The following is a 288,358-nucleotide window of genomic DNA, read 5'->3' on the forward strand; positions in this document are numbered from 1 at the left end:
GTAGCAGGTGAGGTGCATAGTATAGTTGGTGTGTACCATGTGGTTTGTGCCTGCCCTCAAGACTGCAACTTACCTGGAGCGATTTGCCTTTTGGACAATTTTGGAGGTCCTGCAGCTTTGGTTCTTGTTGCTGGACAGGCCTGAATGGGAAAAGATTTGTTGAGAGGAAGGTCCTCGCTTGAGTCCTTCCTTTACCTTTTCACTGTGTGTCTGCTGTCATCCTCCAAGTCTCCAGAGAGCCAGGGTCTTGCTTCTCTTCTGGGTAAAGCAGAGGCACTGAGCACACCTAGCCAAATGTGCCCTGCACAGGGAACGAGGTCATGGGAACAGGTAAGGAATGCAATGCCACCTGTGCACCTGGCCAGGCCACTGGGCTCCCCACAGCTGGAGAAAGCAGCATCTTCTCCAGATTTGCACATGGGCTGCATAGGCTGGAGGGGCCCAGCAAGGGGTGGTCCCTGAGATACCAGCAGGCCAAACATCTCCTTAAGGATCTGGATAACAGATGATGTAATTGCCACCCAGTGCCTCTGATGGCTGAAGGCTTGCACCCTCACCACATGGCCTCCTTTGCTAAAGCCTGGAAGGGTTCCATGTCTCATGTAAACTAAGGTACATATTACATGGGGCTTGCCTCATCCCGGGCCTGCAACTCAGGATAGGTCTTGCAGCTAAGCAGAAGCAGAAGCAAGTAAAAGACTTGTGTGTGGGAAACATGTTGCACACTCATTAAGTTGTTCACTGAATCAGCACCCCTTAGGTCAGGTGTGAGTCAACTGGCTGGGGAGGGGGTGTCCCATGGCTCCCCTTAAAAATCCTTCTGTTTGTTTTCCTACTGGCACTGTGCTCTGTGTTGGTGGAAAAGGGCATTCTTTCCAGCAAGGGCATGAATTAGCAGCCATAGCAGAGAAAGAGAGAGAGAGAGAGAGAGAGAGAGAGAGAAAGCCAGTGCCTTGCATAAGCTGTCAGAAAACACCTGACAATCCCATTTCTTGGCTAAAAGTCACAATTGCCTGGCCTGGCCAGGCTTCTCCCTGTGGCCTCCAGGTATGACCTACAATGCTTACAAGTAAAATAGAGCGCTGACTAGCCTGCCCACGGCATGAGTCCTTCTAAATGTTTATGTCTGTAGATTCTTTAAGATGAAAGTTCTGGAGGCCAACATATTGACTCAACTGTATTACCCTCCACCTCTAAGAATGGCATCCCATATGAGTGTCGCTTTGTGTCTTAGCTGCTCCACTTCCCATCCAGCTCCCTGCTTATGGCTGAGAGAGCAGCACAAGATGGTCCAGCTGCTTGGGACCCTGTACCCACATGGAAGACCATGAAGAAGCTCCCAGTTCCTAGCTTTGGATCAGCTCAGCTCCAACCATTGTGGCCATTTGGAGAGTAACCAGAGGATGGAAGTTCTTTCTCTCTGTCTCTCCTTCTCTCTCTAAATATGCTTTTCCAATAAAAATAAATAATATTTTTTAAAAGATGATAAAAAAAAAAAAAGATGATAGTTTTCAGGTGCTGAGTCAGCTCTAGTGGCTTTGTTAATCTCTCAAGGAAAGCAGTCTTGGAGGTTCCTGACCCAGGCTACCCGCAGTGCACAGTGATTTCACAGTAATCCTAAAGCCTTTCTTGGGCATCTACACAAGGATCTCCCTTCTTACCAGACCCAATGGCTCCTTCCAGGGTCCACAGACCAAAGAGCACACCAGGGCCCAGACGCCCTCCTCCTATCTGCCAACTTCCTGTTCATCCCCAGTAACATGAGCAACCATGCTGCCTGGGGGACACAAAGAACCCAGGGTACCGGTCATCCACAACCTCCGACACTATGCGCATCCCTTTGGCAACCAACTGCCTTACCTGTCCCAGGCCACACATCCCCAGTGAGTGCTGCCCTATTGTCTTTCACGATCAGCTCGGTGAAATCCATCTCGTCCCTGGCAAAGTCCCGCTGGATGCCGCACCAGTACCACCCCGTGTCCTCCCTGGTCAGGCAGGACACAGTGATGACGAATTGGCTTCCTGTGTCCCTCAGGGCCACACGATCAGTGCTGTTGGGGGTGAAGGCGATGATGTTGCAATAGTTCCGGAAGTAACCTCGGCACCAGTATTTGGGGTGGTCTTTGTAGTATGTATTGTAGTTGCATGTGGCAGAAGTCGTGTCCATCACAAAGCTCTCCTTGACCTTTTGGTCCATAACTATGGCCTCTGGGGAAACACATGCAGACACACATGGCTTCACACATATAGCACTGGCACACGCTGTGACATAACGGCTAAAGCCCTGGCCTGTGACATCAGTATCCCACATGAGCACCAGTTTGAGTCTTGGCTGCTCCACTTTTCAGCCAAGCTCCCTGTTAGTGTGCCTTGGAGAGATGTGCTTGGGCCCTTGTACCCACATGGGAGACCTAGATGAAGTTCCTGGTTCTGGGCTTTGGCCTGGGCCTAGCCCTGACCATTGCAGCCCTTTGGGAATTGAGCCAGTGGATGGCAAAATCTCTCTCTTTCCTTCTGTAACTGCCTTTCAAATAAATAAATAAATAAATAATTTTTAAAAAATAAAAATACAAAACACTGCAGCCCCTGAAGGATAATAATCCAAGAATTGGGGGGCAGTTTTTGCCTGTTTGGTACTGGCTGAACTCTCTCCCCTCTCCCTATTCATATGCTGAAGCCCTAACCCCCAGTATTTCAGCATGAGAGAGTATTTGGACCTATGAGGGTCCTTGAGGTGGTCCTCCACTTACTAGAGCTAACATCTTCACGTGAAGCAAAGAGCTTTGGATTAACACAGGGCATGGCTATATGCCAGCTGAGAGGAGAGGTGTCATCATGAACCTAAACCTCCTAACACCTTCCTCTTTGACTTCTGGCCTCCATAGCTACTAATCCCCACCATTGAAGTGACCACACTGCAATGTTTTGTTCCGGCAGTCTCAGCAAACTGGCACAGTGCCTCTGGAGGGTCTTCTGTCTGGGTCTAAGAGAGGGTACAGGACATGCCCCCTGCCCTCCAGATGATGTTCTAGGTTCCTGGCTTCAGCCTGACCCCAGCCTCAGCTGTTGCAGACATTTGGAGAGTGAACCAGTGGATAGAAGATCGATTTCTCTCTCTCTCTCTCTCTCTCTCTCTCTCTCTCTCTCTCTCTCTCTTTTGCCTTTCAAATAAATAGACCATTTTTGAAAATATGGAAAAGTGAATTAAAGGACAAGATGATTTTTGATGTAAAAAATGTTGATTTCATGAATTTTTGAAGAGCTCTCATTTCTGCATAATTGCTTTAAAAATTACTTGAAAGTCAGAATTACAGAGAGGAGAGAGAGAGACAAAGAGAAAAATCTTCTATTTGCTAGTTAGTTCTGCAAATGGCTGCTATGGCCAGAGTTGGGTGGGTCCAAAGCTGAGAGCCAGGAGCTTCTTCCAGCTCTCCCATGTGGGTGCAGCAGCTCAAGGCCTGGGGACATCCTTCACTGCTTTCCTAGGCACATTCATGGAGAAGTGGATAGGAAGTGGGATAGTCAGAATATGAACTGGCTCTCACATGAAATGTTAGTATCACAGGTAGAAGTGGCGCTTGCATAACTTTTTGAGGGAAGTAGGGCAAGGCCAATACAGAGTCCTTGTCTTAACCATGGGTCCTCACATCCTCTACAATCATAGCATGGAATTAGGAATGATACGGACAAGACCTTTGAGTATTTTCAGCTTCCTTTATTCTGTCCAGCTCCTAGGTGGCCCATGTTAAGAAGCAGGGACTTCCACCAGGACAGGAGAAGCAAATTCAAGGTGCCTGGGAAGACCGCAAGTGTGAAGGGCTGCAAACACTCACTCCCCGCATCTTACCTGACATGACAGCCAAGGAGAACAGAACGAAGATCCCCATGACGGGAAAGAAGTGGACCTTCAGCCGGAAGCACAGAGTATGCCCTGGCACCTCAGGAATCCTGTTTCTGTGCAAGGACAATGGGCATGTGTGAGCCTGGAAGGATTTTCTCCTGCTTGGAGAGACCACTGAGAGGAAGGAGAGCCAGTTACTTCAAGTGAGACTGCCATGTAGAGGGTCCCAGCTTGTGTACTACAGAAGGGTATCTCAAAGGAGGGGGATTGCATTTGGACACAAACAACTGAGAAAATCCCAGGCTTCCTGGAAGAGCCCTCCCAAAAGCAGAGGCGAATCCCTAGTCCTGGATAAATCCATCATGGCATACAAGGCTCTGAGCACACTCAGAAGAGCACAGCCACACACACCCCATCGTGGGCATGCATTTACCCTGTTCTACCAATGATCCTGGGATGATCAGAGGCAACTCCTCTTGCCTGTCACCATCTTCTGGAGGTCAGGTCCTGTTAAGCCAAGAGGAACCTCAGGATGGAGATTTCTAACCAACGTGATTCCTTGAGTACATGGTAGCCTCACTTGATGAATGTGACCAAGGCCTGGAGTGTGCCAGGTGTTGGTGGTACAGAGGGGTCTGGAATCTGGAGCAGATGAGCAGGCAGGTGTGTGGGCAGAGCTGGGATAAATTAAGGCCAGATCCCAATAGAACCCACATACTCTGATCCCAGGGTTGAAGTATTACACTTAAGTCAGCCTGCCAGGGGCCAGCAGCTGATGGTCACACCCAGGTTGTGTCTTCTCTCAAGGAAGGAAAACCGTCCTCCAATTCATCCCACGTCAGCATAAAGGACAACAGCTGGCCTGTACCAGGATGTTTTGATACTATACCTCTTGTCACCTCACACAATAAAAACTTCTATGAACTCAGAAATGCAATTGCATGGGAAAGTGAAGGAGAAAGGAAGGAATCTAGAGATTAGAAGGAGTTAAGAGACATGTTGATAAACTGCAATAAACGGCACTGATTTCCTGACTGAAAGCAATGATTCAGAAAATTCGGACAGTGACTATGTATCTGAGGAATCATGGTTAAACCTTACCCAGAAATGATTTTTATGTTATATTTTTGATTGATAATGTTATCATAGCAACCAATGTGTCAGCCTCTTTCTGCCTGGAAGTTTCACAATGGCACAGACTAAGTAAGTTATCAGAATAAGAGGTTTATGTTGGCTTATGGCCCTAGTCCATAGTCAGTAGCTGCCTCTGATGATGGCCTTCTCGCTGGCTGTCTCACAGCATTACATGGTGCAGGACACAGTTGTGTGTGTGTCCTGGTCTTGCTCCTTTTTACAAAGCCACCAAGGTCTCCCTTCTGATGATTTTACCTACTCTTCATTGCTTCTGTAACACCATTGTTACACCATTGTTGGGCTGATTTTCACCCACTTCCTATCTCACCATGGGGATTAAACTCCAGCATGAGCTTCAGAAGGTACAAACCACAGCATCCAGGGAGCTAGGATGTCCCCGTCTCACACAGTTCCCCTCCCAGCTCCAGCACTGACTCTAGGTCCCTGCTCTTTGCAGACCCTGGGAGGAAGTAGATGCCTCAAAAAGTTGATTCCTTGCCTACCTCCGTGGGAGACTTGGATTAAAAGTTCCTGGTTCCTGGTTCCTGGTTTCCAGCTCTGGTTCTGGTCCTGTACTAGCAGTTGGGAGTTTTGGGGGAGGGAAACTGAGGGAATTTCGTTATCTCTCAAATAAATAGACTTCTTGTTGTTTAATCTTAGCAGCAGGCCTGCAAGCTGGCTCCTTGTGTTCACGTCCTTATGTAATGTCTTCTCCCAAACCAATCAGGGATGACCTTGTGTGATCAACAACACACAGCAGGGATGACCCTGTGTGACTTCAGAGGCCAGGTCACAGAAGGCACCCAACCACCTCGCCCCAGGTCTCCATCCCTGCTTGCGCTTGGGGTAGTCAGGCATGCTCACCTGCAGAGCAAGCTATGTGCCAGTATCAGCTCACAATGCAGGCACGGGAGAGCCCCTTGAGGAGGTGACACTTGGACCACAGTCCTTCTGAGGACTGTAGATGCAGCCACCTCAAAAGAGATCATGAGAATGGATCACTCAGCTAAGATCCCCTTGGGCCCCTGACCTACAGAAACCATAGGCATTACTGTTTTAGGCCCCTACACTTGCAGGTGATTTGTTAACATGGTAGTAGATAATTTGTGTTTTAAATCCTTAACCCTGATAAGGCCACAGGCAAAATGAGCAGAGCTCTTTGCTCAGAGACTGCACCGTGAAACCAAAGGAAATGCCAAGAAAAAGAGAGAAGCTTTGTGCACAGATTGATGCTGGAAACCTGCCCACAACACAGAAAGCAGAATTCTAAAATCAGTGAAAGGGTCAGCGCTACAAGGGGTGGACCTTGCGGCTGCCAGCGTAACAAGTGCTACATGGCACTATTGCATTGCTCCCTCTTAAGGGTACAATGAACTTATCCTTTATAAGTGTATATTTAAGACTAAGAATAAAGCAGAGATACTTTGTGAAATGTCTGTTAAAAATGTAGACCTAAGTGTTTACAGCTGAAATAACTGGATTCCAGAATTTTAAGATCATCAAAGTAGAGTAAAGGGTGTGGACACACATAAAACCAGGTTGGCCATAAGTTGGTGATCATTAGAGCAGGATGACAGACATGTGAGGGCTCATTTTTCTGCTTATGCCACACTTAGTTTGTTTGACATTATCTTTAATAAAAGGAGAGGGCTGACACGGTAGCATAGTGGGGTAAGCTGCCACGGGTGAGTACTGCTTGTGAGGCCAGCAGCCCATACGGTCGTTTAGTTTAAGTTCCAGTTGTTTTTCTTCTGGTCCAACACCTGCTAAAGCACCTGGTAAAGCTGCCCATCACAGCCAAGTGCTTGGGTCTCAGTTATACACGTGGGGCACCAAACTGGAGTTCTCCACTCTTGACCTTCACCTGGCTCAGCCCCAACCAGTTGTGGCCATTTGGTGAGTGAGCCAGCAAATAGAAGAGAGCTCTCTTTCTCTCTCTCTCTCTCTCTCTCAAATAAATAAACCTTAAAAAAGAAGAAAACAAAGCAATTTTGAGATGGGTATTATAAATTGCACCTTACAGACAAGGAAAATTGAGACCAAAGATTTAAGTCACTTGTCCCCAGTTCGAAAGATTTTTATTTTTATTGGAAAAGAGAGTTTTACAGAGAGGGGAGGCAAAAATCTTCCACCCATTGGTTCATGTCCTAAGTGGCCACAATGGCCAGAGCTGAGCTGATCCAAAGCCGGGAGCCAGGAGCTTCTTCCAAGTCTCTCATGTGGGTGCAGGGACCCAAGACCTTGGACCAGCCTCTACTGCTTTCCTAGGCCATAGGCAGGGAGCTGGATGGGAAGCAGAGCAGCCAGGACATGGATCAGCACCCATTTGGGATGCCAGCACTTGCAGGTGGAGGATGAGTCAGTTGAGCCACTGCACTAGCCCCAACTTGCCCAAGCCTATACAGCTAGCAGGGCCACTGTGACAGACAGTAACTTAAGGACGGATGGTAGATTTGGGGGGAAAGACTTGTCCCTCACACTAGAAAACCTTCTCAATCATAATACCACAGTGGGGTGTCTCTCCCTCTCTCCTTTCCAGAGACACCCCATCTCCCAGAACCCTCCCAGGAGGTGCTTTTCCCTTTCTTCTTCCTTTCCCATTCACTTGTTCATTTTGCAAATAAAACTCTGTCTGAAAAAAAAATATAGTAATACTACTGTGACATTGCAATGCACTCGAGAATTTACAGAAAGACTTTTTCTGAAAACTGGGAGCAAGACACAACTCAATTTTCTTCTTTGCATCATACTCAGCTACAGTGTCAAAGGGCCAACTCTTTCTGAAAAACATGCGGTTCGACGTAAGAGACTGGAATTACATACGGACAACAGCCAGATTTTATAGAAAACGAATTCTAACCCACAGTCCACAGCAGCCTGCTCAAGAAACCAATTGCCAATCACAGTAAACAGGCCCGTGGTCAGACTAGCAGGAAGTCAGAGAATCTCCAGTAACAGCACAGGAAACCAAACAACAAGTCCTGTGATGATCAGCTCCAGATCAGCAGGACTTGATGAACAAGCAGGTGTCCAACGTGGGAGTACCTGGGTTCCAGTACCCCATCTAGCTCCTGACTCCAGCTTCCCACCATGCTTACCCTGACAAAGAGCAGGTGATAGTTAAGATGCTTGGGAGCCTGCTTACATGGTGGAGATGGAGTTCCCGAATCCTAGCTTCAGCCTGACAAAGCCCTGTCTGTGATAGGTGCTTGAGAACACCCGTGTCTCTCTGCCTCTCAAATCAAACTAACAAAATGTAACTGGAACATTCTGCAGTGCTACCACAGAACTGTGCTTAGGAAACCAGGGGGCTGAGATAGCTCCAGCGCTCAGATTCCTTTGGAAGCAAACAAGCCCAACTCCATAAGCAGTGAAATGAAACTTGGACTTAATCAACTAGAAACTGCCAAGTTAGCTTTTCATTAGAGACTTTCCACTTTTGCCTTGCTTCCTGTCTGGCTTCCATTAATGCCTTCTAAAAATTTCTCCTGCCAGAATGGCATTGTGACATAATAGGTAGCGCTACCACCTGCAACTCCACCATTCCATATGAACACTGGTCTGTGTGTCCTGGCTGCTCTGCTTCCAACCCAGCTCCCTACTAATGCATCTGATAAAAGCAGTGAAAGACAATGAAAAATGGTCCAAATGCTTGGGTCCCTGCTACCTTCATGGGAGAATACCTGGATGAAGCTCCTACTTTAAGCTTGGCTGAGGCTTGGCCATTGTAGACACTTGGAGAATAAATGAGCGAATGGAAGATCTCTCACTCTGTTTCTCTGACCCTTTCAAATAAATAAACTTTAAGAAAAAAAGATCAACCCCCACCCAGGGCACTCTCTCAGAGGAGTGCTAAACCACTTGCAGTTGGGGCTGCCCGATTTACAAACTTGTGAGGGCTCACATAAGCTCATGAAGATGTTCCTGTTCCTTGGCTGTTCTCCAAACACTGCTCTAAGGTCTTCCTGCTGCTGTGCCGGCTTTGGAATCCCTGCTGGCACAGCAGAGTGGCCGACTCCCTTGCTACAGTAAGTCCAGAATCAATGGCCTTTGTTTATTTCCACAATTGATTTCATTTAAAAAAAAACCAACAAACAAGGTCAACAAACTCACCTATCCAGTGTGTACTTTTGTTCCAACTCAACTCCCATGGAGGAGGAGGAAGCATGTCTGGGTTTCATCTGGGCAGTCTCCTTCTAACTCCTTTAGTGTAAAAGCCCAGTCACCCATACCCTTGGTCTGAACGGGAGCCAGCTAGAAGGGAGGTTCCCGGGAAAGAGTCCTGGTACACTGAGCTTTATAACCCGAAAGTAGAGAGAAGGAACTTACCAGGATTCCTTCCTCAACAAGAACAACACTAAAGCCCAACTCTTTGCAAACCCTCAGCAGACTGGCTAAGCAGTGGCAATCAGACAAAAAACAAATGAACAAATAAACAATCCTGATACCCAGAATCCACAGTGCATCTGCTGACACCAAAGGACCCAAGACACAGGACTGCTTTGTTTGGAAGGGAGGGGTCCCTCTATATCAAGTTATATCAAGTAAGAAGCTAAGGGTGGCTACAGTGAGGAGGCTAGGAATCATCCTTTGTAAATAAAGAAGCAGCACTGCAATGAAGACCTCCGGGGCACTGAGCTCCACGGTGCTTCCTCTGCTCTCTTCCTCAAGAGGCAGTTTAACTAAAACCAACATCTAGTAAGCGGGAGAGCCTAGAATTCTGCCATTCTTCTGGGCAGACGGAAAGAGGAACACAGCACCCTTGGCTGAAGTGAAGTGTTAGCAAAATAAATTCTGTTATCTGACACAGACCTGAGATTTAGCATAGGATAACTTTCAGGACGAGCTAGGAAATAAATTTCATCTCCAGTTACACTTCTCTTGGACACAGCTGAACGGAAACCTTCATCCTGCTGCTCTTGCTAAGTCAACGTCTTGTTGCGGGTGTGAGAATCCACAGGTGCATGTCTGCACTCAACCTGAGATGCCATCTTGAGTCACTGGAGCCACACTGAGTGCTGCCAAGTGTCCTGAGCAAAGAGCAGCCAAGGCAAAATCCCAGCAGTCTGGGACTGTCACCATGGCATACCAGGCTAAGCCTCTGCGTCCCACACTGGCATCCCATATAGACACTGGCTCAAATCCCAGCTACTCCATTTCAAAATCCAGCTTCCTGATAATAGCCTGGGAAAGCAGCAAAGGATGGATCAAGTGCTTGGGCACCTGCATCCACATGTTAGACTAGAAGAAACTCCTAGCTCCCAGCTTCAGACCAGCCTAGCCTTGGTTGTTATGTCCATGTGGGGAGTGAATCAGCAGATGGAAGATCTCTTTGTCTCTTTTTGTGTTTCCTTCTCTCTCTGTAACTCTTCCTTTCAAATAATAAATCTTTTTTAAAAAATCTTGGTAGTCTTCAAACATTCTAACCAGTGTGCATCCATCTGTCATTTGTATACAAGGAATGCTTGAGGACTTGGATTTGGAAGTTAACAGCACCTCTGAGTATCTGAGAACAGGTCAGTGAGAGGCTTAGGCTGCGCTGAAATCCTACCACTGGTGAATGACACAGCTACAGAAGGATGCCTCACTGCTCTGAGCTCTGGTTTTTCCTTCAGCCATTTGGGGATAACACTCATGGTGGCAGTTACCTCACCAAGTGCCAAGATGGAAATAGATCAGACATGCCAAGTGCTCAGTGCACAGAAAGTAAGTGCTCAACAGATCGCAGATGCTCTGTCGTCTCTGCCCTGTACCCACTGCTCCTGCTAAAAAGAAACTGCTAGGACTCCTTCTCCAACAACAGATGGATGGTTCAGAGAGTTGACAGATGCTTTCATCAGCCCAACAATAAGGTGAGCATGCCACCTGGCTCCAGGCAGCAAGCAGACCGAGAACCAACAACAGACAGCTGTCTTCAAGTCCCGACTGATCCCCAAAAAGAGCCACACCGCAGTTAGATGTCATCTTTTATTCACCCAAATACATCCTCCTGGAAAGCTCAGCAGTTTAAATTTCCCCTGAACTTGGCTCACTGCTTCTGTTCCCATCATCTCTTTGGCGTCTTCTGAAAGTGTTTTCATTGCTGAAACCGAGTCCATCACCATACACACGCGCAGCAGACTGGGCTTTTTGTCTATGCTTGAGAAGAGGGAAAACAGGCAACAGTATCAACAGGACACTGTCCTCAAGGTGGGCCTCTGGAGACTTCGAGAAGGACAAGAAAGAACAAATTGGATATGGACATAAAAGTTACAGATAACCAACCAACTATTCCCCACCTCAGTGGAAAGCCTCAGATGAGTAGGCTCTCGGTGTTCTATCGATGCCCAGCCTGAAGGCTGATGAGAGCAGCAGTCATCTTCCCTGCGTAGCTACTTAGAATTCTGCATGATGTTTGGGTCCAGGGGATCAGAAGACTGGCAGTTTACCCAGGATTTGAGGATCAAGAGGTAGCTTTCCTTAAACTTCTGTATTTTGCAAGCATAGATGATAGGATTCATCATGGAGTTACTGTGGGACAGCAGGATGCAGATATATAGCACAAGGTCTGGTACTGCACTGTTGAAGTAGGCGACAGAGTTGATGATGGATAAAGGCAGCCAGAACACAGCAAACAAGAACAGAACCAGAAATAGGGACATGGCAGTCTTGAATTCCCGTCCATAAAATGCCCCCATCTCCTTGGAGCTAGAAAAGTTCTGACCCAGTTTGTTCCGGATGATACAAAAGATGTTAACATAGATGGCGCACATGACAAGCAGGGGGATGAAAACGCAGATGAGGAAATTAAAGTAGAACATGTAGTCCATACTTATGACAGACGTGAACGTGCAGGTGAAGGCGGTACCATTGCTGGAGTAATCTGGGCTCAGCTTCATATTCCAGCCAAACACGGGGATGAGTCCCACCAGGAAGGACAGCAGCCAGCAAAGGCCCAGGGCCAGCCATATTTTTCCTTGAGTGATGACCCTCCTGTATCTGTTTGGGAAAAAGCCAGTGAGTCCACACTAGGAATTGCTAAGTGAGGGTAGATGGAGCTCCCAGCTAAGAGAGGGCAGAGGAAGGAGAGAGGGAAAAGACATAAAGTCCATGTGTTTTCAGTCCCCCAATCTCCTGTGAAGAGTGGAGCATGCTGCTGCCCTGCAGTCCCATCTAAACTCAACTGGATGCAAAGATGCATAGACAGTGATCACAACACACACACACACACACGCCTAGCAAACCTCTCTGGGAACTTTGGGGACTTGCCAAAAAAACAGCAATCTAGAATAGATAAAGAATACACTTCCCAGTGAGCAGTCACCCGCCCTACTCATGGGTTTCATTCCCAGACCAAGAATCCTCCAATGTTTGAAACATGAGATTTCTCTAAACCTCATGGGGTCTTCCACACCAACCCTAGAGCCTACATGCACCACCTGGTTCTGATGGCCAAGCAGGTGCTCGTCACCTACTGCCCCATTCTGCCTGTGCCTGTTCCTGGTATCTATTTGCCCTGGCATCCATACTCCAGTGAGTTCAGTGAACCCAATGGAGTCATAAAGGTGTCTGAGTTCTTCAGAGATGTTAAAAGCCTCATCTAGTGAGAAAAGCTTTATATCTCCTTTAATCATCTCCTGCAACAGCTGACACGGAATGCAAGAAAGGAAGTAATGCTGTTTCATGCTGGCCACATACTCTGCGGCTTATATCTAAATAAATCTCTGGAAAAAAAACCTAGAGGGCATTGGTGAAAATGTGTGCCATTTTTTCTTTTTTCAAAAAGATTCACATGTGTCAATTCAATTAATCCTATGGGGAAGGTGTGCTTGTCATCCCACTTTACAGTTGAAAAAAAAAATGAAGTGCAGACAAGGCACTGTTGCAAGCTGAAATTGAAGGAGCAAACACCGAAAGGAGGCAGGTCTGAATTCAGAGCATCCTTGCCTCAGAAATGGGTAAACTGAGGCAGGGAAAGAACAATACCTTCTCCCAGCTCAGCCCTAACGATCAGGGATCCGAACTCAGACTTGTTTACGCCCAAAGCTTGTCTGTAGCTTCCTCACCGTGCCCTTTTCCAAACAGGAGAGGCGAAACATGAGACCAATGTGACCCAGGAAAGCCGGGCAATCCAATTTCTCCACCTGGTCTTCTGCTCTCTTCACAGAGTTACCCGGAATATGGGCTCTCCATGAAGCAACAGAGGATGCTTCTGGAGCAAAAGATCCCATAGCTCACAACAACAAGAAAGAGGACACACAAAGAAGCTTCAGAAAGTTCATCTTTTAAAAAATTGAATGAAAAGATGACATAGGGTGGGCATTAGGCTCAGCAGTTCAGACACTGCTTGGGAGACCCACATCTCAGAGCAGAGGGCCTGGGTTGGAGTCGTGGCTCTGTTCCCATTGCAGCTTCCTGCCAATGCATACCCTGAGCACAGCAAGTCAGGACTCCCTGCACACAGACTAGAAACGGAGGGTGAGTGCCTAACCTGTGGCTAGAGACTGACCCAGCCTCAGATGCTGTGTGCATTTGGACAGCGAACCAGGAGACAGAAGATGTCTGTCTCTCCATCTGCTTCTCAACTAAATAAAAATAAACAGTAAATAATCTTTTTTTTAAATTTTATTTTGGATGATGCTTACATGGTTGGTTAGGGTGGGAAGGATTGAGGGTCAGGAAAAGTGGGTGTGATAATTGTTTCTAAGTTCCCTATTTCTCTTTCCTATATTTGGGGGTACTCCCCTTGGGGTACTCCATTCCATATTACAGTGACTGAATTGGAGTTCCAGCTCTGGCTCCCAAGCCCAGCTTCCTGCCAGTGCAGACCCTGGGAGGTAGCTTGTGATCTCACCAGTACCTGGGTTCCTGCCAGTCACATGGAGACCTGGCCAGGGTTCCCTGCGCCCAGGTGCAGCCAGGCCCGGTACTGGCCAATGGAGACCTGGCCAGGGTCCCCCGCGCCCAGGTGCAGCCAGGCCCGGTACTGGCCAATGGAGACCTGGCCAGGGTCCCCCGCGCCCAGGTGCAGCCAGGCCCGGTACTGGCCAATGTCTCTGAGAAGTGAATTAGCAGATGAGAATGCTCCCTCTCTCATAAACAAAATAGAAAATAAAAGTACAAATTGTCAGTGAACTTTTTTTTGAAGCCCTCCTCATATCTAAGAATTGCTTTCTCAACATTAGGGTGGGAGTGGGGTAGAAAATAGGGTTTAAAAAAAATTAAAAAAATACAACATTTGCAAAGCAGCAGAACCTGTTAATCTGTTAATCTCCTCTCACTCTTATCTACTTCTCAAAAAAAACCTTATCCAGTAGCTTTTTTTTTTTTTATCATTTCTAAAACAGAAAGACACATTTTACTAAAAATGTCTCAAGTTTCTCCAGCTGTCCTGGGGAATTAGGCCCACATCCATGATCAGGGGAGCGAAGGTGGGAGCCTGCCTCTCTTTCCAGGTCCCGAGTCTGTCTCAGGGTCATACTGAGAACGCCTTCACAGACCATGTGGCACAAAGACATTTGCAGTCTTCTTCCACTTCAAGGATCAATTTGGATTCACTTCCACCCAAAAGTTGGACACTGGAACACGGCAGACTCATTTCTTGGGCGCCCTCCAATACTTTCCCCCCTTTGAGCAGGTTACCTGACAGTGAGCTTGACCCGCAGCCATCGGTCCACAGCGATGGCCAGCAAGGACATGATGGAGGCTTGGGTGAAGATGAGCAGCAGGCAGCATATGAAAAGGCAGCTGTGGAAGTGGATGGTAACTCCCAGGCTGACGACAATGGCCAAAGGCATGACCAGCAGCCCGACTGCCATGTCAGCCAGGGCCAGGGAGACAATAAAATAGAAGGTGGTCGTCTTCATGCTGGGGTTGATCTTGACCACCCAGATGACCAACAAGTTGCCCACTATGGCACACAGCCCAATTAGAATCTCCACAGTGATGTAGGCAATTTTGATGAATTTGAGGGTGGTGCTGTTGTTGGACATCTTGCCTTGGCAGAGGAGTCTCCAGGTTAACAGGTGTCAGCAGGATCTGATCGGGCCAGAGGACCTCCTTCTCACTGGACCTCTTCCCAGAGGCCCGCAAGCAGCAAGTCTAAAAACTCACGGCATGCACATTCCTTCTCTTCTTCAATGAATCCATCTCTTCAGAGACCCGTAAGACAGAGCCCGTTGCAGGATGATCACAACCAGCCTTTTACCAGCCACACGTTCCTGGGAACCAGAGCAGAGCCCTGTGTGGGCTGTATCGGAAAGGACAGTTGCTCTTAGTTCCCCAGACAACCACAGTCAAAACCCAGGCCTCCGTCGGCCCCTAGAGGGTTATTTGAACACTTTGGCAGGGGTGTTTCAGGAAGTGGGATGGGTCAAGAGGAAGTACAGAGCCACGGACTGTTAGCAAAGGTTGGAAAGAGCTGATGAGGGTTAACATGAGAGGCACGGGGAGGCTCAAGATGAGACCGCATGTCAGAATGCATTCTTTCAGAGACCTATTGAGACTGTAACGATGGGGGCAGGGAGAGGTGAAAGTGCCGACTACGTAATATTCCAGCCTTCTGCTGGCTTCAAGAGACAGGGCCAATGATACAGAAGCAAATGAAAGAGAAGCTAAGGCAAGCAGTGGATTTTTATGGCAGCTCCCTGATCAAGTGGGCCACGAGGAGGGACTCTTTGCTGGACATAGCCATTATGCTACAGATTCTTGGTCAGAGGATGAGCCAACGACCTGATTGGAAGAGCACATGTTGAGGCACCATCTCTATTTGCTGGCCATCCCATCGGCACTATCCCACAGCCTCACACTAGCAAATTCTTTGAGGAACAACAGGACAATGGGACAGCCAGTCATGAAGGAAGGAGGGAAAAGATCCCATGGCATGCATACCTTGCCACATCTACTCACTAAACCCCAAGCTCCAACTCCATCTTTTAGGAACAGGAGCCTTTCTGGAGCTCATTTTCACTTGGCCACCAATTTCTGGGAACCAGTCACTTGAATACAATTGCGTCTGAGGGGAGAAGGCAGACACCTGGTTTGGGTGCTCCTTGATACAGGCATGTTGCAGAAGTTAGGAGAAAAGATGCTTGAACCTCAACCCACAGAGTGCACTGAAGGATTTGTGATTTTTACCCCAAGCACCTACATATGCATGCTCAATAATACAAATCACCCTAAACACAGTGTGATCCGGCACGGGCTGGCAGACAGCTCTCAGTGGGGTTTTGGTGACATGGCTTGGCCTGAGGCCTGCCAAATGCTCCCTCTGCAGTTGCTTTGTTTCTGTATCACCCACTGATCCCTTTGGTGGATCTCGAGGGGCTCCAAGTCTGACCACCTCCCACACTTATCCCTCCGGCATTTGGCAGTCCTCTCAGACATTGTCTGAGGGATGGTCCCCTCTGGTGGAACCTCCCTAGTTCCAGCGCTTTGCAGCATCAGCTGTGCCCACCTCCCTCTACCGCCAGAGCCTGCAAGCTTGCGTCAGCCTCCAGCACGGCCTCTCGGAGATAGTTTTTACTGTAACTGCCATTGTTATCTCTGCTTGACAAGGGGAAGTTCACAACAACAAGTACCCAAGTGACGGAGGCCTCCGTGGAAACCCTCACTACAAATCCGTCTTCAAATCTCACTTCATCATGGTCAGAAATTTCCTGTCCATCCCCCAGCCACCTGGCAGTACCAAAAATCCTTATGTGGGAGAAGGACCCTCCTGGGCAGAGGGGCAAGTCCCATTGCTTGGATTATGGTGGCTGAACAGCCATGGTGGGTATAATTGGTCACCATCACCAGCCCTGCCCCTTGTAGCTCAGCCTGTGTGGGGCCAGAGATGGACAGTGTGAGCCTGGCGGCCAACCTGGAGCCCAGGTTGCTTGACCTGCACCTCAGGAGAGGTGGACGGACAACAGGCAGTTCCTGAATTAGGAAAAGGAATTGATGGGGCTCGTGTATGGTGATGGCCCAGAAACCAGGCCAGGAGCAGCAGCAGCAGACCCTGGACAAGGCGTTGATGGCATTAGGGAAGGGGCTGATGCTGGTCTGTGCTTCCTAAGGTGTTTGTCCTTCTCCTCTCTAGGTCCCTGATGAGTTCTTGTAGGAATGGCAGTTTCAGCTGGGCTAGAGAAACCAAGCAGAGATGCTGCAGACATGAAAACTGTGGGGAGAGGAGAGACAGACTGCATAGCCGGGCCACCAACAAAGCCACTTCTTCCCACCTGGGAATTCTGTTTCCAGAATTCTCTACACACACACCCTCAGGGATCTGTAAACCAGGTGGCTCCTTCCGTTTGTGTTTCCTGGACAAACAGGAGTCTATCAGGAGTGTCCAGAGTGACACACAGGCCCAGGCAGCCGTTGGCCCAGGGATGAGCTCTGAGTGTCCCTTTGTTGCTCTAAATTGGAAACTGAAAAGCAAACTGGAGTCAGCCCTTTAAGCCACCGCTTGCAATGCCGGTATCCCCTAACGAGACTGCTGGTTTGAGTCCCAGCTATTCCACTTGTAGTGCAGCTCCCTGCTGATGTCCTTGAGGAGGCAATGGAAGGTGGCCCAGTGATTGAGTCCCTGCAACCCACATGGTTCCTGGATTCAGCGTGGCAGTGTATGAAATCTGCCTCTCTCCCTCTCTCTGATTACACTGCCTTTCACATAAATAAATGATATATATAAATTTTTTTTTAATGAGAACCAAAAGCTAATATGGGAAACAAGCTAGGTCAGAGTACAAGGCCAACTTGCATGCCCACAGACAAGCGTGGTTGAGCTAACTTCCTTCACCCCATCACTTCTGCAGAAGGCTTCTCAGCTGCCTGACCTGGGCGACAGCAGAGAAACACCATCGTAGGACACCATCACCCCTGCCTTCAAAGTCATTCGGTTTCTGTGCTGCCTTGGGATCAAGTCAAACTCCTTGGGATGACTTGTGTTAGGACATCCTCCTCCACATTGGGGTCTCCTGGCTTCTGTAGACCCCTGGCCACCTGCTGTCTGCCCCTGGCATGGACCACACTCCAGACCCCCAGACACACACACACACACAAAGGGCATAAACTGCTCCATGCTGACAACACGTGGTTCAGAGACAGTCTCTTTCACTTCCTCTCCCCCGCACACATGCTCTTTGTCTGGGGTGCCCTTCTCTCCCCACTCCAGCTGGCAGACAGACCCTTTTCCTTCAAGGCTGTGCTCCAACAAGATCTGGAAGACAGCTCCCCAGTCCCAGCCTACAGCCCCAGGCCTCACAGCCCTCAGCTTGTGTAACCACAACCTTGTTGACCAAGGAGCCCCTGGAAGACAGACACCACCCCTGTTCACTTCTGTCCTCTGAGCTCCTGTGACACAGCTGCCAGAGGGAAGGGGCCAGAACATTTCCAACGAACAAATGAACAGGAAAGCACCTGCTCGAATCAGGTGGCATCAACTTAGCACTGAGTTCACAAGGGCAGTGATGAATCAGCCAGCAGCTGTGTGGCACTCTCACCTTCACAGTCCCATCCAACGCCTTCTGATAGAAGAGAGGCTGTGGTTACTGCCAAGTGACCTGCCACTAGAAAGGGTTGGGTAGCCTGCCCAAGGTCACTGAGTGAGGCAGGTGCCAGAGCCGGCATTCCAGCCCAAGCTGCTGACTTGTTCTTCGGTGACTGGCTGGAAGGGACAACCTAGGAAGCTTACGTGAGAGCAGCAGAGTACCTGGGCTTGATGTCGCCATCCAGCAGTATGCCCTGGGAATGGGTGTTCCAGATCTAGGAAGGAAAGTGGGACCAAGCGCAGGTGTGATGATGACTCAGTAACTGCTACACGAGCAGGTGGCTGGTGGACACAGCTGGGGCGACGAGGTTGAGGTGGGAGAGGGGGAAGAAGGCTCTGGGCCAAAAAGGAAGCCACTGAGGCTGCTGAAAGTTTGTTTACATAATGAAACAAATGACAGGTACATTGTGGTCTCCACTTAAAAGGGGATTGGCATGGCTATTTCCTGTCCTACTAAAAACAAGACAAAAGCATGAAACTCAGGGCCGGCGCTATGGTACAGCTGGTAAAACCACAGCCTGTAGTGCCGGCATAGCGTATGGCACCTATTTGTGTCTGGACTGCTGCACTTCCCATCCAGCTCCCTGCTAATGCAACCTGGGAAAGCGGAAGAGGAAAGGCCTTGTACTTGGCATCCGCATCCATGGAGGAAACTGGGAAGAAGCTCTGGGCTCCAGCCTGGCCCAGCTCAGGCGGTCTAGAATGAACCAACGGGGCTGGTGGGCGGGAGGCTGTTGTTTGCCCCCGGGGCTCTCCCACCCTCCACAGCTGCCTTCAAGAGTTGCAGAAAGTCATTCTGTGTACTTCCTCCCAGCCCCATCGCCACTTCCCCAGGGCTTTACAGTTTTCACAGAGTTCTCAGTTTGCCAGCCCAGGTGCCCTGCCTGTCCCCTGGAGCCAGCATGCCCCCAACAACAATGGGAGCTTGTCACTGGGGTTGGGCTACTCCTGTGGTGCCAGCCCCAGCGGGGTTGAGTAGAGGTTCACTTGGTGCCGGTGGGAGTAGGTGGGGAGGGGGTAATTAAGGAGAGCATGGGCAAGCCGACTTCACTGGAGTCACAGGATGTCCTGCCTAACCCAGGAGACCCTCGCACACCAGGCGTGTCAGAAAGGCCCAAGTGGAAAAGTCGCCCTAACTTCAAATCTCCCCTAAAGTGAGGCAATCTTGAGGAGGTCGTCCTGGCTGCAGAGAGGGTTTGAAAGGTTTATTCCTTGTCTTGCTGTGGCGCCGTGCTCAGCAGCGGCCACGAGAGGGCAGCACGCTTCCACAGCCGCCGGGCACCCAGGCTGAGCCAGCCACCTGGGATGAGCAAAGGAAGAAAACAAGCCAGAGAGACAGTGACCCATGGCCCACTGCCTGCTGGGACAGTTCAAAACTGTCCCAGGTGGTGCCGAACGCAGTCCTTCTTGACTCGGGAAGGTGGAGGAGCAGCTTGTTGAGCCACTGCGCCCATTTGCCTAGTCTCACAGCTTGCAGAGCCCGTCATGCTGGTCTCTGCCTCATCTATGAGCACGACCCCCCCCTCCCCCCCCCCCGGACCAGGACAGGCGTAGGCCACTTCCCAGAGAAAGAAACTAATGCAAGAAGGCTGGGTGGTCCCTGCTCTCACCTGGAGGGGCCACCCCTGGGGATCCTTGCACTTTCCCTTGGACCTCGCCTGCCAATTTCTGACTCTCCTCCCCACACTGCAAAAACAGAGTCCACTGGCCATCCTTCCCGGCCTCTGCTGGACAGCTTCCTGCCTCTGAGCCCACAGTGTCCCAGGTGCCCTCAAGTCTCCTGGCAACACAGCCGCCTCCTTACTTTGGGTCCTAATCACCCATGCCAGGCATCTGCACGTCCATCAGGTGTTATCCACCCTCGCTGACCGCCCATGGACTTGGTGTCCATCCCCACACCTGTCATCTAAGGGCCAGAAGGAATGGCAGTGACCTCTGAACCAAGCAACTGCTAGGCCCCATGGTGCACCGTGAGGCTGAGTTCTTTAGGGCCCTTCTCTGTAGCCTTCTACATGACAACAGTGGCAAAACCCTCAACTGAATGTGAGGCAAATCCTCCTGCCACGGTAGGACATCAGTAAGCCCTTGGCTGTGATATCACGTGTCTTCCCCCTCCCACTCCTTTCCTAACTATTACCCTCATTGCTATTGCTGGCAGAATGCCACTAACTAGTACCGGCACCCTGCCTGGTGCTGCACACACGTCACTTCCGACTAACTCCACACCGACTCGACAGGGCAGAATGAGCAAACTGAGACCTGGAGAGAACTGAGTACTTACTCCAAGCAACAGCAGCCGGCAAATGGCAGGTGCTGGGGCCCAGACCTAAGTCAGTCTTGGCTCTAGAGTCTTGGCTATTTCACATGAGAAAGATCCAATCGCAAGTCTGCCAACCGCCCAGATTCACACTGCCATTTGGGGCATAAGCTCTTCAACATCCCAGCAGGTACAACTTGTTTTACCAGTGGGGTCAACTCTCAGGAGGAGGAGGGCAGGACATCAGGTGTCCATGATCTGTTTCCTACTGGCCCTCAAAGCCCGGCTAAGGAGATTGACATTGTAGCCCATGGACAGGAGCCAGGGAGGCGGCTGCCTCCTGGGCATAACCACCCAAGCAAAGAGAAACCATTGCTTCAGTTCCTCTGACACATCTCAGATGACCTTAGTCCCCCTGCAGTTTACTGAAGGCGCAGAGAGAAAAGGATGTGCCCGCCTCTGACAGGAAGCTTCGTGGGAAATACTTCTCTGAGAACTCAAGTGATGGAAAAGAGGTTGCTCTTCATAAATCAGCCTGTTCCATTCAACTGATTAAGACGGCTTTTATTTTTAATTTCTTTGGTTGAATTTCTTTTTTCCCAGAGGCCCAGAGCTGGAGTTCAGTCTCAGCCACTGTGCTAAGCTTAAATTTTGTGGCGCATCCATAAAGGGACTCCAGAAAGTTCATGGAAGGGGATTGGTGCTGTAGCTCAGTGGATTAAGCTGTCAGTTGTGAGGCTGGCATCCCATAGGAGTGCCAGTTCAGAGTCTGAGCTGCTGTACTTCCGATTCAGCTTCTCTGCTCATGTGCCTGCAGCAGTAGCAGAAGTTGACCCAGCCTCCTGGTCCCTGCCACCCACACAGGAGAGCCAGATGGAGCCCCAGGCTCCTGGCTTCAGCCTGGCCCAACTTTGCTTGTTGAGAACATTTGGGGAGTGAACCAGCGATGGAAGACCCCTTTCTCTCTGTGTATCTCTCCCTTGCTTTCTTCCTTCAAATAAAGTTTTTTTTTAAATGGGTTAAAAAGTGAATTGAAAGGTATACTTATTCTGGTGCAAAAAGTTCATGAAAATGTGTATTATAAAACAATTCTGAACAGATTGCAAATATTTTGCAAAAGAAAAAGAATGCACCTTTGAATACCATTTTTTACATGAAATTTTTAGGTACTCCCAGATATGTCCCCTGAGCACCTCTAGACTCAGTGTGTTAGCTGTTTGTCATAACCTTCTTTAAGATTATCCTTGCAGGTCCGGCACAATAGCTTAGCAGTTAAAGTCCTCGCCTTGCTCACACCAGGAACCCATATGGGTGTCGGTTCTAATCCCAGCAGCCCCGCTTCCCATCCAGCTCCCTGCCTGTGGCTTGGGAAAGCAGTCGAGGAGGGCCCAAGGCCTTGGGACCCTGCACCTGCATGGCTCCTGGCTTTGGATTGGCTCAGCTCCAACCGTTGCGGCCGCTTGGAGAGTGAACTATCGGACAGAAGACTTCCTCTCTGTCTCTCCTCCTCTCTGTATATCCGCCTTTCCAATAAAAATAAATACATTTAAACAAAATTTTTTTAAAAGATTAGCTTTGCATCCTTCTTGGAATGCATAAACAGTGTCCAGAATAAACATCAGAAGGCACGTTGTCGTTCGTTTGAAAGGTGTGTCTGTGGGTCAGTTATTCAAGTCTCTCATACAAACTTGTCAGTCCTCCCATTGTCGATTTGGGGGTGAGGTTTCTATTTCTCCCACAACTGATTCGCAGTCGCATCTTGCATTGTCAGTTTAGCAAGAGATGAAATGCAGGCTGGCAATTCCCTCTTCCATTGTACGCGTCCTGGGGGAGGAGCTGTCGCCCCGGGGCAACCATCCTGGGGATGGAGTTGTGCACAGCAGGTGCCTGTGATTCCCTCTGCCCTGCCCAGGTAGGATCTGTTTCTATTTCTGTCCATGCCACCTACTTCCATGGAGGACTAAAGTCACTACAGGGCTGCTTTGTTCCTTTTTGAGCACTGTGCACCATTCGATCACACTATCCCACTAGCTGGTAAAGCCCCAGAGGAAGAAGGTAGTGCCTTATTCATCTTTGTACCTCCCACCGATATGCCCTTCTCCGCGAAGCACCAGGAACCCAAAGGAGTGCCTGATTTAGACACAGATGGCACAGAATCTGGTTGCACATGCGAATGTAACGTGTTCCTCTCAGGTCTGTCTGCTGGCTACCTGCAAGAACACTTCTCCGTGGCCAATGAGGACTTAGCAAAGCTCCGCACAGCACCCCCCTCAACCTAAATCAGTTTTATACCATCTTCCAACTTTAATCCCAAACCAGCAGAGATAGAAAATATGGGAGTTCTTCGGGTCTAGTTGAAGGGACCCCAGAGTTGATGGTTAATGTTTACACATTTTTGCCTACCACAGCCTATCTCATTCTTTCACCGCTATGGTCTGTCTCTCGCAGAGGATGTCTCACACACACACACATACATACACAGACACACATGCATTGGCCATGACTTCACTCTGCTTACTCTTTGTGTTACACTTTTCATAATTAGAGCTCATTCACTTCCTTGTCTTTGGTCTGTCTGTCCCCTGGCTTAGCTTGTCAGTGTTATGTCTGCAGGCTCACCTCTGGCCTGATCAGCCACTTGGCCTGACAGGCTTGCCCAGGATTGGTGCTGGGGATGAAGCTTTGGGGACACCACAGAGCAGGGTGAGACAGGGCCCCTGAGGTAAGGGAGGCCCGAGGTGGCTGGTGCACAGGACCGGAACAAGCCCCACACTGTCCTTTCTATTCTGGTCCCCATCTCTCCGTTTCCATTTGAATTTTAGGATCACTTTTTCTAGATCTGTAAATGTCCTTGGTATTTTGATATGGATTGCAGTGAGCCTGTAATTTGCTTTGGGCAATGTGGACCTTTTGACAATAGTACTTCTTTCAAAATGCATGAACTTGAAAGGTTTTTCCATGTTCTTTTGTGTCTTCTGTTTTTTCTTTTATTAAATCTTTATATTTTTTGTTGCAGCTCTTTCATATCCTTAGTTAAATGCATTCCAAGGCATTTACATCTTTTGGTAGGTATTGTGAATGAGACTGATCTTCTCAGCCAGAATATTATTGGCATGTATGAATGCCACTGAGCTTTGTGTGCTGGTCTTCTATCCTGCAACTGTGCTGAATTCTCTTACAAGCTCTGACCATCTCTAGTGGAGTCTTTTGATTGCCTGATTGTCCCCATCTCTCAGAATGCCCAGCCTAGCTACCTGAGGCCCCCCTGCAAGCACCCACTTTGGGGTGTTTTCTCCTTCAAGGGTTCAGTCATGAGATGCCAATCAACTTGATTGCCCCTTCAGCAGCAGTGCCAGCACCAGTGCTGTGCCTGACAGATGCCTGATGACAGTGGTAAGACACTCCTGAACCCTACACAGTGCTCACTCAGAAGCCCCTGCCTCCAGGGGACAGGCCAACTCCATTGTGCCTTCTCTTCCCTCTCCTGTTGACTCCTCCCAGGGGAGAAGTTGTTCTCAGGCTCCAGCCACAGGTCTGAGAACATGCTAGGGCTGTTTAGAGCTCCGTTTCTAAGTGGATGACCATGACCAAGTTGCTTCATCTCCCAGTGTCTTCATTTCCTTTTTGATAAATGTGCAAGATCCTTCTCTGAGGATCCAGTGACACAACACAGGCACACAATATGGCCTTGTTGCTCTGGTCCCGCGGGTAGTTGTCGGCAATGTGGCTGCCTTTGGGAGGGCTCACGTTTTACCATCAGGGCCTCAGTGCAGTGTTTGGCAGGTGCAGAATTAAAGGAAAACCATTCCACACCAACCACTACTCCCCAAATGGTGCGGTGTGGGCTTGCTGGAACCCAGTGGGCATGCGTTCCCTGCAGTCCAAGTTTCTTCAGAGCCCATTATCAATTTTTTGCTGGAGTGGCTCTAGCCTTATTCCAAATGCCCCCACAGGGTCTCCAACTTCAGACCCAGAAGCACCACAGCAGACATAATAGGGAGGCAGGCAGCCATGTTTTCCTCTCTGCAGTTGCAGGGAGGTGGCCGACCCAGCAGCACGGATAGGTCTCCTGGGCTGGCTTCCTCTGTGCTTAGAGGACAGGGTGAGTTTTCAAGCATACACGCTGCCAGGCCACTGGCCCCCAAGCTGCCATGGGTGAAGCCCTCTGAGGGCCCACTCACAAGAGTCAGATTCTTCAGAGCAGTAATCACAGATGCCGCTTCTCGTTCCTGTCGTTCCTTCTGGAGGGCCTGGCAGACGGCTGGGCACTCTTCGCTGCTGTGCAGAGTGCAAGGGTGGCTGAATGTCAGCACCAAGGCGAGTATGGTGGCCACCTCCTGCCACAAACCGGAGCACAGCAAAGCTGGGGCCCACAGTTTAATTTGCATTGTATTTATTTGTATTTGTTTTGGGTCCTACATACCAAGCACCCTCTAATCCTCCATCAACTCTGCAGTCTATCCTGGTTTTGACAGGGGGCAAGGACAGAGCATCTGTGCCAGGTCCAGCATTTAGCCTCAAACCAGGGAGCCAGGAAGCCAGGGAGCCAGACTCTGTAGTCACCACCCCCGCCCCCAGACCTCCAAGATTTCATCTCTTTCTGTCCTGGTCCCTCGCTGATGAGTCAACTGGGCTGCCCTTCTCATTCCCAGAGGACAGCTAGACGCTGTCTCACTGACCATGACTTCAGCGGGGACAGTGGGCCTGTAGGTCACCGCAGATGGTCCCGCCATGCTCCCGCGCCCCCTCTCGCCCAGCCCCCGCCCCATGCCCATGACTGGGGCTTTTTGTATTTCCCTGAACTTGGCACCCTCTCCTTCCCCTGCCAATAATGCTGGCCCTTGTTTCTGGGCAAATGGAACAAATGAGCAGCATGAACGCCATGCAATCTGCAGGCTGGAAACACCTGCAGGAGCAGGAGGGCAGTGCCGGCTGGGATTGGGGGCGGAGGAGAGCAGGTGGGAGCAGCCATGAGAGAACGGGTCCCAAACCTCAGGGAGGAGGGCAAAGGGCGAAGCCTCAACAGAATCCCACAGGCATGCCGAGGTCCTAAGATGACTGCAGGCCCTCCCCACATCCACACTTGCCAAAGATGGATTCTGCCAAGTCATGACCGAGGGAAGGGAGCCCATGACCATGTCTTTACACATTGTGTGTTAGATATTGACTGCCGAGTGGTAAGGCTGAAATGGATCTTAGGAAGCCACTGGCTCCAGCTCCCCAGTTCACAGATGACAATGACAAGGACCCAAAGATGGAGGAGACAGAGCAAAGTAGAAGTCAAGCCTCGGCTGGCATCCAGGGCCAGCCCCGCTGTGTGCTAAGTGCAGGTGTGTGCAGCCCAAGGAAGACACACCCACCCTCCCACGCTGCCTCCCTTCCCATCCTGTTAAAGGAAGTTTTGCTCCTCCCCACACCCACCCTGGGAAGGTTAATAGCCGTGCTGGGGACTCTCCCAGGCTCCTGGGTTCTCCCTCCACTGGGTACCAGGCAGGCACCTCATCCAAGCTTAATTCACCTTGGAATTGCTCTGTCACAGGCTCTGCCTTACAACCCCTCCTCCCACTACCCACACATACACATACACACACACCCCTCCACACACACACACACAGCCCCATCACAGCTACTGTCTGCAGGGAAAGAAGTTGACATCCAGCTTGCCCTGCTTGCCAAGGTAGTGCCTCCCTTTCCCTCTGGCAGTCACATGCTCTGCCTCTTTGTTCCACTGCCCAGAGCAAGGGAGAGCTCGGTTTCCCCTCATTTCTGCAGATGAGTAACAGACCAGGACTTTAGAATCCTGAATTCAGCAGAAAGCCCCAGGAGGCCAGTTTTTCCCCACGGTGAAAATCTCTAGAGGGAAACCTACTTCTTGACCCAGACTCCAACCTGGAAAGGATTTTCTGAACCTCGCTGGGGCTGGCTGGCTCTTCCTTCCCCAGTTCCCAGGAGAAGCTGTGCCAGGACTCAGACCTGTCCAGAACTGAGCCTGGGTTCCCCTGGGGAGACAAGGTGCCAATTCCTGAAACTTCCCTGCCTGTCAGTTCTCAGTTCTGCTCTTTCAACCAGCTAAGTCAGCCGCTGAGAAACACTCAGGTGGAGAAAAATCCATACAATGAAGAAGCCAGGGGCTTGCTGCTTCCTGACCAGAGCTGGGACACTGACCAGTCTCCTCCAGCAGATGCCACGGAAGGTGGTTCCCGCCAGCAGACCCTGCCAGGATGCACCATGCACCTGCGGTGAGGGGCACCAGGACATCCTGGCACCACCAAGTACAAAGAAGCCAGAGGCGACAGAGGCGCACTCCAGGAGGCAGCATTGGCACCTGTTCCCCTTCCCCCCACCCCCAGAGGAACAACCGCGCAAGGAGGGCAGCTATCCCTGTGATTCACCTGGGACACAATTTGAGGATGTTGTTAGTGTGACTGGCAGGACACATTCCTTTGGAACTGTGTCACAGGTTGACACTCGAGGGACAGAGGTTCTCTGCAGACCACCCAGGTCCCAGAGGGCCAGCTCTTGGACCAGGGACGCCACAGCAGTGTTCATGTCACCATATTATAAGAACACTGTAGGTCCTAACACAGGATTCCTGCCAAGTGGCCCGTCTGTGGCCTCTTGCAGTCAGTACGTGGGCCTGCACCAAGCTTGAGAAGGCTGTGATGTTTACATCTGCTTGCCAGGACAGCAGCAGCCTCAGCTCTCCAGCCGTGCAGACCTCATCTCTCTCTCTGTCTCTCTCTCTCTCTGTCTCTCTCTCTCTCCTGGAGTTGCCAGAACAGGAAGCTGCTCCCAGGGCGTTGGAGAGAGTAGGGAGCTGGGCCACAAGCCAAAGGAAGTCACAAAGAGCAGCTTAAAAATAACCCCTCAGGGCTGGCCATGAGCAGGAGCCCTTGGAGGAGCCTGGAGGAGTCCAGGGCCATGTCTGAAAGGCCCTGAGGCAAAGAGGCAGAGGCCAGACTTGGAGGCCACCCCAGGCCCCTTATCAGCCTCTCAGGCTGTTGCCCAAACCCCTTCTTCTCCTCAGAGACTTCCGGCACCACAGCCGGCAGCTGTTTCCTCCCCTATATTTAAACAACCAGGTTAGTGAACTTGGGAGCGTATATCTGCCAGGGGCAAGCACAGCGCCTCCCACAGCGTGCGCACACGCAGGGCACGGATGTGACGGGGTGTGCTGCCCTCTTGCCTGTGTCTCCCCAGCCCTGCTGGCCCCGTGGGGCTGGGCGGGGTTCCTGGTCTGTGTGAGGAAGCAGCGAAGGGGAAGTCAGCCGGAAGGGCCTCGCTCAGGGAGGTAGGGTGCGGCTGGCAGTGCAGCCTGCCAGGCCGGGGGAGGGCCGCCCCGAGGCGGCGGAGTGAGGTGTAAGGAAGGACTGGGGGAAAGTAGAGCGCCCTAAAGGGCACCTGCTTCCCAGGCACGCCCAGAGCAAGCTCTTGACAGAGCCCTCCTGGGATACATTTAGACCTCTTGGCTTTTTATTTATTTATTTTAGGCTCCATTCCCACTCTCACTTATTTGTTTACAGGAAGGTGGCCGTGGACACCTAGAACTTTCTCTCTTAGTTCTGCCGGCCCTACAGACCCAGGTTATGTTGGATACTACCCATTTCCCTGTCTCTCCCTCCTACCCCTCTACCCCCCCCCACACACACACACACATACACACACCGAGTAGCCGTATGTCTTCTAGAGATTTCTCCTCATGGAAAAAGGCACTCACACTGAGCAGCGTAACAGTGCACAGCTCTCCCTTGGGCCACAAGCAGCCATCTCTGGACAGCTTGTAGGCTGCTGTAACCACCGGGGGCATTGCTGGTCAGGCAGCATGGCCACTCCATGGTCACTGTTGGCTACATCTCGCTCCCCCCCTCAAACTCTTCTCCACATAACCCCAAGCCGTTTGTCTCAGCGAGAGACAGAAGCTTGGCTTTCAAACTGTCTTCCTTGCCTTCTGCATAGAAAACATCAGCTTGTCAGGGGTTTTCTGTAATTTATGTTCTGGGAATTGGCCCTGAGTTGCACATTTCTGAATTTCAGCCCACAAAAACACAGGCTGGCGTCACCCCAGGATTCAGAGTCCCCAGCTCTGCCACCTGACTGGCTGCAGTGAGCTGGAGCAAGGGACCTTAATTGCTCCGAGCCTATTCACACATTTGTGAAATGAGCCTGAAGCAGGTTAACAAAAACTGCCTTACGACATGTGGGGATCTAGTGAGATGACATTCATGAGCGTGAGGCACCTCCACAGGTCCTCTGCAGTGTGAATTACCTATTTCTATTTGTGTCCCACTCCATACTCTGTCAGAAATTTCAGAGCCTGTTATTAAAATCAGCACCCCTCTCAGCATTCGCTCCTGTGGTAACAGCAAACACGGGTTTGGGGTACTTGCTATGCTGTGCGGATCTTTGCGCATCTTAACACACTCTTTTAGGGGGGAGGGGGAGAGAGAGAGATCATTATTGTAGCCATTTTACAGATAGGCAGACTGAAGCTAAATGCCTTTCCTGGGAATACCTATGTAATAAATGGTAGATCCAAGATCTGGACCCAGACAGGCCAGCTTCTGAGTCACTGCTGTTAACCTCTTTGCTGTATCTGTATGCAGACTGATGGACTGTAATACCGCTCTTCGGGACTTTTTCTGGATGGAGGGAAGATCTGAACTGTGCTCCTCAGAATCTGAGTTTTAATTAGCCACAGCAATTGATCATTCGGTAATGATGGTGACTGCCTAATTTATGCCAGACACTGCCTGTTAACCAGGGTTTCTATGCTTCAGATCAGCTGACCCGTCGGCCTGGAGAGTTCTTTGTTGGGAGGGGCTGGCTGTGCACTAATGTATGATCAGAAGCACCTACGGTTTTGGCTACTAAATACCAGGAACAAGCCCAAGTCCAACGACCAAAACTGTCCCCAGACCTTACCAAATATTCCCTGGGGGATGAAAACCACCACTCCCCATGGAGAACCTCTGCTCCAAATGACAAGAGTCAAGTTCAGAAAGGTTAGGCAGTCTTTTGCAACATCACAGCCTGGCAGGCAGAAGAAACAGAATCTGAACTGGTGTGCCCCATGTCAAGGGCCAAGTATCTAGCATAACATCACATTCGCTCCTGTGTCCTGAGTGAAGAAGCTGTGAACACCGAAATCCAGCTGTCAGAGGCATAGCATCAATCCACTCTGATTCCCTTCCCCCCACAAAACTGCACATTCTACACTTCACAATGCCTCGTTGCTACTTATTGGGGCACACCTAATTGTGAACTCTTTGGAGCTAAATCCACTGTGACCTAGGCCACTCTGCCAGGCCGAGGAGTCAGCGCTCATTTCCAAACCTACGTCAGCCACATGGGCCTTGAGTGTAGACCCTCTGGGAGGACCGAGATCTTGGAAAGTCACGGCACTTCTTACCATTGCTTGCCTTCAGCCACTGTGTACAAAACACCAAGGGCAGACTCCCAACTCCGGCTTCTGCCCGCGCTTTATCTCCATTTAGTCCCAGATTAATTTGTGAAAATCCCTCCCGGATACAAAGCAGACCACATTGATCAGTTATGCCACTGTCTGTAGCACAGATGTGAATTTGAAGAGAGGCCACCAGCTACCTAAATATCCAGTTGCATACAGGAGCATTAAGTCACTGAGCTGCAGCGACCCCTAGTTTGGGTTCTCTGCTTCCCTCTTCGAGCTTCATGCTGGGCCAGGTTGTTCACAGTTGCCACTGTGAATGCACCGGACATTCACAAACTCCTTGCCCTGTGACCTTCAACGCCCAAGCACAAAGTAGAGTCATTGACAGGAGAAATAACAGCTGACGAGCCATCACCACCACCCTTGTAAGAGAAGTTCCGGGGCTTTGGTGATGTCAGCAGCAACGCAGTCTAGAAGCTGCCGTCTGTGTCCTCCACAAGCCCCTAGGGCATTCCTCCACTGGAGCTGTTGCCAGAGAGCTTTCATTATGAGCCCCTAACATCAGCCATCTCCCACACAGATCAGGATGGTGATCATGGAGCAACAGGACATCACTGTAGCAATGGGAGAAGTCTAGACTTTTCTATTTAAAGCTCTATAGTTTGCCAACCACGTGAACAGAAGGGGGGCGTGTGTGAAATTTAGTGATCCAGATACAGAAATTGCCACAGAGGAGCAGTGGAATGAAGCCTGTTTTAAGTGCAAGTCCCTCCTTTTTCTAGTTACACATATCAACACATTAATCACTTGTGAAATCAACGTCTGGCTGCTGACCACAGTATGTTTTCAATCAATGCAATGAAAAGGAATGTGCATATAGGAAGGGCATTTTTGTCCCCTTCTATACTTGAGTTGTTGGTAGGTAGCAATTTTAAATAACTTTCTTTTCTTCCTTTTCTTTTATGTCTTTATCAATGTATAATTAGCATACAACAAACTGCACGTATTTAACCTGGGCAGCTTGCTCCATGTGGACAAGTGTGTACATCTCTGAACCTAGCAAGCACCACAGTCAAGATAATAAACCTGACAGTCACTCCGCAGTCATCATCTGCTCCTTGGCAATTCTTTCCTCCTCCCTTCTCCCCACTCCACCCCATAACTGCTGGTCTGTTCTCTGTCACTACAGTGAAGTTTACATTTTCTAGAAAACAGAAATTGGGTCCCAGAGTCTGTATGTACTGTTATTCATCTGGCTTCTCTCAGCACAATTTTGAAATTCATCCCTGCTGTTGTGTATACCCACAGGTGTTCATTCTTACCGCTGAGTAGGGTTGCAGTTGTATGGCTCTGTCACGATTTGGTTACACATTCGCATGTTGATGCGTATCTGGATTATTTCCAGTTGGGGGCTGCTCCGAAGTTGCCATGAACAAGTCTTTAATAGGCCATCTGTTTTCTCAGGTAAATACCTGGCTATACAATGACTGGATCATATGGCTGATGTGTACTTAACTCCTTAAGACGCTGCTACATCTTCCTGAAAAATGCTTGTGCCATTTTACTTCTCTACTAGTAATGGATGGGATTTCCAGGGCCTTTTCCACAGTTCCACCATTGCTTGGGAAAGTCAGTTGTTTTCATTTCAGTCATTCTAGAGGTCATGCCGTAGTACCTCCCTGTTTTAAGTTGCATGTACTTAAGGACCATTTAGATTTAGAAAATTTCCATGTGTCTTTCAATTTTTAAAATTTTGTTTATTTATTTTACTAACTTGAAAGGCAAAGTGAGAGAGCAAGAGGGAGAGGGAGACTGAGAGAGAAATCTTCTGATCACTGATTGCACCCTTTGGCTGAGCCAAGTCAAACCAGGAGCCTGGATCACCACCCAGGTATACCAGATGGGTAGCAGGGACCCAAACACTTGAACCATCTTTCACTGCTTTTCCAAGCACATTAGCAGGGAAGTAGTTCCAAAGTGGTACGGCTGGGTCTCAAACAGGTGGTCACAGTCTCTTCTCGTGCTGTTTGTTTATTTGTTTGTTTGTTTGTTTTGACAATCATATATCATCGTTAGACAAATTGTCAAACATTTTTTCCACTATAAAATTAAAATTGAGTCATTCCCTTTTGAAAATTGTAATTTGTGTTTACTTGAAAGGCAGAGAGGGAATTATTCAACGTGCTAATGGAGTTATTTATATGTTTTCATTCAGGTCCTTTGTTGGGTATGGTGTATAACTTGTAAATATTTCATCCCAATCTGGCTAATCTTTCCTTTCCTTAACAGTACTACTGACAAACAATTTCACTTTATTTACCGTTGTTTCTATAGTTTTCAGTTTTTGTATTGTATTTAAGAAATCTGCCAAACACTCTTCTCTCCTGAAAATTTTATAATTTAGCATTATATACAAAACTAAGTCCATTTTAAGTTCATTTTTGTCTATGCTGTGAGGTAGGGGTTGAGGTTCACTTAATTCCGCCTGGCTGTCTGACTGTTCCGTACCATCTGTTGAAAACAGTTGCTGTGGCATCTTTCTTGAAAGCCAGTTGGCCATAAATGTGTAAGTCAATTTCTATTTTTACTTTTCTATTTTTATACAAATACCACATCATCTTGATTGCCATAGTTTTATCGTTAAGTCTTGAGATTAACCATGATTAATCTTTGCTATTCTTTCTCAAAGTTGTTTTGGCTATTCTAACCCTTTTAAATTCTTATGTAGATTTTATAAGCAACTTTTGCATTCCTGAAGAACGAGCGTTTTAGGAATTTGATTGGATTGTGTTAAATTGATGCATCAGTTTAGGAAAGAATTGCCAATTCAACAGCTATAGTAAGGGTTTAGGAAATGAACCAGTGGATGGAAGTTAATTCTGTGTGTGTGTGTGTCTTTTCAGTGGATTAAAACTAATAAACATTTAAAAAATTCTTGAGGGGCAGGCACTTCACACCAATGTGTACACAGCCCTTGGAATGGCCTACATCCCTCATCAAATTGTCTGAGTTGAAGACCTGGCTCCACTTTTGATTTTGGCTTCCTGTAAATGCACACACTGGGAGGTAACAGTTGATGGCTTAAGTGCATAGGTTCCTGCCATCCTGGTTTCAGTCTGGCCCAATTCAGTTTTGGGAATTCAGGGAGTAAACAAGAAAATAGGAGACCTGTGACTCTCTCTCTCTTTGCCTTTCAAATAATTGTTTTACAAGATTATTTAGTTGAAAGGCAGAGTTGCAGAAAGAGAGGGATACAGAGAGAGAAATTTCCATCTGCTGTTTCTCTCCCCAAGTGACTCAACTGGCTAATCCTCTGCCTGCAGGGGCTGGCACAGGTTCATGTCCCAGCTGCACCACTTCCCATCCAGCTCCCTGCTTATTGCCTTAGAAGACCTTGGAGGATAAACCAAAGCCTTAGGATCCTATACCCGCTTGGGAGACCCAGAAGAAGCTCCTGGCTTCAAATCAGCTCAGCCCTGGCCATTGCAGCCATTTGGTGTTTGATTCAGTGGATGGAAGATCATCTCTCTGTTTCTCTATAAATCTGCCTTTTCAATAAACATAAATCTAATAACAATAATAAATAAATGTGTATGGCTGCTATTGTGGTTTCCTCTCTTTGATTCTTGACATTGGTTGTTTTTGTCCATAATTCTTTTCCTTAATCAGACCAGAAGGTTGTTAATTTTACTGATATTTTCAAAGAACCAGCTTTTGATTCTTTGATTCATTTTCCTGATTTGTAGTTCATGTATTTATGACTTTATTATTTTGTTTATTCTGCTTGCATTCAGTTTACCTTTACCTAGTTTGTTATGGTGAAAACTGAGGTCACTGATTTGAGACCTTTCTCCTCTCTTTGTATAGGTGTTTCCCCAACTATTACTCTCTCGCTAAGCGTTGCTTTTACTGTGTTTTCTGTTATTTTTTACTTTTGTATATTTCAAAATACTTTCTTTCCTTTTCATTTCTTTGCCTCAGATTATTTCAAAATGTGTTGGTTCATGGGGATCTTCCTAATGTTTTTCTATTATCAGTCTCTAACTTCGTATGAAGAGAATGGCTGGCATGATTTAAATCATTTTACATTTATTTAGATTCGTGTTTCATGTTTGATTAGTAAATGTTCCATGTAGTCTTGAATATATATCCCACTGTTGTTGTGTAAATAATTCTATAAATACAAAGTAGGCTCAGTTAATTGATAATGTTACTCAGTTTCTCTATATCCTTGCTGATTTTCCATGTACTCTTTCTAATAATTATTGAGAGAGAAGTTAAAATTCCAGCTAAACTTGTGGATTTTTGTGTTTCTTTTTCAAGTCTAGCAGTCTTGGTTTGATATATTTTGTAACTCTATTGTTAGCTGCAAGAATGTTTGCAATTACCCATGTCCATGTGATGAAGTGACCTTTTTGTCACTATTATATAACCTCTTTATTCCTGGAATCTTCTTTGTTCTGAATTCTTCCTTCTCTGTTGGTAACAGAACCTCCCTAACTTTCTTTTGATGAGTGTTATCACGGTGTAGCATTTTCCACTCCCTTATTTTTCACTCTTTTTCTCTTAATATTTAAAGTGACTTTTTTTTTTCAGGCAACATATGATCCTGGGAATCTCTGCTTTTTATTTACTATTTAATGTAATCAGTGATTGAGTTGTACTGAAATCTGTCATCTTGCTTTTTTTAAATTTGTCCCATCTGTTCTTTGTTCCCCCTTTTCCTCTTTTTATGTCTTCTTTTGAACTAAGCATTTCTCAAGATTTTTTAAAATATGTATTTCTGGAGCAGCTCCAAGTTAATACCAAAATTGAATGGAAAGTACAGAGAGTATCCTTTTACCCTCCTCCTCTATGCATGCACAACTTCTTCCACTATGAACACCCATCATTAGAGTGATACATAATGACACATCATTACCACTCAACGCCCATACCTTACATTAGAGTTCACCCTTGGCATCATACAGCCACTGGGTTTTGACAAATCTATATTCAATGTATCTAACATCATAGTATTATACAGAATGGGGTCTCTATGTCACAAATCCTTCATACCTCTCCCATTCACCCCTCTCTGCCCATCAACCCCTGGAAACCATTGCTTATTTTGTATTTCCATAGTTTTTGCTTTTCTATAATCTCGGCCAATTGGAAATCTATGGAATGCAGCTTTTTTAGAATAGCAGCTTTTATTTTGTAGTACACATTTATGCTTCCTCCATATCTTTTCATCACTCGATAACTCATTTCCTTCTCACACCAGATAACCTTTCATTCTCAGGATTAATTATGGTTTAACTGTCCACCAATTGAAGGACATGCTGGTCGCACTGAAGTTTCTGGTAATTATGAATAAAGCTGCTACAAACATCTATGTTCAGGTTTTTCTGTGGACACAGTTTTCAACTCATTTGAGTCAATACCAAGGGGCACAGTCAATTAATAGGTATGCTAACAGCATACTTATTTCAGAAGAAACTGCCTTTTGAAGAAATTGCTGCACCATTTTGCATTTCCACCAATAACAAGTGAATGTTCTGTTTTTTCTACCATCACCAACAGTGTTGTGGACTTTAAGCATTCTAATAATTATGTAATGTTAATTATGTAACTTACATAATCACATAATATTAATTACATAGTTGCTTAAATTTGCAATTCCTTAATAACATTTGAGTGGGGCCCGGCGGTGTGGCCTAGCGGCTAAAGTCCTCGCCTTGAATGCCCCGGGATCCCATATGGGCGCCGGTTCTAATCCTGGCAGCTCCACTTCCCATCCAGCTCCCTGCTTGTGGCCTGGGAAAGCAGTGGAGGATGGCCCAATGCATAGGGACCCTGCACCCGCGTGGGAGACCCGGAAGAGGTTCCTGCTTCCTGGCTTCGGATTGGCGCGCACCGGCCCGTTGCGGCTCACTTGGGGAGTGAAACATCGGATGGAAGATCTTCCTCTCTGTCTCGCCTCCTCTCTGTATATCCTGGCTTCCCAATAATAATAAAAATCTTTAAAAAAAAATAACATTTGAGTGAAGCATCTTTTTAAAATTTATTTATTTATTATTCCATGATACAGTTCTATAGGCTCCTGAATTTCCCTTTCCCTTCCCCAAGTCATCCCCTCCCCCACTAATTTCCCCCATATCATTACAATAGTATAGTCCAGAGTAAAATATCTTTTCATGTGTTTGTCATCCTTGTATCTCCTTTGGTGAGGTGTCTGTGCAGGTTTGCCCATTTTTGGTTGAGTTGCCCATTTTGTTATTGTTAAGCAGCAATCATTTGTTAGATCTCTTTTGGAAAAAAATTTTCTCCCCGTCTCAGTCCCTGGCTTGCCTTCCACTTTCTTATATTGTTTTTTCTAGAGCAAATTTTTTATTGTTATTTTTTTGTGATGTTCAGTCTACTAATTTGTGTTTTCCATGGACCATGCATTTGATATTGTATTTAAGATGTCCCTGCCCTCCCAAAGGCCGCCGGGGTTTTCTCTCAGGTTATCTTATTTAGGTGTTTTAGAGATTTGCATTTTATGCTGTGGCTACAAGCCACTGAGGGTTAATTTTTGTGAAAGGTCTAAGGTCTGCTGTGTTTGTTCTTCTTCCTCTTTTCTGTCTCTGTTTCATGTATGTGGCTGTCCAATTGCTCATCATAATTTTTTTAAAAGCCATCTTTTTCCATCGTAATGCTTTTATTCTTTCATCAAAATCAGCTAACCATATTTATTTTTCTGTTTATGGACTTTCTATTCTATTCATTTACTAATACCATGCTGTTTTGATTATTGTAGGTTTACATAAAGTCTTCAAGTGCAGTAGTGTCACTGTTAACTTTGTTCTTCTCTTTTCAGTATTAACCGGATGTTCTTGATCTTTTACCTTTCCACACAAATTTCATAATCAGTTGGTAACATGCACAAAAACTATAGATCCAGTTGAGAAAAGCTGTCATCTTGACAACATTTAGTCTTCCTATCCATGAACATGTAATCTCTGCTCATTACTTCATTCTGAGGTTTTCCTTGTACATATGCTGTTAGATTTAAAACTAAGTATTTTGCTGTGGGATGTGCTTTTCATTCTAAAATCCAATTTTTCTTTCCTAGTATGAGAAAGTAATTGACTTTTGTAGTATTTACCTTGCATCCTGACATTTGTTCTTTTTTTTAAGGTTTATTATTTGAAAGGAGAGGGGGGGAGAGAGAGAGAGAGAGAGAGAGAGCGAGCAATTGCAGTCACTGATTCACTCTCTGAAAGGCAGCAACAACCAGGACTAGGCCAAGCTACAGCTAGAAGGCAGAAACTCCATACAGGCCTCCCCCATGGGCAGCAGGGGCCCAGTACTTGGGCCATCATCTATTGTCTTCCTAGGCATATCCCAGGAAAGCTGGGTTGGGAGTTGATTTATGGGACTCAAACCAACACTGTGGCATGGGATGACAATGACATCTCTTCCTTCTCTCATTTTCTTTGTGTTGTTCTACCTTTCAAGTAAAATAAATAAATAAATCTTTAAAAGCCATTGATTATGAACCAGTTCCATCCTGGGAGGAACACGAATGTCTCTGACTTTATCCTTTGCTCATTTACACTAATTCTTTCCCTAACTTTCAGTAGTTTCCTTGCAGGCATAATGTTAAGCAGCGCTCAGCTGAGGACATCAGGGATCCTCCACAGGCCCTGGGGACTGTGTCCTTTTGGACATACCTCTCCCCTGTTTGACACTCTGTTCTGCATACTCTAGAAATCTCAACATCCTTGAACTCCCACATTCATCTTCTCAACCATCTGGCTCTGCTATGTGTTTCTCCTCCTTGCACTTCGATGGAAATTCTTCACCGGAATAAAGCTGAGATAATGGTAGAAGCGCTTACATTATCTGTCTTCCCTCTCAGGGCACCTTTCCTGTACTGTCTGATAAAGTTAGTGTCACAACATTGTCTCATGTATTTTGACCAGTTTATTACTTATTTCAGGCAGAAAGGTAAATCTGGTTTCATCTTGGTAAATCTTAACTCTACCTTGACACGAAATAAAACTCTAAAACTGTGCACTATATAGGATGGGAGTGTGGGGGAAGAAGGAGTGCAAGTGTGAAAAACACCCCTTTAGGGACACACATCCGGAACTGGAGTTGTGGTAAGATGAGTAAAGCCACTGTGTGCAGCCCTGATATCCCATATGGACTCCAATTTAAGTCCTAGTTGCTCTATTTCTGATCCGGGTCTTTGCTAATAGCCTGAGAAAAGTGGCAAAAAAAAAAAAAAATGTTCTAAGTGTTTGGACCCCTGCTACTCACACGGAGACATGGAAAAAGCTCCTGGCTTTGGCTTGGCCCAGCTTTGACCATTGCAGCCATTTGGGGAGTGAATTAGGAAGTAAGAAATTCTCTCTCTCTCTCTCTCTCTCTCTCTCTCTCTTTCTCTCATATCCTGCATTTCAGGGACCTGAACTGTGACATAATAGGCTAACCCTCCACCTATGGCACCAGTATCCCATATGGGCACCAGTTCATGTCCTGGCTGCTCCGTTGCCCATCCAGCTCCCTACCTGTGGCCAGGGAAAGCAGTAGAAAGCAGTAGAAGATGGCCTGGCCTTTGGAATCCTACATTCACACGCATGGGAGACCTGGAAAAAGCTGGCTTTGGATCAGCTTAGCTCTGGGCTCTGTGGCTATTTGAGGAGTGAACCAGTGAATGAAAGACCTCTCTCTCTCTCTCTCTCATGCCTCTCTCTCTCTGTAACACCGCCTTTAAACTAGAAATAAAATTAACTTAAAAAAAACTGCCTTTTAAATAATTGAATGTCTAAAGACTTTTAAAAAGACAACATTTCCATGAGTAATAAAAATCCCAGCATTGCAGACTGTGAATGCGGGAAGATCCCAGTCTTTAGAAATTTGACTCACTTACAGAACCCTCCTAACTTACCATTTTAAATGACTCTGAAACTTATGTGACAATTAAGCTTGAATCTAAGCATTGTAAATAATTAAGAGCATGGACACGAGATTATGGGAAGCCAAGCCAAGGCCCAACAAACTGAGCTTACTACGTTCCCCACGAGGAGATGGCAGTGCAGAGAAACAATTCTCAGAGGCTAATCAGCCCCCACTGATCATCAATGTTTTGTCTTACAAGACAGTGATGTCCTGTTGTCTGAAAGGGGAGCATGGGTCAGAGAGCCACCCCTTGGCCTCAGAATGGGAGGGAGGAGTGCATCTGCTGGCCTTGCTCCACAGTTGGTTGTTTGTTTTTAATACAGAGTAAACCCTTTTTAGTGCAGTAGACAAAGCCTGGCGGCAAATGAGGAACTTTAGGGATGCAAAAACTCACCTGGAACTTCCTGGTATTTAGTAGGTGAGTGAAGGTGGCTTCCCAAACTCCGCAAGTCCCATTTGCGCCTGGCAAGGTAGGGGACAATTCAAGGTATTGGGTCTGACAAGCCACAACTCCCTATTGCTGTAGTTCCTGCCCCCTATCTAGCCCAGTGTGTTAATTTGCCAGCTTTGAAGTTAAGAAGAGCTGGGGCCACAAAGGTGGCTCTGAACAAGATGCTTCACTGCTGATTCTCCACTAACCTAGAGCTTACATTCCCTCTTGCAGCCTTTTGAGCGAGAAGAGCTCGTATGATTCCTGGCCCATGGCATTCAATCAGCAAACAGAGCTGTCACCACTCTAATAGGGTGGCTCTCTGAGCAGGAAACAGTGAACACAGGAAGAAGGTGTAAAGACAGTACTTCTTTGTACTTATCAAAATAAAGACATGCTATCTCAAATGGGATTCTATCCAAGCCTTATTTTAAAAAAATCTCCTTTGCAGTCCAGAAAATAGAACTCATCAGAAGTAATTTTTTTTAAAGATCCATTTCTTTTTACTGGAAAGGCAGATCTACAGAGAGAAAGAGAGAGAAAAATATCTTCCATCCACTGGCTCACTCCCCAAATGATAACAATGGCTGGATCTGAACTGATTCCAAGCCAGGAACCAGGAACCTCTTCCTGTTCTCCCACCTGGGTGCAGACTCCCAAGAACTTGAGCCATCCTCTACTGTTTCCCCAGGCCACAAGCAAGGAGCTGAATGGGAACTAGAGCAGCCGAGACATAAACTGGTGTCCATGTTCAGAGGTAGAGAATTAGCCAATTGAGCCAATGCATTGGCCCCAAGAAGTATTCTAAATAGAGGTGTTTATTCTTAAACCTAGCAGGTAGTTCTTTAGAAGCTGTTTGTTTATTTGTTTGTTTGTTTGTTTTTTCCCAGGGACTTGGTCCAGACTCAGTCCCTCTCGTAGCCATCCCTACCTGGAAAGCATGGTTGAGATGAGAGTCTGGGGCACGTTACTCGGGCTGAGGACTGCCACACCACAGCGTGTACTAGGAAGATGAGACACAAAAGAAAGGCACTGACACTGACCCCATACATCTCAGCCTTGTGCAAGGGGGAAGGTAGAAGAGCTATTAGCAGATTTAACTAAGGTGCCACTAGGATAGGACAAGGCTGTCTCAGAAAGGCCTGTCACCAGGCTGGTAAGACATCCCAGCAGCTGAAACCAGATCCTTGTCTTGTGTGCCAGTGTAATTGTGCCCTGTTCCGTACTACTTTGTTACAGAGTAAGAGTAACTGCATTGACTTTTACTGGAATGTTAATTTGAATCCCAACTGCTTTAATTCTGATCCAGCTCCCTGCTAATGTGCCTGGGAAAGCAGCAGAAGATGGGTCAAGTGCTTGGACCCCATCCACATACATGAGACACCTAGGTGGAGTTCAAGACTTCTGGTTTCAGCCTGGTGCAATCCTTGCCTTTACAATCATTTGGGGAGTGAACCAGAGGATTCAGCATATGGCAAATCTTTCTCTGTGTGTGTGTGTGTGTCTCTTCCTCTCTGTCCCTCTGCCTTTCAAATAAATAAAATCAATATCAAATTTCTCCCCAAGTTCTTTGGATGCTTTGCCACAGGACAATGTCTGCCTAACTTTCAAAACATACAAAATAGGGCTCAGCACCAGTAGTCTAGAGGCTGAAGTCCTTGCCTTGAACATGCCAGGATCTTATGTAGGCACCAGTTTGTATCCCAGCAGCCTTGCTTCCCATCAAGCTCCCTGCTTGTGGCCTGGAAAGCAGTTGAGGATGGCCCAAAGCCCTGGGACCCTGCACTCAAGTGGGCGACCTGGAAGAAGTTCCTGACTCCTGGCTTCGGATTGGTTCAGCTCCAGCCATTGTGGCTGCTTGGGGAGTGAACCAAGCAGATGGAAGACCCTCCTCTCTGCATATCCAACTTTCCAATTAAATAAATAAATAAATCTTTAAAAACATACAAAATAATTCATTTTTGTATATGGAGAACAGAGGTTTTCCTGCTCTGCTAAGACTTGATATTGAAGTGTGAATCACTAACTCTGACAGTGCTAGGTAGTCAAAGTCCTCTCCAAGCATGGATTCACAGAATTCGACTCTTCGCTTTCCTTTCTGGCTCTGCCAGCTCCCCAGTCCTCCTGGTCTGTTTTTTCCTTTAAGTGCAGGCCTGCTCTTCCCTTTCCACGTACAAACATGACAAGTTCTACAAACAGAACCTGTACAATCACTTCTTTGGCCAGGTTGCCACAGATACAATGGCTGCCCACATTCCTTCATGGGTTTAAAAAAATTGTAAATGAGTAATAAAATAGTTTAAGAATAACACCAAAAAAGCATAAAAATATAATATTAAAAATGCTGAACAAATAAAATATCCCTTCCTGCCCTTCATCCCACCCAACATTTCCACACTGCTTAGCCAACCATTGTTAGTAGTTTGTTGTGTGTTTGCCCAGAATTGTTCTACACCTACAATAGAGTATAATACACTGCTTCAGTTACAAACAGATGCTCAGAATTAGGATGCCTGGATTTGATTTTTGATTTTGCCACTTGCTGGTTGGGTGACCTTCAACAAGTTACTTAATGTCACCATACTTGCATTTTTTCACGTAAAACTGAAATCATTTTATCATCCACTTCCTAAAAAATGCTTGATGATTAATAATTGAACAAATATCGAACACTTAAGAGTAATACTAGTGTCATATATGCTATTATTATTTTACATACATTTTCGTCTTTGTTGTACCATGTATACTGTTTCATATGCCATGTCACCTAGCAAATACATAATGAATATCTTTCAATTTTCCCTTCATTCATTGTAATGATAACATGACATTGGATGATATAGATTTTAGAGTTTCAGTTGCTTTAATGAATTTTTAAAAACATTTCTATTTATTTGAGAGGCAGAGAGACAGACAGAAAGTTCCCATCTGTTGGTTCACTTCCCCCAGTGCCCACCATGGCCAATTTTGGGCATTGACACATGTGTAAGCTAGGAACACAATCCAGCTTGTGGTGGCAGGAACCCAACGACTTGAGCCATCACTAATGCCTCCCAGAGTCTGCAGGGATGGGGAAACTCGAGTTAGAATCCAGGGCAAGGAAAAGAGTCCAGGCACTGCAATGTGAAATGCAAGTATCTTAACCATTAGTCTAAATGCCTGGCCTGCACAGCTACTGTTCTCGTCAATCAGCTTGTGTAAGTGTTGTTTTCCAAACATGCTTCTCCAGCAGGCCCCTGGAAAGGAAGTCATCTTTTGCCTGCCCCTTCCCATGACCTGGAGTTGGAAGAACTGATCCCCGAGGAAAGAGCTATGTATAACTGGGCAAGAAGAGAGCTGTGGAAACGTGAGTGATGTGAATATAAAATCAAGGGGCCAGACTGCACATGCACACATGCATGGATGTGTGTGTGTTTAGTGACATGCATTCTTCGCTTATCTCCACCCCTACTGACTCTCTCATTACTTTCTACCTATCTTACATCTGGGAATCCGAGTATAAAACTAACAGATAGTTAAGAACTGTACTTACAAGTAAAACACAGTGTGTCTGTCAGGAAACCAGGAAGCCTGAAAGTTAGGGCAACAGCCCAGTCACAGGAAATTGGCCTAATATGCAGCTCTAAGAACCAGACTTAAGAGCCTGGTTCAGCTGCTTATCAATTTTAAGATTTAACAAGGATGTACCTCAATTTCCCCATTTTTTAAAAACAAAAAATAACAATATTGGTTTTATGGGGTCACACTGGGAATTAGATAAATTAAATTCATCAAGTATCTCTAACAGTGCCTAGCATGAAACAAGCATTGTATCAATTCAACTGTTATGCTTGAATCTGAATGAATCTACCAATCCCCACCTCTAAATGTCTTCTTCTGTGCCAACTTCCTCCTGCTCCATTCTGTTTAGACAGAAATCACAGGAAAGCTATCATAGAGAGACTCAGTGTGCAAATATATATATATAAATTGTTCCAAACGAGGGGGTCAGAGCCTTATCGGGAACCATCTGGTCAGATCCTGTAAGCAGTAGGCATAGAAGTCCCTCTGGACATTTGAAATCAGATGGGCATCAATTCAACACATTCCTGTAAGGGTCGTTTGCAAAATTAAAGCAACATGGCCAAAGAGCCCTGCCATCCGGGATTTAGGATTTTGGGGACTCACCTAACAAGGTCGTCATGAGCAGGGAACATGTTTAAAGATGAAGGTGAAGTGTTTACCCAAAATCACATACTGCGGAGCAATGAGGCCATGAGCTGGTGACAGCTGACATATCCTGGCCAGGATGTGCTGCTTGTTTTCTGGAGTTTAGAGCAATGTGTTTGACTGGTATTTTGTTTTCTAAACCAAGGCAGAAAATACATGTGTCCTGTAGAATGTGTCTGTAACAGAGGCGAATCCAAAAGACGCTGGTCATGGAGCTGGAGAAATGCAGCTGCCTTCTCCCGGCCTCTGCATGTACAACAGTGTCATTGTGTGGAGGAAGAAAAGAACTGAAGCTTTCCTGCAAGCATACTTGAACTTGGGCCTCCAGCACACAGACTAGCAGCCAGCTCCCAGCCCAGGCACCCCCTCCTCTGCTCCCCTAGCCTCTCCATCTTCGTGAGAGAATTTAGTTCCATTTAAGTCCAAGAGACATGGTAAAAACAACACTCCAAGCTCTGCTTCCATTTATGGCAACAGGCATCCTCCAAAGCATCAAGGTCTCTGGATTCTCTCCGGACCTCTCACATCCTCCTCCTCTGTTCACATGGGAGGACCAGGACAGGCCCAAGGATATGGGGTTTATCTTTTAAAGGATACCCACACCTCCCAGAAGAAAAGGCACCAGCATCAGCAAAAAGAACGCCTCTGATTACTAACACAGTAAGGATGCTAGTTAGCCACAAGTCAACTTCTGCATCTTTCAGATAAACAGAGGCGAAAGAGTGTGAAGGCCAGGGCGGCAGCAGGACAGGGGGATTCGCAGGAGCAAGGCAGTTGTCTTGAGAGAGAACGAAGGCCAGGCTTGCATGTTTCCTTGCACTCTTCACTTCCCATTAGAGATTACTGATCCATGGCTGTGTGTAACATCCTGTCCCCGGGACAAGGAAGCAAAACTCGACCCCGTAGGAGCTTATCCTGGCTCTCATTTCCTTTTCTGCGAATCTGTTTCATTTCTCAGACTCCCCAGTCCCTGTTGCTGAAAAAAGAAACCACGCTTTTTTGTCCCAGAGGTTCAAACGCTCACGGTCATGGTCACGTTTCATGCTCACCCCATGTGGATGCCTCAGCAAGTCCTGTGCGTTAGCCACGTTAGTAGTCAAGCATTCTGTCAGCTGGCATTTATTTTTCTTCTGTGTGCCATACACGGACCCTACATGCCTTGGCACCTTCTGTGCCTTCCTTCAGTCCCAGGCCCAGGGGTGCCCACCCTCTAGGTGACTAGCCCTGCACCAGTACCCTGCACATCTATCTACAACATTCTGTGTCCGACTCATCTTCCTTCTGCAACGCGCTGGCTGTGCCTGCCTTCAGCTGCTCAGGCTCAAGCTGATGCCACCAACGCACTCTCCAGGCTCTAGGTCTCCCCTAGCACTCCTCTTAGTGTATGCCCACAGACTCACTGCATGCTTGTATCCACAGGCTTACCTGGATTCTGAACATAAAGATCATCTTTTCCTTGTGTATTCCCCAACATTGCCTCAGGTGAATGAGACAACTTCCACCTACCACAGCCCTGACTCCTCTGCAGGCACTCAGATGACTTGTTGAGCACCTGAAGTTAATCTGACATCAGTACCTCCTCCAGTGATGCAGGCAGGTATGTAAATAAAAAAAAACAATTGTGACAGACAAAAAAAAAAAAAAAAGAGTTCACAGGGCATTATGTTTAAAGGGGAAATTTCCCTTTTGGGGAAACTGAGGACAAAAAGACTAAAAAATCCAAGCAGAATTTAGAACCCTGTCTTAGGACACACTCTTTCAGGACACCAGAAAATTTCTCTTTAAAGGAGACCTTTACCTACTTGACACATTGTGTTAAAAAATTAGAAAGAAAATAGTCTGAACTCACTCAAAATTGTTAAGGAATAAAAATATTATGTTTCCATGGGAAACAATCTTATTTTACTAAGCCCAAGGAAGACATATCTAATCTGGAATTAATAAATTCTAAAGAAAAGAAAACTACAGCAATATAATTAGCAACATAAGACACATAATGGGTAGGGCAGCCAAAATGAAGCTAGGTGCCTTTTTTTTTCTTTTTTTTTCTTTTTTTTTTTTTTTTTTTTTTGTCCACTTTAGCTACTATCCATTTATTCAAGGGGATTGTGTTTTCCTCCCTGTGTCCTCTCCACGATAATAGTCCATTTTCTTTAAATACTTTGAACATTTTAGTTTTTAAGATTTCAGATGATCTCTCTGATACCTGTTAGCACATATGGCATCTTCAATTTTGAAGAGAATGGTTGGGTCAGAAAATCAAGCACATCCGCCACCAAAAACACACTTCCTGTAAGATGCAGAAGACTACATCGCTTTCATGGAAAAATCACCGTTTGTGCTTCTAGAATTGGGTCTCTTATCAAACATTTATCAAGTACATGTTAATGACAAGGCACCATGCCTGGGTCTGAGTCCTGGTTCTGCTTCTGATTCCAGCGTAATGAGAATGTGTGCCCTAGAAGGCCCCGCGTGATGGCTCAAGGACCTGAGTCTCTACTGCCCACCTGGGAGATCCACATGCAGTTCCAGGCTCCTGGCTTTGGTCTGATCCAGCCCGAGCTGTTGCAAGCATTTGGAGAGTACACCAACACACAGAACCCTCTCTGTCCATCCATTACTCCGCTTCTCTCACTCCCTATCTCTGTATTTCAAATAAAATATAGACTTTTTAAAAAAAAATTCCAGTTTGCCATATATGGAAGGAGGATTTGATCTGGGCTGTTTGTTGCTCACTCCTTTCGTGTGCCTCCAGAAGCTGCGTGGTCTCTCTCTCGCTGGCCTCACTGTCTCAATGCCACATGTCTGCCCGTGACTAATGGCTCTCTGCGGGACATGAGGAGGAGGCTCCCGGTGAGGCCATCTCTCTCTCTTCTGTTGTGGTTGCTGAATCAGCCTACTTCCCACCTCTGGCCCTTCACGGTGGTCACCTACCACTGTTCACTTGGTTTGAAAGGCCTCTGTTCATCTCTGACACGACAGGAATGAGGCCCGTGAGGTCTCCTATGGGTGTCAAGTTATGCTGTGCACAAAATTATCACTGCTTCCACAGGCATCAAAGGGCGTTTGGAGAAGCTTTCTCAGGAACTCCAGGAGCACACTTTCACAAAGCATGTTTCTGTCACAAGGCACTGGAGAAGGCAAAGATTCCCAGGGCCTCTGGCGTGTCCCCCAGTGGAGGGTTGCTCCACTGCATAGAAGCTGGATCTTTGCCTGGTGGCCTTTGGAATGGCCTGCCCTTTATAGAACTTTTCTGAATAGATGCCCCATGGCATTGGGCAGCAAGGGAATTTGCAAAGTTTGCTCTGTGAAAAATCATCTGATACTTCTGTTCCCCTGCCACAGGGTCATGCAGTCACTCGGGCAAACCTGGTACTCAGAACCAGTCCTAGGGGGTTGCTCCTGTTGGAGCTGCCCTTTGCCAAGAGCAGTGATCTCTTAACCTGGGCAGCAGACTATTGTCTCAGAGACAGCAACTTCCTGTCAGTTACGTATGCTACATTAAGTTTAGCAGATGTTATCTGTATGCCAGATCTTTACACATGTGATCTAAATGCCAGACCACGTGTTTAGCTTCTGGGAGTAACGAAGGGGGAGTGGTTGGAGAAGATCTGGTTCTTGCTCACGAAGCCTGCACAGACAATTTCTGTGTATTGTTAATATCTTCATGCCAGAAGAGGTTGTTAACCCAAACCGAGAGACTAGGAAAAGCTTCTTGGAGAAGATACTGTATCACCCAGTTCCTGAAGAAAGAATTAGCAGGATCCAATCCCAGAAACATGAGAAGGGTGTTCATGGCAGAAACAACAGTCAGAACAAAGGCAAAGTAGTTTAAAGAGGGTGCACTATGATAAGCAGTGCAAGCAGGCATTTTTAAAGAATTTAAACAAGAAGGGGAAGTGGGGATGGTCAGGGAAGACAAGGGAGGAAAAAAATGCGTGGAAGACAGCACATGGAGAACCTCCAAGGACCTGCTGATGGTTTTGAACTTAAATCAGTACTCACTGCAGACCTGTTGAACAGGTACCTGCATAGATAAAATTCTATCAAATTTGTCTTCTAACATTTTATAACTAATAAAATCAGCTTTCATTTCAAGACACATACTAGTAAGAAGATTTGAACTACAACATCTCAGTCAAAAACTGCCTTGAAAAAAAAAAAAAGAAGGAACAAAGCTGAAAGTTTCAACTTTCTGTTGTTCAGTTTGGAATTCACCCACATGGATTTGATGGTCACAGTCCTGAGAAGAAAGGAAACGGCTGCGGGAAGGAGAGAGAGCAGAGCAGGGAGCCGAGGTGAACCTTAAGCAATTGGCAGGGGTCAACGGGCTTGTACAATGACCCGAGAATGGCATTATGGGGGTTCAAGTCCCAAAAATCCAAGAATGATTGAAATAAAACCGGGTGTAAAAGTCATTAAGTCAAAGTGAAAAGAGCTGAAAACTATCCATTATCTTAAACACCAACAATTTCAGAGACAAAGCAAGATGGTGAAAAAAATTGAGGGGTTGGGGGAAAATCAAGCTTGCCATCCAGTATCCTTTCTGGGATTTGGAAATCCACCTTTCTAATTGTATTTACTTATTTAGGGGTCAGCAGACAGACTGACTAACTTGAGAACTCCCATCCTCTGGTTCAATGCCCGAATATCCTTACAAGCAAGACTAAACCAGAGCCAAAGCTGGGGACCAGGAAGTCAATCTAGATCTCCTGTTGCAGTGGCAGAGACCAAACTACATAAGCCATCACTGTGACTTCCTTGGGTCTGCAAAACCAGGTAGCTGGGATCAGCACAGGAAGCAGAAGCCGGGATTGAACCTAGGTAGCTCTGATGGGAGATGTGAATGCCAACCCCAGTACCAGGCGCCTACTCCAAGACAGTGAGTTTTTATAAGGCCTATGTTGCCAAGAGCACAGGTCACTCCACAAGAATTCCCTTGACTAAACAGGAACGTCTCTTTCAGTTGTTTAACTTGGGACAACGCAAAGGAGAAGTGGCTGTGTGGCTCCTTCCTCCAGGGTGACAGGACTGTGCCAGCTTGGAGGGGGAGGGAACAGTGGCAGGAAACTGCCTGGCGGCCTCCATGTGTTTGGAAGCTACAGCACTGAGAGAGGAAGTTGGGGGCTGTGTAGGCAGTTGGAGTTGAAAAGTGAAGTTTCAGAAGGGACAACTGGCAGTGGGAAGTTTTGTGCAGACTTCCTGGTGACACAGCCGCTTGAATGCCCGTTCTCCTGTGATTTCTTTTTAAAGATTTATTTTATTTTTGTTTGAAAGGCTGAGTTAAGATAGAGAAAGTGAGACAGAGAGATAGAGATCTTCCGTCTGCTGGTTCACTCCCCAGATGGCCACAAAGGCCAGGCTGAATAGCAGCTGGAGCAGGAACAGGGAGATTTACTTGCTATGCCATAGTGCTGGCCTCTGCTGTGATATATATAAAATTTATGCATTTATATTATATATTAGTTATATTATATCTTATGCATATATTTTTAATTTTTTAAATAAAATTAAAGTTAAATTTTAATTAAATTTTAGTATTTATGTTAGTACATACTATATTGTGTACTGTATAATATATATTGCAATATTTATATATATTTAGATTTTTCAATGTATTTGGAAGAATTACAGACAGAAAGGGATGGAGAGAGAGGAAGGGAATCTTCCATCCATGGGTTTATCCTCTAGATAACTAGACAGCCAAGACTGGGCCAGGCCAAAGGCCAAGAAACAAGAGCTTCATTCTGATCTCCCAAGTGGGTGCAGGAATCCAAAGACCTGGGCCATCCTCTGCTACTTTTCCCAGGTTAACTGTAGGGAGCTGATCAGAAGCAGAGCAGCCAGGACACAATCTGCAGAGGATGCTGGCATTGCACGCAGTAGCTCTACATGCTACACCACAACACTGTGATCTCTCACGGGAAGAGATCATTGCTGTTTGTGTCAGTTTTCAGTATCAGACATGTTTGTCCACTTCCAGATCAGTTCCCACTTTCAAAATGCGTCATGTGTATTTCTTTAAGTACTGTGGATAATAAATAAATAAATGCAATATCCCCTGGCTTCCAACGGTTCTAAGAGCTTTCTTTCCAGTTCCAGTTCTCTAAGGACCGTGAACATACAACAGAAGAGCTAACTCAACTCCCGCAATATCTTACCAGAATTTTGCTTGCAGATTTCTGATTATTTTGCAATAAAGCTCCTGGCCTTTGTTCAAGAGGAAATGCAACCAACCTTGTAAAGGCAGGTGAGTAACCACGTGAGGGAGTATGGCTCCTCCTTCACACACTCAGACTTCCTGGTGATAAAAGAAAACATAAAAGCCACAGTTTGGACTGCAATGAGAAACTGAAATCAAAAGTCTGTTTGTAGATTGTCCTGTGGGTTATAAGGTCTAGAACATTTCCAAAGGAAGTCTTTCTCCTAAATACCCACCCACCCACCCACCCACACACACACACACACCAGAGAGAGTTCTTTAGTAACCCAGATGTGAAATATAGGTTGTACGGTTATTTGCACTGAACACAAAATGATCAGACCACTGGATGAATTCAGTTTTATGGTTTTTGTTTTATTTTGCTTAAATTTTTTAAAATTTAACAATTATTTAAAAAAATTGTTCCCACTAAGATGCACTGCCCAAAGAGAAAAACACTCACTTTTCTCACTAAAATACCTTCCTCCATCCGTTCTCCACATGGCTACCAGGGTAATCTTTTAGGTTCATAATTGTGCCACCATCTTCTGCTTAAACCTCCCAGTGGAGAGTGTTCACTCAAATGTCAGCACAGTCATTTCTTGGTGCTGTAACACTTTGGGGAAATGAAAGGTGGATTTCCCTCATTGCAAAACCTGGTTCTGCCTTGAGGCGGAGACAGAAGCCCTCCTGCAGAGAGCAAAGCTTTCAGTACTCTGAGTTGCCTCTGTTCCTACCTGTGTTATCATTTGTGCACTGGAGTGGGCTATTTTTCAAGCAGATGAGACTGTTGGTCATTTAAAGCATTGGGCCTTTCAGAGAGGGAATGGGCTAGCACATTTTTAGAGACTGTTTCTCACTCCCAATCTGACTGTAATCTATGCTGAAGGTTCCTAAATTCTATTTCTAGCCTTGAGTTCTTAACAGACACCTGAATGATGTTATAATTAGCAACCACATAGAGTCTTCAATTGGAAAGCCAACATGTTGAAAGTGAAATTTGCCATTTGTGCTCAAACATCAGACTCCCCTTTCTAACACTCTCATCTTTGTAATGAGCTATCACTCTAAACTAGCTGGGCATGACTGCTCACGTAAAGTCACTCATCTTTGATTTATCTACTTTTAAAATTAAGATCAGAGACTAGCACAACCCATTAAGCCACCATTAGCAGCACTAGCATTCCATATGAGTATTTGGTTGTGGTCTCACTGCTCCACATCCAATCCAGCTTCCTACAGATGCACCTGGGAAAGCAACAGAAGGTGGTCCAGTACTTAGGGCCCTCCCTCTTGTGTGGGAGATCTGCCTAGAGTTCCTAGCTCCTGGTTTCTGCCTGGCCTAGCCCAGCTGTTGCAGCCATTTGGGGAGAGGAGTTGTGGATGGAACATTTCTCTTCCCTTTCTCTGTCACTTTGCTTTTCAAATAAATGAAACAAATCTTTAAAATAGTTTGAATCCAAATCCCATAACACAAAGTTCATCATTTTACCAATTTTGAAGTGTAGAATTTAACAATTTTCAGTAAATTTACAAGGTTATGCCACCATCATAACAATCCAATTCCAGAACACAACTGGATCATGTTTATTTAAAATCTACTTTGTCAGTATCTGACTTTTAATTGAAGATTTAAATCCAGCTACACTTAACAAAATTGTAGATTACAAAATATTTAACTGTTGTTTTGTTGTTATGTACACGTCTTAAATTTTTGTTATTTCTTTAATCCATCACTATTTTAATGATATGTAAACATGTTCTAAAGCATTATATTAATTCGTTATCACTTCTTGTACAAGATTTTTGAGTTCTTTTCTTTGTGTTTTCCCTGGGAATTTCCATGAATAATTATAGCATTTCAATTCAGATTAATATCAACCTAATTTCAACTGAATATAACATTTTGCTTTACTTTAGCTCTATAATGTACACAAAAAGTAGATTAATGCTATATTATATTTATCCATATAGCTACCATTAATGATAATCCGTATTTCTCCTTGTGGGTTTGAATCACCCTGCTCTTTTCTGATTTTAGCCTAAAGGGATCTTTTCCACAATTATTTTAGGATAAATTTTCTGGCAGCCAACTCTGTTTTGTTTTGTTTTTAATCTGAGAATGTCTCGATTTCTCCAATTCTGAAGATATTTTTGCCAAATACAGAAATGTTGATCTGTCTTGCCTTCCAGCCTCTGGTTTCTGATGAGACACCCACTCTTAACTTTGTTAAACATCCCTGTTGGTGATGCATTGCTCCTAGTTGCGTTCAAGAATTTCTTTTTAACTTGAACTTTTAGCAGCTAGATGATAGCATTAACCAGCTTTTTGTTGCTGTAACAAATACCTGAAAAGTGCTACTTAGGAAAGAGGGCTTTTTCAATGTGCAGTTTTGGAGACTCATAGCCCAAGATAGGATGACACGACTAGTCTGGCCACCAATGAGGACAGTACATGGCAGAACATGTATAGGGGGAGGATTAAATGGTGAGGTAGAAGGGAAACAGAGACAGTGCGCTGGCGTACATAGCAACCCTCTAACAAGCAGTAGTCCCACCTTCCAGACACCATCATCGGATCAAGCTTCCAACCTTAATCCATCACCATTAACATAATTCCACTAACCATTAATTCAAGACTTGGAGGTTTAATTGCCTGTCTGAGCTGTGGAGCCAAATCATGTTCAAACGATAAAAATGATGATGTGTCTGTGTGTATAGACCTTTCTGAGTTTGTTTTTGCTCACTGGAGGTATAAACTAATGATTTTTCATCAGTTCTGGGAAATTTTTGAACATTATTTCTTCAAATACTTTTCCTATTCCCCTTGTATCTATCTCTCTTTTCCCTTGGGAACTTAACTTAGTTCACTGAATGGTGTGCCATCTGTGTCTCAAGTTCTGTTCGTTTCTCTTCACTCTTTTTTCTTTCTGCTCCTCAGACTGGATAGCCACAATTCATCTGTCCTGAAGTAACTCTTCCACTTCCTCAGATCCGCTGTTGAGCTCCTCTAGTGAACTGGCCATTGGCATTACTACACTTTCGTTAGATAATTTCTATCTCTGTGTTTCTATTTCATTTGACAAGGTAAATGTAATATTACATTTTTCTGTAGTTCCTTAGGTATGGCCTCCTCTAGGTCTCTGGACTTACTTAGAAGCTTATTTGTCTTCTATTTTCTGTAAGGCCCAGCCAGGCGAGGGAGGGACCACCTGCAGGAAGGAAGCAGTTGGGAGAGGGAATTGGCTGATGTGATCAGGCTGAGGAACTACAATGTCCAGAAGCCCATGCCTGAGCCAGGAGCAATGCATGGGCTCGACCAGACCAGAGGGAACCTATCAACACTCACATTACCATATAAAGAAAAGTTCTTTCTCCTGTTAGGCCCCACCCCACTTCCTGTTTTGACTTGAGTATAAAAGCCCTGGTTCATGATACCTGGGTGCGATTTCATTAGTCCTAGGTCTGTGCTGGATCAGTGATCCTCGTGTGGGAGCACTCCCAATAAATCTCTCTTTGAGCTGAATGTTTCAAGCAGATTCTTTTAACTGGGACTTGGATTATATATTACATTTTCTTTTTAGAAAATATTTTAAGCTAATTTTATTTATTTTAAAGGCAGAATACAAATAGAGAAAAAGAGAGATCTTCATCTGTAGGCTCATTCCATAAATGGCGCAACAGCTGGCTAAGACTCCAACCAGCTGTGTGGGGTGGCAGGACCCAAGTACTGGAGGCATCACCTGGTATCTCCAGGGCGTGCATTATCAGAAGTCTGGATCAAAAGCAGAGGCAGGAATCAAAACCTGGCATTCGGATGTGGGGCACGTTCTGGTCAACTGTGTAAACAATATTAAAAATAAAAAACAGAAAATTTATAAAACTCTGCCTTAACCTTCACTTCTCATTTGTGGAGATAACTTAGAGGGAAAAGTCTGAGAGTTGGTTTAGTCTTTCTTTTTTTTTTTCTTTTTTCGATGTTCTCAATGATCTGGGATAGTGTTTATAATGAGCAATCATATATCTCAGAATTAGAGAAACTATCCCAGAATTTTTTATTACCCTTGGATTTTGATCATATGCACAAATTTCAGTTTCTTCCTTGATCTTTTTTTTTTTTTTTAAGATTTTTATTTTTATCACAAAGTCAGATATACAGAGAGGAAGAGAGACAGAGAGGAAGATCTTCCCTCCGATGATTCACTCCCCAAGTGAGCCACAACCGGCCGGTACGTGCCAATCCGACGCCGGGACCAGGAACCTCTTCCAGGTCTCCCAGGCAGGTGCAGGGTCCCAAAGCTTTGGGCCATCCTCGACTGCTTTCCCAGGCCACAAGCAGGGAGCTGGATGGGAAGTGAAGCTGCCAGGATTAGAACCGGCACCCATATGGGATCCCGGGGCTTTCAAGGCGAGGACTTTAGCCGCTAGGCCACGCCGCCGGGCCCTGGTTTAGTCTTTCTTGAACATGTGAACAGCAATGAAGATGAAAATGGACTCAGGACTCCTAGAAACATCAGAGTTTTTCAACGTATTTATTCCCCAAAGAATCTCATTCCCCAACCTCTTTTCCCAAGCTATTTGGTTGTTCTATTGTTTGTTGCAACTTGCATCCATTGCCTAAGCAACAAAAGCTAAAACACTTGCCTGTGTTTTACAAATGACATTCTCTTCCCTCTGTTACCAGCACTGAAATGCAGGCTGTCGTTTTCAAGGTGATCACTTACCTGGGATGATGGCAAGTGCAAATGCCAAAAGATTTGTTCTTCCACCAAGATTTTGCTCTTTTTCTTGAATTCCCTAAGTTGTTGTAAGCATCTAATTAATTTACAAGATGTCTGAAAAGTTGGTTCTCATGGATTTTTTTGGCCTATTTTTAGTGTCTGATGGAGGGTTTAACTTTTAGAGTAGCATTCTCTTTTACTATTTATTTACTTTATTTTATTTATTTAAAAGACAGAAATATAGAGGTTTCTCATCCACTAATTCACTCCGTGAATGCCAGCAACAGCCAGGCCCAGGTCAGATCAAATCTGGAAGTAGGCAATTCAGCCCAGGTCTCCTACATGTGCAGTAGGGACTCAGACACGTAATCTTTCACCCGCTTCACCCCAGGGTGCACATTAGTAGAAAGTAAATTCAGGGTAGTGCTGACACAGAAATCCAGATACTTTGATATAGGATGTGGGCATCCCAAATGGCATCTCAACTACCTCAACTTTTCAAATGTCTTATTTCACCATTTTCACAGAAATCACAATTCATGCTTTTACTTTTTCCCATGATATACAGAAAATCGCCACAGCTGGCCAATTTTTCTTCAGAAGTATCCTTTGTCTATTTTTATTAATCAGCACCACCACCATCACCACCAGGCAGTCTTGAAAAAGAATTCATCACACTAGTTAAAAGTAAAGACTACAGAGCCAACATTGTGACATTATAGGTAAAGCTGCTGCCTGCAGCACCAACATTCCATATGGACATATGGGTACCAGTTGGAGCCAGGACTGGGCCAGACTGAAGCCAGGAACCAAGAGCTTCTTCCAGGTCTCTCATATGGGTGGCAGGTGTCTGAGCACCTGGACTATCACCTGCTCTTCTTCCCAGGCCATCAGCAGGCAACTGGATCCAAGATGGAACAGTAGGGACTTACAGAATGATGGTGTTGCAGACAGCAGTTTTACCCAGTATGCTAGAGCACTAGTCCCAAAGATACCTGATCTTGTGGATTTACAGGGAATGCCTCAACACTTAAGATTCAGATAGCTGTTTCCTAGACGATTTGTCATGAGTTTCTCATGTTTATTCCCATTTTGTGAGCAAAGGCACACGTGGCCTTATTTACAGACTAGGTGTCTTCATTAATATAATGAAGAAGTCTCCCTCTGGGAGGTACTCTCCAGCCTTGAGGTTCCTTAGCTCAGAAACCCCTCATCCAGCATTCACTCTGCATTGCCTCTGTGGAAGGTCCACAGCAAGGGAGTGTCTGTGACACTGACATCCATGCTGCTTGCTGTGTCCTGGGAAATAAAATCTGGTGCCTCTGTCTTTGGAGTCTCATGTCTTCTACCAGGCACCACGATGCAGAGGAACTTTCTCAGCTCACCTGCATTGCAGCACAGTTTTCCACATGGTTCACCCAGCACACTGTGACACGTGGACCTTCCTTACGCCTGATTTCCAGCTGTGATGTTGAGTTTTCTGGGTAGCAGGGCTGCTGCTGTAGATGCAGCTGGATGCCAGCTTGCTCCTGAGCAAGGCCTGCTCCTGGGGCCAAGATTTTCACACACAGCCTCTGATGCTCATTGATACTTCTGGGGTTGGGCTCTCCACTCTCCCCCTTTTTGGAATTCCTGCTTTTTTCTTTTAGTCCAACTTGGCCAACTCACATTCATTTAAAAAAATCCATTTTTTTTTTTAATTGGGAAGGCAGATTTACAAAGACAAGGAGAGGCAAAGATCTTCCATCCATTGGTTCACTCCCCAAGTGGTCACAACAACCAGAGCTGAGTCAATCTGAAGCCTGGAGCTTCTTCTGGGTCTCCCACATAGGTGCAGGGTCTCAAGACTTTGGGCTATCCTCAACTGCTTTCCCCAGGCCACAGGCAGGGAGCTAGATGGGAAGTGGAGCATCCAGGACATGAACCCACTCATATGGGATCCCAAAAATGCAAAGTGAAGATTATGCCGCTGAATCATTGTGTCAGGTCCATCCATTTTTTTTAAAAGATTTATTTTTTTTTTTATTATAAAATCAGATATACAGAGAGAGGAGAGACAGAGAGGAAGATCTTCCGTCCGATGATTCACTCCCCAAGTGAGCCGCAACCGACCGATGCACGCCGATCCGATGCCAGGAGCCAGGAACCTCTTCCAGGTCTCCCACACGGGTGCAGGGTCCCAATGCATTGGGCCATCCTTGACTGCTTTCCCAGGCCACAAGCAGGGAGCTGGATGGGAAGTGGAGCTGCCGGGATTAGAACCGGCACCCATATGGGATCCCGGGGCTTTCAAGGTGAGGACTTTAGCCGCTAGGCTACGCCGCTGGGCCCGGGTCCATCCATTTTTGAAGATGTATTTTTAGGGCAAATATGGTGGCAAACTCTTCCATTGACCATCCTCTGTGCAAATATCTACAGTACTCAACAGTTGGTACACAACACAGAGCTTGAGTACATGTTCTCCTGTTGTGTGTTGATGGCTTCATATGGTTATTCACTGCCTCCCCATGCTGATTGTACAAAAGAGGAAAGAGTGCTGGGCACAAGACAGACATGTAAGAAGATTTACTGGAGTGGTTAAATGAGGATGCATTCAAGCCAGTTCTCAGATTCAAATAGCCACTGCTTAATGGCTATATGACCAAGCTATATTGATTTCTTAGCTTTTCTGTGCCTCAGTTTCTTCCTCTTTAAATTGAGAATATTGTTAACAATCACACATTTCTCACAGACTCATGAAAAATTGAATTAATGCACATGTAACATAACACCAAAGGTTAAGTTAGAAACCTCACAAAATTTACAACTGTGAGAACCAATACATGTATGTAGTATTACAGAGGATTCCACAGTTTAAAAAAACCAAACACTTTTCATTTTAAAATTGTAATATTGTTTACATAGTTGAGAGGAATACATATCTATGTGGGCCTCTGATTAGTGTGGGGAGGGTTGAGGTGTGGAGGAAGGTGGGTGGGAGAGATGTTTCAGTCTTTCTTTCTTTCTTTCTTTCTTTCTTTCTTTCTTTCTTTCTTTCTTTCTTTCTTTCTTTCTTTCTCTTATCCTGTATCTGCACAGAGGTAAGGGGAGGTGACAAGTTACTATCAAGCTACATCTGCCCCCATGGATGGGAGACAGTCATCTGATGATGCCTTAGATTATCCTAAGTGGAGAAGAATGTTCTGGGGATGTTACCTGAGTGGTTTTGATAGTTCTGAGACCTCATTGGCTTTGTTGCACCAGGGTTGAGAAACTCTTTCTAAGGTCCACTGGCTGACCAAGTCCACCTTATTGCATCCCCAGACCCAGATGCTTGCTACAAAGCTTGGTCAGGAGAATTGTCCAATCTGTTCTGCTTTTCATCCTCTGGTGAGCCATTCAATTTAACCAACCTAGATGAGCTGGCTGACATGTTCCCTTGTGCATCTGGGGATGTAGTCCAGTGCATGAGCATCATAAACTGAGGATACCCAGTCCTAAAATATGTATTCCAAGGTGGGACCACACATCCTGTGATTATCCATGAGGCCAGAATTTGAGTCCGGTCATCTAGCTGGGGAGATCCACAAGAAATCTCTCCTGGAATGACCCTCAGATTTGATTCTTGTGTGTGCCATCCAGTACAGGGTCAGGCTTGGTCTGTCACCTACACAGGCCAACACACATTCCATCTGGTTACAGCTGCCTGGTTAGCCCTGATCACAGCCCCCATCTCTCACATGAACCATTGGGTGCTGTGCCCATGTGCAGTCTACCCTTCCCCAGGCCTGGTTCTCAAGCAGGTGTTGTGGCCTAGTTGGGGTGACCACACATAACCCTTACTTGGTCTGCCCCCCCAACTCTGATTTTTGCACATGCCAGCAGGTGCTATGGTCTAACCAGGTCTGGCCCACACTCCATCCTGGCTCTCACAAGTGCCAGTAAGTGCTATGGAGAAAAAAATTCTTACAAACCTTTTTTTTTTAAATTTACTTGAAAGGCAGAGTTATAGGGACTGAGAGAGAGAGTCAGAGAGACATGGACAGAGAGACACTGAGAAAAGCAGAGAGATCTTCCATGTGCTGGTTCACTACCCAAATGGCCACATTGGCCAGAGCTGTGCTGGTCTGAAGTCAGAAACTAGAAGCTTCTTCTGAGTCGCCCACTAGTGTATAGAGGCCCAAGTACTTGGACCATCTTCTGCTTCTTTTCCAGGCACTTTGGAGGGAGCTGGAATGCAAATGGAGTAGCCAAGTCTCAAATTGGCACCCAAAAAAGAATGTCAAAACTGTAACCAGTGGCTTTACCAAATACATCACTGCACCAACCCCTGTTAACAACTTTTCAAAACTAACAGAAATTTAACATTTTTTTTGGTTGTTATTTGGCAGGTAAATAGTCGAAAGTTAAAGATAAAACCATAGCACAAATCTAAAGACAGTGAATGATAAAGCTGGTGGCTGATAGCTATTCTGGGGCATTTTCTGTTCCATGGTAATCTTGGAGCATTTTTAATTAATTAATTAATTCTCATTTTATTTGAAAGGCAGAGGGAGAGACAGAGATATTTCATCTACTGATTCACTTCCCAAACAGCCCAGATGGGGCCAGACCAAAGCCAGGAGCCTAGAACTCAATCTTGGTGACAACAAGAGTGACAAAGACCCAAGTCATGTGCACTGCTGCCTCCCAGTGCACATTAACAGGAAGCTGGAATCAGGAGCGGAGCCAAGGTTCAGATTCAGCACTGTGATACAGCATGCCAATGCCCCAACTAGTGTCTCAACCTGTGCACCAAATGGCCAAACAAAGCATTCATTTTATCAGTCAGATTAGTAAGACTGAAATACATACAACGTTTTTAAAAGATACACATATATTCCTCAAAGGAACATAGGAGGAAATAACTTATATTTTGTCACAACCCTTAGAAAAGTATCCAAACATCTACTCTGAGAATTTTTTATCTTACGTGATATTTAAAATAGGATTAAGATCTGAATTTGTATTTTCTGCATGTGTTCACAAACCCAAACCAAAAATTTTTATAAAATGTTTGTCTCAGTAAGTCTCTGGCAAAGCCAACATAGAATTTCTCCACTAATGCTACTAGGAATTCCCACAAATTCACCAAGAATGTTAGTTCACAGTCATAAATCACAATATGTGGAAATAAACCATATTCCCTGAGAGACAGCAGAAAAACAGATAGGGAAAAAATAATCTGTTGAGAATATAAAATAAATATTTATAACTGATTAAAAGTAAAGGAATGGGCCAGCGCAGTGGCCTAGCAGCTAAAGTCCTCACCTTGAACACACCGGGATTCCATATGGGTGCCGTTCTAATCCCAGCCATCCCACTTCCCATCCAGCTCCCTGCTTGTGGCCTGGGAAAGCAGTCGAGGACGGCCCAAAGCCTTGGGACCCTGCACCCGTGTGGGAGACCTGAAGGAAGTTCTGGCTCCTGGCTTGGATCAGCGCAGCACCAGCCGTTGCGGCCACTTGGGGAGTGAATCATCAGATGGAAGATCTTCTCTGTCTCTCTTCCTCTGTGTATACCTGACTTTGATATAAAAATAAATAAATCTATAAGAAAGTAAAGTAATTGCAAATACAAGAAAATAATAGAGAGTGACCACAAAGGACCAAATGAATGTGTGAAAGAACTTAAAAGCTCTAGAAATGGAAAAGGGAGGAAATGGAATAACTGAATTTAAAGCTTGGTGGTCAGTTTAACTAGTCAATGAACAAAGAAGAATTGCAATTTTTAAAAACAGAGCCAAAGTAGGAGAAAAATAGAACTGAAGGAAGAGAGCTAAAGAAGCTTTCAAAAAAGAAAGGTTTCAGAGGGAGGGGGCAGGCAATATTCAAAGAGATAATGTTTTTCTTAGCAAATGTGTTGGAAAAACTGAATACTCACACGTAAAGAATAAAGTTGGATCCTTTCACCATTTGTGAAAATGAATCAAACTCAAAATGGGTCAAAAACCTAAAATAAAAGTTAAGATTTAAAAAACACAGAGGAAAAGCTTCATGGCACTGTACTTGACAACAATCTCTTAGATGTGCACCCAGAGGCATAAGCAACAAAAGGAGACATAGATAAGCTGGACTACACAACATCTGAAGAAATCCGTGCACCACAGGACATTATCAACAAATTGAAACAGCACCCAACAGAAGGGAGAAAATATCTGTAAATCATCTGCCTTATAAAGAATTGATAGTTAGAATGTACAAGGAATTCCTGCAACCCAATAGAGACAGAAAATCTGATTTCAATAAAAGGGGTAGAAGACTTTAGCAGGTATTTTTCTGAAGAAGGTATAAAATAATCAACAAGAATAGGGAAAAGTACCCAATACCACCGCTCTTGAGGGAAATGGAAACCAAAGAAAAATCACAATGAGTGCCATTTTGTACCCACTTGGGATTGTCCACACATTTAAAAACATGCACAGACAAAAAACTGTAATCAGGATGGAGAGAAGTTGGATGGACATTTTTATACACAGCAGATATGAGTGCAAAATGATGCAGTTACTACAGAAAATGGCATGGCATTCCTTGCAAATACTACACATAAATGAGCCAGCATTTCCACTGTTGGGTATCCACCCAAGAGAACTGAAAGTGTGAACTAAGGGGTTATGGTTGTGGCATGGTGGGCTAGGCTGTCCTTTACGATACTGGCATCCCCTGTGGGCATCAGTTTGAATCTTGACTACTCCACTTCCAATCCAATTCCCTGCTAATGGGCCTGAGAAGGGATACCCAGATGGCCCAAGTCTTGGGCTCCTGCCAGACCTGTAGGAGACCCAGAAGATGATCCTGGCTCCTGGCTTCAGTTTGCCATGGATACTGCATTTGAAGATTGAACTAGCAGATGAAAGGTCTCTTTCCCTCTCTCCTCTGTCTGTAACTCTGTCTTTCAAGTAAACACATCCTAAAATGAAAATGTGGGGACTTGAACAGACCATTTGAATGCCCATGTTTATTGTAGCATTATTCACAATAGCTGAAAAGTGAAGGGTACACAAGTGCCCAGCTACAGATAATTTGATAAACACAATATGTAGAAATGTAAAATGAACTATTATTCTTCCTTAAGGGAGGAAACTCTGACACAAGCTGCAGCACCAATGAAATTGGAGGAAATTCCATGAAGTGAGATAACCCAAGAATAAAAGAATTGAGGCTGTGTGATTCTGCTTATATGGGGTACTCAGAGCAGTCAAATTCAAAGACAAAAAGGAAACTTTTACTAGTTGGCCAGAGGGAGGGAGAAAGAAGAAGAAGTTACTGTTTAAACTTCTGGAACATGAAACATGTTCTAGAAATGGATGGTGGTGATGGCTGCACACAATGTGCTTAATGTCCCTGAATTGTACACTGAAAATAATTAAAATAGTAAATCTCATTTTTTATACTTTATCACGATTTTTAAAGCTTGGACAAAATAGACAATAGTTGAGAATTTTGAAGCCCAATGAAAGACACATATTCAACTTAAGGGATAGTAAAGAATCCCTAATAAAAAGAACACACCTTGGGGCCCAGCACTGAGGCACAGCAAGGAAACACCAGCATCCCGTATGAGCTCCAGCTGAAGTCTTGGCCACTCCACTTCCAAGCCAGCTCCTAGAAGCTGGCCCAAGTGTTGGGGCTTCATCACAAAAATGACAAACCTGGAAGAAGTTTCTGGCTTCTGTTTGGCCCAGACTTCCTGTTGCAGCCATCTGGGGAGTGAACCAGCAGATGAAAAATCTTTGTCTCTCTTTCCTTCTCTGTCTGTAACCTTACACTCAAATAAATAAATAAAAATGTTTAAAAGAAAGACCCAAGGGCCATTATAATGGCTCAATTAGCTAATTCTCTACCTATCGGCACTCATATGGTTACCAGTTCATATCCTGGTGGCTCCATTTGCAATCCCTCTCCCTGCTTGTGGCCTGGGGAAGCAGCAGAGGATGGCCCAAAGTCTTGGGAGCCTGAATCCACATGGGAGACCCGGAAGAAGCTCCTGGCTCTTGGTTCCTGGCGTTGAATGTGCTCAGCTTTGGCTATCAAGGTCAATTGACGAGTAAATCAGATGCTGGAAAATGTTTTATTTTTTTGATTCATTTATTTTTATTGGAAAGGCAGCTTTACAGAAAGATCTTCTATCCAATGGTTCACTCCCCAAGTAGCTGCAACAGCTGGAGCTGAATTAATCCAAGGCCAGGCGCCAGGAGCGAGCTTCCTCCAGGTCTCCCACGTGGGTGCAGGATCCCAAGGCTTTGAGCCATCCTCTACACTCTTCCCAGGTCACCCCGGATGGGAAGTGGAGTAGCTGGAACATGAACTGGAGTACTTATGAGATCCTAGTGCTTGCAAAACAAGGATTTAGCTACTGAACCATTGAGTCAGGCCCAAAGATGTTTTTCTCTCCACCTTTCTGTAAATATGCTTTTTCAGTAAAAATAAATCTTTTACAAAATAAGACTGGAAAGTAAGTCTTAAATGTGTACCTAAAAAATAGACTTATATAAGGAAGGGATAATAACTAAAATGCCAAATAATTAAACACTGAAAGTTTATCTACAGACACCAAATGAACTTTTAAAGAATACATATCTGAGGGTCCTCTTGCCTCCACCCAGCTGGTGACAGCAAAAATGGCTCCACATTGGGTAGGCCAGGCATTAATGGTGCTGGGTGAAGCCCTTGGGTCACCCGGTAGTGACACGCTCTAGGGACTTGGGCATGTAGGCTTACATGGGGTATGGGTTATGGTATAAGTGAGGCTGAAAAGGGTCTCAGGGTTCTGTGCAGGAGAGGAATGACTACTGAGGGACATCAACGAACAAGGCCACTGTACTTTCAGGTAAGCAAGAGTGCTGAGTCTAAGAAGTTTGGAAGGGGGAACGAGAATACCCCTAAAGGCCAGTCCAAAGCATCAGCACATGTGGGAGACCTGAGCTGTGCTAGTTAGCATTGACCATCACTGAGTACCTCTCATTGGCACACACTAAAGCTAAGGCTGGGGTCTACCAGACAGGGTAAGATCACAGTAGCCACCAATGAGAGTCAGAACAGGGCAAAAGTGAAGTTAGGATGGGTCATGATAATAACTATCATATGAGAAAATCAGATCTGGTGGCAGATGCTGTGGGGAATATGTGGCCTTACCCCTATGGAACTGCAGGCTCTGCTGGCATGCCCAAGAACTGTGGATGGGAACAGGCCTGGCTGGGGAGCTAAGGGGACGCGCCAGCTGTGTTGGGGTTCCCATGAGCTTGAGATCCAGTGAGCATGAGAGCTGGGCTGAGGGCAATAGGCTGGGCTGGACATGATTATAGCCTTCCTTGGTGTGGTAATGGACTGGATCTGGGGAACAACAGACTGGGCTACACTCCAGCACCCACTGGCACTCATGAGTGCCAGGGTAGGTATAGAATGGTCTGGGCTAGATCCTGACTCCTGCTGAACCAAGCAAAAGCTATGTCTAGACGCGGACCAGGTGTGGCTGGGCTGCAACACCCAATAGTAAGAACCAGAATAGATGGGGGCCGATTGAGCAAGGCCACTGCTAGGACAAGAGGTAGAAAAAGCCAACCTGGGCCAAGGACCCACTGGTGTGTGCGCAATCTCCCACTAGGAGGAGACCTGCCAGAGGAACTTGGGAAACTCCTTCATAGGGATGAAGTCCCTGCGGGTGAGTGTAAGAATCAAGGCAAGCAGCAGCCCAATCAATGCCAGGTCACAGCACCCACTGGCATACATGTGGCTTAGGTCTGGGGACAGACCAGAATGGGCCAGTTCTTAACTTCCACTGGCAGATCTAAGAACTAGTACAGGGTGCAGGAGGGGCCAGGTCAGGCCACTACACCAGCCAGTTCACACTGAAGCTGAGACAGGGTTCTGGCTGTAATGGGTTAGGCTGAGGCACACACCAGCAGGAACTGGACTAAGTCAGGCTACACAATGTGATAGTGGACGGTGAGGTGAGGCAAGCCATGCCAGCCTGGTGCCCTGCTGGGTTCGTGAACCCCAGAGGCATGGGATTTGGTGGGGCTTGCGTCACCTGGGCCAGGTTCTGGGGTCTGGCTGCATGGTGTGTGCCAGGTTTGTGAGACCTGGGGTGGAGGATCCGGCAGGGCTGGGTCTCCTGGCCCGGTACCTGGGGCTTACTTGCAAGGTAGGAGCTGGGTTCATGAGCACCAGGGGTGGGAGATCTGGTGGGGCTCGGGTCGCTTCACTCTGGTCCTTGGACCTGCCTGTGAGTTAAAAAGGCAGAGCGGTGGACACAGACCCTGATGCACATGGAGACTATGGCAGCCTATTTGGTACCAGAGCAGAGGAAGGAGAACAGAGCAAATTGGACAACTACCTCAGCAAATGATGACAGCAAAAGCCCGGGTGAATGGAGACTTGAGATTGACAATGTCAGCCAATGGACATTGGGAGGGTTGCCTCACCCTTGGATTCATGAAATCAACAGCATTTCAGAACTATGCAAACCATTTGGTCACCACCCTTGGAACATGCACTATAGCAGGACCCTGGGTTGATATCAGGTGGCAATTCCCCATCCCTGGGTACTGGGACATTTGAAAGGCTGGGTGTGACTTCCTCCTTTATTCCTCCTCTTCCACCAGTGACAAGAACAAATAGAGAATTTGGAAACAAACAAAAAGTTTTGATGATCACTTACTTACTTTGACGTTGGACAAGCTAGTTAAAATATCTTACATTTTCTTATTTCTTAAGGAAAAAATACATCATGAGTTCATACTGTGGTTACTGGATTTTTATCTAATTTCTTTGGTTTTACATTTGGATTTTTATGTTTAAAAATCTTATTGCAAAACAGTTTTAACATATTTATCTATTTGTTTTCTTCTGGATTTATTGAGATATGATTACCAAATAAAAATTGGATGTATTTAGCATTAAAGAAAAGAAGAATACATTTTGAGGGCTGGTATTGTGTACTGGCAAGCAAAGCCACCGCTTGAGATTCTGCCTCTTATGTCGGAGCTCCTGAGATTGAATTCCCATTTCTCTGTGCCCTGATCCCATTTCCTTAGAGTAAACAGATGACGGCCTCTGGATTGGGCCCCTGCCACCCCTGTGGGAGTTCTGGATGAAATTCTTCATCCCCAGGTTCAGCCTAGCTCAGCCTTAACTGTCGTGGGCATTTGCAGAGTGAGCTGGTAGATGGAAAATCTGTCTCTCTCTTTTGACCTCTATCTAGTACATTGCCTTTCAAAGAAATAAATCTTTAAATTTTTTTTTTCTTTTTGAAAAAGGAGTGTCAGAAAAAAAGACTTGAAATGCCAAGAGGTACATTGAGCCTGGCAAAAACAAATGGACTTGACAAATATGTAGGTCAGTCCAAAACACAACTGACCATATAAAACAAGACTCAAACTTAGAGGAATCAAAAAATCAGACAGATGGGGGAGATTGATCTAAGTAATAGCACCCCAAGCTTTCTTATATTTACATGGGGAGAGAATGCATGAATTAGCTTTAGTTTTTAAAATGTCTAGAATTGAGCATCTAATAAAAGGAGAAAAATACAATGTGGGAAGGGGGCTTTATCCAATCCAAAGGAAAGAAAGAAAGCAGTAGGGATCAAGGAAGAAAGTAACAGAAATAGAAATGAATTTAAAAGTAACAGTAATTTCAGAACCCAGAGCTCAAAAATAGCTCAATCGACTATTTTTCCCACCAGGATCCCATATGGGCGCTGTTTGTGTCTCAGCTTCTCCACTTCCCACCCAGCTCCCTGCTTGTGGCCTGGGCAAGCAGTAGAGGATGGCCCAAAGCCTTGGGACTCTGCATCCATGTGGGAGACTAGGAAGAAGCTTCTGGTTGCAGGTTTCAGACTGGCTCAGCTCTGGACATTTTGGCCATGTACAAGGTGGCCTCTCATCAAATCTTAATGCTGGGAGAGGCCAATATTGTGGCCAGTCGGTTAAGCTATTCCTGCAAGACCCGTATCCCAGGTGGGATCAAGTCTTGCTTCCTCCCCTTCCCGTCTAGTTCTCTGCTGATGTACCCGGGAAAGCATTAGAAGATGACTTGAGTCTTTGGGTCCCTGCAGTCATGTCAGAGACCTAAATGAAGTTCCTGAAAGACACAGAGGGAGTTCCTGGTTCTTGGATTTATAGTGGTCCAGTTCTAGCTCTTGTGATCATTTGGGGAGTGAAATATCTTTCTCCCTCTCTGATACCCTGCATTTCAAGTGGATGAACAGATTAAGTAAAATAAAACAAAATGCTAGAAGATGGATGTTTAGTCACCTGATACTGCTAAATCAGATAACAGCATAAATGGCTAAGAGGCTATATAACAGCATAGTGAGTGACGTCACTGCCTGTAGTGCCAGCATCCCCTATGGGCTCTGATCCACCTCCCTGCTAATGCACCTGGGAAAGCAACTGGTGTTGGTCTAAGTCCTTGGGATCCTACACTCACATGGGAGACCCTAAAGAGGCTCCTGGTTCCTGGCTTCAGACTGACTGACTCAGCTCTGGAGTGAGCCAGCAAATGGAAAATCTGTCTCTTTGTCTCTCCTTCTCTTTGTAAATCTGGCTTTCCAAAAAAAAAAAAAAATCTTTAAGACTAAATATTAAAATAAGTAAATGACTAAATCTGCTCTAAAGCATGCCATGTACTTCTTTAACTCTGATCAGAGGAATTTTCACAGAGCTACAACACACTGGTCCCTCTATTTCTCACTTCAGTACCAAAGGCTCTTGACACATGAAACACTGAGTTAAAAATTACCACTCGGGGAGCCCAGTGCAGTAGTCTAGCGGCTAAAGTCCTCACCTTGAACATGCCGGGATCCCATATGGGTGCCAGTTCTAATCCTGGTGGTTCCACTTCCCATCCAGCTCCCTGCTTGTGGCCTGGGAAAGCAGTTGAGGACCACCCAAAGTCTTGGGACCCTGCACCCACATGGAAGACCCTGAAGAAGTTCCTGGCTCCTGACTTTGGATTGGTTCAGGTCCAGCCATTGCGGCCACTTGGGGAGTGAATCAGTGGATGAAAGATCATCCTCTCTTTATAGCCTCCTCTCTGTATATATAATTTTCCAATAAAAATAAATAATAAATCTTTTTTTAATTACCACTCAGAAAACTGAAATTTTGTGATTCAGTACTCTCTCACTGAGCAATTCTTTTTTTTTTTTTTTAAGATTTTTTTTTTCCCTAGGGCAGAGTAAGAAAAAGAGATTTTTCTGGGTGGTTCACTCCCTAAATGCCTGAAGCAGCCAGGGCTGGGGCAGATTGAAGCCAGGAGCCAAGAACTCCATCTGGACCTCCCACGCAGGTGGTAAAAGCCCAATTACCTAGGCCATCATCTACTGCCTCTCAGGTGTGTTACTAGGAAGCTAGATCAGAAACCAGAGTAGCCAGAACTTCATCCTAGGGCCTCCCATCCACGGTTCGGATGTCCCAAGAAGTGACTTTACCTGCTAGGCCCAGCACCTGCCCCTACTTGAACATGTCTTTTTGCTAGCAAATAAACTAGACAGTGGAAAAATCAGAAATTACCGCTAAGTGGGCAAGACTGATAAAAACATCCAGCCTTCGCTCAGCACACATTTGCCAGCCTTGGAGCAGAACTAACAAAGAGAATGAGAGCAGATGTAGACACTGCTTGGTTTCATTTACTGTTTCCAAGTTCCTAAAGCCTGGGCAGGTGCTGATGCCTGGTAGGTTCTTAACAAATACTTACTGAGTAAATGAATAAATGGGTGTGCAGAGCGTAATGAAAGAAGGCCTTGGTAGCAAGCAGACAATTCCTGATAAACACTTACTGACTGCTTTAGAGACCAAGGAAGAAGTACTGAATGGAGTCAACTCCTCTCTGCCCTCCCAAACCCTTGCCAGGCCTTCCCTTCCTGCCTCAGAATCTCTGGCCACCTGTGCTCTCTGCCCCCAACCCGTGTACAAACAGCACTGGATCCCTGGTTGGCTCAGTTGAAAAGAGCACTGTCACCCCACTACACAGGCTGGGCTTTGCTTTGCGTCCAGAGAGCAAGCCGGGTTGGAAGAGGACCACACCCTCAGGGAGAAAATGACAAGACTTTCCCAGTGGAGAGCTCCTCCCTACCCCATCGTTAATTTCAGATGGCCAGTGAGCAGCTGGCGGCTATTATTAATTTCCTATCTGGCAGAGAGGCCACCGTGAGTGTGTTGGGGGTGGGAGGGAGCGGAAACAGGGGTTATAGGCTGCCTATCAAGGCCATCGTGTTCTGGTCAGAGACAGAACAGAGGCTCACAAAATTTCATTCGGTCACAGATCATTACTCTTCTCTCCTATTGCTCACTACTGTTGCATTGCTTGTGATTGCTCCTTCTCCATGGAGTTATTGCTGTGTGAGGTGTGTGCGCGCGTGTGTGTATGTGTGTGCATAATCTGAAAGCAGCCCTGACTTGGATTGATTTTATCAGAAACACACCTGAAATTAACCTCTCTCCAGCTCCCGAGTACATACAGTCCTCATTCAGAGCCAATTCCCCTGGACCTAGACGTTCTCCATCTTCCTCCCCATGCCATTTCTCCTCCTCAGTGCATCAGCACTACCTGTAGCAGCAGGGCCTCCCCAGCTTAAAGCCCATCAGAAGTTCCATGTTGCCTTCTGAATAGTTCTGTTCAGGATAGAGGTCAATATCCTTCATGCTCTAGACAAACTTTTCGGTGCTGTTTCCTAACAGCCATCCTACGTTGTGGTACAATGGCATCCCATGAACCTCTCTGTCTTGGCTGGTACTATTTCCTCCCTGTGAGGTTGTCTTTTTTCTCCAGAGAATATGTCAAAATCTAGCCACCATTAAGTCTGCCGTTTCTTCTGTGAAATTTTGTCCTGACTTCACCATACTGCCCCTGCCCAGTCGTCCACACTCATCATTTTGTATACAAACGATACATCCAGCAGAGTTGTTTTGTCTGTCTCAACCATCAGAACATGAGGTCGAGAACTGTGCTTGGTCTTTGACCCCTGGGACCTAGCATACAGCCCAGTGCAAGTTTAAAACCATTATCTGTGTGAGTTAACCAAATAAGTAAATATAATGTTAACCAAGCTCAATGATGCAGGATAATGCACCTATATTTGTGTTCTTCACATTTTCTTTTGTCTCATTCAAGCTTTTAAGGAAAAGATAATAAAATAACAGTTTCTCATTGCTGTAAAAAATATGGAACGCTTCACGAATTTGCGTGTCATCCTTGTGCAGGGGCCATGCTAATCTTCTCTGTATCGTTCCAATTTCAGTATATGTGCTGCCGAAGCGAGCACTCATCACATTTTCTGAACAAAATTGATATGTGGTCCAAAAGTGGGGTAGAGAATTGGAAATCAGGAAGTGTCCTAGAAAATATGTGTCCTGCTTGTCTCACACTTACATCCCACAACCACTGCCTCAACATTTTAGGACTAACATTGCCTTTATTCCTCTCCTCTGCTTAAACTGAATGCCATACTTTAAATGAGATTTATCAGTTGTCAAGACACAAAAACAAAACGCTTTTATATTACTGATTAAGTCTCTGCTTGGGTCAGCAAACCATAAACCTTTCAGTTCCTATTGATAGGCTGGGAAACTAAAGCCAAGATTGGCCAGGAATTACTGTGTTTTTATTGCTTTACTGCCATTTCTGTCATGGATGTTGGGAAAGTCCAATACTAATATGTGCCTAGTTTTGTGCTGGCAGCTAGTGTTAAGAAGATATGATTGCGGGCCCGGCGGTGTGGCCTAGCGGCTAAAGTCCTCGCCTTGAACGCCACGGGATCCCATATGGGCACCGGTTCTAATCCCGGCTGCTCCACTTCCCATCCAGCTCCCTGCTTGTGGCCAGGGAGGGCAGTCAAGGACGGCCCAAAGCTTTGGGACCCTGCACCCGCGTGGGAGACCTGGAGGAGGTTCCTGGTTCCCGGCATCGGATCGGCGCGCATCGGCCCGTTGCAGCTCACTTGGAGGGTGAATCATCGGACGGAGGATCTTCCCCTCTGTCTCTCCTCCTCTCTGTATATCTGACTTTGTAATAAAAATAATAAAAAGACAAAAAAAAAAAAGAAGATATGATTGCTAGTCTTTACTAACTACCAAGTCCTGGATGTTAAAAGTTGGATGCATTATCTCTTTTGATTCTTACAGCACTTCACAGATGATATTATGATGTCAGTATTATGGATAACAAAACTAATGCTTAAGGAGATTAAGTAACCCACCCAAATTTCTACACAGCTAGTAAGTCATGGGCCCAAGCTTTAAGCCCAGCACTAAATGACTCAGAAGTTTGTGCTCTCAACAACAAGATGGTTACAGTCTGTGGGACTAAGACACTCACATCTGAATTAATCGGGAAACAGTATTAGTTGAGATGCCAAGATGTGAATCACTAAGCCACAAATTATGGTAGTTCTCTAAAGTCAGATTGAGATTTGTTTTCCTGAACACTGACGGATATTTAGGATGAATGAACCTGAGTTTTATGATGAAATAAAAGTTTACAAGAGTCTTGGGTTATATAAAGTCAATAAATTAAATGATTAAATGTAGGGTGGGAGACAAGAGAGCTCATGAGAAAATGCCTCCAGAGCCAATAGCTTGCGTTTGTCAAACACTTATCAGTTTGCAAATGTATGTCACATCTTCTCAAGAACCCTGGGAAACACAAACACAAAATACTGTTTTACAAGTGAAGGCCAGGTATCGCCTAAGCAACTTGGTCTGCATCACCAGATGCTATTGCAAAGGGATCAGTAGGTTTAGAGCTCAGACCCAGAGCTCAGACCCATTGTCTACCAAGACTCACTGCACTCTAAATTCACAGCTCAATATCCAGTAAGGCTACCCTTCACCAGTGCTTCCCTACCTGGCTCCTTCCACTCAGTGGGCCGTGCTGGAGTCTCTGCCATCAGCCCAACTGGTGGCCTTTGCCAACTGCCATGGAAGCTTCCAACGGCCACATTCCACCCTCCTAGTCCTTCTGCCTTTAGAGAATCGGGGATCAGCTGGTTCTGGGGCAGAGAGTTGAAAAATACTCATGAAGCTTTGAGCTCCTAAACCTCATGGTCAGTCTTTATCTCCTGCAGCAACACGTGCACCGTAAACCAAGGAAAAGCTGATCGCTGCGTGGCTTTGCAAGCACTTTAGGCATGGTGACACTTAAAATGGGATAAATGCTGCAAGTTATGGGACTCTGCCTCCGAGCATCTGCTTGTCTTTTCCCTTTCTCCAATCTCTTCTGTGGTGCACAGTCTAACTTTTTTGCAGTTCATCAATATTTATTGAGCACCTGTTATGCTGGGTATGATTCTGAGTGCAGAGCATATATCACTAAACACTGCAGAGAATGCTTGATATCAAGAAGCTTGTACTTTTAGTAGACAGAGTCAGACCAAACAAATAGCTTGTCAAATGGTGATGGGCACGCAAGTGAAAATGTTAAGGGGATAGTGAATGACTAGTGGGAAGAGAAATATTTTAGAAAGGTTGGCCTTGGAAGAAAGATTTAATGAAGTACCTGAAAGCAATAAATAAATAAATAAATAAATAAATAAATAAATAAATAAATAAAGCCAATGGCTTCCCAAGGGAAGGGCTTTCTAGGTGCAGAGTACATAGCGAAGGCCCTGAGGTTAACTCTTATTTCAGCTGTGCTAGGAATGTAAGGGTAGCAGAGTGACGAGCAGAGCAAACAAAGGGGAGAGTGGTGGGAGATGAGGTCAGAGTGAGTGAACTTAGCAGATCTTACATGTTCATAGGCCCATAGAAGATTGCTGCTTTTGAGGCTTTCAATTTCATTCCGACAAACAAACCAAGAAACCATCTTAGGCCAGAACCATTGGGCAGTGGCAATACAGAGATGAAGAAGACAAAATCTTCACTGTCAAGAAACTCAGAGTCTAGTGAAGAACAAACAAGGAATCACAGAGTACTAAGATTGGCTCAAGTCCAGAACACAGTAGTAACATAATAGAGGGTACCTAACACAGAGTGTCAGAGAACATGGTATCTAGGGGCAAGTGTTTGGCCTAGCAGGGATTCTTTTCCTTTTTTAATTTTTATTTTAAATTTTGGATTTATCATACAATTCTGTATAGTCTGAAATTCCCCTCCACCCAGTTCCCACCCTCCCATCCCCTGACTCATTTTCCCTCATTGTCATAATAGTACATTCCTTCATAAGAAGTTACAATTCCATCAGTCTGTTATTTAACTGTGCCTGGACATTGCTGGTACAATGTCAGACAGTCCCATCCCATTGTCTAGATATGTTAAACAATTTCATTGGGAGTCCATCTTTTGTTCGGAAGTAGGGATGCCATGTTGCATTGTGTCTTCACATCTGGATATGTTAGTCTCCATTACTTCATCACTACACATTCCAATTTGTATGACAGTTTCCTTATATTAGAGAGAACATATGGTATTTGTCTTTTTGGGATTGACTTATTTCACTGAACATAATGGTCTCTAGTTGGGACCATCTAGTTGCAAATGGTATAATTTCATTCTTTTTAAAGGCTGAATAATATTCTCTGGAGTAGGTGTGCCACAGTTTCTTTAACTACTCTTCTTTGGATGAGCATCTGGCATAGCAGTTTTTAAGCTTCTAGTTGTGATGCCTGCATCCCATTATCAGGGTGTTTGGGATAATCCTTGCTCTAGTTCCTAGTGTAAGCTTCCTACTAGTGTGAACCCCAGAAGACAACAGGTTGTAGTTTAATTGGTTGGGTCACCCAGAAGATCCCCAGCCACTGCTGGCGTTTGAACAGCGAAATCGCGATGCCTGGTTCTTCCTGTCCAAACTTATGCTAGCTACTAAAATGACTATTAGTTCAATGGTGTTATTAAGAACATGAATATTGGGGCCAACACTGAGGTATAGTATATAAAACTATCATCTGTGATGTTGGCATTCTTAATGGGTGCCAGTTCAAGTGCTAGTAGCTCCACTTCCAATCCAGATCCCTGCTGATGCACCTGGGAAAGCAGCAGAGGATGGTTCAAGTCCTTGGATCTCTGCACCCATGTGGGAAACCCAGAAGATCCTGGCTCCTGGTTTCTGATTGGCCCAGCCCTGGCCCCTAGCGATTTGAGGAATGAACCAGAGAATGGAAAAATTCTCTCTCTCTCTAACTTTAAAATATTTTTTAAAGATTTGTTTATTTTTATTTAAAAGGCAGAATTACAGAGAGAGAAGGAATGACAGAGAGAGAGAGAGAGAGCTCCTCCATTCATTGGTCATTCCCAACAATCAGATCTGAGCTGAGCTGATTTGAAGCCAGAAGGCAAGAGCATCTTCTGGGTCTACCACATGGGTACAGGATCCCAAGCCCTTGGGCCATCCTCTGCTGTTTTTCCTGGCCACTAGCAAGGATCTGGATGGGAAGTAGAGCAGCTAGGACTCAAACCAGGACCACAGGTGTAGGATTAGCCTATTATGTCACCACACCAGCCTCACAAATAAATAAATAAATGTTTAAAAACAAAACCAATCCATTACCCCATAAAAAAATATGAAAAGAGACCAGTATGACTGTGGAATAAAATGTTCAAAATTAATTAAGCATAAAACTAAACCAGCACCAAATGGTTTTCCATGAAATGCAATCTTACCATTTGGATAAGGCTCTATCTCTCTTTACCTTTGTGTCTTACAGGATTTTACTGAGGTTTTGAGGCGTTCATGTTCTTTATGTGACCACTAGAAACCTCACAAGCATGTTTCACATGTTGCTATGGGACAGCACTACTCTAAACCGAAAGTGGAAGAGATGAGTCAGAGATACAAGCGGCAGATGGGCTGAAGCAGCTACACATGCCAAAGGTCAGAAAGAGAACATGGCAGCTTCGAGGAATCACAAGTTACTCAATGTGATGAGTCCTGAAGTAACCACAGGACAGAGGAGGACAGGAAGGAGAGCTAAACAACAGCCAGAGCTGAGGGACTCAAGTCATGGAGCAACCGGCAATTGCTCTGGCTGTGGTGTGCAGTAAGACTTGAAAATGGCGAGAATGGAGGGGACAGTAGTTAGCACTGGCTGTGAAAAAGGAGGCCAAAGGCCAGCACAGTGACAGTGGAGAGTGAGATGCTGCTGGGAGGTCAGGCCGACGGGCTTGTGCATGAGCCAGGAAGAAGGGCAAGGGCAAAAGGGCAGGAGGACTTCCCAGCAGTCCCTCTGAGGAATGGACTCCTACCCACACCCCCGTGCCTAGCTAAGAAGCTGAGTTCCTACAGGACAACTGAGCTTGTAAAGCAGCAGGGAGGGCAAGAGCTGACCCAAGTGGCTGTGCTGAGTAAGGGTTGCTGGGAGGAAAACGCGCCTGGAATCCCTGGGGCATCTTGCTTTGTCCTAATCAGCATTGTGTTTTGAAGTCAGGGTGTTCTAATTTTCATTTTCTCTTGCTTAAAGGGTGGCTGTGTGACAAGATCATATCTCTAAGAAACACTCTGAGGGACAGAGAAATGTATTTGAGGTGCTTTTCTCCCACCCAGCAGCATACAGGGAAGAAATAAATGAAATGTTGGAGGCAGCCACACTCTATCTCAGCATCCCAGAAGCATAGTCAGGTTTTGTTAGGCATAAGATTAATGTAGTTGTACATTGTTACTTTTGGGGAAGAGGAGTCCCTTTAAGAAAATGAATAACAAATTCTCAAGTTCAGAATTACTAAATAAGTCCTCATGCAAATGAGGAACTCTGCTTTTTTAGCTGCCTTCTCTTGGTGTTATATCTGCTTAGTATTAGTAGTTTCAGGAGGTCCTTATTTCATCCAGCAAACATGTGCCAAATAGCTAACAGAGAACAGAGAAGGGCACTGGGGAATAAACATGAGTGAGAAGAGGCAGGAGCCTTTTCTCAAGAAGATCCCCACTCAGGGGAGGAGCTAGGTAGAAAGGTCACTGTAGAATTACATTATGAATATAAGGATGAGAGCTCTACCCACAGAGGATCTTGGGTACCCAGAGGAAGGACACTCAATTCCCCTAAGGGTATCATCCTAGGGAGACAAAGGGGATGTGTAGGATGTGTTGACCGCTTACACCCTATGTAGATAACACCTATAAGGTAAAATATTTTGTGTTCTTTGAAAGTGAGAAATTTTTCAGCCAAAAGGAGAACCTTGAACAATAAACTCATTGTTTTTGCTAAAATTTCCATCACTGCCAAGAACTGCTTTGTGATCCCTTCAGATTCTCCATAAAGACAAATGAAAATCATATCATGGACTGCGTTGTGCCCCCCACCCCAAATTCCTGTGACTGTATCTGGAGATTGGGCCTTTAAGAAGATCATTAAAGGTAAATGGAGTCATAAAGATGGCATCCTGATCCCAAAAAACCTGGTGTCCTAGCAGGAAGCGACACCAGAGTTATCTTTCTCTGTCTCTTGCTTTAGCTCACTCACTGGATCTGTCTCCTCTTCCATCCTCACTGCTTTCCTCCCTCTGCAGGGCACAGAGCAAAGGCCGCGTAAGGACAGTTCAAGAAGGCAGAGGCTGTGAGCAAGCCAGAGAATGCTCACCAGCAATTGAATTTTCTTGCACTTGGATTCTGAATATCTCATCTTCAGAAATTAATCTTGAGAAAATGCATTTCTGTTGTTCAAGCCACCGAGTCTGTGATATTCTGTTATGGCAGTCCAAACAGATAAATAAAGACCCTAGAATAAGCACAGTCAGTCTCTCACCATGCCTGGCTCCTGGCAGAGTATCCAGGAGCAGGCAGACACTGCTGTGCCTCCCCTGTCATATTTCCAGGGAAATGCAAGAACTGTGGTTGACATCTTCTCACTCCCTTAAATCCTACCCTTTCCTTCTCACATGTTAGCACCCCTGGGCTGCTCTGAAGGTCACCCACTGAGAGTCATATTCACAACTAACAAGTGATTCTCTGTTTATGGGCAAAGGAGGTAACCTAACAATGTTGAACAGATACTTGGTAATCCTTATAAAGATAACTTAGCTCAACTACTGTCCTAGGTACAATAACTAAGGCAAACCAAGTCATATTTCTGAACTCTAAAATAGAGGGGATAGCTTGCATTACCCCTACACCCCTTTCTTACCTGTGCAGTATTGAGATGTCATCTTTCCTGGCTCACTTTCAAGAGCTTCAGAGACCTGAGAGTCTCTGGGCCAGGAAGGACTTATTCTCTGAGATGGGAGGCACACTGGCCAGGGGCTGTCCCGGAAGTCTTCTGCTCATCCTGAGTTGTCCAAGCAGCAACACTACCTGCTCATAAGGCTCTTTAGCATCTGGGGAGCCATGAATGTGTTTGGGAGTCTAGAGGGCTCACTAACATGTTCTGATTAACAAGAAATCTTTTTTTTTTTTTAAGATTTACTGTACTTGAAAAGCAGATTTACAGAGAGAAGTAGAGACACAGAGAGAGAGATCCACCTGGTTGCCTCACATCCCAAATGGTTGCAATAGCCAGAGCTGAGCCAACTCAAAGACAGGAGCCATGAAGCTTCTTCCGTGTCTCACACGCAGGTGTAGGGACCCAAGGACTTGGGCCATCTTCTGCTTTCTCAGGTCACAAGCAGAGAACTGGATGTGGAATAGAGTAGCTGAGACACAAATCGGTACCCATACAGGATGCTGGTGTTTGCAGGTGGAGGACAAGAAATCTTTAAAAGTCTCCCCAGTTAGAGGAAGCTACTCTGTGGTGTTTCTTCATTCTGCTTGGACAAGAAGAAAAGAGAAAAGAAGAGTAAAAGATGTCAGGAGGGAGGAAATTGCAATGTCCTAAGACTTCCTAATCTCCCAGGGGACATGTAAATAATACTAACTTATCTTGCATTGGGATCTCAAATGCTTCTTGAGCAACTCATAAGCACCAGCTCCTGCAACTGTGTCAGTTTTGCAGATGAACAGTAGGGCAGTCCTCTCCCTCTACACCAAGCCTCAGGTGTTATAGGAATAGCAGGAACCAATCCTTGGTCTTTTTTTTTTTTTTTTTTTTTTGAGATTTATTTTTACTTGGAAGCCAGAGTTACAGAGAGAGACAAAGGGAAGGAGAGACAAAGAAAGAAATCTTCTATCCTCAAATAGCCACAGCGGCCAGAGCTGGGCCAGTCAGAAGCTGGAAGCCAGGAGCTTTACAGGATGTCCCATGTGGGTGCAGAAGCACAAGGCCTTGAGTCATCTTCCGCTGCTTTCCCAGGTCATAAGTAGGGATCTGGATCTGAAGTGGAGCAGCTGGGAATCACACAGGCAACTATATAGCATGTTGGTACTCGCAGGTAGAGGATTAGCCCAGTATGGCACAGTGCAGCATTCTCCCTCACCCCTAACCCTTGTTCTTAATTTCGTATAGGTCTTGCCTCTTGCTTCTTGCTTCTGCCTGCCCTAGACCCTAGAGTGAGACTGTATTGAAGCTAAAAGGCATTTGCGTATCAGACGGAATCTTCATGATGTACTCTACTTCTCGGTTTTGATGTCATGGGACCCGGGTCGCCTGGCTCGTGTACTTTGGCCCGCATGTGTGGTTGGTGCTAGGTCCATGAGCACTGGGGGCTGGATGTCCGGTGGGGCCCAGGATGCCTGGCCTGGGTCCTTGGGCCCACCTGAGAGGGCTTGTCCTCCTCTGTGGAGGAGACAGCAGTGGACAGCAGACACAGATACACATGGAAGATATGGCAGTCCATTGGAGCCTGCACAGGACATCTGGTGCCACAGCAAATGAAGGAGAACAGACAAAATTGAGCAATTATCCCAGCCAAACAATGACAGCAAAAATTGGGGCAAATGGAGACTCTAAAATCTACTGTGCCAGACAATGGGCATGGGAAGGGTTCCCTCATCCTTGCATCAGTGAAATCGACAACATTTCAGAACATTTCAGAACTATCAAAACTACTTGGACAGAACCTTCAGAGCGTGCACCACATCAGGACCCTAGGTTGGCACTGGGAGGCCGTTCCTCATCCCCCGGTACAGAAGTGGTTGGGAGGCTGGGTATGGCTTCTCCCCTTGTCTCTCCCTTTCTCCCAGATATAGGAAGAAGAAATGGAAAATTTGGAAACAATGATCACACCCACTTTCCCCTAACCCTCAGTCTTTCCCACCCTGATCAACAATGTAAAAATAATCAAAAATAAAAACAATTTTTTAATTAAAAAAATTTTTTCAGTTCTAAAAAATTTTGAATTAGAAATAATTTTTCATATGCATTTAAACTGCCAACAATTGATAGAAAACTCTGAATGAGCACCCACATTTTACTTTTCCTGGCTCCCCTTGGTCCTTAGCATGTTGTGCATTATTGAGGATGTTTTCTAATACCAGATGTTGGAGGAGGAGGTAGGGAGAGGAGTTTATACTAGTTCTCCAATGTTCCAATGCCAACGAGGTGTCTATCAGTTCAATTCCACTGTGAGCTACAGGAGTAGGGCATAGACCCTAACCAGAGGTTAAGGTCTCTGTCCCACAAGATTGCCCCACTCTAAGTATCTAAGCCACTTATGCTTCTACCTGGCTGACTATAGATACAGAATTTCCTGGAACTCCTTAATAAGTCCTGTGACTTTCTAGAATGACTCATACTATTCAGGAAAACACTCTGCTTGCATTTACTAGTTCATTTTAGAAACATGTAACTCAGAACTGGAAGAGCTGCCCTGAGCCGGGAACACAGCAGAGTGTCCTCATTATGTCCAGGTGTCTGGCCCTCCCAGCACAGCAGTATGGTCACCTTTCTAGAAGCTCCCAAGTCTTATAGCTCAGGAACTTTTGCAATTCATTTCTTCTGTCCCCTCCTATGGTCTTTCTGATGACAAGCACCTACCTTGAAACCAACTTAGGGATTCCAAAGCGAGTCTCCTTATTAGCATGAACAGGTATGGTTGAAAGTGTTCTTTGTGAATAATAGAAGACAATCCTGGTGCTTAGGAAATCCCAGGGATTTCAGGAACTCTATGATTCATAAAAATAAATGTACATTTTATTGGAGCACAGCTGTCCATTGTAGATTGCTAATTACGCATGGTAACCCCTTGATGGATGTGAAGCACAGAAAGCATCATAAGAGACTGAAAACTGCTAAGAAATGCCATGTCTTTGAGATGAGGAAGATGGTAAAGAACTCATGATTTTGTGACAAGCCATTCTGCCCAGACAACGTATGGCCACTTCCATACACAAATCCTGAGCTGGCAGAAAGGATGAACAAAGTGTCATGCATTTTTGCTGTTTGTTCATTCAGAAACCAAATTCCTTGTTTGAGAGCTTTCATTGAGGTAGTGAAATATGAAGCTCCCTCACAAATGCTGATTCCCCAGCCCCTCACAGAAGAAGTTAACAGAACCACAAAGAGCAAGAGACGGGGTTGATGTACGTGACACCTTTGCAGATGAACCCTGCCATTTTTCTGGGCAGGAGCTAGTCAAAAGCTGCGCTGGAACAAGCCGCAAATAAATGACAGGAGTGTTTCCATGCATCAGCCCTGGAAAGCGTCGGAGCAGGTCAGCAGAGCCATGCTGCTGTCACCAATCACATGGGCTTTGGCTGCCTTTCACAGCGCCACGTGCCTTGCATTAAAGAGCAGCAGCTCCAACACGGCTGACTCAGAGAGGACTGCCTGGGCTGCCCCACCACTTCGCACTATCAGAGTTTCTCCCTGTTCTTCACTGTGGCTGGGTATTTGGAACTTTGGAATCCCTGACTCAAGACATCATCTTATTCGTGGGGAGTTTGAGAACGGGCTGTACTCTAAAAGCTTCCTTTAGCCCCTGATTCAGTTCCTACCTTTGCAGGCAATGGGCCGAGTCAGGGTATTTCTATCTCAGCAATAGAGACAGTCCGGGGAAGTACTGGAGTTTTTCCATCCTGGCAATTGATGCAGATCTGAAAACAGGCCCATCCTGTGGATGTCTGATTGATTCCTCACCTTCCATCCTATCCTGGCTCTAGTCAGGAACTGGTAGGGGAACCCACTCTCATATTTTACCCAGGAATAAAGGAATTCCTAGGGTACAGAAGTTTGACTAGTAACAGGAAAGAGCCAGTCATATTAGGATCAGCTAATCACTATCTGAAATAGCTGTAGGACTCACCCAAAATAATATAACCCAGAGTTATGGGAAGACAGATTCAGAATCTAGTTTTGTTTGGAAGTTGACCCTGCTATACTACCCTCCTGAAAAACATAGAAATTATGACATATAGCTACACAAAATGGATCTCTATAGCAATGAGTGAGATAAGCATGTAAACTCTAAAAATGTTCTTAAATCTACCAAACACCAATTTCTACACCCTCCGTGCACTGCAATGCATGGCATATGGTAGGTGTCTAATAAAAGAAAATAATGACTAAACAAATAAATTCCTAGGGGTTAATTTGGTTCAGTGGTCAGGATGCTACTTAGATAGGGGCCAGTGCCTTGGCATAGCAAACCAATCCTTCCCTGCAGCACCAGCTTACTGCTAACGGCCTGAGAAGGCAGCAGAGGATGGCACAAGGCACTGGGGTCCCTGCACTCACATGAGAGACTCAGAAGAAGCTCTTGGCTTTGGACCAGCCCAGCCTTGGCTATTGGGCCATTTCAGGAATGACTGAGCAGATGAAAGATTCTTTCCCTGTCAATCAATCAGTCAATCATCTATTTGTCTTTCTCTCTTTCCACCTCTGCCCACACTCTCTTTAAAATTAATGAGGAGGGTCCAGCATGGTAACCTAATGGCTAAAGCCCTTACCTTGCTTGTGCCGGGATCTCATATGGGTATTGGTTCATATCCCAGCTTCTCCACTTCCCATCCAGTTCCCTGGTTATGGCCTAGGAAAGCAATCAAGGATGGCCCAAAGCCTTGGGACAGTGCACTTGCATGGGAGACCCAGAAGAAGCTCCTGGCTCCTGGCTTTGGATCGGCTCAGCTCTGGCCATTTGTGGCTACTTGAGGAGTGAAGCAATGGATAGAAGATCTTCCTCTCTGTCTCTGCTTCTCTCTGTATATCCTACTTTGCAATAAACATAAATAAATCTTTTTAAAATAAATAAACATTTTTTAAAATCAGAGCAGGGTACTTAAAGCATGCAGTATATACAAAAACATGCAAAAGGGATCAGTAAGTAATTACTATCTGCATGTGAGGGTCTTGAGGGACAGAGAGAACTGAACCTGCCCTGTACTCTTCGCCACAACTGGGAACACAAAAGGACTAGGTATCAGCCAACAGCATTCTAGTTCAGGACCCATTAAATGGTAAGGTGCCTGTGAATCACCTGCATATCCTGTTACAACATAGATTCTGATTCAGCAAATCTAGTGTGAGGCCAGAAGGTCTGTATTTCTAGCAAGCTCCCAGTTGATTCTCAACTGATGTTCACAGGACCACACACAGCATCACTGAAGAGATGACTTGTTGAATCTCAAGGGAAGTTTTAAATCAGTTGAGTACATGAGATACAAAATTAAATACATCTAGTGGTTAGAAAATACTCCCTAAACTGAATTCCTTATGCATGCATATATAACATGCCACTTAAGTGTGTGTGTGTGTGTGTGTGTGAATTCTAATTCTATAATATGGGGCCAAAAGATTAAGGAGTTCAAGCAAGCAGGTGAAGTTATTTGAAACAGGATTCCTGCAGAAAGAAGAAAAGCACTTGAGCCAGCCAGGGGTAAATGAAAACATTCTTTGGAGGTAAACCCTCTGGGCTAAAGTAACCTTAAAGAGGCCAAGCCAGGCTGTATTCAGTTCTCTTGTCTACTATCCAAATAGAGCCAGGAGTGGCATTTTGCTGCTCTTTTGGAGGGCTTAGGCCCTAGAGGGAGAGAGGAGGGAGTGAGTGTGTTTATGGCCCTGTTTGCTCCAGTCATTCAATGTTTGGATTTCCTTATCTCTGGAGTGTGTAATGGGTGTTGGTGCCAGCTGGGAGGCCACCTGACCTCAGTCAGACTCCAGAAACATTAGCAAAGTTGCCAGGAGGGAACCTCGTCGTGGGCTTGCAGCCAGCACTTTGGGAAAAGGGGTTATGGAAGCACACTCAACGTTGGGTTGAACTAAATTGGCCATCCTTCCTGGAGTCCTCAGATCTGCATCACTGGGGCCCTCACTATGCTTCAAGCAGAGATCCCTCCTAGGCAGCCAACCCCACCCAGCTTCACCAGGAACCTCACTATACTCCCAGTAGAGACCTCTCCCAGACAGATCCAACCCAGGTTAGATTTCCTTTGTCCTCTGAATCTTAGGATATTCCTGTAGGACAATCAGATATGGACGCTGCATGCGGGAAGTTCATGTTTTTCAGTGTTTTTCTAGAACTGGAGAATGGATCCAGAAAAAATGTCAAAAACTTCAGGGCATTAAAACTCAGATTAATCGATTGACATCAGGATACCCTTTTGTGAGAACCTGGGTTTCTTGTGAGTTAAGTGGTCGAGATGATGCCTGAGGGCAATTTCTTGCTTGGCAGATTTTGAAGGCTTCATTGAAACTGCAGGATCAAATACATTATTGTATTTGGAATAGGAATATATACTTGGGAAACTGACTGCTTCACTGCTTCACTTTGGTTAAGTCACTTATCCTTTCTGAAGTCTCAATTTCATGTATTTTTTTTAAAGGTAATATTATTTCTTTGCAAATAAATCACAGATTAAATGAGAGATAAAGCCTGCATGGTGCTTGATTTTCACTACTAAGGTTTCTCCTTTCTCTACCCTACTATTAGATGATGACCGCCAACCGCCCTCCCACTGGTCGAATAAGATCAGCAAGTTGTCACGGAAACTTTATTGGAAAATCCGTTCCTAGCCCTGTTCACACAGTGCGGAGCGAAGACGGAGAAGGTGAAAAAGAGCAGTTGAGATACGAGTTAAGGAGTTTTGTACTCCTCTAGACATGTAAAGCTGGCAAAGAGGTTGTCTATGCCCCAATTATGTAAGGAATGTCCGTCCAGGTGTGCCATTGGTGGGCTGGAATCCTGCCAGCCGGTGACCTAACTGGCTCCTGTGGCCCCTCCTGTTCCAGGTTGAGGCCTGGGGGACATGCCGGTCTGGAGCAGACCCAGCCCTTCGTCTCCAGTGCCCTGGTAGCCATCACCTACTTCATCACATTTCTTTCTAGGATGCAGAAGCAGGCCACACAAAGGCAGGTGGAGGTTCTAGTCCTGTTTCTCTTCTCTCCTCCTATCTTGAAGTCTACTCAGCTGGTTAATGTTTGATTGAGCATCCCCAATATGCCAAATAAAAGAGCCAGTCCTTGTCCTTAAGGAGAGAGACAAGATGACACGAGAAATAAATGCACTCCAGCATCCTGGGCACCCTGACAAAAGGCTTCCCTGGGCAAAGGGCAACAAAGCAAAGCATGTTTACTTTCAGTTGGGAAACTTTGATTAAAAAAATGGGCTCAGAGAGGATGCGATGGGACTGAGTTCTGAGAAATGGCAATTGGGCAGGTGTCCGGGAATGTGGGTCTGAGTGTATATTTGTCCAGCGTGGGCATTGGATGGAAGGGTAAGCATAAGGGGTTCCAAGCCCAGAATCCTCTCCTGAAATAAGCAATAGCATGGTTTGGTCAGGGCTCTGGGAGATGTTTACAGTTGCCAGTGTGGGATGTGTGGGGGAGGTGGCAGACCAGGAGAAACAGTCAACTAACTAGATCAAAGCAAAACACAGAAGCCCTTGTAAATCACACTTAAAAGATCTGGACTTGACCATGAAGGCAATAAATAGACAACAGAGGCAATGGCATGGTCAGGTGTATGTGGATAATTGTTTTGATGAAACTTTTTTTTCTAGTTGCACAAATAGTTTGTCTTCAATAGAAAAAAGAATTAAAGAACATGGAGGGGGGGAAATTGTTGTGCATCCAGGTTCTTCAAAATCACTTTAAAAACTACTACCAATACACATCTCCTTTAAAAAAATATTTATTAATTCAAAAGTCCGAGTTACAGAAGGAGAGGGAGAGAAAGAAAGGGAGAGAGATCTTCCATCCACTGGTTCACTTCCCAAATGGATTCAATTGACAGGGTCAAGTTTATGCCAGAATTCAGAAGTTTCTTCTAAGTTCCTTACGTGGATGGCATGGGACCAAACACTTAGACCATCTTCTAGTTTTATCATGTCATTAGCAGGGAACTGGATTGGACACCTAGAATACAAACTGGTGTCCATATGGAATGGCAACATAGTAAGCAGAGATTTTACCTGCTAACCACAAGGTCGGCTCCACAGTGCACAACTCTTAATGCTCAAGAGTGCATCGTTCAGAGAAAACAAGACAGCATATGGGGGAATAAACTTTTTTCCTACTCTCTAATCCCAATTTTCAGCAAGAACAATTCTGTGACTAGATAGGAGTGGGGAGGAGGAGGTGGCTGGTTACCCACCAAGCAAGCTCCAGCCAACTTGGTATCTTATGATTGGATTCCTCACTATATGCCTGGGGACAGTGTCACATCCCACAGATATGGGTTCTTCCTCCTAAGACTGCCTCCCCTACCCCACATCCTTCAGGTGCCAATCAACAGTCAGAGACACTCCTATCTTTACTTATAACCCAGGATCCTCCCTTCCTTGGATTTAATTAATTTGATAGAAGAGCTCACAGAACTAAGGAAATCATTTGTTTCGCCAGTTTATTTTTGGTAACACTTGAGAATAAATATGGGTCCAGCACAATGGCTCAGTGGCTAAATCCTCACCTTGCATATGCAAGAATCCTTTATGGGTGCCAGTTCACATCCCACATGCTCCACTTTCCATCCAACTCCCTGCTCGTGGCTTGGGAAAGCATTAGAGGAAGGCCCAAAGTCTTGGAACAGTGTACCCGAAAGAGGTTTCTAGTTCCTGGCTTCCAATGGGCTCAGTTCTGGCCAGCAGATGAAAGATCTTTCACTCACCTTATCTCTGTAAATCTACCTTTCCAATAAAAATAAATAAATCTTTAAAGAAGAATAGGAAGGAGGAGGAGGAGAAAGAGAAGAAGAGCAAGGAGGAGAAGAAAGATGAGTCACCAGATGGAAGGATAATTGCGAGAAGATATGGATAAATATGTAAAGCATCTTTGAAACCACACCTTCCCAACATCTCCACCTGTTTAGCAGATAGAGGCTCATCAAATCTGGTGGTTCCAGAGTTCCTAGAGCTTGATTTCCAGCCCCAATGATCCTCCTTGACAGAGGTCAGTGGGTGGGTCTGAAAGTTCCAACCTCTAATCCTCTAATCACAGGATCTTCCTGATGACTGGTCCATTCCAAGGCTCTCTAGGGGGTCCTACCTTCAATCATCTCCTAAGTCTAAAACCAGGAGTTATCAAAGGGGCTCATTATAAAAAATAAAAAGTGATCCTATTGCTCAGGACAGTTCAGGGGCTTTAGGAGTTTCAGGATGAAAACCTGGGAACAAAGACTAAATAAATATATTTTGTATCATGTCACATAGGGAAAGGGAGTTAACATGTACTGAATAACTACACCTGCCAAGTACGTTATGGAGTTTATCTCATTTACAATGATAAGGAAAGAATTCTGGGATGACATAAGCAAGGGGCCAGAAGATGAAAGAATGGGGGAATAAAAAGGGGAGTTTTAGAGGATTAAGGCAACAAAGAGAAGACTCAAGAGATTGCTCCACATTCCTTTTCTTTGTGCTGAAGATAAGCCATTGGGAGAATGCTGCATCCCTCACACAGAGCCCACTGGAAGCAGCACGCACGCCCCATGAGCTGTCCTCCAGGACCACCCCTCTTTTCCCTAGCCAGCACAGGGTCCAGGGTTCTTCTCCCTAAATTTTCATTATAAACTATCCTGGCTCTGTGATCTTGCTAGTGAGTTGATGGCATAGGAAATTTGTCCCAGCAACTGTCTTATATTTTGCCCTGTATTCTGCGATGGTTCAGTAAAACCTTTTCATTCAATAGATCTCTTGGTACTCAACTTTTTATTTTAATAAATAAAACTGTAAGGCCCATTGCTTGCTGTGGTCCCACAGCCTTGAGGCATAAGGAGCACCTGTGGAGGGACTGAAGCCGACTCAGCCTGACATCAGCAGGTAGCCCAGAGGAACATCTTCGCTGGGGGACCTAGTCGGTATCACCAAAGCCAGATGCTCTCACTGTGCTTCCCTGGGCAGATGAGATTGGGCAGGAGCTTGGTGCAGTGGTTGCATTGTGTGCATTGAATTGCTGTTTGCAATGCGTGCATCCAGTATTGGAATGCTTGAGTTTGAATCGGCTCTGCTTCCGATTCAGCTACCTGTTAATACACACCCTGAGAGGCTGCAGCTGACGGCTTAAGTGCTCCCACCTACATTGGAGACCTTGAGGGAGTTCTGTGCCCCTGAGTGTTGCGGGCACTTGAGGAGTGAACCAGTGAATAGAAGAGCTCATTCAAATATATACATTTTTAAGAATGATAGCTGGAAGAATAACTCCATCTGCCCCAGGAAGAGACAAGAGAGGAGATCCGAGCATAAAACCCTGGGAAATGCCAGGACTTCAGAGGCAGAGCAAAGGAGCTCCTGCTAGGGTTTGTGAAGAAGGGTCCCAGGTCATCCATCACAGCCCCATCAAGGTGAGCATGGCAAAGAGGTTGTGGGGCTTTGTCATCGTCTGAGGGCGCTTTGCCAGGAACTTTGCTGAAGAGGTGTGGCAGGAGTCTCCCTCTCTGCAGCAGGTACAAAATGGAAGAAAAATCGCAGGAAAGGCAGGCCCTACTTTGAGAGAGCTTGGCCATGAAGCAAGAAACCCTGTTTGTGGTTAATTGATCTGTTTTAGCTTTAGAGACTGAAGAAAATAGCATGTTTCATAGGAAAAGAGCCAGTAGAGGCTGAATGTCAAAGCTGGAGAGAAAACAACTCAGGCAAGAAAGCTGGGTGGTAGTCTTCCTCAACCAGAGGTAGCCAATGTCTGGAGGCATTTCTGATTGTCACAGCTGGGGGTCAGAGGAGTTGTCAACAGCCCGATGTGTAGAGAGGTCAGGGATGCTTGATGCCCCACAATGCACAGGATAGTTCGCTACAACAAAGAATTATCTAGCCCAAATGTCAATAGTTTTGGAGTCAAAATCTTACCTTATCTAGAGATTCTATTCTAAAGGAAGAAAAAACAGGTCAAGAACATGAGTGATAGGCTGAGCTGCCATCTGATGTCATTCAGTAGATGTTGGGGAAGGGGAGGCTTTAGCACAGCAATTAGGACATGATTTAGGACATTCCCATCTCATATTGGAGGGTCTGGACTGAAACAACTACTGCCATCCACACGGGAGACCCAGACTGAGATGTAGTCTTGGTTTCAACTTGACTCAGCCTTGGCGATTTAAAGCATTTAGTTATCTAACCAGCATACTAAAGATCTTTGTCTCTCTGCCTTTCAAATAATAAATGATAGATTTTAAAACAAACAATTTTTGTTGAATAAATAAATGAACTGAAAATTCCATAAGTAGCTTTCATCCTGTCTTTTCCCATCTGGAACCCATGTAACTGAAGCTAGACAGGAAGGGTTGGAACAGCATGTGGATACTACAGACTCAGTAATAAGGCTCAGACTCATCCTACTCTTGATTTTTAATCAAATGATGCTGTCTGGAGAATTCAGGGAAGTGAGGAATATGGGAATAGAGGGTAAAACTGACATTTATCAAGTATTTATATATGCCTTTTGTATGAGCATATTATATGTTGTGTGACTTAATACCACACTCCCGTGAGTGGGGTGTTAACTCTACTAACTGAGAAGAAACAGACCCACAGAGGTTCAGATAAACTGTCCAAGGTCTCTCATTTTGTAAGAAATGGAACCTGAAGGTCAAGTTCTTCTCAATGCATTATGTTATCTTCATGCAACCACTACAAAAGTAATAATAGCTCAGCCTTGCAAGATGAGCAGGAATTTGCTGAATGAAGAGGGGGACAGAGGCATTCCAGAGGCTGTGCAGCACAAAGTCCTGAGGAGTGAAACAACCACTATTTGGTGAGTCTTTGTGACTGAACAGGGGAGAAGGCAGGGGTGTGTCACAGGATTAGAGGAGTACCATGGCAGCCTGGCAGCTAAGACTTTTCTAGAAGTCAGCAGTTCTTAATTTTACCCTTTTCTGATGTTGATTCATCCAGCTGGAACCTCCCTAATCCTATATTTTGCATGGTTCCCCTTTGGTCAGCTCTAAATTGTCCACATTCCAGACACAACCATGTCTTGATTTGGGGACAGGGTTTAGTGATCTTTGCCTTTTCTAGGACATCAAAACTGAGCTACGTGACTTAAAGTGCTTTCACTGAGACACTCACTTAGGAAGGCAAAAATGAGTTAGAGTTTAATTGGGGAATATTTAAACCTCCGTTAAGTAGCAGTGGTCACACAATCGGCCAGAATACAAAATAGCACTGCCAGGGAACAGCAGTAGCCTATTAACTGCATGTTCCAGATAAATGCCACCCTCTGCTCAGGTTTTTTAATAGTTTCTTACAAAATAAAAATAGCAAGTACTCAGTTGTGTTTCCTTAGCCATTTCCTGTTTATAGGGAGTGTGTTCTAACAGCTGTGTTAGAAACTGAGCCCAAAGAGCTTTCTAATCAAATTGTTTGTCCTTTGAAGATCCTGGGTGCCAAGCTAGGGGATTACTCCCACCCAGGCCAGAGCCTGGTCTTCTGACTTCAGCTTGGTTCTTCTGGTGTCCTTGACAACTGCAAGAGAACCAAGGACCCACGCAATCCGGAAGTCACTCCTCCTTCATGGAACATGTCATTTCACTGGGAAAAATGCTTTTTTACAAATAAGCCAATCCCAAAACAACAAAGATCATATGTTCTCTGATGTAAGGCAACCTCCAAGCAAAATACAAGATAAATAGATTTATAAGTAAACATGTATATTCATATATTCTCTTAGATGAACTGTATAATGGAGACCAACATATCGGGAAGTGAAGATACATTACAGTACGCATCTCTACTCCAGAATGAAAGGACTCCCGGTGAAACTGTTAGATATTCCTTAACAATAGGATACTAGCCTATCTACCACTGTCTATACCTACAAAGCACAAAATAGCAGAATGTTGGACTTTAACTGTTGCTGAAGGATGACACTATCGCAATAATACTGGGGAAAACAACAGAAGGGAGGAGTGGGAGACGGGGGGGCGGGGTCATCCCTGTGCCCTTGAAACAGTATCATTAAAAATCACAACTAACAATGAAGTTAAAAATATATGCTTTAAAATAAAAAAATTTTTAAAGAATGCCTTTCTTCCTCTTAACCTGTTTTGGTCAGAACCTGTTGAAGAGGTTAACTTTTATGCAAGCAATATGTACTATGTAAGGCACAGGTTAGCCCTGCATTTTTTTTTTAGGATTTGCTTATTATCAGGTGAGAATGTTTCCCTTAGCAAGTCCTTTGTTGTGCTATCTCACAGTAATTTCTAAAAGATATAGATCCAAAATCTAACTACATTACTGTGTTTCATGTCTAACTTATTTTCATATGAAAATGTACTGTCCTAACGTAATTTATTGGAAAAATCTAACTTTTCTGTGACCATGCTGTGTCAATTTTGTAATTTATCATGTTTGAAAAAAATGAAGATTTGTTAGTGAATTTAAAAAAAAAAAAAAAAGAATGCCTTTCACAAATGATCTGGCAGAGATGCCTGTATGTCCTGGTCACAGTCCAGAGGTTGCCAGGTATCGACCACCACTGACCTCCTCAATTCCTCCTCTTCCCAGTGTTTTTCTCTGCCCCAGAAGCATGCGAAGGAGCAGACCGCACCCCAGGAGGCTGGACATGTGCCCGATTATTCTCTGACATAAGGAGTTCTCCTTCATGATGATAAATACATGTTCGTGCTTATTTAAACAAACCCTTTATATATATATATATAGTCAACTTAAGCATGATGTGTTACTTTCAGGCACTAACTCACTCATTTCACTTCAGTGATTTATAGAAATAATAATTATTTTATTTATTAGGAAAGCAGCATTATTCCAAAGAGAGAAAAGAGGGACAGAGATCTTCCAGCCACTAATTCACTTCTCAAATGGCCACAGTGACCCAACCAGTTTAAACCAACGAGCCTAAAAACCTCTTCTGAATCTCCCACATGGCTGCAGGGGCCCAAGCACTTGTGCCATCCTCTACTGCTTTCCCAGGCAGTTAACAGACAGCTGGATCAGAAATGGAGGAACTGGGCCTTGAATCAGCGCCTATATGACACATTGGTGCCAAACGGTGGCGATTTTTACCTGCTGTATTACAACACCAGCCCCTTCAGTACTTCAAAGAAATACCAATCATATTTTCACAATTTCTGCAGGTATCACATCTCACTCAGAAAAATATTAATGCAGAAAGATGTACACTTTGGCATTATTTACAATAGTAAAACCCTGAAAAGAAAAGAAAAAACCTGGACCAAAAAGTAAAAATCAAATGTAAATTTAATATTAAATAAGAATGTGTAACAATGGTGGTATGTAAACAGCCAGATAGAGTTATTATTAGTTAAACTCACGAGTATTAATAATAAGAAAATGATCACATAATAATGCTGGATAAGCAAAGCAAGATGCACTGAATATACAGTGGATATCTTTTTTTTTTAAGATTTATTTTATTTTTTTATTACAAAGTCAGATATACTGAGAGGAGGAGAGACAGAGAGGAAGTGGAGCTGCCGGGATTAGAACCAGCAGCCATATGGGATCAAGGCGAGGACCTTAGCCACTAGGCCATGCTGCCGAGCCCCTACAGTGGATATCTTAACTATGAAAATTGTGCATAAAATTGATTGGCAAGACAGATAACAAGATGTGCTTGATTTAATTTTACCACCAGAGAAAAATTAGTTTTGGTTCATACAGAGTGTTAAAACAAACTGAGACTAGGTAATTGACAAGCAATGGAATTCTTGCTTATAGTTCTGCAGTGTAAAAAGGTCCAGGAGTAAAGTAGCATCAGACGCAGCACAGGGTCCCAAGGTCGTCCTCTGTTGTTTTTCCAGGCTACAAGTAAGGAGTTGGATGGGAAGTGGAGCAGCCAGGAGAAAAGTCAGTGCCTATTTGGGATCCTGGCAGATGCAAGGTGAGAATTTAGCCCTTAGGCTATGGTGCTGGGTCTAAGGTCCCACCTGTCAATACCATCACATTAATATTACATTCCAGAAGATAAATTTGAAGAAAAACTGGAATTCAGACTTTACCACTCCCTAGAATAGAAATGCTTGAAGATAGGCCGGCATTGTTGTTCATTTGGTTAAACTGTAGCCTGCACTGCCAGCATCCCATATGAGTATCATGAGCCCTGGCTGCTTTACTTGTGATCCAACTCCCTGCTGGTGTGCGTTGGAGGGTGGCATGGACTGGCCTAAGTGCTTGAGCTCCTGCCACCCATATGGGAAACCCAGATGGAGTTCCTGGCTCCTGGCCCAGCCTTGACCATTGTGGCCATTTAGGGAGTGAATTAACAGGTGATCTCTCTTTCTCTCTCTGTAACTTTGACTTTATAACTACATAATCAATGAATTTCAAAATAAAAAAAAAAAAACCTGTATGTCCTTGGACAAGTTACTTAACTTACAGGAAAAAAAAGAGAGAGAGAGAGAGAGAGAGAGAGAGAGAGAGAGTAGAAAGAATTAGGGCAGGTATTTAGCCTAGCAATTAACATGCTGGTGTCCCAATTAGAATGGATTCAATTCCTGGCTTCCATGTTCACTCAGGCTACTTGCTAGTGCAAAACTTGGGAGGCAGCAATGATGCCTCAGGTTACTGATTTTTTGCCAGTCTGTGAGAGACATGGGTTGTGTCCCTGGCTTTTAGTTTGTTCCTGGCCATTGCAGGCGTGGGTGTGGAAACCTGTTGATACAGTATTTGGAGGGGAAGGATGGAATATGTGTGGGGGTGTCATCTGCCTCATAGGTAGGTAGATAGATAGGCAGCACTGGTTACAAACTAGACAAAAACCCACAAGTTCTAATGTTATTCAGCTAAAACACTAACTCTAAGAGGATGAACTCCAACTGCTTGCTATAAATCTCTCACTGCAAAAGTTTGCAGCTATCAGGCCCAGCGGCGTGGCCTAGCGGCTAAAGTCCTCGCCTTGAAAGCCCCAGGATCCCATATGGGTGCCGGTTCTAATCCCGGCAGCTCCACTTCCCATCCAGCTCCCTGCTTGTGGCCTGGGAAAGCAGTGGAGGATGGCCCAATGCATAGGGACCCTGCACCCGCGTGGGAGACCCGGAAGAGGTTCCAGGTTCCCGGCTTCGGATTGGCGCGCATCGGTCCGTTGCAGCTCACTTGGGGAGTGAAACATCGGACGGAAGATCTTCCTCTCTGTCTCTCCTCCTCTCTGTATATCTGGCTGTAATAAAATTAATAAATCTTAAAAAAAAAAGTTTGCAGCTATCTACTACACAACTAAAAAAATAAAATATCTTTTACCATTATCTCGCACCCTCTACTGTATTTCCCTGCCAAAATTGGGAATTGTAGATGCTAAACAGAGACTACTTCTATGCAAGAACCAGAAGAAATGAAGTAGGAAGTTAATTCATGGTGCTCTCAGCAGTTGAACAGGATGAATGTCACCTTTGTTCTTGGTTTAATCCAACTCTTTCAACTGTGGACACCTGCTTTCCTCAGCGATCCTGGTTCTAGGAGAGAACTAACAGCAAAACAACTTAGCTTTATAGATGTTGCCCAAAAAACTCATATAAGCTAGTGAATTGTTATCCATATATATTTAAAACTGTCTCATGTGTCTTGTAAATGTCATGTGAAAATGAAAAGGAACACTGAGAGTGTATGCTTCATGAAGTATTCAAACTACAGAGCCAGCAAGACCAGTAACTAAGGAGCTGAAGCAGAGGTAGATGATGGACATACATCAGCGGCACATTGTCAAAGATCAGCAACTGTTGAGGCTGTTTACTGTCCTTCCAACAGGGAATAACAATTAATCAAAGGATTGTTCATGGAGAGTCTGGGTCACTGAACCATTATACAATTTGTACTTATTCTTGCTTCTTTCAACACAAAGCCAGAAAATTTCCTCTAAAGTAAATACATTTCCTCTGCCTCTAGCATTCTGGGCTAGGGTGGGGAGATGAGGTTGCTAATCCTGGACCAGCCACCTACCTCCTGAGACTTAGTTTCCTCATTGACTAAGGAGGGAATTGATTCTTACAGTTATGATAGTCTGTTTCTCAAAAAGGGAAATGTTTACACACTTCAGGACAAGAATTATCATGTAACATCTACTCTGAAACACATTGAATTATAAGACACACCATTTTGTAACCTACCACTAACAAAGAAAAACTCGGCCAACTAAATGATGACACTATCACCCTTTGACCCATGAATCAGTCCCACCAACCTCCTGTGCTTTGAAATACAGGACAATCCCTCCAACCTTGGATTGTATTGCTTAGCTTACCCTGGATGATTCTGCAGAATGTATTGCAGTAGCAAAACATCACCCAATTTTATTTGCTCATATCTTTCTTTCTCAGGTCCCATGAAACACTTGGTCCCTGTTGATGTGCTGTGATAATAAAGGGAGGTACTATCCTGTATCCGATGATAAATATTTGCTTCACTAATACCAACTCACATCCCAGTATTTCCATGCCTTCTGCAAACACACTAACTTTGCAATTCAATGCCAAATCCTAGTGTAATTTTTTGTAATTTAAATATCAACTAAGCTCAACGTGTTATTACCAACAGTGTACTTAACTCAATTGAAGTCATGACAACATGAGCAGCTATGGCTAAGTAGGAGCCTGGGCAGACTGTGACAATTACCTCATGACTGCAGTCAGACTAACTAACATCAGTGTTCACAGTATCTCAGTTGATTTTAGAAATGCTCAAAATGCCAGCTAGAGGAGATAACTATGTGTTTCACAGGTGATGGATTGAGATGTCTTGTTGCCTTCTAGTGACAGAAGTCTGGCATACAGTAAGTGTTCAAAAAGTATGGGGGTGGGGCAGTGCAATGGCTCAGTGGCTAAATCCTTGCCTTGCATTCGCCGGGATTCCGTATGAGTGCTGGGATCGTGTATGGGTACTGGTACCCAATATGAGTACCATTTCATGTCCCAGCTGCTTTGCTTCCAATTCAGCTCCCTGGTTGTGGTCTGGGAAAGGAGTAGAGGATGACCCAAAGCCTTGGGACCTTGCATCCATGTGGGAGACCCAGGAGAAGCTCCTGGCTCCTGGCTTTGGATCAGCTCAGTTCTGGCCATTGCGGCCTCTTGGGGAATGAACCCATGGATGGAAGATCTTTCTGTCTCTCCTTCTCTCCGTACATCTGCTTTTCCAACAAAAGAAATAAATTTTTAAAACAAAATGAAATTTTTTTTAGTTGTCAAAGAATTGGACGAAAGAATTAATGAACAAACAAATGAGTAGTAGGTGGGAATTCTGAAGACACGTCATATCACTGCCTTCTTTCAATCATTTCATATGTGATGGTAAGTGCCCTGCAGTCCTGAGTCACTGCAGCTGGCTACAATGCTAAATGTCCTGACCTTCACCTAGGACTGTAACATGCACCCCGCATTCCTTTCTGGTCCCTCTCCTTCTACCTCCTATGCTTCTAGCAGACCATGAAAGTGTAACATTCATATTGAAAACTCAAATGAACACATAAATCGTGACAGATGGATGAATGGAAGCAAGGAAGGATCAGCGTAACAAAATGTTACGTTTGCTTGACTCCTCAGTGCCAGGGTCTTGCCTTCTTACACTCTCTGGCAGCCTACCCCAGCCCAATCTCCTTCTCTTTATTTTTCAACCGTTCTGTAATGTTCCATCTTTCCATGCTGACTTCCTCTCTTCTACACATGTGTACCAGGTTGCTTTAAACCATCATGAGAGTCACTCACTCCAGCTTCAGGTGCACTTCATGCTACTGCTAACCTGCTCCTTCTACCATTTTGCTCAACATTTATTTCACACATGCATTTTTTCCCCTTTTTTCTTCAGTCCCTCAACACTTTCTTCTTCCCCTTCAGCAAATAATTTTAAACTACATTATGAGAAAATTCAATCCCTCAGGGTAGAACGTTCTGAACTTTATTGTCAACATTGAAAAATCCCTAGAATTCCATGTTTTCCTATTTGTCTCTGTCTCCATGAACTTTTCTCCAGGTCAAGGCTAATCCGCCCCTTTCAGTTCACTGGCTGTGCCTCAGGAAACTCACTCTATCATGTATCTTTATCTCCCTTACTCCCAGTGTCCCCTTCACTGGATCTTTCCCAACAGCATATACATTTTCCCATCTCTTGTCTCTTTAAAAATTTCATCCTTCTGTTCTTCTCTTCCATGTCTAACCCTGTATCTCTCCTTCAAAACTGATTTTAAAAATTCTGTTAGTGTTGTCTCCACCCTCACCTTGCATCCACTTAAGAATCCACTGCAATATGACAAATATGCTCCCCAGGCCAATAAAATGATTCTCTAACGTCACTAATTACCTCCATGTGGCCTGTCCTTACCTCGCTTGACCTTTCAAGAGTATCTGTTACTGTGGTATATTCCCTCCACAGCATTTCTTTCCTTGGTTTTTGGAAATGCTGTTCATTGCTCCTTTTTCATGTCTTTCTTTTAACCTTTGATCAGACAGAGGCAGCTCTGTCTATAGCCTTTTGTTCCCCATTTTAGCTATGAGCTCTCTTTGGTGGTCTTCAATCAAAATACTCACTAGACCATCTTTTTTTTAAGATTTTTTTTATTGCAAAGCCAGATATATACATATATATACAGAGAGAGAGAGAGGAGGAGAGACAGAGAGGAAGATCTTCCATCACTCCCCATGTGACTGCAATGGCTGGAGCTGCACTGATCTGAAGCCAGCAGCCAGGAGCTTCTTCCAGGTCTCCCACGCAGGTGCAGGGTCCCAAGGCTTGGGGCTGTCCTTGACTGCTTTCCCAGGCCACAAGCAGGGTGCTAGGTGGGAAGCAGGGCTGCTGGGATTAGAACCAATGCCCATATGGGATCCTGGCACATTCAAGGTGAGGACTTTAGCCTCTAGGTCACCACTCCAGACCCAACCCACTTTTTTTTTTAAGATTCATTTATTTTTATGGGAAAGGCAGATTAGATTTACAGAGAAAAGGAGAGATAGAAAGATATTCCATCTGCTGGTTCACTCCCCAAGTGGCCATAATGGTTAGAGCTGAGCCAATTCGAAGCCAGGAACCATGAGTTTCTTCTGGGTCTCACACACAGGTGCAGGGTGCCAAGGCTTTAAACCATCTTCTATTGATTTTCTAGGCGATAAGCAGGAATCTGGGTGAGAAGTAGAGGAGCCAGGACGTGAATCCATATGGGACCCCATCACTTACAAAGTGAGGATCTAGCTACTGAACCATCAGACGGGATCATAGGCCACCTTTTACATATGTGAACCTGCAGCCCAAAATCTATGTACCCTACCGAAATTTCTCTCCACTCTGATGATAGCAGGCCTAAAATTGAACTTATCTTCCCCCACAAATCTGTGTCTTTTAGAGATCAGCATCACCATTCACACAGGGGCCAAGTTTGGTGTCCATTCCCTCTAAGTTTTTGAGCCTAGAACGAAGGTCAAGTTTTAGGGACAGACATTTGGCACTGCAGTGAAAACCTTTGTTAAAATGCCTGCATTCCATATCAGTGGAGCCTAACTGGCTCCACTGCCAGTACTAACTACCTGCTAATGCATGCCTTAAGAAAGAAGGTGATGGCCCAAGCAGTCGGGCTCCTGCCACCCCTGTGGGAGACTGATAGGGTTCCTGGTCCCTGCATTCAGTTGGCCCAGCCCAGTGGGTGCTGTCTATATATATGTTTTTTCTGCTCTCAAGTAAACAAATATTTTTAAAGCATTTCATGTAATACTCAAAATGGAGTAAAATTGTTACTAAATAGTTGCAACAGTGAAAAGCTATTATATTTTACTGTATTTAGATATCTATATTTACTTATACGAGTATCAATTTTATTATTACCCTTAAATGAGTGTTAATACGGTTATTTTTAGTGTTCTGGTGTCCTAATCAGATTCTATTTTTAAGTTAAAAAAAAAAAAGAAAAAGACTTGTCAGGAAAATATCCTACTCTGAATTCTCAATAAAATAAAGTCTCCAAGATTTTTTCCCGACCTGCCTTTTACAGTACTCAATCTATAATCCGGTAAAATTGAACTTCTAAACATCCTCTGAGAATAAGCCACATTTTCCCAATGTTTTCTTCCTGTACTCGAGTCTTGATAGCCTCCACTGCGACTCTCTTCTTTCCAATTCTTCCTGTTTAAATATCAAGTGCAACTTCACACATGAGCATTCTGCTAATTCTTTTGGATGAATTCATTTCTTCTCTTTCAAGACTCTTGTGTCATTGTGTACCTCTTATATCAACAATATGATGCTTTATTTATATTGATACTTTAATTCTAGCTCCTTCCATTTGTTGATTGAAGTCATTCATTTTAACTGGTGTAAGTGTTTATTACTCCACAGTCTATGCATTCTTCTCCTGGCAACTTGCTGCTGGTTGGAGACGGAACATATCTGGAAGCGAGCTCCGGCACAGTGTGAAAAGCTTTTCTAGGATGTCTTCCTGTGAATCATCTTCTTGATAGGGGAATGTTAGATTATCCACATCTCAACTTTACCCATCATGCCTATGGCTCCCTCTGGGCACCAAAGGTGAGGTCTGTGAATAAAAGAAGAGTCCCTGCTCTCACAGTCCAGTGTTAGCAGAAGGAACGCAAGCCAACTGTACACATGTAAGCTGAACCGACTTGCCAATCATTCCATTTTTTAGGTTGACTAAGCTTTTAGGTATAAAATGATTTGTGAATTATTTTAAATTTCAAAAAGACGGAAAGATGGCCACATAGAGAAGAGTTCCTATCTGCGGGTTCACTCCTCAAATACCCCAAATGGCAAAGCCTGGGAACTGACCACTCAGCCCAGGTTTCCAATATGGTATCAGGAATACAAATACTTGAGCTAACTCTCCTGACTCCAGGGTCTATATTCAAGCAAAATGGTTTCAGAAACCAGAAATTGATATCAAAACGAGATTTCCAATGTGACACATGGGTATTACAAACAGTGATGCAGGTATTTTTATGATTTTCATTTCTAAAGTTTTTGGCAGAAGTTGTTTATAAACCTCCCAGGCTCTAGTGTGCTTTGTTCTACAGGTAGATTTTAAGCTATAATTCAACCTTTTAAAAACAACTATAGGTGTCTAATTGGATGTTCTTTCTGGGCCAACTTTGGTAAGCTTTGTTTTTCTAGAAAACTGTAACTTTCAAATTTACTTGCATGAAGCTTACAACATTGTGTTATTAAAAAAAAAAAAATGTTGGGCCCAGCACAGTAACTTAGCAGCTAAAGTCCTCACCTTGCACGCACCATGATCCCATGTATCTGACTTTCCAATAAAAAAATAAATCTTAAAAAAAGGACCAAAATTTATTTAATTTTTTTATCAATGCAGTGATTCTCTTTTTTTTATTTTTATTAATATTTTGCATTATGTGACAGTTTCATAGGCTCTGGGAATCCCCCCACCCCTTCCCCTCCCCTCCCCCCTGGTGGATTCCTCCACCTTGATGCAGTATTACAGTCCAAATTCAATCAAGATTCTTTCCTTGCAAACATATACCAAGCATAGAGTCCAGCTACTTATTGTCCAGATGGGTTGAACAGTTTCTTGGGGAGACCATTTCTGGTCCGAAGTTAGAGCTGGTAGAATATCATCCCAGTCAATTCAGAGTCCCAATATAACATCAACAGCAATTTGCAACATTATGGAATTGACATGGTTTTGAGTAACCAGTATGTTAAAAAAAAAAAAAAAAAAAAAAAAAAAAAACTAGTCCTAACCACAACCTATGATTAGCTCATTGACATTTCAATTTTAGTTTATATACAGGACCGGACCGGCTGCTATATACCTTAAAATGGCTATAGGGTACCATTCAGCTGTCTCGTGTCTATTTCATTTTAGTATTTAGCCATTTGTTGTGTTGAAGTATAATTTTGTTGATCTTGGCAGATTTTGGGATAATCTAGACTGGCTTGTAACTCTAACAAGATATTTGTCAACATTTAAGGTGCAGAACATTTTTTTTGGGGGGGGGTGCAGGAAAATCCTCAACACCATGGTGAGGAGTGACTAATCTTTGTGTCCCACCCAGCAAGGCATGAGCCAATCCAGGCCAGCTCTTTCCTGTTAGATTTCAAGCTCTACTTTCTGTTGTTTGTCTATTTATTTTAGGTTTTTTTTTTAGTTTGTATGATTGTTAATGCAGTGATTCTCTTAATTCTTCTCAGCTTTAGTCATTGTTTCACGTCACTAAGCTTTTGTTTTCTTGATTCTTTTGTAGCCTGCTATTAATTTTATTTATTTCTATTCTTTATTACTTCCTTACTTTCACTTGTGTTCAGGCTATTGATCCTTCATCTAGTGTATTTTTTTTAACGATTTATGTATTGATTTGAAAGGCATAGTTACAGGGAGGAGTAAGGGGAGAAATCATTTTACCTGCTGGTTCACTACCCAAATGGCTCTCACAGCCAGAGTTGGACCAGACCAAAGCCAGGAGCCAGGAGTTTCTTCTGGGTCTCCCTTGTTTTGTTTTAAGATTTATTTATTTATTTTTATTGCAAAGTCAGATATACAGAGAGGAGGAGAGACAGAGAGGAAGATCTTCCGTCCAATGATTCACTCCCCAAGTGACTGCAACAGCCAGAGCTGCACTTATCCAAAGTCAGGAGCCAGGAGTTTCTTCCAGGTCTGCCCACGCAGGTGCAGGATCCCATGGCTTTGGGCCATCCTCAATTGCTTTCCCAGTCCACAAGCAGGGAGCTGGATGGGAAGTGGGGCTGCTGGGATTACAGCAAGCATCCATATGGGATCCCGGCACATTCAAGGACTTTCAACACTAGGCCACCGTGTCAGGTCCTAGGTCTCCCTTGTGAGTGCAGGGGCCCAAGGGCTTGGGCCATACTTTACTGTTTTTCCCTGGCCATTAACATGGAGTGGGATTGGAAGTGGAGTAGCCAGGACTTAAAGCAGCACACACATGGAATGCTGGCATCCCAAGTAGTGTCTTAACACACTACACTACAGAGTTGACTTTCTCGGAAATCATTTTAAATTTCAAATGTGTAATTTTACTAATTTTTTTTCTTTTGAGAATATGATTTATGTGGCACAGACTATGGCCTAGTACTTTCAAAGGCATAGCCATTGTGTCTTTCTGTTCTGTAATCATAATACATGGCTTCTGTCACACATTTTTCTTCTTTTAAGTTTCACTGTTTCTCAGGATCAGTGCGGTGGCTCAACAGGCTAGTCCTCTGCCTAGTAGTATTGGCAACCCATATGGGCGCAGTTCATGTCCCAGCTGCTCTTCTTCCCATCCAGCTTCCTATTTCTGGTCTGGGAGGGCAGTAGAGGATGGCCCAAAGCTTCAGGCATCTCCACCCATGTGGGAGACCCAGAGGAAGCTCCTGGCTTCAGATTGGCTCAACTTTAGCCATTTTTGGTCATTTGGGAAATGAATCAGCAGATGGAAGATCTTTCTCTGTCTCTCTCTCTCTCTCTGTAAATCTGCTTTTCAAATAAAAATAAATAAATCTTAACATAAAAGGTTTATAAAGTTATTCAATTTCTGGTAAAACAGTCTGCAAGTAACAGCTTTAAGGTACATGATATTATTTGAATATGTCATATAACAAAAGAAGAGATTGATAATCCAAAGTCAATGATCCCACATTTTAGCATGAGTCATTTTCATGAGTTTTATTTCCCCAGAATTCAGAAGTCAGAGTGGAATTGTGGATGGGAAGTCTGGATCCTATTCCATTCCTCAACTCTGAACCTGGAAGGCTGACATCAACCTTGGGCATTTGGGAGGAATATTTGTTGAATTAAAGAATGCATAATTAGAAAAGAATAGCCAATATAATCATGGAAAATAATGCATAATGAGAAAAGAATAACTCTTGGCGTGCTAATCGTAAAAGTCCCACACTAGAAATGGATGGCAAATGTCACAAGCAGTAATTCAATACTCTGTCTAAGGAGGTTGGAACTAAGACAAGGCAGGAATCCATCACAAGCACAAGCTTTGTAGACTGTGTGTTCTTGGGAAGAACAATTTAAGAACATTAAGTTCTAAGCAACAACATTTTGAGAGACTCTCAAATGTATATATTCTCAAATTTTCTGTCTGCCCTGTCACACATGATGTGTATTGCTGACAGCGTAAGCAGTATGTCTGCTGAGGACAGCAGCCACTGCACGCCAGATATTAGTCACAACACAAGTCGGGAGCAGTGAGCCAAAGGCACATGCGTATTGGTGAGGAAAGTGCTGATGCTCTGGGTGGATGATTTGCATCGTGCTTTGTGCATGGTGCTTGACTGTCCCTGATCTGCACCCTTCGAACCTTTCTCTAGCCAAGTCAACATGCCTTGGGTAGGGTAGCTCATGACTATTCCCAAAGAGCAGTGATGGTTCTTGTGGATTCCTGGTCATACATTCTCTGTGATGGGAGAACACTTGGGTGTGTGCCTGAGCCTCCCAAAGAAGTTTTAATCCAAGCCCTATCCCTTTCCCAACGTTGTTTTTGAAATAGCCTAGATCTCTGGCGACAGTCCCTCTTTGACCACAGTCCCTCTGTTGAGCTCCTCCATAGAAGCTCTGAGATGCTGCTTCACCCCTTCTCTTCTGCACACAAACATCCCATTTCCTCTCTGCTGTGTGCTAGCTCTGCTTGGCTCTTCTCAGTAAAGTGGCTAAAGAGTAATGAACCCAAAATACCTAAGAAGCAAATGAGTCACCACACTTCCACGGCACAGCTCTGATGATCAACGGATGTGTTGGGGGTAAACAGCAAGAGGAGGTGGCTGCCCAGAGTCAGAGAGAGAGAGAGAGAAATAGAAGCCAAATGAACAAGTTGGCAGAGGTGGCTGACAGTAGTTGAGTGGGTGGAAGGGTGGGGAACTTGGTCGGCTTCTGAAGGTGAGATCAGTGCCTCAGCTTGTCACACCCTGGCTGACTCAGGCTAAGCAAGGCCCCTCGGGAGCTGCGAACACTGGGCCGCCTGGCAGAACTCAGCTGGACTAGTCACTGACTGTTGTCCTCTTTTGTTTACAAGCTCTGAGTCCTAGGGCTTGGAATTCTTTGTTCAAGTGATTGCAGAGCAGCTAATCAGGAGCCTGGGACGATAGCACTCCAGGGCCATTCTCTTCCTGGTTACGTGTATCTGAGCAGATACAAGAGCCAGGGCAGAACTGAAACTTCTTCTTTGCACTTTTCTGTTTCTAGAATTCCTGCCTTGTTTTCCCAAAACTTTAGCTTGAATTATAATAGTGGACCTGGCTAACTTCTCCAAACCCTCTCCAAACTACCATTGCCGAAATCACAGGCAACCTTAGAGGTAACCATGATGAACAGCCTGTGACCCTGCTAAGATCCCAGAAGGCCAGCCCATCAAGCATCTGTTCTCGTGGCTTTGGACATGACTGCTATTTTCTGCACCTTTCTAAGTAAGAAAGGGGCGGAATCATCCTAGTCCTTGGAATACACTTACTGGGCTAATTTTGTGGGGATCTGCCTACACAACCCAGGGTTCTTCTCTAAGATTTTAAAGCTATAGCAAGAGATCAGAGATAAACCATCCATGCATTCAAGAAACAAGGGTTAAGATGCATCCAAGAGTATTAATGTGACAGGACTACCAGGAAAATCTTCTGGGGGAAAAAAAAAAAGAAAGAAATTATCCTGACACAGGCTGTTTTGGATCCCAGGGATGACAGGACTGGATCCCAAGCTGTCTGGTTCTTTCTTAGGTCCAAACCAAGAAGTTCAGGGATGTGCTTCAACACAGAATAAAACAAAACGTTGATTTGGAATCTCAAGCCTCCAGCCTGTTCTGCTTCACTCCACCCTGCTGGCTGACCCTGCCATGGGGGCTGGGTTCAGCCTTGGGTTTTATCTACTGCAGGCTCCCCACCCCTAGCCCACATAAGCAGAAAACCAGATGCCATGACTTGGAAAGCGCAAAGCTTGACTGCAAGTGAAAGAGGCTTTGGCAGCTAATCAGAAACACCAGATTCACACCTAGATAAAGTTGAACTCTTTAATCCCCATTGAGTTCCCTCCAAGCACTACCTCTGTTGGCTTCTACTGCTGCTCAGCTGGCTCTACAGGTAAATACTGGAAAATCCTTTCTGGAATGATTCATGAAAATCATCTTAGGGAAGTCCATATCCTTGACCTCAGAAGACATCATTTTAAACTGCTTTTGGAGACTATATAAACAATACATGATTGTTATAAAAATAAAATCAGAAACAAAAAAATTAGCCATAGTTTCAGCCCTCAGCTGTGACTACTTTAGGGTGTTTCTTTCCTGTACTTTTATGGACATTGTTTAATTATTTTTTAAAAAGATTTATTTATTTGAAAGGCAGAGTTACAAATTGAGAGAAAGAGATCATCAACCCACTGGTTCACTTCCCAAATGGCTGCAACAGCCGGGACTTTACCAAACCAAACGAGAAGCCAGGAACTCCATTGGAGTTCCCTACATGGGTGGCAGGGCCCAAGTACTTGAGTGATCTGCTACTGCTTTTCCAGGTACAAAGCAGAAAGCTAGATCAAAAGTGGAGTGGCCAGGACTATAATCAAGACTCCAATATGGATCTCATTGACAAAGACAAGACTTAATATACTGTAACAGCTGCCTATTAATCCATAGAATTAATCAATCCTCATGTTTGGAGCAGTGTGTTTGTTTCCATACCTTTGGGCCCGGAGGCGTGGCCTAGCGGCTAAAGTCCTCGCCTTGACCGTGCCAGGATCCCATATGGGCGCCGGTTCTAATCCTGGCAGCTCCACTTCCCATCCAGCTCCCTGCTTGTGGCCTGGGAAAGCAGTCAAGGATGGCCCAAAGCTTTGGGACCCTGCACCCATGTGGGAGACCCGGAAGAGGTTCCTGGTTCCCGGCTTTGGATCGGCGCAGCACCGGCCGTTGCGGCTCACTTGGGGAGTGAATCATCGGACGAAAGATCTTCCCCTCTGTCTCTCCTCCTCTCTGTATATCTGACTTTGTAATGAAAAATAAATAAAATCTTAAAAATAAGTAAATTAATTAAATAAAGTAAAACCATACCTTTCTTTCATTAACATTATTGCTTGGAGATTTTTGCACCAGCCCCATGTGACAAACCCTACCAATATCTGAATCAAAATGAAGATCTTGGGAGAAACCTACTGGACAGTCTGAGGGAGCTGCCACTGTACACTCCTTGGGGGGAATTTAGCCTCTTTTGAGCTATGAGAAAAATAGCTAGATTTCTAGCTCAAGGGCCAAGGATGTATTGTTTGAGGCAATGTCAGCAGCCTTCTCCGATGTGACCCATGAATCTCATCTTCAGTACAACATTTCCAATCACCTGGAAGAAAAGAGATCATATTTCCTGTGAGCAGAAATGAGTAAAGTGGCCTGCAATGTGGAGAAGCAGATTAGGCCAACACCTTCAATACCTGTATCCCATATGGGTACCAGTTTCTGGTCTGGTTTGTCCACTCCCAATCCAGCTAATGGCCTGGGAAAAGCAGCAAGAAACAGGAAGAAGACCAAGTGCTTGGGCCCTGCCAGCCATGTAAGAGACCTGGAAGAAGCTCCTGATTCCTAGCTTTTGCCTTTACCAGCCCTGAATGTTGGTCCATTTGCAAATGAACAAACATGTGGAGAATCTATCTCTCTCTTTCTACCTCTCTCTCTCTTTTTCTTTCTCCCTCTCTCCCTCTCTTTCACTCTTTTAAATGAATAAAGAAAATCTTTTTTTTAAAGAATAAAGCAAAGAAAAGGGACAATACATGGCAAACTAAAAATCTTTTTATTTGAAAATTTATCTTATTTATTGTTTTAAATATTTTATTTCTTTTTATTGGAAAGGCAGATTTTACAGAGAGAAGTAAAGACAGAGAAAAAAACAAAAAAGATTTTCCATCCACTGGCTCACTCACCAAGTGGCTTCAACAGCCAGAGCTAAGCTGATCTGAAGCCAGGAGCTTCTTTCAGTCTCCCACACAAGTGCAGGATCCTAGGGCTTTGGGCCATTCTCTAGTACTTTTCTAGGCCATAAGCAGGGAGCTTAATGGGAAGTGGAGCAGCTGGGACACAAACCAGTGCCCATATAGATACTGCTGCATGCAAGGTGAGGATTTAGCCACTAGACTATCATACTGGGCCCTATCTTATCTATTTTATAGACAGAAAAACACAGATTTCCCATCCACTAGTTCATTTCCTAAATGCCTGCAATATCTGGTACTGATCTATGTCAAAGATGAGAGGCAAGAGCTTAATCTTCGTCTTCCACATCAATGTCAGGAACCTAACTAATTGAATCATCATCTTTTACCTCCCAAGGTGTACATTAGTAGGAACTGAAATTGGGAGCAGAGCCAGGACTCCATCCCACACACCGTGATGGGAACACAGGTGCCCCATGGGACATCTTAATCACAACCCCAAACATTCTCAAATCTTATTTTTAAACAGAAAGAATCATACTATCTCTCATTCTGATTTATTTGAATATCTGTCTGTCTGTCTGTCTGTCTAAGCAACAGAAAGAGAAAAAATCTTGCAATCACATTTTCATTCCCAAAATGCTGGAGATATCTGGGGTCAACCTAAGAGTTGGGAATGCAAACCAGCTCTCCCAACATGGTTGCAGCAATCTAATAACTAAAGCCCTCTCCATCGCCTCCTAGAGTCTGTCTTAGCCAGAAACGGGAAGCAGAGGTCAGAGCTGGGAATCAAACCCCAGCACTGGGATGGGGAACATGGATATGTTCATCCCCAGGTTAAATACCTGCCCCACTCTCCTAAGTTCTTTTGGGCTTTCCTGGTTAGGTTATCTTCTGAAGAACTATGTTTTGAGCTGCTTAGGTAGGGCAGTAGAAGCAGACAAAGATGACATCAGTCAGGATGGACACACTGAGCTGTAAATAGAGTTTATCATTTGTCAAATAGCTCAGAGTTGTTTGGTTGAATTCTTGCAAATGCTGATTGCTTTCAAAACCGAGTCTTGTGTCACAAGGAATACAATTCCTGAGCATACTAAAACAGAATATGCTCTATCTTTAATTCTTCTTAAATATGTTTTCTTCCATTTTACATGCAAAGCAATTAAACAGTAGCAAAGTAAAATATATAAATAGGTAAATAAACAAGCAAAATAGGTATAGATAAATAAATAAGCAAAATAGGTGGCATGGTAATCTCACTTCGCTGGCCGTGAGTCTGTTCCAAGCTCCGGCTAAGGAGGCATCCGCCGGTTCCCTCCGGGGAGAGGGGCCGCGGCATCTTCTGCCCAGTCTGCCCTCGCACGGAGCCCCGTTCTCTTGGAACTCACCTCCCCGAGACTCAGGGAGAGCCCTGTTAGGGCCGCTGCTGGCCCTAGTCTCAGACCTTCCCAAGGGACAAGGGAGTGATGTGACGCACTCAGCTCATAGCCCCACTGATGAGCTGCCTCCGCCCTATGGTATGGTAATCTAATCTTCTGTACAATGCCAGCATTTTATATGGGTGCCAGTTGGAGTCTCCACTGCTCCACTTCCAATCTAGCTCACTGCTAATGGCCTGGGAAAGTAGTGGAAGATGGCTCAGGTGGTTAGGCCCTTCTATCATGGAGAAAGCTCCTGGTTCCTGGCTTCAGATTGGCTCAGCTCTGACCTTTGCAGCCATTTGGGGAGTGAACCATCAGGTGGGAGATTTTTTTTTTCTCTCTTTCTCCTTCCATACCTTGCTATGTAACTCTGTTTTACAAGAAATTATAATAAATCCCAGCACCAGAATCCATATAGCCACTGTTTCACGTCCTGCAGGCTCTACTTCCTATCCAGCACCCTGCTAAGAAAGCAGTAGAGGACTGCTCAAAGCCTTGAAACTCTGCACTTGCGTGGGAGACCCAGTAGAAGCTTCTGGCTCCTGACTTTGGATAAGCTCTGCTCCAGCCATTGTGGCCATTGTGGCCTTTTGGGGAGTGAACCAGCAGATGGAAGATCATTCTGTCACTTCTCTCTCCATAAATCTGATCTACCTTTCCAATAAAAAATAAATAAATCTTTAAAAATAAATAAAATAACTCACAAGGGACATGACTAATAGATGTTTGAGTGAAGATTGGACCCTAGGGTTGACTTCAAAACCTGTGGTCTGGGCCCGGAGCGGTGGCCTAGCAGCTAAAGTCCTCGCCTTAAAATCGTTGGGATCCCATATGGGCACCAGTTCTAATCCCAGCTGCTCCACTTCCCTCCCAGCTGCCTGCTTGTGGCCTGGGAAAGCAGTTGAGGATGGCCCAAAGCCTTGGGTTCCTGCATCTGCATGAGAAACCCAGAGGAAGTTCCTGGCTCCTGGCTTCGGATTGGCACAGCACTGGCCATTGTGGTCACTTGGGGAGTGAATTATCAGACAGAAGATCATCCTTTCTGTCTCTCCTCATCTCTGTATATCTGACTTTGCAATAAAAATAAATAAAACTTAAAAAAAAAAAAAAAACTGTGGTCCTTAAACTACATCACTGCCTCTTCTTGGTTAGACCTAACAGATAGACAACTTGCAGTAAAAAGTGAGTTAATTTGTATTGATAGAAATGCGGTTGGGGTCAGAGTTGTGACAAAGTAGGAAAAGCCACTTTTGCAATGTTGGCATTCCATATATGCACCACTCATGTCCCAGCTGTTCCACTTTCAATCCCAGCACCATCCAATGGGATGGGAAAATTTATAGAAGACGGGTCATGTGTCTGGAACTCCTGCTACCCACATGGGAGATTCAGATGAAACTTCTGGCTTCAGCCTGGTTCAGGGCTAGTCATTGCAGCCATACTGGGAAGTCAACCAGCAGATGGAAAAACTCTCTTTCTCTTTCTTTCCATGACTCTCCACTGAAGCGCCCTCAGAAATGAAGGCAAGAGATCAGACACGAAGACAAGAGATCAGTTAAGCCAATTATTAATGAGGAGTTCTTTCATGGAGTTCCCAAAGTCCTCTAGAGGCTCTGACAATCTTATGGCCATAGAATCACTTCTACCTCCCGTTTTCACTAAGACTAGTCCTTGAGACATGTGATATTTGGTGGAAGTCGATAATATTACTTCCACAGAAATTCTTAATGATGAGATCCTAAATATATGTCTTACCGTAAGACTTGGGTTTGTAATGTCAGGAACCACAGCTGTCTGCTTCCCAGCTTTGTTACCACTCCAAGCACAGTACTTGGCCCACAGTACTTGGAACACCATATCATAGACTGAACAGTTGGCAAACAATAGTCATTTATTTATCTTCATTCTGGAAGCTGGGGACTTCAAGGTCAAAGTCCCAGGGAATTCAGTGTCTGGTCAAGACTTGCTTCCTTGGTCACAGGCAGCAGTCTTCACACTGCATCCTCACATGGAAAAGGGGGCAAACGAGTTCTCTGGAATCTGTTTTACTTTTAGATTTTAAAAATATCTATTTGAGAGAGAAAGAATACACTCTTATCCACTGATCACTCCCCAAATCCTGCATTGGCTGGGACTGAGCTGGAGCCAGAAGCCAACAGCTCAACCTACTGTAGATGGCCGGAACTCTAATTATTTGAGCCATCATTGATGCTTCCCAGGATCTGAACTAGCGGGGAACCAGGGTCACAAGCCAGTGCAAGGCATTGAATCTTGGAACTTTGGTATTTGACAGAGACATCTCCATCAACGTCCTGAGCATTAGGCTAAACGCTCACCCCTAGGGTCTCTTGCATAAAAACACTAATCCTGCTCATAAAGGCTCTACCTCTCCAACTTAATTATCTCTCACAGGACCCACCTCCACACAAGATCACATTGAGGATTAGGTCTTAACATGCAAATTTGAGAGACATAAACGTCCAGTCTACGGCATAGATGTCCAATTAAGTCTGTTGAATGAATGACTGCAAATAGTATGTGGAGTTCAGAATGACATGCAATCAGTTTCCCTTACACAGATGTACAGAATATATAGTCTGAATTCAAGTGGCCAAATCAAAAGGTCAGGGAGTGTGTGTATTCAGTGTCCACTTTTTTTTTAAATTTTCACAAGAAATGATTGGTCATAAACATTCGGCTTTCTGATATAAGAAGTGAACAACTCCCTTTTTCCCCCCTTCCCTTGTAAAATGGAGGGCAGATAAACATTTTCCCTCTTCTCTCTTTCCCTTGATTCCTTAATCAAGTTGGATTTATGCTAGGCTTAGGAAGACAAACCCTCCTACAGAGTATTTACAGCTTCCTGCTTGCTTCCCAAAGGGAAAATTTGGGCTGAAACTGTGCATTAAGCTCAGTCTTTAAGCAATTAATAATGTGCTCAAGAAATAAAAAGCACGAACATTACAAGTGGATTCTGTCATAATCCTACATCTCCCAAATGTGTAAACTCCGGGAAAGTCCAGATCCCCAGCAGAAACCCATCTGCTGTATTTCCAGTGTGATACTCCTCTGTTTATGTTTGCTCATTTCTCTTGCACGGTGCCAGGAGAGAAAAAGTGACATTTTAAAAATTCATCTGCTCATATTTATGCAAACACATTTCTCTCCAAGTGTGGGTTGAGCAGTGTGAGTAAAGCAGACACGCATGCTTTCGACAGGCCACTGAGTAATTGTAATCAAGAGCAGGAGAGATGCATGCCTAGAACATCTGAAGTTGTTGTCAAAGAACAGGAACAGTCCTGAAGCAGCCTCACTTGGCAGGGGAGAGTTTCTGGGACTTGAGCTTCAGATTTGAAAGCTCCCTGGAATGTGTCATGGATCTTTCTAGAGCCTCTACAATGCACTCACCAGTTTGGGGATTAAAAAGGCTTAAGGATTTCTAATGGAGAACAAACAGGTAATTATGAGATGGCAAGTCATCGACGCAAGAAGGTTGGCCCTCCCTTAGGTACCACATATGTTATTTCAGTGAACTCTCAACAACTACCCTACAAGGTTGTTATCTTCATTTTTCAGACCAAGGCTCATGATGGCTATATAATTTGCTCTGAAGATTATATACCTTAAGTTATTTTGAAAATCCTATATCAAACCTAAGAAATGTCTAAGGTTTCAAAGTTGTACAGGATTATATAACTAACAGTTGATGAATGCTTACTATGAGAAAGGGAAAAGTCTACATTCTTGCTACATATTAACAGCTGTAAGTTTTACAATCACACTAGAAGGAGATGCTGCTATTATCCCATTTTAAGGCTAAAGAAGCTAAGTTTACCTACAAATAATATTGTCTTCATCACAGGAACTACCAGAGCGCAATCTAGATCCATGTAGTTACTCACAACACTATCCTATCTCTTTTTGGAGAAGCATCTTTTTCAAAGCTTTATTTATCTATTTGAAAGGCAGAGAGAGGGAGAAGCACACAGCGACAGAGCCATCTTCTAGTCCCTGGTTTTCTCTCCAGATGACCACAACAGTTAGGGCTGAGCAAAGCTGCAGTCAGTAGTTTTTCACTACATCCAGAGTTCCCAATTGGTTGGCAGGGGCCCAAGTACTTGGGCCATCATCCACTGCTACCCCAGTTCATTAGCAGGGTAGATGAGTACTTTCAAGCACATTGTACTATACATGCTCCCTTCAATGATCCAGCCCACACTGCAACAGTAGGGACAATGTTCATCAAATGTAGAATTTCAATTTCCTTTAAAATCCCCCTTTTTTCAGTCTGTACTCTGGAAACCTCGCTGATAGACATAATGCCTCAGCAAGTCAAGACCATTAATGAGAAGAGCTTAAAAAACAAGCTAGTTATTTTACACTCGTTCAAAGTTTAAGAACCAAGTCTCTTTAACCTGGACCTTAAAAGTTCTACCATAGGGCAATGTAATTCATAAAATATAGGAAATTAATTTTAAAAAAGTTCTACCATAGGGCCCAAAAACTATTCCTCAGCCCCCCAGGCCTCTTCACCCAGCTATTAATATGAGAATTCAGGGCCCAGCGGCGTGGCCTAGCGGCTAAAGTCCTCGCCTTGAACGCCCCGGGATCCCATATGGGCGCCGGTTCTAATCCCAGCAGCTCCACTTCCCATCCAGTTTCCTGCTTGTGGCCTGGGAAAAGCAGTTGAGGACAGCCCAAAGTATTGGGACCCTGCACCCGCGTGGGAAACCTGGAAGAGGTTCCTGGTTCCTGGCTTCGGATTGGCACAGCACCGGCCGTTGCACTCACTTGGGGAATGAATCATCGGATGGAATATCTTCCTGTCTGTCTCTCCTCCTCTGTATATCTGACTTTGTAATAAAAACAAATAAATCTTTAAAAAAAAAAATGAGAATTCAGAACAGCCACATGCCAGGCAGGGAAGCTCCTTGGTCTCTCTTGGCCTCTCCTCTTCAGGTTTCTGCTTGAAGAATGAAGTAAACCAGAGAACACTCAGGTAGGAGAGCTCCTTCCCCATTAACTCTAGAAGATTCCCTATCGGCAGATTGCTGTGAGGGTGGCTTCACAGCACTCAGTTTAGGAGGACAGAGCAGCAGTGGAAGAAGCCAGGAGACTTGGTCTCAGGACCACCAATTCCACCTGCGGAAAAGCAAGCAGAAGCAGCAAGGTGTCTGAAACATGACACTTTATTCCAAAAACACCAAGTTCAGCTTCAATACACTGGTTAAATCTTTGAGTCAGGATGTTTAAAAAAAAAAAAAATCCATTGAGCTAAACTTAGCTTTTCCCTCCTGCTACCCAGCAGGTGAGGGCTCAAAAGGGACATCAGAGTAATTTAGAGAAAAGAGAGACTATTTTCTTTAACACATCAGAGTGGAGTGAGTAATTTCACAACCCTGGCTTGCACATGAAGGGCAAGCAGATGTGAGTTTCAGTAGTCAAAATCAAAACCTGAGGGCCCGGCGGCGTGGCCTAGCGGCTAAAGTCCTCGCCTTGAAAGCCCCGGGATCCCATATGGGCGCCGGTTCTAATCCCGGAAGCTCCACTTCCCATCCAGCTCCCTGCTTGTGGCCTGGGAAAGCAGTCGAGGACGGCCCAAAGCTTTGGGACCCTGCACCCGCGTGGGAGACCCGGAAGAGGTTCCTGGTTCCCGGCTTCGGATCGGCGCGTACCGGCCGTTGCGGCTCACTTGGGGAGTGAAACATCGGATGGAAGATCTTCCTCTCTGTCTCTCCTCCTCTCTGTATATCTGGCTTTCCAATAACAATAAAATCTTTAAAAAAAAAAAAAAAAATCAAGACCTGAGTCTGTGGCGCTCTCCTCCTCCCTCTGCGTGACAATGGGTTTGATCCCCAAAAGGATTGGCTTTGAGGGTCTGGTCTCTGTGCAGCCAGACTTACGTACTTAGTGCAGGAGTACACCTGCTAATCTTCACCACAACATTCAGCACAGGTAAACCACCTACTTTTTTGGTGTGAGGCCTGTGTTGATGGTAAGGTTGCTAGTGGCTACGGAGTGGGTTTCAGCCACCCACTAGTACCTGTGGGTATCCAGGACAGCAGCCACACCAGACAGTGGTAATCCACCACAAAACCCCTCCCTTCCCCTTCCCCACTCTCTACTCCCTCCCACTGTAAGAGCAACGGGCTGACAAGCAGCTGAGAAAAAGGCAAGACAGGAAGAAAGCCAGGAAATGAAGCACTTGACTTCATAGGGATTTTTTTTTAAAGATTTATTCATTTTATTACAGCCAGATATACAGAGAGGAGGAGAGACAGAGAGGAAGATCTTCCGTCCGATGATTCACTCCCCAAGTGAGCAGCAACGGCCAATGCGTGCCAATCCGAAGCCGGGAACCTGGAACCTCTTCCGGGTCTCCCACGCGGGTGCAGGGTCCCAATGCATTGGGCCGTCTTCAACTGCTTTCCCAGGCCACAAGCAGGGAGCTGGATGGGAAGTGGAGCTGCCAGGATTAGAACCGGTGCTCATTTGGGATCCCGGGGCATGTTCAAGGCGAGGACTTTAACCGCTAGGCCACGCCGCCGGGCCCCTTCATAGGGATTTAATGCAGCAAGTTAATGGGCATTCATGTTCTATATGGCAAAAAGTTGCTAGTACTCTAGAAATGGAAAGTGAGAAAAGAACGTCCTTTTCCAAGCACAGAAATCATCCTTCCTGGGTGCACTCTTCCTTGATGGTGGGTGGCAAAAAGGTTACTTACAAGTGCCCAGGCTGGAAGTTCAAAACCCAGTCTTACCACTTCCTTTCTGTGTAATCCTAGGCAAGTTTCATAACCTCTCTGTGCCTTTCATCCATAAAATGAAGAAAATAGTATCTTCTTACAGGCTTGTTGGAGGGTTAAATAATATATGTAAAGACTACAGAATAATAATTGTACATAAACTCTCCATAAATTTGACTATTGTTGCTTTTACAGCAAAGTAAGAATAGTATGGATTTGCAGATCCCTCTATTTAGGGTACCCCTGAGTTTATCTATAAGTGATTAAGAGTGAGCTCTAATTGAAGTTTCAGTAAGTCATAGAGTATCTCCCTCTGTAAAGCCATAACCCTTTATGGGGACATGCACCCCCACAGTCTGGAAAGAAATATGTTCATGAAGCAAGGGGAGGGTCCCCAGACAAACAGGACTTTGAAACAGGTACTGGCATCCAAGCCCTTCCTTTTGTGGAGGACATTCTGGAAATCATGCTGAACAAGAAGGCAGTACCTGTAGGTTGAGCTGCTGGTTCCACATTGGCAACCTATATCCAGAGCACTGGACGGAGTCCTAGCTGTTCCACTTCCATTCTAGCTTAGTCCAAGTACCTGGAACCCATGTGGAGGACAATCAGGTTAGAGTTCCAGGATCCCAGCTTTGCTCAAGGCTATGGCCATTTGGGTAGTGATTTAGCAGATGGAAAATTTCTCTTTCTCTCTCTCTCTGTCTTGTCTCTGACACTCTACCTGTCGAATAAATAAATTTTAAAAGATGCAAAAAAACCAGTACCATTTCCTCCCACAGGTTGAGTTCAGGACCAAATCCATCTCAAGTATAAATGGATACTTCCACATAGTAACAGGCAAGAAAGTGGACTTGAAATCAGAAAGCCCTGAGTTTTACTTGTGGCTTTATAGCTTCCCGATTTCATGAGCCCATTAGAATTAATCTTTCAAAATGGGGATAATAATACCTACCTAGTATAATACCTACATAAGGAGTCTTGTTAGGGGAGGCGAGGATTAAATGCAATTATTTAGCACAGAGTTGGCACTCAGTAAATACTGGTTCCCTCTGGCTCTTCTCCCTTTCCTGCTAAAGCTGTTCTGTGAAAAAAGGGTGTGTGTCAAGTGATGCTTCAGCTCAACTTTCTTCTACTACTCTAGGGCAATAGATACGAAGAGGGTAAGAGGAAATGAGCCACCTGTCGGTTTGGATTTTCCTACCTGTTGATCCTTTTCTTCCAGTGCTTAAAGAGTTAAAACAAAATGCAGTTGATATTGGATGATCTCCATCAACTAGGAAGGAGCATCCTGTTTATCTCTGTTGAAGGTGGAAATAAGTAAGGCCTCAAGATAAGCCGTCCATATACAACCTCTGAAAGTTAAAGGAGCATCCCCAACACCACGGCTGCAGGTCAAGAGAGGACTGAGGGCAGGTTGGCCATGGCAATGTGCTTTTTCGTCCCCAACAGGAGGTAGTTTAAGTCCTAGCAGAGTTATCAGGACCAAAGTCTCTAGTCTTATCACCACTCCTTACGTTTACTCACAAGAACAAAGCCCCTCTCCTTCCTCCCTTAGGTTTCCATTCAAGTACCCAACCATTCAGCTCCCTGGGACCTTCCTCTACTTTCCCACACTACCCTCTCTTCAGCTGTCAGAGAGCTTTCCTGAGCTGAAGCAGAGGCTGAGGGCGTGGGGCCCCTTGGATGGGAGAGTCTTAGCTGCTGACATGCACAAGTGTTGGGCCAGGAAAGTACCGCTGTTGATACAAAAAGCCACTTCCCAGAGATGAGAGGGGGTACTCAGGGCTTGTTTCCTGAGACAACACTGATTCAGTCCAGAGCCTGAAGACCAGCTTCTTACCTTGGTGTCCTTCTGTGCCTCAGTTTCCCAGAATGTGGAAACAGTAATGACCACTTGAGAAAATTGCTACCCATTGCTCAACCTGTCATCACTCTGACTTGACCAACTTCAGAATGCTGTGAAAAGTAATTAGTGTTTACAGGTACTCTGAGATGAAAGATGCTCAGATTGGCCACAGCAGAGGCAATTGGTCACAAGTTCACAGAATGCAGTAAAGATTTAACACAATGTGGGTTTTTTTGTTTGGTTGGGTTTTTTGCTTTTAAATTAATCCTTCATTTTTGTCAAGGTAAAAAAAAATTGGTAACAGTTTATCTTTTCCCTTTGCAAAATACTTTCTTACTTTCCCCTTCCAATTTGGGCATTAACATCTGTGCTGAAATGTAAACCCACTCTTCCTAACTGAGACACCCAGGATGGCAATTTAGAGTGCAATGAACAGGGGCAAATGGTGTTGCAGCAGTTAAGATTCCATTTGGGGTACACATAATACCCACATTCCATCTCAGGGTACCTGGGCCCTAGTCCTGGCTCTGGGATCTTCATTCTAACTTCCTGCAAAGCAAGAGGCAATAGGCAATAGCTCAACTGCATGGGTCCCTGCCGCCCACACAGGAGTCCCATAGGAATCTTTGGGTTCCTTGTTTCAGCCCAGCCAAGCACTTGGGGGAGTGAAAGAGGGTGGGAGACCTTTCTCTCTCCCTTTCAAATAAACACTTCTAAAAGAAGTGAATCGTTTCAGTTTCTTTTTCATATCATGTCAACGAAGACAGTACTAGCTAGCTTTTTTTTTTTTGCATCTATCTTTTTCTAACAAAAGTAAGTAAAAACTTATTTGTGACTCTTCTAAGATCTTGCTCCACTTGAATCCAGAGGGTTGTCTGAGCCTCCTGGTGCGTGCTCCAAAGAGTGTCATTTTGAACTCAGTTAAGAAATGTACACACACATATATATGCTCCTGGGCCACTCTGTCTCACAGCATAAACTTCAGCAGCACAAAAAGGAAAAAAGGTTAGCTATATTATGTGTTATATGTTGTTCCAAAGTTCTGTCGTTAAGAGATACAAAGTGGGCTGGAGTCGGCCTTGGCTGCTCTGCTGAGAAGCCGTGTGAACAGGAGGAAGTGGGTGAGCAAGAAGAGGCCCTGTGGCTGCCGCAGGGACTGCATCAGCCTAGTCAGCACCTCTAGACTGCTGCAGGCAGCAAACCGGGGGAAGGAGGGTGTGCAGTACTCCTCAGTGAAGCTGCCCTATCACTCCTCATCAGCAGGGCTCCTGGGCCAAGTCTCTGTACACTGCCCTCCCTCCCGAATGCTGTCTGTAACAGGTATGCTTTGAAGTTGGCCAACTGTTTCTTGCAGGACTCAAGCCTCTGTCTGCTTCTCACCTCAGCGTTCAAACTCTCTGGGGGCAAAGGACATCATTCACACTCTCGTGCAGTTTGAAGTGAATCCACCAAGGCAAGATGCTCACAGTCAGGCTTAAAACAAAAGAAGAAAGTCATGGTCATCAAAATAACTAACTCTAAATGACCCCTCCCACCACACACACACACACACACACACACACACACTGCTTGACAATTTTGGCTTGGATTTGTTGACAAGTACATAGTTTTTACTCAATTCCCATGTTGTATTTTCCTTTCACTTGTTCTTCCCTTTGTACCAACCTATTGACAATCCTTATACTACAAAAAATTTGGAAAATGAGATCTTTTTCTTCTGTGTTTATCCACAGGCCCTCCATCAAAAGTTGTCAGCAGGGGCGGATATAGCAGCATAGGGAGTTGAGCTGCCACTTGATACGCTTGCATTCCATGTCAATGTCTGGTTCCAGTCAGTCCTGGACACTTTGCCTCCAACCCAGCTTTCTGCTAGTTAGCATGCCTGGGAGACAGCAAATGACAGACCACCTTCTTACATTTCTACCACCCATGTAGAAGACCTGGTTTGAGTTCCTGGCTCCTGGCTTGGGTCTGGCCTACTCATGGCTATTATAGACATTCACACAGTGAACCAGCAGATGGAAGATCTCTCTGTCACTTTGCTTTTCTAATAAATACTTTTTAGCACAAAGAAAAATGTATCAACAATGCCCTTTGAAGCATCCATGCCTGTTGGTACCCAACTCCGTGTCTATTTCCATTTCGGTGGCTCAGTACCACCCTGGGCTCCATCTTAGGTAGTTGCTTTTGGTTTAGTTGTGAGATGAAGAGCTCTCGCCAGAAGTTCAAGTTAGTAGTAAGAATCCACCATTGAATTTAGAAGATTGACACATTTTCTTGTGGCCAGAAATCAATGACCACAGGGCTGAGGTGGTCTCCCAACATCAGGGGTGGCCTGGTTCATTCTAAGAACTGCCAGCAGAGACAGAAGAAATGGAAACCCAGCTTCCCCTGTGAGCTGTCAGGCACAGTGGATCCATCAACCATGCTGGTTTTACGCTGTTTGTCATTTGCCAATCATGTTGGCAGAATAAAAATCCCAGAGGAGCAACTTACGAACTGCCACTTGCCAGTGTAAAGACAAACTTATATAAATATATTGAGAAGAAAACCAAAGCTTTTGCAGATGATAGGGATGATTTGTTCGGATTCTCAGGGGATAATAGTCTCAAACTACATTTATTCAGGTCATTTGATTTCTCTAAGAGTCTAATGATATGTAATTTTCCAATCATCTCAGCTTTAGTACTTGAAGAATTAATCTCTAACATAAGTACAATTTGGGAACTAATTGTGGGCAGACTTTGTTCTCTATATCATTATTATTTTAATGTTTATTAATTTCTGCCTATTTGGAAATCAGAGAGAGAGAGAGAAAGGACTCTCATTTGCTGATTTATTCTCAAAATGTCTGCAAGTTGGAGTTGGTCCATTCCAAAGCCAGGAGCCAGAAAGTCAATATATGTTTCCTGTGTGTGGGTGGAATCCAAACACCTGAGCCATTAACTGCTGCCTACACCAGGGCCTGCATTAGTAGGAAGATAGTACCAGGAGTCCATAGCCTACATATGGGCCTCTTAACCAGTGTGTTAACCAACAGGCCAAACACCTACTCCAGACTTCTCCATCTTTTAAAGACAATTTAAAAAAAAAAATTCCAAGACAAAAATGGAGACAGAAAGAAAGTATGAGCTTCCATCTACTGGCCCACTCCTCAAAATGCCTTCAGTGGTCCCAGCTAGGGTAGCAGTCAGGAGCCAGAAACTCGATCCAGATCTCCCAGGTGGGCAACAGAATCCTGTTTACTTGAGCCATCAGTACTGCCTTCTAGAGTTAGCATGACCAGGAAGGCAGAGTTGGAACCAGATGTTAAATCCAGGCACTCAGATCTGGGCTGTGAGCTTCCTAATTGGTTTTGCAAAAGCTAAGCCAAACATCATCCCATTGTCCATTTTTATGAAATAGGACACAGAAGGAGCAACAGTCACCTGAGTTTCTCAACTGTTCATAATTCACAGATCAGTTCACTGAGAACGGGTTAACAATGTCCCTCTAGGGGCTCAGTGTTATGGCTCAATGGCTAAATTCTCACCTTGAAAACTCTGGGAGCCCATATAGGCACCAGTTCATGTCCTGGAGGCTCCACTTCCAATCTACTTCTCTGCTTATGGCCTGGGGAAACAGTGGAAGATGCCCCAAAGCCTTGGAACCCTGCACCCATGTGGGAGACTCTGAAGAAGCTCCTATCTCCTAGCTTTAAAACAGTTCAGCTCCAGCCATTGAAGCCACTTCGGGAGTGAACCAGCAGACAATAGATTTTTCTGTCTGTCTTTCCTTCTCTCCATAAATCTGACCTGTCTTTCCAATAAAAATAAATAAAACTTAAACAAATAATGTCCCTCTCTAGAAACTGATGAGTGAAGAAAGGCAGGTCCAAAGTGGTCACCAAAACACAAACACCATTACAGGCCCCAATCTTAACATAAGAGGAAAGGAAAGTGGGCAGTAGGATCAGACTGTGTTTTCCTGAGGTCATGTCGCTGGTCCCCTGAGCCACAGCTTTCACTCACTCAGAGTGCAATTTGTTCAGGCAGTGCAGCTGGGGGCAACAGGGCTTCGGAAACAAAAGTGCTGGCTGGTAAGAGAAAATCAAAATAATCCCCATTAAGCTCCCATTATGTTAAAAATTAGAAACTCTAATGAGAGGCTTCTAGGGCAAGTGGAGCAGCAGGGGAGCACCTCTGATGGACGCTGTCCTGGGAGGAGTCACTACTGTCACCATGCACAAGCTGAGTGCCCGAGCACTCAGTTCCCCGGCCCCCCATGACTCAGGAATCATGATGAAGACAGAGACCCAGCCCCAGGGCCCAGCTGGCTTCCAGGGAGCCCCTCCACCTAAAGAAGGATTATCTTCAACCTGAATTTGCTTAATAGTTGTCCAGAAACTCTCTCTGAATATGCTTAACTTTTATAGTCAGGGATTCCTTTTTTTTTTTTAATTTATATTATTTTTATTTGAAAAGCAGAGCTATGGAAAGAAAAGATAGAGTATTTCCACCCACTGGTTCATGTCCCAAATGGCCACAATAGTCAGACTTTGGGTCAACTTCTGCTGCTTTCCCAGGCCATACACAGGGCTGGATAGAAAATGGAATAGTTGGGCCCGGCGGTGTGGCCTAGTGGCTAAGGTCCTCACCTAGAATGCGCCGGGATCCCATATGGTTGCTGGTTCTAATCCCGGCAGCTCCACTTCCTCTCTATCCTCCTCTCTGTATATCTGACTTTGTAATAAAAATAAAACAAATCTTAAAAAAAAAAAAAAAGATTTAAAAAAAAAAAGAAAATGGAGTAGTTGGGACATGAACTGGAGCTCATGTAATCTAGTGCTGCAGGCAGAAGCTTAGCTGACTATACCACAGTATCAGACCACCCCCAGCCCCAGATTCTTTTATGTATAGTTCTTAAAGAACTCCCTCACTTTTATGGCCCTAAAATTGGGTTCTCATCAGCCTATTTCTGGATGTTTTTACTAAAAGAAGGCTGCTGAGGCATGCTTCTTTCCCCTGACAATGAGCAACTACGGGACCTGGCAATGATTTCCAGGGTCTTCTATGCTCAGACCACCTCTCCTCATCAGCTCTGTGTCACCTCCTGGCACAACAAGGCCCAGTGGTGAGGCATCATCTCCCAGCTCTGAGTCAACAGCATGCTCGACAGCACTTAGCCCTGTACAGGGAGTCTGTGGGGGCTCTCCATCCTCACTCCCCACACTGCTGCCAGAGCAAAGAGGAAGATTATCAGACAGCAAGTCAGTGTTTGTTATTATTACCCTGATGTGTCATAAATCCACGTGGTGCAATAAATGAAGGCAAGGCTCTGTTCTCACTTTGCAGGCTGCCAATAGTTTTATTGTAACAGCTCAAAGATGCGCGTTTTCCTTTTTAGGCAGAGTAGAGGAAGCTGTGAAATTCAAAGAGCAAAACAAAAGGATGCTCCCTGCAGTGTATGAGCCAGGTACTATCGCTGAGCCAGCTCATCAGGAGCGTCAGATGTCTAATGTTAGGAAATGGCAAAGCCTTCCAAAGCCCACAAGCACTCATCTGAATTCATTTTCATGCCAATGTCTCAGTGCTGTCTTGTTCCCGTACGCACGGGACTTCGAGGTTTGCTTTCAGTGATAAACCTGAGCTGATTATAACATCACAAATGGCTTCTGGAACTCATTAAAGTTGGCAAATGAGCATTAGTGAGACACTTGCAGAGGCTGAAATTGTGATCATCTGTCCAATTCGGCAATTAGAGCTCAGGGGGTGAAGAGAGGGGCGGTGAGAAACCTTCCAGCTCCCAGCAGGATTATGATCTGTTTCAGATGTCTGCGGTGAGAAGCTCCTGCCCTGGCTTTTCTTCCTTCACACCCGTGCACCCCCAGTACAGAAGGCAAGGGAAGCCCTTGAGAAATGCTTCACCTCTGCACTCTGCCAAGTTCAAAGCCCAAGAGGGGCCTTTAATCACACCCTCTACGTACCTGACACTTCATTAATTATTATGATTTGGGGGTGGGTGGGGGAGGCAGGTCAGAATCTCTCCTCTTTGGTAGCAAATTCTATTTCTGATTTATTTTAGAATCCAGTCCTTTCTCCCTGTACTTTTTCCCACTCAAATGTTAGCCATGCAAGATTTTTTAGCCCTCTGGTTATGGGCCTTCCTGTCTTCACCTGGAATCTTACAGGTTATTTTCCCCTAAACTAGACATGCGGGGAGTCTGTGGTCTACTTGACATGTCATTGTGCCTTTGGACATTTTAAGCTGTTGAGCACACAGTTGATACTCAACATACAAATACTGATTTGTTTACTTTGAAAATAGTCTCCTAGCACATTCTATAATCACCACCTCTACTCCTCTGGTTAGCAATAATCTTCTCTGTACTGTACCCCAAAACCAGGCCCTCCTTATGACCTTTCAATCAAAACTGTTCAAGTTTCTTTCAGAGCCCCCTAATATTACACTGCTTTGCTTTAGTCTCAGTGGTGATCAGCAAATGCTACCACAGAAACCTTGGTTCTCCAAGTTTGAGTGTTTTCACAAATCCAAAGTTTCTCTCTTATTCTTCACCTTAATACATTCTATCTCCAGTTAATTTATAACCAGTGTAATCAGCAGAAACTTTGGAAAAACTGAGGTCATAATTCCTGAATCTGGTCTGAATTTGGTACTTGGTCCCTCAGCTCAAAATTAATATCATAAATTTGCTGGAAAAATGCTTTCCACTTTCTGAATGTGAACTAGCCTTGGTTATACACAAAATTTGGTATCTGGCTTAACACATTATTGAAAAGAAAAGGCCATTTCCCGCTCCATCCTGGGCCTGTTCCCCACTGCTGAGCTTACCCCAACACACACACATGCTCACATACATTCACATATGCACTTACACATATGCAATGAGTTGCTGAGGGTGGTGAAAATAAAATCGTTCCTTGAATCTCCCTTAAGTTGTTTCATTGTCAGGAAATTATTGGTTTCTAAAAGACGATATAGACAGAGTCAGGGGGCTTTTGCATAGCTGTATAAAGTGGCACAAGCCCCAAGCTTTACTATTTCTTTAAGGCTGCTCTGGCATATGTCTCCCCTGAGGCAAGTAAACAGATTCACATCACTAAGCATTTATCACATGCTTACTTTGTACCCAATACTATATTGTCCCTTATATTGTCTTAAACTTCTTTTTCTCATATTCTTTAGGGTTTTTAACCTTTTCTCTTTAAGGCAGGTGTAGTATTCTGATTGTATAAATGGGCCAGCATGGTGACATGGCTGATAAGGCCACTTCCTGTGATGCCAGCATCTCTGTTGGATGCCAGTAGAATCTGCTATTGGCTGCTCCACTTCTAATCCAGCTACCTGTTAACGAGCCTGGGAAAGCGGTGAAGGATGACCCAAGTGCTTATCATTCACTTGCATGATCCTGCCACTCACCTGCAAGACACAGAAGAAGCTCCTGGCTCCTGGCTTCAGTCTGGTCCATTGCTGGCCCTTGTGGGTCATCTGGGGAGTGAACCAGCATATTGAAGCTATCTCTCTCTCTGTCTCACCTTCCCTCCCTCCCATATTCTCTCTGACTTTGTCTGTCAAATAAAAAGTGAATAAATCCTTAGGGGAAAAAAAAGAATGCCCACAGCATGACACCAGAGCCTACATGTTTTGTAGCCCTATGCATTATTAGACAAAGTACAGGATGGCCACTTGCATTTGACCTTTAGACAAACAAAATATTACTACATGGAACATATGAATACTGAAGATGCATTTGTTGTTTTTCTGAAATTCAAATTCCACCAAGGATTCGGTATTCTATTTGTTAAATTTAGCAAACCTCATTGTAGAGGTCTTCTATAAATTAAGATATCTGTATTGGGGTTGCTTCATTTGTAGTTTACATAGCTGGAATTTTAATATAGATTATAATGTTAATTCACTTCCACAAAGCAAAGCAAAGCCTCTTGGATTCCTTTTTCCTTCTGCTTATAGATGACTGGGTTGGTCTGATGACAATCCTCTCCCTGACAGTGTAGCTGAGTGCAAATTTCTTTTCTTTGCTGCCTATTGGCACCTGCTGGTCACCTGACTACACTGGGCTCTCCTCAGTGGCCAACTATGTCCTCCACTGTTACTCATCATTACTCAGCATTGTGGCAGGACTCCTTGACTCTTTCTAAGAGCTACAAGAGCTATATGGGTGAGTAGCTGCTTGCTTCCACATGACAGGGGCACCAGAAGGTGATGGCAAAGAATGAGGTGGTTGGAGTTCAGCAGAAAATGGCCCTCATCACAAGTCTGTTGGATAAAACATGTAAATAGACCATGGACATACCATCCAAAAAAACATACTCTTGATTATCTGTGTATGTTCTTCACTCTAATATCACTGCAGTGCACAACATCCACCTGCTTAGCTGCCTTCTTTAACCACTCAGATGTCCTGAGCTGAAGAAATGGTACCTGTTAGTTTAATGATTACCTGGATGCCAAACGTATTGCCCCTCAGATCACACAACACATTAAAGAACAAATACAAAGAACTTCAGAATTGGCTGATCTTGGTGAATGGATAACAGAACAGTGACCATCTATTTACAAGCCTGGATATTGATATCTCATGCCAATATTTAAAACATTTTAATAGAATTGCTATGAACTCAAAGTGAAATAATAATGGTAGTTCCAAGATCTATTATGATGTGCAAATATTTTGACATGAGCTAGTCTAGAGAAAGCACTTCACATGCATCATTAGTTTTTACCAAAGCCTTACAGAATGTTGCACATTTTTAGAACTATATTATAGACATAAAAAAAAAAAACTGAGGCCTCAAATAGTCAAGCAATGTGCCCAAGGTCACACACAAGGTTGTTAAATAACAGAACCTGCATTTAACCCTACAGAGTCTCCCTCCAGAGGCCACACACATGATTACTGCACATCCAGGCTTCTGTATCATAGGACCAGAAGCTAGAACTTTTGTAGTAAATAAATTATTTTTAAAATTTTCAAATCTGTTACTGACTTTTACTTCAAAAGCATGAAGTGTTCTCTTTGTTAAGCAGTAAAGAATGCCCAGGAGGAGAAGGTGGGTGGTAAGTGGCCTAAATGGTAAGATTAAATGAGGTGCTGCACGATTAGTAGACAGCTTATACCACGTGTGACTCACCACCCAGGCTGGACAACACCACAGCTGGTCTGTGGCCTGGTTCGACTCCACAAGTACACGAATCACTGCCTTGGATATCACAGCTGTGGCAAGTCACCAAAAGAGACTCTAAATGCTTATTCTCATTTTCTGTGCTTATCTCAAGGTTAACTGGCAATAAACAACCCATGGATGAGCACTAGTCTGTGGAACACATTTTGAGCAGCACTGCTATAGATAAGATCAGCTTAGCACACAATTAATTCAAATACACAAATGACTAATGAATTAGATGCCTGGCTTATATTTCTTCTCTCTCTTCCTCCTCCCTCTCTCTGTGACACTTATGGGTGTACACACACACATATCCACATACACACTGCTGAGTATTCCTGAAATGTTTATTTAAAACCTACCACACTTTCTTGATATTTTTCTAGGTTTTCAAAATATAATCATGAACAAGATAGCTCAAGTCTCTTTTTTTCAGAAAACTTGTATTCTAATCCAACCAATACTTTAGTTCCCAAAAGTCTGGGTACCATTTTGAGGCCTTGCCAATTCTATGTGTCTGTGAAATTCATTTAATCCCCTTCTGAGCAAATTTTCCAGGCTACTAAAAGAAGTTGTTAGTATCTACTCTAACGTTGTATTGTTAGGATTAACTGAGACACTATGGAAACCTTTTGAAAGCCAGCAAGGTAGAGCAACGCCAGCTCATACTTCTACCATGTCTACCTCTCTGGGACAGAGACCACAGCATTTCTGTCTTTGCCTCCTCGGCAACAAGCTTAAGTGCTTGGCAAGTAGCAAGCCTCTGTGAAGGTGTACAAGACACTGTTCATAACATCCTGTATATGAGGTACACTGTTTAAAATATTGCACCTGTTCATCAACTGCTTCAAATCCAGTGTACCTCCAGGAAAAGTATATTACGTTATCCCAGGGTACAACATACATAATCCCACTCTCAAGTCATAAGTTTGTAAGAATTCAAGTTCTAAACATACACTTTCTAAACATTTATTACACAAGAGCTTATTTTATTGATTGGTGTCACACTCTGAAAATGTTCTAAGGGCCTTTTTGATAAATTGATCCTAGAAGTAGTTATGCTGGTGCTACCAGTTCTGCTCATACCCACGCTCACTAGGGTTACAAGCTGTAGCCAAGTCATAAAAGTCCCCTTAGTTGGGGAAGCATTTGAAAGGAATTCTCAATCAGCAATAACATGAAAAGAAATGTAATTAGTCTATTTCTCTTTAAAAGCTTGACTTTCTTGTTAGGTATGCCTCTTCCAGGATGTGGAGGCATCCTCTTTGAAGATGAAATGATGTTACTATTAGAGTTAGGGACATGAATGTTCTTCACATGTCATGAAAGGGTACAGCTCATACAGTGGTAATTTTTACAAGGTATAAGGCTGACACTGTAGGGGGCACTAACATAATAAAAACACAGCAATCTGCATGGAGACATACTTAGTCATAGGAACAAAATGAATATACAAAACATGCAACAATCCAGCATATCAGTACCATGGGTGAGGGACCTGGAAACAATGGGACTTCAGAGGCAGGGAAAATAAAATCAAAAAAGGCTCTAGGTAGGAGTGACTATATGAGACAGATCTTCAAAGATTTCTCCAGCCATTCAGGGTATTAGAAGAGATGGGGATGTGTTTGTCACAGGCAGGACAGCTGAATGAGCTGGCTTCTTTGTAAAAAGGGGTTAGTAGAGTTAAGGCAAGTAGTCATTATATGCATCCAGGCATAGGGAAAGGTAACATTGGAAACAGGAGCTAAAGGTACAGAACTCAGCAAATACCAGACTGAGAAGTTCATACTTCACAGTGGGATCACTCACAATCTGAATATTGCTTAAAGAAGAACAACAGAACAAGGAAGAATGAAGGGAAAACACGAAGTACAGCACTAAGTACAAACCAAGTAGGAAAAAACAGTAAATAGAAATCTAGACTGGTTATAATCAATTCACGACCTTGGCTAACACAATGGAGATAGAAGAGGAGCGGGACAGGAGCCCCCAGGCCTTATTAAACCACCATCTGCAACGTCACCATTTCCTGTGGGCACCAGTTCATGTCCTGGTTGCTTCAGTGCTAATATGAGTTGAGCTCCCTGCTAATATGAGTGGCAAAGCAGTGCAAGATGGTGTACATTTCTGTGTCCCTGCTACCCACAGGGAAGACCTAAAAGAAGATTCTGGCTCCTGACTTTGGCCTTGCTCAGCTTTGGTTGTTGTGACCAGATGGAGAATAAACAAATAAATAAAACATTTCTATCCATCGATCTATCTATTTATCCTTCCCACTTTTTCTGTAACTCTTTCAAATAAAGAAATAAATCTCTCCAAAAAAGACTTTGAGGGGCTGGTGCCAAGGTGCAGGATGTTAAGCCTCTACCTACAACGTCACCATGGTGCCTGTCTCAGCTGTTTTACTTCCAGTTTAGCTCCTTCCTAATGTGCCTGCTAAAGCAGCAAAAGATGGCTCAAGTACTTGGGCCCCTATGCTTCCATTAGGGACCTGAAAGAAGCTACAGGCTCATGTACTCAGCTCTGGATGTTGTGGCCATTTTGGGAATGAACCAGAGAATGCAAGAACTCTTTCTCTCTCTAAATCTGGCTTTTAAATAAAAATAAGCAAATCTTTAAAAAAAAAATGTGTTGAACCAAAATCAACGTATCTTGTAATTCCACTATTGACGAACTTTTTGAAGTACCCTCACACAATAACCTTTAAAACTAAATAAGGTGTAGGGCCCGGCGGCGTGGCCTGGCGGCTAAAGTCCTCGCCTTGAAAGCCCCAGGATCCCATATGGGCACCGGTTCCTATCCCGGCAGCTCCGCTTCCCATCCAGCTCCCTGCTTGTGGCCTGGGAAAGCAGTCGAGGATGGCCCAAAGCTTTGGGACCCTGCATCCGCGTGGGAAACCCGGAGGAGGTTCCTGGTTCCCGGCTTCGGATCGGCGCAGCACCGGCCTGTTGTGGCTCACTTGGGGAGTGAATCATCTGACGGAAGATCTTCTTCTCTGTCTCTCCTCCTCTCTGTATATCCGGCTTTCCAATAATAATAAAAATCTTAAAAAAAAAAAAAAAAACTAAATAAGGTGTAAAATTCCATTCTCCAGTCACATCAGTCACATGTCAAGAACTCGCCTCAAGTGACTGCTGTAGTGGACTGCAGAAAAAAGAAGATTTCCATCACAGTAGACCACGCAGATTGCTACGCTTTGGGGGACCAACTAGGCATAAAGGTGAAGCAGGACTCACCTGAATAGCCAAGAAAGGCAGCACCATGAGCAGCCAAGATGACTTCAACAGGGGCTGAGTTTAGGAAGAGAGATACTTTGTGTCAGGCAAACACCAAGAGAGATGAAGAGTATGCACAAATCCTGATGAGCATGGTGCAGAGAAAGGCTGGGGAGCGCCAAGAGCCCTGCGGGATCTCTCAGAGCTGGCTCAGGAACCAGGGTCCTGTTGGCTGATCCTCTTCTGGGTCTTTTCTCTCAGTTTGGGCAGCTCCCTTATTATCACAAAAGACCCCTAAAGATCCCTAAAGACCCCTCCCCAGCCAACGACCGACACACACACACACTCACGGAGTGGGGGTGGAATGGAAGGGCGCAGCCCTGGAGTTTTGCTGCCCTCCCCGCCCAGCTCCTGGGTGTCAGCTGTACTCTTTTTTCTCACCAGACATCTTGCACTTCCTCTCCCCTAACCACCTCTGGTTTGATCCTTGGAAAGTCCCCTTGCCCTTAGTTAACTTGATTGCTTCCTCTTCGAACTGCTGCTTCTTACAGAGACTGTCACTCTTGGACTTGCCTTCCCTTCTCTCTCAGCTCTGAACCCAGGGTCTGCCACTGTCCTCAGTGGCAGCATTCTCCTCTCCCATGGACTAACTTGCATCTGCACAACCAGGGCCCAGCATTGTGGCTGCAGAATCCCACCCGCCAACCCTGAGGGGTCTCCCTTGCAACGGGCAGCCACCTACCCAAGAGGACTGTCAGCGCCACCCACGCCCTTCGCATTGTTCTCCCACTCTTCCAGAGGGTCACCTCTCACCTCCTTCTACCTCCGGCCACAGCCAACAGCCCCTGTCCACTGTGTACTGCAAAATGAGGCAAGGAAAGCATATGGATCATACCTTACCTCCTCAGTCCCAGTCAGGCAGCCAGAACTTGCAGGACTCAGAGAGAAAGATGTACACTCTTACAGTGTGTATGTGTGTTTGTGCGTGCGTACAGGGCTACCATAAGCTTCACCTTCTGGGTGGAGCAATTAGACAAGTTCCCCTTCCTCCAGGCTACTGTAGCCCACACCGGGTACGGTGTGTTGAGCAAAACCAGGGCTAGGGTTGAGCTCTTCTTTGCCCCCTGCATCCTACAGTGGCCTGAACACACCCATCACCAAATGTACTGCCTGCTCAACTGTGTCTGCACTGTACACTCTGCCTTCTCTCCCCAACAGCCTGAGATCCCACACAGCCTGGCCCCTCTCTTGAGCCAGTCCCTTCATTTCTGTGTGAGGACCCAAAGCTCTTCACCCCCTTCAAGCCGGCATTCCCCCCAGCTGTCTTCCGTGCCATCAGCTCTACCTCTCTTCAGGGTCACTCCAACACACCAACAAGAGGAGCCATCACTCTTCTTCAAGTGTCCTCCCTCAGCCCCAAGTACACCTCTGGCCAATGTCCCTTCTCAGTTGTTGCTTATAGCAAAACCTCTTTCTCTTTTTCACCTCCCATTCTCTCCACACACTCTCCTCAGACTTTTTCCACTCCACAGAAATTGTTCTTGTCAAGGTCATCAGTGACCGTTCGGAGGACAAGCACAATGTTTAAGTTGTCGGTCCTCACCCTACATATTTTGGCAGTATCTGATTAGATGCCTCCACCCCTCCTGCCTGAAACAATTCTCTTATCTTCCAACACCCACCAGCTCCTCTTCCCTCCTACTCTACAGGCAGCTCCTTCTCTTTTGCTACTTAATCTCCACGTGTTGAGGTGACACTGGGGCCTCTCCTCCACCCACACCCTCTCTCTACCCAACTCTATGTAGACTGGAGGCTGAAAAGGCACTTATATCCTGATGAACCCCAAACGTTTAGAACCAGACTCATACCCAAGTGTTTACTCAACATTTTTTCTTGGACATGAAGCGTAAGACCTGCAAAAGAGAAACTAGATTTGCCCCACTCCCAGTTTGCCGCTCTTCGTGTCTTCTCCATCTTGTTAAATGGCACCAGGAGAACACAGTCATCATCCATCTTTCTGTTTCCTCACACACTGCCCCCCTTAAATCCAAATCAGCGTCAGTGAAAGTGTGAGTCTAAACAAAACTGGTAGCTGCACCCCATCCTGGGAGGGGCGCTTAGGTTCAAGTTCTGGCTCCAGCCGTAACTCCAGCTTCCTGCTAAGGCACAGGCTGGAGGCCACAGGTGATGGCCCCAGTGATGGAGTCCCTGCCACCTGTGTGGGAGACCTAAATCCAGCTGCAGGCTCCTGGTCTGGAAAGCTGGCCCAGGCAAAGCTGTTGCAGGCTTGGGGGATGGCGTAAATCCATGTATGGAAAATCTATCTTTCCTGTCTTTGAAATAAAACAATGCATTTTTAAAAAATTAATTTAAAAAGTAAAAATTGAATAGTGCTCTTCTCAGCCCGGCCCCTACTGCCATCCTAGTTTATGCTCCCAGGAGGAACCCGGTCTTTGGCCCTCCTGTGGAGGTTGGGGCCTCTCTGATGTATCTCTTATAAACATCAGCAAGACTCAGTTTTTACAATACAGACCAGATACTGTCACGGTTCTCCCTGCTCCCAAGCCTTCCTGTGACTCTGACAGTGGTCCATGGGCTCCGCAGGGGTCTGGCCTCTGGCCCATTGCCCACAGCTCTGGCTTTTTACGGATCGCCGTAACCAGGCACATCCCACCTCTAGGACTTTGGCTGGCTGATTTTCTCCAAACCCCAGGTTTGCGGGGCTCCTTCCATTACGTTTATGTGTATGTGCTTAGACATCTCCTAAGAGAGGCAGCGTCTGTTCAAAAAATATACGCTCGGCTCCATTTTTTCGCGGCAACCATCTACACCTACGCTGTTGTCACCTGCGTTGTTTTCTCTCTCCCCCTCTCCTACTAGAACCTAAGTTGCACGCGGGCCGCTGCCTCCTCGTCTCCTGCCTTGCAGCACTGCCTGGCACCTAACAGCTGCTCAGGGAGCACTTGTGCAGTGGCTGCGTTGCCTCCAAATTCTATTCCTCCCGAATCTGTAGCCCCTTCCTCCTTTCCTATCCGGCTTCTCCGAGAACGTGAAAACTCCCCGCGCTTTCCCGCTCGGACGCAGCCTTTCCCGAGCGGCTCCTTTAAGCCGACTGCGCCGGAGGGGCGGGGCGCCCGGGAGGGGCGGGGCCTGCGTGCTGCGTGCGTGCGCGTTCCGGAGGCGCCGCGCTCCCGAGGCCACCGCCGCCGTCGCCGCGCAGAGCCGGAGCCCCGGCCGAGAGGAGGGAGGAGGAGGCGGAGGAGGCGGCGGAGGAGGCGCCGGACCGGGGAGGGGTGAGTGAGGGGCGGGGAGGCCCCGCGGGCCCCTGAGGGTCGGCCGCGCCGGGGAAGGGGCGGCTCAGGGCCGCCGGTCAGTCCCGGGCTCCCCCCGCCGGTCCTCCTCCGCCTTGGCTCCCGTGTCCGGGGCGGCGGCCCGGGGGCCTGGCCGGCGGGAGGGGCGGGAGCTCGGGGAGGCCCTGCCGCTGCCGCCGGGGCCGGAGCCAGCCACGCCTGCGGACCGAGCCCGGTCGGCTTGTGGCTGGGCCTGCGGGAGACGGACGGGAGGGGCCCGGGTCGGGTGTGGAAGAGAAAGAGGACATTGTGTCCCGCACCCTCCAAGCCCCCGAGGTGTCACGGCACAGACCGGTTTCCCTCGCCCGGACCTCGTGTCCTCGCCCCTCAGCTGCTGAGAGGTGCGGAAGATTGCACTCGGCTAAGCCTTTCTCCTGAACTATAGGGTTAGAGCTCCCTTCCACGCCGGCTCCCCTTCGGGAGGGGCTTGGGTGGAGGGGTCGGTGGTTTTTCAGCCACGGACTTGCGGGCAGACTGGACCGGGGTCCGCTCGTGTTCACTTGTCAGGGTCTCCCCCTTTGATCCCCCGAATGGAGAGGACTGACGCCTCTGGCGTCCCACTGCACCTCCCGGCCCCTTTCCCGCCCTCTTTGCCCCGTGTCTTCGGTATGCCGTGTGTTAGCCTTCTCAGCCTGGGCTTTGCAGGGATCCATGTCTTTCCCCAGGTTTGGGGAGGGAAGAGGTCACAGCGTGGTGCTGGCCTCCCTTGCATGGGGGTGTGTGTGTAGGGGTGTCAGGTTGGCGGCCGAGTCCCTGACCCCCTTGCCCAGGACGCGCCGGGCAGTGACTTCAGCTGAACTGCGAAATCCTTGACTGCAGGGGGAAGAGGGGACAGGTGTGTCCTCCCACCTCCTTGGGAGTGAGCACTCTTCTTCGGGCTGAAAGCCAGGATGTAGGGAACCTTTGACCTCTTGCAAAAAAAAAAAAAAAAAAAAAAAAGAACAGCGTTTAAGAGTAACGTGTTTATTTGGGGGATAGAAAATCGTGTAAGAAATAAAGTGGACTCACCAGGCAGGAGGAGGTTAATGGGACCCAGGATTGCAGGTAGCCACTGTTGGCTTATTCGGGGGTGACAGGTGGTGTTTCTGGTGTGTTTGTTTTGCAGTAAGAATCAAGTATCAACTCTCGCATTCAACTTTTTTGAAGGGACTCCTGCCTTCGCAACCACGCCCAAGGGCAGTCTCAGAAAAGATGCTGTTGGAAACAGGATTTGGAAACTTTCTTTGGGTTTCCTGTCAGAATGTGTGGGGGTGGGCCTGTCAGTGTACGGCGGGCGCGGCTTTTCTTTGATGTAGTAGGTTTGTGTGATACTTTGACACGGGAAGCTCTGAGTTAGGCCTCAGGTCCCCTTGCTGTCTTTATTATGCGTTTCTCTAATACTTTCTGTTCTGAAACTCTTTTTCGTATTTTTTTAATGCGGTGATTCAGGGAAGCTTACGCTGTTTCCTTGGTGTTTCGAATTGTGTTCTTTCTTGAAACGTGCTTGGGTATAAGGTGTTGAGGATTACACGTGTTTGATATTTATTGAATGAGTTGGATGATTACAGAGCCGTGTCTACTATTTATTATTTTTTATTCTCATTTTGAGAAGTACCTCATGTTAAGATTTTGTATTTCACATAGAATACTTGCAACAGTTTTCAACCTTTTCTAGGCCCCTGCCACTTTCCCTACTATGATAAAGTATATGGACTGTATCCCCAGGAAAAGAAAAAAATAAAGGGCATTCTATAAAAACTTTGCCTTCAGTCTCAGAGGCCTTGTGAAGCTAACCTTTGACACTTGTCTCGGAATCCTTGAGTGTTACTCAGTTACATATCCGAACTCTTCACAAGCCTTGGTTTATTCTTTGGCCTCAGGAATGACTGTGTGTGTCTACCTTTGTCGTCAAAATTCTGGATCTTGGACAACAAGATTTAAGACTGATTGCTGTTAAAGTTTTGTGGAGAAAAGTTAGTTCTCATTAAAAAGTATTACTAGTCGATTTTGAGTTAATATGCTGATGGTTTCTAAAATATAAAATTTTTCCAGTTAGTCACTTTTGGCACCTTAAAAATCATGGTCACAAGCAGCCCATGGATTTTATTGTTCAGATTACTTTTTAGCAGTGTGGTAATTAGTTAAAAATGTTCACAGATCAAACTGTTCATTTCTCTTCATTTAAGCTTATTCGTGTGTGTGGTTTTCACATAGTTAGTAATTGTTATCATTCAAAATTAATTAAACAGGTACCTATTAAATGCCAGCTTGTGGATAAAACAAAGTCCTTGCTGTCTAATCAAGGAAGACAAGCTATGACAGCTAGCTGTAGAATCTGTCTTGTGATAGGAGATTGGCAGAAGGGTAATAAAGTAGGATGAATGGCTCCAGCAGTCTGGAAGACTGGAGAGGAAGCTGGGGGCTGAGGTGTTATGCACTCTGTAGGGGAAAAGGGTTACAGCAGGAGGACTTGTACTAAAGACCCATGAGTGTACTTGACTTTTTGGAGAACAGCTAGCAGGCCAGTGTTATTGGCAGACAATAACAGAAGCAAAAGTGAGAAAACCTTAGGTGGAGAAGTAGCCAGTGCCACTATGTGGTCCATAGGCCAGAGTAAGAACTTAAGATTTAAGGGAACGGACAGGTGGGAAATCCCTGTACCTACAAAAATGTATCATGGCAAATAACAAAAATTAAAAAAAAAACCAAACCAATAAAACAACTCCGGGTTTTACTTTGAATGAGATGCGCAGCATTGGGGGAGTTTGAGCAGAAGAGACCTGTTCTGACTTGGGTTTGTGAGCATCATCCTGGCTGCTGTGTGGAAATCTGCTTGGGGTTGGGGAAGCAAGAGTGAAATTGCAAGACCATCAGGAGATTAAATCATCTTGCTTTCTAAACTGTTTCAGTGATTGCAAAGTAATCTTCCTGCTGTTGGATGTGTAGGTAGTCTATTCCATTTCTCCCCTCTTCCCCCATAAAGTAACAGTGAAATCCACACTTGTATATGCAATATTTTCTCCTCTTTGGGAATATTACCTTGAGGTTCCGTTCCAGAAGGACTACGAGATCAGTGTAAAGTGAAAATGTTTGTCTCCTGGTGCTAGTTTTGACAGTCATAGTTTTGGGTATAAGTTGGATATTAGTAACATTTTAAAGACAGTTTCAGTCATGAAAAGAGATCTTTTAGATAGTTAAATTGAATTTAGCTCACATCTCTAACATTTAACAACAGGGTGCTAATTGTTGAGCAGGGTCTCTGCCCTTGGGGCATTTTTCCGTTCTGTTGTAATTTATGATCTAGTAGTTAAATAGCATCACATCTTGCTAGTGCTGTTTACTGTTATTCATGAACTTTGTTAGTGTATGATTGATGATATTTTATAATGCTTTTTTTGCAAATGATATTTAATAAGTAATTCATTTAAATGGTAAATTTCTGTTTTGCATTATGCTTTTATAATCTTAGAGCTTTGACCTCCCGGTGTTCTCTTCTTTGCAGTAAATTATGCAGCTAGTACTCAGTTGAGGACTCTCACAGTTGATTTTTTGAATTGTTGTAATTCTTTATGGTTATTCAAAAAATAATCATACTGTTGTTTTTGTTAAGTAAGATCAGCCTTATGTCATTTGAAACGTTGTTTAGTGTGTGGAGGATGATAATATCAGTATGTTTTAGTAGAAAGTTGTACCACTGAGATGGCTTTGTTCAGCATTTCTGAATCTGGTGTGACTGAGGTTTGACATCTGTGAGAGGAGTAAACTGAGTTACCAGAAAACACCTAGCATTGTGTGATACACGTGCTAGGGGCCAGTAAATGCTCTTGTGTCCAAGAATCTCATTGCAGACGTTCAGTCAAAATAGCTCATGTAAAGCACATTTATATCTTAATATTGTGGTGCTGCTAAAATTTTGAATATAAACTTGCTTCTTCCCGGTGTTCCTTTTCAAATTGAACTAATTGCTTGTAAGGAGAGTTAATGACATATTTCTAAGGATTTTTTTGCACATTCTAATGTCATATCGTTATTGCACGTCTTCATGGCAAATTTGCATCTTTTGGAAAAGATTTGCTCTAAAAATTATTTAGGTTTTCATACGTTACTGAGACTGCTGAAACACTCATTTTTCTTTTGTGTGTATGAAACTTGGGAACATAAGCAGTAATTTTTGTGTGCTTTTTACTGTGTCACAACGAGAAATGATGTGCCCCATTCACATTGAGTTGTTAGAATGGTTATGGGCTTGTAGTGGATGGTTCACATTCCCAGTCTCCTTGGCTGGCAGTTTTGAGATGACTGGTAGGATGGAAGTTTGTCTGAAAACTAAATGATCCAATTTTTGAACCTCCCAGCTTAGCTCTGTTCATGCTCATGCTGTTCTTCTGATCAGCAAAGCAGTTGAGCAGAAGTGTGTCGTGCTCTCGTTTCCGCTTCAAAGTAGGCCTGTTGTAGGTAGAAGGTACAAACGTGCACACACACAAACACACCAGAAAAAAAAAAAGGGGGAAATTGTGTGTGATTTTTAAGGTAGAGTTGAAACAGGAAATGATGTGCTTTTAAAAGTGGTCCAAAATCATGCTTTTAATATAATTTTCAGAAATACATGATTTACACATGGAGGATGAAATGTTTTGTGAAATAAACTTCAATCATTGGACAAGTCAATGGCCTTTTTGCAAAGTACTAAGACTTACTTATTTGGGCTATATATATATATATATATTTAGTTTGGCTAAATCTGAAGGATTTCTTTATAAATCACTGCAGTTTTCTCAGTGTTTTCTGTCTTGGGCCTATTTAGTATACATTGATAATAGAGAGTGGTTGTAAGTGTAAAATGGTTAAGATTAGCCAGATTTAAAATTAAATATATAATCCTACATTTGGCTTCAGAATATGGTTAAATCATACCATATTTCATAAGAATAGGAAATGCTAAAAAAAATCGATACTGTCGGGTTAATTAAAATCTGAACTGCCTTACTTGCAACTCAGGTGTGTACACATTATTTACCCAAGGTTTTTGTATTGCTTGTCCATTTATTCTGATGTAAGATAATCTTTCTCAGGATAGGAATGTCGTTTTGCTATCAAAGACAAAACCAAAGTAAGATACGAAGAACTGGATGGAGGTATTGTTTGCACACATCACAAAAGCAGTTTGTATGGTAGATTTTTAGAAAGTCTTGGTTCGCATCAAGTATTTCAAATCTGTCAGATGTGTAAACTGGAGAGTAAATTTTTTTCCTTGTGTTTTTAGTGAATTTTTTTAAAAAGATTTATTTATTTTTATTGGAAAGACAGATATACAGAGAGGAGGAGAGACAGAGAGGAAGATCTTCCACAGTGGCTGGAGCTGAGCCAGTCTGAAGCCAGGAGCCAGGAGCTTCTTCTGGGTCTCCCACGCAGGTGCAGGGTCCTAAGGTTTTGGGCTGTTCTCAGCTGCTTTCTCAGGCCACAGGCAGGAAGAAGAAAGGGAAGTAGAGCAGCCAGGTCATGAACCAGCACTCATATGGGATCCCAGCGCATTCAAGGTGAGGACTTTCATTGTTAGGCTATCGTGCCGAGCCCCATAGTGATTTTTAAAATGAATTTTTGAAGATTTATTGATTTTATTAAAAAGTCAGATATAGAGAGAGGAGGAGAGACAGAGAGGAAGATCTTCTGTCCGATGCTTCACTCCCCAAGTGATTGCAATGACCAATGGCCTGTGCTCTGCCAATCTGAAACCAGGAGTCAGGAACCTCCTCCAGGTCTCGCACGTAGGTGCAGGGTCCCAAGACTTTGGGCTTTCCCAGGCCACAAGCAGGGAAATGGATGGATGGGAAGTGGAGCAGCCAGGATTAGAACCGGCGCCCCGGGATCCCGGCATGTTCAAGGCGAGGATGTTAGGTGCTAGGCCACGCCGCCGCGCCCTAAAATGAATTTTTAAATGGGTTCATATGATTAGATAAGTAGACTGTATTATAGAATAGTAAGCAAACAACTGTTATTGTAGCAAGTGAAATCTAATACAAATCTTTGAAATATATTTCGTTTACAGTAGAGCCCAAATCTGTTGATACCTTTGAAACTCACTTTTGAATTATTTGTATGCATGTGAAAATGTTGTATAATTTCCTTCATAGATTTCAGATTCACTCATTGAACTCATGTTTGAGTGACCCCAAATTACACTCTTTGAATGGAGACTGACATGTGAAGATGATAGTCTAGTAATTATTTTATGGTACAGCCAGTCTTGTTTTATAAATAAATGTTATATTTCCATGACAAAAAATAGAATGGTGTTCATTTTCTAAGTAAAGTCAATGTGACTATTTTAAATTCTTAGTGTTGAGCAGTTATTTCTGTGGTCTTATTTTTGAACAGTTTGTGGTATTCAGGCAAATCAGTTTCCCAGTTGTTTAATTTACAGGAAAATAACAGTCATTTTTCCTGCTACCTGTTTTATTTCAGGGTGAGAGTCTTAAAATTTTTTTGATTTTTAATTGACATACAAAAATTGTACGTTTGTGGATACCACATGAGGTTTTGATATGTGTGTGCATTGGGTAATGTTCAAAGCAGGGTAAGCATATCCATCTACTGAAACACTATGACTCTAGTAAATTATTTTTAGCATGTATACTTATATATACATAAGCACACATAAATGTACATATGTATTTATATATAATGCACACTATAGATCAGTTTTTTCTTTGTTCTAGTAGAAATTTAATTTTTCTTGTTAATGTCAGATGTTTAAAATAGCTTAATATTTTTCCTACACTGATTGAAATTATCATGTGCCGCTAAACTTACTTATCAGCGGGGACAGAAATGTATGAATAGGGTCAGCACATTGGCTCAGCTGGCTAATTCTTCACTTTCAAGTGCCACATCCCATGTAGGTGCTGCTTCATGTCCCAGTTGCTCCATTTCCCATCAGGCTCTCTCTTTGTGGCTTGGGAAAGCAGCAGTGAATGGCCCAAAGCCTTGGGACCCTGTACCCCATGGGAGACCCGAAAGAGGCTTCTGGATTTGGATTGTCTCAGCTCTGGCCAGCAGAAGATCTCTTCTCTCTGTCGCTCCTTCTCTGTGTAAATCTGCTTTTCCAAGAAAAATAAGTGTATCTTTAAAAAAAAAAGTATGAATAGATAAAATGTACCAATGTTCATTTTCACTGAATGCTGGTAGCTTGCCAGTTATTTTCAAGTGTCTCCCTGCTTCAGTCCTAAGGATGATGTGTTTATCAGGCAACAATAGTGTGTTTAGTTTGCAGAATGAGAATGTTTTTTCTGGCTTTTCCATTTTGAATTACAGGATTCATTAGGCATTTATTCTCAACAAGCATATACATTGAAATGGTCCATTTAGCTATGGTGTGTTCTTGGAGCGTTAACTTAGGTCCTGGGCCTGTGGAATTCTATAGGTAATAGTGAATTTTGGGTGACCTCCTTTACATGGTGTGCAGTGCATGTGAGCATAGTAGATCCTAGAAACAAAACAAACGTGAGGTTCTCCTTTGACTAGGCAAAGAGCAATAAACCCCTGTTTGCTTCAGGATCATTTTCAGTATGGTAACTACTTAAATTTTTCTTTCTGTTTAAAATAATTCATGTTACTTTGTGGCAGATTTTGAAAACAGCGTAAGTGTAAAGAAATTGAAGATCACCATTGAACCTGTCATCCAGATAAAATGAGTTCTGGCATTTTATTGTATGTTTTTTTTCATACATTATGTATGGTTACAGTTTACACATTACATATTCATATATTACATACATACATTTTCCTTGCAAGTATTATTTTTTATTTGCCCAAGATTTGAAATTTTATCTTTTATATGTAAACTTTTGATTCTACTTTTCTTCCCTTGGGGGATGTTGCTGTGCTAGTCTGGGACTTTGGGGTTGATTCTTTATATTATCAACATTTTAAATAATAGTGGGACAAAGATTTTTATACTTTCATCATTGATTGCATCTTTGTTTTTGTTTTCTCCTCTTCCTTTAGGATAGTTTTCCAGAAGTGGGATGGCTGGATCAAGAGTGGTGACCCTGTTAGAATGGTGTGTGCCTCACTGCACCTTGTATAGCATAGAGTAGGTCTTTGCCGATTTGATAGATGGCTGTTAAAACCATGGATGGTAATTACAGCATACTTGTATTAATAGTCTATAAAATCAGCATCATATAGGAATAATAATTTGTAGCATTAGACCAGAAAGTGATTGGATAATGAATTTCTCTGAAAATATTTTTAACAAAAATTATCTTTGTCTTTATTACAGAAAATCCATGATTGAAGTTCCAATGTGTGTCTCTTTTTTGAGAGAGAGAAAAAAGTATAATTTTAATATCCCTTTTTATTTTTTTTGCCAAAATCACAAACATGAGGGAGTTTAAGTTTATATTAAGTAGAAATATTTGAGAAAAATGAGGGGAGGTACTTTGATAATTCTGAAATTTTAAGAATTATTTATTTATTTTGAAAAAGCAAATTTACAGAGATTACTAGATACACGGTTTAAGGGACTTTACTAAATTGGAGTTTATGACTTGATATTTTTGTACCTTGGAGTTATTTTTCCTTTTTTTTTTTTTTTAAAAGATTTATCTATTTGTATTGGAAAAGTAGATTTAGAAAGAGAAGGAAAGACACAGAGAAAGATCTTCCATCTACTGGTTCACTCCTCAAATGACTGCAGTGGCTGGAGTTAAGCCAGTCCAAAGCCAGGAGCCAAGAGCCTCTTCCAGGTCTCATGCAGGTACAGGGTCCCAAGGCTTTACGCCATCCTTGACTGCTTTCCCAAGCCACAAGCAGGAAGCTGGAAGGAAAGTGGAGCAGCTGAGATACGAACCAGCACCCATATGGGATCCCGTTGAATGCAAGGCGAGGATTTCAGCTAATAGGCTGCCGCACTGGGTCCAGAATACCCTTTTCTTTTCTTTTCTTTTCTTTTCTTTTCTTTTCTTTTCTTTTCTTTTCTTTTCTTTTCTTCTTTTGTTAAATTTTTATTTTGAATTTTTGAATTTTGTGGTACAATTTCATTTAGATTGGGATTCCCCCCGCAAACTCCCACCCCCTGACAGATTTTCCCCATGTTGCTGCAATAGTATAGTCCTTCATAAGGAGTCGTAATTCTGTCAGTCTGTTATTTAAGTGTGCCCCGGCATTACTGGTACAGTGTCAGACAGTCTAGCATCCCATTGTCTGCACATTTCCAAAAGAAAAAAGAACTAAAACAAGAGATACCTCGCCTTGCCTGCACCAGGATCCCAAATGGGTGCTGGTTTTTATCCTTAGTGCTCCGCTTCCCATCCAGATCCCTGCTTCTGGTTTGGGAAAGCAGTTGAGGATGGCCCAAAGCCTTGGGACCCTGTACCTACATGGGAGACCTGGAAAAAACTTCGGGCTCCTGGCTTCAGATTGGCTCAGCTCCAGTTATTGTGGCCAGTTGGGGAGTATACCAGTGAATGGAAGATTTTTCTCTATATTTCTGCTTCTCTCTGTAAATCTGACTTTCCAATAAATATAAAATAAATCTTAGAAAAAAGAAGTAATATTAGTACTTGTTTCATGAGACTGTTTAAAAGATTAGAAGAAATGTGTAAAATTACTTGGCATAAGCAGTAGGTATTTAATGAAAGCTAGCTAATTATGTTGAATTTGGCTTTTCTGTCAGTCATACCGAAGACTAGAAATAAATTATTTTTGAGTCTTTATTTAATATAAAAAATAAAAATGCAGATGAGCAGAGGTGAGCCGTGGCAATGGGATGGAAGTGATGGACACTCTTTGTGGCAGCATTGGTATATGCCAAAGCAGAAAGTTAGTTCAGAATTTGGAGAAAAGGGGATTGATCCAAAAGAAGCCTAAGCCTTTGTATAATTAATAAATGTGGAAACGCCACTGTACAGATTTATACATCTTGAGGACTCAATTGTGTCTGTGGGCCACAGGGAATCCTCTCTTTTAGGCTTTAGTTGTGGAGTTCTTCCGTAGAAAATGAAATCGTATATGTGGCTTTTGCAGCATTCATGAATGCTGGGGACTTACAGAACATCACGTGTGAACACTGGTAAACAAAAGATAGGCTTGTTAAGCAGCTTACAAAGTTAAAGGCAGTGAAATATGTAGCAACAGAATAGAAAATCGAGTGAATGAGTTTTAGAAAAAAGTTACTTTATTCCTGTTCTCCATCTACCACTCCCAATTTGCCTAATTAAAAAAGTGTGTTGACAGATGTCATTTTTAGCTATTTTGGTACCTGATTCTAAGTCTGCTTAGACTGTACACTTGGCTAAATAATAGGGCAACATGTTAGCCTCATAATTGATATGCTGTTTTTTTTTCTATTGATGAATATGTAGACTCACCTAAAGTTACTGTCTTGTAGTTCAGAAAAGAAGTAATTCTCAGTTGTTTAAAAAAAAAAACTAAGCTTATTTTATTTCTAAGACGCTTAGATATTTTTTAAGTTTGTGAATTGTCCTGTCTTTTAATGTTTCGTTTAGTGTTGCAGTATTACCTGAATTTAGAAATGAAGCTCTATTAGTTATTTTTATTCAAATCTCTTTAAAAGTATCTTTGAAAGTATTTAAAATTAATAATAAATAAAGGGACTGGCACCATGGTATAGTAGGCTAAGCCTCTGCCTGCAATGCCAGTATCCCATAGAGACCGCATTTCAAGTCCTGGTGATCCCACTTCTGATCCAACTACCTGCTAATGGCCTGGGAAGGCAGTGGAGGAGGGTCCAAGTCTTTGGGTCCCTGCAAACATATGGGAGACCTTGAAGAAGTTACTGGTTCCCAGCTTCAGATGGGTCCATCTCTGGCCGTTGCAGTCATTGAGGAGTAAGCAAGTGGGTGAAAGCTCTCTCTTTCTCCTTCTTTTTGTGTGACTCACCTTTAAAATAAAATGAGTAAGTCTAAATAATATTTTATATTGTTAGGGATTGTATGTACATGCTACTTTAAAAAAATTATATGAAAGAGAGAAGAGGACAGAGAGAAAGATCTTCCATCCACTTGTTTACTCCCCAATTGCCCTAAATGCAAGCTGGACCAGGTCAATGCCAAGAGTTTTGAGCTTCTTCCATGTCTCCCATTCAGGTGTAGGGACCCAAGCAATAGGACCATCTTCCTCTGCGTTCTCAGCCCATTAGCAAGGAGCTGGTTTGGAAGTGGAGCAGCCAGGTCTTGAACCAGCACCCATATGGGGTGATGATATTGCAGGTGGAGGCCTAACATCCCACACCATAATGTCAGCCCCCGTACACATTACTTTTTACAAATACTTAAAAAAAAAAAAAAAACTTTGTTTTTATTTGTTTGAAAGGTACTGCTGGTTCTCTGGACCAACTCTAGGGATTGACAGGACTGCTTCTCTGTCTTCATGTGGTGGCTGCCTCCCAGAACTCACGTAGGCGGGAAGCTGGATCAGAAGTGGAGGAGACAGGACTAGGACCAAGCACTGAGATAGGGATGAGTGGCGTCTTAGTGCTGTGCCTAATGCCTACCACATAAGTATTATTTTTTTCTTATGTGAGACTACAGATCTAATGAATGATACTTCATTTACTAAAGGGATTTCAAATATCCAAAACAGTGATTTATTGCCACAAACTATAAAATTACAATTGAATTTTTGAGTAGTTTTGAGACTATTTCTGTCTCTTGTTTATTAACAGAAACCTGAGCTAGAGTCATTCTCCTAGGATTAATCATTGCCTATCCCCCTATCCTTACTTTTCCACTCTCCAGCTATAGCTGAAACAGCAGGATCTTTCCTCATTTGGGTCATTCTGGCTCATTTCTACATGAGATGATATATAAAGTGTTTGACATAAGTGAACTTTTATGACTTTCTGTCTTAAAGAATCAAAAGCCCACTAGTTGAAAAGAATATTTAGAATGTTTTTTCTTACTCTCTTTATCAAAGGAAGTGTTTTTTCTCATTTGAATCAGTAATTCTGAATATTAAGTTCTTATCTGAGAAATCAAAGTTCAAAAAATAACAGTTTGGTTACTCATCCAATAAATCTTTTTTGAATAATTGATTGTTGAATGCCTGATGGTATTCTAGCAGTGAATGAGACTGTTGGAGGATGTTGGTATTGGAAAGAAACAGTGAACAAATAAACAAGGTAATACTAGAGGTCCCTAGTGCCATGGAAGAAGCTATATGTCAGGATAAAATTGTAAGAGTGATGAAAAGGTGTAGATTGAATGTTGGGTAAAATCTCCTAGAGTTGAGGGGTGGAGAACATAAATGTGGGACCTGAGTGACAAAAGGCCGACGTGTCTGCAAGAAGAGTGACTAGGCGGAGTGCCCATTTTCTGTCAAGGCTGTAAGTGGGAAGCAGGCAGTTGGGTTTAGAAGCATTTAGAAGGCTCTTGTCATCAAAGCTGGGAAGAGACTGATAGGTGGGTGAGGCTGGTTGAGAACAATCATGTGGGTCCACGGTGAGGGGTTTAGATTTTGTTCTTATTAAGACACTGAATGTCATTACTTCTCTTTGTGGTTAAATGTGTAATGTAAAAATTTGAAAATAGTGTTGCTCATAATACTATCTTTAAAATTCTGTAGGTTAGCTAGTAGCTTTTCTGGACACAGTTACTGCTTATAGTCTGCATATTGTTTTCCCCTGGAGTCTGCAGACAAAAGGAGTTGGCTTTTTAGTATTGAAAAAGTCAAATAGTGTATTTACTCTGAATAAATTTGTACATTTAAAATAGTGTATGCCCTTTCTTTGACTGATAATTGACTTAAGTCTTTGGGGCTAATTGCCACAAATCCTTATACATTGTGGCAGTTTGCAGGTTGTTAGTAATATAAAATACTATTTTTGCTTAAGAACCTAGCATTACATTCCGTTGGTTAGTTCTGACAGTTCAGAATTTCAGAAGAGCCTTTATTTATCTACTTAACAAAATGTCAGATAGGCAAACATGTTTAAATACATGGATTTTTCACTGGAGATTTGGGCAGCACTGATAAGTGTCCTGACTACTGATAGATGCCCCGGAGTGTAGGGGGACCTGAAGGAGCTGACTTTTTTTTCCTCCCTGTTAAGACTTCTTACATCTCATTTAGTTTGCAAAACAAATCTGTGAAGTTGACATTACTATTGTATAACTTTTACAGGTGGTGAAACTCAAAGTAATTACATATGAAAATTCACACAGCCCTGCTTATAGAGGATCATGGTGGTAGTAAATGTCCCAAAGAAGGAATTTTTGCAGTACAAAGCAGGAAGTAGATGTTCAGTAAATATTTGTGTATGTACAAACGTGAATGAATGACAGGAGACCAGCTCTGTCCCAGTGATTCTTTGTTCAGTAATCTGCACTATTCTCCTGGTACAGAACGGCCCAAAGCTTTGGGACCCTGCCCCAGCATGGGAGACCAGAAGAGATTCCTGACTCTTGGCTTTAGCTTGGCTTGGCTCTGGCCATTGCCAGCACTTGGGGAGTGAACCAGCGAATGGAAGATCTTTCTCTCTGTATCTTTTTTTCTCTGTATATCTGTCTTTCAATAAAAAATTAAATAAAAATAAATTCTTGACTTCACTTTTTTGTTTTTGCTCTGCAACACCACTCCCTGCTGAGATTTAAATTATAATAAATCACATGGCCAAAATTCTGAGGAGGGAGATAAAATCAAACACTTGGAAAATAATTTTCTCTTACATCTTCTTGACCAAGTTTTCTTTCTTCCATTCTCTATTTTTTCTTTCTTTCTTTCTTTCTTTCTTTCTTTCTTTCTTTCTTTCTTTCTATCTACTCTAAATTCTATATTCAGGTTCTAATTAAATTTCTTAATCACTTTTGTAACCATTAAAAATTTTACTGTAGTATTCAGGTGACTGGCATTTGATGTAGTGGTTAAGAAGAGACATGCGCATCTACTTTTGGAGTGCCACAATTCAGGTCCCAGCTCTGTGCTCCATTCAGCTTCCTGCCAGTGTACACCCTGGGAGGCAGCTCTTGGTGCCCCTGCCACCTGTTAGAAGCCCTAGCCCAGTCTCTGCCATTATGGGCGTTTGGGGAATGAACTGACAAATGGAATTTCTCGTTTTCTGTGTCTGCCTTACAGACACGGAATTACAGAGAGGAAATCTTCTGTCCGCTAATTCATTCCCCATGTGGGCACAGCAGGCTGGAGCTGAGCCAATCAGGAGCCAATAGCCAGGAGCTTCTTCAGGTCTCCCACGTGAGTGCAGGGTCCCAAGGCTGTCCTCCACTGCACAGAAAATAAAAGTGAAATTGATGAAATGAAGGCTTTGAGGAGATAAGTTGATATGAACGGCACAATACTTTTTTTAGATTTTACGACCTAGTGGTACCTTCTGAGAGGACATAATAAATCTGTCGTTTGTTGCAGTGAAATGATAGCTATGTGATCTTTTTTGGTTTAGTTGCGTACAGTGGAACCTAGGCAGCATTAAGATGATTGTTTCGGAAAGAATATATATATATATATATATATATATATATAATTTAACATTTATTTACTTCTATTACAAAGTCAGCTATACAGAGAGGAGGAGAGACAGAGAGGAAGATCTTCTGTCCGATGATTCACTCCCCAAGTGACTGCAGTGGCCGGTGCTATGCCGATCCGAAGCCGGGAACCAGGAACCTCTTCCAGGTCTCCCACGCGGGTGCAGGGTCCCAGTGCTCTGGGCCGTCCTCGACTGCTTTCCCAGGCCACAAGCAGGGAGCTGGATGGGAAGTGGAGCTGCTGGGATTAGAACTGGCACCCATATGGGATCCTGGCGTGTTCAAGGTGAGGACTTTAGCAGCTAAGCCACGCCGCCGGGCCCAAGAACAGATACATTTTTAAAAATTTATTCCTAGTTGTCTGAGACTAGAGATAATATAAAAGATCACGTTCTATGATCTTTTGCCTCATAGTATTCTCAGGATGTTAGTCTCTGCCGCCCTCCGGCGTTCTATAGGTCAGCTTTTACACTGCCCAGCTCTCACATGGTGCTGCTCTCCATGCTCCTCGCACCATCAGCTTAGTAACAGTCCGTGGTGTGACGTCATCATGCTTCAGAAACTTACTTTGCATTCAGAGTATAAGTATCAATTTACCTTACAGATTTACATCTCTTAAAAAGTTTGTCTTACAAGTGAATGAAACGGGGCCCGGAGGCGTGGCCTAGCGGCTAAAGTCTTCACCTTGAAAGCCCTGGGATCCCATATGGGCACCGGTTCTAATCCCAGCAGCTCCACTTCCCATCTAGCTCCCTGCTTGTGGCCTGGGAAAGCAGTCGAGGACGGCGCAATGCATTGGGACCCTGCACCCGCATGGAAGACCTGGAAGAGGTTCCTGGTTCCTGGCATCGGATCGGCACAGCACCGGCCCGTTGCGGCTCACTTGGGGAGTGAGTCATCGGACGGAAGAGCTTCCTCTCTGCCTCTCCTCTTCTCTGTATATCTGGCTGTAATAAAATGAATAAATCTTTAAAAAAAAAAAGTGATGTGGGTGGTACTTTTATCAATTTAATATCAGATTAAAAAAAACTACAAAGAAGTGGTGTGAGGCGAATCACGTAATAATCAGATCTGTTCTTCCTTGTGTGCTTAAATTATTTTAATGGTTCTTTCATATTCAAATGATAAAAAGTATGAGTGTTTAGTACTTTTGTAATTCAGAATTGGTCAAATAACTATTTAAAAACTTACTGTACCTTTTGCATACTAAGTTTCATTCACTTTTTTTTCAGATTTAATTTTTATTTGTATTACAAAGTCAGATATACAGAGAGGAGGAGAGAGAGAGGAAGATCTTCCGTCCGATGATTCACTCCCCAAGTGAGTGCAATAGCCAGTACTGTGCCTATCCGAAGCCGGGAACCAGGAACTTCTTCCAGGTTTCCCACGCGGGTGCAGGGTCCCAAGGCTTTGGACTGTCCTCGACTGCTTTCCCAGGCCACAAGCAGGGAGCTAGATGGGAAGTGGAGCTGCTGGGATTAGAACTGGCGCCCATATGGGATCCCGGGGTGTTTAAGGCGAAGACTTTAGCCGCTAGGCCACGCCGCCCGGCCCCGTTTCATTCACTTGTAAGAAAAACTTTAGTTGTAATGTATCTCTTGGATTTTAAAATATTTAGTAACTTCTGACTAGTATTTCACTCAAATGCTGTATTTCTTACGCTGATGTATGGTAGTATTTTAGTTCAGGACTCAAAACTCTGTAGCTGCAAATATAAGTAGGAGGATTTTAGATGATGTAGTCATGCTGTAATTTCCCCGTAACTTTAGACCACTGTCATGAAGGGAACACACTTGAGGTCGTGTTGCACCTGGTGCCATCTAGCTACCGTTAGATGCTGGGGAGAAGGAACTCTTGCTTTGAGGTTTTCCTTAGCTGCCTGTACTTAGATTCGGGGGTACTGGGTTGAGCTATGTCTTACAGTGGGTCGTTCCAGTTTTGATCTTTTGCAACCATATTTTTTCCATAACCATGTGTTTAATGCCTTCTGTGTTTTGTGGATATTGAAGATGGATATATGAAGCTTTTTAATAGGGCAAAGAAAATGCCCATTAATAACATTTAAAAATATTTATCAAAACATTCAAATGCTTGTAAAAGAGTGTTTATATAAAGGAACAAACATCTCTGTGATTCTTTTTCTTTTTTTTTTCTTTTTTTAAAATTTCATTTTGTGATACAGTTTCATAGGCTCTGGGATTCTCTCAACCCCTCCCCGTACCCTCCCCCCATGGTGGATTCCTCTACCTTATTGCAGTATTATAGTTCAAATCCAGTCATGATTCCTTCATTGCAAGCATGTACCATGCATGGAGTCCAGCATCTTATTGTCCAGATAAATTTAACAGTTTCTTGAGGAGACCATCTCTGGTCTGAAAGCAGAGCTGGCAGAATATCATCCCTTCCAATGAAAAGCCCTCTGTGGTTATTTTTCACAGAATAATACACTTTTTAAGTTTATAAGCCTAAGGGTTTTTTTTTAAATCAACCATAAATTTGCATTTATTGCCTGGCTTTTAAAAAAATGTATACGCTTGCAATGGGGGAATCTCAACTGAACTTGAGCTGTGGTTATGCAACAAGGTGGAGGAATCCACCATGGTGGGAGGGTTTGGGGAGGGGTGGGGAGAACCCAAGTACCTATGAAACTGTGTCACATAATACAATGTAATTAATGAAGTAAAAATAATAAATAATTTAAAAAATGTCCCATTATTAAGGGACATAAAGCAGATTGCCACTGTTTACATATTATTTCAGTGCTTAAAATGTTTATTCATGTGTAGGATATAGGATTAAACGAAATACATCAGAAAATTCTAAGTGGTTGTTATCTCCAGGTTGTGAGGTTACTGGCACTTTGTACACTTTTATTTTCTGAACTTCATACACTATTCAGACATTCATAATAAAAATGAAAGTTCCAAAATAAATTCATCTTGTGCTATGAAGTTAAATTTGATAAAACTACTAAAGGTGAAGCATCTGAGGAGACTGGATGAATTAAAGGTTTTAATTAAGTAGAATTCTTGAAATGGAATTACATGTATGGAAAAAAATACACTTAAAAATAGTTGCCACTTTTGGAGTAAAGGGATTGGAGAGCAATGAGAAAAGTGTTGTGCTGGTGATAGCCATGGTTTGGAAAATTTGTTTCTTTTAATTCAGGTTTGCCTCACTTCCATTAATTTGTATGCTATTTTATATATGAATGCGTAATTACAGGATTTAAACTTGCTTATGTAAATGATATGCTAAATCTTGCTTTGAATATTTAGTCATTTAAGAATGTGTGAGTATTTTTAAAATGTTTCTATTTTGATTTTTGAATTATGTGGTACATTTTTGTATAAGCTGGGATTCCCCCCCCAAATTCCCACCCCCGTCAGATTCTTCCCATTTTGTTACAATAATGTAGTCCTTCATAAGGAATCACAATTCCATCAGTCTCCCACTTCAGTGTTCCCCGACATTGCTGTCACAGACAATGCCAGACAGTCCAGCATCCCATCGTGTACACACGTCCAACAGTTTCATTGGGATTCCATCTTTCATCTGAATGCAGGTATGCATGTTCCATTGTACCGCCATGTCTGTATATGATAGACCCCAGTCCTCCATCACTATACATTGCCATAAGCGAGAAGCCATGAAACAAGGTCAACAACCGGTATGAGTTAGAACAGCCACATCAACAACAACAGCAACATCAACAACAAATTATACCATTTAAGAATATGTGAGTATTTGTAATCACCAGGAAAAGTTTTCATCTAGTACCTCTTAACTGTTCCTTGACTTTTTTAGTTCTCAGTTTTCTCACATATAATGTAAATAAAGAAGAGTATTTATTTCTTTGGCTTGTGTGAGGATAAACATGCCTGGCATATAAAAAGCACTTAAATGTTTTTGCTGCTATTACTAATTGCAAAAAATCAGCATTGGTGTCTTCAGGAAACTGGAGCAAGACATGGCTTGCAGCTGGAACAGTATCGTATGCTTTGTATGCCCTATTTTTGGTTAATCTTGTGTGTTTCTTGTTATTTGTTGGACTACTAGCTGCATATTTAAGTAGCTTCATTATTTAGGTATCCAATAAATCTGTGCCAATCACCACCAAACATTCTACACCTTAAATATCTAACTTAGAAATTTATATATACAAGCAAAATGTTGGATCCTGCATGTCAAAGCTGCCATGTCAAGTGAGTCCACTACCTGGAAAACTGAGTGTAACTGAGAGCATACCGTTTTTGTTTTTTTTTTTTTTTTAAGATTTATTTATTTATTTTTATTGGAAAGTCGGATATACAAAGAGGAGGAGAGACAGAGAGGAAGATCTGTCCACTGGTACATTCCCCACGTGGCCACTGTGGCTGGAACTGAACCGATCCGAAGACAGGAACCAGGAGTCTCTTCTGGGTTTCCCTCTCGGGTCCCAAGGATTTGGTCTGTCCTCGACTGCTTTCCCAGGCCACAAGCAGGGAGCTGGATGGGAAGCAGGGATACTGGGATTAGAATTGGCGCTCATATGGGATCCCAGCATGTATGCAAATTAAGGACTTTAGCCACTAGGCTACTGTGCCGAGCCCAGCATACCTGTTTTTATTACCCAGCCTTGACTTTCGTTCTCTATTTGTTTAATGTTCATCAAACGATTAAAAACTGTTTGTGACTCCTAAAAGGTACAAGGAAATCCTCATGCAGCCAGAGTCCCAGCAGTTGTGAGGCTACCTCTTCCCATAGAACTTAGAGTTTCATTTTTAGACTGGACAGGAAGGAATAACAGTTCATTGATCCAAGGAATAACTGCTCCTAATCAGTGCTTCTGGGCCAACTCCCAAGTATTCAACGTTACACGATAGAACTGTTCCATTGGTTTTCTGCATTCTCTTCTAGTACCATCTTTCCTTTTTAGCACCACGGTCATTGGAAACTTTCTTTGACTATAACATGCTACTGGGATGTGGATAATAAAATCTGTGATTGAAGTTTCAATGAAAATATCTAATGGATCGTGTTTTTACCATTTCAAATGTGCTGTTTTGATCTTTGAAAATGAAACATATTCTATCAATATTTATGAATTTTCTTGGTGAAAAATGTGGTTTCTATAGATAATAAATTTGCAATAAAATGTAAAAAAAAAACTGTGAATAATGATTCCTAAAGCAGATCTGCCTTTAGTGCTGGTTCCACAGACTAGTGTAAACTTTTATGTTTTATGTTATGGTTATGAAGTAAGTTTATTTTAATGGTAATTTATTAATGCAGCTTTTAAAAAATTCTTCATAATGCCTAGGGCCAGGAAGAAATAATGAGTAATAGAGTATATTTAGTAGTTTGTGAGAAAGTTTGAATTGTTAGCATAAAAGGTGGGTAAAAAAAGATGAGTAAAAGAAAGGGAATTTAGTGGGCATTCCTAGATTTCTGGGTTCTTAGATTTTTTTTTTCAGCACCCGTTTGTAAACTTTTGTGTGTGCAATTTATTTGTTTTATAGGCAGATTGAGAGAAGAACAAAGAGAACTTCTATCCACTGGTTCATTCCCCAAAAGTCTGCAATAGCCAGGGCTGGACCAGATGAAAGCCCAGAGCCAAAAACCCCATCTGGGATCCGAGCACTTGGGTCATCTTGAACTTTCCAAGCGCATTAACAGGCAACTGGATTAGAAGTAGAACAGGTGGGACCAGAACTGGCACGTATATGAGATGCCAGCACTGGTTTCCCAAGATAGATATTTAAAAATTACTTAGTTCAAGTTAAAATGTGTTCATCTGTCTGAGTGTCATATTTCCTAGAGAGACATGATATAAGTGTACTTAAAAATATATATATTTTTTTATTTGAAAGACAGGGTTACAAAGAGAAAGGAAGAGACAGAGAATTTTCCATTCACTGGCTCACTCCCCCAAATGGCTGCAACAGCCATGGGTGAACCATGCTGAAGCTGGGAGTGTCCTTGAGTCTTCTACATGGATGTAGTAGCCCAAGTACTTGGGTCATTTTTTGCTGCTTTCCCAGGTGCATTACCAGGAAGCAGGATTGGAAGTGGAGGAACTGGGACTCAAACCATCACCCATATGGATTGCCAACATCACAGGCAACAGCTTTACCCACTATACCACATTGCTAGCCCCAGTGTATGTACTTCATTTAATAAAAACCATGCCTGTGGTTTAGTTGTGTACCTCATTTTCCCTTACATAGAAGTACTGATTGTATCAGGTCCTACAGGAAACTTTTCTTAGGTCTTAAGGTGATTTTTCAGATGATTCTGGTACACTACCTTTTCAATGTATTTGTTTTTATTTTTTATTTTTTTAAATTATTTATTTGTAAGGCAAAGAGAGATGAACAGAGATCTTCCATCCCTAGTTCACTCCCCATGATACTTGCAACAAGTGGGACTAGATTAGGCCAGGCTGAAACCCAGAGCCTGGAACTCAAATGGAGTATCTCAGATAGGTGGCAGGAACCCTGGTGTTGAGCCTGCTGCCTCCTGAGGTGTGCATTGGCAGGAAGCAGAGCTGGGACTCAAACCCGGACATGTTGATACTGGATGTCAGCAGATAACTGAAGTGATACTTTCTCTGCTATGTTGAATGTCTCTGTCTTTACTATTTTTAAAAATGGCTTGTACAGGGCCCAGCGGCATGGCCTAGCGGCTAAAGTCCTCGCCTTGAACGCCCGGGATCCCATATGGGCGCCGGTTCTAATCCTGGCAGCTCCACTTCCCATCCAGCTCCCTGCTTGTGGCCTGGGAAAGCAGTCGAGGACGGCCCAAACCTTTGGGACCCTGCACCCGCGTGGGAAACCTGGAAGAGGTTCCTGGTTCCTGGCATCGGATCGGCACGCACCGGCCCGTTGCGGTCACTTGGGGAGTGAATCATCGGACGGAGGATCTTCCTCTCTGTCTCTGCTCCTCTCTGTATATCTGACTTTGTAATAAAAATAAATCTTAAAAAAAAAATGGCTTGTACAAAAAAAAAGCTTGTAGTGTAAGTGTTAGGAATAAAGGAACACATTATTTAATAATGAAAATTATTGTGTCTTTTCATTGTACATTCCTTTTTATGTTCTAACTAGTTAAACATACGTAAATTACTTAAGTGAAACCCAAGTACCATCAGGTTCATTGTAGAAAGAATGGCAAAATACCTGTAAGAGTGTGTTTTAATCCTCTGTCATTTTTCCACCCCTATATGCACTGCAGCCTTTTGAGACTTTTTTTTCTGTAATTGTGTCTCATGAAATTTTAATGATAGATCTAACTTTATATTTATGTCTTTTATGTACTTGTGTGCTTTATACACTAAGAGGATGAGGTCCTTTTTAAAATTTCTCCTCAAGAGCCAGTTTTTACCCTGTTGGGGGCAATATTGCTCCATTGAAATATATACAGAAGACAAGAAACACCCTTTGTTTTTACTTCACAGCCTATTAATATTTTGGTGTGCATCTTTCTCACTGGTGTTCCATTTGTATAGTTTTCATTTAACAGAAATGAAGTCAGGAGTGGCATTTTATCTAGTGGCTAAGTTGCTTTTGGGGACACCTTCATCCTGTATTGGAGTGCCTAGATTTGAGCCTCAGTTCTGCTTCAGCTTCCTGCTAATGAGTACCTGGGAAGAAGGTGATGGGCCCTAGGAGCAGGGCCCGCTGGCCCTTATGGAAATCCGGGATTGAGTTCCTAGCTCCTGGCTTTAGCTTGGATACAAGTATTTCAGGAATGATTCAACATACGGGAGTAATCTATCTGTGCTTTTCAAATAAATTAAGTATATTTAAAAATAAAACAGAGGGACCAACCTGTGGCACACTGCACTAAGCTGCCACCTACAATGATGGCATCCCATATTGAACACTAGTTTGTCTTGACTGCTCTGCTTCTAATCTAGCTTTCTGCTAATGTGTGTGGGCAGGCAGAGGAGGTTGGCCCAAGGACCTGGATCCTTGCCATCTGGATGGAGGTGCTGGCTGCTGAATTAGCCTGGACCAACCCCAGCTGTGGTGGCCCTTGGGGAGTGAAACCGTTGATGGTCTGGGGTTTTGGCTTTCCAGCAGGCCCCGAGGTCACTGAGGGTGAGACAATGATGCTGATGAAGAATGTCTGCTTTATTATGCACAGGTTACAGCTTTTAAAGAGTCAGAAAGGGGAGGGCAGGAGGGTGTCTTCTGTCAGCCATTCTCTTCCGCCTCCCCACCCCTGCCCACCAGCGACACTGTAATTGGTTATATGACACGTCTATTTCCCTTGATCTTCTCCTCATGTCAGAGATCATGTTCCACCTGTATTCCCCTTGACCTTCTAGCCATGTCAGAGGTCATACTCCACCAGGCCTGGGAGTTGTACCTCAGGCCAAAGGAAAGCAAGCTTCAGGCCTCACCCACCAGGTAGCAGGGCAAGGGCCTGGGGTGAATGCCCATAAGACGAAAATCTTCTTGATGTGTCTCTCCCACTCTGCTTCTCAGATAAATACATCTTTCAGAGAAATTTTAAAAGGTGAAGTCACATATTTTGTGCTCCTTTTTTTCCTCTTAATATGTTGTGACTTTTTTCATGACAAATAAAAATACCATAACACTATCCTAGCTAATGGATAAATAATATGGGTACATAGTATTTCATTAAGTAAATTTGCTGTCACTTATTTAAATGACTCTTTAGAGTTTTCAAGTTCTATCTCCTTAGGATAAATTCCTAGATGGAGAATTTTTTTTCATTTTAATATTTTTGGTATGTATAACTTAGAAAGTGGAAATCACTTTCCCAAGGACAAATATGACTAATGTGAGTATTTATAAAGCATTTTCCTCTGTACTTTTCTCTTATAAAGATTATTTCAAAAGTACAGTGGCAGAAAGATAGAGACATGTAGAGGCAGAATGGGGAAGGTCTTCCATTGACCTGTTAATACCCCAAGTGTCTGCAACAAATAGAGTTAGGCCACGACAAAGTAAGGATCAAGGAACTTCATCTGAGTCTCCCATGTGGTGGCAGGAGCCCAAGTATGTGGCATCATCTTATTGCCTCTTGGGCATTAGCAGGAAGCTGTCAGAAGCATTAGTGTCTGGGTATTGACTTAGACCTTCTGGTAGGGGATACAGGTGTTACAGAGCCCACCTCTCCTGTGTATATTGTACATAGTTGTCTTTTTTTTTTTTTAATTGGAAAGGCAGATTCACAGAGAGAAGGAGAGACAAAAAGATCTTCTGTCTACTGGTTCACTCCCCAAATGGCTGCAACAGCTGGAGTTGAGCTGATCTGAAGCCAAGAGCCTCTTCAGGTCTCCTACAGGGTGCAGGGACTCAGGGACTTGAGCCGTCCGCCACTGCTTTCTCAGGCCATAAGCTGGAAGCTGAGTAGAAGTGGAACAACTGGTACACGAACTCGTACCCACATCGGTTCTGGTGCTTTCACATGGAAGATTAGCCAGTTGAGCTATCACGCTCGGTCTTCTAACATAGTTTTTGTGGCCATATCTCTGTGCTACAGTTGTGCTTATTAACTGTAGAAAATTGCTTTGGGCCCGGCGTGGTAGCCTAGTGGCTAAAGTCCTCTCACCTTGCATGCACCAGGATCCCATATGGACACCAGTTTGTGTCCTGGCTGCTCCACTTTCCTTCCAACTCCCTGCTTGTGGTCTGGGAAAGCAGTAGAAAAAGCATTGGGACCCTACACCTGCATGAGAAACCTGAAAGAAGCTTCTGGCTCCTTGCTTCATATTGGCTTGGCTCTGGTTATTGCGACCACTTGAGGAGTGAACCAGCGGATGGAAGATCTTTGTCTCCTCTCTGTAGATCCGACTTTCCAATAATAATAAATAAATCTTGGGCCCGACTTGGTGGCCTAGCTGCTAAAGTCCTTGCCTTGAACACCCCGGGATCCCATATGGGCGTCGGTTCTAATCCCAGCAGCTCTACTTCCCATCCAGCTTCCTGCTTGTGGCCTGGGAAAGCAGTCAAGGACAGCCCAAAGCCTTGGGACCCTGCACCCGTGTGGGAGACCTGGAAGAGGTTCCTGGTTCCTGGCATCGGATCGGCACAGCACCGGCTGTTGCGGCTCACTTGGGGAGTGTATCATCGGGTGGAAGATCTTCCTGTCTGTCTCTCCTCCTCTCTGTATATCTGACTTTGTAAGAAAATAAATAAATCTTAAAAATTAAATAAATAAATAAATAAATCTTAAAAAATATTGCTTTTATATATACATTCAACGCAATCCCAATCAAATTGCCCAAAACATTCTTCATGGAGCTGGAAACAATGATGCAAAGGTTCATCTGGAAACACAAAAAACCACGAATAGCTAGAGCCATCCTGAAGAACAGGAAGTTAGCAGGGGGAATCACAGTCCCGGACTTCTGGACATATTATAGAGCAGTGGTTATCAAAACAGCCTGGTACTGGCACAAAGAGAGGAGGATCAGTGGAGCAGAATAGAAGCACCAGAAGGGAACCCAAACAGATACAACTAAATAATCTTTGACAAAAGACAGATGACAATCCTGGCAAATGGGAAGGTCTCTTCAATAAATGCTGTTGGGACAACTGGTTGATAGCCTGCAGAAACAAAAAGACCCACATCTCTTGCCATACACTAAGATCAAATCTTTTTTTTTAAATGCATTTGTTAATTTTTTTTACATTTTATTATTATTGTTATTTTGTGATACAGCTCCATATTCTCTTATCCCCTCCCCAATTCCCAAACATATGAAAAAATACTCAAGTTCCCTGGCAATAAGGGAAATCCAAATTAAAACATCAATGAGGTGCCACCTAACGCCAGTAGGATTGGCCCACATAAAAAAGAAACACCAACAACACTTGCTGGCGAGGTTGCGGGGTAAAGGGAACCCTACTCCACTGCTGGTGGGCTGCAGGTTGGTACAGCCTCTATGGAAATCAGTATGGAGAACACTCAAGCAACTCAAAATCTGCATACCATATGATCCAGCAATAACACTCCTAGGACTATATCCAAAACACCTGCTTCACGAGAAACCAACATGCACCCCTATGTTCATAGCAGCACAATCAGTAATCACAAAAACATGGAAGCAACCGAAATGCCCATCAGCAGAAGACTGGATAGGAAAGCCATGGTTCATCTACTCCATGAAATACTACTTAGTTATTAAAAAAAACAAAATGCATTTCTTTGTGGCCAAATGGGCCCAACTGGAAACCATAATGCTAAGGGAAATGAGCCAATCTCAAAAGGTTAGATACCACATGTTTGCCTTAATTTAAGAATCTATAGCCATTTTAAGGTGTATAGAACCTGGTTGTATATAAACTAAAATCGAAATGTCAATGAAGAAGTCACAGGATGTGATTAAAAACTTGCATTTTTTTTTAACATGTTTGTTACTCAATACTATGTCCACTAATTCCGTAACGTTATAATTTGTTGCTGATGTAATGTCGGGGCTTTTAATCGACCGGGAGGATACTCTGCCGGCTCTACCTTCAGACCAGAGATGGTCTCCCCAAGAAGACATTGAACTTATCTGAACAATAAGTTACTGGTCTCTGTGCTTGGTATATGCTTGCAATGAAAGAATCTCAAATGAACTTGAACGGTGGCAATGCAGCAAGGTGGAGAATCCACCACGGGGAGAGGGTTTGGGGAGGGGTGGGGGGAATCCCAGTACCTATAAAACTATGTCACATAGTGCAATGTAATTAATAAAAAAAAATTGCTTTTTGTGTAAGGCATTTTGATTATATTTTTGTACCACCATAAGTAAGTCTACTTTATTCTTGCAAACAGTATTGTCATTTCAGTTCTTCTATTAGAATGTTGTGTTTTGTAAATTGTCATTTGTTGCGGAATTTTTGGGATTGTTTAAGAATTGGAAATACATGTATGCCTAAATCTTTTTAGTGTTAATTTTTTCATTTCTTTATTTGCCGCCTTTGATATTGGAACCAAATTTTTATTACCCTAGCTTTATAGTGCTGTACTTCAGTCTGTGAAAATACAAAATATTCTGAGTAGGCAATTGTGCATATATATTTTCCAGATTACAAGTTACAGCTTAGTTTGGCCTGATTTTTATTATTTTTTAGAACAAGTATATATATTTTAAGCAAACTCTAATAATACAAATTTTCAAGAATTTTTGGTTCCTTCCAGTAATTAGAACTCCAAAAACGCCTCTAAGTTTGTTCACTGTGTTAAACACCTTTAAATACAATTAGCAGACAAGCTGTCAAGCAGTGAGGTTTTTTTTTTTGGAGGGGCGGGGAATGCCGTGAACCACAAAATTTCTGTCACGTATGCCTTTTGGCTTTGGGTCATTGACTGAAAAACTTTGAAGTTACTCTCTGCTAGTATAGCTTGCATTCCTCTCACTTGCCTCGATTGATGTGTGTGTGAGACAGAGAGAGATCTTCTAACTGTAACTGAAATGGCTGGAACATCGAGGACTGGGCTATACCAAAGTTGGGAGTCAGGATGTGTGGGGCTTTCACATGGATACAGGGGCCCGAGCACCTGGGCCGTCTTCTGCTGCTTTTCCCAGTCAATAAGCAGGCAGCAGGATCAAGTCGGAGCTCCCGGGACATGAACCAGTTCCCATTTTGCGATGCTGACGTTGTACGTGGAATCCTCACGACACAGGTCCCATAATTTGTATTCTTTTTAAAGGAGATATGAGGTGGCTTCTCAAAGGTTGTGGAAAATGGAGTTAAAAATAAGTTTGCTAAAAATTTTGAAAGCCATGAATAGTTTCTTCTTTTCATAATGTGCACTTTCCATGAACTTTTTTGGACTTCTCATATTTTGAAAATTTCTGACAGTGTACTTTTTTACCATCTTACTATGCTATTTCTGCTTTTTGAAAGAGTTGCTTTGGGATTTTCCAGGCTTGGAGTCCCCTTTCTGATGCTGTGACTACAATTGGGTTTCTGACTTAAATAAACCTTGAAAAAAATATGAATTGCTTTACTTCTGTTTTATCTTCAGAGTTATTCATATACTTGTTCATGTGTTTTTATTCAGTTGTTCATGTTTTTGATGTTTAAAATCTAACACATTTTAAAATATATCCAAATTTTATTTTATAAAATTTTGTTATATAAAATATATACCATATAATTTAATGTATACTTTTATTATATAACATATATAATTGTCCTAAAAATAATAAAAACCAGGGAAATTAAATTGTAACTTGTAATCTGAAAAATATACATGAACAATTGCCTACTTAGAATATTTTTTGTCTCCATAGGTTGAAGTATAGCACTATAACAAATTTTATTTTATTTAGTGTTTTTTTTTTTTTTTTAAGATTTATTTCTTTTTCTTACAAAGTCAGATATACAGAGAGGAAGAGAGACAGAGAGGAAGATCTTCCGTCCGATGATTCACACCCCAAGTGAGCCGCAACGGGCCGGTGCTGCGCCAATCCGAAGCTGGGAACCTGGAACTTCGTCCAGGTCTCCCACGTGGGTGCAGCGTCCCAAAGCTTTGGGCCGTCCTTGACTGCTTTCCCAGGCTACAAGCAGGGAGCTGGATGGGAAGTAGGGCTGCCGGGATTAGAACCGGTGCCCATATGGGATCCTGGCATGGTCAAGGCGAGGACTTTAGCCATTTTCTTCAATTACTATCTAGTTTTTATACAATCTTTAATGAATGTTTTTGTTACTAACATTTCTTTATGGAACATTAATAAACATTACAAAAGAATTATTCCTTGGTTTTCTTTTTTTTTAAAAAAAATTTATTTCTTTTTATTAGAAAGTCAGATATACAGAGAGGAAGATCTTCCATCCGATGAGTCACTCCCCAAGTGAGCTCAACGGCTGGTGCTGCGCTGACCTCTTCCAGGTCTCCCACGCAGGTGCAGGGTCCCAAATCCTTGGGCTGTCCTCTACTGCTTTCCCAGGCCACAAGCAGGGAGCTGGATAGGAAGTGGAGCTGCCTCCAGGACCTGAACCGGCATCCATATGGGATCCATATGGGATCCCGGCGCATTCAAGGCAAGGACTTTAGCTGCTAGGCCACGCCACCGGGCCCATTCCTTGGTTTTCAAAACATTTTGTTTTTTAGTTTTTAAGAAAACACTAATTTTTTTCTGAGATGATTTCTTTAAATGTAACCATTGATTAATTCTGATACTAATAGTAACTCTGATGCTATTTATGAGATAACTTTTTTAAGGGACACGAAAAAGTAGGATTTTCAAGTGCTGTTAATGTTCAGGAATTGTTAGGTTATTTTTGTAATGAAAAATCCCTGAGGAAAGTACTGTGTTAACAATTTTTAGAATACTAAGCCTCGTAGACATAACAATAGTGTTCTCTACTGAGGCAATTCAGACAGTACTTTTCTAAGACTGGGCTTTCTTAGAGATTGTCATGGTTAGTAGGTTAGGCTCCTATGGAGAGAGGTTCATCTTGCTTCAGGCCATGGTTTTTTTAAAAAAGTGCAAAACCTGTCTTCTCATGTGGTTGTGTGTGTTTGTTTTCTTGTTTATAAACATTGGTATCTCAGCTGAGTTTATTTTACCAGGTCAGAAGGTTTGTTCTTAGGTGCAATATGTAAGTTCGTTGTGGTGTGAGAATGTGTGAAACTGAGCTCTTTGTTTCAGAATCCACAGCCACAGATGACAAGTTGTGTTTTGAGCATTAACTTTTAGGACTTTGGACTTTGGGCCAGACCCTGGTGACTGTTTCGATATGTCCCTGTCCACTGCCATTGCCTACTTTGTTTTCTTTTTTTTTTTATTATTTATTTTTTTTATTATTATTTTTAATTCATTAATTACATTGTATTATGTTACACAGTTTCATAGGTACTTGGGTTCTCCCCACCCCTCCCCAAACCCTCCCACCATGGTGGATTCCTCCACCTTGTTGCATGCCTACTTTGTTTTGTAAAGACAATGTAAAGGGCCCAGCTAAAGTCCTCACCCTGAACGCCCCGGGATCCCATATGGGCACCGGTTCTAATCCCGGCAGCTCCACTTCCCATCCAGCTCCCTGCTTGTGGCCTGGGAAAGCAGTCGAGGACGGCCCAATGGATTGGGACCCTGCACCCACGTGGGAGACCCGGAGGAGGTTCCTGGCTCCCGACTTCGGATCGGCGCACACCGGCCCGTTGTGGTCACTTGGGGAGTGAATCATCGGACGGAAGATGTTCCTCTCTGTCCTCCTCTATGTATATCCGCCTTTCCAATAAAAAAACAAATAAATCTTTAAAAAAACAAAAAGACAATATAAAAACTGTATTGTCATTTAAAGAAATACTTCATGTGTGAGGGATATTTGATTTTAACTGTTACATGTGATTATTGTAAATGATTGCAAAATTGTAGTAGATGTTTATGTTCTATGACTTTAGATATTTTCCACTTTAGTCATTTAAAGTATTTTCCCACTTACTGCATATCGTGAAACTTTAATTAGTAAAGCCATCCAGTGAATGGTATAAATGTCCATAGTGTTTATTTTTGTATTGGAAGATTTTATTTTTGTCTTGTGTTCTGATTAAACACTATGCTGCCTTTCAGGAAATTATAAAATAGTTTTTGCTAGCCCTTTTAAAATTACTTTCCTATTCTGAGTATTATTAAGTAACCTTTGGACATATTTTTTTTTAAAGATTTATTTATTTTTATTGAAAAGGCAGATTTACAGAGAGAAGGGGAGATGGAGAGAAAGTTCTTCCATCTGCTGGTCCACTTCCTAAGCAGCCACAATGACTGAGACTGAGCCAATCTGAGGCCAGGAGCCAGAAGCATCCTCCAGGTCTCCCACGTGGGTGCAGGGTACAAAGGCTTTGAACTGTCCCTGACTGCTTTCGCAGGCCACAGGCAGGAGGGAAGGGAAGTAGAGCAGCGGGTCATGAACCACCACTCATATGGGATCCTGGCGTATGCAATCAAGGACTTTACTAGGCTACTGCACCAGGCCGTGGACATATTTTCGGTAATATTTTTAAAAGCATTTATTGAATAATACATTATAAAAGGAATAAATTCAGATGTAGAAATGTGCATATCAAGAACACAGTAAGGCTAGCAGTTATGTATAGTTACAGAAATTCTTGTAAAAACTCATACACATACATAAGTAAGAATACCTAGTTTTGTTTTCACACCCTTTTTAAAATCTTCAGCTGTGGACTGGAAGTGTTCTCTTCTAGCATGCTGGTAGGTAACAGTGCCGTTCTTCACAGATAGCCTTGGTCAGGCTCCCCCATCGCTCCCCAGATGCCTCGACTTACTCCTTCCTAGTAATCGCCATTCTTCTTGAAAGAGCAGCATTTAATGTAGTGGGTTTCCATCCTGATTAGGTTGGACATTAGGTTTCACTGGAGAGCGTTGAGAAATAGCCTCATTCTGACTCTGCCTTCAGGATATTGTTAGTGGTCTAACATTTGTTGCTTGCTTGATGTAGCTAGATTATTAAAAAGAAGGAAAAAGTAAAAATCAAGAACAAAAATTTGAAAAGATACAAAAAGGAAAAAGAAACCAGGAAAAAACAAAAATGCAAAACATAAACAAAAAAGATTGTTTTAATTGATCATGTAAAGATAAGGCATTTTATAGAACCAGTTTTATATTAGCATGCATAAGGAAACCTATCTGAGCTTATGAGTTCAAGTGTGAAGTGCAGTGGTTGAATCCAAGGGACCATCTTCCCTGGTTTTCCTGCCTTTAATGTGTATCTACATATGTCCGTGTGTGTGTATATATGATGGCACTTGAAAGAGTTTATTTTTACTTTTTATGATTTTTTCATTTTTGAAAGTAATAGATCTTTCACGTGCTGGTTCACTCTCAGATGGCTGCAGCAACTAGGGCTGTGCCAGGCACTCAGGAATATTAGCAAAGAACTGCGTTGGAAATGGAGCAGCTGGAGCCCTGTTGTACTGTAGTGCTGGCCTCCAAAATTTATTTTGGTGCCAAAAAAAAAAAATTGAAACGCATACGTACACTAGGTCTTTTTGAAATTCATGGTAAGTTTATATTACGGAAAAAAAACACATGTATTTCAAAATTTTTACACCAAAATTACCTTTTAGTTTCATTTTCCATGAAACTTTTTTTTTTGAAGATTTATTTCTTTTTATTACAAAGTCAGATAAACAGAGAGGAGAGACAGAGAGGAAGATGATTCACGCCCCAAGTGAGCACAACAGCCGGTGCTGTGCCAATCTGGATCCAGGAACTTCGTCCAGGTCTCCCACACGGGTGCAGGGTTCCAAGGCTTTGGGCCATCCTCAACTGCTTTCCCAGGCCACAAGCAGGAAGCTGGATGGGAAGTGGAGCTGCCTGGATTAGAATCAGCACCCATATGGGATCCCGGCACATTCAAGGCGAGGACTTTAGCTATTAGGCCTCTGTGCCGGGCCCTCAATGAAACTTCTATAGGCTTTCTTAATCTTTCTGAGAATTACACTGCCAGAGGCTTTGTGATTTAGGCTGGTGATGGTTAAACTACAGGGCTTGCATTTGGTTACACACTGCATAGTAGGTTTTTTCTTTGTTTAAAGGTTTAATTTATTTGATAGGCACAGTTGCAGAGGTTGGGAGATAGGGAGCGAGAGTGAGAGGAGAGATCTTTCTTCTGCTGATTCATTTTCCTAATGGCCACAACAACCAGGACTGGGTCAGACTGAAGCCAGGAGCCAGGAGCTTCTTTGGGATCTCCTGTGTGAGTTTAGGGGCCCAAACAATTGTTTTCCTGAGCAGCAGAAGAGGATCAGCAGGGACCTGAACCAGTGCCCATATGTGAGACCTTTTGGCAGGGACCACTTTACCTGATATGCCACAACATCTACTGTACTATATAATGTTTTGATAAGACTACATTAAAAAGTAGTTCTGTAAGGTGATAATTGACCTGAAAAACTTCCCTAATTTAATGATACTGTACCCTTTCTAATGGGTAGCCCAGTGTGTTACTCATTTGTCACTGGGGATTCTGTTTTAAGCATACCTACCATATTACTAGCTGTATAAAAGTATACTACATGTGGGCCCGGCGGCGTGGCCTAGCGGCTAAAGTCCTCGCCTTGAAAGCCCCGGGATCCCATGTGGGCGCCGGTTCTAATCCCGGCGGCTCCACTTCCCGTCCAGCTCCCTGCTTGTGGCCTGGGAAGGCAGTTGAGGACGGCCCAATGCCTTGGGACACTGCACCCGCGTGGGAGACCCGGAAGAGGTTCCAGGTTCCCAGCTTCTGACCGGCGCGCATCGGCCCGTTGCGGCTCACTTGGGGAGTGAATCATCGGACGGAAGATCTTCCTCTCTGTCTCTCCTCCTCTGTGTATATCTGGCTGTAATAAAATGAATAAATCTTTAAAAAAAAAAAAGTATACTACATGTAAGTATGTAATTTATAATATAGTATGTAATACTTGATAATGACAGTGACTGCTAGTTTATATATTTGCAGTACTATACTTTTTCATTTCTTTGGAGCTTTACTGCTCCTACTTGTAAGAACATATTTACTGAGGAATGGTCTGATCTATTACATTAACATCAACCTTTGTCTTTACCATCTCTCTTGGTTACATTATTCTCTGTTGTTTTGTTGATTGTGGCCCTAGGAGCAATGAGTGTGTGTGTAGGTGGGCTACACCATCTAGATTTGTGTAAGTATATTCTGTGATGTTTGCACTCTACAGAATTGCCTTTCTCTGAACATATCTCTGTTAAGTGGCATGTGACTGTACTTTAAGGAAAGCAAATCATTTGTGCACTGCAGATGAGGTGGAAAAGAAGATGGCCGATACGGTAGTATGGTGGTGTAACCACACACATGCATGCTAGAGCTGAACTGCCTCAGTGGTAATCTTGGTTCTGTAGTTTATGACTGTTGAGCTAGACAAGTTAGTTTTAGCCTCTTTGTCTTAGGTATACCCCAGAAATATCATCCCTACTTCATAGCAGTGTGAGAGTTAAAAATATTCATGCATACAAAGTATTCACAATATTACTTTGTACATGGCAAATGTACAGTAAGTGAGTTACAACTGTTCCTTTTGTTGTATTTTTTTTTATTATTAATTACGTTGCATTATGTGACACAGATTCATAGGCTCTGGGATTCCCCCGTATTGTATTCTTTTTTAAAAACATTTCTTAACTTTTTCTTGCCAGTTCTCCCTAACATTAAATTAGAGATTCCTCTGATGAATTAGAGCAGAGTTTGGGAAAATTTTTCTGTAAGGGCTGAATTACTATTTAGATTTTTAAGGCACACAGTTGGCACTCCATGTCTATAGACTGAATAACCACAATTTGGAACTATTAGAAAAAAATGGCATCTGTAATGAATATGTACATGCTTTTTCCCTTCATTCCATAAACAGTGTGGAAGAACAACTATTTGCTTGACATTTATGTTATATTGTGTATTAGAAGTAAATTAGAAGATTTAAAAACTATGTGGGAGGGTTTATGTAGGTTAAGTGTGATGACTATACCGTTTGATGAAAGGGACTTGAGCGTCTGTGAATTGTGGTATCTGGAGGAGGGGTTCTGGATAAGAGGGCAGAAAACAAAGGCTGACTGTACTTACCTGTTGCTGTCAGGTAAGAGAAGCCATAAACTAAACAAATGTATGAGCTTAAATAAATCTTAAAAAAACAACGTATGAGCTGTTTATGGATATTGAAAGTGAATGTCGTGTAGTTTTCACGTCATAAAGCAGTAACATTCTGAAAAGCCATTCTTTTGTCATAGGCCACACAGAAAACTTGATTTTCCAGATCATCGCAGTATGCTGACCCCTGAAGTGGAGTCAGGGAAATTGCACAGTCTGACAACTGTTTCAGATACCTTTAAAAAAATAACTTTTTGATGTTAAATTCAGAATTTTAAAATTCTACTCACAGCTTTGAAATTTGGAGCTGTTTTATTAGCACGTAAATATGAAACTCTGGACCTGCTAAACAGTGACATACGAGGGTACTCTAAAAGGTTTATGGAAACATGAAATTTTTAAAAAATGGGTTTCCCAGGAACTTAGGTATTTATTTAAGGGTCAAAATGAGAGTGCAAGAGAGAACTTTCATTTGTTGGTTTACTTTCCAGCTTTCGACACAATCCGTATTTCCTGTGTTGGCAGAAATCCAATGACTTGAGCCATTACTGCATCTCCCTTCCTGAGTTTGCAGGAACCTGTAACAGGGAACTATACATCTTAATAAACTCTGGTAGTCTGGAAAACAGGTGCCTTAATTGCTGGGCCAAAAATATCTGGCTTTCTGAACTTCTTGAAGATTCCTTGTATATATTTCAGGTTCTATAGTTAGGGTTCTTTGGTTGTAAGCAACAGAGTACCACTTTGTTGTCTTGTTCACTGGTGCTTGTCACACACACAAGTATTATAGAAATAAATTTATTTCAGGCCTAGTGCAATGGCTCGGTGGTTAAATCCTTGCTTGCAACTACCGGGCGCTGGTTCATATCCTGGCTATTCCACTTTCCATCCAGCTCCCTACTTGTGGCTTGGGAAAACAGTAGAGGATGGTCCAAAGCCTTCGGACCCTGTACCTGCGTGGGAGACCCGGAAGGGCTCCTGACTCCTGGCTTCGGATTGGCTCTGTTCTGGCCATTGCAGCCACTTGGGGAGTGAACCAGTGGATGGAAGATCTTTCTGTCTCTCCTCTGTAATTCTGCCTTTCCAATGCAAAGTAAATAAATCTTAAAAGAAAATAGATTTGCTTGAAAGGACTTAATTGCATAATTGTGGGACCTGCCAAATCCAAAATCTATAGGGCGGGCCTGGAGGCTGTAAATTCACCAGCTGGAGCATACAATGACAAATTTCTTTTTCATGGATACCTCAGTTTTATTTTTATGGCCTTTCAGCTGACTGGGTGAGGCCTACTCACGTTATAGACAATGATCTTCTTTACTTAAAACCAACGGATTGTAAGTGTTAGCCACATTTTCATAATTTCACAGCAACAGTTAGGTAGAATGTGTTTGTGTGCGCACACACACACTTGTGCACAAAATTTACTGGGATCTAAAACATAGGCAGGTTGAGACATAGAATTCACCATAACAGAATTTGATAAATATTGTCCCATGAAAGATTGAATAAATGACTGGCATGGTTGATTTAAACAGAAAATTAAGTAGCAGAATTTAAGAAAAGAACAGCTAGTCTCAGGAAACCCTGAGAAGAACCACAGCATTTGCTGGAGGGTCAGGATCCAAGTAAGGAGCAGTGGCTTTAATGCATGCCCATAGGCATAATGAATTGCTTTACATTGTACAGCTTTACTTCATTCTGTTGAGGTTACAGCTTCCTGGGGAACTGAGCCTGATTGTCCTAACTTGAGTTTGGGTCACACATCTCCCTTGCATGTTGGAAGGTGGGACACCTTCCTTGACATTTCCACCAAAAAAACATTCAGAGAGCTGAGAATTGTTTTGCAACAGAGTTAGGATTTTGTTACTGAAAGAAAGAAAGAAGAGAGGCTAGAGATACAAAAGTACCAGCTGTCATTCCACATAGAAGGAGAGCAAACATAGATCAAGCCCAGATCATTTACAAGCCTTGTCAGTGACCTTGGGCCTTATCCTCTAGAAGTCATAGACTCTTTTGATCGTTTAAATTTGGGGGGGCCAGCTGCTTTCTATAGAAAAATCACACCTGTACTTAAAAAATGAAAGTTTGTTTTGTTTTGTTTTGCATAGTGTTTCAAGAGGTTTTTGTGCTTTCTAAAATATATGTTTGGTGAAGCTAGTTTCTTACCCTAAAAGGTTACAAATTCATAGGGAGAATATGGAATTTTTTAGACAAGGGATGCACAATAGTCGAGATTACTAAGTTTAAGTAAATCATTTGGCTTAATGTTAGAGGATGAATTTGAAGGATGTAAGACTGGAATCTGAAGAATAATTAGTTACCAGGGACAGGAAGTGGGCGTTGTGACACAGTAGGGTAAATCCCCAGTTGGCATACCTACATCCCATATTGAAGTGCCTAGACTTGAGATGGGTCTCTGCTTCTTACCCAGCTTCCTGTCAGTGTGCCTGGGAGACAGCAGATGGTGGCCCACACACTTGGGTTCCTGAACAGGAGGTCAGGGTGGAGTTCCTAATTCCTCTCTCTTTGACCTGGTCTAGTCGCAGCTGTTGCAGGCATTTGGAATGTGAACCAGTGAGCGAAAGAACTTTTTTTCTCTCCCTTTTTTCTCTGTCCCCACCGTTGCTCTTTCTATTGCTCTGTCTTCCAAACAAATAAATAAAACTTTAACACACACGAGAAACATACGTTTGGCAAAATTGTTAAACCCACATTCCATATAATAGTGTCTGGATGTGAATGACTGCACTTCTGATTCTTGCTTTCTGCTAATGTACATCCTGGTAGGTGCCACGTGATAGCTCCAGTACTTCCTCACTCCTGGCTCTGCCATGGCCCAGCCCCAAGTGTTGCAGGCATTTGTGGAGTGAATTTGTAGATGGAAGATTCCTATGTCTGTCTCTGTTTCTAGCTCCCTCTGTCACATACCATGTCTTCCTCGACTTCTAATTCTCCTTAATTGCCTTGATTTCTCTTGGAGAAATTGACTCAGTGAAAATAGGAATGGAAAGCATACACAATTTATTATATTTTTAAAGATTTATTTATTTTTTTTATTGGAAAGTCAGATATACAGAGAGGAGGAGAGACAGAGAGGAAGATCTTCCACCCGATGATTTACTTCCCAAGTGAGCTGCAATGGCCAGTGCTGCGCCAATCCTAAGCCAGGAGCAAGGAACTTCGTCCAGGTCTCCCACATGGTTGCAGGGCCCCAAATCTTTGGGCTGTCCTTGACTGCTTTCCCAGGCCACAAGCAGGGAGCTGGATGGGAAGTGGAGCTGCTGGGATCAGAACCGGTGCCCATATGGGATCCCGGGGCATGTTCAAGGCAGGGACTTTAGCCGCTAGGCCACCAAGCTGGGCTCAACATACACAATTTAAAGAAATATCTAGGAGATGAAATCCAAAGAACTGGCTTGGCTATCATTTATATACAGGGAGCAGTCTAAGTATGGCTTGTAGGTTTCTGGCTTTCAGAAATTACAGAGGGTAATAGTAGAAGGCAGGTGGAAGGATTGATCTTAAGTATGAGGAGGCTCAGATTCATTCTTTGAATGAGACTTGAGGGAAAAAATGTAATGACAAGGCTTGGTATATTTATCAAGAGGGAGGAGAATTAGGCAATAAATGAATCAAAGATTGATAAAAAAAATTTTTATGCACAGTACTGAGGGCCCAGGTAAGATTTTACAACAGGAGTTTATAGTAGTGATACCAATTATATAATGATTTTTTCCCCTAGCAATAAAGAGAAATACTTAGGATGTGTTCAGAGTTAATATTGTATTGGCTGATTTGCAAGTGAAACACAGCAATACACTGAGTAGATGAATGTTAGCAAAGACCAAGATGGTGATGTCATTAACTAACACAGAGGCTCTACTCTGTGCTGGGCATATGGACAAGTATACTTTGTAGATACTGACTCATTTTTTTCAAGTAGTACTAGAAGATAAGCATTGTTATACCTGTGTTGAAACTGAGGTTTAAAGGGGTTAATATTGTTTCCCAGAGCTGAGCTTCAAACCCAGACACTTAGGTTCTAGAGTCTGTGCTCCTCATTGCTAAATTCCACTGATGCTTACTCCTAGTGTGTGGGTTTAGGAGGAAAATAAGGGAAAAGTTAGGCCTGAAGAAGAAAGCATCAAAGGATTCAGCTCCCTGTTTATCACCTGGGAAAGCAGCAAGGATGGCCCAAGTCCTTAGGTCCCTGTACCCCCACTGGGGACCTGGAAGAGGCTCCAGGCTTCAGTTTGGCTCAGTACAGCCATTTGTAGCCATTTAGGAATGAACCAATGAATGGAAGAACTTTCCTTCTCTGTGTTTCCTCTCTCAAAAGTTGTCTTTCAAATAAATCCTTTTAAAAACCTAGTTATATGTAGTGTGTCTTAGGTTGTTTTTCATTCCACAGAGCTTCTGTTTAGAGTCATTTCCTTTTACATGACCCAGTTATACAAGGACACTTAATGAAAAGTTCATGGAAAATGAAAAAATAATTTATTTTGGTATAAAAATTTTTGAAATCTGTGCATTGTTTTCTCTTTAAAAAAAGGATTCATTTATTTGAAAGGTGGAGTTATAGAGTCACAGAGATAGGGAGAATCTAAAAATTCTGTGACAGACTTTTAGTCAAGTTGTTTCCTTTGTTAAAGTAGTGATCTTAAAAACTAATGACTTGGGCCCGGCAGCGTGGCCTAGCTGCTAAAGTCCTCGCCTTGAACGCACCGGGATCCTATATGGGCACCGGTTCTAATCCTGGCAGCCCCGCTTCCCATCCAGTTCTCTGCTTGTGGCCTGGGAAAGCAGTCGAGGACAGCCCAAAGCCTTGGAACTCTGCACCCATGTGGTAGACCCAGAAGAAGTTCCTGGCTCCTGGCTTCGAATTGGCGCAGCATCGGCCGTTGCGGCTCACTTGGGCAGTGAATCATCGGACGGAAGATCTTTCTCATTGTCTCTCCTCCTCTCTGTATATCTGACTTTCCAATAAAAATAAAAAAATAAATAAATAAATCGGGCCTGGTGGCATGGCCTAGCGGCTAAAGTCCTCACCTTGAACGCCCTGGGATCCCATATGGGCGCCAGTTCTGGTCCCAGCAGCTCCACTTCCCATCCAGCTCCCTGCTTGTGGCCTGGGAAAGCAGTCGAGGATGGCCCAATGCATTGGGACCCTGCGTCGGAGACCCGGAAGAGGTTCCAGGTTCCTGGCTTTGGATTGGCGCGCACCGGCCGTTGCAGCTCACTTGGGAAATAAATCATCGGACGGAAGATCTTCCTCTCTGTCTCTCCTCCTCTCTGTATATCTGACTTTGTAATAAAAATAAATAAATCTTTAAAAAAAATAAATCTTTAAAAAAAAGTATAAAACAACTAATGACTTAAAACTGCCTCTCATGGGAGAAAAAAAATCACAATGGTCTACAAAATACTCTCCTTTCCTTCTGAAGGTTTTACAGTACATTGTTGTTAACCAGTGTTTTACTATTAAGCTTAAATGGTCAATTGAGAAAAAATAGTTCTGAGACTGTTCTTCCACTACTGATTACCACTTGGGGCAGCAGGTATCAGGGATATTGTTCATTCAGCTTTCTGAGCTAACCTTACTAACTCCAGCAGCCTTATTGTTCGCTGCTTTTATGACACCTGACTGTCTCATATCTCAAACAGTAAGATGACCCAGAGTGAAACTCTCAGTGTATGTGGGCTTGCTAGGAACTATGTCAGTAATGGCAGCACCACTGGATTTAAAAATTTTAGGGTCATCTCTCCAGCTTCCTTCCAGAACAACGATCGATCTTTTCGTTTAGCTCAGCAAACTTGCAAGCAGTGTAAGCTGTGTGACCACCCAGTACGAGGGTGAATCCAGGACTGATTTAACCTAGATAGTTTAGAATGATCACCTGAGCAGTGGAGCCAGCAGCTTCAATTGGTGGGCTTTTTTTTTTTCCATTGCCAGCAGCGTTGCCAAAATGAACATCCTTGACACACACATTCTTGACATGGAAGTCTGTGTTGTCCCCAGGGAGAGCTTCATTCAGAGCTTCGTGGTGTGTTTCAATAGACTTTACTTAATTCTAGTATTGACTGGGGCAAAGGTTGCCACTATGGCAGGTTGAGAACACCAATCTTCATTCAGCCCACAAGGACAGTATCAGTACTGCCAATTTTGTAGACATCCTGTAGGGACAAATGCAAAGGTTTGTCATTTGTTCTAATTAGTGGAAGGGTGCAGTCTAGCAGTGTGGTTCTGCTGGCATTGTCATCTTTGCTGGATGACTTTCCATTCCTTGAACCAAGGCATATTAGCACTTGGCTCCAGTATGTTGTCACTGTTCCAACCAGAAATTGGCTCAAATACTACTATGTCAGGGTTGTAGCCAATTTTCTTGATGTGAGTGCTAACTTCCTTAGTGATTTCTCGGTATCTCTTTTGGCTGTAGAGTGACTCAATGGAATCCATTTTGTTAACCCCAGCAGTAAGCCAGAAGAGCATGCTTACCACTCTGTATTCTTTTTTTTTTTTTAAGGTTTATTCATTTTCAGGGGCCTGGTGGCGTGGTCTAGTGGCTAAAGTCCTCGCCTTTAACGCCCCGGGATCCCATATGGGTGCCAGTTCTAATCCGAGCAGCTCCACTTACCATCCAGCTCTCTGCTTGTGGCCTGGGAAAGCAGTTGAGGATGACCCAAAGCTTTGGGACCCTGCACCCGCGTGGGAGACCTGGAAAGAAGTTCCAGGTTCCCGGCTTCAGATAGGCACAGCACCGGCCGTTGCGGCTCACTTGGGGAGTGAACCATCGGACGGAAGATCTTCCTCTCTGTCTCTCCTCCTCTCCGTATATCTGAGTTTGTAATAAAGGATTTATTTATTTTTATTACAAAGTCAGATATACAGAGAGGAGGAGAGACAGAGGAAGATCCAAGATTTATTTATTTTTATTACAAAGTCAGATATACAGAGAGGAGGAGAGACAGAGAAGAAGATCCTCCATCCGATGGTTCACTCCCCAAGCAAGCCGCAAACGGCCGAAGCTGGGAACCAGGAACCTCTTCCGGGTCTCCGGGACCAGAACTGGCGCCCATATGGGATCCCGGGGCATTCAAGGCGAGGACTTTAGCTGCTAGGCCACCAAGCTGGGCCCACCACTCTGCATTCTTAGAGATAGCAGAGTCAAATTCCCCAAAATAGCAGCAACCATCAGGACAGCACAGCCAATCTAAGACAGGCCTGTAAGTGTGTTTTTGATAAAGTCTCTATGTCCTGTGACTTCAATGATTGTCACATAATGCTTGCTGGTCTTGAATTTCCACAGGGAGATGTGGATGGTAATACTCTTTAAGACCCAGGTGTACTGGAAAGGGTTACTTCCCATCCCAATAGCCTCTTTCTCAAATTTGTCAGTGGTTCTTGCATCAGTGCCACCACATATATAGATCAGATGACCAGTGGTGGTGCACTGGATTTGTGTGTCCCATGACAGCAGTGCTGAGAGGAGCCTTTTCATTGCCCATTGTGGCTTTGACTTAGTGGTGCTTTTCATGACACCTGTGTTCTAGTGACAGTTCCATTGCAAGAAATTCATTAACTTTGTAAAGGTCCTGTATGAATGAATTTCAGAACATTTTTGCATGAAAATTACTTTTAATTCCATAAATTCAAATTTCCATATTTTAAAGAACCTCTGGGGCCAGGCACAGTAGCCTAGCATCTAAAGTCTTCACTTTGAATGCTCCAGTTCTAATCCTGGCAGCCCCGCTTCCCATCCGGCTCTCTACGTGTGGTCTGGGAAAGTGGGTGAGGACGGCCCAAAGCCTTAGGACCCTGCACCTGCATGGGAGACCCAGAAGAAGCTCCTAGCTCCTGGCTTCAAATTGGCTCAGCTCCAGCTGTTGCAGCTGCTTGGGGACTGAACTGTTGGATGGAAGATCTTCGTCTCTGTCTCTCCTTCTCTCTGTATATCCGCCTTTCCAATAAAAATAAATGAAATAAATAAATAAATAAATAAAAAGAGCCCCTGTACTTGCCAGAATGTTGATGAAATTGCTGGCTTTTTCACGTTTGCCAAAATTGTGTACGAGTTAAGAAAAAATATATACATTCTTTTTTTTTTTTAAAGATTTATTATTATTATTGGAAAGCCGGATATACGGAGAGGAGGAGAGACAGAGAGGAAGATCTTCCATCCGATATTTCACTCCCCAAGTGAGCCGCAACGGGCCGGTGCGCGCTGATCCAAACCCGGGAACCAGGAACCTCTTCCAGGTCTCCCACACGGGTACAGGGTCCCAAAGCTTTGGGCCGTCCTCAACTGCTTTCCCAGGCCACAAGCAGAGAGCTGGATGGGAAGTGGAGCTGCTGGGATTAGAACCGGCACCCATATGGGATCCCGGGGCTTTCAAGGCGAGGACTTTAGCTGCTAGGCCACGCCGCCGGGCCAAAATATATACATTCTTTAGTACTGTTTTAGGGTCACAGAAAAATTGAAGAAAAAGGATGGAAATTTCCTCTATGCTTCCTACCATCACAATGTACAGCCTCCCCTACTATCAGCAGTTCTGGATCAGAGTGATAACTTTGTAACAATTGAGGAACATCTATCTCTCAGTAGTTTGCATTAGGGTTCACTCTTGGTATTTTATAGTCTATAGGTTTGGACAAATATGCATCCACATTACAGTATGTTATATATAGTAGTTATTTTTAATTTAAAAAATTTATTTTAAGGGTGAAAAAGCAGAGATCTTGCATATGCTTCTTCAGTCTCTTAACTGCGCACAGTAGCTGGGGCTGGACTAGGCTGAAGCTAAGCCTTGAACTCAGTCTGGATTTCCCACATGGATGGGATCAACTCAGCTAGAGCTATGGTTTGCTAGCATCCCAAGGTACATTAGCACATGGCTGGAATCTTAAATGGCTTTAAAAAGATGTATTTGTTTATTTGAAACAGTTACAGAAATAGAGGGAGAGTCAGAAGAGTCTTCCATCAGTTGGTTCACATCCCAGAAGGGTGCAAAGGCCAGCCCTGGTTCAGGCCAAAACCGGGAGCCTGAAATTCCATCTGGATCTCCCTTGTTTGTGGCAGAGACCCAAACACATGGGTTGTCTTTCACAGCTTTTCCCAAGTTGTTAGCAGAAAGATGGACTGGAAATGGAGTAGCCAGACATGAACTGGTACCCAGATAGGATGCTGGCATTGCAGGTGATGGCTTTACCTTCCCCACTACAGTACCAGCCTCTGAAAGCATAAATGAATGCAGGATTCTAACCCCAGGCACTCCACAGTGGAAGGATAGTATCCAAGTGGCCATTTACCCACTGTGCCATATGCCCACCCACAGGGTAATTATGCTGCCATAAAAAGCCTCTTCACTTTTGTAAGATTAAGCAGTTTGCCACATTGTATTAGTAAATTTTTAATCTTTTCAGACTTTTTTGAAAATATGTTTGAAAGGGAGAGACAGAGCAGCTGGGGTTGGGCCAGATAATGGGAGGGGAAGAAAAGGGAAAGAATCTCTATACCTATAAAACTGTATCATGGAAAATAACAAAAATACTTTAAAAGTTTTTTTAAAGGGCCAACTTGGGTTGAACCAGTCTGAAATTAGGAGTCAAGAACTTAGTTTTTGATCAAGGCTCCCTCTTAGGTGCCAGAAATACAACTACTTGAGTCACCTACTTCTTGCCTCCCTGGTTGCATATTAGCAGGAATTGTGAGCCAAGCAGGGATTCCTGGACTCTTTGATATGCATTGCTGGCATCCCAAGTAGCCTCTACACTGGTTTGCCTAACCCCTGCTGCTGTCATTTTAATCTTGTGGCATTGGTGTTTAGAAATATTTGATTCAGGAATATATTTTCAAAATATGTCTGATGCCAGAAAGTTAAATTTGTAAATTAATTAACTCTAAATGTAGTTTTGATTCAGAGAGCATTATGAAAGATATCTTCTCTGATTCTTACAATTTTCTTAGACTGCTCAATTTTAATAGAAAAATGATTATTTTTAGTAATCATTCACAGAACTCTAGACTGCATTACACTGGGTGAAAAACATTTTTTTTAAATTGAGGATATTCTTCGCAATAAGTTCAATTTGGGGTGAGTGTTGTGATACAGCAGCTTAAGTCACCATTTGGAATATTCGTATTTCATATCAGAGTACCTTGGGATCAAGTTCCACCCCTGTTTTTAACCTAGCTTCCTGCTGATATGTTTATGTACCCCAGGGCAGTAGATGGTCAGCCCAAGGCTTTATACCAGCCACCATGGCTTCAGCATGGTCCAGCCCCAGCTGTTGGCAGGCATCAGGGTAGTGAAACAGCAGGTAAAACAATCTGTTTCTTTCTTTGTCTTAGCTACCTCTTTTCTCTCCTCCATTTCCTTCCCCTTTTCAAATAGAAGGGGTGTGTGTGTGTGTGTGTGTAAGAGTTTAAGTGTTTTAGAGTCCCTGCTGTTGTGTCACTGGCCATATGCAAATCTCTTAAGAGAATACAAAATAGTCCTTACCTCACTTTCAGTAAACTATGAGTTGACAGGGGAAGTAAAGCAAATGATGAAATGTGAGAGGTCGCCAAACAGAATTGAGATCTATTTTGCATGACTCAAACTAAGAAAGGATTTTGTTTTTTAAATTGCTGTTGTTTTAAGAAGAAACAAACAGCAAAGAATAATGTACAGCATAAACCATAAGTGATTCATGAAATATATGGTTCTTTATAGAAAATACTGACTTCTGGTTTGAATAAATCATGGCTGCTCTGTGTCTGATCAAGTTGCCTACTAATGTGCTTAGGAAAACAGAATATGGCCCAATTACTTAGTCTTCTGCTTGCCCTGTGGCGGATCAAGATGAAACTCCTTGCTCTTGCCTTTGCCTGGCCCATCCCTGACTATTAACAGCTATTTGAGGAGTGAACCAGTGAGCCTGCCTTTCAAGTAAATACTATCTTAAAAAAAATCTTAAAAATTGAGTTACAGAAGCTGAACAGAAGTGGCCACTTATTACATGATTCCAGATATTCTGAAGTAACCACAAAAGGCATATCTGTAGAAAGAAAGATTAATGGTTGCTAGAAGCTATGGGAAGAAAAAAATAGAGAGCAACTGGTAATGAATACAGGGTTGTTTCTTAGAGTGATAAATGTTCTGGAATTGGATAGTAGTTATACAACTTTGAATATAATTTTTCAGATTGCTAAATTGTATGCCGCAAAATGGTAGGTCTTATAGTATATGAGTTGTATCACAACCAAATAAGATGTAACCACAGATTAGGATATTTTAAAAAAAGAAGAAGAAATGAGAGAGGTGGTCAAGGAAAGAGGTCTGTAGGCATGAATGAATGGATATGACTTTGAAGTTTGTACCTTGAGAGGTACTTCAAAGAGCATAGAGGATTTCAGTAGATAAAGGAAGTGATTATGCCATTACAAATTGTAGGAACAAAAATAACCCAAAGTACTGGTATTTGACGAAAGAGATGTGGCAAATAAGATTTTCATTTTGTCTTTCCCTACACCCAAGTCTTCTAACTGTAAGTGTCAGAGGCCAGCACATGAATATAGATGTTCTGAATACAAGTTAATGTAGTTGCCTTTATCAGCCTTTACTGTGCAGGTATGCTTCATCATTAAACTTAATTTTTTAAAAATACATGAAGTAACTATTTGAAAGGTAGATTTTATGGAGAAAGTCTTCCATCTGATAGCTCACTCCCCAAATAGCACAATGACCAGAGATGAGCCAGTCCTAAGGTTGGAGCCTGGAGCTTCTTCCAGTCTCTCACATGATTGTAGTGTCCCACGAACTTCAGCCATTGTTGCTGCTTTCCTAAGCCACAGGCGGAGAACTGGATCAGAAGTGGAGCAGTTGGGGTATGAACCAGCATCCACATGGAATGCAAGCACCACAGGGCAGAGGATTAGGTTGCTGTACATACCCCCAAATGAAGATTTCTTAACCTTCTGAATTTTGATATAAGACCATACCATAGGCCAGACAGATATTAATAGCAGAAGAGGCTGGCTTCCTTAAAACAGTTTCCATTTGTAAAGTCAGTCACTTGGCGCCCTGTATGGTAGCTAATGACTAAAGTCCTCACCTTGCATTCACCAGGATCCCATATGGGTGCCAGTTTGTGTCTTGAATGTTCCGCTTCCCATCCAGCTCCCTGCTTGTGACCTGAGAAAGTAGTAGAGGATCCCCCAAAGTCTTGGGCCCTTGCACCTGCGTGGGAGACCTGGAAGAAGCTCTTGACTCCTGGTTTCACGTTGGCTCTGTTCTGGCCATTGTAGCTGCTTGGGAATGAACCAGTGAATGGAAGATCCTTTTCTCCGTCTCTCCTTCTCTCTGTAATTCTGACTGCCCAATAAAAATAAATAAATAAATCTTTGGAAAAGGGTCCATCATTTGCTTTACCAAAAAATAGATCTCCGCCACAAAAAGAAAGCAAACAAAACCATTTCAACTTCATCAGTTAATCTTAGAAACCTAATGGAAGATGGAAAGTCTGTTGATGTGATTAAAGAAAACATTTAATTTGAAGGCTTGTGCTATTAGAGATATGGTGAAATGTAACCCACATGTTTCTGAGAGGAATGTAAGTTGATAAGACTATTGATCTGCGTGAGGAACCGTAAAAGTATTCATAACCTTTTATTTAGTAGTTAGTATTTCATCTGAGAATGTAACCCAACAGAAAACAGCAATAATTAGGAAATTATGAACCAATATATTTTAGAGCACAATCTATAATGAACAACATTTTGATACACCTATCAAAAATGGTTACATTATTATACATTTGTTGAAATATATTAACTTATGAAGAATTTCAGTGACCTTGGAAAAAGATAATAAGGTAACATTCCAAGAGGAGAAAACCAAGATTCAAAATACTGTTGTGTTACACAGTAAATTTAGTAAAGAATAGTCTATTCTAGACAAGTGTTCCTTGAGTAGCTCTTCAGTGTTTTATATAGTGAGTTCCTTCTGGCTGTACAAATAAATAAGACTGCATTTGAAACTGAAATTCCCCTTTCCTTTGTAGTGGTGACCACCTCATTTCTCCTTTTCTTCTTTTAGCACACTCCTCCACAACATTTTTCTATAACCCTGCCGTTTCTCACCTCCCAGTTGTTCCTGAGCCTAATTAGGCTTTTGTCTCTGAGTTATTCAGCTGAAATTAGTTTATCAAGTCTCCAGTGACCTCCAGTGGGAGGCCTCAGTCCTCTAGCTGGTCAGTAGCATTTGATAGTTGCTCTCTTCCTATTCTTTGACGTATTATCTTCTGACCATATTCTGAGAAAGCATACATATGGTCTTCGTTCTACCTCATTGTTTCTCTTCACCTTCCTTTGATAATTCCTCTGCCTATATTTGTTTAATATGGTAAACTGCATTGTATTTTTAAATTATTGCCATAAAATGCATACAACCCAGAATTTATCTATTATAATTATTTTAAAGTATGATTCAATCATTTAAGTATGTACAAACATCACCAACCTGCAATTTCAGAGAAACTTTACCTTGCCTCACTGGATCTCTGTCCCCGTTAGCCAGTAATCCATCCCTTCCTGTCACCAACCCTTTGGCAAGCCATCTTTCTACCTTCTGTTTGTATGGGTTTGACTACTGTATATATCTCACATAAGTAGAATCATGCATTATTTGTCCTTTTGTGGCTTATTTCACTCAGCATGTCCTCAGGGTTCATCCAAAGTATGGTGTTTCTCATACTTCTCTTCTTTTAATGACTGAATGATTTTCCATTGTGCAACTGTTCTCGGGCTTAACAATGGGTCAACTTAGTGATTTTTTTTTTTTAATGAGTATACAAGTAATATACATTGAGTAGAAACCATACTTTGAATTTTGAATTTTGGTCTTTTCCTTGACAATAGCTATAGCACAATACTCTTGTCAGTAGCTTCCAAACAGCTGGTACTGGGGTACTAGTGCCTTTTTGGCATGATCCAGACCTGGCTGCTGCAGACATTTGAGAGTGAACCAGTAGGTGGAAGTGCTCTTTCCTTCTGTACCTATTGCTCTGGTTTTCACATGAATAAATACATCTTTTAAAAAACTTGTTGCAGGTTTTCATCTTTACAATGGGTTAATGGTGTAGAGGTTGTATTGCAGTCCTGCAAGGTAAAGTTAGAGAAAAATATCTCTGTGGAAATACTTCGAAGTTTCAGAATTGATAATTTAATAAATCTAGTCATTTTATATCTTTTAAAGAAAGAAATGTTTTGGCTAGTATTAGTCACTTAAGATTTTTCTTCATAGTTAGCAAATGTCTGGTTTGCTTATGATGACAGTAATTACCGAAAATTATTCATTTTACCAAGTAGATAGTAATGTGAGGAGCATTCCCTTTTCCACTGCTTTTCATTCATGATGCACTTTTTCGTGACTTACTATGTTGCTAAAACAAGATACCTTGTTCATTGTTTTTTGACAGCTCAAGGATCCCAGGGCACATGTCATCCCCAAAAGCAGAGGACAGGCTATTTTTTTCTATTTTTGGATACACACTGTTCTACTCTCTCTTCTGTTAATTAGAGGCGTTCTCAGTAATTAGCACTGGAGGAAATGTTATAGCCAGCCTTACTGCATGATAAAAAACCGTTACTTCTCTCTTTCTCTCTTTCATTTTACTATGACGATTGTTTTACTTTAGTAACAATTTAGAAAGCTTACTATTTTATCATGAAAGAAGTATTTTGATAAGATTTATTTTGTTTGAAAGGCTTAGAGAGGCAGCAGTGGCCTGCTAAAGCCAGGATACTGGAATCCCTTTCGAAGTATCCCTGTGGGTGCTAGGTACCCAAGCACTGGACCATCTTGCGCTGCTTCTCAGTCACATTGGCAGGGAGCCGGATCGGAAGGGCAGCAGCTAGGGCTAGAGCTGGCATCTGGCTTAACTTAAGCCTTGAGAAGAGTTTTTGTTTCTTTGTATTTTTTTTTTTCTTTGTATTTTTTAAATATGCATTACTCCAAAGAGAAAATTACTGGCCTGATGATAAATTATGTTACATATAACCATGATCATTGACATTTAAACTGAAATCATCAGTAAAATAAATGTATTTTAAATATTTTGAGATAAAATGTAAAGGAAATTATATAATCTGTTAAAGATTTTTTTTTTGAATCTCCTAGACAGTGTAAGTATTTTTGAGATTGTCAACAGTTTGTTCATGTTATGAAAGTTCCTGGTAGGGAACTTGAGTTATTTGACCAAAATGTATACTTTTTAGTTATATTCAAGAAAACTATCAGAATGATGAATCTTAAGTTGAGTGTTTGTGTTAATAACCAAAATTGTCATTTGATATCATTTGTATGATTCTGTTGTCAACACTCAACCATACCTCATTTATTTATTGGTTTCTATACCTAAGGAATAGAATTCTTCAACATTTATCTTAATTTTTTGGTAAGGAACTAGGTAAGAAAGAGAGAACCCCTTGGCTTAATATATTACAGTGATCAGATAAGGAATTTAAAATGAGCGTATGTTAGTAAAAAGGGGATGAAAATATAAGAATGGAGGTTTGCATTCTGTGTTGTAGCCAGTAAAGCCACTCTGCACAAAACCAACTTCCAGTCTAGTTACGAATTCCTGTCCTGTTTGTTTCACTTCTGATCCAACTGCTGATGGCCTGGAAAGAGCTGTTGATGGTGCCTTCTACCATCCACGTGGGAGAACTGGATGAAACTCCTGGCATCAGCATGGCCCACCTTTGGTTATGTGACCCAGTGCATGAAAGATCCTACTCCTGCCCCCAACTCTCTAAGATAAATAGAAATAACTTATATATGTACATGTGTGTACATACATGTGTGTTTATATATATATAAAGGATTATGAGAGCCAACATTATGTATTGCTTTCTATGAACCTTATATGAATTCAGTTAATTCTCAGTGATCCTGTGAAGGATTTATAATTTTCATTTTTTTAAAAATGCCCATTTTATTTTTTATTTGAAAGGCAGTTACAGAAAGCAGAGACAGACGTTTCATCCACTGGTTGACTTCCCAAAAGGCCATGGTGGCTGGAGCTGAGCCAATCCGAAGCCAAGAGGCAGGAGCCTTCTTCTGGTCTCCCACATGAGTGTAGGGGCCCAAGGATTTGAGCCATCCTCCACTGTGTCCCAGGCCATTAGCAGGGAGCTGAGTAGAAGGGATCAGTCAGGACGTGAACCCATACCCATATTGGTTGCTGATGTTACAAGTGGAAGTTTATCCTACTATATCATGCAGCGGGCCCGTTATTTCCATTTTACAAGTGAAGAAACTGAAGCACGGTGGCTGGTGATGTATTGGGTTAAGCTGTTGCCTGCAGCATCTCAAGTCCCAGCTGCCTCGCTTCTGATCCAACTCACTACTAATACTTTTGGGAAAAGAGCAGAAGATGATTCAAGTGTTTGGATCTCTGCCACGCATGTGTGACATCCAAATAAAGTTCCAGTCAGACTGACGCAGTCCTGGTTATTGCAGCCATTTGGGGAGTGAATCAGTGGATGGATGATACTTGTTTCTTTCTCTCCCTCTCTCTCTTCTATCTCTTTTTTTCCCTCTCTTTCTCCCCTTTCAAATAAACAACTAAATCTTTAAAAAACAAAAACAAAAAACCTAAGAAAAGGAAACAGATACAGGATACAGAAGTAATTTGACAGGATTAGTAGGTGGTAGAGCCAGAATCCTAGCTAGGAAATAAGGATCCTAAATTAAGGCTTTAAACCATTTTACTGTACTGCTTATGAAAAAGAATGAGATTAAAAAATTACAGTTAGGTCTGGGGTGGGTGGAGGGGGAACGTCTAGAAATACAGCTTGTTAAAAATGTAAAGGTGGGCCCGGCGGCGTGGCCTAGCGGCTAAAGTCCTTGCCTTGAAAGCCCCAGGATCCCATATGGGCGCCGGTTCTAATCCCGGCAGCTCCACTTCCCATCCAGCTCCCTGCTTGTGGCCTGGGAAAGCAGTTGAGGACAGCCCAAAGATTTGGGACCCTGCACCTGCGTGGGAGACCCGGAGGAGGTTCCTGGTTCCCGGGTTTGGATCAGCGCGCACTGGCCCGTTGCGGCTCACTTGGGGAGTGAATCATCAGACGGAAGATCTTCCTCTCTGTCTCTCCTCCTCTCTGTATATCTGGCTGTAATAAAATAAATAAATCTTTAAAAAAAAAAAAGAACAGATTATACCAGAGAATTAGTGAATTGGAACATTACTGGAAAAACAAGTTAATTAAATTAATGAAGAGGCAAGGGTGAGAATTTAAGAGAAAAAAAGGAGAAAACTAGAATAATTATAGCAGGAATTGCTGGTTCTCTGTGAACATAAATTAGAAGCCAGAGACATTTCCCTGACTCCCATGTTTCCTCTTCTGGCCCTCCCCCTCCCTGAACATGGACCATGTATGTCTCTGAGCTCCTTGCCCTTTAAATAAACTCTATAAATTTTTTAAAAATTACTGTTTTTCCCTGATACCTCTTTTTTTTCTTTCTCTCTCTCTCTCTGTCTTTTAAAGAAGTAATAGATGCATTTTTTGGATGCTTTATTACTTGGCAGAGTCTTCCATTTCAGTACCTTACTGATAGGTTTGACTGTGCTGACAAGGATTTGGCTACTTGGGAGCAACTCCAAACTATATGTGCAGACTATAGGTCATGCCTATCGGAGAAAAGAGATGTGTCTTTTCCTTCGTTTTTCTTCTTTGCTGTGACCTGGGATGTGTACATGATGGGCATCTTTTGTTGTTTGTGTTGAAGATGGAAATATTCTCAGGATGACAGAGTAGTAAGATGTAAGAACTTGGCTCTCAATTGCTAAGCTCTCAAACAAGCTCTGAGCTGTCTGCTCCAACTGTCAAAAGATAGGAAAAGTAAATTTAAATATTGGTTAAGCCACTGTATGTTTCTTTTTTTTTTTTTTTTTTTTTTAGAAGGTTAACGGCCCCTGATTTATTAGTATGGAACCTGTAAATGAGTGTTTTTTTTTTTTATAATCTATTTTATTGTGTTGTTGTTGACAATCTTTACATAGTTAATTACAGTTAAAGAAAGAAAAAGAAAAAAAAAAGGTTCAGGGGGATAGGGAAGTGGGTAATACTATTATGTCCATAATGTTTCCATCTTGTATCTGAGGTAAAGGGGGATATTGAGGGAGAAGCCCCACCCGGTTTCCCGCCCACCCTGAGTCCCGGATGTGGGACATGCTCTGAGATATGTGCTCGAGTGGTGTTAATAGTTCTCCAGTTATGAATCGCTGCCAGTTTTGCTCGATGAGGTGGTCCACTGATTGATATGGTCCATCATAAAGTCTCTGTTTGCCCCATTTTTCGCTGCCAACATATAGCTGAGATGAATGATTGATCTGCTCTGTCTTCTGTCTTTTCTTGATTAGAGTTCTGAGTCCAGCAGTTTGATTGGGGAGATCTCCAAAGAAACTTTGAGGTATTCCCAGACTAGTTTCTTGCATGTTCTAGCAAGCACAGGGCCCAGCACAGTCCATCACCCTGATCAGCTGGTGGTTGCAATTGCTGGGTTGGTTCTGTTTTCAGTCCCAAGTTGCACTGGAACCAATGGGTGTTGCAGTCCAGTCTGGTTCTGCCCAGCATGTACTCGACCCTCACACTAACCAGTGGGAGCTGCAGCCTAGTTGGGGCAACCCACAATAACCCACACCAGGCCCTCCCCCTACCCTGATTTGCCAGTATGTGTAGCAGAAGACCAGTCTGTCCCCCATCCCATTTGGCTCTGGCACTTGTCAATGGGTATTAAAGCTTAGTTCTATCTAACCAACTCAACCATCCAGCCCTCACGGGTGTTGTTGAGTGCCTCTCTATCTAGCCATCCCAGCCCCCATCCTAGTTTTCATGCCCTCCCACGGGACTAGTGACCCAAGAAGGGGGAACCCACTTTTTCCCTCCCAGGTCTCTCTGTCCCGGTTTATGCACTCTTTAGGTGGTTCTGTGATTTGACTTGACAGAATTAGTCCCCAATGCCAGCTTCTGCGGCTATGCCCAAACATCCCTCACCCACTCTAATTTATGCTTGCACCAGCAGGAATAATCAGCCCAGCCTGGCTTTTCCCTGATCTATTCCTCATGCAGCGCACAGGTGTTGTAGCCTTGCATAGTCTAGTCTGTCTCTAACCCAGCCCACGCTCTCCAGTGGGAGTAGCTGTCCGGCGAGGGGACCAGCCCCTTAATCCCCCCACCAGTTCTGCCCCTCCCTTCCTTCCTGGATCTCACGTGTGCTGGTTGGGTGCTGCATTCATATCCAGTACAGGCAACCACGCCCTGGGATTCCATAATGTGTACTGGTTTTGTCGCGACCAAACCCGGCTCATCCCACACTCTGATCTGGTGATCGGATTTGCCAGTGGGTGATATGGACTGATTCAGCCTGGTCTGCTCCTGACCCATGCTGAATGTGTGCCAGTGGGAAACTTTCCATGGCCTCTTCTGGACTGTTTCCTATCATGCTTCTTGCGCTTACCTGCAGGGACTGTGTCCTGCCAGAGGAGTTGCCCAGGCTCCTCCATCAGAACCCCTCCCAGTGGCAGGTTTTGCGCATGCCAGGGGGTCCTTCAGCCAACCCAACTCAGTTCACCTCCTGTCCTAGCAGGAACTAAGCCACTGTATGTTTCACATTTTAATAGCCTTGGTTGCATCCTAATAAAAGTTAATCTAATGGTTGCCGATCAAAAATCCAGATGTGAAGTCAAGTAGATTACAATCACCAGTTTGCCAAACTGCAACAGGTCTTTGCAGTTGGCTTTGTTTTGGGGTAGGCATCCTGGCTTTATTCCCAGTTCCAGCTTCCCATTAATACACAGCCTGGGAAGCAGCAAATGGTGGCTCAGTTAGTTGGGTACCTGCCACCTACATGTGAGATCCAGGTTGATGGCTCTCATCCTGTCTTAAGCCTGACCCAGCCCCAGCTGCTGCTGGCATTTGGGAAGTGAGCCAGTAGATGGGAGAATCTCTTTGCCTTTCACATAGCTGAGAAAATTATTGGTTAGTTAAAAAACAAAAGAAGAAGAAGTAGCAGTAGTTGTATGTAGAAGCAGAATTATTAATTCTGATCAGGATACATAAAAGTCTAAACCTAAACACTATAAATTTGTATACAATCAACGGTCTCAAAAAAGGATTACTTCCAAAAGGTCTGCAAATTAGGATTATGCCAATAACTGATTTACTGAAAGGAAAATAGAAGCGCAAAGAAAATAGAATAGTAACTACAGTATACTGAGAGTAACTAGTAAAACTAAAATGTTTTCTAAGATTGAAGGTAACAGTTTTCAGGCAAATGAAAACTTGAAGGTCTTACCATTAATTGGACATCACTAAGAAACCCCCCCCCAAAAAAAAAATATATCCTTTAAATAAAAGGAAAGTGATTCCTAGTGGGAATTCTGAGACACTAATTGGTAAGCAAACAGGCAGAACTCATTGGATCAGATATCCAATTTAAGATGGAAAAGTAAGCACAGCAAGCTGAAGAAAGAAAATAAACATGAAAGTAGAAGTTAATTATAGACAAATACAGTAGACCTACAGAAAAACAACAAAGCCAAAGTTGGTTCTTAGAAAAAGACTAAGAAAATTAACAATCCTGGTAAAATTGACCAACATGAAAAAAGAAAATGTAGAAATCTTCCAAATGAAAAAGGAGGTATAAAGATACTACAAAAATTGTTAAAAACCAAAGTGCACAGAGTACCATTCATGTAATAGTAATTTTAAGAAGTAAATTATAAAATCTCATGTGATAGTACTATATTGTGTAGTTCAAAACCACTTGTCAAACTTCCCTAAAGTTTTACTCCTGAATAAGAAATAGGGCTGAATTAACTATTATAATTCTTTTCTTAAATATTTGGAGATTTCCAAGATGACATGAGTGGGATAGCTGTCTTAATCCTACTTTACTAAACATTTTGCTAACGATTTATTGACATTTATAGTTAGAGGAATATATTTTAAATGAAAGAATTTGTGTTCCTGTTTAATACATAAGGAGGAAGCAAACCTGAGCATTATGAAAACCTTGAACTTTTGAAAGTGTGTTGGGCCTGGCACGATGGCTCAGTGACTAAATCCTTGCCTTAAATGCACTGGGAACCCATATGGGCATTGGTTCCCATCCAGCTCCCTGCATGTGGCATGGGAAGACAAAGGGGAGTGGCCCAGGACCTTGGGACCCTGCACCTGCTTGGGGAACCCAGAGGAAGCTCCTGGCTCCTGACTTTGGATCAGCTCAGCTCCAGCCATTGCAACCACTTATGGAGTGGGCTAACAGGTGGAGAATCTTTCTCTCTCTGTCTCCTTCTGCTTTCCAATAAAAATGAGTAGATCTTAGAGAGAAAGAAAAGAAAGCACATTTAAATGTTATTAATAGCTTTTTGTGGTTGTACCAAAAAAAAATTATGGCACAATACTAATGATCTATAATTTAGTGTTTTCTTTCTCTTAAAAATGCACTATCTACAGCTCTGTGTTACATATTCAGACTATTGATCTGAACTGAGTGGTGTGCGTAAGGATACTCCAGAAATCACAGAGCAGCACATTTTCTATAGACTTGTAGCAGATAACAGTAAAGGTTGAATATCCTCAACTCAGAAAACCTGCAGTGTTCCAAAATCAGAATCTTTTGGAACACCAACCTGATGTTCAGAAGGTTTTAGGTTTTGGAGCATTTATGGTTTCAAATTTTTGGATTAGGAGTACTCCACTAATGAAGTGTTTTAGGTTTTTTCATCTCCAAAATGTGGAGCTTCTGGTCCTGATCATTTCAAATAAGAGCTACTAGTTTATAGCAGAGATAGGTACCTTATAGCACACCTAAACCGATTCGTGAGAACGGCTTTAAATGTACAGCCATTTTCAGGCCCAGAGGACAACTGAAACAGATTTCAGCAAGCTCCAGGAAGGATCTAGACATTGGACCTGGGGAAAGGGTTGAAGGGAGTGAAACTGATAGATTATTTGGAAAGCTTGGCTAGATGGAAAGTATCAATAATTCCAAAAAAAATTATAAATAACATGAAAAGGGAAATGGAATCATATGCCTATATTGTCACAATTTATTGTTTGTTTTTATTTGTTTGAAAGAGTGAGAGATTTTCCATATTCGGTTCAGTCTCCAAATCCCAGGACCAGTAGGGCCTGAACCAGATCAAAGATAGTCTGAAACTCAACCTGGGTTCCCCTTATGGGTTACAGAGGTTCAAAAATTTCAATCATCAGGGCCCAGCGGCGTGGCCTAGCGGCTAAAGTCCTCACCTTGAATGGCCCGGGATCCCATATGGGCGCCGGTTCTAATCCTGGCAGCTCCACTTCCCATCCAGCTCCCTGCTTGTGGCCTGGGAAAGCAGTTGAGGACGGCCCAAAGCCTTGGGACCCTGCACCCATGTGGGAGACCTGGAAGAGGTTCCTGGTTCCCGGCTTCAGATCGGCGCAGCACCAGCCGTTGCAGCTCACTTGGGTAGTGAAACATCGGACGGAAGATCTTCCTCTCTGTCTCTCCTCTCTGTATATCTGACTTTGTAATAAAAATAAATAAATCTTTAAAAAAAATTTTCAATCATCACTTGTTGCCATCCAGGGTGTGTATTAGCAGGAAGCTGGATCAGAAGTGGGGGCAGGGGGCTGGCACAGTGGGTAGGACAGGTTAGCCCACTGTCTGCAGTGCCAGCATCCTGTGTGGGCACCAATTTGGGACTTGGCTGCTCTACTTCCAGTCTAGCTGTTTGCTAATATATCTGGGAAAACGGCACAGGATGGCTCAAGCACCTAACCCCTACACCCATATGTAAGACCCGGAAGAAGCTCCTGGCCCTCTCTTCCTCATGGCCCAGCCTGGTTGTTGCAGTCTCTTCCTCTCTCAGTAACTCCTGCCTTTCAAATAAATAAATCTTGTCTTTTAAAGATTTATTTTATTTGAAAGTAAGAATTACAAGGAGAGAAGAGACAGAGTGAGAGATCTTCTGTACCCTGTTTCACTCCCCAAATGGCCCTTATGGTCAGAGATAGGCAGGTTTGAAGTTGGCAGCCAAGAGCTTCTTCCAGACCTCCCATATAAGGGAGACTTGGGCCATCTTCTGCTGCTTTCTCAAGACATTGCCAGTGAGCTGGATCAGAAGTAGAGCAGTCAGAACATGAATTGGCATCCTTACAGGATGCCAGCATCACAGGCAGATTAGTGTGTTTCAACACCACACCAGCTCCAAAATAATTCTTTAAAAAAAAAAAAACAGAAATGGAGGCAGGTCTCAAGCCCAGGCACTCTGATAGGGTATGTGAGTGCATCAAGAAGTGTGTTACCTGGGCCCGGCAGCGTGGCCTAGCGGCTAAAGTCCTCGCCTTGAACGCCCCGGGATCCCATATGGGCGCTGGTTCTAATCCTGGCAGCTCCACTTCCCATCCAGCTCTCTGCTTGTGGCCTGGGAAAGCAGTTGAGGACGGCCCAGAGCACTGGGACCCTGCACCCGTGTGGAAGACCTGGAAGAGGTTCCTGGTTCCCGGCTTCGGACCGGCGTGCATCGGCCCGTTGCGGCTCACTTGGGGAGTGAATCATCAGACGGAAGATCTTCCTCTCTGTCTCTCCTCCTCTCTGTATATCTGACTGTAATAAAATAAATAAATCTTTAAAAAAAAAAAAAAGAAAGAAGTGTCTTACCTGCTGAATCAAGCACCCGCTCCAGAAATGTAATCTTTTTTTCTCTATATTTTTATTTTGTTGATAATCTTTTTTTTTAATTATTTATTATCTAACTTCAGTAATTACATTGTATTATGTGACACAATTACATAGATACTTGGGTTCTCCCCACCCCTCCCCAAACCCTCCCACCATGGTGGATTCCTCCACCTAGTTGCATAACCACAGCTCAAGTTCAGTTGAGATTCCCCCATTGCAAGCGTATACCAAAGATAGAGTCCAGCATCTTATTGTCCAGTCAAGTTCTTTGTTGATAATCTTTACATAATTTATTAGGATGCAAAGGGTCAAGGGCTACAGGAAAGTGGGTAAGACCATTGTTACCACATTCTCTTTTTTCCTTCTTGTATCTAGGGGAAGGGGAGAGATAAGGAGAAAAGCCACATCCAGCCTCCCAACCATCAAGGGTTCCCAATGTGGGACATGCTCTGAGGGCTCCGCTCAAGTGGTTTTGATAGAACAGCAGTTCTGAATTCCTGCCAATATCGCCACTCTAAGCATGATGAAATCTCCAGACTCCACTGGCTGACATTGTTCACCTTAGAGTCTCCATTTGCCTAGATTTTCACTGCCAACCCTTGGCTGGGGTAGTTGATCTTTTGTTCTGCTGTCCTCTGTTCTGGTACCAGGTGTCCTCTGCAGCTCCAGTGTACTGCCATATCCTCTATGTGCAACTGGCCATGCTGTCCAATGTTTTGTTAATATACTACATTGCTCTGTGGTTAAGGGAGTCAAAATTTCATCTGACATGCCAGCAGTATCTGAAAACCACAAATGAAAAGATAAGTGTAAATATTATTTAGTAATATCTAGGGACATACTAAAGAATCAGCTGGAATTTAAAGTGGCTAATATAGATCAAAGAGATACTGTAATTGCTCTTTTTGTTGTTATAAGTCTTTTAGTAATACTTCCTAATGGTGCTAATCAAGCATGTATTTTAAGAGAATAAAAGAGAACTGAAGCTTTTTCAGTAGACCAAAATGATAGCATAATTTGAAACTCTGTGAACATTGTTTGAAAAAGAAGACTGCTTGTTAAAAAGGAAAATAATCAGGGGAAGGTAGCTATCTTCAGTTCTCTACTCCATTTATATCAGTGGTCAAGTGGCCTACAAAGAAACTGTGTAAGTGGCCACTACAAAGACACAGAACAATGTAAAAAGTTTTAAAAACGAAATGACTCAGGGATGAAATGGGTTTTTTAATGAGTTCATGGGACTAGATGACAGTGTCTAAAGAGATTTTTGGAGACTGACACAAAGCAAGGGTTGGTGTTGTAGCATGTGCGCTAAGCCATCACTTGTGGTGGCCAGCATCCCATATCATAGTACAGGTTCCAGTTCCAACTGTTTGCTTTCTGTCTAGCTCCCTGCTAATGCTCTGGAAATAGCAGAGAATGGTCCATGTGCTTTGGACCCCTGTGTTTACTCTGTGTGTGTGTGTGTGTCCGTGTCCATCCCTTTGTAATTCCCTTTCAAATAAAAAAAAAAATCTCAAAATTTGTGTGTGTATTCTCTTAACTCATGATATTGGTTTAACTGGATCTTGGGGCCCAGTGCAGTAGCCTAGTGACTGAAGTCCTCACCTTGCGCGCACTGGGATCCCATATGGGTGCCAGTTTGTGTCCTGGCTTTTCTGCTTCCCATCCTTCTCCCTGTTTGTGTCCTGGGAATGGCCTGGGGCCTTCGGACCCTGAGCCTATGTAGGGGACCTAGAGGAAGCTCCTGGATCCTGGCTCCTGGCTCCTGGTTTCAAATCGGCTCAGCTCTGGCCATTGCGGCTGCTTTGGGAGTGAACCAGCAGGTGGAATATCTTTCTGTCTCTCCACCTCTCTGTATGTCTTTCTCTCCAATAAAAATAAATGAATCTTTAAAAAAATAACTGGATCTTCAGCTGTGTGTCCTTTTATCTTCAGCACATCTACTAACCTCTTATATATTTTTTAAGATTTAAGTATAACAGCTACTTACTTAGCAGTTGCATTGTGTTAGGTGTTATAAGGATTCTAGACATGTGTATGTGTATGGAAGGATTGTATAAGTTATATGCAAACACTGTATCATTTTATATAAGGGACTTGAGCATCCAGGATTATTTTTTAAGGTATATACATATATATGTGTGTGTGTGTGTATGTATGTGTGTATATATATGGTATATGTATTTATATATATAAACATATATGCATACATGTACGCACACATATTTGTACGTATGTTTGGGCTTGTCTAAGCCCTAGCCCTAAGGAATGAACCAATCTATGAATGAGAGATCTCTGTAAAACCATTTTCAAATAAAATAAAACTGTGTTTCTTTAAAGAAAAGAAAGCTGGGAGTCTATCAATAGTGATTGTAATTTAAAAACAAGAATTAGAAACTTCCTTTGGTGTTCTTCAATGAAAAAATATTTTCTCTACTATTTTTTAAGACTTACCTATTTATTTGAAAGGTAGAGTTACAGAGAAAGAAAAGGAGAGATAGAGAAATCGTCCATCAACTGGGTCACTCCCCAAATAGGTATAGGGCTGGCCAAAGCCAGGAACCAGGAGCCAGCAGCTTCTTCCAGGTGTCCCGTTTGGGCAGCAGGCGCCCAAGGTCTTGAGCCATCTTCCATTGAGTTTCTCAGGCTGCTAGGCAGACTGGATTGGAAATGGAGCAGCCAGGATACCAACCAGTACCCATATGGGAAGCCAGCACCACAGGCAGCAGCTTTACCCTCTATGTCAGCTTTACCCAGCCAGGATTTCTTGTCACAGTTAAATTTCCTTTAATAAATAGATTTTTATAGGTTCAATGTACAGAAGAAATTTCTGTATTGTAATTAATTATTTTGTATATTTTAAAATATAGAAACAACAAGTCAGGATAATTTAACAAAGGCATTGTCATATTATTCTATGAAAGTTACAAGTGATCATGCTGAAGGAAGAAATTTAAAAATTGTTACAACTTGTAATCCCTTGGCACAAATATCAATTCGGCTTTGACGCACCATGCCGGATTAGACCACAGCACAGTTTGGTGCTCCGGAGGACCAGGATAGACGTTGGACGGGCTCGGCTAGGCCTCAACCCCATCTGAGCCATATATGAGATACGCGTGGATATGGACGAGCCATGGCTGGGCTGAAACTCTCAACAGCAGGAACCAGAATGGATTGAAGAGCGGAGCTGGCCGAAGGACCTGCTGGAATGCATGAAGCCCGACACCATGAAGGAGTCGGAGGGAGGAACCTGAACAGTTCCTCTGACAGGACACTGACTCTACAAATAAACGCAAGAAGCATGGAGGTAAATAACCCAGAAGAGGCTTTGGAATGTGACCCACTGGCATACACTTGGCTCGGGTTGGGGCAGACCAGGCTGAGTCGGTTCACGTCATCCACTGGCAAGCCCAAGTGCTGAAACTGTGTGGGGGCCTGGCCGGGTTTGGTTGCGATAAAAAAAAAAAAAAAAAAAAAAAAAAAAAAAGTACAAAACACAAAATGCCAAGGTGAAATGGCCTGTGCTAGCAGGGAATGCAACACCCGACCAGCACTCCTCCCACTGGTTTAGGTGAGGGACGAGAGTGTGATGGGCAGAGCCTGGGAGAGATGCGATACTCATTGGTTCCAATAGAGGTCGGGGCTCAGAAGAGAACCAACCCAGGGGTTAAAACCAAAGGCTGATCGGAGTGATGGACGGTGGCGGGCACTGTGCTTACTAGTAGTACATGTAGGAGCCTGGACTGGGAATGCCTCAAAGTTTTTTTTAGGGGGATTCCCCTGAACAAAATGGAGGAATCAAAGCATTAATCAAAAAAAGATGGAAAATGGAGTAGATGAATCAACCACCTCAGCTTTATGCTTGCAGCGGAAAACTGGACAAGGGGAAACCCTAAGACGGACTATGTCAATCAGTGGACTCTGCACCAGCCTCATCATACCTGGACTGTTGCTGATGATATGTTGGAGCTTCTAATTGATCGAGGTGACGCTCTGCTGGCTCTGCCTACAAACCTGAGAGGGCCTCCCTAAGAGGCCGTTGAACTTGAACTGGACAAGTGGGATGCTGGACTCTGCATGGTGTAAACTTTTAATTAGGGAATCTCAACGGAACTTGAGCTGTGGTTATGCATCAAGGTGAAGGAATTCATGATGGGGGAAGGGTTTGGGGTGAAGGGGGGAAATCCCAGTACCTATGAAATTGTGTCATGTAATGCAATGTAATTAATGAATAAATGAATATTAAAGAAAAAAAAAAGTAAAAAAAAAAATTGTTACAACTTGGACCTTAATGTCAGGAGTCAATGTTGACTTAAAATTTAAACATAGTGCAATGTTTATTCTTGTGCTCCATATTTGTCAGGGAATCTTAGCCAGAGTAAGAAACTCTCTGGTGCTGTGATGGGAGTACAGGGCACAAGAGATTTCCATAAAAAGGCATAGGAACGTAGTGGTTTTCTAACTTGGCAGTAGTAAGTTGGGACTAGCTCTCTTTAGAAAGAAAACATTAATTCAGATTATTCTTATTAAGAGTGTGTGTGTGTGTGTGTTGTTGTATGAGCTGCTTTGCTCTTGTATTTAAAAGTATGCCTGTGCTTATACATAGCCTGTGTCATTTGCTCGCTGTAAAGAAAATGGTTTTCTGTACTTACAGTATGTTTAAAGTGACTTTGGAACTTGAATATCTGACCACTTGATTCAAGGAACAAGGGCCAAGCATTCTTTTTACAGAATACCCAAAATAATGTGACCATCTCTGAATTCTTTGCCCAATTTCTATTGACCTAGAAAAGCTGAAGGCATTTGGGAGTTACAAATGAACCTTGCTATATTAGGATTCCCTCTTGAAAGACACACGTTTTTGGATTAGAGAGATGATGAATTCACATCTTGTTAAGATGCCAACAATCCCCACACTAAGCCGCCTGAAAGGAGGTGAAGGGTCTTTCTGAACAAAATAAATGCTCTTGGTTGAACTGTCAACCTTTTTTATGGAAATGAGAGACCACCTAATACAGATGCAGATGTAAATGCCTAATGTCCAGCACAAACCATATCTCATCCTTTTCCTCTTTTTACATCTCACAATGAAGTGTGTCCTTTCACATTTTATTCTTGGTTTTTCTCTTTGCTAAGCTCTCCTAGACTGATCTCATCTATTGCTGTGGGTTCAACTGCTGCTGCTTTTGTTAACAGTGGGTACTGAATCTGTTGCTTCTCATCCATTGGTTTCTCCCTAGCTTCCAGATGTGGATTCTTAAATATTTGTCAGATATATATACCATCATAGGAACCCCAGACTTTTAATTTTTTTTTTGTAGGAAAGCACTGGTTTATCGTCTTTAAACCTCTTTTTGTAGACATGTCATTAGCTACTTAATTGCTGAAGCTAGGATATATAGTAACTATCCTTGACTCTTCTTCTACTGTCAATTTTGCCTTCAGAAAAAAACTGCCAGGGTTAGCATTGTGGTGCAGTGGGTTAAGCTGTTAGCTGTGATACTAAAGCACTAGTTCAAATTCTGGTACTCCATTTTATCCACCTGGGAAAGCAATGTATGCTAGCCGAAGTACTGAGCCTTTGCCACCCACATGGGAAACCTGGACAGAGTTCCAGGCTCCCGGAACTACTTTTCAAATAATAAACAAACAAACATTTTAAAGAAAGAGAAGAGCTACCTATTTTCAGCACTCCTGTAACTTCAGCAACCCCTGACATTCCCACCTTAGCTATTGTATTAACTTCCCAGCTAATCTCCATGCTTTTGTCCTCTCCATTATTCAGTCCATTTTAACTACAGTTTAATTTTCTAGAATTTGAATCTAGCTGTTTTACTTGAAAAAAACAAATTAGTTTTCTCCCCAGTGCTTACTAGACAAAATGTAATCTCATTGATCTAGCCAGTGCTTTTGCAAATATAACCGGTCTCCATCCATTTTTAAAAATTTATTATATTAGGGCCCGGCGGCGTGGCCTATCAGATAAGTCCTCACCTTGAATGCACCAGGATTACATATGGGCACTGGTTCTAATCCTGGCAGCTCCACTTCCCATTCCGCTCCCAGATTGTGGCCTGGGAAAGCAATTGAGGATGGCCCAAAGCTTTGGGACCCTGCACCCGCGTGGGATACCCAGAAGAAGCTACTGGTTCCTGGCTTTGGATCGGCACAGCTCCCGTTGTTGTGGCCACTAGGGGAGTGAATCAGCCACTAGGGGATGGAAGATTTTTCTGTCTCTCCTGTGTATATCTGACTTTCAAATCAAAAAAAAATTATTCATATAAGTTGAATAAATGTCACGTATTCTATAATACAAATTTTGGAACACAGTGATACTTTCCACCCTCCTACTTTTTTTTTTTCCAGTTTTTACAGTGTGAACTTTCAGGTCACTTCCCAATCACAGGCTTAACTATCCATTAGGTAAAAAATTCAACAAATAGCAAGTAGTGAGAAAATTGTCACTTAAAGGTTATTAGACAAAGGCTATAAACAATTACATTTTTAAATGCCAGTTTTGCTCATATAGATTACATATTTTTTGTACTCTATATTAGTTACCACAGATAAGGGAAAGCACATGATATTTGTCTTATTTTCAACTTTTTTATTTTTAAACTAAGCACAGTGGTTTCCTCTTGAATCCATTTTGTTGCAAAAGACTTGGGCCTCGTGCAGTAGGTTAGCGGCTAAAGTCCTTGCCTTGCATGCACCAGGATCCCGTGTGGGCTCTGGTTCATATCCAGGCTGCTCCACTTCCCATCCAGTCCCTGCTTATGGCCTGGGAAAGCAGTCAAGGACGACCCAAAGCCTTGGACCCTGCACCCACGTGGGAGACCTGGAAGAGGCTCCTGGCTCTTGACTTCAGATCATCTCAGCACTTATTGTTGTGGTCACTTGGGAAGTGAACCAACCGATGGAAGATCTTGTCTCTCCTAGAGTAAATCTGCCTTTCCAATAAAAACAAATTTTAAAAAGATAGTATTTCATTTTTTCTGGCTGAGTAGTATCTTGTGGTTTATACCTGCCACATCATTTTTATCCAGTCACCTATTGATGGACATCTGGATTGATTCCATATCTTAGCTATTGCAACTTGTGCTGCAGCAAACATAGATGTACAAACAACTCTCTTATATACTGACTTCATTCTGGGGGGAGTAAATTCCCACAGATAGGATGGCTGGGTCCTATGGTGGATCTGTTATCAGATTTCTGAAGAATCTACCTGCTTTCCTTCATAATACTTGTACTAGTTTACGTTCCCAACGATAGTGGGTTAGCATGCCTTTTCTCTACATCCTGGCCAGCGTTGTTTTCTTGTTTTTGTATGTTAGCAATCTAACTGGGGTGTGGTGAAACCTCATTGTGGCTTTTATTTGCATTTCCTGAATGGTGAGCAATTCTGAGCACTTTTTCATATGTCTGTTGGCCATTTGAATCTCATCCCTTGAAAATTGCTTGTTCATAACTTGTGCCCATTTCTTAACTGGATTGGTGGTTTTATTGCAGTGAGTTTCTTAAGCTCTTTATAGCTCCTGGATATAAATTTTCCCTCAGTTGCATAATTTGTAAATATTTTCTTCCATCTGTTGTTTGCCTCTTTACTTAATGTTGATGGTCTCTCTTGCAGTACAAAATCTTCTTAGTTTAATATTCATTTGTCCATTTTTGCTTTAATCTCTGTACCTCTGGGGTATTTTACAAGAAGCCATTACCTACACCCTCATCTTATACAGTTTTCCTGGTGTTTTCTCTAGTAATTTGATGGTATCAGGTTATTGATTCATATTCTTAATGTACTTTGAGTTGATTTCTGTGTAAGATGAGAGGTCTTGTTTCATACTTCTGTACTTGTAGATCCAGTCTTCCCAGCACATTTTGTTAAGCAGAATATCCTTTCTTCCTGAGTTGATTTCTGTTTGCTTGTCAAAAATTAGTTGGCTTGGGGCAGGCACCATGATATGTAGCAGGCTAAATCTCTGCCTGTAGTGCCAGCATCCTGTATGGGTGCCAGTTCAAGTCCCAACAGCTCCACTTCTATTCCAGTTCTCTGCTAATAGCCTGGGAAAGCAACAGAAAATGGCCCAAGTGCTTGGGCTCCTGCGCTGATGCAGGAGAGTAGAAAAAAATGTCCTGGCTCCTGATTTTAAGCCAGCATAGCTCTGGTCATTTACAGCTATTTGGGGAGTGAGCCAGCAGATAGATGGAAGACCTCTGTCTCTCTCATCATCTCTTTAACTTTGTTGTCCAAATAAAAACAAAGTAAATCTTAAAAATACATTTACAAAATTTTTCAAAAAATTAGTTGGGTATAGATGTGTGGCTTGATTTCCAGGTTTTGTATTGTGTCAGTTGATCTGCATGTCTATTTTTTTGCCAGTTCCAGGCTGTTCATACCTTCATTGTAAATTCTGTGTTCTCCATATAGTATCCCCTAGGTCTTTTCTATTTAAGTCATTAGTGTATTTGCTTACACTATTCCACTATTTCAAATGCCCTTCACTCTGTGCATTGAACCTTTATTATTTCTATTCCTTTATTTTTTTTTTCAGTTCTTCCTTAAAGCTAGTGGGAATTGAAGAATTGTTCTAGACTTTGTTCCTCCACCTGTTCCTAGCCCTTTAACCATGTGATTCTGTTGTTTCTGGACCAACTTTATTCACATAGTATTGTAACTATTTCTTTAAGATTTTTTCTAAACTTGTTCAAAATAACTTGTTGAAAATATTGTCTTTTATACTCTTGAATTGCTTTTGCCCCTACCGTAATAATTTATTGCTTTCTAACAGGTTAACTCAAATCCTACTGGTCTAAAACAGCAATAATCATTTATTGTTTCTCACAGTTTTGCATATCAGGGATTTGGCTGAATTTTGGCTCATAATCTGATATGAGGCAGCAGTTCAGTTGACTAAAACTGCAAGATATGGTTCCAAGGTGATTCACTCACATGATTGGTTAACAACTAGATGCAGTCATTGGAGAGGCTTCATTTCTGAAGAGATGGGTAGGCCTTTCTGAAGAAAGGCTGATTAAGTGCCCATATGACTTGGTAACTGGCTATCCTTATACGAAATGACACAAGGGAGTGTCATGACCCATTTGATTAACCTGCTGCCTACCATGCCAGTAGTATGAGTTCCAGTTCAAGACCCAGCTGCTTTTCTTCTGATACAGCTCCCTCCTAATGTACCTGGCATAGCAGCATGACATAGCCAAAGTATTTGGGCCTCTGCCACCCATGTGAGAGAGTTTGAGTGAGTTCGGGTCTCCTGGCTTGGGCCTAGATCAGCCCAGCCTTTGTGGCCTTTTGGAGATGGAAGCAGAAAATAGAAGATTTCTGTCTCTGTCTCTCCCTCTCTCTGTCACTCTTTCACATAAACATATCTTTATAAGAAAAAACAAAAAGACAAAAGACCTCATGACAAGGTACAGTACCATGTGGGAACTAGAATTGAAGTCATGTAGTGTTGTAACTTCTGCCGTATTCTGTTGGTCACATAACCAATCTTGATTCATCATAAGAAAGAATTGTATATAAGTGTGAGTACTAGGAGGCCAGGCTAGCTAGGATCATTAGCTGCCATCATGGAAAGGGTACCACAATCCCTTATCAAAGGTTAATGAACATGTGAAGGTGATTCAAAAATTTAAAACAAAATTCAAAATTCAAAAAAAAATGTATTTTGATGTAAAAATTTTGAAATACACATGGTTTTCCATGATAGGCATTTTCTGTAAGACCTTGCAAGATTTTTGAACTAAGATAAATTTATCTTTTAATTTCATTTTCCATGAGCTTTTTAAGGCATCCTCTTTTGTGATTCTATGTTCTGGACTTGTTTCCACTGACCAAATATCGATTGTTCTTATGCCAGTACTATATGTATTATTGCAGATTTATAGTAAAATTGAGATCACAGATTTTGTTCTTTTTTGATACCATGTTAGCTATTGAGTTATTTGAATTTTTGTGTGAATGTTTTAAAAATCATCTTTGGTTTTCATAAAAAGAGAAATGTGCTGATGAAGAGGGTTGACATCTGAAAAACAGTTGGGCATATTTGAATATAATAGCTATTTAATGGTCTTTAATTTCTCATCCATTTTTAATTACAGTATATATTATATAGTTAAATTCATCTTAGGTAGTTTATTTCTTATTGGATCCTTTTATAAACGTCATTTGTTTTGCAATTCTCTGAGCGTAGAAATAGTTACTTTTCTGTAGCAGCCTTTTTTATTCAACAACCCATTCAATTCACGAATTAGTATAGTGCATGTTATGTGTATTTTTTAGGATTTTCCACATACAGGATTATATTTATGAATAAAGATAGTTTTATATCTTTCTTTTGTATACACTGAAGCCTTTGGTACTGGAGTTAGTAAATTTAACAGATGGTGTAAGAATATAGACGTATTGATAGAACAAAAATAAAACCAGAGGTGGGCACTGTGAAGCAATAAGCTAATATGCTCCTTAGAGTGCCCACATTCTGTGTCAGTGCCTGCTCCAGGGCCTGGCTGTTCTGACTTCTGATCCACCTTCCTACTAATGCACTTCAGAGGCAGCGGATGATGGCTGAAGTACTTAAGTTTCTGCTACACGTGTGGAAGATATGGATAGAATTCCTAACTTTGACTTCAGGTATTTGGGGAGTAAACCAACAGATAAAAGCTGTCTCTCTGTTCCTGTCTATCACATTGCCTTTAATATAAGTAAATTTTTTTTAGAAGAAGGGGAAAAAGCATACAATGCCAAAAAATGCAGGAAAAAACCTTTGAAAAAAGGACCCACCACTACATTTCTGAGAGCTTATATCAACAGAAGCTCTTAACAGTAAAAATATGGATAGAGAGAATATATATAATATATAAAGAATATATATACATAAAGACCTAAAAAAGTTTTAGAATAGCCATATATGAGTAACCTAAAATCTCTTTAAATTTTTTTTATTATATTTTGACAATCTTTACATAGTTGATTAGGGTAAAAAAAGGTTCAAGGGCTATAGGAAAGTGGATAAGACTATTATTTCCATATTGTTTCCTTCATGTTTAAAGGGAGATAAAAGGAAGAAGGCCCACCCAATTTCCCACCCTCCCCAGGTCCTGGATGTAGGGCATGCTCCAAGGTTCTTGCTCAAGTGGTTTGGATAGTTCACCAGTTATGAATTGCTGCCAATCTTGCCACTCCAAGCACAATGAGGTCTTTGAAGAATCCACTGATTGACATAGTCCATCATAGAGTCTCCGTTTGCCCCACCCCGTATTTCGCTGCCAACATATAGCTGAGATAGTTGATTGACCTGTTCTGTCTTCTGTCTTTTCTTGATTAGGGTTCTGAGTCCAGCATTTCGATTGGGGAGATCTCCAAAGAAACTTTGTCTGAGGTGTCCTCAGACCACATTCTTGTATGTACTAGCAAGTACAGGGCCCGGCACAGTCCATTGCCCTGAGTCCATTGCAGTTGCTGAGTTGGTTCTGTTTTCAGTCCCGACTTCCACTGGAACCAGTGGATGTTGCAGTCCAGCCTGGTTCTGCCCAGCACATACTCGGCCCTCACATAAACCAGTGGGAGCTGCAGGCTAGTCAGAGCGACCCACAATAACCCCCACCAGGCCCGCCCCCTACCCTGGTTTGCCAGTATGTGTAGCAGTAGTCCAGTCTGTCCCACACTCCCTTCGGCTCTCGTACATGTCAATGGGTATTAAAACTTTGTTCCATCTAACCAGCTCCACTATACATTCTACACAGATGCTGTTGGGTATCTGTCTAGCCACCCCAGCCCCTGTCCCAGTTTTCGTGCCCTCCTGTGGAAGTGGTAACCCAAGAGGGAGGAGCCCACTATTTCCCTCCCAGGTCTCTCTCACTCCCGGATTATGCACTCTCCAGGTAGTTCTGTGGTTTGACTTAACAGAATTAGCCCCCAGTGCCAGCTTCTGCCATCTGATGCTGTGGCTAAGCCCAAACCACCCTCACCCACTCTAATTTATGCTTGCACCAGTAGGAATAATCAGCCCAGCCTGGCTTTTCCCTGATCTAGTCCACATGTGGCGCACAGGTGTTGTAGCCCTGCCCAGTCTGATCTGTCCCCAACCCAGCCCACGCTCTCCAGTGGGAGTAGCTGTCCGGCGAGGGGACCAGCCCCTTAATCCCCCTGCCGGCTCTGCCCCCTCCCTTCCTGGATCTCACGTGTGCTGGTTGGGTGCTGCGGTCACATCCAGTAGAGGCAACCTCACTTTGGCATTCCATATTGTGCACTGGGTTTTGTTGTGACCAAACCTGACTCGACCCACACTCTGTTCTGGTTTTCGGATTTGCCAGTGGATGACATGAACTGATTCAGCCTGGTCTACCCCCGACCCATGCCAAATGTATGCCAGTGGGAAACTTTCCATGCCCTATTCTGGGCTGTTTCCTATCATGCTTCTTGCGTTTACCTGCAGGGACTGTGTCCTGCCAGAGGAGTTGCTCAGGCTCCTCCATCAGAACCTCTCCCAATGCCAGATTTTGCGCAAACCAGGGGGTCCATGAGCCAGCCGTACTCAGTTCACCTCCTGTCCTAGCAGGAACAGTGGCTTTTCTCGACTGGCTTTTAGCCCTAACTGGTCCTTGCTGTTGGATGTTTCAGCCCAGCCATGGCTCGTCCATACCCACATACGGCTCACACATGGCTCAGTAGGGGTTGAGACCTTGCCTAGTCCATCCCACATCTACCCTGGTCCTCCAGGACACCAGAGGGTGTTGAAGTCTGACCCGGCTCAGTGCATCCAATCCCAGTCCACACTTGTGCCAAGGGAGACTACAGCCGTTTCCTAATCAGAACGCAGCCCCATTCCAGGCCATGCACCCCTTGGTGGGAACCTCAACTCAGTTAGGTTGTCCCCTTAGCTCCCCAACTGGGCCTGTTCCCAGCCATGGAGCACACGCATGCCAGTGGTTGCTCTGACTCAGCTTGGCTCAGCGCCTCACCTGTCCCGACCTCTGCCTTAGACACTGTGGCTTAGCGTACTTGACTCATGCAGACCAGTAGGTGCAAGAGCCTAGCTCAGCATGACCTGTGCTCCATCCTGGTCTCTAGTTTCGCTTGTGGGCTAAGGTTTGCTCAGTCCTGCCTGGTCCACCCTGTTCCATTACCAAATGACACATTACCCAGCTGTTGGAGCTACTTTGCCCAGCTTGTCTGATCCCCAGGTCTGGACCACATGTTCACCAGCAGGAGCTATGACTCGCCAAGGGAGTTTCCCAAGTTCCTCTACTTAATCCACTCCCAGACCCAGTTCTCATACATGCCATTGGGTTTAGGCCAGGTTCCGGCGAAGTCTGGCCTTCCATTTGGCCTTGTATGAGCTGGTGAACGTTGCAGCCCGGCCTACCCCTATTTGTCGGGGTCCCCCGGGGTCTCCCGTACCCGCGGAAGAAATCACCCGACACTCCATGCTGTGTTTCAAGAGCCACTTTACTTCCAATCAGTCTTTCTTCGTCGTCGTCGTCGTCGTCTGTCCCGTCCATCCGTCCGTCCTCTGTAGCTCCCTGTAGCTCTCTGCTGTAGCTCTCCTAAAGCAGGCTGCTTATATATCCTTTTTTCCCGTGGGTCCACTGGGTGCTACCTGATTGGCCAGGCCCTGGAGAGGAGGCAAATCTGCCTCACCTGCTGGCAAGACCAGCTCTGGTCTCTCCACTTTGCAGAGCAGCTGCCAGTCCTGGGTTATTGGCTGCAGCTGCCACCGCAGGGCTTTCTTCAGCAACCCGCTCCCCACACTATTCAGAATGCACATTCGGGTGCTGCTGCCTTGACCAGTCCAGACTGTTGCGGGTTCCTTTACCTGTGATTGATGGCAGGCTCCTTGGTCACGCCTAGCTTAGTCCATCACCACCCCAACCCTCGAGCTAACCAGTGGGGCTAGAATTTCCACGGGGTTTGGCCCACACATCCCTCACAGAATCTACCCCCGGATATGGTTCTCAAGTGCTAGTTAATATAATGGCCCTGCTTAATGTACCCTTCTCCTGATCCATCATCATGTCAGGTAACAGGATATGATTCTTCTGGACAATCTCCGAGCCATAGCTTCTGCATGGACTGGTATTTGGTGGTCAGCATTGTTCAGTGATTACAAGTTTTTCAAAGGAAGAGTTATTGTCATTGGGAATCTTTACAATAGATTCACGTCCTAGAAGCTCAGTGGGTTCAACTTGGAGATACCTAAGCAGCAATTCAAGGAACCAAAACCCCAGAGCTGCCCAGCTGGGCAGCCAGCAGGCAGAGGCTGGCACCAAATGGCACAATGGTCACCCGGGGACAGCTTACCACGTGCATGTGGCGGCTGGCGGCTGGGATCCAGGCATGAGACTCCCCATCCTGAGACCCACCAGCAGCCAGGAGGCTGCAGGAAGTTTAAACTCCCAGGCCCAAGGTTGCGCCTCTCCCCAATCCCATTCACCGCCCAATGAGGGTGGCAGATGGGCCCCGGACCTGCCCAGTCATGGAGATCTCCCCCTCGGTGTACTCACCCCGAAGAGAGCAGCCCCCAGAGTCCAGGCAGGGACGGCTCACCACATGCACATGGTGGCTGGCGTCTAGGATCCAGGCATGAGATGCCCCGTCCTGAGACCCACCGAATAACCTAAACTCTTATTTGCTCAGAGTAGTTATAGGGATTCTTAAGTTAGGGTCCCCAACATTTACTAGACAAAAAAATTTTTTTCTTTGACCCATTTTGTTGCCAGTAGATATTTTTCTTACTTTTGCTGGATCTTTAAAGTTTGTTGTCTCAACATATAGTTAGATCTTGCTTTGTTTTCTTGCTTTTGAATTGTAATGTTTATGTAATTTGCATTTAATGTTATGATGTGGTGTCTTTTAACATCCTTATATTTGTTTTGTATTTGTCCAATTTTTGTTGTTTATTTGCTTGCATCTATTGTACTTTCTTTTGGATAATTTGAATTTTCTTGAGTGTTTTATTTTGCCCCATCTATCGGTTTATTTACTCTTATCTGTTTTATTGATTGCCATGGGATTTTCCAATGTATATTTAGCTTGATCATCTGCTTTTAAGTAATGTTATTTCAGATAATAGTACAAGAACCTCCAGCAACATATTTAACTTCTCTCTCTTGTGTTATTGTAATGTGTTTTACTTCTACATGTGTTGTAAATTAATTTCACTTGAAGTGGTTAAAAATGCCTTTTAGGTTTATTCTCACTCACCATTTAAGGTTATGCTAGTGAATTTCTTTCCCTTCAGCCTTTTTGGGGAGGTTGTGGGGTAGTCTCAAAAAGTATTTTGCTTTCATTTCTGGATGATATATGCAATGTTTTTAGCATTCTGTGTTGACTTTTTCTTTTAAGTCACTTAAAGATGTGCCATTTTCTTCTGTCTTACATAGCTTCTGAAAAGTCTTTATATTTTTCTTTTTATTTTGGCTTTTTTTATTGACATGATTGTATATATTTATGAAGTACAGTGTGGTATTTTGATATGTATACATGTTGCAATGGCTAACTCAAGACAAATTAGCATATCTAGCTCACCTGCTTACAAGGCTTTGATTTCTAACTTTCTTTAAAGATTTACTTTTTATTTGAAAGACAGACTTAAAGAGAAGAAGAGACAGAGAGCTCTTCCATATGTTGATTCATTCCTCACATGGCCAGTCTGAAGCCAGGAGCCAGGTGTTTCTTACATTTGTCCAGCCTGGGTGCAGGGGCCTAAGCACTTGGACCTCTTCCATTACTTTTCCAAGTGTATTAACTGGATTAGAGTTGGGACTTGAACCTGTGCCCATCTGAATGCCAGTGATATAGGCAACAGCTTTACCTGTTTTGCCATAGTGCCTTGTCCCCAAGGCTTTGATTCTGAAAAACTATTTGAAAGGCAGAAAGACAAATATCTTCCATCCTCTGGTTCAGTCTCCAAAAACACACAAAACTGTGGCTAGACCAGACCAGAGCAAGGAGCTCAGAACTCAACCCTAGTGACCCACTTGATGGTTGGAGACCCACGTGGGTGAGCGGCTATCTGCTGCCTCCCACTGTGCTTCAAGCAGGAAGTTGGATCAAAAGCAGTGTACTTGAACCCAGCATTCGTGTGTAGGATGCAGCGTCCCAGGTGGCATCTGAACTGCTGTGCCAGCACTCACCCCTGAGGCACGTTCTTAAGGTCAAAGAGATACATTCGCATTTCATTGTTTCAGACTTTCCCAGTGACTGAGCAAAAAAGCCTAAGAACTAATTAAAAAAAAAAGTTGATTCTAGGCCGGCTCTGTCCTTGAAGTTTGACTGGATTCTCCAGAAGATACATTGCCCAGGCCCTTCAGTCAGCTGCCCTATCCTGCCACAGACTGCTCTTTGTTCTTTCCAGTCTCCTTCTCCCTGGGGCAGAGAATGCTATAGCGTGATCAGGAAGTCTGAGTCTACCTTACCTTCTGAGAGTTTTGTGTAACTGATTAAGTAAAAACACTGTAGTTTCTTAACTCTGCAAGAATTGGCAGTAGTTTTGTATCTTTTCATTTTTCTGTTATTTGAATGGTAAAGCATTGGGGGAGGGACTGAGAGAAAGAGATCTCTCTGCAGATTCAATCTCCCAATATCCACCACAACCAAAGTTGGGTCAGAACTCCACCCTGGTCTCCTGTGTGGGTAACAGGGACCCACATGCTTGAGCCTCCTCAGATGTGTATTAGCAGAGAGCTAGACTGGAAAAAGGAGGCAGGACTCAGTACAGGCACTCTGGTAATGGGTGTGGGCATCCCAAGAGATGACTTAACTTTCTGCACTATGAAGCCCACTTTACCTTTCTCTTTGACACTCAGAACTGCTCTTAACTTCATTCTCATCTAAACTTTTACTCTTGGTTTCTTGTAAGATGTTCACTTTTTGACAAGCTTTTCAGGAATTTGATTTATTGTGCCTGCCTGTGATTGTCTTTGTGTTTATATATATATAAATTTCCTGAATTTGTGTCCTTAAAAATTTTATTAGCTGTGGAAAAATTTTCCAGTAATCTCCTTCCCCATTCCAGTTATACATTTGCTAGGCTATTTGATGGTGTAATTATCGTCCAGTGGTTCTGTTCTCTTTTTTTTCTCCCTCATCCCCTCCTCTTTTCTTTTCTCTCTTGTTCTCATTATTATCATCTTTTCCAGTATTTGCTTGAGTACTTTTTGTTTAAGTATTATTTTTTATTTATTCAAAAGGCAGAATTACAGAGAAAGAGACCAGGAAAGAAACTTTTTTTTTTTTGAGATTTATTTTTATTGGAAAGGCCAATTTACAGAGAGAGGAGAAGCAGAGAAAGATCTTCCGACCGATGGTTCACTCCCAAAGTGGCCACAACAGCTGGAGCTGCACTGATCAAAAGCCAGTAGCTTCTGGGTCTCCCATGCGGGTGCAGGGTCCCAAGGCTTTGGGCAGTCCTCAGCTGCTTTCCCAGACCACAAGCAGGGAGCTGGATGGGAAATGGAGCTGCCGGGATTAGAACCGGCACCCATATGGGATCGCATTGCATGAAAGGTGAGGACTTTAAACACTAGTTTACCATGCAAAGCCCAGGAAAGAGATTTTACATCTCCTGAGTCTCTCCCCAAGTGGCCACAACAGGGCTGTGCCAGGCTGTGGGGCCAGAACTCCATCTGGATCTCCGATGTGAGAGACAGGGCCCAAGTCTTTGGTCATCCTCTGCTGCTTCCCAGACACATTAGCAAGGAGCTGGATCAAAGTCCAGGGGCACTTTAGGATGCCTGCATTGGAGATGGCGGCTTAGCTGACTGTACCACATTACCAGCCTGCTGTTGAGTACTTCTTATTGCTCTGTCTTCAGCTTTTGGGTTTCCTTTCTGCAATATTAAATACATTGTTAACCCTGTGATATTAGGGTTATGTTATGGTATTATGTTTAATACCAGGTATTATGTTTTAATACCAGATGTTCTTTTTCTTTTGTCTACCATTCTTTCCTTATTATAGTTCTCTTAATTTTAAGACTTTTAATTAATTAATTACACTCTGATTTCAGGTCATATTTTCTGTTGTTGTTTTTCTTTAATTATTTATTTATTTGAATGAGTGACAAAGTGGGAGACAGAGACAGACAGATATCTCTTCCATCAACTCATTTACTCCCCAAATGGCCACAGCAGTTGGGAACTAGTGGACCAATTCAAAGCCAGAATCTCCTTCCAGGTCTTCCCCATTGTTGCAGGGACCCAAAGCCTTCCACTGCTTTCCCAGGCACATTAGAAAGGAAGCTGAACTGGAAGTGGGACAACTGGGACTGGAACCAGCACCCATATGGGATATCGACAACTTAGGTGGCAATATTACCCACTACACCACAGCACCAGTCCCAGTATTTGTTGTTGTTGTTTGGATGCTAAACATAGTTAATTTTGTATTGTTGAGTGATGAAATTTGTGTTCTGCTGCTTTTAAAGAACTTTGGGGTTTATTCTGTAGTTTATTACATTGCATATGGATCAACTCACACCTTTTGAGGTTTGTTTTTAAACTTTATTGGAAAATAGCAGCTAGAATATCATTTTACTTTAAGGCTTATTTAGCTCTACGACTACTAAGGCATGAATTTTCTAAAGTTTCAGTCAGCTCCTAATTCTTCAATGAAAAAATCTTTTGTAGTCAAAATCATCTTTCCCATTATCATGTGAACTCTGGGAACTTACAGATACCCATCTATTATTTACCTTGCAGCATTTTAACAAGCGTATTGGTTTAGTGCTTGGCCACAAACTCAAGTGGATCTGTGCACATGTTTCTAGAATTTTACGTGCATCACTCTTTCTTATCTGGTATCCATCCAAGGTCTGCTGGAGTTCTTTTTCGCTGCACCAAGGTCTTAAAAGTGCCGCAAGGCAGAAATTCAAGGATATTTGGGTCTCACTTCATTTCTTTCCCAAGTTTCAGAAACATACTTATTGTTCCATATCTGAAAATAGTTGTTTCAGAGTTTTTTGGGGGCATTCTAGCTCTTTATTATAGGATAGAAAATCCATAACTAGTTGACTAAGCCATTTGAGTTTATTTCATGGGTTTCATTATTAGCCTGTTAAGATAACCATGGAAATTAAGTTTGTGTCCTGTTTATTTTTCTGGCAATTTGTTTCATACAGTCTGTATTCTTAATGCTACCTATAGAGTTTGACGCTTTTATGTGGTAATCTATTTTATCCTAATAATTTTCTTTTTAATGATGTATTTGTTTGAAAGGCAGAGAGAGAGGGAGAAGGGGAAAGGAAGGAAATCAGAAGGAAGTGAAAGAGAGAGAGAGAGAGAGAGAGAATCTTCTTTCCTTTGGTTCACTGCCCAGATGACCACAAAGCCAGGGCTGAGTCAGGCCAAAGTCAGGATCCAGGAGCTTCATCCTGTGGGTGAAGATGAAGCAGGAAGCTCCATGTCCCCCATGCATGGAAGGAACCTGGGTGTTTGTGCCAATCCAGTGGTGCATTAGCAGGGAGCTGGAGCAGAAGAGGATCATGACCCAGCACCCATGTGGGATGCTGGTATTGCAGGCAGTGGCTTAACCGACTGCATCACAGTGCCAACCCCTGAATCCTGGTCATTTTCAAGTGACAGTTTATATAGTTTAGCTATAATACAATAATACACAAAATAGTATAGAATTATGGTGTGATATTTTTGACAGTAAAATATCATGCAAATAGTGTTAAACCCATAAGTGAACATTTTTTAAATGCCTGCTACTTGAATTACAGCTTTACAAAGTATTGGGTTCATGATTATAGTTATGAGACAGCTATTGGTTATATTCATCATGTTTTCTCTTCAAACATTTAGAAATAACCTGAGCAGGTTTATGACTGATGCCTAGTCAAACTTGGTCTTAAGTAAAATAAAATGTACATCAGTAGTCCTCTAAATGGATTGGCACTGTGATGTAGCTGGTAAAGCTGCTGCCTACAACACTGGCACCCCATATGGGTGCAGATTTGTGTCCTGGCTGCTCTGCTTCCAGTCCAGCTCCCTGCTAATGGCCCGGGAATGCAGCAGAAAATGGACCCCAAGTGTTTGGGCTCCTGCCACCCATGTGGGAGACCTGTTACAGCTGTGGCCATTGTGACCATCTGAGGAGTGAATCTCCTCCCATCCCGTCTCCCAATCTCTACACGCCTACCTGGCTGTCTCCTTGACTTTCAAAATAGAGAAGTAAATAGATCTTTAGAAAGAATAGTCCTATATAGGGCTGGCACAATGACTCAGTTAGCTAATCTTCTGACTGTAAGTACCGGCGTCCCATACAGGCACTGGTTCATTTTTCGTTTACTACACTTCCCATCCAGTTCTCTGCTGTGGCCTGGGAAAGCAGTTGAAAATGGCCCAAAGCCCTGAGACGCTGCACTTGCATGGAGACCCGAAAGAAGCTTCAGGCTCCTGGGCTGCAAATCAGCCCAGCTCCAGCAATTGCAGACATTTGGGGAGTGAACCAGCAGATGGAAGATCTTTTTCTCTGTCTCCTTCTGTCTCTGTAACTCTCCGCCTTTCCAATGGGGAAAAAAATAAGTCTTGAAAAACAAAACAAAAGAAAAACAACAACAACAACAACAAAAAAAAGGCAAGAAGAAAAAATGCAGAAAACAAAAATGCAATACTTGACATAATAATCATATATTCCTAGGCCGTTTTATCATATGTTTGTTAATCTTTGCTTTTTATTTTTTATTTCTCAGATTGTCAGTATTTAAACAGACCACACCATGCGTGAGTACAAGCTAGTGGTCCTTGGTTCAGGAGGCGTGGGAAAATCTGCTCTGGTAAGTTAGCTAACTAATTGTAATTTGTATAATAACATTTACTTGCTTTCAGATTTCCAGTTATTAAAGAGAAAAGGTAGCGTTCTTTTCAGTGTACCTTGTATTGTCCACAAAGAACAGGGAGTCCTTCAATAACCCCAGGAAAGAGTGGGAGATGACCCAAGTCATTGAACCCCTACACCCATTTGGGAGACCCAGATGAAGCTCCTAGCTCCTGGCTCCTGGCTTCAGCCTGGCTCAGTCCCAGCCACAGGGGCTTTTGGGAGAGTGAAGCAGTGGGTGAAGGAGATCGCTCTCGGTCTGTTTTCCTCACTAGTCTGAGGTCTTTCAAATAAAATTAATAAATAGATCTTTAACAAAAATAAATAGGATAGCTTTTTAAATCGATGGGAAAGAGTGAGATTGTCTAGGGAAAATCAAGAGGGAGAAGAACTCAAGACTGAACTCTCATTACCTCCCAACCTGTAGAGGAGGATTACAAGATCCAGCAGGGAAGACTGGAGCATGTCCTGTACTTGAATCAGAAAGATGTGTCTGCATGACAGCTCAGAATAGCGATGACCAGGAACTGTGGAGAGGGGTGATGGGATAAGAGTAGCAGCTTCCTAACCAACTGGAGGGGGTTGAAGAGTAAATGACAGCTCAACAATTGCAATCTCTAATAGGCAGTTGAAGACATTTGATTGTAGGAGTGGACAGAGAAAAGGGGGCAGATGCTACAGGGATCCATAAAGTTGAAGATTTTGATTTTATTTGGAGATTGAAGGCATTGGAGCGTGTTTGTATGTTGAAGGCAATAATTTGGTATCAAAGTTTACCATGATGTAGGAGAAGGAAGGGGGCATCCACTTTGAAAGTGAAATTTCACCTTCTGGAATTCAGAGGAGTAATGAAACATTTAGTAACTTCTTATTTCAGTAAGAAACAAAACAATCATGAGATTGTGCATTTTTGAAGTCTTGTTAATGGATGACTTCCGGAAGGCACTTGGGTTCTGTTGCTTCTGCATTCAATCTTACGGGTTAGCACCATGTTCTGGCCCGTTAGAAAACTCCAACTTAGGGCCCGGCGGCGTGGCCTAGCGGCTAAAGTCCTCGCCTTGAAAGCCCCGGGATCCCATATGGGCGCCGGTTCTAATCCTGGCAGCTCCACTTCCCATCCAGCTCCCTGCTTGTGGCCTGGGAAAGCAGTTGAGGACGGCCCAAAGCTTTGGGACACTGCACCCTTGTGGGAGACCTGGAAGAGGTTCCTGGTTCCTGGCATCGGATTGGCGCGCATCGGCCCGTTGCGGCTCACTTGGGGAGTGAAACATCGGATGGAAGATCTTCCTCTCTGTCTCTCCTCCTCTCTGTATATCTGGCTGTAATAAAATGAATAAATCTTAAAAAAAAAAAAAAAAAAGAAGAAAACTCCAACTTAGTGAGAATACATTTAGTATTATTAGGAAAATCGCTATATCAGGGATCCTCTGCCTGAACTGTATTTTGAGAACCTATAGCATATAAGGAAGCCACTAAGAAACTAATTTTCCGTATTTAAGTTATGCTGTACTAAGAAGTTTGGAGTTTACTACATTCTAATTAGTCTGTTTAGCTCAACCTCAAATAGTGTATAAAATGTTCCTCTGAGTAATTTAACTCATTTAATTCTCACATTTTCTTTTAGTCATTATTGTACCAGACTTTGTTTTAAAGCTGTTCAGGAAGTAGCTCACAATCATCTAGTGACTTCACTTACTGAGTGATGAACCTTGGAGATAACAGAACAGTTGTTCCCTCGTATCTTTAGGGGATACATCCCAAGACCCCCAGTGACTGCCTGGAGGCCTGAGTGGTCCTGAATCTTGTATATGCTTTTGAAGAGAGACAGAAAGATCTTCTCTCTGCTGGTTCACTCCCCAAGTGGCTAAATCGGCTAGAGCTGCTCTGATCCAAAGCCAGGAGCCACGAGCTTCTTCCGGGTCTCCCTCATGGATATAGGGTCCCAAGGCCTTGAGCCGTCCTCAACTGCTTTCCCAGGCCACAAGCAGGGAGCTGGATGGGAAGTGGAGGAGCCAGGACATGAACCGGCCCCCATGTAGGCTATGGCAGATGCAAGGCGAGGATTTAACCACTAGGCTATCGTGCCGGGCCCTTGTATATACTTTTGTTTCTTTGAGTACATGCATTTGATAAAGGTTAATTTAAATTAGGCACAAAGATTAAGAGCAGTATTCTATTTCTACATGTCAAATTTGAATGTGATTTTAAATGAAAAGTGGCCATGGCAGTCCCTAGAATGTAATAGGCTTTAAATAAATTTAAATTCCCTTTTCTCTCCCACTTTACCCCTCCCAGTTAGACTTTTTAAAATTTAGAACTTTTGTCTCTGTCTTTTGAGCACACAGGATAAAAGTTACTATCAATACATAAATCAGTAACATGAATTTAAATACTGGTAGTTTTTCATTTTTAAATAAATTAGAATCTAATTTTTGAAATTTAGAATCTAGTATTTGAAGCTTGATTTAATTTTTAACAGTGTATTATCAGCAGTAGTGTTGATGGGTTTTTAACATTGCCATCTGTTTTATAGTAAGTGGAGTCTTACTGTTAAGTCCTTAACTCTTCTCTCTTTTTTTTCCCCTCAGACAGTTCAATTTGTTCAGGGAATTTTTGTTGAAAAATATGACCCAACGATAGAAGATTCCTATAGAAAGGTAAAGTGTGAAACTTACATATGCATGTTTACAGTAGTTTTTTTGTGACTTTAAATCTCGTTTCATGTAGTTGCTTTTTAAAGTTTTGAGAAATGATAGAATTATTCTCTTTGTTGTAAGCTTCACCTAGACAAGATAGTTGTTAATGTGTTTAAGTAACTCCATGTTCCATTTTCCAATTACATATAATCAGTACGTAGATATTTGTTAACTAGTTGTTAATAAAAGTTAAAATCACTTTTATACGTGAAGTTAATTGAGTGAAAGTTTTTGTTAAAAGTCCACAGAATAGACAGTATCAAAAGAAAGCCACCACAATGTGTGGATGTGTGTGCATTGTGGTATCAGATGTGCTATTCATGCAGCTTGTTAAATGGGGAGCTATGGGTGTGTGCAAGCAGGGAGCATACAAGGCATGTTTGTACCGTCCCCCGGGAGTGCTGTGGATCTGAAGCCTACTGTAAAATGCTTTCTTTGAATGAAAGAAATAGTGGTCTTGCCCAAAATAATATTCTACTGTAAAACAATCTAGGATTATGGAAAACCTAAATTTTATTTCCTGACTGTGTGAGCAGAGAAAAGACAGTGTTAATGAAAGACTGGTGACTAAGAGTATAAAAAAAGTAAATAAATAGATTAAAACCTGCATTTCAACAATAAGAAGGGATTGCTTTGTTCAATGTTTTTAGAATGTGTTTGTATTAGTGCTATTCCTTTTATTAAATTAAGTTAATCCAGCAATATTGACAGCAGTTTCACTGTCTTCAAATTGGAAACAGAATTGTGTTTCACTGGGAAAGTACAGGGCTAATTTGTTATTCTTTGAGCACCCTGGTTACAGATTTTCAGGTTACAAGCACACTTGTTGCATGTGTGGTGGGGTAATAGTTTGTGGCCTGCATTTTTCTGGAACTTTCCCAAAATAATTTGCTAGTTAAATCTTTAACTACAAAACAAAATTTTTGCCTAAAACACTAAAGGCATAGCTTCTCTTAATTCCTTCTTTAGTAAATGTTTTCACACAGTCGAAAATTGATCCTTTTTTAGGCCAGCCTTCTCTTTTATAAGACAGTAGGAAAGTAGAATTCTGTGCATAAAATTTAACCTTTAGGGCCTGGCACAGTGGCCTAGCAGGTAACATCCTCGCCTTGAACACTCCAGGATCCCATATGGGTGCTGGTTGTAATCCTAGCAGCTCCGCTTCCCATCCAGCTCCCTGCTCGTGGCCTGGGAAAGCAGTTGAGGATGGCCCAAACCCTTGGTGCCCTGCACCAACACAGGAGACCTGGAGGAAGTTCCTGGCTCCTGGCTTCGGATCAACTCAGTTCTGTCCATTGCAGTCACTTGGAGAGTGAATCATCGGGCGGAAGATTTTTCTCTCTGTCTCTCCTCTTCTCTGTGTATCTGACTTCGCAATAAAAATAAATAAATCTTTTTTAAAAATTTAATCTTTGGAGCCGAGTCAGTGGTATAGTAGGTTAATCCTCTACTTGTGGTGCTGGCGTCCCATATAGGCACAAGTTCTAGTCCCGACTACTCCACTTCTGACCCAAGTGGAGAATGGCACAAGTCCTTGGGCCCTTGCACCTACATGAGAACCCAGAAGTAGTTCCTGATGCCCAAATTTGGACCAGGCTAATTCTAGCTGTGGTGGCCATTTTGGAAGTGAGCCAGCAGGTAGAAAATCTCTCTCTCTCTGTCTCTGCCCCCACCTCTGTAACTCTTTCAAGTAAAAATTAAAAAAAAGAAAGAAAGAAAAACATGACATTTACACAGTTTTTTGCCTTTTTACGAAGTGCCTTTATCTTAAAAAAAAAAAGTTTGGACTCTGTTGATGAGCTTACACTTCTCTGTTCCCTTTTTAAGATTTATCTATTTTTATTGGAAAACAAGTTACAGGGCGAGAGGGAGAGACAAAGAGAGACATCTTCTATTTGCTGGTTCACCACCGAAATGACCACAATGGCCAAAGCTGAGCTGGTGGGAGCCAGGGACTTCTCGTTCTCCCATGTGGGTACAGAGTCCTGAGGACTTGAGCCATCCTCTGCTGCTTCCCTATACCATAAGCAGGGAGCTGGATTGGAAGTGGAGCAGCAGAGACTCAAACCAGCACTCATATGGACTGTCGGCCCCACGCGGGAGACTTAGCCTACTGCACCACCATGCCGTCTCCCCTCTATTCCCTTTTAAAGTCAAATTATCCAAAGAGTTAAATCTTGTACATGTTTTAGTAAAATTTTAAGTTGAATGTGGTAAATTGGCAGTTATTTTTTGTTTCAAAATCATCTTGTGTGCCTTTTGAACCTGTAACACATTTTCTTGTTTTGTTTTCTCTGAAGAAGTTATGTACCTATACTTTTTTCCCTTCACAACTAAATCTGATTGTTGCAGTTTTTCTTAAATTTCACAGAATGGCCATTTGCTTTTAATAACAAGTACAATACAGTGGTTGGAAAATATCCAAACTCAGCAGTAACCGTCATGACTTCTAAAATACTAATAGAATGTGGTTGAGCCCCATTCTTGATGTGGCAGCCTGTTCAGTCCCTGCCCGTGCAGCAAGTCTTGGAGAAGGACTTTGCCATCATTAGGTACATGAGGCAAAGACGAGGCTTTGATATTCCTTTCATGTTTTGTTTTTTTTTCCTACCCCACAGCAAGTTGAAGTAGATTGCCAGCAGTGTATGCTCGAAATCCTGGACACAGCAGGAACAGTAAGGATATTATCTTTCTTTGATAGATTTGAATTTATGAACAGGTATTTTCAGAATTGCTGAATAATGCTCAGTAAAAATAATCATTCTGTTTAGGAATAGGTTTTACGAATGTAGGGCATCTTAAATTTTGTGTATGAAATCAGCTGTGATGTGTTTAATTGACACCATTGAGTTCACCTAAAGAATCTCTGTGTTAGCTTTTTCTGTTGAGGTAAAGAGTGTGTAAAGTGCTTTAGAATTTTTTAAGTTCTTTTAAGTCCAGAATGTTATTGAGATAGGCATGTCTATGAGTCTGAGTTGTCTCCCCTCCCTCTCTGGCCCCACTTCCTGCTGTCACCTGCCAGCTCAGCTTGTAAAATACTCTCCACCTGCTTCCCCTCCAGACCTTTGTGTTGGCCGAGCCCTGCATCTAGAAGATTCTTCTTTCACATACCCACCGAGCTTACTGGGCTGTTACTTGGGAGACCTTCCCCCCAGAGGGTCTTGTAAATTATAACAAAGTTCCCACCTGCCCAAAGCTGCCTGCCCTCCTGCAGTGCTTTGTTTTTCCCTGCAGTATTGACAAACTTCCCACATACTGTATACTTTATTTTTGTCTCCACATACTCCTCCAGGGCATATTCACCATCCCTTCCCTAGCGCTACAGCAAGGTCTGGCACATACAGGTCCTCCTTGGGTATTTATTGAATGGATGAATCTTACTTGATTTATTATATAATTAAGTATTTAGATGATGACACAATTTAATTAGTTACTGTAATTGTGCTTCCTGGAATATACACAGGTTATAGAAGGAAATTCTAGGAAACCCCCAGTTTTAATATCTTTCTCACAAAATGCTGTGGCAGTAGTATGGAAAATTCAGCATAGTCCTTTGGCGCACCAGAACCTAGGGAAAATAGGTGATGGTGTAGCATACTCCCCCAAATGTACAGTAAATGCATCAGCCAAATTGGAACAGTTGGAACTGTTTCAGATGTCCTAGACAAAATACAGGTGGATAGGGGTCCAGGAAGCAAAGGCAGCAAAACTCTTAAGAAACGTTGTGTATTAAGGTCTTTTACGTACAATACATCCAAAGATGTGAAGATATAAAATACATAGTTACAAAGAGCCAAGATATACTTTTGTACATTTTAAGCATTTTACCATATTTGCTCGCTTTTGCTACCATGTGTAAAATATCCATTTTGTAAGATTCTGTTTTATGTTAATATCTGTAGTTATAGAGTAGTGATAATCACCAAGTGAGAGGGGGTGAACAGAACTCTAATTGGATGTGACTGTAGCATGGGGACCACATGTTAGCAGTTAGTGGGTCTAAGTAAAGGCTGTAGGTAGTCATTGCACTGTTCTGCATATTTTCTACAAGTCTGAAAATGGAAAATCAATGAACACATTCTTATCAAGAGAATCAGTCTGCCAGTATGTGGAACAGCGTGTGCTGGATGATTAGGTCACAATTAAGGGCTGGAATTATGCTTTAGACTGTTCTCCACGAGATAGAGCAGTAGTTATTTCATGAAATTCCCAAGCAATATTAACATATGTATAAATTTTAAAAATAATAATTGTGCACAGTTCTTCTAAATCACAGAAAAGCAGATTAAGGTGGAAATTCCTTCTCATTCGGTAGTTTTGTTGTTATTTTTTATGGTCACCCTACTAGGGAACAGGAACATTCACCTCAAAGTTAACTAAAAAGTACATACTTTATGTCTCATGTTTTTTTATTATAGCATGTGATCTTTTTAAAATGTAGTTTACTTGTAATTAATCTGTTATAGTAAAGAGCTTTATACTGTCATAATTACGTTATTTTTTATTACAGGAACAATTTACAGCAATGAGGGATTTGTATATGAAGAATGGCCAGGGGTTTGCACTAGTATATTCTATCACAGCTCAGTCCACGTTTAATGACTTACAAGACCTGAGGGAACAGATTTTACGGGTTAAAGACACAGAAGATGTAAGTATTTCTTTTCTCTAAGAAGAGTACTTCTGTTTTCAGCCAAATAAAAGTTTGTGTTGGGCTCGGTAAGGTAGCCTAGTAGCTGGGGTCCTCGCCTTGCATATAGGTGTCGGTTCATGTCCTGGTGGCCCCGCTTCCCATCCAACTCCCTGCATGTGGCCTGGAAAAGCAGTGGCAGACAGCCCAAGGCCTTGAGACCCTGTACCTACATGGGAGACCCAGAAGGGGCCTCTGGCTCCTGGCTTCGGATTGGCCCAGCTCTGGCCATTGCAGCCGCTTGAGAAGTGAATCAGCAGACAAGATCTTCCTCAGTCTCTCTCCTTCTTTCTGTGTATCTGCCTTTCCAAGAAATAAATCTTTAAGAAAAAGTTTGTTTTCTCATTAGAGAATTTGAGTGGTATCTTCCATATGCCAAAGGGCCCCTGAAACAAACCAACAAACAAAAAAAACCACACACCTTTCAAAATGAAATCGCAAAATTGCATGCTAAAATTTTTGTAGAATGAGGAAGTACATGATCAGCTGCTCATTGTGCTGTGCAGATAAAACATACAATTAAGAAACAACAATTAAGAAACAATACTTCACAGAGCACAGCCTGAGATTCCAGCATCCCACATGAGTGCTGGTTTGAGTCCTGGCTACTCCACTTCCCATACTGTTCCTTGCTGACATGCCTGGGAAAGCAGCAGAGGATGACCCAAGTGCTTGGACCCTGCCGCCAGCATGGGACCCAGATGGAATTGTAGCCCTCTGAGGAGTGAGCCAGCAGACGGAGGATTGACAGCTCTCTTTCTCTTTCTAACTCAGCCTTTCAAATAAATAAGGCAGTCTTTATTTTTTTCATAAATCATTCTTTATTACAAACACTTCCAAGAAGTGAGAATTTGGTTTTGGAAACCAATAGTTATATCAGAGAAACAGTGTTCAAAGAGCATTGAACATTATTAAGAGCCAGCAGCTTACAAACAAATGACTTTTGTTCTCCAGGTACTTTTTATTTAAGCAAGTTAATAAATTTTCTTGCTTGTCTGGTTTAAGGAGAGTAGAAAATCATAGCCCCATGTAACTGAACATCCATGAGATGTAGAAAAGGGAGATCACACCTGCTTTTTGGCTTTATTGCTACTCTTAACATCACAACTAGACAAATCTTTGAATCTAGACATCAAATGCAGATAGATGAAGGACCCATTTCTGTGTTGGTCTTGTCACCACTTTAGCTTTTGATGATATGTCAATGAGTTGAAGCACTTAAGTCAGTATCAGTGAGTACATTCTCTGTATTCCAAGAGGTTTTCCCGTTTTTGGGGGGGTTTTTTTGTTTGCTCAGATTTTTCTATTTGGAATTCATCTCTCAAAAACAGCATGAAAATTTGGGGAGTATATTCCCTACATAATTTAACAAATGACTGTAACAGAATGCTTTCTGTATTTCCTGGTGTCTACTCTCTTTCCCTCCCCTAACATATGTGTATATATCTTATTTAAAGGCACTTGGTGAAGCTGAGAATTGCAATACATTTCAGTTGGTGGCAGATAGTTACTTATTTGGAAGAAGAGGGTAAATGCTGAGTATTTTGTTTTTCATTTTCTGTTTTCTCTTTCCTATAGGTTCCAATGATTTTGGTTGGCAATAAATGTGACCTGGAAGATGAACGAGTAGTTGGCAAGGAACAGGGACAGAATTTAGCAAGACAGTGGTGTAACTGTGCCTTTTTAGAATCTTCAGCAAAATCAAAGATCAACGTTAATGAGGTAACCTGAGAAGCTGGGTATCACAAAGAAATGCCTTTTAATTTTCCTTGCTTTTAATTAATTCCTCAGGGTGTGTGTGTGTGTGTGTTTAATGAAAACCTTTTGTTCTTCTAAGCAATCTTGATTTTTTCACTTTTAATATGACACTGATTCCTGGAAACCTTATTCTTTCGCTTGGACAGGCTCATGTTGGTGACTAATGACGATACTTCCATTCTATTGTCAAAGAAGTTAAAAGTAAGAGAATATGAATAAAATCCTGCTAAGCCTCTAAACGATTTGTCACAAAGTAGTGTGTGAAAACTGTCACATTGGTATTGTAATACTAACCTATCAAGATATATATACATGTGTTCTAAACTCAAGAAAACAAGCAGTTTATTACAAATTAGTTTTTAAATTATTTTTTGCAATCTTTACATAGTTGATTAGGCCTCAAAGGGTCAAGGGCTACAGGAAAGTGGGTAAGACCATTGTTATCACATTCTCTCTCTCTCTCTCTCTCTCTCTTATTTTTTTTTTTTTTATTTCTGTATCTAGGGTAAAGGGAGAAGCCCCACCTAGCCTCTCATCCATCCCAGGGTCCCAGGCATGCTCCAAGGGCACTGCTCAAGTAGTTTTGATAGTTCAGCAGTTCTGAGTTGCTGCCAGTCTCACCATTCCAAGCACGATGAAATCTCTCCAGAATCCACTGGCTGATACAATATACCTTAGAGTCTCTGTTTGCCCAGATTTTCACTGCCAACACATGACTGGGGTAGTTGATCAATTTGTTCTGTCCTCCATCCTCTGTTGTGGTATCACGAGTCCTCTTCATGTTGCAATGGACTGCCATATCCTTGATGTGTACCTGGATATGCTGACCACTGCTCCGTCTGAGACTCTGAGAAGGCTCAGCTTTGACACATGCACTCCATGGTCAGACCATGGAACCTGCACTTCTCTTAATGATTGGGGTTCTGAGATCAGCCATTCAGTTGGAGCAGTCCCCAAAGAAACTTCATCTGAGGTGGTCTCAGACTTTATTCTTGTGTGTGCATGCCAGTACAGGGTCTGGCACAGTCCATCGCCCCATTCAGCTTGTGCATATGCTGGTGGTTGCAATTGCTGGATCAGTTCTGCATCCAGCCCTGTCTTCTACACAAACCAATGGGTGTTGCAACCCAGCCTGATCTTGCCCACCACACACTTGGTCCTCACACAAACCAGTGGGAGCTGCAGCCTAGTGGGAGCAACTGGTAACTCCCATCAGGCCTGCCCCCTGTCCTGGTTTCCGTGCTTGCCAGTATGAACTGCAGATTGGTCCTGTCTGTCTCACATCCCATTCAGCTCTCATACATGTCAGTGGGTACTGAAGCCTAGTTCAACCCAACCAGCTTCACTGTCCAGCCCACACACATGCTGGTGGGTACTGTTCTGACTAGCTATACTTGTCCCAGTCCTGGTTTTCGTGATTTCCAGTGGGAGTGATAACCCAAGAAGGAGGTGCTCACTATTTCCCTACTTACCTATCAAGATGTATGTGCATGTGTTCTAAAGTCAAGTAAGAAAACAAGCAAAGTACTTTATTACAAATTAATTTTTGCTACACAAAATGATATTGCCACCTCCATGGAATCAGATTGCCTGAGTCTTGCCTCACCTTTTGGTGCATGTGGTGCCTTTCGTACATGGCTGGAGGTTAAGGGGAGCATAACTATGGACAGAAATGCTTAACAGGCATATAAAGGGTTTTCTGGTCCCAAAAAATTAGTGCAGTTCCCAACTGCCCAATTCAACCAAGCAAAAATGTGAGATAACCCCTTAACTTTGTTAGTTTTCATCCTTAAAAAAAGAAAAAAACAAGTGGAACTCTTTTCTTTCTTATTCCCTTGCCTAGTATTTGCCATTTGTAGCATTATCAGAATGGGTCAGAATTCAGATCATTTAGGGCACAGGTAAGAAAAGCAGGTATCCTTAACTGATACACTTATACACTATTATCTAATTTCTAAAATGGCCAAATTAAATTTCCAGTAGAAAAAAATTAAATATGCTACATACAAGTCTGTTTTACAGACTATTTATTTATATTACATAAAAGTAAGAAATTAGTATGTTTTGTTTATTAATGAAATATTTACTAAGTGCTTGTAATATGTCTGATACTATGTTAGCCACCCAGGCAACAGGTAATAGTCACCCAAACACTGCTTCTGCCCTTAAGAGGGTCACATCTGATGGGGGAGGGGAACAAGACTGCCACTGCCAAGCACAGGGAATGTGCTAGACTTCCAGCTTCCATTTTCTCTCTTATAGAATTACTTTTCTAGAAGTTATCTCAAAAGATGTGGTTACAAATAAGATTTTGGTTTTTAATATAGCATTTTCCTTTTTTAAAAAGTAACTTTAAAATAACTCATTAAGACTGGTGAAAGATGCTTGGCTCTTGGAATAGTGGTATGAGGGCCGCTATACAGGATGACTGGCTTCAGGAACTTTCTTGTCCCTGTCCTCACCCTTTCTGCTGTCCACCCCATTGAGCACCACATTGGCTGGGACTAGGTAGGATGAGGGCTCAGCTCTTGGAACTTGGAGGAACTGTTCCTCACCTCACAGCATTCCACATTTGGAGAAGCTTGCTTGCTACTATCCTGACATTCCAGCTACCAAATTCCTTTGAGTTAACAGTTCCTTAGACAGTTTGTGCCTTGTAAATGTTTGTGATTTTTAAATGGCTCAAGCTAGAGGATAATACCTTCGCAGGGTTCCATTCTTGGCCTCAGATTGGAAAACAGGCAAGACTCACTGCTTTACCAAAGAGCACTCTGACTCTCACGTAGATGTGTTGACCATAGAACTTGTACCGTGTTCTTAAAAAGAGCAAACATTTATACCAGAATTGCATCAGGAATCAGTTGTTCTTTGCTGAGGCTGGAACAGTAATTGGAATCAAGACATCCTTAATTTAGGGATGGGATAGGGATTGAGAAAAGTATTCTGTGTTCCCCTCAGATTTTTCTGTAGTTCAGAGAGATGAGGAAGAACTTAAGCTGGGGACTTTTGGCATTTCTAACCAATTATTATAGTTCCAACTTCCCCTCATCACTGAACCATGTGCTGCTATGATGTAGGCAATGTTTTCCAAAGAAACCATGTAGAATAATACTACAGAGATTAGTTCTCTCTCTGTTATAGTATATTCCAGAAACCAGAAACTGAGTAGCATGAACAAAGTGAAATAGAATCTATGTGCTTTTAATTGACTTACTGTTCTAGTTTACCTTTTGATTATTTTTCATATTATAACTTCTGCACTGAGCCTAGTGAGTCAATGAGAACTATTTTTGGCTTATACACAGTAAATTTATGAAGGTATCAAGAGTTGTGAAACAACTTGGACTTTGAAATTGAAAAACCAACTACCATTTTGTTTGTGCATCTTATGTTTTCAAACTTTTCTTACAAATAAGATAATTGGGAGTTAAATGATTTGAAGAAGATGGACCTGAAAGAATATATTATGTCAGTTTTATAGCTTTGAAATAAATCACTCTTTATAATTTATTTTGTAATCTTTGGACAGTTTAAACGGTTAATAGGTAATTGTTAACATTTCAAGGTATTTTATTTTAAAATTTGACTCAAGATTAAGAGTACTTTAGAGAGAATAATTAAGAATTTCTGTTTACCTTTCATCCAGATGCACACTTATTAAAATTTTGCCACTTTTCCAAAAATACACCTTTACTCCTAAATATTTTAGTAAGTAAATCCTCAGATCAAAGGGCTGTCTTGGGCCCGACGCAGTGGCCTAGTGGCTAAAGTCCTCGCCTTGAACACCCTGGGATCCCATATGGTCGCCGGTTCTAATCCCAGCGGCCCCACTTCCCATCCAGCTCCCTGCTTGTGGTCTGGGAAGGCAGTCGAGAACAGCCCAAAGCATTGGGACCCTGCACTCAGAAGAGCTCCTGGCTCCTGGCTTCAGATCGGTGCAGCTCCAGCTGTTGTGGTCACACGGGGAGTGAATCATCAGACGGAAGATCTTTGTCTCTCCTTCTCTCTGTATATCTGACTTTGCAAGAAAAATAAATAAATCTCTTTTTTTAAAAGCCTGTCTTATATAACTACAACACAGTTATTAAATTGGAGAAATTGGCATTGGCAAAATCTGTTTGTGGTATGAGTATGCTCAGATTTTGCAAGTTGTCCATATGGTGCCCCTTAAAGCCAGTACGTTTCTAAAACCCGCCACTGCAAAAACATTGCTTACTCCAGATAGGTAGCAATAGGGGTGTTTGTGATACTTGCTTTTTATTACAGTCACTAGTAAATGAGTGTTCACATTTCATAGCAAAAAGCCAAGTTCAATGGATATAGGATCTGTTTTATGTTTAAACACATTAGCATACCTAAAGCTGTGAAACTGTGTTAGTGTACCAGAATTTAAATAATCTACATTTGTGAAATAAGTAGGAATGTATTTTTATCTTCAGTACTTTTCATCTAATGATTTACTAGCAGAATATTTTTGTTACTTCGTATCAGTGATCAGTAAGACTTTTTCTTATTTTTAGCCTTAACCAAATTAATATTACTAAAATAGGGCAAGCAAAAATCATAGGCCCAGTCTACACATGACACCTTGAGAGGGGCACACTATCACACCATCATTTTTGTCCCATACACCAAAAATACAACCTGAACCTAATCACGAGGAAATCCCATGCAAGCTTAGGGGAAATCTGTAACATTACTAGGCTTTGTCTTCCAGAAATGACAGTGCCCTGAGGGACAGAGATGAGAGATGATAGGAAATAAACATCAGTATGTGATCCTGTATGCATCCTGCTTCTAAGGGGAGAAACTACTGTAAAAGATATTTCTGGGACGGTTTACAGACATGAAACTTGGGGCAAGTGCCATGGTGTAGTAGGCTAAGCCTTGGCCTATGGAACTGGCATCTCGTGTGGGCATTGTTTCTAGTCCCGGCTACTCCTCTCCCTGTCCTGCTCCCTGGTAATGTGCTTGGGAAAGCAGTGCAAGATGGCCCAAGTGCTTGTCTTCTGCATCCTTGTGAGAGACCCGGAAAAGGCTCCAGCCTCCTGGCTTCGGATCAGCTCAGTTTTGGCCACTGCAGTTGATTGGGAGTGAACCAACAGACAAAGAGCTTTCTTTCTGACTCTCCTTTTCTCTGTAAATCTACCTTTCCAATTAAAAAAAAGCAAATCTTCTAAATAAATAAAATTAGATTAATAAATAAAAATAAAGAAACAGACTTTGAAAAAGGAAATAAAAATAATGTATTAATGCTTAAGTGCCTGGAATCTAATAACTATAATACAGTTATGTAAGAGAACATCCTTGTTCTTAGGAAATACACTCAACTAATAACTTCTTTGCAGACTACATTCAAATGATCTGGAAAATGAGGGGTTGTGTGGGTGTGAGAGGGAGACTGAAACTGAAGTAAAAGCAAAATGTTATTTGTCAATGTGGAGAAAATATACAGAAGTTCTTGATTATATTCTTAAACTTTCTACAAGTATAAAATTTTCACTACCCTCTTTTCACTGTTTTTTCTCTTGATTTAATATTGAGTTAGAGAAAGTGTATTTCCTTCTTCATGAGTAGGTAAGTCCTGCTTTCCCTTGATTGAGTCTCCTGGGACTTTTTAAGAAAGTTGATTTTAAAACAAAGCAGCAAAATAGAAATCAGAATAATTCTTAGCCAAAATTGTTCTTTGAAACTCGATCTGAAATGTTGACTGACTGTAGTTTTTTGTTTCATCTTTACTTAGATATTTTATGACCTGGTCAGACAGATAAATAGGAAAACACCAGTGGAAAAGAAGAAGCCTAAAAAGAAATCATGTCTGCTGCTCTAGACCCATGATCTGCAGCAGCTCTGAGCCAGGTAAGGTGCTCGACGCAGAGCGGATGCTCCCTGTCTGCGGGAGGAGGGCTAGGATTGGTCCTCACCTTAGCCCCTTTCCGTTTCACCTGTTGCGGTATTTCTGTGCTTTGTAACTTGTGCTTGTGGTGCTTAGTTGAGATAGCACTCATTGCCTTCTCCTCATGAGGTAGGTTCTGAAGTCTGTCTGAACAAGGACCATGTGTGTTTTGCTCATCATTTTGTCCCCAGTGTTGCTGCAGAGTGGTTGCTCAAAAATATTACTTGAGTGAACCAGTGCTTACCTAGGTAACTGCTACGTTTATGCTGAATTGAAGTAAAGCATTTGTTCTTTTACAGCAAAGACATAATTGCACATTTGATTAGTTGTCTCAAGGTGAATATACCCATATAAATAGTACTTATTCCTCCTTAAATGAGCCCCTGTCCTGATTTCTAACACCAGATTAAACTTGCCTATGAACTTTACATGTAATGTATTATTTTGTGTCTGGCTTCTTTCTTTTACACTGGGTGCACTTGTGTGTGTGTGTGAGCATGTGCATGCATTTCTGATGGCTGTATGTCTAGGACTGTAGAGATCAGAAAATATACTGTACGTGCTGGCAGATGCTAACACATTTCTCAAAGTGGTCACGTCATTTTTTTAAGTTCCACATCCTCCACCAGATCAGAATTGTCCATCTTTTTTGTCTGAGCCATTCTGGTAGTTAACGTGGTGGCATAATGTTGTAATTTACCTAGTAGTCATTTTCTCTATGGTGGGATTTGATTTCTTTCAACTAACCATTTCATCTGTAAGCTTCTGGGTGGTAGTTGACTTTTAAGTATCATTTATATTTTCATTAAATGGATTCATTAGAGAGAAATTAGAGGTAGCATTTAAACTGCTTATCAAATGAGAAATCTGGCCCTGTAGGACATCTGGTTTTTTTTTTAACTTTGTATTTAAATTCCCTGGACAGTTTATACTTCAGCAGCTTTATAAATAATACCATAAAAGAATATTTTCGTGGAGTGAATTTATGATGTAATTTGATTCCAATTATGTGAATATTACTAAACTTGGTCCACTTAGAAAAAAGTAAATTCCTTTCACTTGAGAGTTGGTTACACCAGCTTTTAAGTCTGCTGGGTCTGTGTAGTGGATTACCTCTTCCAGAGCTCCAGATTGTATTTTCATAGACGTGTGAATGATATCTTTGTTGGGTAATCATCTGTGAAAGTAGAGGGAACATGGACAGAAAGGAGAACCGAGCATGGGAATTGTCTTTGGCGGTCAGACTTAGGAAAGATAGCTTCTGGCCAAGTGATGGCTGATTTAAGCTCTAAGTGAAGCCTTGACTCAGTGACTTTAATCATCAGTGCTGTGAGAGTGATGACTGTTAGGATGGCTGCCGTTTGTGTTTGTGTAGGTGAGAGGTAGAGACAAGGAGGGCTCCAGTGGCTAAGCAGTATTATTTCATTCTCTTACAGTTAGCTGCTCATGATATCATTACCTTAGCAAATCCTAATTTAATTTCCCATTCTTGGCAAATCTCCTTTCAGTTTATGTTGGACAGACAAGGTGCCATCTCCTGGCCTATTGCAGTTTTAAAAATTCATCCTTGCACATCCAACAGTGTGATGGTGGATGGCAAGCTTTACCTTGGAGGAGAGAGAGAGAAATCTAGTGATGATTTTCATCATGCTTGCATAAATTCTTAGACTCTGATATGTAATCCACCTTATACTGTACTTAGTAAGTCACTCACTGCCTCAATGAATGCTTGATAATACCAAATAATAGGTGACTTAGCAATTGGAATAACTTTGCAATGCATTTTATTGTGTTGTAAACTAAAGTGCCGTGTAGTTCCTGTGCTTTTAAACCTACTGTGGTTGACTAAAATAACAATTATAAATGTTTTACCATTTAGTAAGAGTATGTTAACCTTATTAGGACAGCTTGTTAGGCTTGAGGCAAAATTGTGTTGGAACATGCTTGTCTGTCTTATATAACTTTTAATGACCTCTGAGAGGAATTCATCCGTGGGAATTCTTCCTTGGTCTGCTTCTACTGAATAGTCAGAATAACTTTGATTCTTTTCCAACTTTCAGTGAGTTTTATTTTATTATCTCTTGCCTTACCTGCATTAAAGGTGATGATCCTAAAGTGCACCATCATAAAATGGTTCAGTAAGGAATTTTCTTGGAAAGCTTGTGCTGCAGGCAAGTGTCATTTGCTTAGCAGCAGTGCAATTCTTTAAAAAAAATGAATGGAAGTGAAATATCACCATTTTTTTTTCTGTACAAACAGGACTGCTGTGTAATGTGAAATACAAAGTATTTTAAAACAGAGTAGGTGAAGTTGATGAATTAGCAATGAACTCAGCTTCCTATATTTGATTATGTTTTAATAAAATAGCCCTGTTACTACAGCTGTGTAGTACAATTTAGTTCTCTAACAATGGTCATCCAAAACCATTGTTCTTTCTATATTGCTGGGTATCTACTTGTTAACTGCCATCTTCTGACAGCAGGAGATTAACCAGAACGTATGTATGTTTGTGTCTGTTCAATGTTCTAGATTACAGGAATGAAGAACTGTTGCCCACTTGGAAAGTGCCAGCATTCCAGACTTCAAAAAATAAACCTGAAGAGGCTTCTCCTGTTTTATATATTATGTGAAGAATTTAGATCTTATATTGGTTTGCACAAGTTCCCTGGAAAAAAAATTGCTCTGTGTATATCTCTTGGAAAATAAGACAATAGTATTTCTTTGCAATAGCAGTTATAACAGATGTGAAAATAAGTATACTTGACTCTGATATGATTATACAAATGAGCATGGATGCATTTCAAATGTTAGATATTGCTACTATAATCAAATGATTTCATATTGCCCTCTGATCATGATTCCCCATCGAGCACTAAAAAGTCAAACATTACACTTTATATCTGTAATGATATAGATGTTGAGATTTTCCCTCAGACTCACTGCAGCAGATAACTTTTTTGAGTCATTGACTTCATTTTATATTTAAAAATTATGAAATATCATCTGTCATTATATTCTAATTAAAATTGTGCATAATGCTTTGGAAAAAATGGGTCTTTTATAGGAAAAAAACTGGGATAACTGATTTCTATGGCTTTCAAAGCTAAAATATATAATATACTAAACCAACTCTAATATTGCTTCTTGTGTTTTACTGTCAGATTAAATTACAGCTTTTATGGATGATTAAATTTTAGTACATTTTCATTTGGTGTGTGTTTTTGTTATTGTTTAGATTTAAAGCTTTATTTTATAACAACCACATTGTTTTAAACGCGACAGTAGCTCCTCTCTGCCCAGTGTCTGCGGGACACTTTACGCTACTAACTGGCGATTCTCTAGGAGTAGACTTCGCTCTCTGTTCCAGATATATTTATTCCTGCAGTACAGTAGAGTACATCAAACCACATAGAATAGTTTTGTATATCCTCTCCGATCTTAAAGACTGTATCTTATTGAAGAAAATATCCCACTGTGTATTATTTTTATATGTAAAAAAGAAAAGTTTAATACTGTATCAAGGTTTAACTTTTACTGTTTCAGATCTTCCACAACTTGTAATCTCAGCAAGGGAATCCATTTTCCATTGTTAATGTGTTGGGTGTGAGTCCATCAGTGAAGTGTTTCGTGTGCAAATGTTCAAACCTGCTTTATAATAGATTGAAGAATCTCAAAGGGGAGAAAGATAAAGCACATAAAAGGGATGTGTCAAGTTCTTTCTGCTTTGACTAAATATGGGAAGAGATTGCCAACTTAAACTTGTAGCTTGTAGTGGTGCTTTTCTTTTTCTTCCCAGTTATTTCCATATTTACAGAAGATAAGTAGGACATGGACCCAGTGTTACTTGTGTGTGCTCCATTAAAGGGGGTAGAGAGGGGGTAGAGCAAACAGCTTGTTAGCCAGCCAAGTGTGCAGAAGGAGAAAGAACAAGCCTAGGAAACCCTGTGCCTTGTCCCCGGGTGTTCAGGAGGAGACGGGTCCTGGAAAATCTAAATCACTGCTCAGGGATTCAGACACTGTCTCGTTGCAACCAGGTGTGAAGAAGTGTTCATGCCTTGCTGAGATTGTCCAGGAGTGTGGTCAGTCGGCTGCTCAGTTACTGAATCAGTTTAAAATTCAGCTCTCAAATGTAAGCTCTGACCAACCTGAGAAATGTTACAATGTTTTTAAAAGTGGAAATTGTATTATTTTCAGTTTCTAATAAACGTAATTACCTAACACTTTCCTTCTACTGATCCTGATTGAGGGGCCAAAGAGATTATACATTTAATATGCTGATAGACCAACTGAGACATGAGCAGTGTGTCCAGGTCAGGGGGGCATATTGTATTTCAAGATCCTCTGAAGTCTTTTCAGCTTTAAAAAACAGCTCTCAAACAGTTCTTTAGGTTCAAAAATCACAGACATCCCACAGACCAGTGAAGTTGCTGGACTCTGACCTTGTTCATTACATTGTGTGACTACTTGCCAGATTAAACAGCATCAGTAAGGACAACACTTTGCAGTCTGGGAGCTACGCTTTTGACTGGGAGCGTTATAGTCAGTGTCCTCACCTCCGATGCAGTGGGGAAATGCAGAGTCTTTGGATTCCTTGATCACATTTCATACATTTCACTCGAGTTAAAGATGGAACTTTCAAGAAGAAAATGCCTTTTGCGCAGTAGTGTACAGAGCAGTACCAGCTGAAATTAGAGAGGGAACTGCCGTCTCAAGGAAATCTGTGGTTAACTGAGCAAGGTGAAAAGTGACCTGCAGGAAGTGAGGTTGGTGTGGTTTTCTGCTGTCCTCACGTGGACTTCTGACTCGTGGTTCTAGAGGGAAAGGGATCTGAGTAAATGTCAAAGGAGTCCCCAAGGTGTTGCGTGAGCTTCGTTTGAAAATACCCAAGACCTAATGTCATTTTAGTATTCACCTCTACTTCAAGTATAATGGCTTCAGTTATATAAATAACATAGAAAGGAGATTTTAAATTTATAGTTGACAGTTTGATCATTGGCTTTTTTCAGTTAAAACATAAAGCGCTTCTGTGGCTTGTCAGCACCCTCAAGCAAAGGAATTTTAGAACTCTTGTCAAGGCACGGTCTGGCTATAGTCTTGCCCTCCAGCAGGGGGAGCTTCAGGACCAGTTTGCACTTCTACAGACACTGCATTCCTCAGCTCTCCCGAATTCAAAGTCTGATGAGGCACTAAAAATACAAACACACAATCCTTCAATAGAATGAATTACATCAATATATTATACTGTGACCACCTGGATAGTTTTCTTTATCGCCTTTTACTACTCAATCCGCTTCAAAATTATATTGTACTTAGGAAAGTTAATCCTTAGAGAAAATGTTAATCTTTATTACCAGGAGATTGGTTTGGAATCATTTATCCACGCATGAATAGTAATAAAATCTGCATTTTTTGGAGCCAGCCAGTTTTATATATTTTGCCTCTTTAGTCTTGTAGGTACACAAATGTTTAACAGTTCACATGCCTGAATCTTGTTTCAGGGACTCGATGACAACAAGAGAAATAAGGAGTATGGTGGTATTTTCTTTTGTAAACAAGTCCTAGTAGAATGTTGGAAAACATAAAATACACTTCTATGTATTACATGTATGTTGAAACCAAAGTATCGGCAAATTGTCAGGTATTTGGAGGAGGAAAATAATTTATAAAGTAACCTTTTATTTGAATCCTGCACTTATTTAAGTACTAAAAATATGTGTTAACGTAGCCCTTCCTGAATCAGCTCCAAACTTAAAAGGGCAGAGAGCGGTTTGGATGTTTGTCCAGGATCTGGAAAGCGCCTGCCTCGCAGGGAAGGAATGAATGTGAGCTTTGAGGCAGCCTAACCACCCAGCTTTGACTATTTATATTTCTCCAAAATGTAGGAGTTGTACAGAACTCTTGAGGGTGTAGTACAGGCATGACACTGAGACTTCTCTGGGCATTTGCATCTGGACTTGTAGAATATGCAGTCCTTTCGTTGCCCTGTCTCACTGAAGTATTCTTGATACGAGCATCTGGAGCCTGTGAATTGAGCACCTATTTCTCTTTGCTAGAAAGCAACATGGATTACATCTTGTAGACATGAATGGGCTTTAAAAGGAAGGTAGCAAGGGCGGGAGTGCAAGTTCTTTGGACGTGTTACAAAAGGGCCTCCTGCGTTTCTGAGCCCAAGGTGTGACACTGGATTTCCCAATAACTGCTTCTCTTACAAAGAAGGCGTGGCTGTTACTCTTGAGGAAAAATCTTAATAAACCTTATCATTCTAAACAGTGGTGTGACTCATTTAGAGCTGTTGATTTCAGCTAGTTTTTGTCTACACTGTTCAAGTTTGTATTAACTGTAGGACATGCAAAGCAGAACAGGGCATGATCCATTTGGACCTATCCACAAACACTGGGCTTCTGCCATACTGCAAGTGCTGGTCTGCACACTGGTGATACATGCTAAGCAGTACAGACCCAAGGAGTTGCCCTGTGGAGCTTTGGGTACAGGATGCCAGTGTGTGTGGTGGGTGCTCTGAACAGTAGTTACACGGTACAAGGATACAGAGTGCTGAGCAGAAGGAATGATGGCAGTGGTGAAGGTTCACAGTTGAGTGTGTGAATTATGTAGCCCATCCCACTTCTTGGGGAAAGAAGAGCCTTCCATTGCAACCGCAAGAATTTGTGTAGTTGACTGGATGCAGCCAGCATGGCTGGAGTGGAATGAACAGCAAGAAAAGCCGTAGATAACACAGGTATTGAGGTTGGATACTGCAGAATTTCCTTCCAAGTAGAGTTTTATGGAAAGGATTTCCAGGGAAAGGATAGCACATGCCATCAGAAATACTCGGTTGAGGACCGCCTAGACAGACACAGCAGTAAGAGACTGAATCGAGCAGGAAGTGATGGCATGGACCTCAGTGGTAGGATGAGTGGCTACATTCTAGATACAGTTTCAAAATGGAGCCCACAGGATTTACTGACACGCCGAGTGTGTTAGGAGTCAATGATAACTGAAATTTTGGTCCAATAATCTTGTCAAGATTAAGCCGGGCAGATGGGAAGGCGAATGGATTGTAAGATCAGTTTTGGTTACACTGATGGTGAGATTTGTGGCAGATTCTCATAAGCAACTAGATACAAATGCAATTCAGAAGAAGCAGCCCAAACCTACTGTTAATATTCTAAACACAGAGCCAGATAGGATCGCCAGGGTTGGATGTAGACAGAAGAGATCTCTGAGATACTCCACTGTGCGGTGGGAACGCAAGTTGCCAGAGGCAAACCAGAAGCAGCAGCAGGTCACCTTGATGGAGTGGAGAGTACAGTATCTGGAGTAGATGCAGAAAAGGTGAGAACACACTGGAGGCATCATGCAGCATCGTCGGCCCTACTCAGATGCTTGAGTTAGCACCATGTTTAGGTGCCAATGGGAATGACCATTGAAAAAGTCTGAGCGAGCAAAGTGAATGGGCTTTAATATAAAACTAAGAAGCTGAGGCCAGCACCATGGCACAGTAGGTTAAGCATCTGCCTGCAGTGCCCACATCCCATATGAGTGCCAGTTCGTGACCTAGCTAATCCACTTTGCATCCAGCTCCCTGCCTATGGCCTGAGAAAGCAGCGGAAGATGGCGGGATACATGTTTATTGGAAGATCTGAAATGCTTTATTACAGGCTGAACTAGACATTTAAGAAAGGGTGAAATTTTTCAACAGTAGGAGTGGGAAGTAATATTAATGACAGGTATCAGAAAAAAGTGCAAAGAACACAAGAACAAATTCTGTAGTTGGAATCGTAAGACAATGTGGCTGGGGTCCAGCACTGTGGTGTAGTCTGTTAAGCCATTGCCTGAGAGCAAGCATCCCAAGCACACCAGTTTGGGTCCCCATTGCTCCACTTCCAAAGCAGGGGAAAATGGCGCAACTGCTTGGGCCCTTATTCCTACACGGGAAAGCCACAAGAAACTCTGGCTTCCAACTCAACTCCCCTCTGCTCAAATAAAATGAACCTTTCCTTAAAAATCAACATGGAGGGCCTGGCATGGAAGCCTAGTGGCTAAAGTCCTCGCCTTGAACGAACCAGGATCCCTTATAGGTGCCGGTTCTAATCCCGGCAGCCCCACTTCCCATCCGGCTCCCTGCTTGTAGCCTGGGAAAGAAGTCTTGGACGGCCCAAAGCCTTGGGACCCTGCACCCGCATGGGAGACTTGGAGGAAGTTCGTGGCTCCTGGCTTCAGATCAGCGCAGCTCTGGCCTATATGGGCGCTTGGAAGTAAATAAATAAATAATAAATAGCTAAATCAAATAGCTAAAAATCAACATGGAGAGAATAATTAGAGAAGTAGATGAGGGCCAAGACATGGCACAGTCATTGAGGCAAGAAGCCTAGGATCTAGTGTGGGCGGAATCAAGTGAAGAACAAAGACGTGGCAGTGGTCTAGGGAAGCGATGGAGAACCAGCAGGACTGAGCAGGATGAAGGTCATCGTGTGTTAGCCCTGTGGACACGAGTGCTCTTCCCACACTCCATTTCTCACTTCATTTTCCCATCTCTAACAAAAGTGGCCTCGGAGGTACATAGTTGTGATCACTCCCAGCCCAGTTTCAAAGGGAACCAGTATTAATGTTTCAGCATGCAAAGCAGTTAATGACTGGAGAAAAATAAACTCCCTTTTAAAATTTCTTTAAGATTTATTTTATTTTTATTGTAAAGTCAAATATACAGAGAGGAGAAGAGACAGAGGAAGACCTATCTGCTGATTCACTCCCAAGCAGCAAGCTGAACTGATCTGAAGCCAAGAGCCCGGAGCCTCTTCCAGGTCTCCCACACAGGTGCAGGATCCCAAGACCCTGGGCCATCCTTGACTGCTTTCCCAGGCCACAAGCAGGGAGCTGGATGGGAAGCGGGGCAGCCGGGATAAGAACAGGAGGCCATATGGGATCCTGGCATGTGCAAGGCGAAGACTTTAGCTACTAGGGTATGGTGCCGAGCCCTAAAAATTTTTATTTATTTTACTTGAAATAGTTACAGAGAGGGAGAGACATCTTCCATTTGCTGGCTCACTCCCCTAAATGGCTGCAACGGCCAGAGCTGATCTGTTCCAAAGCTGAAAGCCAGAGCCTCTTCCAGGTCTCCCACATGAGTGTGGGAGTCCCAAGGACTTAGATCATTCTCTGCTGCTTTCCCAGGCCATTAGCAGGGAACTGGAGCCATTAGCATGGAGCCGTGGGGACTTGAACTGGTGCTTGTATGGGATGCCAACACCACAGGTGGAGAATTAGCTTGCTATGCCACTGTACAGGCCTGAATCTGCCCTTCTTGCCTTGTGTGCCTCTGCCTCACCAGACGCCACTCTGCTCCCCACAGACTCTTTGGCAGAGTGCCTGGTGCCTACTGAGCATGCCATAGATTGTAGTTCCCAGCCTCCATTCTCCAGCCTTCCTTTCTAGCATGGGTCAGCAGCTCCTCCAGCCCTTCCCAGGCATCCAGTGGACTGCATTGTGAAGGCTAGTGCCAGGGCACATTTCCTTAGTCCATCCCTACCACGACCCCATCGACAGACCATCCCTCACAGCACAGCCATCCTTATGGTGTCCCCTGTCACCCTGCCCTGAGCATCACTCCTGTCTCCGGTTGGGTGGGCTCTGGGATCAAGGGCATCTAAGCATGCAGTCTGCCCAGTTTGGAAAATAGGACTCGGAATAGTGGGACTCTGGTTCAGCCTCTCTTCCCTGGAGAAGCTGAAAGAATGCATTTAATCCATGCTCTCCCAGCAGGGTCCTGAAGTCAGGGAGGCAAAGCCGCAACCTGCTTTCCTGGGATACAAATTGACTTAGCTAAAGAGGTGCTTGAAACCTCAGTGCAAGGAGTTGTCACCTGCCAGTCAGCCTAGCCCAGTGCTCGCTGGGACAGTGAGCAAGCTCCTTGAGGTAGCCCTGCAGAGACCCCTGCCCAGGGACTAGGTCTGTCTCCGGTGCTGCACTTACCCCATCTGGAAGGAGCTCTGTGACCTGTGGTTTTTTTTTATTACTATTATTTTTTGTAATGGAATGTCCGATACCTTCCCCTTTCCCACCACTTGTACACAAATAACTACACAGGCTGCCCTCCTGGCAGCTCAGCCCCTGGGAGGAAGACAATGCCTGGAGTGTGGCCAGTAGGGACCTGGAGGGAGGGAAGGCGCTGCTGCACACCCACCTCCCAACTTCCTTCCCCCTAGCCCTGCCCCTCCCTCGGCAGCCACAATGAGAGGAGGAAGATTGGACAGACTCTGTGTCCCCAGCAGGGGCGGGGTCCTCCAACACGGTGAGTTAGAAAAAGCCCCAGAGAAAGCTCAATCTGAGAGCAGATGCTGTTGCCAAATAGGACAAGGGGATGAGCCACACCAGGAGAGGCTACATCAGGGAAGGGGGCGTATGCTCGGGTCTGGGGGCAAGAGAGAAATCCTTGGGAGTGGCTGGCAGGAACTACCTGGAGCTAAACAGGTGTGGGAGAGAAGAGACTGTGGGCATCTGAGGAGCCAGGCTCTGAGCAGCCCAGGGGCAGCAGAACCACAAGGCCAGGGAGCCAAAGGAAGAAGGGGGTGAGGACTGAGGTTCCCCAGACAGCTGGGCAACTACAGAAAAGCCAAAGCAGAGGGCCCAGGCAGGGCAGCTACATAAGCACCTGGAGAGGCCCGAGAGGAAACACGTGCCTGTACACTTGAACGTGACTTTGACCATAGCTTCCTCTCTGCTGGAGAAAGAGATGAGGGCTGGAGCGAAAGGGGCGCCTTGAAAGGCAGCTGAAGAAGTTGAAGTGCCATTCTTCCCTAACGTAGGAAAAGCAGGAGCTGAGCTTGGCTCCAGGCCGTGAAGGAGTGAACCACCGTCTGTGAGCCCAGGGCCAGTCAGTGCTGGAGAAGGAGAAATTAAGGGAAGAGAACTCTCTCCTCTGCAAGTGCTCACATGCTGGAGGGAAATGACTCAAAGAAGTACTGTCGTTCAGGGAAGGCACAGAGGCGGCCTTTGGGAGGGCTTCAAGGAGGTGTGCGCTGCAGGGAAAAGGGCAGGGAAAGGCCCACCCAAGGCAGGGAGGCCTACTCTGCATCCTAAAACCTGGGCCACATTTCCTGGCAGCTGTGGGCCACAGCCTCCAGACAGGAGCAGGAGGAGAAGAGAGAAAAGCTGAGGCCAGGAAGGAACAACAGCAGGGACACACACAATGGAGAAACCAGACAGCAATCTGCTTCCACGCATCAGCACGCCTCAGGCAGCCTCACGCGGGCCAGTGGCAGCAGGGAGAGGGCTCAGGGAGGCACCCCTGAGTGGGGGTGGGGAGGAGAGCTGGGAAGGTGGGAGGGTGGAGCCTGGGTGCGGGAGCTGGCTCTGGGCAGTGATGGGGTGGGAGGGACAGGGCAGAGGTGGCATTGAGGGTGCTCAGGCGCTGTGAGCAGCCATGGTTGGAAGCATGTCCTAGAGGCGGGGCAGGGCTTCTGCTTGCTGCCTGCCTGGGGGCTTGAGCAAGCAGTAGGGAAGAGGCAGGCACAAAGGTGTCTGCCGTAATGCCCATGGGTTGTGCCCAGGGACACTGTTCCACTGAGGTCTCTGGGGAAGGGACAAGGCACACAAGAAGGTCAAGGTGTGTATTCCAGGAGCCTTGGCAAGGCTGGCTTTATTACTGGGCATGGACACAGATATGTACGCTCCAGGGTGTAGATCTGGGTTTGGGGGTGCTGAGTGAAGGGCTAGTCAGGACTAATGGGAGGTGCAAGGAGTGGGTCCCCTAGGGGATTCAGAGGAGAGGTGGCACACAATGTGTGTCCTAAAGGTCAGGCAGAGGAGGTGCAGGCCAGGGGTTGCCCAGCACGCTCGGTGCTGGCTCTGAGGCCAGAGGGCCTCATCCCAGCCGGGATTCTGTAGCACCAGCCTAAGGCTTCACTCAGGAGGGAGTAGACACAGGAGATCCTAGGCCCAGGTGAACTGCAGGAGGGAGACGTGGGACCGGGCAGGGACTCGAACCATGAAGATCTTGCAGAGCAGGGAGAGAGGCCTGACTTTCCCAAACCACCCAGACTTGGCTCACCCAGCCCTCCATCCTGTGCCAGGAGCCCCAAGCAGGGGCTGTGAGTGTGAGCAGGGCACCTGGCATCCCTATAACAGGTCCTTGGAAGGAAGTCCTTAAGCCCCTGCCACATACAGCTTGGCCCAGGCTGCTGCCCCCCACACCCCAGCCCAGCACACAGGTCTCATTTGGTCACCAAAATGGGGAGATTTGCCATCTGGGACCTTGGGCCAGCACGCAGCCTGTCATGAAAAACACATTCAACCTCTCCTGGTCTCTGGGGCTCACTATGATGCTGTAAGACTATTCGCAAGGAAAGAGTTTTCACAGAAGAGGCAGCCGGGGCTGGGAGATAGCGCTTTCTTTAATTGTATGCTTGCTCTGGGTCACAGGAGTGGTACCTGCTCTCTCAGACTGGTGTCTGTGGGGCCCCTGCTGGGTAGGGTGCTGGACCCCTGGGCGCACCTGGCCTCTAACCCTCCAGCAACCTGCATTAGGACAAGGAGGCTCAGCGATGTCAAGTTTATACAAGGGACAGAAATGGATCCTAAATCCTGGCTCCAAATTCAATGTTCATCCCGTGTGGCTGGGTGCAGAGGCCACCTGAGGTGGACTGACCCAATGCTCATGGATTGACCCCTGTGCTGGAGAACTGGGGGCCGAGGCAAGCCCCTACTGTGTGCCTGCCAGGTAGGCTATGACCCTGACTCTCACCCAAGCACTGTGGGCAACGTCAGTAGGACCTGTGAAAGACAAGGAGCCCCTTGACCACAAGGCTCTGGGGAGCAGGCCAGTCACAGTAAATCCTCACTGAATGCTAGGGCTCAGAGAGCTCTTTGAGGACTGGGAAAGTGCCAGGGGCAGCAAGGGAAGGAAGGCCCTGGAAGACCTGGAAGACCGGGAAGAGGAAGGAAGGAGGGAGAGCAGGCAGCTGGTGGGCGCCAAGGCCAGTTCCCTGCTCTGCTTGGTGAGCACCTGTGGACACACGCCAGCCACAGGAACATGAGAGAGAAAGGTAGAGCCCCAGCAAACGCCTAGGCTGGTCAGGGAGCTCTACCTGACTGGGAAACGGGCCAGGTGTGGGGCAGGGTTGCATGCCAGGGAGGGCACTAAATGAGTTTCCAGCTCATTTGCATGTCCTAATTAAGCATAAAATGAGCCCCAGAGGCAGAATTAAGCTGTCAGTCTCTCCCTGCAAGCTTCCCCTGGCTTCGCCCTGTCTGGCAGTCCACTGAACTCTCAACCTTCCTATACTCCCCTGTCACTCCCACTCACCTCCTGCCCTTGGCTTCAGGAAAATCAGTGCTAGGAGCCTCAGGGCTGGGGTGGGGTGTGACAGATACAGAAGAGCAGAGCGACTTCCACTTTTGAGCGACTTCCACTTGGAGAAACATTCTTTAGCAAAGCTTGACATCACAGAGGGGTGTCGCTTCCCCATGGCAAGGCCTGGGCAGGGGATAGTCAGTGTGCCACCTGCTATTGAGGAACAGGTACTATGGGGTAGGAATGTGGGGGAGGAGGGCTGCAATTGTGGCTGTTCCCCCACATTTGGCTTTGGAGCAGGTGTGGAGGACTGTGAACTGAGTGCAACCATAAGCCAATGGAAGAAGCTTCAATCTCAGTTCTGCCTCTTCAGGACTTTGGGTGAATCACTTAACTGCTTGGGGACTAAACATGGGGCGTGACGGTAACAGCAGGGGAACAGCACTGAGGAGAAGGTGCCTGGCACCTGTCACTGAGGCTGCGAGTCCCAGTTGTGTGGTGTGAGCTCACATTAAAATGGGTTTCCACTCCCTGAATTCTTTCTGGTTCCTATGGCTAAGGATCCGTTTCCCTTTGGCTGGGTCCCCTTGAGGTCCACATTGCAATGCCCAACACTGGGAACTATTGAAGAAACTGTTCAATGGCTCTGAATGGCTATGGTCAGTCCACACGACATGACTTGTAGGTGAATGGCCAAGACGTGGATTGGTTTCCTAGAGTCTTTCCAGACTCAGAACTGGTGCCATATTGAACACCTTGCAGGTCAGGTCTCTCCCCTCACAATCAGCAGGTGGGATCTTCACATGCACCCTGCCCCCTACCCTTTGCCACATCCACATCTCACCACCATCAAGGGTCTGAAGGCCCACCACAGTCATGCCTGCCCTGGACTGCAATGTCAGAGTTCTCTATGGATACGAAGAACAGACGCAAGGGCCAGCTCCACCACAGTATTAGCTCCAGGGACCGAGATAGGAGAGAGAGAGAAAACTCCAAGGTTTTGGAGGCCTTCTGTTCAAATCTGGACTCTTTTCTCTGCCAGCAGCCTGTCTAGCCATTTTGCATGGTCCTGGAAGAAGCCAGCCAGCCCTTCTGGGACTCCCCGAGGCTGAGAGCCACACACCCCACCAACCAACCAACCCTGACCGTCTATCCCTCCCTCCTGTCGCTTCTCCCATCAAGGAAACACCTGTCACGTGACAGCGCCTGCAGGAGAGGTCCAGCAAGCGGGCAGAGGGGCTTTCTTATATTCTCTTGTAGTTTGCTATAAACGCTCTGGGGGCAGGAAGCGCCGCGCCTGTAATTGCAGCTGTCACAGCCCATCACCCTGAGCTGCTATCCTTGGGGATGGTGGGGGGTTGGGAGGAATAGGGAAGGGTGGAGCAGGGGCGCACCCTCCTGAGACCCGCATTGTTTTCTCACAGCCAGGGGACGTGGCCTGCCGAGGTGGGCGGGGCCGCTGCTGCCATCCCTCGGACCAGCCCAGCCCAGCCCTGCTCCCCAAGCCTCAGCTGACTCCGGGCCAAGGAGGGACACAGAGGCCATAGCTGCGCTCGAGGCCAGGTGTCGCACAGGGACAGTGCAGCCCCTCCAGGATCCCTGCCAGCCGCGAGTCCTTGGACCAGCAGCCTGGGTAAAGCTTGTATCCTCATCTGAACAAAACAGATCCTCCTGGCTGCCTCACTGGCCCATGTGCAAATGAGAATGAGGCGGTATGCAAGAAGGCAGCTCTGGGGGTCGCTTGGGAGGTGCCCCTTACATGTCACCTCATTCAGCTAGCCTCTTTAGGAGTCCCAGCCCTGACTGCCAGCAGCAGAAGCGGTGCCTGGCCAGGAAAGCAGTCACCTGGGTGGGGGCTCTTCAGGAAGGGGCCTCAATGCCCTCTTCCTTCTAGATAACTCCAATGGGGTCTTTGGGGACATCAGAGAAATGTCCGAGGATTCCCTGGTCCCGTCCTGCCCCACAGGAGTGCATCTCACTGTCTCTCCCACTTCCTCTCCCTCTTCCTCTGTTAATGAACACCACTCCCCCATCAGCCAGCCCCTGGGACAGCCTCTCCCCACCAACGCCCCCTCACCCCTGCACTGAAAACTCCGCTTCTTCCTCCTGTCTGAGGGAAAAGGAACTTGGAGATGGGCCTAAGTCCTGCCAATCGTTTGCCCACCCTCCTCCCTGCCCCCAGGGACCCAGCCTGGGGACCCGGCCCTTTTCAAGTTCAAGCAACAGCTTCAGTGTCTAGGATTCAGACCCAGACAGCCGTGTTAATATCAAAGCCTGAGGGCGAGGCTTCCAGGGTCTTGGGGCAAGCTGTGGAAGAGCTGTCCCCTCCTCCAGGCTCCCCGGAGCCTGGGAAGGAGCAGTGTCCGGAGCCCTTGGCGTGGCTCCGCTTCTTGAGCTTCTGGGAACGGGCAGCTGTAGGCGTCACCCAGCCGGGCTTCTCCTTCAGCAGCCGGTCACGGTCCGGCCGCACGCTGCGCAAGAACTTCCGGAAGATGTTGGCAGTGAGGGCAAACTTGCGGCCCAGTTCCCGGGGCTGGCTTTTGTCTCCTCTGGGCTCCCCCACCCCCTGAGTCTCGCACTTCTCCCCAGACTTCTCCAGTTTCGGCAAGTCTAGCCAGTTGCCCACCAGGTCTGCAAAAACATTGTCCCCTAACACGAGAGGCTGGCGATTGCGGCCCCGCGACATCAGGGTGGAGGTCCAATCATCAGGCTCCAGCTGCTCTGACCCCTGCCGGTCACAGCTCTGGTGATTCGGTGGCTGGGTCCGGGGCAGGGGGGCTGTGCTGTTCCCACAGACACTCGCATTGGGTAGGAACTTGGTGCCGCTGCCAAGAGAAGCCTGGCTGGAAGGGAAGGCGGCCTCGGGTCTGGCAGGAACTCTGGCAGCCTCCCACGCAGGGTGCTCGGGTCGTGTCTGCGGGGGGCTCTCCGGACGCCCTCCGGAGATGTCCAGCTGTTCCAGTGCTGTCTGTACCTGAAGGAGCTTCAGCTCCTGCAGGGCACCCATCATGCAGTTCATCTGATCCTGCAAGCCATCGCCCACCTCCTTCATGGACATCTGTTGGGGCAGAGAAAACACAGGGCCAGTGAGCCGCAGGGCTAGGAGGACAGCCCGGCCTCATAGTCCCAGCATCATTCCACTTGTCACCAACCCGCCTCTTGACAGCCTGGCCCAGCGCACCTGCGGGCCAGCAGAGGAGAACTCTGAACATGAGTATGACTGGAGCGAGGAAACATTAGCTAAGGCAGGCACCGCCCTGAGCTATACAGATGATGCTCCAATTCCAATGAGGCCATGTCCTGACAAGGCCAGCCAAAGACATCAGAAGTTAAAAAGCGATGTGTACTACACCTCACTGCTGACTCAGTCCACCTCGAGTGTGCTTAGAATACACATGCACTTGCCAAGGGTGCACAGTCATCCCACGCGGAGTATCTCGCGTGACTTCCTCATGACTGTACTCAAAGTAAAACATGGGACGGTCAGGAGAGCTGCCACACACCACTGTCAAGGCGCCAGCTGTGAGTGAGGTGCAGCTGTGTCTCTGGATCCACTGCACTTCCCCAGCCACCCCATCACGGAAGCACTTCAGTACTCTGCCCAGGACAGAGCTGAGAGCGGAGTGAGGGTGAACCATGTCCGGTGGCCATCCCCATCCTCCCTGGAGCCCGACAGCAGCCTTTCCTGTGTAGCAGGACCTGGGCCAACCATTCCATGCACATCGCCTCATGGAAGTTTTATAAAGACATCTTTCAATTTAAAATGAAGAGGAATCTATTTAGTGCAAAAATACTTTGAAAACTATGCATATCTTGAAAGGGTCATTCAAGGGGTTAGTGCTGTGGTAGCTTCTACTTGTGGCACTGACATCCCACATGGGCACTGGTTTGAGGCCCAGCTACTCCAGTTTCAATCCAGCTCCCTGCTAATGGCCTGGAAAAGCAGCAAAAGATGATCCAAGTCCTTGGGACCCTGCACCCCCATGGGAGACCCAAAAGAAGCACCTGGCTCCTGGTTTCTGATCAGCTCAGACTGTTGCGGCCACTTGGAGAGTGAGCCAGCAGATGGAAAGCCTTCTCTGTGTCTTTCCTTCTCTCTTTTTTTTCTTTTTAAGAATTATTTTTATTTTTTTAATCGTAAAGTCAGAGATATACAGAGAGAAGGAGAGACAGAGAGGAAGATCTTCTGTCCGATGATTCACTCCCCAAGTGACTGCAATGGCCGGTACTGCGCCAATCCGAAGCCAGGATCCAGGAACTTCTTGCAGGTCTCCCACATGGGTGCAGGGTCCCAAGGCCTTGGGCCATCCTTGACTGCTTTCCCAGGTCACAAGCAGGGAGCTGGATGGGAAGCAGGGCCTCTGGGATTAGAACTAGCATCCATATGGGATCCCGGCACTTTCAAGGTAAGTACTTTAGCCGCTAGGCCACCGTGCCGGGCCCTCCTTCTCTCTCTTTAGCTCTACCTTTCAAATAAATAAATCTTTGAAAGAAAAACTAGGAGAACATTAAAAAATCCATGGAAAATATGTTTTATGGAAAAACTACGTGTGGATTTCAAAAAATGTTTTACACCAAAAATAAATTTCACAACATTTTTTCGAATTCCATTTCCCCATTTAACTTTTTCAAACTGCCCTGGTAACCCAATGAGGTTGCTATTTTTTTTTTAAAGATTTATTCAGTTTATTACAAAGTCAGATATACAGAGAGGAGGAGAGACAGAGAGGAAGATCTTCCGTCCGATGATTCACTCCCCAAGTGAGCCGCAATGGCCGGTACGCGCCGCTCCGATGCCGGGAACCAGGAACCTCTTCCGGGTCTCCCACGCGGGTGCAGGGTACCAATGCATTGGGCCGTCCTCAACTGCTTTCCCAGGCCACAAGCAGGGAGCTGGATGGGAAGTGGAGCTGCTGGGATTAGAACCGGCGCCCATATGGGATCCTGGGGCGTTCAAGGCAAGGACTTTAGCCGCTAGGCCACGCCGCCGGGCCCTGCTATTTTTTTTTAAGATTTATTTATTTTTATCAGAAAGTCAGATATACAGAGAAGAAGAGAGGTAGAGAGGAAGATCTTCCATCTGTTGATTTACTCCCCAAGTGGCCGCAATGGCTGCAGCTGAGCTGATTCGAAGTCAGGAGCTGCTTCTGGATCTCACCCATGGGTGTAGGGTCCCAAAGCTTTGGGCCATCCTCGACTGCTTTCTCAGGGCACAAGCAGGGAGCTGGATGGGAAGTGAGGCTGCCGGGACACAAACCGATGGCCATATGGGATCCCGGCACATGCAAGGCAAAAACTTTAGCTGCTAGATTACCGTGCCGGGCCCCTGAGGTCATATTTTTGCTGTCTGGTCACAAATGAGTGAACTGTGGAAGAGGTAAAAGAACTTCCTTTAGGGTCACACAACTCTAAGCCTGGGACTTGAACCCAGGACCATTTCAGGGCAGAAACTCCAGCTCTGACCACTATACATCACCTAGGTGGTGAAGAAGGGGTAGGAGGGACTCCTGGGGCTGGGAGGGGTTCAGGTTCTCTGAGAGGGAATGTTAGTGCCAGTTTCTATGTATTGCTTCTCCCATATGACTGGTCAGAGAAAGCTAAGGAGGCCAGCAAACTCCTGGTCCCAGCTTCTCCCCAGCCTCTCTCCCATCCAAACACCTGTCCTCTCTCAGCTGCTCTCAGACTTGGCTCAATGCCCTTCCTACTTTCTCAGTCTGATTGGCCCTGCTATCGCAGCCACGCCCCTGATCCTGGGGACCAGTCTCCCTGCCGCATTTCGGGTGTCTGAGGGCTGAGTCCCAGCTGCCAGCTGGAAAGGGCTGACAGTGGCTTAGGTGAGGGCGGATGTGGAGGCCCAGGAGGAGTTGGCTCTGTATGACAACATTTACTGGCTCCTGGTCCCTGGCCTGAGCCGCCTTGGTTTCGTTAGCCCCCTCCCCAGATCCTGATCAAGTTACCCACAGCAAGCCTCCTGTGCAGAGACCATCTGTTTCTTAAGCCTTCCCTTCCCTCCCACCCCCTCTGCCCTGCCACCCCCATCCCCAGGGGCCCGTGAGATCATCTTACCTCCCAGGCTTGTCTGAATGCTCAGGGCTAAGTCCAGAGGGCGGAGGGGTGGGAGTGGAAGGGCAGCCCAGAGGCGCTGCAGGCTGGTCAGGGCTGGCTGGCAGCTGACCCTCACAGGCTTCTGGTGGGGGAGTACAGGGAGTGTAGGGAATCCTCCCCTGCCAGGCCTGGCCCTGGTGTGGATGAGGGGATGTGAGCCGGACTCCCAGGAAGCCAGCTGCACTGAAGGACAGGGGAGGACACTCTGTCCCCTAGGGCACAGACAGCCTGTACTGGAATGGGGGATTGCCCACGCTTTGTGCACCTTCTCCAACACAGGGCAAGAAGCCATGGTTCGAGGTCCTGACAGATCTAGGGATTGCTTGGGCAGTCAGTGCCATTTGGGTGGTGGTGGCGGCAGCCAGAGACATGGTGGGCTGGCTGTACACGCTGCTGGCAGCCCCTTGCTCCTACATCTCAGAGCCCTTCCTTTTCGGGGCTTTCGGCTGTAGTTGGTGACACCCAGAGGCACAGCTGGAGGAGCCCAGAAGTCTCAAAGCAAACTCGTTTCCTTGTTGCCACACTGCTTCTCTTCCATGCCAGCTCCCCATACCTCCCTCCTCCCCAGGGTCACCTTCCATGTCACCCCTACCTGAAACCACAGAGTCCTGGCTTCTCAATCCAGCCACCCTACTCTCAGCCAAACATAAGCAAGTCCCATGCCTTGGAAACTGTGGGAGCCTCCCTGGAGTGCCCTGACCCCCTACACCACCATCTCTGCATTGCCTGGACACTCAAGTCCACATTCCCAGGGCCTGAGTCAAGATCCTCAGAGACAGTTGTCAGTGCCAAAACACGCACACCAGCCACACTCCCACTAAGGGATCTCTGCAGAGCCGGTGTTGTGACACAGGTTCAGCTGCTACCAGCAACAACAACATCCCACTTGGGCAGAGGTTGGAGTCCCAGCCACTTCGCTTCTTATCCAGCACCCTGCTGCTGCAGCTGGGTGAGCAGCATAAGAAAGCCCATGTGTTTGGGCTGCTGCATCCACGTGGGAGACCATGATGGAGTTCCGGGCTTCTGGTTTTGACTTGGCCCACTCGCAGCTGTTGTGGTCATTTGAGGAGCAAACCAGTAGACAGATGGAAGATCTGTCACCTCTCTATCACCGATCTCGCTCTCTGAAAGTCTTTCAAATAAGTCAATCTTTAAAAGAAAGAAAGCTCTTCTGTGTCGCGTCATCTGCTCGTCCCTGTGGTCCTGCTCTCCTCGGTGAGTGTAAATGCTTGCTCAGTCATTCATGAAATATTTACTGGGCCTCCCTGGCTGGGAGACAAGGACTCCACTCTACCCCTCACGGTGTCACCCCAGACAGTGAGTCCCACTGACTCCCCCAAATCATCCCTGCCAACTGCTTGCTCCCTTCAGACAGTAAGCCACTCACAAGGCTTCATCGCCCCGAGAGGCAAGCAGAGCGATCTGGCAGGCTTCTCCGTGACGGGCTAAACACAGTCCAGGTCCGAGGCAGTGGAAGGAATGAAATGACCCCATTCAGTCTCATCCAGGGTGGAAAAATCCATAAGGAAGAATGCTGACATTTTGCACAGATTTCCAGCAAGAATGCATGTGTGGGCATGTGGATGAATTCAGGGCTGCCCATCCAACAGAGGAACCATTGAAATCAATGAGGCTGAAATTGCACCCATATGGAGCATGCTATGCTGGACTGGGTTCTGGAGACAGGTGGAATGAGTTCAAACTGCAGCTCTAGCACACATAGAGTAGCTTGTGTGACTCACGAGGCTGGCTGTTGAAATTCTCTGGTTTACAACTTCTCCATGCTTAAAAGTGGGTACACAGTGATTCTTGCAGGGCCATGGCACAGCTACTGTGAGGGGAGACGAATGACGTGCCACTCCCCCCTTGGTGAACTTTGGCTGCACATGAAGACTCCCCGTGGACCTGTAGCATGTGCCTTTTTCCATGTATCTGAATAGGATTCCACTCATGACATGCCCCCTGTCCCTTCTCCCACCACCTCCATCCCATGCAGGGGAAGGGCCCGACCTCAGGCCGCCCAGCCACAGACAGAAGGCAGCTGTGAGATGGGGGAAAAGGGGAGGAGGGAGCAAGCTGTGGAAACTGGGAGGGCTGGGAGTGATGGGGAGGTAGGAGGTCAGTCCGCTGGCCTTTTCCCAGCAGACCCCAAGGGGATGATATCACCCAGCAAAAGAGCCAGAGGCCACACTGGTCCCTTCCAGAGCGTGGGACCTACCCAGATCCCAGAACTCTTCCCACCCGAGGAACCCGAGAGGAAGAAGAAAGCCATGTGGGGAGCCTAGGAGGGTGGCCAGAGCAGCCAGAAAAAGTCCGAATGCTGAGTGCCCGTCAAAGGGCTGGTTGGAGGGTCCAGATTCCTCCTTAACCTCTGATGAGCTCTGAGCATCAAATGCTTCCTCAGGACAGAGACCACATCATTCCCAGCTTGCTGTCAGGGCTCAGCTGGAGAGCCCCTGATCAGCGGCCCAAATCAGGCTGGGTGGGAATGGATTTAGCCTGCCTTCCCTTTCCTACACGCTGGTCTGTCTCTACACACACACACATGCACATGCACACACAATGCCCTCAACAGGCACATCCAGTAGTGAAGTCCAGAGGACCCCTTCTGTGAGAGGCTCCCCTTACCTCCACGTCACACCCCTGCCCATCTCCCACCTCCCTGGTCTTACTGGCCTTGCGATGCTTCGTGCTGCACGCTATCTGCATAGCCAGCTTGTCTCTGGCTTTGGCTCTCAGTCCCTGCTTTCCTCACAGTGTCTGAGCCGTGACCTCCTAGTATAGTGCACGGTCCTGGCCAGGCAACCCAGCTAAGGGAGCCACGTGATGCTGGGCAGATCCGCCAGCCTTCTGTGTCTGAATTTCTTTATCTGAGGATTGAGAGCCCCTCCACGTGTGAGCATCCATCAGCCCTTTCCTGGACATGGCCGTGATCACTTCGGGAACACTTAAGACTACAACCCACGCTGTGGATTAGAAAATCGGAAGTCCTCTCTGATCCTCCCAGACTGCCTTCCTGACACTGTGTCCATAGACAATCTACTCTCCCATCAGGCATCTCTGAGCTGCTGTGTGCGTGATGCATTTACAAGAGAAGCTGTGTGAAACGCCTATCACACGGCGTGAAGAGATCATTGCCATGGTATATGACACCAGTTGGCTGCCTGGGATCCCAAGGCTTATCCATGGGATCTGGGACCTCAGGGCCTCCCCTTTTGCTCCCAGCCCTGGGCTTTGCAGCCAGCGCACCCTCTGGTCTCTGAGTCTCAGGGGGCTGTTGCGGGAGGCCAGTAGGGCCGTCAGCACCACCTGGGAAGGAAGCTCATGAAGTAATCTCCCAGAGAAACTCTAGACCCCAGTTCAGTTCCTTTAGCCAGAAGAGCTCTTTGTCACTGAATCCTGAAAGAGAAAAGAGGAGCCAGCTGCAGGGGAGCTGGAGGGGAAGGTGCCACCATAGGCCTGCAGTCCGAAGCCCTGAAGGGGACAGCGTGGGTCAGCTGCCCAGACAGCGCCCTCCCCCTGGGCACCTGCTGGGCCCTTTGTTCTGTGGGAGGAGAGCAGGGATGGGAAAATGTGACACCAGCCTCCTCCTGGGCTCCCTTCCCAAGCCCTCCCTGGCATCCCTGATGGTCTCGCTGCTGTGCCCTGCCTGCATCCATCTCACGCCCTCTTCCAGTTTGGCCAGAACCCTTGGACACAGGCTCCAGCTTTGCCCATGGACCTGGCAGCAGGCCCTGGCTTACTATCCCCAACCCCCTATTACTCACAAGATTCTCCAACATGGTCTCTTTCAGCCCTGGGGAAGCTAGGGGGAGAGGCTGTGGGGCCAGGAATGGGAAAAGCCCCAAGTGGCCCATTCTGCAACCCAGTGAATGGGACCTTCAGCAGTCCCTGCTCTTGGCTGGAACTCTCAACAGGAAGGTAGCAGCGAAGCTGTGCCAAGAGCTGCGGGGGAGAGGAAGGTAAAGAAAAGAGGAAGTGAGGGGTGTGAGATGGATGAGCCCACTGGCCCAAGTGAACCATCTATTGGGGTCACATGTTCAGGCAAGAGGCAGCCAGGGGGAGAAAGGGGCCCAAGGACGCTTCCGTGAGAAGCTTGCCTCTTAACTTCAACCCTTCTCTCTGACCAGCTATAACTCCTCCCCAAGTCAGTTGGATTCCCTGGGCATCCGAGGGACCTCAACCAGTCATCTCTCTGTTCTGTCTGGTCATTGTTATCTTATGCCGGAATCTTACAGTAACTTCCTGACTCAATCTCCCCGCCTCCTTCCACCTCTCTCCAACACCACCTCCTAAACCACAGGGCATCTCTTGTCCCGCTGCCCTTCAACGCAAACAGAAAAGGCCAGACTTTGTACCTGATACCCAGGGCCTCCGGGGCTGCTTCGGCTCTGTTGCCTGCTTTTTCTCTGTGTGCCCTGTGCTCTAGCCAAACTCAGTCTTCAAATGTCCCCACTACTTTAGCCTCTGGGTCTTCCACCCAAGGTTCCTTATCTGCCTGGGAAGCTGCTTTGCTTCCATGCATGCCCCTATTTCTCCTTCAAGGTCTAGCTCAAATGCCATCAGGTGAGGCTTTCCCTGATCTCCCAGTGGGCACTCTCAGGGCACTGACCCTGCACCTCTCCTATCATACATACACTGCATTCTATACTAGCAGCTAGGATGAATGTAACAGTAGCTTCAGAGCAGAAGCCCTGCAGTCACACTGGCTGGGGTTGAATCCTAGTTCTGCTGCCTATCAGCTGTACAACCTTGACCAAGTTATTATACCCCCACCCCGCCACACACCCACACCTCTGCCTTCTCACTTACAAAGCACAAGTAACAAAAGGAAAACTTTTTAATGTTGCTTTGGTGATTAGGTGGCATCATGCATTCTATGCCTGGCACTTCAGTGTTCACACCAGTAACTGTTACTGTTGTTATCTCTGTCATTCCATTTTGAGTTCCCTGAAGACAGGGCCTATGCCTATATTTGCAACCACAGTGCCCATGCCTGGAGAATGCCTTGAGCTTGACATGAACTTGACAAACGTGTCCTGGGAATGAACCAGTGACTTCCACAAACCAATCTGTTCAATCCTCCACCAACAATTTACCAGGCAGGTGCACACATGAGGTACGGTGCTACTGTTTGCTAAGGACATACACTTGGTGGGGGAGAGCCTTCACGTCCTCCTTCATTCCTTAGCTATGTAAACTCAGTTTATAAGATCCCATTTTAGAGACAAGGAGTGAATTAGTATATGAGACTCACGTAGAGCAAGGATTTGAGTTCAAGCAAGACTAAGCCCAAATCCTACACTCTGCTCCCAACCACACTGACGCATCTCAAAGTCCTCTTCTTTCTGTTTTACACATCAAGACAGACCACGACAGACTCCTGGGCAAAAACTGCTTTCAGACTCCATTTATTGGCTCTTTTTCCCAGAGCAAGAGCTGAAGGCATTTTCTACTATCAGTCTGGCATCTGGGCCCTGTCCCTTCCCCCTGAGCTGTCACCTCCTGAACCTGGAGCCACTGGATGCTGGAGAGTTCCTAGCACCTTCCTGGAGCCCCAGAAGGACCTTCCCTGCCCGAGGGAAGTCTCTCTGCTTCAGGAGCCAGCCTCACTTTCCTCCAGAAAGCCTCCCCCAGCCCATGTGCCTTCTGTTTATCCCACACTCGCCCATCTCGTGAGGAATGCCCTGTGAGCGGCTTACATCTGTTTACTCTGTGTGCCTGTAGCTGCCCCACTTGGTGGAAGCCCACAGGGGAGCCAGGTGTCAAGGAACAGCTGGTCCCAAGGCCTTGTATTCAGGCGCAGAAGAGAGGCCTTTGGCGGCTGGAGGCAGCTGGGGTGGGGAGCGATGTGCTCCCTGCTGAGTTGTGGCAGCCTGGACCTCCTGATTCTAATGAGGGAGTGTGTGAGCAGTGCTACTTCTCTGGCCACATTTCACCCCATAAACCCGATCCTTCTTTTCCCGTTCAGGCAGCAGGAAAGGGGAGCTCTGACCCCTGACCCCTCAGCTGAGAACACCCTCACCCTTCTACAGTGCAAACTTTCTGCTAAGGGATTGTAGGACGTGGGGTTGTCAAGAACAAACCCTTCTGATCTAAATGTTCCAGGCCAAGGATAGGGCCAAGCTGCAGGAGAGCAGAAAACTGCCTCGACAAAGACGGTCTCACCAATCGGCTTCCTTCTCCAGCAGGTGCATCCAACAGAGTGCACCGGGCATCAAAGGGACTTAAAGGGAACACATGAGTGTAGAACTTGATCAGTGTCACATGAGGCGACCCCCAGACACACAGCGAATAAGAGCCAACCAACACACTGACCTCTTGGGCGGCGAGGCAGACCCCATCTTGGGGTGAGCTGCCTGCAGCTCATGACAGAAACCACCTGTATGCCTTCCTCACGCCACGCAGACTCTAGATATGAGCAAAGCAATGCCTTCCTAGCCCAGTCACAATCAAGATCCACTTGATTCAGTCCTGACTGTCCTGGGGGGAAGACAGCTGAGCAGCTGATCCAGCCTAACTCTGCTCTGTTTCCTCTCTGCTCCCACCAGGAATACTGAGGCGCTGAGATCTGGCCCAGCCGCCTAAGCATGGGGCATGGGGAGCAGGTGGCCTGACACTCTGTGCTGGCACTGGAGCGGGGAGGAATATGATGGCGAGAGAGGGTCAGGGGTGCAAGGAGCTCTCCCATCTGAGTGTCATTCTGGGCCCCTGGCCAGGGTTTGGCTTCCTCTTCCGACAGAGTCAAAGGCTGAAGCTGATGAGACAAAGGGCCAAGTGAAAGCTAACGGGGAGTTCAGTGACTTCAGCCTCTTCCCTTCCTCCTCCCAGGCACGGGGTGAGGGGAAGCTCCAGTCCTTGGCAAGACAGGGTACAAGTCAGGATGGCGAGTTGGGCTTGGTGTACATTACTGTTTGTCTTTTCTACTCTCCTGCCATCCCAGACTGTCTTCCTCCCTTCACCACCTCCCACCCAGGGTGCTGCAAAAAACAAAAAAATGCAAATTAGCAAGATTTTAAAATTCAAGCCCATGCCAGGAACACCCACAAACCCTGGATTAAGGCAGATCCTGAAGTGGGTGGCATGGTCCTGGATTCTAAGCACATAGTGGAGAGGAGGCTTCTGGAAGCTTGTTTTCTCAGCATGGACTTGGGACCGAGACGTCACATGCGATGATCTTGACCCTTCTTTCTGGTATTGGACCCACAAGGGGAAAATCAACAACAGTGTGTGTGTGTGCGCGCGCTCGCTGGGGGGAACTCCAGTCCAAACTAGCATGAGGAATATCTACAAGCCAGAGCTGAAAGGGGCACGGTACAGGGTCAGAAGGGAAGCGTGGACACCTCTGCAACTTGCCAAAGCAGTCATTCTCCCAGTCAGGAACTTCTGTCATCTCTCAGGAAGGACTGAGGAAATGATCAGGGGCCCAACTGGAGCCTGTGCTAGGACCGGCTGCAGCGGGGCCAGCTCAGGAAGTATTCCCAGCACACCTGCAGCTTCCAGCGCTGCCCCCACCCCTCTAAGCTGGCTCCCTAGGGCGCTGCCAACTTCCCTCCCCAAGCAGGAAGAGTGTAGCTTCTGCAGGCGGCAGGGGAATAGGGCTGTGACATAATTTGTGAAGCCCTGAGTTGGCACTTTGGCCAGCCTTCTCTGCTGGGGCGCGCCTACGTGCCCCTGACTCTGAAGAAGAGCAGAGGAGAGAGACTGGGGAGACAGACAACCTAAGAGACCGAAAGCCACGAAAGCCTGGGGCAGAGGCGGGAGACAGCCCGGCTGAGGACAGTTAGACCAGAGACTGGGGGTGCGCGTGCATGACGTCTGCCCGGTCTAAGCAAACAGAAAGGTGGCCTGTCAGGGCTAGGACAGGGAGCCTCACGTGTGGGTTCAGCAGGCTCTCCCACCGCCTCCTCCCCGCCCCCGCCTGCACCCCGGGGCCTCCGCAAGCTCCCTGCACACTCCCCAAGCCCAGACCTGACATCTGGCTGGGCCTCCGCAGCTCCAGCTCGCGATCTGCCAAGGCGGCGCCCCTCCTCCCGCGCAGGGCCCTCCCCGGCATCCCAGCTGCCAGCACCCCCCCACTCCCTGCTGGCAGACAAGCCCGGGCAGACAGCCGGCCCAGCCTGCCCCCGCAGCCGCGCCAGCTCTGCCAAGCCCGGCGGGGCTGAGGGCCGGGGGGCCGTGTCACTCCCCCTGGGGCCAGCGGTCTCTAGGGACCTCCCGCCCCAGGCGGGGATCGGGTTCCCGCGCGCCTAGCCTCTCCCGGCACGCAGGGCACTTGGTGTCCGGTGCTTTTCGGGGTTGTCGGTCCCCAAAGTGTCGCTCGCTCGTAGGTGAGTCTGTCGTCTCTTTCCTCTCCGGGCAACATTTCAACCTAGGTGGCCGCTCTCTGCCTGCTCTGTCACTTGTTCCTACCTCTCCAGCCGTCTTTGCTCGAAAGTTTCCTCGTGGTCCCCTTCCCAGGCCAAGCCTTACCGTCTGCCTGCGGGACGGTGTCCTCCTTTCCCCTCTCCGCTCCGCCCCGCGCGCGTCCCGGCTCCCGGGGGCCTCGGAGCCGGAGAGGTGACCTGTCCGGGCTCGGAGCAGCCCTTCTGCCCTCGGGGTTAGCCTGGCTCTTACCAGCTCCTGTTTGAGGCGTCGCAGATAGCAGTCCATCTCCCTGCTCTCCTTCTCACGCGCCCATCTGCCGGGCTTGGCTGGCACGAGGGAGTCCCGGGGTGGGCACCGCGGGCAGCGCCGCGTCCGGGTCCGTGCGCCCTGCGCCTCTCGCAGCGCGGAGCCAGCTTCAGCTCCCCGGCTGTGACTCGAGGCAGCTGCCTCTGCCGCTCGCCCGCACGCCACCGGGGCCGGGGGCGGAGGGAAAAGTGGGGCAGCCAATGAGCTTTCACGGAGTGGGAGGCCTCCGACCAATGAGAAGAGCGCCCCGGGGGGTGAGGGGCACCAGTGGACTCCGCCTGGATGTTGGTTTGGGGCCAAGGCGGCCGCCGGGGGATGCCAGAGGGCACCGGCACGGGGGGGGGGGGGTGGGCGGGGTACGTGGGACACCAGGCGCGTGAACTACTGCTGTGTCCTAAAGGAGAGCACAGTTTAACAGGAGTGGGACTAAGCGGTGAGCTGGGTTAAGAGCCATGCCGTGGTGGCACTCTCCTGCCAGGAAAAACCCTCCACCCCAACTCCGCCACTAGAAGACCTTCGGCAGCCCTTTTCTTTCCTAAGGGAAGTTGCGAGCACGGCTCCTCCTCACCCCCTAGGGTAGGGTCCTCCCAGCCCACCCATCCGGCGGGACCTCAGTCCAGTAGCGTGCTTAACACAAATCGATGTGGGTGGGTCCCGGGTTAGGGCAGGCATGGTACTTTACGGGGGATGGGTCAGGCTGGAAGATGGGACAAAAGAAGATCAACACGGTGATTTCAGAGAGCAGTTATTTAGGAGGCTTGCGGGTTGTTGGTGGTGGTGATGATGGTGGTGTAACAACTCTGAAAGATGTCCAGGGCGCGCAGGAGCTTGGCGCTCCCCAGCACCGGGGCAACTGCCCTCCTGGCTGACTCGGGACCTCGGCGCTGCGCTCGGTGCAGCTGGATTGCCAGCGAGCCTGCAGGACGCTCCGATGCCGTTCAGCAGCACGGGTGGAGCACCCGAGGTGTGTGAGCTGCAGCCGGGCCCTGGGTGTGGATTTTGAATTGATGGACCCCCGAGGGGCGCGCAGGGCTGCCGGGTTCGGGCCTGGTTACGCCGCCCAGAGCCGCAGGTTCCCCCGGGTGCAGAAACTCCGCTTCACCCGGCAGAGCCGAGCCCTCGGGGGGGTGGGGGGGCGCGGTGTCGCAGAGCTGGAAGAGTCATTAGGGCAATTAGCCGCGTGCTGTTTCAAGGTAATTGACGCGGAGGAAAGCTTGCCGGAGGACAGGATTCTGCGGCCCAGCAAGGAACCGCGAAGTGAGGACACTGCCTCAGGTGCTCCAACCGGTGTTTGCAAGAGCTTGATCACTCTCCCTGGGCCTCATCTCAGGCTTCGGTAGCAAGGGACTTGAAGCAAAGCAGTAGCCGAAGGGTAGAGGATCGCGGGGTGCTGATGGCTGGACCTCACTGCCTTGCCCTCGAGCCTGCGCATCCCTGGCCGCTAGCACGGGGCCGTGATGGACCGTGTGGGAAGGAGCTGGGTGCGGGTGTACTGGGGGCCTTTTGCGAGCCCGCCAGGAGACGGGAGAACGCATTTCCCCTTGGTCCCCTCGCCGGGTCGCTGGACCCAGCGAGGCGTGGGTGCACTCCTGTTTCTGGTGGTGGGCGGAAATTCTCCCAGCGCGCCCTCTTTCCGTGGGCCCCACCGGGAACTCAGAAAGAGAGCCACTCTTGAGGATGGATCGGCGTGTTCCAGCCCCCGGGAGCGGCGAGTTTGGAAGCTGAGCTCCGTGGCAGTGAGGTAGACATTTGCACGTGGAGAGCAGAATTGAGGGAACCAGCATTGAGCGCTAACTGGCTGTTAGTGCTTCGGCCCCCAATACCACAACTGACTGCAGGAAACTGAGCACATTGTGCATGTGTGGTGGGAAGGCACGTTAAAGCCAAAGGGAAACCCTGGTCTTCTCCATCTGTGAGAACTCTCTGAAGTTGGTCTTAGGCTCGGCGTGGTAGCCTAGTGGCTAAAATCCTTGCCTTGCATGCACTGGGAACCCCACTTGGGCGCCGGTTCGTGTCCGGCTGCTTCACTTCCCACCCTGCTTATGGCCTGGGGAAGTAGCAGAGGAGGCCCCCAAACCCTCGCGACCTGGAACCCGCGTGGGAAACACGGAAGAAGCTGCTGGCTCCTGGTTTTGGATCGGCTAAGCTCCAGCCGTTTTGACCACTTGGGGAGTGGACCAGCATATGAAAGATCTTCCACTCTGTCTCTCCTTCTCTCTAAAAATCTGACTTTCCAATAAAAAAAAAAGTTGGTGTTTTGAAGAATGAACTTCTGTATCACTTAAGTTCTTTCCTTTCACTGGGCTTCAGTTGTCCTGACCTAGAAACAACTGAGGAATATTTAGCCTAAAGATTTCTTTTGCTTATGTAAAGGCAGAATTACAGAGAGAAGAGTGAGCCATCTGTTGGTTGGCTCACTCTCCAAATGTCCACAGCTGTTGGGCTGGGCCGAGCAGGGAACCACAAACTGCGTCTGGTCTCCCATTTGGGAGCAGGAGCCCAAGGACTGGGACCATCTTGTGCTGCTTTCCTAGGTGCATCAGCAGGGAGCTGGATGGAAAGTAGAGCAGCCAGGTCTCCATCAGACGTCCATTGTGGGTTTCCAGGCATCTCAGGCAGCGCTTTAGCCTGGTATACCACTTCAGCAGCCCATGGCCTAGAGTTTTAAACTATGTAAGTTTTAAAAACTTTTACTTTTTTATTCCCCCTCAAGAGGAGGTTCTCCTCTGAGCAGAGTGGGAGGCAGGAGTAAAGAAAAAGGAACTGCCTCCTGACTTTTCTTTTTAAGGCTTTAAGTGATAGAGAACAAAGCCTGTTGCCATGGTTATGTAAACAGGAGTAAATATACTTGGGCTCTGCATGGGGATTGGGGGACGTGATTTTTTTTTCTTTTTTTTTTTTTAGCTGAAGAGGAGTCAGATGACTTAGTCTTTTCCCTCCTACCCCCTCATACCCAGCCTGGAGGAAGAGTGAGATTACCAACTTGAAAATAAGTAATGGAGGAATTGCAGGTCTTGAGGTTGGTAGTGAACAGACTTCCCAAAGCTTCCCAGAGTTGGGTTGAACTCCTCCCCTATGCAGCACATGGAGTGTGTGCGGTGGGCACTTTTCCTAAGGAAGACAGGCAGTGCAGCTCCTGTGTGCGTCCAAGGGTGTCAGCCTCAGGGGCCAAGTCAAGCAGGGTGGTTCCCTGGGTCCCACTGCCAGAGCCTGAAGTGCTGGCACCTCAGCACTGGAAACCCTGGCTGCAGATCCAGACACCGCTCACCTGCACCTCCCCACCCACGCCATCCTAGCCGGCTCAAGAAGGCTCACTCCTGAGTGAGCAGTGTCCAACTTCTGTTCTCCACCAACGACAGCAAAACGGGATCTGCTGAAGTGAGGAAAAAGATACACAGTCACGCACCACCTGGAAACGTTGTCATAATGGCACCTTCCTGGGGACATGTGGCCCACCTCCCCACGGGCCTCATTCCTCACTGTGTGCAGCTGCCAGCGCTCGTCATCAGTGTCCTCCTCTCCCTCCGGCCACACCTCAGCATCAACAAGACGGGCTGACCCTGGAGACAATCACGTGCTGTTGGAATGTGTTCAGATATCACGGCGGAACTGCTTCTCTCTGGGGAGAGGACCTTGTCCGACAGGCTGGCCCCGAGGTGCTGAGCAGAGCCAGGCACGCTCGTGCTCTCTCTCTCTCTCTCTCTCTCTCTCACACACACACACACACACACATACACCACATTAGGATGGTGGGGGAGGAACTGGATAGAAGCCTAGACATTCGCCGAAGAATTTAACTCCTAGCTTTCATGACACTTTCTTCTGGCCATCTTAGGTGGAGGACTGGGTTCCAGCACCAGGAGGGGCAGCAGAGAGGACAAAGTCGATATGTCTTGGAGAGGTTCACTCTGGTTTTGAACGAGAAACACTTGGAAAGAAGCACCAGCTCCATGAGTCTTGACCGTCTTCCAATCAAGTGTCATTCTCCCCTCTTAACGGGATGGAGCAGTTGGGGCCCAAAGAAGTCATCTGTGCAGTAATGAAATAGGGTCCCCCAATTTCCAGAACAGCAGCAGTGATGTGCCCTAAGAGGGCATGTCCATGGAGAGATAAGAGCCATGGAAGGAGGGAGAACTGGTAGCTCCACACCCCCTGAGGTGCTGTCATGTTCACGCATCGTGAGGACATAGACCAGAGTAGTTAACTACTGGACAAAGTCACTGGACTTCAAGGTCAGGTTACAGTTTGTGTAAGTGCTAGAACATTTCGGAATGGAACAGCAGGGAGATATTAGATGAATAAATTGTACACTATTTTGAGTAAACTTGATGCATGAATGACTCCCAGGTTATCTTGCCTGAAAATTTAATGAGAATTTTAAGTGAAACTTTAGATTGCTCAAGACAATTAATAGCTGCTCTAAGGGCTCATCTTCTATGGAATTATTGGCAGCAGTGGACTTGGTGCTTGTGGTGTGTAAAGCAGGGTCTCATTGCCATTTGGGAAGCAAACAGTTCCATTTTGCAAATATTTGTTAGAAAAGCAAATATTTTTCAACCAAGCAGCACACCTGAAGAATGTCAGGGCATCACAAAGGGAAATGTTTATGGTATTTGGGCAAATACCATAAGCTGGTAAATGCCAACTGTACCAAGGGGGACAGTGGCTTGCTCATTGGACTCCCCCAGGGCCCTGTGTGGGCTTCCCTGTAACCTTATGAAGGCCTGAAACTCAGTGCACAGGCTCATTTTACCACATACCTCTTGGCCAACACCGCCACGTGCAAGTGCCAGGGGCTGGCAGCCTGCCAGAGACACTTAGGAGCAAAGGAGAAAGAAAGACTACCTGCTTCTCCTGAGGCTGTGCAGTGCAGAGAAAAAGAGGTCCCTTCATGGGTGTGCCTTGTTATGTGTTTGCTCTCCTCAGCCTGGCTGCTGAGCCTCTTCAAGGATTTCACAGGGGTTGTGAGTCACTCCTCGTCCGGTTCAGATGGGAGGAACTGCAGCCTGAACCCTCCGGAGAGCAGCTAGAGCCAACGGTGAGAGCATGTGAGGGTTTTTGCTTATCCAGAATCAGGGTTTCCAAGGGAGCCCTGTGGTCGGGGTGCACCAGCAGAGAGCCTCCAGTTCCCAGAGGGCAAGGGCAGCGAGGCCAGGAGACCCTGTTGTAGCTGAGCAGATGGGTTGTGCAGGCAGAGCTCTTGGGGCTGCTGTGCTGGGGCCCACCGCCACAGCACCAGCCAGATTCTCCTTGCTGTGACTATTTGCTTGAATCAGCATCCTCAGAGTTCCTGGTGTGATGCCGGGTGAGCAGTGAATCCCCTAAATGGTCTTCTGTGCCTGGAGAGATTTTTGAAAATCGCTTGCATTTTAATCTTTCCTAGAATCTTGTCACTGAAGAGGCCATTGTAGATAATCAGTGCATGTGGCCTCCTGGACAGTGCAGAAGACAGATAGGTGTTTGAACCTCCAGGCAGCCATAAAAATAGCTCTGACCTAACATGCTGAAGGCTTTCCTCACGTCAGCCACTCTTCCTAAATCCTGGGTGAAAGGTATTCCACTCCTTCTTTATGCAACAGGGAAAATGAGATGAGCTCCTAAATCACTCCGGGTCACTGTTGCATGGGACTGGCTTAGACTTTAGGTCCTGCACCTGCTAGGTCACTCTGTCCCTCCTTGGGGTACCCTGGACAAGTGATTTGTCCTCCACTAGCCAGCTTTCTCTTCTGTGATCTCCAAAGTCTTAAACTCCATGGCATCTGCATCCCTGCCCGGAAATGGAATTTTTATAGGAAAGTGTCGTGTGTGAAAGTTTTAAGTGGCTTTCTCTGGATCATCTGTATTACTAAATAGCAGACCGAGCACAGGGACCAGGCTGAGTGACTGCTGCCCTGGACAAGCCCGCCTTCCCATTCTCCCCGACCTATAGGCAGGTGCTTCATTGATGTCAGGATGACAGACTAAGGAGGCTGAGTTTGGATATAGAGATGACTTTGGGAGACCAGTGGTTGTTGCTGTCTAATTGCCTCTGACTTCTCCATTCCTCTGTTGCTTGTCTGTCCTTTTTCAGGCCACAAGTCAAGATCAAAGCCTGCATGGTGGTCCTTGGGGCCAGTGCCCAGCTGCTGTGCAGGGTATGTGCCAGGCTGGGGGCTGGGCCTGTGAGGCCCACAGCCAACCACCTAAGCAGACAGCAGTGGGGTGGGGACCACTGCAGGCTTTTGATGTAGGCAGGGCATCTCCAGGAGTGGCCACTCTACCCTCCAACATGCATGTTAGGGCTGGAGGTGGGCCAGGCTGAGGGCAGGCCAGGCTGGGGGCCTGAAGAGCTGGTGTGCTGGGGCTAAGGCTATACCTCCTGCTGCTGGAGGAGAGGAGCTGGGGGTGGGATACTAAAATCCTTTGGCATTGGCAAGCAGCCCAGGCTACATCTCATGTTGGCCTAATGTTGCTGTCCCGCAGCGATGGACTTGGTGCATGGAGCCGATAATAACACACGTGGACCCTGACTGATGGTCAAAAGCCGTAGTTTATTAGTGGCATCAAACTTTATACACTGAGGGCCATACAGGATAAGGGAGGAAGTATTGAGCTCATCAACAAAACCATCAATGCTTTTGTTTGGAACTCTTTTGTCTTGTATGTTCCACCAGGTGTTCTCATAAATATACTCTCCACTCAACTGTTCCTATGCAAATGATATCCAATAAGGTATACAAAAGGTAGCCATTTGGTTATTCTCCTCCAAATATTATCCAACCAACTGTAATCCTGTGCTCACTGACCTTCTACGGTCACACTGTCCTCCTACAGCCTAAGGCATATCAGCATCCCCAGTCCCAGGGACCAGGGCCTATGGATGTGTCTGGCCTTGCTGCATGTACTACATGATTAGAACACCTGTGTTGCTAAGTCGGGTGCAAAGAAACCAACAACTTAGAGTAATAATGAAGATACAAGGGACATAGCCAATTATGGTACTGAATATAAATTCTCCAGCTCATAAGAGGGATCTATTAGATGAGCTAGAGCTTTCTGAGCCCAGACTAAACAAGTCCTATGCTACTAATCAGGAGGGAGTAACTACAGAAATGTAATGGATCTGCACTTGTTAGCAACTCTTAAGATTAAAGGTCAGAAATCTCTGAGGAAGGAATGGAATGGATGGCTAGAGGGCTAGCTTAGGGTCATGAGTTGGAAATCACCACCCCATCTTGTAAATCCTACCCACCTATCAATCAAATGACTCTTCCTCCAGGATTTATGTCCCTCCACCATGGACCTGGGGGCCGGGTCACGTGGCCACTTCCCTTTCCATGCTCCTTTGTATCCTGGTAATGCAGAAGGATGTTCTTTTTCTTCCCATGGACCCAGAATGGAAGGTAGAAACATATTTCTCTTTCTACCTACTCCATCCGTGAATATGTGTGCGTGTATGATCTTCTCACCTTTTAAATAAACTTTGAGAGGGCCCGGCGGTGTGGCCTAGCGGCTAAAGTCCTCGCCTTGAACGCACCAGGTTCCCATATGGGCGCTGGTTCTAATCCCGGCAGCTCCACTTCCCATCCAGCTCCCTGCTTGTGGCCTGGGAAAGCAGTTGAGGACGGCCCAAAGCTTTGGGACCCTGCACCCGTGTGGGAGACCTGGAAGAGGTTCCTGGTTCCTGGCTTCGGATTGGCACAGCATCGGCCGTTGCGGCTCACTTGGGGAGTGAAACATCGGATGGAAGATCTTCCTCTCTGTCTCTCCTCCTCTCTGTATATCCGGCTTTCCAATAATAATAAAAAAAAAATCTTTAAATAAACTTCGAGAGAGAGAAAATGTTTCAGAGAAAGGAGCAAGATAGCTCCGAGAGGGTGGAGGAGGGTGAACTGCAAAACTATTTCTGAATTTCTCTGGACAACTACATGCTTGGATTTGGTGACTAAGCCCAGGGAAGCAGATAGGAGCTGCTTGGGAGAAGTGGAGGGAGGGGGAGCAGCGGTAGTTCTGGACGTACTGTTAGAGGAGCCTGGGGAGGCAAGGTTTAGTGGTCTCTTGTGAGCGGTCAGCTGCAGGGCACTAGAGCTCAGTGGAGCAGCTGGAGCTCTAGGTTTGGGAATGCAGCAGTGGATCTTTGCTGAAGCCATAGTTTTGGATGAGATCACCTGCTCAAGGCCAGTATATTGGTGCTAGACGAGGAGATATGAAAGTAATTTCAGGAACAGTATTTCAGAGGGCATAGAGGGAAAGAAGCCAAGAAAAGACAATGCAGCATCAGCTTGCTTGCAGATTCCCCAGTTCCTTGGAGGGAGGAGTTCCACGGGGCTTTTCTTTGTTTCCCAAAGCATGTGATTTTTACTGTAGCAATTCAGCCTATAATGTTCTGTGTTTAAAATTTTTTTATTTTTAATATTTTTTATGTGGTTGAGAGGGATGCATTGCCCATGTGGGCCTCCAATTAGGGTGGGGAGAGTCAAGGTAAGGAGGAAGGTGGGTGGGACAAATATTTCAGTTCTTTTCTTTTTATTCTCCTGGTCTGTACAGCCTACAATGCTAAATTTTTTTTGGCTTGAAAGGTGTCTTTGGCACGCACACATATACATTAGAAGACAAATAGTGAGGCTGGCTGAGTGGCTCAATAGGCTGATCTTTCACCTGCAAACATTGGCATCCCATGTGGGTTCCAGTTTGTGTCCTGGATGTTCCATTTCTGATCCAGCTGTCTGCTTATGGCCTGGAGAAGCAGAGGAGGATGACCCACGTCTTTGGGATCCTGCACCCATGTGGGAGACCCAGAAGAGATTCCTGGCTCCTGGATGCAGACTGGCCCAGCTCTTGCCACTGCAGCCTTTTAGGGGAGTGAACCAGCAGATGGAAGACCTTTCTCTGTGTTTCTCCTTCTCTCCCTTTAACTCTTGTCATATTAGAGTTAGGGTCAGGGTCAGTGTCACGATTTAGGAAGGCTGGCCTTGAAACTCCACAGCCCAGCGTTTTGACAATGATCACAGACTTCAAGTTCTGGAAAGCAAGTGGGTTGCATGCATTCCCTCCTCAGTAGTTTACTCTAAAAAACAAAACAAAAATCCGTATGATGATCACATGATGGTATGGTGTGGCACATATGTAAGGATACATCAATAGTTCATAGAGAATGGAATTAAAAGACTTTTGAGGTGGTCACAGAAGGTGGCTGGGAACTCGCATTTACTTTCAACATGTTGGTTACTCATTACTATGTCAATTAATTCCATAATGATGTAAATTTTTGCTGATGGTATGTTGGAGCTTTCAATTGACTGGGATAATACTCTGCTAGCTCTGTCTTCAGACCAGAGAGGGTATACCTAAGAAGACGTTGAACTTGACTGGACAATAAGATGCTGGACTCTATGTTTGGTGTATGCTTGCACTGGGGGAATCTCAACTGAACTTGAGCTGTGGTTATGCAACAAGGTGGAGGAATCCACCATGGTGGGAGGGTTTGGGGAGGGGTGGGAGAACCCAAGTATCTATGTAACTGTGTCACATAATACAATGTAATTAATGAAGTTAAATAATTAAAAAAAAAAAAGACTTTTGGTGTCAACACACTTTGAAATTCATGCTTGTTTTTTGTTTGTTTTGTTTTGTTTTCATATCATCCATTTTCCATGGACTCTTCAGAGACTCCTCATCTGTTTCCTCTCCCATGATGGTGTTCCCAATCTTTGGCCTCCTCAGGCCAATGGTGCCTCGTGGTGCCAGCTCTCTCCCCCAGCCTCTTGCACGGTGCCAGCAGCCAGAGCTCTGTGCTCATTTTGCCATCCTTTGCCCCCTACTCGCCAAGCTTTGTGTGGGGGGCATATGCCTTGGTAGCCGGCAGGGTTCAGCAAGATCCCAGCTGTGTTCTGGTAATTGGCATGCACCACCTTTACCGGTGTTGCCAGCCAGTGTCATCCCTCCTGAAAAGGAGATTGGAAAGGGGTGGATGTGTCAACAAACCCATCGCTAGCCTGTGTCCCAAGTGAGAACCAGAGCATTCTGGGAGAGGCATTCGCCTATTCATAATGGCTGTGTGTGTGTGTGTTTGTGTGTGTGGCTCAGACACTCTGAAATGAGCTCTCACTCACTGGTGAGTGGAAAATGAGCTTTGGCAGGTGAGGAACTGGGTGACAGGTGAGTGAGCCAGCAGGGTATCAGCGTGATCCTTCTCCTGTTGCTGTTTGCTGGTGTTGCTGGCACTCCCTGAGCCACCTCTTCTCGCACAATAACTAGGTACGATAAACTGGAAATAAGCTGGAAGAGTATGGGTGAGTGGGACAGTGGTCAGAAGATATGAGTATGGTCTCATGACCTGTTTTGCCGCTTGCTTGCTTGGCAGGTGGGCTGCTCTACCGCCAGTTGGAGATCTGCATTTTCCTGATGGCCCGTGAAGCAAGCTGTGTGGTCTACATTTCCAAGGAGATGGCGCCCCAGGGAGTGAGTTACGGGCGATTCTGCCATATGGTGTAATGTTGGAGGCAATGAGCGTTGGATCTGGGATGCAGGCTACAGGGTGCTTTGCACAACCGCTAGCTGGGCCCAGCAAATCTCTATACTGTCTCAGTTTCTCCAGCTGCCAAGTGGGACAAATCTATCCAGCACGGCCTGCCTTAGGTAAGGGGTGCTCTGAAAGGTTAAGGGCGGGTTCTAAAAGGCGAGGCACAGCCACCAGGGGAAATTGCCAAGAAGCCTCTCCGGGAGGCAGCAGTCTGCCTGCGCTGAGACAGGTCCGTAAGCATCACACACCCATTAATCTCTTCTGCCAGGAGTTAGCAAACAGGGCAAAGACAGGCTGGTGCTGCGTCTGATCTCACCCTGCCCTGCTCCTGCCCCACCTCGCAGCGGTGATCTCGCTCTGGGGCCTGTCAGTTTAATTTAGCAAGCTTGCGCCAGAGGGTGATTTAATCAAACCACTTGCCATATCCATGCGGCTCAGAGGTCCCACCGTGTCACCTGCGGAGGCTCAGATTAGACAGTGACAATTACTTCTTCTGGTCGGGCTATTGTCTGTCCCCTCTCTTTCTCTCCCTGGAGGGAACAAGAAGGCAGATCCGACTCCCGGACCTAAGAATAGAGGCGGAAGGATCAAAAGAGAGTGACAGCTCTGCTGGGTAAAGTCCCACTCCACCAGACCTTACATGGCCTTGGGGGAATGCTGCCCGCGGGGCGCAAGGACTAGGAAACAAGAGGACAGCCGCCTTGGTAAAAGCTCGAGGCCAGCCGCCTGAGGACAGCGCTGAATCGTGGCTGTGACCCGAAGATGGAACCCTGGGTGAGGTGAGGCAGCCAGCGCGTGCTCCACCCGCTGCGGACGGGCTTTCTGCCTGTACTCTGGGGTTACCCTGGTGTTACCAGATCCGGGGTCAGCAACAGCCACAAGGTGAGGCTCTATGCACCCGGGGGTCCTTGGCTGCCTTCCAGCTGCCATGATGGCAGGAGCTGCCAGCTGAGCGCGTGGTGCACGGTGATGTGCGTGAGCCACGGGGTTCTGGGCAGGCTGTGCGATGCGCGTTTTGTCCTGGTGGTGGAGAGCTTGGCAGGGGATGGTCTCTGGTGCCCAAACCTGAGGGTTTTTAGGAAGTTTAGAATTCCAGAATCCAGCGTCTTGCTGGCCATTTAACCCTGTCGTTTGCTCCTTTTTCCAGAAAGTGGGCCCTTAGCTGCTCTGGCTCTCTACAGACAAAAGCTCTCACTGAGCGCGGTGCAAACGCGTTTTCCTTTGTGTGCATTCTCCCTCAACGCCAGGCAACTGACAGGTGTGCCCCTCCCCGCGGCCCCTCCCGGCCTGGTATCCCGCAGGCGCCGCCAGCCTCAGGAGCAGGGGCTGGTGACAGCCCGCGAGAGAACTTCTCAGATGCATATTCTATTGAGTGCATCTCATTTCTGCTGACAACCGCTTTATCAATTAAATTCCATGTTCTCCATCTTCAGAGATGGCCGCGAACCTCCCTACCCAATAAATCACAGGCCCCCAGTTATTGTTAAACGTCCCATCAGTCTCTAGCAAACTGTCTGCCAAAAGGGGCAGGTTATTTATTATGCTGCCTGGACAAAAATGAATCAAGCCCCTTTCTCACAAGCAGAGGAGCCTTCAGTCTCCAGAGACAGTGGTGGTGTGCTATGTGGGGCAATGAGTCATGGAGTTGTGGGCCAGGGCGTCTGAGCTGCAGGGGCTGGGAGGGGTGCCTGGAGGTCTTTTTTTCCCAAAGAAAGAGAGCCCAGCCTCTAGAGGTGGCTGAAGTGCCTGGTATGAGGGGGTGGGTGTCACTTGCGCATTTGCCTACTATAATCCCCATCTGAGAATATACTGGAGCTCTGATCACCACACAGGCCACGGGAACATGGCTCATCTCCATGTTGGGAGGCAGCCATGGGCATTGGACAGGGTCACAAAATAAAGTCTGTCCATAAGTATAGATCTTTTATTTAAAGATTTATTTATTGACAGGCAGAGTGGCTTAACCCAGGCTATTCTGGGTTCTGCCTACTGGTTCACTTTCCAAATGACTGCAAATAACCAGGGCTGGCCCAGGCTGAAGCCATAAGTCAGGAGCCTTATCTGGGTCTCTCATGTCCCACAGACCTAGGTCATCTTCTAGTACTTTTCCCAGGAACATTAGCTGAGAGCTAAATTGCGGATTGGAGTAGCCAGGACTCAAACGAGCACCTGTATGGAAATCTGGCATTTTCCAGTAGGTGGCTTTATCCGATTTGCCATAATGCCACCCCCAGATCTTATGGCTGGTGCTACATTGAGTGCAGAGCTTGGGAATAGATGTGCTTCGGTGTGCAGAGGGGATTTAGGAAGCTGGGCTCTGTCACAGACCTGGGGAAGTAGCAGGCAGGCAGTAAGGCCCTCTGTGGACAGCACACCAACACCTCCCCTCCCCACAGCTGCCAAGGCCGAGGAACAGTGTGCTGCCTCAGCTCAGACCAAGGAGTGCGCGCTTCACTTAGCTGTCAGGATGCTCCTGCCCACATTGGAGTGCCTGGGTTGGATGCTTGGCTCCACTTTCCAGCTAATGAAGATCCTGGGAAGCAACAGATTATGGCTCAAGTAATTGGGATCCTGCCACTCGCAGAGGAGGCCTGAATAGAGGTGCTGGTCCTGGCCGTAGTTCCAGACCAGTGTGGGAGCGTGCAGGCATTGAGGAAGGGGACCAGTATATGAAACAGAAGTGCTCTGTGTGTGTGTTTCAAAAAAAAAATCACAAATTTGGGTGATGCTTTAAGGTCTATGAGTTAAAAATCCCACCTCCTCAGCTTGTCCATTACTCAAGCCCCAGTGTGCATTTCAACTGTGTTTCTCTTGGCTATTACATAACACTACCCCTCTGGGGGAGCATAATTGTCTCGTTTTCTACTTCTTATGGTGGCAGATGAGGTGCTCCATAAAGTTGGGCCAAAATATCGCTGCAGCCTCATTTCCTGCGTAGGCTGCCAGAATGTTGCCTCCACTTACCTTGCCCAGGCTATTCTGGGTTCTCAGGCTTCCACGCCTCTACACAAACTGTTCCCTGTGCCCAGAATATCTCCAAGAGCTGAGCTGGGCTCTCTTGCCACCCCCCTCTGCTGTTCTGGTCCTTCTTCGTCCACTGGGCTGAGCTGAGGGCATCAGCCCCCGTCAGGGCTTCCTGCCGGAATCCAGCTCCGGCCCGGGGTTCAGAATTCGCGAAGTGTGCATGGAGTCGGCGCAAAGAGAGAAAGAAAGAGATGGACCACCAGAATTCCTTGAAGATAGTGGACACAGCAATAAAGCCGTCCGTTTTATTTATACAGAATCAGTTAAACTCTGGCTCAGACTTTTTACGTCATGATTAAATGGGTGTTACTAAAGATAATTCTGCCGTTGGTCTCACCTAAGGCAAGCTCAATCAGTAACACATACCTCTTGAATCAGCTAAGGGAGGAAATGTAACACAGGAGGCAGGACCCAAAAGATCAAAGAAAGAAGGAAAGAATGGGTTTCCCCTATACCTGGGAAGTTAGCACCCTTGATTAGCATATCATCAATGGGAGAGGAAAGGCTCTAAACAAGTTCCCACCACCTTGGGACGGAACACCCTTGATTAGCATATCAATGGGGGCAGCTGTAGCAGCAGTAGTGAGAAACCTCACTGCTAAAAGCAACATCAGCTTCCAAGCTCGCACAGATACCATACGTCAACTGTTAACTCCGCAGAGGCAGACAATGCCTAGTTAGATTACTGAAAACTCAGTGGGGAAGTCAGCTGCCAGAGCTGAGCTCAGTCCCACCTGTGAGCTCTGCGACTGAGCAGGTGAAGACATCTCTCTCTAATGAGGTACGTGAGGGCAGCATTGACTTCAGGCTGCAGCGTCGTGGTTCAGACACTAACCCGGCCTTCAGCTGCCCTCTCCTGCCTCCTCAGGGCCCATGCTCCCCGCTCCCCATCGCAGTACAAGCTTCTGGAGAACATGCTGCGATCTTTCTCAGCCTCAGGCTCCTTCTCTCTGGCACAAGGCTGACTTTTGTTCATCTTCAGATCGCAGAGTAGCTCTTGCTAGCTCTGGGAAGATGGGCAGGCTGCTGGCTGCCTTCAGTGCCAATTTTCCCTCTTCCTCTTCTCCAGCTGGTGTTTATCCGGACACTTGATTTTGTAAATTTCTTTGTAGGTAGCTGTGACTTCATGGCAAAAGTTTGACCAATGAAATGCCAAGTAGTAATGTGGCAACTTTTGAGAACAGTGCATAAAAAGGGTACTGGTAGGGATGGCACAGTGGCATAGTAAGTTAAGGATCTGCCTGCAGAGCCAGCATCCCACATGGGCACTGATTTACATGCCAGCTGCCCCACTTTCTATCCAGCTCTCTGCATATGGCCTGGGAAAGCAGAGGAGGATGGCTCAAGTCCTTGGGAGCCTACACCCATGTGGGAGACCTGGAAAAATCTCCTGGCTCCTGGCTTCGGATAGCTTTGGACATTGTGGCTATTTTAGAGAGTGAATCAGAGAATGGAAGATCTCTCTCTCTCTCCTCTGTCTTTGAAATAAAAATAAAATATATTTTTAAAGGGATACTTGTATGAGGATCTTCATCCTTTGCTACTTTCTGTTTTGTGTATTCCTCCTCCCTGACTGGATTGAAGACATGATGGCTGGAACTACAGCAACTACTTGGGGACAAACAGACACTTAGGTGTGTGCCAGAACTGTCATGTCAGACCCACTTCCAGACCTCTGCCAGGGTGAAAGGAACATCTATTTTGAAGGTGCAAACATCTATTTAGGGGTCTTATTCTCAGTCAAACCTGATTGCTGAGCTCTGCCTGGCTCCTCCCACCTGAGTCAGCTGCACCTCCTTGGAGCACCCTGCACTTTACAACCTGAGGTTACCTATGCAAGCAACTTCCTCCCTGCTGGCAGGGTCTCTGCTGGTTCTGTTCTCCTGCCCTTGCTTGGAGTGTAATAGATGTTCGGAAGAAGAATAAACAGATGTGTGTGGGTTGAATGCAAACACTGCTGCCCATCCTTGTTGCCTTGCAGGTCAAAAGAGAAAAAAGGGCTATAAACCCTTTCCTGCCCGCCCCATCCTCTTGGCCAGGGTGGCCACCTTGCCGCTGCCCTCCCTTACGTTGCTTTGTTACCCTTCCCTCTGGGTTCAGAAGGTTGCACACTGCCCAGGGTTAGGACCATCTGAGTGTCCATGTCCATTTGATTGCAAGGACACTCCATCGTTGCACACCCTGGCTCCCTAGGTGGATGGAACAGCACAAACCAAGGCACTGAGACACCGCAAGCCTCGTGTAGTCTGATATGGTTGAAGGAGAGGGTCGGGTTGCTCTTCCAAACAAGAGGCTGGGGTCCCGTTGTGTCTAACTCTAGGAGAGGCCGGGATGTTTCTGCATTTGTTGCTGTTCTTCTTCCCAGTTCCTAAAGATCACCAACCTTTGCGCTTCACCTTCTCTACTACCACCTCACCTTTGAAGCATTTGTTTGAGGGCTGACATGGCGGCCGCAGCATCCCAAAAGGATGGTAATTCAAGCCCCAGCTGCTCCACTTCTGATCCACCTCCCTGCTTATGGCCTGGGGAAACAGTGGGGGATGGTCCAGGTGCTTGGATGCCTGGACCCATGTGGGAGAACTGGGAGCAGCTCCTGGTTCCCAACTTTGCATCAGCCCAGCTATATTTGTTATGGCCATTTGGGGAGTGAATCAGCAGATGGAAGACCTCTTTCACTCTTCTTTTTATGTAACTCTTTCAAGTAAAATAGATAAATCTTCAAAAAATTATTTGAAAAGGAGAGAGATATAGAGATAGATAGATATTCCAGTTCTTGGTTCACTCCCTACATGTTGCCAATGATCAGAGCTGGGCCAGTCTAAAGTCAGCAGCCAGGAGCTTCTTCCAGGTCTCCCACATAAGTGCAGGGGCTTGAGCACTTGGGCCCTTCTTCGCTGCTTTCCCAGGCTATCAGCAGGGAACTGGATAGGAAGTGGAGCAGCTGGGATGTAAATCACCACATATGGGATGTTGGTGCTATAGGTGGTGGTTTATACCTTGGTCCTGGCTCCATGTGTTTCATCTTTATAGCACTAAGAAATGGCATTGTTGCAAGCGTATACCAAACATAGAGTCCAGCATCTTATTGTCCCGTCAAGTTCAACGGCTTCTTAGGTATACCCTCTCTGGTCTGATGACAGAGCCAGCAGAGTATCATCCCAGTCAATTGAAAGCTCCAACATACCATCAGCAAAAATTTACATCATTATGGAATTAATACGCTTGCAATGGGGAAATCTCAACTGAACTTGAGCTGTGGTTATGCAATAAGGTGGAGGAATCCACCATGGTGGGAGGGTTTGGGGAGGGGTGGGGAGAACCCAAGTATCTATGTAACTGTGTCACATAATACAATGTAATTACTGAAGTTAAATAATAAATAATTAAAAAAAAAAAAAAAAAAAGAAATGGCATTGTTACAGTCTTTAACTACTAAGGAAAATTTTTATCTGTTAATGTTTTTAGCTATAGTAGTGCAACATTACTGCAACATCTATGCCTGTACAATATCATAAGTCACCATTGTAGTAACAGAATGCCTATGAAACTATACATGTTCTTTTCCGGAACAGTGATATCTGTTTTTCTGGGATGAGAACTGGGCTCTTGGGCAGTCAGCAGGATAGGTTCCAGGGAAATTCTGCGGTATGCACTGTTGACCCAGTGTAGGGTCAGACTCAACTGAGGCACACAGTGTCAGCCACCTAGTATTCACCAAGTCTTGCAGATGCCCGGGGCAGGGCTGGACAGCCTTGGTGACAACACTCTTGACCTTGAGAAACTCCTAGTTTATTCACTGTAGGACTATGCCAGCAGGAGATGGGAAGAGCTGGGCTGGAATCACTTAGTGTAAAATAGGACCCACGAGATGGAAATGAAACAAGGAAGCAAAAGAGGCAGGATCTGGCCTCAAACAGCCAGGACACCTCTTGAAAACCCCTGCCCGAGGGTATTAGCATGCCAAAGCCCTGCTTACATCTGGAATCCAGAACATTGTGGGGTAGTGTGTGTATGTGAGAGAGAGAGAAGGGGGTGGAAGACAATGACCAGGTTATAACTCTATGAACAATTGGGGTTGGTCATAGAATTTCTTTAAATTCAGAATGGTGAACAGGCTTAGGCTCCAGAAATAGCTGAATTTGAGATTTTGACAAAAACTTTGTTCCAGCAGCCCACTGGATACATATCGAGCATTTACTGCGTCGCATTCTGTTTCTCCCACTGGGGATATGGGGCAGACAAGGCAGGAGAGGTGGCGACCTAGGTTAAGCACATACGTTTTTAGCTATAGTAGTACGACATGTACTCGGAAACATAGAGCCCAGTCAGGTCTGCGGAGTGGTGGGGAGGGCCAGGGGACAGACAGGAGGGGTGAGCCCAGCGTGAGGACAGAGCATTGGGGTGCCTGGGTTCCAGTGCTGGCTGTACTTCGCACAGAGCCTCCAATGTCAGTGAGCACCCTGGGAGGCAATAGCTGGAGTCTCGAGCTCATGAGCCGCTGCACCCATGTGGGAAGCCCAGATGGAGTTCCTGGCTCCAGGCTCCCAAAAGATTGGCCCAGCCTGGGCTCTTGGCAGGCAGTTGGGCAGTGAACCAGCAGATGGCAACTCTGTTTCTCCATCTCTGTGCCTTTGAAATGAAAACAAAAAAACAAAAACTGGGCGGTGTGGTGGTGGTACAGTGAGTAAAGCCATAGTCTATGGTGCTGGCATCCTGAGTCCTGGCTGCTCCACTTGCGATCCAGCTCCCTTCCTGTGGCCTGAGAGGGCAGTGGAGGAAGGCCAAAGCTTTGGGCCCCTGCATCTGCTCAAATCACATTCAAAAAAATTGACGAGTGGAAATCTACTTAGTAAAGAAAAATGGTAAAGACCTCTCCACGGGACCGGGAGGTGGATGCTGCACAAGCCTTGAGCTGAGAGAGGAATGGCAGGTGCAGGCGGGAGCTTGGGAGTCCCACTTGTCAGAGCGCCAGGAGCACCAGGTGCTGCGACAAGGCCGGGCACCCGGAGGCCAACAGAACTCTAGGGCAGACAGGCGTTTGCCAGCACGCGGGGCAACGTCCTCAGCTCGCTCCCCGCTGGCACAGAGCGGGCAGCGCGTTCCCTGGTCGCCGAGGGAGCCGGGACGAAGGCCGCGTCACAAAGGGCCTGGGAAGACAGCCGCGTGTCCTCCGCCCGGGAGAGGGCGGGAGGCGGGCGCCACCCCACCGTGGGCGCGCGGCGCCCTCTGCAGGCCGCGGGCGGCGGCTCGGCGTGCCTTCCTTCCTCTTCCCGCCTTCCGCAGCTCACGTTGTTTTTCGGTCGCTGCGTTCAGTGTCCTCGCGGGTAGGCTACCAATAAAGTTTTTTTTTTCTCTACTGGCTCCCAGGAAACCCCGCCTCTTTTCAAGCACCGCGAGATCTGGCAGCGCGGCTGCTATGGCGGCCGCGTTTGAAGCCGGAATGGCGGAGGCGACGGAGGAGAGCGCGTTGGCGGCTGGAGAGAGCGCGATGCCGGCCGAGGAGAGTGAGATGCCGGCCGAGGGACCGAGCGCCCGGCCTGCGCGGAGCCTGCGGACCGCTCACGACCTCGGCGGCCCTCGGGCCCGCACCGGGGACGTGCTGTTGGCCGAGCCTGCGGACTTCGAGTCGCTGCTGCTGTCGCGGCCCGTGCTGGAGGGGCTGCGGGCGGCGGGCTTCGAGCGACCCTCGCCGGTGCAGCTCAAGGCCATCCCGCTGGGGCGCTGCGGGCTCGGTGAGTCGGGCGGGCCGGTCCCCGGAGGGGCGGGGGGGCTCCGCGCGGCCTTCCCGCCGCTGGCAGTTAACCGGTTTGTAAAGTTCTGTTGGAGATGGCTGGAGGCTCTTCTGGGCTTGACGAGGTCAAGGGACGAGGCTCAGGCCCCGACTACTGGGTCTCTGGAGGTGGCCGTCCCAGGGCCCAAAGACCATCGACCCAAGGGGCCGGGTTCGATTCCTCCCTGAAACATTCTCCGCTTCCGTCTGTACGGGGATGCCTCTACTTTCCCTTCTTTTCTCAGATTTGATTGTTCAAGCTAAATCTGGCACTGGGAAAACCTGCGTGTTCTCCACCATTGCCTTGGACGCGCTGATTCTGGAAAACCTGAGTACCCAGGTGAGCTTAGCTCAGAGTGCAGAGGGGAGGAGGGCATGCAGTGGGGGGCACTTCACTGCCCCTCATGCCCAGGCAGGGAAGGGAAGTTGGTGAAGAGTTGTTGCAGCCCCACCAGGGGCCCCCAGGAAAGTGCCAAGGTGGAGGCTGTGGAGTGGTGGTGGGGATAGGGAATTTGCTGCTGCAACTGTGGCCTTGAAAACTTAGTGGGTTCCGTGCCTCGGGAGGGAAAAGAATTTAGGCTGTGCTGATAGCCTCTGGCTTGATTCAGAGTAATGGGGTGCTGCGTTGTTAGCCAAAGATGGGTGGTCCGCAAAGCTCTCTGAAGGTATTTTCTTGGTCTCCCTTCTTCTAGGTTTCCTTGAAAAAAAAATATGTATGTATGAAATATATATATATATATATATATTTGCTATAAAGATTTGCGTATTTTTGTTGGAAAGATTTACAGAGAAAAGAGAGGCAGAGAGAAAGATCTTCCATCCACTGGTTCGTTTCCCCAAGTGGCTGCAATAGCCAGTGCTGAGCCGAAGCCAGGAGCCAGGATCCTTGAGCTTCTTCTGGATCTCCCACATGGGTGCAGGGTCCCAAGGCTCTGGGCCATCCTCTACGGTTTTCCCAGACTGCAAGCAGGGAGCTGGATGGGAAGTGGAGCAACTGGGTCGCTAATCAGTGTCCATATGGAATGCTGGTGCGTGTAGGCCAAGGATTAGCTAATAGAGCCCTCATACTAGCTGCATTCATTTTTTGAAGTTTAAGAGTTACGTGTTATAAAATCTAAACAGTTCTCCTTGTGTGTGTTCATCAAATTAATACATACTCATTTTTATGAACAGGTAGGGTCAGTGTAGGGGTGGCATTGTGGCGCAGTAGGTTAAGCTGCCACTTGCAGAGCTGACGGACATCCCTTGAGTCCCAGCTGTTCCACTTCCCATCCAGCTCCCTGTGTATGTAGCTAGGAAAGCAGCAGCAGATGACCTAAGTGCTTGGACCCCCTGTACCTGGATGGGACCTGGATGGAGTTCTTATCTCCTGGCTTCAGCCTGGCCATCAGCCTTAGCAGCCGTTTGGGGAATGAACCAGAGGATGGAAGATATTTCCCTTCCAAACCACTTTTGGAATTCTGCCTTTTTTCCCATTTACCTGTTTTTCTTTTCCCTGTTTTCTCGTCATACTTTTCATTACTTGCTGTGAGTTTACCTGCCATATGTTTGTTGTAGATCTTATTGTCCAAGAGTGAAGGTGCCCAGAACAGACTGTGTTATCTTAGCTTGTGGTAGGATGCTCGTTAAATAATTAGCAAATAAATGACATTTTCCCAAGTCATTGAAAAACTCATTTTTTAAGAAGATTTGTTTGTTTGAAAGGCCAAGTCACAGAGAGGGAGAGACACACAGAATGAGATTTTTTTTTTTCAAAGATTTATTTTTGTTGGAAAGTCAAATTTACAGAGAGGAGAAAAAGATCTTCTGTCTGCTGGTTCACTCCCCAAGTGGCCACAGTGGCCAGGGCTGACCCGATCCAAAGCCAGGAGCCAGGAGTCTCCTCCAGGTCTCCCGTGCAAGTTCAGGGTTCCAAGGCTTTTGGCTGTCCTCAACTGCTTTTCTAGGCCACAAGCAGGGAGCTGGAAGGGAAGCGGGGATGCCGGGATATGAACCGGCACCCATAAAGGTTGCTAATGTATGCAAGGTGAGGATGTTAGCTGCTAAGCTACTGCGCTGAGCCCCAGAACAAGATCTTTCATCTGCTGTCTTGCTCTCTTAATGGCCACAGCAGCCAAGGCTGGGCCAGATCCCAGCTAGCAACTGGGAGGTTCATCTGGATCTCCCACAGGGTGCAGGGGCACAAGCACTTGTGCCCTTTTCCACTGCAGGGAGCTGGATGGGAAGTGAAGAAGCCAGGACTGCACTTGGGGCACATGTGGGTCACTGATACCACAGCATTGGCTTAGTTTGTAATGCCACAGCCCCAGCCCCCAAGTATCATCTTTAAAAAACAGTGCATCAAAAACAAAACAAAACAACAGTGCATCATATCATGCATGTGCTTAGTATACGTGTATTTTGCTCTGATGCGAATTTCCTTGGATATTTTACTTTTTTTTTTTAGATTTTGATCTTGGCTCCTACAAGAGAAATTGCTGTACAGATACATTCTGTTATCACAGCCATTGGAATAAAAATGGAAGGTTTAGAATGTCATGTCTTTATCGGAGGGACTCCATTATCACAGGACAAAACCAGACTTAAAAAGTGTCATATTGCTGTTGGATCTCCTGGTAAGATGGCCATGTCCACTGCTAATTAAGGCTTTTAAGGAACTGTATGTTTTTAATATAACTCAGATGTGATAGTGTTTGGAATTGTTCTGATTACTAATTACTTTGATTGGAAATTAAGAACATTGTGCTACTGAGATACAGACTTGTGATGACTGTAGTGACAGAGTTTATGAAGTCTCCATTTCTAAGAATGCTTAGAAACACAAATGGGCTATTATGAGAAGAAATGAGATGGTGTAAAGGAAGCTCTGGGCTGGGACTGTTCTGTGGCTTCCTGATCTTCTTGACCATGACCAGGGTTTGTTTAGAATCAGCCTTTATGTTGTTGGTAACAAAGCTGTTTGTCTTCCATACATAACTATTGTTGGTGTTGTTACATGACATAAAAATCATGGGTTTAGATAAAATAAAACCCAAGATTTCTAATTGTGCTTTGGTATGTAAATGTACAATACAAATTAATCCAGGAGATTCAGAGGTACAGCCTGTGAATAAATAGAGTAAAACATGGGCTGAGATTTATAGAAGTTTGGTACATCGTAAGTATTTCAATATTTGTTTCTTGGAATTTAGGCCGAATTAAGCAGCTAATAGAACTGGACTACTTGAACCCAGCCAGTATACGTCTCTTTATTCTTGATGAAGCAGACAAACTTTTAGAAGAAGGCAGCTTCCAGGAGCAAATAAAGTAAGAAAAATATGTAACTAAACAATGACAGTGGTACCCAGAAGTCTTTGCTTTTAGCTTTTCAGGTTGTGCTTACTGTTAAATAGTCTCTGAGCTGTGTATGTTTCTCTGTCGCAGCTGGATTTATTCTTCCTTGCCTGCCAGCAAGCAGATGTTGGCTGTGTCAGCTACTTACCCGGAGTTTCTGGCCAATGCTTTGACAAAGTACATGAGGGATCCCACGTTTGTAAGACTGAATTCCAGTGACCCAAGTCTTCTAGGTATGTACAGGTTTTGAGTATTTAACGTTATTTTTTGAACTTAATTAATTTGGGAGGCAGAGTGATAGGGAGAAACAGAAATCGCTGTCTGTTGGTTTCTTGTTCGGATGGCTGTAGCAGCCAGGACTGTGCTAAGCTAAAGCGAGGAGCCAGGAGCTCTTGTCCTCCACATGGGTGGCATGGGACTCAAGGACTTGAACCCTTGCATATTTCCCCGGTGGGAAGCAGAGTAGATGGGATTCCCATCTGGCCATCTGATGGGTGATGCAGCATCGCAAGTGCCGGTGTGACCGGCTGCACCGCAGTGCCCGTGCCTACCTGCTTCATGGCTACTGTTAGGAGATAACAAATCTATGTAATTGATGACTCGATTTCTTCGTAGGTCTGAAGCAGTATTACAAAGTTGTCAATTCATACCCTTTGGCTCATAAGATTTTTGAGGAAAAGGTTCAGCATTTGCAGGAACTGTTCAGCAGAGTTCCGTTTAATCAAGCCTTAGTCTTCTCTAATTTGCATAGCAGGTAATGTGACATGGAGGAGCAGCTGAGGGAGGGAGCCTGTGTGGGGCAAGATTTGTAAAGTGACAAGCCTTGGTTTTCTTTCTGTAGGGCACAACACTTGGCTGACCTCCTTTCTTCTAAAGGCTTTCCTGCTGAGTGCATTTCAGGTAAGTTCATCTTTTACTTTAATCTTTGTTCAAGTTCTGGAGGGAAACCCCCCCCCTTTTTTTTAGTAGAAAGGAAGATAGTTTTTTTTTTTTTTTTTTCCAATTTTTGTTTGAAAGATTTAGAGAGACTGAGACTTCCATGTGCTGGCTCACTCCCAAATGGCCACAATGGCTGGAGGAGTTGAGTTGATCCAGGGCCAGGAGTCAGGATATTGTTCTGAGTCTTACATGTGGGTGCAGGGGCCCAAGGCTTGAGCCATCCTCTGCTCTTTTCCCAAACTAAAAGCAGGGAGCTGGATCAGAAATAGCATTCAAGTCACAAACCCGTGCCTGTATGGGATGTCAGTATTTGAGGATTATTAGCCCATTGAGCCATAGTGCCTGCCCCGAGATTTATTTTTTTTTTTTTTAAGATTTATTTATTTTTATTGCAAACTCAGATATACAGAGAGGAGGAGAGACAGAGACGAAGATCTCTCGTCCTATGATTTATTCCCCAAGTGACCACAATGGCCGGTGCTGCACTGATCTGAAGCCAGGAGCCAGGAACTTCCTCCCGAGTCTCCCACGCGGGTGCAGGGTCCCAAGGCTTTGGGCCGTCCTCAACTGCTTTCCGAGGCCACAGGGAGGGAGCTGGAAGAGATGTGGAGCTGCCGGGATTAGAACCGGCACCCATATGGGATCCCGGCGCGTTCAAGGCGAGGACTTTAGCCGCTAGGCCACCACGCTGGGCCCGAGATTTATTTTTTAATAAAGACTCTGTGTTATTTCTATGGAGAACTTAGTTATATGAACCAAATCTTTGTTGTCTTACAAGAGGAATATCTTTCTCTACGCAGTCATTGTGAAAGTGCTAAGAATTGTTAGCTGAATTAACTTCTATAGTGTGGAAGGCAAAATTAATTCAGCTCTTGTGTTTTTGCGACAAAGTTAAATTATTACTGCCGGGTTAACGGGAATGAAAGACTTGAAGGAATTATTGGTCTGAGATCCTTTAAGATGGAGCTATTCTCTGCTGCCACTCCGACAGCCAAGGCTGAGCCAGATGAAAGGCATGAGCCTGGAATCCACGCAGGTCTGCTGTACGGCAAGGATCCATGGTTGAAGTGATCAGACCCTGCTGCCCCCAGGGCGCATGTCAGCCGCAAGCTGCAGCTAGAAGTACTGCTGGGACACAAACTCGGGCTGGCTGCTCTGGGGTGCACACTTTCCAAGTATGCCTACCCTGAAGATTGATTTTTAACTTGTTGGCTTGAGCTTTTGTAATTATGGTTTATGGTAAGAAAAGGAAAGGTTTGTTTTTTTTTTAATGAGTCTACCAGTTCTTAAAATATTACGTTTTATTCATTTAAAAGATATTTGTTTAACTATTTGAAAGACAGACCAAGGGGGCGATGAGATAGTTTTCATGTAATGGTTTACCCCCAAGTGCCAGGGCTGGATTGGGCTGAAGCCGGGAGCCCGGAACTCCATCCAGGTCTCCCTCTTGGGTAGGAGGGACCAGGCAGCATGTGCTGCTTCCCAGGATGTGTTAAGCGGGATCAGCAGTAAAGGAACTGGCACTCCAGAATGGTGTGTAAGTGTCCCGAGTGGGGGCTCAGTGTGCTGTGCACAGTGCCTACCCCTTGAGCCAGCATTTTGATTGGTGATTACATTTAACACTGGATTGTAAACTACTAATTATTGAAGTTTTATTTTTCTGAGAAGTATGCTATCCTCCACATAGAGCCATGTGGCATAACTTGTTCACCATTTAAAACTGATTTTTGAATTTCAAGTTGATTGCCTAAACCATATTTTAAAAGATTCTGACTTTGGGTTTTAACCCAGATTTGCATAGAAGGATGGAATTAACTGTGGTTGGTGTGTTTAGAATGTTAAGAGTAGGAGTTATGATTTCTGATAAATATGTATTAGCTGAATTGTTTTTATATGTCTTGTTTGGTGTTTTAGGCAGCATGAATCAGAATCAACGTCTTGATGCTATGGCTAAACTGAAGCAGTTCCATTGTAGAGTCCTCATTTCCACAGACTTGGTAAACTTCCTGTTCAGTTTGGGTGACTAATCCATCTTGACATATGTTCTATTACCATCTATACAGATTGTATCTGTTATAAAATAATAGATGAATAGAATGTGGGTGTATCAAACAAGAATACCAGATTATTATTTGTCCAGTGCTGGTGAAGGTACTTTCTTGAAAATGTCTCTCATGGGCCTGGCACGATGGCCTAATGGCTAAATTCTTGCCTTACATGCTCCAGGATAGGATCTCATTTGAGTGCTGGCTCATATGCTGACTATGCCACTTTTCGTCCAGCTCCCTGCTTGTGGCTTGGGAAAGTGGTAGAGAATGGCCCAAAGCCTTGCACTTGTGTGACAGACCTGGAAGAGGCTCCTGGCTCCTGGCTTCTGGCTTTTGATCGGCTTGGCTCTGGCCATTGTGGCCATCTAGGGAGTGAACCAGTGGATGGAAGAGCTTTCTTTGTGTTTCACCTCTCTGTAAATCTGCCTTTCAATTAAAAAAAAAAGCTTGAAAAAAGTCTCATATTTTGGCCTACTTGACTTAGTTGTACTTTACCTGAAAGGCATACAGAGACTAGAGATCGTCTATCTGCTGATTGATTTGATTTTCTGACTGCACACAGTAACCAAGGCTGGGCCAGCCTGTAGCCAGGAGCCCAAATCTGAGTCTTTTACCTGGTGGCAGGAACTTAAGCCTGCTGGCTCCCAGGGAGCTGGACTGGATTCAGCAGGGCTAAGACTCCTTCCTGACATTCTGAGATGGGATGCCAGAATCCCAAGCAGTGCCCTAATTGCTGTGCCTAGGGCCCACCCTTGAGCAAAGTGTTTTGTTTTGTTTTGGTTTGGTTTGGCTTTGGTTTTTGAAATTAGTGAATCAACAGGAATGAATTTCTTTTTTTCCTCTGCTCCTCAGTTTGACACTTGGTTATATATAGAGTGTGCATTGGTGGCCATGTTACGGTTGCTGCAAAGAAATAATGATTGTTTTCTTCAATTCAAGACTTCCCGTGGGATTGATGCCGAGAAGGTGAATCTCGTTGTAAATCTGGATGTACCATCGGATTGGGAGACGTACATGCATCGGATTGGCAGAGCTGGTCGTTTTGGTAAAGAGAAAAGTGTAACTGCTCTAAGTGGAGGCATCTCAAACTGATGGACCTGATTGTCATTTAGTGGAAATAATTTACTGCTCACCATTCCTTCCACTTAGGTACTTTGGGATTGACGGTAACCTATTGTTGCCGGGGAGAAGAAGAAAATATGATGATGAAAATTGCCCAGAAATGTAATATCAACCTTCTCCTTTTACCAGGTATTTTATCTGTTAAATTTTGCTGTCAAAATAATCACTGAAGTGATAGACATACTGAAAATAATAGGTAACTCAAAGTGCTATGATATGTTGGGCAGTGTTCCCAAAACTATGTAAATGTTAGCCCCTTTAATTCTCACCACGGTCTTCTTAGGTATGTGCTATGGTTAACTGCTTTTTGTAGGCAAAGACACTGGGCAGAGAGGTTAAGTAAAGATGTTGACAGCTAGTAAGTAGCAAGGAGAGGACTTCAGACTAGCCATGGTACATGGAAAATGAAAAATATTCTACTACTTACCATTTTAGTTCTGGCCTAGAAATTTGATTTTGTTCTTTGGTGTAGGGGAGAGTATTTTACATTGCTTTGAGATAATTCTTGCTAAATTCTTTGTAACCATGAGAAAGGAATAGTAATTTTTTTGTTTTGTTTTGTTTTGTTTTAATTGAAAATTACAGAGGGGAAGAGAGACAGAGAGGGAGATCTGTCCACTGGTTCACTCCCCAGATGTCTGAAATGGCCAGAGCTAGGCTGATCTGAAGCTAGGAGCCAGGAGCTTCTTCTGGGTCTCTCATGTGGGTGCAGTGGCTCAACCTTCCAATGCCATCATCAGGGAGCAGAAACAGGAAAGCAGTTGGGACATGAACCAGCACCGATATGGGACACTGGCATTTCAGGCTCCATCACTGTGCCAGCCCTTGTAGTATTGGCTTTAAGGTGCCATCATAGAAAAATGCATTTTTGAAACTGAACTGTTAATGATCTCTTGAGTAGTTTACTTAGTATGTTATACCAAGTATATACTATACATGGTATATAGGGCACATAGATACGTATATGAATACATATATAGTACATACATGATATTGTATAATATGGAATAGAATATGTAGTTATTGAGCAAAGTGTTTAATTTTTTGAGGGTTTTTTTTTTTTTTTTTTTTGAGATTTGTTTTTATCGGAAAGAGAGGAGAGACAAAAGAGAAAGATATTTCATCCAGTGGTTCACTCCCCAAATTGTTGCAGTGGCTGGAGCTGAGCTGATCTGAAGCTAGGAGCTTCTTCCAGGTCTCCCACACGGGCACAGGGTCCCAAGGCTTTGGACCATCCTCCACTGCTTTCCCAGGCCTCAAGCAGGAAGCTGAATGGGAAGTGGAGCAGCTGGGACACGAACTGGCATCCATATGGGATCCTGGCGCTTGAAGGGGTGAATTAGTCAGTTGAGCCATTGCATCAGACCCTAAATTTTTGAAATCTCTTATAAAGCTGGGTTAAGCACAAATCTGAGAATCCTGTGGATTCATCTTGTGAGTATTTTGTATCAGTATCATAGTATCTAATGATAAAGGAAAATTTGCCTTTGCTATTAGAAAATGGCTGATTTGGTCTTCATCTCGGAACCCTGTAATCATGGGAGAATTGTATTCCTGTTAGACTTATGGAGGTGCCTAGGGCAGGGCTAGGTGTAAGCTTGACCTCTCTGTGAGGTGAGCAAGCGATAGTATCTAGTAGGAGTCTGTTTTTGTCTATAAAGTCTGTTCCACAAAGGTTTGAGAGACTGTACTGAAGAATCCAGACTTGGGGAGTTTAGTGGTGTGCTTTGATGGAGTGTAAGCAACAATAGCACAGGCAAGATCTTTGTAAAATGGGAGCGTGGTACGTCTTACCTGCTTAACATGAAAACTGAGTACACTTTGGAAAGATCCAAAGGATCAGGTGGAAGCAAACTGTCAAAGCTGGGTGGAGTAGGGAATTTACAGGGCCTTAGGCCACGGAGTTTTAGAAAAATTATAAGTGTCTGTGTATGTTGCATTCTTTTCATAGTCAATTGATAGATTGTTTCTCGCAGTAGAAGTTTTCTTTCCACCGTTAGGGGAGTGACTGCTCCCTGTTGGTATGTAGGATGGGAGATTTAGTAGCAGTTGTAATATTTCCTGGTTGATAAGCTTCTGACTTTGCTGTCATCAGCAGTGAGGTAAAGGGGAGGGGGCAGGCAAGGGGACGTGGAGAAAAGATGAGACAGTAGTTACAGCCTTGTACATCACTCCAGGAATGAGCTCTGATTGAATTGGGGTAGGGGAAGAGAGTGCTTGGGAGTATAGGGTGGATCTTAATAGGTTTCTTAGGCAAATATCTATTGCAGAATTGCTTAGATCTTTAGCAATATTGTTAAGTTTCTTACAGTGTATCATTTACATAGTTTATTTCCTAAACTTATTTGGCTTTGGAAAATTTCAGGAAATCATCCAGAAAATGCTAATCATTTGTAACCTGACTTTTAATACTTTTTTCTTCCTCTTTATGTAGATCCCATTCCTCCTGGTCTGATGGAAGAATGTTTGGACTGGGATGTAGAAGTTAAAGCTGCTGGCCACACTCAGGACTTAGCAAACACACCTACCCAGCCTGTACAGAAGCAAATTCAGAGAATGGAGAGAACCTTTCATACTCGAAAGAAAGCTCCTGGTGGCCACATGGCTTCCCCTGGAAGTACTTCTGTGTCTGCGCTATCAGTCAAATCCAAAAATAACACTAAGCAAAAGCTTCCTGTGAAAAGCCACTCGGAGAGTGGAGTCGTGGAAAAGGCAGTGTCTTCACATGAAGTGGAATGTGACGCGCAGCCTGGAGAGCAAATGAATTCCATCCAGGCCCCTGTGGAGAACCCCACCAGCCATCAGCAGCGGGTCAAAGAGGCGTCACCCGTGACCCTCCCCAAGATTCCCTGTCTGGCATCCTTTAAAATCCACCAGCCATGCATGTTGTCCTTTACAGAACTGGTAGAGGATTACGAACACTACATTAAAGAGGGTTTGGAGAAACCTGTGGAAATTATCAGGCACTACGCAGGTCCTGAGGATCAAACTGGGAACCCTCAGAATGGTTTTGTGAGAAATAGAATGACTGACGAGAGGGTGGCAATACTGGCGAGCAGTGGCCAGTCTGGAGACTCTGAGAGTGACAGTGACTCTTGCAGCTCAAGGACTTCTTCCCAGAGCAAAGGAAACAAGTCCTATCTGGAAGGCTGTTTGGATGCTCAGGCAAAAGACTTGGAATTTACTCCTGCAGATGACCATGTGTCTTTGGAACAACCGCTGAATGGAAATGAAGCCCCCAACCTAGAGGAATATCAAGAATCGCCTGAAATGCCACTGAAAACAAGGTATAAAGAGGGGGCTCACCAGAGAGTGAAGCAGAGCCGGAGGAACCTGCCCAGGCGTTCTTCCCATCGATTGCACACGGAACCTCAAGACGGTAGTTGGTATGAGAGCCATAGAGAACCTCATCCAGGTTACTCTGACACCTATCAGAATTATGAAGAGTACTGGCGAGCCTACTACAGGGCATGGCAGGAATACTACACTACTGCCTCTCAGTCCTATTACTGGAACGCTCAGAGACATCCGAGTTTGATGCGAGCCTATCACATGCATACTGTGTATTTACAAGAAATGATGCGTGGTAACCACTGATCACAGGCCGTGCCTGAGGCCGGCAGGAACTGTCAGTAGGGGATACTTGTGGAAGTAAATCCTCCGTGACCTGTAGTAGAATGGCATTTACTGGCATTTTTGAGGAACTTGAAAAGACTTGAGGCTGTACACTAGGACCTGTCTGTTTTTTAGAATGTTTTAAATTTAAGCCAGATATACAGCCCTGTTTTCTTTGGTAAACAAACTTCAGATTCTTCAGAATTTTTGGGACATGGTGCTTAAGGTCCCAAGGTACTATTTTTTAGAAGCTGTCCCCAAAAGAAACCGATAGATGGCATATATACCACTGCTTACTTTCAATAAAAACAGCCAAGAATTGCAAAACAATGTTAGCTTGTGTTTGGAGTTGTTCATAAGAAAAAGCTTGGACTGCATTTCCACCGAGGCATATATAATATGCCTCATACAGTATATATGGTACATCATATATATATATATATATAAATATAAAATTTATTTTGGAAAGGCAAATTTACAGAGAGAAGAGACAGAAAGATCCTCTGTCCACTGATTCACTCCCCCAAGTGGCTGCAATGGCCGTAGCTAAGCTGATCTGAAACCATGAGCCAGGAGCTGCCTCTGGGTCTTCCACGTGGGTGTAGGGTTCTAAGGCTTTGGGCTGTCCTAGACTGTTTTCCCAGGCCAGAAGAAGCAGGGAGCTGGATAGGAGGTGGAGTAGTTGGGATACAAACTGGCGGCCATATGGGATCCCAGCGCCTGCAAGGTGAGGACTGTAGCCAGTAGGCTGCCATGTCAGGCTCTGAGGCAAATTTTTTTTTAAAGATTTTATTATTGGAAAGCCGGATATACAGAGGAGGAGAGACAGAGAGGAAGATCTTCCACCTGATGATTCACTCCCCAAGTGAGTACAACGGCCTGAGCTGTGCCGATCCGAAGCCGGGAACCAGGAACCTCTTCCAGGTCTCCCACGCAGGTGCCAGGGTCCCAAAGCTTTGGGCCGTCCTTGACTGCTTTCCCAGGCCACAAGCAGGGAGCTGGATGGGAAGTGGAGCTGCCGGGATTAGAACCAGCGCCCATATGGGATCCCAGGTCGTTCAAGGCGAGGACTTTAGCAGCTAGGCCACACCGCCGGGCCCTGAGGCATATTTTTTATAGAATATTGTAGCATGACAGATGAGAGAATCCGTATTCCTTTTAGGTTGAGCAGGAAGGCATAAATACTGCTTTGGATTTTCCCAAAGGGTATTTGATTTTGAAGCTACTTCCTTCTAGTAAATATGTTTCTGGTAAAAACAAACAGCTACACATGAATCTTGAATGACTTGTTTTTGAGATTATAAAAACTATTAATAGCTAAGGGTGACTTATTTATATTGCTCACATAGAGTAGCAGTCTTCATCTTTGTTGTTTCCTGGAGCGTTCTACGAATCTGAAAGTTACAGGGTGACCCTAGACAATTTTTAATTAACACAATTTTGGAGGTAGTCAGAGGGTTTCAGACCTTCTGAAGCCCATCTAGGGAGCCCAAGTTAAGGCCTGGCTTAGTCTGATGGAAGGTTGTTTGGTAGAAGCTGGAATTCGTTCTGCTCAGGCTCTTCCCGCATTATGTCCTAATCTTGCATTTTGTAGATGTTTTTCCCAGTTTTTACTGTTAACAACATCAAAGGAAGCTCATTTTTTTGAGATGGTGTATCCTAGAGACATTGAAATTTTGAAAAAAGTAATTGGAAGTTCTGTATTTGCTTTGCTGTCTGGAAGTCCTGTTATGATTAAGCTTTTAGTTTCCAAACTTTTTTTCTGTAAGCTGGATTTTTGAATGTTTGTTACAGAGGTGAGAGGGTTACAGATCCATGTCCATCTCCAGGTGGGTTTGTTGGGATGGGAAGGGATGGGGTGGGGGAAGATGGATGAAGGAAAAGACCCTGCCCTTCTACCTCTGACCACAGCACGGGGTGGGGGCGAGTGGATGTTGCACCACGCCCGGCTGCTAGGTCACATTAGTGCCAGGGCACAGAGATGGCCCTCAGATTTTGTTCCCGGGACCCTAACAGGGAACAGAATGTCCTGAATCTCGATTGTTCTGAGACGGTGTTGCTTTGTTGCACCGGGTGTGAGTGCTTGGTGGAGAATTTGGCTTATGACATTGTTCTGCCTGCTCTTTTCCATCTTTTGGGGAGGCACTCAATGTCCTCTTTTGAATCAGGGAGGCTTGTTCTGTCTTGTGTGCATTCCGGTACATTTGCTTTTCTTACCTGGAGTGAGCAACAGGGCGGCCAGTCCCACAGCACGAGCTCCAGGGCCTGATCAGACGTCCATGTGGTTGGGTGGAGTGGATCCATTTGGCTGATTACTGAGAGCCCTTACTGTGTTGGTCCCCAGACCCGGCTCTTACATGTGCCTGGTGACTCCAAGAGCCCCATCAGGCCCCCGCCCAGACCTGGCCTCCCGCGCATGCCAAGGGTGCTATGGCAAACTGGATTTTTGGTGAAAGGCCCCTTAATGTGTAGAGATGAGAAGGACCATTCTTGACCTACTTGATTAGGTAGTAGCCACACTTTCCCCTAGGGCATCAGCAAACACCCAATGGTGATTTACTGTCCATGCAATGAAATGATACCAAGCTTTTATGTAACTTGTATCATTTGGTCAATGGTAAGCTTTACTTCTAGGAAGGTACTTCCAAAGTTCATGGAAAATGAAATGAGCTTATTTTGGTGCACAAAAATTGGAAGAGCCTGTGTATGAGAGAGTTAAAATGTGTATTATTAAAAAAAACTATGCCAGGACTTCAAAATTGTACCAAAATGTTTAATTCCATGTTCCATGAGCTCTTCGAAATGCCCTCATAAATATTGGTGCCCCCTATGCATTGTTTAAATGAGTGAACACTGTCAATAACAAATTCATAATTGGGTCCAGTATTTCATTCAGCAGAGATTTTAATTGCACATTTAAATAAGATCGTCGTTGCTTCTTTCTTTTTCTACCCTTTTCCCTAACACACAGTCAGGTTCACAGTTTGTCATTGCTAGAAGACTTTAATTAGGGCACCATCATGTCTTAATTAGAGATGAGGTTACTCAGTATTCTTAAAATTAATTGGGTTTTCTCTTCAGGTTTGCTTTTTTCTCTGTAGAAAAATAAGCTGGAGACGAGCAAATGTATAACATAAGAAAACGTTAACTGCTTCATTTCCATTACCATTTACCAGGGAAATTTTAACTGTTAAATTCCCAAGTAAAAGAGGTGGTTACGGTGGCGGATTTGCTATTTGTGATTTAGCTTTTCATGTGGAAGAGATTTTTTATTTGCAGTTGTCAGAGTGTATGTCCACAAAATCTTCTTAGGAACCATAGACAGTTTTGAAAAAGATCAAATGCTCTATTACAGTAAAAAGAACACCTGTCCTGGTTTAGACTTTACTGAAATATTTTTTTCCTGTCTAAAATTCAATTTGAAAGCCAGGAAAGAAGAGGCAGATTTTCTATCTGTCGAATTACTCCTCCACTGCACCTAACAGCCAGGACTGGGCCAGGCTGGACCAGGTCCCCAGGACAACATCTGGGTCTCCTGCTTCGGTGACAGGGACCCACATGCTTGAACCACCATGGCTGCTGCTTCTCAGGTTACACAATGGGATAAAGCTGGGAGTGGAGCTAGCCGGGACTCTAGCCAGGCACTCTGATGTGGGATGTGTGTGTTCCAGGTGGAATTCTAACTGTTGCACAGGTACCTGCCCCTGCTTCCAGGACATTCTGACCTGGTACTCATGGCCCAGTGTTCTCATCAGTGAAACGGAGAGTCTGCACCTCGAGGATTTCAGTCCCCTCCTCCACTTCCAAGATGCAATTATTACATGACTCATACTGGAGAAGAAATATCCTCTAATTAAGCAAAAGAATAATCAGATTTAATATAGAGAGGCTTTATAAATCTAGGTAATTTAGTTGAAGCCCAGGATATATTGATTAAATGAATTTTCAAATGCTTTAAAACAATACACTATCAATATTTATATTAAGCTTTAACTTGGATTAGATTTGTGGTATTAACATACAGATCTTTCTTTGTACAATTCTGACTTAGAACATCAATATTAATTCCTTTAATTAAAAGTAGTTTCTAGAGCAGTTGAAGCAGTAACATTCACCAACCTTTTAGAAACATGTAGTTTAAAGGTAGACTCAACCCCTGAATATTACAAATAATTGAGCTTGAATTACAGTGTTTGTAATTAATGATAGCTGAAATTTTAGGTTTTCTTCCCCTCCCCTTAAATATAAATATTTGTTAATCTCTAAAAATAAGGTTATATCTTTAATATTCACAGTTCTAGATGGTTCTAGATATTGGGAATCCATCATGAGGTTATCCTCACTTTGATGGAATTTTAATATTACCTTTGTGAACAAGTGAATATGTCCCACTTTGATGGAATTTTAATATTACCTTTGTGAACAAGTAAATACGTCCCACTTCGATGGTGTTTTTAATTGCTCAACAGGCACCTGGTTTCCAGTCGCTTTCCACCAGGTTATTGAAGCTGTGGACCTCTAGTGACACCTAGTGGGGGATAAAGATGTGAGCAACCGTTTTCTGCTTTCTAAGCTTTGGGCCAGACTGCAGGCAGCATTTACTTTTGATTTTTCCTTTTGGTTTAAATGCAACTTAAATGCCTCAGCAGAACTTGCACTGATAGATACAAGCAGATTTTTTTTTTTTCTGTAGTGCTGGGTTGGCCCAAAACAAAGAAACAAAAAACACTACTGACAAATGGAATCACACTTAGCTTTTACATGTTTGCCAACTAGGGAGCATCTAGAAGTACAGTTGCTGACTTCAGTAAGGATTGAGGGGAAGGGGTCAGAGAAAAGAGCATGGGATGATTAGACCT

The 288,358-nt window shown here is 44.6% G+C and overlaps 4 protein-coding genes, 3 long non-coding RNA genes, 1 other non-coding gene and 1 pseudogene across 12 annotated transcripts in view; 3 read left to right on the forward strand and 6 right to left on the reverse strand.

Moving 5' to 3' along the window:
• ADORA3 (adenosine A3 receptor) overlaps positions 1-15,230 on the reverse strand; it is a 17,864-nt gene extending 2,634 nt beyond the window's left edge. Inside the window, exons 1-4 of one of the 2 annotated variants that reach the window (XM_058660043.1) lie at positions 14,597-15,169; positions 3,848-3,954; positions 1,861-2,208; positions 74-140 (exon numbers count right to left, since the gene is read on the reverse strand). In XM_058660043.1, coding sequence (XP_058516026.1) covers positions 74-140; positions 1,861-2,208; positions 3,848-3,954; positions 14,597-14,946 — 872 coding nt within the window. In that variant the 5' untranslated portion in view covers positions 14,947-15,169. Of the gene's footprint in view, positions 1-73; positions 141-1,860; positions 2,209-3,847; positions 3,955-11,269; positions 11,954-14,596 lie in introns of those variants that run through there. The other variant, XM_012926045.3, reaches the window with a different exon arrangement.
• A 28,921-nt stretch (positions 15,231-44,151) lies between these two features.
• On the forward strand, positions 44,152-46,033 carry LOC131479488 (uncharacterized). The gene is made up of 3 exons (XR_009244891.1): positions 44,152-44,381; positions 45,141-45,318; positions 45,912-46,033. It is a non-coding gene; the product is annotated as an uncharacterized LOC131479488 (long non-coding RNA).
• A 23,789-nt stretch (positions 46,034-69,822) lies between these two features.
• LOC118758650 (U6 spliceosomal RNA) lies at positions 69,823-69,929 on the reverse strand. Its single transcript, XR_004995751.2, has one exon. It is a non-coding gene; the product is annotated as a U6 spliceosomal RNA (small nuclear RNA).
• A 7,123-nt stretch (positions 69,930-77,052) lies between these two features.
• Positions 77,053-132,516, reverse strand: LOC131479489 (uncharacterized). Its single transcript, XR_009244892.1, has 3 exons — positions 132,433-132,516; positions 124,824-124,906; positions 77,053-77,328 (listed from the first exon to the last, which is right to left on the reverse strand). It is a non-coding gene; the product is annotated as an uncharacterized LOC131479489 (long non-coding RNA).
• LOC131479490 (uncharacterized) lies at positions 112,326-112,959 on the reverse strand. Its single transcript, XR_009244893.1, has 2 exons — positions 112,882-112,959; positions 112,326-112,531 (listed from the first exon to the last, which is right to left on the reverse strand). It is a non-coding gene; the product is annotated as an uncharacterized LOC131479490 (long non-coding RNA).
• On the forward strand, positions 131,231-228,288 carry RAP1A (RAP1A, member of RAS oncogene family). Its single transcript, XM_004581926.3, has 8 exons — positions 131,231-131,367; positions 209,917-210,000; positions 212,630-212,698; positions 215,356-215,412; positions 217,248-217,388; positions 219,006-219,149; positions 224,929-225,044; positions 227,611-228,288. The coding sequence occupies exons 2-7, from the start codon at positions 209,944-209,946 to the stop codon at positions 225,013-225,015; spliced, it is 555 nt and encodes a 184-aa protein (XP_004581983.1). The 5' UTR covers positions 131,231-131,367; positions 209,917-209,943; the 3' UTR covers positions 225,016-225,044; positions 227,611-228,288.
• Positions 171,057-172,984, reverse strand: LOC105941636 (elongation factor 1-alpha 1-like; annotated as a pseudogene).
• Positions 228,289-240,605: 12,317 nt separating the features above from the next.
• On the reverse strand, positions 240,606-253,302 carry INKA2 (inka box actin regulator 2). 4 transcript variants are annotated; one of them, XM_058660045.1, is made up of 3 exons: positions 249,287-249,306; positions 248,242-248,419; positions 240,606-241,427 (listed from the first exon to the last, which is right to left on the reverse strand). In XM_058660045.1, the coding sequence occupies exons 2-3, from the start codon at positions 248,329-248,331 to the stop codon at positions 240,612-240,614; spliced, it is 906 nt and encodes a 301-aa protein (XP_058516028.1). In that variant the 5' UTR covers positions 248,332-248,419; positions 249,287-249,306; the 3' UTR covers positions 240,606-240,611. The 4 variants fall into 4 exon arrangements, with proteins under 4 accessions (XP_058516028.1, XP_058516029.1, XP_058516031.1 ...); XM_058660046.1 differs by lacking the exons at positions 248,242-248,419; positions 249,287-249,306 and adding an exon at positions 253,091-253,302; XM_058660048.1 differs by lacking the exons at positions 248,242-248,419; positions 249,287-249,306 and adding an exon at positions 244,889-245,392.
• Positions 253,303-272,073: 18,771 nt separating this feature from the next.
• Positions 272,074-283,829, forward strand: DDX20 (DEAD-box helicase 20). Its single transcript, XM_058660049.1, has 11 exons — positions 272,074-272,404; positions 272,688-272,782; positions 274,889-275,057; positions 275,634-275,748; positions 275,866-276,008; positions 276,391-276,529; positions 276,617-276,675; positions 278,629-278,711; positions 279,702-279,807; positions 279,912-280,013; positions 282,319-283,829. The coding sequence occupies exons 1-11, from the start codon at positions 272,089-272,091 to the stop codon at positions 283,479-283,481; spliced, it is 2,490 nt and encodes an 829-aa protein (XP_058516032.1). The 5' UTR covers positions 272,074-272,088; the 3' UTR covers positions 283,482-283,829.
• Positions 283,830-288,358: the final 4,529 nt, after the last annotated feature.

This window comes from Ochotona princeps, chromosome 2 (genome assembly GCF_030435755.1).
Source record: "Ochotona princeps isolate mOchPri1 chromosome 2, mOchPri1.hap1, whole genome shotgun sequence".
NCBI lineage: Eukaryota > Metazoa > Chordata > Mammalia > Lagomorpha > Ochotonidae > Ochotona > Ochotona princeps.

What these genes read in the sequence shown, in the direction of transcription:
- DDX20 (XM_058660049.1), top strand. Translation starts at nt 272,089, where the DNA reads ATGGCGGCCGCGTTTGAAGCCGGAATGGCGGAGGCGACGGAGGAGAGC. An exon ending in TATTGCTGTTGGATCTCCTG is followed by an intron (nt 275,058 to 275,633) that starts GTAAGATGGCCA and finishes CTTGGAATTTAG; the next exon opens with GCCGAATTAAGCAGCTAATA. An exon ending in AGCTTCCAGGAGCAAATAAA is followed by an intron (nt 275,749 to 275,865) that starts GTAAGAAAAATA and finishes TCTCTGTCGCAG; the next exon opens with CTGGATTTATTCTTCCTTGC.
- RAP1A (XM_004581926.3), top strand. Translation starts at nt 209,944, where the DNA reads ATGCGTGAGTACAAGCTAGTGGTCCTTGGTTCAGGAGGCGTGGGAAAA. An exon ending in TCCTGGACACAGCAGGAACA is followed by an intron (nt 215,413 to 217,247) that starts GTAAGGATATTA and finishes TTTTTATTACAG; the next exon opens with GAACAATTTACAGCAATGAG. An exon ending in CAAAGATCAACGTTAATGAG is followed by an intron (nt 219,150 to 224,928) that starts GTAACCTGAGAA and finishes ATCTTTACTTAG; the next exon opens with ATATTTTATGACCTGGTCAG.
- INKA2 (XM_058660045.1), bottom strand. Translation starts at nt 248,331, where the DNA reads ATGGGCCACTTGGGGCTTTTCCCATTCCTGGCCCCACAGCCTCTCCCC. An exon ending in AGACCATGTTGGAGAATCTT is followed by an intron (nt 241,428 to 248,241) that starts GTGAGTAATAGG and finishes CTGCCCCAACAG; the next exon opens with ATGTCCATGAAGGAGGTGGG.